The sequence below is a fragment of the Meles meles genome, chromosome 4 (assembly GCF_922984935.1).
Source record: "Meles meles chromosome 4, mMelMel3.1 paternal haplotype, whole genome shotgun sequence".
Lineage (NCBI taxonomy): Eukaryota > Metazoa > Chordata > Mammalia > Carnivora > Mustelidae > Meles > Meles meles.
The window spans coordinates 109,017,872-109,306,229 of record NC_060069.1 but is presented as its reverse complement, the minus strand read 5'-3'; positions in this window follow the sequence as shown (position 1 = coordinate 109,306,229).

Sequence of the window (288,358 nt, the reverse complement as noted above, 5' to 3'; positions counted from 1 at the left end):
ATTTAGAGTTCTACTTTGAGCAGCTTGGAGTGCTTCTAAATATTTTCTCACTGAATTGATTAAAACATGGACTCAATATTGGCCTATGATGAAATAAATTGGGATGTCAGAATTTCCTTAGTATAACACAGAAAAAAAATTCAAAGTCCTAGGGAAATAGGATTGCTGAAATGGATTATTTTTATAAGCAACCAGCTCAGTCATCTCTTAATAATGTCTTCTGAGAGGGTCTATTTTATACTCCCCTCACCACAGAATTGAGAAACATATCAGTGTAGATAAATACATTACCCAAAACCCTGTCGTGTCTGTTCACTGTGAGACACACATGAAGGTAGTGGTGACATTGAAATAGACTCTCCGATTTCCATGGGATTATGGAATTCCTGGGTGACAGAGGCAAAGTAGCAACTCTTAATAAAAAGGGACAAGATTGTAATAGTTGCTTTAATAGGCAGCCAAGTCAAGGTGATTATAAAAGTGCTTTGATCTTCAGTTATTTTGGTGGTAACTAATTGTACATGGCATTTCTAGAACTGAAATAGATGAGCAGTCCATTAATTCCTTACTTGATCTGTATTAACAGAGGGAAGCAAAATTTATCTATGTTAGGAAGGTCAAAGTGGAAGGCTTTGCACTGGATAGATTGTCAGAAATAGAGATCTATGGTGATTCATGGACAGGGAAGAATTTCTTGGACGAGATGGACAGGGATTTAGAGAAGATTTTAAGATTGGTGACAAGAAGCTTCAGGGAGGAGGTCATAGATGGAACTTGAAATAGGACCAGATGGAAGATTATTTGTTTTCCAAGTAAATCACCATCAATGGACATCTATTCTGATTATTCCCATTCAAATAAACCATAATTCACACTCTGGATTCCACTGTCTTTCTTCAGCCATTCCAGTTCATGCCAACTGGGCTCATGAATAAAGTGAGCATAATGGCAAGGGCTCAACATTTCCTCTTACTGATATTTTTATCTGACTGCTTATACTGCAGTGTGCCAGGTGTGGCATTAACAGTGGTGAGCCCCTAGTATAGCAGCATATTTTAGGCTGACTAACCAGTCACCTGGAGGCAGGTGAACCTATCTCATTACATAAGGGTAGATATTTTTCATCCTCAAATTGACTCATATTCTACAAGTGGGTAGAATTACTGAATGCATCTGTCAAATACCACAAAATATTCAGTAATTTACTATATGAGGATACTTTATATCATCCCCACAAATCTAATGAGGATTATTATATAGGTCAAAGTTATCACTTTATTTAATATTAAATCACAGTCTAAGAACTAGAGTGAATAGAGATTGAACGTTGCTTGAAGCACTGGAACATGCTTGCTGAGGACTATTCTTTAATTCTTTGTAATAAAGTTTATGATCTGTAATAGTCAGAATAATCTGAGTTATGCTGCCATAAAATACAACCCCAAATCTCAGTGCCTTAAAATAATCGAGGTTTATTTCTTGTTCATGCTACTTGACAATTGCACATTGCCAGGTACCCATCGTGGGTACACAGGTACACAGGCTAAATTGAACTGTCTACATTTTGAATATTGCCTATTTTTCCAGAGGGAAAAGACCACACTAGAGAGTCTCACTGCAGTCCAGATGTGACCTTCACTTTGGTTCACATGTTACGGGCCAGACAAATTATATGGCTGCAGACAACCATAAACAGGAAGTACAATCTTATAATGAATCTGAGGCAAGGAGGACCAGAACAGTGCTGCTAATGACCAAAGTATCTTTTTTAAAAATTTAATTTAATTTAATATTTTTCCATTGTTGCAAAATTCATTGTTTATGCACCACACCCAGTGCTCCATGTAATACGTGCCCTCCTTAATACCCACCACCAGGCTCACCCAACCACCCCATCCCCCTCCCCTCCAAAACCCTCAGTTTCGTTCTCAGAGTCCACAGTCTCTCATGGTTTGTCTCCCCCTCTGATTTCCCCCAACTCACTTCTTCTTTCCATCTCCCCATGTCCTCCACGTTATTCCTTATGCTCCACAAGTAATTAAAACCATATGATAATTGACTCTCTCTGCTTGACTTATTTCACTCAGCATAATCTCTTCCAGTCCCATTCATGTTGATACAAAAGTTGGGTATTCATTCTTTCTGATGGAGGGATAATACTCCATTGTATATTTGGACCATATCCTCTTTACCCATTCATCTGTTGATGGGCATCTTGGCTCTTCCCTAGTTAGGTGACTATGGCCATTGCTGCTATGAACACTGGGATACCGATAGTCTTTCTTTTCGCTACATCTGTATCTTTGGGGTAAATACCCAGTAATGCAATTACAGGGTCATAGGGTAGCTCTCTTTTTAATTTCTTAAGGAATCTCCAACTGTTTCCCAAAGTTGCATTCCCACCAACAGGGTAAGAGGGTTCCTCTTTCTCCACATCCTCTCCAATACTTGTTTACTGTCTTGTTGGTTTTGACCATTCTAGCTGGTGTAAGGTGGTATCTCATTGTGGTTTTGATCCGAATTTCCCCAATGGCTAATGATGATGAATATTTTTTCATGTGTCTGTTAGCCATTTATATGTCTTCATTGGAGAAGTGTCTGCTCATGTCTTCTATCCATTTTTTTAACGTGATTATCTGTGTGTGTTGAGTTTGAGGAGTTCTTTATAGATCTTGGATATCAGCCCTTTGTCTGTTGTATCATTTGTGAATATCTTCTCCAATTCCGTGAGTTGCCTCTTTGTTTTGTTGACTGTTTCCTTTGCTGTGTAGAAACTTTTGACCTTGATGAAGTCCCAAAAGTTCATTGTTGCTTTTGTTTCCTTTGCCTTTGGAGACATGTCCTGAAAGAATTTGCTGTGGCTGATGTCGAAGAGGTTACTGCCTATGTTCTCCTCTAGGATTTTGATAGATTCTTGTCTCATGTTGAGACAATCAAAATATCTATTCTGGAATTGTCAAACTTTTCTCAAGACATTAATATTATTCTGGGAAGATATCTGATAGATAGCTTTCAAACTTTGAGGGCTGACATATTCATTTATTCTATATTCTAAGGATTTAAGGATTTTCTTAGGGTTTTACTGCCTTATTTGATCACCCCCCCCCCCCTTTTCTCTGTTTTCCTTTACTCTTTTGTCTTGCGTAGGCATTCCCCAGACTAAAAAATTCAGTGCAAAAGCACAGGCTGACTCACAATAGACAAGGGAATGTTTCTGTTAGGAAAGGTCAAGGGCTTAAAGAAGATGATTCTTCAATGTACTTTATTGGAGAATGAAGAGTATTTCTTAAAATTTAATTCTATTCCAGCTCTCTCAAAGTACTTCAAGAATAATGAATTAGAAGATGTGGTAATAGAGTGACTGTGGGGAAAATGTGGCCTCCATTACCCACTTAGCAATAGTTGAAACGGATATGTGGATATTAGAACCTGGTTTTGTATATTGCATTACAAAAATCCTAGCCAGGCCACCTCAGTTATTTCAAAGTGTCATGGATCTCTTTGCTTCCATCTGACATCCAGATGGACAGGAAGGGCTGTGCAGATGGGGTGGTAAATGAGGATTATTTTGTAGTCTGTTTCTTGTGGGGTAAGGAAGGGGACATATTCCTAAGGAATACTATCCTGCCATAGCTGCTAGAATGCCTAGATACTATAAAGCAAACTAGATTAAGGACATTTTACTGACATATGATTTCATTAATATTAACTTTCCTATTAATATTGTTGTTTGAGAAGCCTTTAACTTAATGTTATATCTAATTGATGACTTAACTGGTATTTATTGTTTATAACACACATAATACACCATGATGGTCAAACATGTTTCAGTTAGAGGTAGAAGTTCTCCACAAACTTCATCAAATCTATGAACTTCATAGATGTGCTGCAAAGGTGATCACATATTGGGGAATTGTGTTTACTGAGTTGTAGCAGGGAAAAAGGCTACATATGTTTTCACTATTAAGAAAAGAACAATGGGAATTAAAAGAATGCAAAGCTATACATGAAGCAGGTTGGAAGTGAATGACATGATTTTCCCAAGAGATCTTAAAAGCAGTGGATTCCAAACTGTTAAAATGGGTTCCTTTTCCCTTAATATGTATACTAGATGGAATCATGAATCCCTGAACCCTGGTATCATACACTTCTAGACTTATGCAGAATCTTTCATCTAATGAACTCAAGTACATCCTTTCTTTTATTAATGTTTCTCACAATATTCTCAGTAACCACGAAGGGGGACATCTGATCTTCAAGTCAAAGGCAGAGAAGCTGAGACAACATGAGAGCTAGTGACATGACCAAGATCATGAGAGCACCACCTGAAACTAAAATAGAATTAATGTCTTCTTCCCTACCAGCAATATTCCCTTAGATCACATTGTTTGTACAGTTCCCAAGTGACTCACACTGTTGATAAACTGAAATAATGCTGAATTTCATATAATTATGCTAGCCAGGCAAGATTTAATGACTATATGTTAACTGTCCTTCCAGAGATGTGATAGACATGTCGTTAATATTCTTTAGCAAATTACTAAGCAGCAATTCAAAAAGAGTGTAACCCAAAATGTTGTACTTTGGAGTTGATACTATGAATTCTGTAGTACAATTTTCACTTTCTGTTTCCCAAAAGGAAGAGAATCGCCAAAACAGTCTGCAAACTGATTTAAACAATCATTCTAATGAAAAAAGTCTGAAAAGAAAATTGACTCTTAAAGTCAAACTAATGCTCAAACTAATAAGTGAAAAGAACTTGTAATTGGTGCTTTTCAGCATGTCAATTTGCTGTTCAGTGAAAAACACCATTTGGTAGAGGTAAACTTTTGCATTTGTTACGCATATCATCTTACAGTACTATGGGAATTTGGACTGGCATTTAGTAAATTGTTCCCAATAAGTGTTTTTAAATTTTCAATTATAAATAAAAGTTTCTGATTGATGGAGAGCGAGTAGGTAGTCATACAATTTATGTCACTTATTCATTTATCTGGAAGTGACTGATTTATTCATCCAAGGAGTTGTTTCCAAGTCATGCAACTGCTTTGAGAACATGACTGATTTATAATCTCAGGAAATGGTGAATGGTTCATGCATTTGATTTATAAGATGCATTATTGACTTATAATTCCTCTGGCTGAGGCAGAAGTCAGTGCCTTACACTTGGGATATAAATATCTGTTTTTTAAATAAAACAAGACTGATTTATTTTACGTATTTGTGTATATAGACATTAAATTCTAGCTATAGTCATGCTTTAAATCCGTTTGATTCTCCAACAGGTCTCTTCTCTAAGGTAATCAACAGTTTAGTTTATGGAAACATCTATTGCATGTAGCACTACATTCTCTCAGAACAAGCTCTGACCAAGATGAAGTCTTTGCTTATTTTTTTTTTTTCTTTTTAGGTCCCAGTCCACAAGTCTTTGCCTGTTTTGCCTGTCACCTTATTCCATGTTCTCATCATCTTTCTTTTTCTAGCAAATACCACAATAGCACTCTGAGGTCATAGATGTCACTTCAGGGGTCAAAGCCTGGCTTTATGATGACCTTGTGAATGTTACTGCTACACATTGTATTGTCTCCTGCAGGAAGTTGTCCCAGTTCCTTGGGAGACACATGTTTAGCAAGTAGTACAGAGAGAGCTGGAAATGGATGGGTCAGTGACAGAGTAAAGGGACCAGGCTGCAGACATTTACCCTGAAGACAACAATAGGAATCTGGGCCAAGAATTTAAAAAAACCCAAGTCTGAATTTTGTTTCCAAAATTCTTGGAACGGAGAGTATCTAAACTCACTCATGACTAAAGTACAGCATATGTAGCAACTTAGAACTTATATTGTGATCAGATCATTGGAAGCTGGGTATTGACAATTCTGAGAAATAATAGGGGTTAATACCTATCAAGTGCTTACTGTATGCAGACACTGTTCTAGGTGCTACGCATATATTAACTCAATTCTCACAACAGTCTTTTGAGTTATATACCAATAAGACCATTTTTAAAGGACAGACACCTAGAAATGTTATGTATGCTACCCGAGTTCACACAACGAAAAAGTAACAGAGCTGGGAATCAAAAACATCTCTGCTTTTCCTCCTAAGGACAGAGAAGGTGGGAAGCAGGACTCAGAGCCAGGAAAGAGAGTCTGAAAGAAAGAACAAGGGTGAGAATTTCAGAATACCAGAATTTCAGCAAAATGTTGCTGTTTAAGGTGGAGGTTAATTCTTTGGTGAGAGTGGTGGAAAGCTTGAATTGTGCTCCAGAAAACCAATTAGAACTAAGGAAAAGAACTGTAGACCGTGACTGAGATGAGGGAAATTGACATCAGGCTAGGAGTGAGAGGGCCAGAGAATTTCAGTGTCAGAGTTCATTCAGAAGATGACTCACTTCTGTATTGAAGAGCACCAAGGACTGTGCCTGGAATAAAGTTGACTCAATAAAACTTTATTGAATAAACACTTTTGAAAGAAAAGGATGGGGCGGGGGAGAGAGACTACAAAGTATTTCAGGTATTTTGAAGTCCCGTGAAATTTGTGAATATACGCTCTTTGTATACCTGTGGATTGGCTGAGGAAGCTAGGAAAAATAGAGGAAATGAGTTAGGCAAATATTTACCATAAATATTACCATAAATATACATATTATAATGTTCTTGTCATAAACCTAGTGGATAAATGTTAGCTTTTAAAATTTGTCATTTAAATTGTGAAATCAATTTATTATTATGCTAAAAATAAATGTCAGTGTTTAAATACAGAACTTTCCTCTTCCCATCATAGAATAGTTGGGCTTGGACTTACCCCTAATCATAAACAGCTAGAAAAGGACCAACTATATGAAACATCTGTATTCAGACATTGGACATCAGGGAGAACAGATCTCTGGTCACTGTGATAAGGGAAACATATGTGAGTTAAACTTTGTCTGAAGGCTTTGTCTAGATCTCAAGCCAAGCACAGTGTCCCTGTGGAATTACAGAGACAGAGATTGGAGACCAAGATAACTTAAAGTTGCAGGACAAATTACAAGATAGGTGGGAGCTAGGCAGAGAAAGAATCATTTTGAATCTTTGCCAAATTCTGTCTGAGCATGGGTAGGCTATTGCTTAACATCTATTAACTAAAATCAACATAAAACAAAATAAATCAAAATCAAGAACAGTTTCTCCTCAACAGGAGGTTGTCTCCCCAACAAATAGTCATGATTCTTCACTTGGTTCCCATACCCAAACCAATTTTCAGATCTGGAACCCATTGACTGAAGAGATGGCTGGGTCTCTGGGAGGAAAGCCACTGAAAGACTATGGCAAATGTACACCACCATAATTCCTCCAATCCCTCTCCAGAGGGACCTACAGCCATTTACTTGGATGCTTGTCTACTTTGGGGAGGATTATTGGGCACAGAGTCTGAATTGACACTGATATCCAGAGATTAAAAGCATCATCATAGTATCCCTTCAGATTGGGGCCTATAGGACCCAAGTGATAGAATTATGACTCAAGTCCCGCTTGAATTGCAGTGGTCCCACTGCAATTCTTTCCCTAGTTTCTGAGTATATATTGGAATTTCTATTATTTGGCAATTGGAGTAACACCAATATTAAGTTGCTGGTCTCTGGAGTAAATTCTAACATATGTAGTGTGGAAGACATAGCTGTGGTCACAGTCATTTTCAAGTAAGTGAAAGTCTTCAGTCACTTCCCAAGATCTATCTGTTTTCTGCTTGGGCCGGGCTAACCAATTAAATAGAGATATGACTGGAGCCACCAGTCCTGCCTTCTTTCATATTTAATGGTGACACCAATCTCTGCCACAACACTCCCGTCACCCTGGGATACAATGCTGTTTTTAAGAACTATATTACATCACCATCATGCCGACTGGACAAGAAAAATAGGAGGTGGTGGTGGCCTTTGTAAGACACTTCAGAGCATGGGAGATAGAGTGTACGTGGATTTAGGGACCGGCCACTTACTGAAAGTTTTAAGGGCTATGCTGGAATATCTTCTCCAGAGTAAAAGACAAACTGTTGTATTTTGTATCTCCTACTACAAAATAGCCTGATAGGCTTCTTTGGGTTCTGGAAGCAACCTCTTCCATACCTAGAAATGTTAACCCAACCCATAAACCAGGTGGCATGGGCAGCTATTAGCTTTGTGGGGGACACAAGGAGATCCAGGCTGCTATGCAATCACCTTACTGCCTGGGCTATACAACCTGCAGACCTTACACTGTTGAAAGTATTAATGGTAGGAAAAGAAGCAGCATGGAAATTATGGCAAACTCTAGTGGAAGGGGCACAAGGCTGGCCTCTAGAATCCTAAGCTATCCACAGTCTTCATGTTTATAGAACCCGAGTAGAAACAGATAATTGAATAGGGAAAATCAGGTGATATCCTGTTAAGAGACAAGTCTCCATGGGTCTCTCGCACTTCTGGATATGAAAAGCAGAGGCACCAGCTCTCTTTGTCTGGACTACATTTTCAAGGATGTTTTTTATAGCAATGAGCCTTTGGAAAATAGAGAGCTCTCTCTCTCATACAAAAGACAGATTTGTTTATTGGCTAATATAATGAAGGTAATATTTCCTTTGAAGGCAAATGTCAGGCAGAATCACTACTCATTACAAAGTATTTAGATGGTTTAATCTCAGAATCCCTCTCTGCTATGCAATCCACTGCTATATGCTGGTGTGACCTGGCCTTCACGTTTCCCTGTGAAAACTGGGGTTCAGGAAGCCAGGACAAATACTGATATTCTGGCTACTGATATTTCTATGAATAACAACGTCCTTTGCCTCTACCTAGAAATCTCATGTATTCTGCCAGAACCTGTGAGGTTGCAGCAGGATAACTTGTTAGTATACATATAGAGTGAAATCTCATTTTCTCCCCAATTTTTGACAACCTTAACATCTAAGTACTCATTTGTTGTTTATTCTTGAGTACATTATTCAATATTGACTCATAATATGTGCTTCAAGTTTTAAGTATCTCTGTGGTTTTTATGAACCACTCATGTTTAATTAGGCCATCTTTTAGGGCATGAGACCTTTAAGCTCACATCATCTTGATAGCAGAGATTTTTATGTTATCTTTTCACACATCTCTTGGTTACATTCATTCCTCTCTCTGCCAAGAATTGTAAAAAGTAAGGTTTCACACCACATAGGTCATGAAAATGTGTTACCAAGACTCTAGAAATTGGGAGAGTTTTATTTCTCTCACTCTGGGGAAGACCTTTTCTGTTCAGGGCTTGCATGCCCTTGACTTTTTTTTTTTTTTCTGTGATTCCTGCCAAATAAAGAAGAATTCATGAAAAAGATGAATTAATGTAATCAGTGTCTATTAGGTTTGAATTTTGCTGAGGATTTTAGCAAAGCTATTTTGTTGAACACTTACTGGAAACGAACAGATAATTTGGAAATACTGTCTCACGTTTTATGAATTTTAATATACTGCTATGTACCTTATATTTAATTCTATTTTATCTTAATAAGTATTGATGCAAATTGAAATGTAGATAAGAAGGGATAGTGAGAATAAAGAACAGAGTTTTCTGGCAGAACAAATTAGAATAAACACTAAAACTTCAGAGGAATACTTAAAACTAAAATTCCTTTTTTTACCAAAGAGAAATGAAATGTATGGTCTCAGAAAGACTTCACATGAATGTCTGTAGCTGCATTATTCATAATAGCCCCACATTAGAAACAATCAAATATCTGTCCACAGGTGAATGGATAAACAAATTGTGGTATGACCATACGATGTAATAGAATCAGCAATAAAACCAAATATATTACTGACATATGCCACAACATGGAAAAATCTCAAAATTATTACCCTGCATGAAAGAAGGCAGATAAAAAATTCATACACGATTATTTCATTCCTGTGAATCTCTAGAACAGGCAGAACTAATCTGTGATAACTGAAAACAGACCACTAGTTGTCTGTGGATTTGGACAGGTAATCACAAAGGGACAAGAGTGACCTTTCTGAAATGATGCAAATGTTCTATAACTTGATTGTGATGGTTGTCTCAAGTTTATATGTGCTTTTCAAATCACCAAACTATATACTTAAAATAGATACAGCTCATTGTAGGTAAATTATACCTCAATAAAACTCTTCCAGAAGAAAACTGCTAGGATTATGAGAAAAATTAATGATGTTAACTTCCTTTATTCAAAATGTCACATACATGGAATTAGAAATATATTTTGTATTTTGCAAGAAAAGATTCTGAGATGGGTTTTGAACGGCACTGTCATAACTATGATGGAAGGAAGGAGGTAGGTTGACAGCAACTGAATTTCAATGAATTGAAACATGTACTTAAGGACCAAGACTATTTAGTGATGCAAACAACATTTCTATGTAATTATTTCTACTTTGTAAATTTACATTTTTATGATTAAAAATTTTGTTTTTACATTAAAAGTGTTAGTGCCCTCCTTCAGAAACAGGATAGCCACCTCTCTTTGCCCAGGTTGTGCACTGCCCAACTCCAGGCAGCACCACTCATACACACTACGATGTAATTTTACCACAATTTTACTTGGTCTTAAAAGTTCTTTCCAAGTATCCTTAAGATAAAGACTGTCCCTGTTATTTCCTCCCTTAGGGCACATTGGAGTCAAATGTTTTTATAGGCTTTCCAAAAGTATGGCCCAAGACTTTTTGCAAGAAAGCTCTCAGCTCACTTGTTACCTGAGGGGCATTCCACTTGCTCTTCTAATGTCTGGTGTTTCTTTTTTGTCATTACTAAACTGAAAAATAGGAGAGCTCTGCTCTGACTTATTTCACATCATCTTTTCTTGCAATTTTTACAATATGAAGGGAGAGATGTCTCTTCATTGCACAAGACTCATTTGTTTTAAAGTCCTTAACTCCTTTCTGATCAATAACTCAGTTCTGCATATAATGTTTAAATTCATTAGATCCTAAGTAGCTGTAGATTCCCTGAGCATTTTACGTCTGGGTCTCTGAGGGAGACCATAGCACCAATGTTCTTTTCCCACTGGACATACTAATTCAATCTCATTTTAGTATAAAGGGATAAAGGCAATTTTCCCACATAGATATTAATGTAAAGCAAACCAAAATGTATTTTTGAAATTTCAAGAGTTCATATGATAATCAATTCCCCTGGTACTGTCTCAAATGGTAATGGATAATGTTACATATTTTGTGAGTTTTTTTCTTTTTAGTATATGTGCTGCCGAAGCGAGCACAAGGGTTTTTTTCTTTTTAATATATAGTAGGTCACAGCTTAGCAAACCTCTTCTTAAAGGACTAAAGAGTGTTTTCAGCTTGTGGGCTGTTTGATCTCTGTTGCAACTAATCAGTTCTGTCGCCAAAGCTGGGAAGCAACCATATATACTACTTAAAGAAATGGCAGTGCTCAGGTTCCAATAAAACTTATTTATAAAAATAGGTGGTTAACCCATGGGCTATACATAGTTCACAGACCGCAGGATTAAAAAATTGAAATTCCCCTAATAGTCTAACATATTCTGACTCTACTTTAATGAAATAGTAAATATTCTATAAAATTGCTCTCTGGTTTGATAACAAAGTTCCTTATCAGAAAACTGGAATTAGAACTTTACATTTCATGACAGATCATTTAGCATTTAAGGTTGTTTTGGAAATAAAAATTTTAATTTGTTTATCTCTCTCACTATGTGCACTTTCAGGAGATGTATTAAACATGTTTTTTGATAGGAATTAAGAAGGGGTATATTCAGATTAAATGAGCTTGAAGTGCAAGGTGTATTTTAAGAGGGCTTTGATAAAGAGCCATGTTATATTATAAAGGTAAGATGCTATCATGAGTAATTTATGAAACAAGAATTTAATACTTAAGCATGTCAAATTTAGGGCATAACCCACTTGACATTGTCACAGCATATAAGTAACCTTTCCGGGGTGGTATTTCCTTGATAAAGTATTATGAAAATATATTCTGTTCTTTATAAAATGCAAATTCATTTCAAAGTACATTAAACTTGAATAAATAAATTTTTAATGAAACGGAGAGTTGTTTTTCAGATTCACTATTCTCCAACAGACTCTAAATGGCTTCATTTCTCTGCACTCCTCATTTTTTCATAAGGTCTAGGACAACTATTCTATGATTGTTAAATTCTGGGCAGCTTCTTGTATCTCTCACGTAGTTTGAAAAAGGAATTAATGAGCAACAAGCCTGTAAGTTACTTGCTCAACTTCTCCTAAGACAACTCATCAGAGATCACTCACAAGCAGCTGTGCTCTATAAGTCAGAAATGGGAGGTCATGTGTGGTGACTAAAGTATGACTCTCACTCAGTATTCATGAAGAGTAACTCATCAAGAGTGATATTTTCAGTATGTGAAAAGTTATTTTAAAAGACTCCATCACGGCTGAGTTATCTGAACCCTATGGAGCCTCCGCCGATTTTAAAATGACACATGGACAGGAGTTCCTTCACTCCTTCAAGTCACAGAAAGATCTGTAAGCCAATCCAAGGCTCCAGGATCTCTAGGGACGGGATTCATTTGTCCCTTAAACCCGTTCCCCCTCTTCCTATAGGCATCGCCTTATAAATTTCACCCAAAGTTCTAATGGTGTCATGTCAGCAACCTGGAGCAGAACAGCGTTTGCCATTCCCCACCCCAATCTTCATGAATTTTTGATTTAATGTAAGTCGATCCTCCTGCTTGAAATCGTATCTCAGGAGACTTGGAGTTAGAGCTTCGATGGCAGTGAGGCTTGGCAAAATAATACTGTAAAGCTGGTTTGGAAGGCTCAAGGGGAAACTCATTCACATTTAAGACTTCTGCTACTTCCTGGTTCCAGTCAGGGCTGAAACACCCACAAACATGAACACTTTTCCAAATTGCTTTTTGGCACATGTTTTTCCAGTTCCAGCTGGATTCAGGAAATGTGCCAGAAGAAAAAAAAATAATAATGTATTATAAGCCAGATTTTCTTTCTTTGCTTTTTCTTTTCTCTTAAAGAAACTTTGGACATCATCAGTACTGTCAAGCAGGGAAGCATGATAACTTTTTCTTGGCACACATTACCTATTTAGAATTAAATAGGTCTCGGTGCCTTTGATAAAACCCAGGGTCAGGATATCAGGATGGTGTATACTGGCAGAATATGTGTATAGGGTAGAAGTTCTGAGCCTTAGAGCCGCGAGTTGGGGTTGGGTGTTTGTAAATGGTAGCTGGCAGGCAGTGCTGTCCAACCTTGATTTCATCCTATGTCTTCAAATCACAAAATGTAAGGTCAGATCAGAAAATACCGGGTACGTTCACTTTCACATGCGATCTGTGGTTTTCCTTCCCATCAAATCTGTGCATCCTGTTTTCTCCTTAAACTCTCCAAACCACCTGCAGGACCTTTGCCTTGCCAAAGGTTATCCATGAAGATAGGATATTAACAATTTGAAAAAAATTTAGGCAGAATTTCAGAAAATAGAATGGCAGTTTCTTATAAAGGCAAACGTACACTCACCCCATGACCCAGTAATCCCGTTCCTAGGTGTTTACCTAGGTGTTTACCCAAGACAAATGAAAACATGGGTTCACTGAAGATCCTGTGCACAGATGTTTTAAGTGGCTTTAATCATAATGTCAAGAGCTGGAAAATAACCCAAATGCACATCATTTGGTCAATAAACTGTCATATTTCTAGACAATCAAATATATTCAGCAAAATAAAGTATAAAATAAGATAAAATAAAAAAGACATGAATACGGACACATGCAACAACATGGGTGAATCTCAAATGCATTATGCTAAATCGAGTAAAGTGGGCTCAACAGGCTACGTATTGTTTGATTCTATTTATATGACATTCTAGAAAAGTCAAAACAGCAGTGGCAGCAAGCAGATCAGTGGAGCTGGAGGGGCAACATAGAAAGGGCCATGAGGGAAGTTTTGAAGGTGATGGAAATGTTTTCTATCATGACTGCAGTAGTTACACCTCTTTGTGTTTGTCAATCTTAGCACTGCACACTATAAAGGGTGAATACTTTCAGTATGTAAAGTATATCTCAATAAACATGACCAAAAAAGTTGAGTTCCACTGCAGTACTGAGAAACTTAATGTACATTTCCTGTTCTTTTCTGGTTTCCTTTGTTTAAAATCCACCACCCTCCTCCCCTCCCCAGGCAAACAAGCAATCCCATTCCCTGACCTGGTATGACAGGCTAAGTGGACCACCAATTGTTATTGACCAGGGCTTAATTTAATGCTTTCTGACATCTTCTTCTTCTTCTTTTTTTTACTTACTTAAAAGAGAGAGAGAGCACAAGCAGGTGGAGCAGCAGGCAGAGGGAGAGGGAGAAGCAGATTCCCTCGCTGAGCTGGGAGCCTTGGGGCTCAATCCCAGGACCCTGGAATCATGACCTGAGCTGATGGCAGACACCTCATGAACTGAGGCACCCAGGCGCCCCACATTCTGACATCTTTTACATCTCCACTTAATCTTCTATTATCCTGTTTTCTTTAGTAACCCTGCTTTCACTGAAATGCCCCATCCTCTGAGAATCAGCAAATTTTTTTTTTTTTTGGTTCTGTCACTGAAAGACTCCAGAAAAGGCTGATAGGACCCAAAATCATCCTCATTTGGTCCTACAGCAGCAATGAAATGTGGATAAGGCCAATTTATTGAGTCAGTCCTTCAACGCCTATGTCGACACACTAGGTGCCAGACTCTGCTAAGCACGGGTGATCTCCATTGTGAAAGGGGGCCAGTCCCTGCCTTCGTGCTGCCCCATGCCTAGCATTAGAGAATGACAGAGATCATTGTGATGCATACCAGGCAGGGAAAAGGGTGCAGGTGGCTACCGCAGGGTTCACACCAATTTTCCTGTCAAGGTGTACTACTCAAAGTGATAGTATGATAGGATAGGATTAGCAGCTGAGATCAGTGGAGGGTTGGGGGGTGGTTAATACCTCAGCTTATCAGCAACTCAGGTTAGACTGCAGTGACTGGTAGAAAAGCGCTGGTGTTAAGAACACCCCCAGTGGGGAAGCCTGGGTGGCTCAGTGGGTTAAAGTCTCTGCTTTTGGCTCAGGTTATGATCCCAGGGCCCTGGGATTGAGCCCCACATTGGGCTCTCTGCTCAGCAGGGAGCCTGCTTCCCCCCACCCTCTGCTTGCCTCTCTGCCTACTTGTGATCTCTGTCAAATAAATAAATAAAATCTTAAAAAAAAAAAAAAAGAGGGAGGGAGACAAACCATAAGTGACTCTTAATCTCACAAAACAGAGGGTTGCTGGGAGGAGGGGTGTCTTGAGAGCGGGGTGGGGTTATGGACATTGGGGAGGGTATGTGCTATGGTGAGTGCTGTGAAGTGTATAAACCTGGCGATTCACAGACCTGTGCCCCTGGGGATAAAAATACATTATATGTTTATAAAAAAATAAAAAAGAAAAAAAAGAAAAAAGAAAAAAAAAGAACACCCCCAGTCTAGGACATTGGGTAAGGCTGAGACCTGAAGGACAAGTCTTAGCAATAATGATAGAGGTGGTCTTGGTGGTGATGATGGTGATAAGAGTTATAGTAATAGTAATAACAGTAGCAGGGGGAGGTACAGTAGCAGCAGTAGTAGTAATAAAGGGAACCTATGTAGTTAGCATTCAGTCACCGAGTATTAAGTAGGGTTTGTCCTGAGGTAAATAAATCATATTTTAATAAAAAAAATGGCTGGGACATATTATATAAAATTAATATATAAATATGTAACTCCTTACAAATTAGAAAAGTTTGAGTAGACTGGATTTTGTACTGACAATTTATTTTTGCTCAGATCATGTTATTACATATATGACAACTTGCTTGTTTTGTATAGATACTTCCTGCTATGAAGGCATTAACTTACTGGGAAAAATAGAGACACACACAAAGGAATAAAATAGAAAATGGGATAAGGCAGAATTATCCACTGCCCAAAACAATTGATAAAGTAAATAGGAAAGCATTAACTAGGTGGGAAGGGCCAAGAATGGCTCTGTGGCAGAAGACAGAGAGGGTGGAGGCTGTGAGACTTGTCTCAGTCTGGCCAGGTGAAGTGCAGTGCAGGCCTTTCTAGTCACGGGGTTCTCCTGGAGCAAACCTGGAGATGCAAGGAAGAGACATTTATAGCGGAAAGCAGGAACATATTTGTTGACATCATTAAGCTGGATTGCTTGTCTGTTATTTCAAAGTAGATTTGTCCCAAATACCAGGCTCTGTTCCCATTAGAATCAATATGCTGCTGCTTGTCATTAGCTCTTGCTCCACTGGGGAAAAAGACTTATTCTCCCATTATGTGTGCTGTTTATCATCTCCCCATAAAACATGCTAGGTGCTGTAATGAAATTTGCAAGATTAACATCTGTAGCATTAAAAGGTACATTAGCATGTTTGCACTTTCTGCTCAGACCGCCTGTGAGGAACACATCTGAGAGGTGTTTTGTCCTGGGCTATTCAGGTTCTTTCTCATTCTGCAAAAGAAGATTGGATGCCTCTTCAGGAATCTATCCTGAGTCTTGGGGATGGTTCCATGTCTGAGCTGAGCTCAGTGTTGATGACCTTTAGAACTTTTATTCTTCAGGCATGAGACCCAGGAAGTTCAGGGAAGGGTATAGCTCAAACTTCAGTGAATCTAGAGTTTGTGGTCAAGGTCAGAAATCATTTTCAAAGAATTAACAAAATTAACAACAGAACCCAAAGCACCAATAATGAGAAAAATACAGCTCTCTGACTCAATGCTTCCCTGATAAGTTCACCAAATAATAAATTTCTGATTTTTCCTAGTACATTAGGGATCTCTTTACAAAAGACTATAACTCTGGGACCTTAGTCATACCATCCTCTTAACAAAGTAGCTTTACCTAGTTGGTCACTATGCAGAACTACCACACTGTGTGAACATTAAACATACAAAGAATATATAAATGCATAGTAACAAGTCCAGCCCAAATTTAGTCTGTGAAATGTTTGTGAAATGTTAACCTATAAATTAAACTCCTGGTATCTTATAACCTTTTTTTTTTTAAGATTATTTATTTATTTGACAGACAGAGATCACTAGTAGGCAGAGAGGCAGATGGGGGTGGGAGGGGAGCAGGCTGTCCGCTGAGCAGAGAGCCTGATGGAGGGCTCGATCCCAGGGCCCTGGGAACACAACCTGAGCCGAAGGCAGATGCTTAACCCACTGAGCCACACTTTTTTTTTTTTTAAAGATTTTTATTTATTTATTGTCAGAGAGAGAGAGTGAGAGCAAGCACAGGCAGACAGAGTGGCAGGCAGAGACAGAGAGAGAAGCAGGCTCCCCGCCGAGCACGGAGCCCAATGTGGGACTCGATCCCAGGAAACTGGAATCATGACCTGAGCAGAAGGCAGCCACTTAACCAACTGAGCCACCCAGGCGTCCCCCTTATAACTCTTTTTAATTCATGTTTATTTCAACCTCAGCTCTTATGAAGCTCTTATAGGTCTGGTATAAAGTTTTCTTCTAAAAATCACTGATGTCAATTCCTTCTTTTTAAAAAAAATATTTGAGAGAGGGAGGGAGGGAGAGAGAGAGCATGATGCCGGGGGGCGCAGAGGGAGAGGAAGAGAGAATCTTAAGCACACTCCATGCTGAGGGCAGACAGAGCCTGATGTGGGGTTTGATCTCACAACCCTGAGATCAGGAGACTGGTGCCTTACCAACTGAGCCCCCCAGGGACCAGGGTTCAAATCCTTCTTAATTGTAGGTTTTTAATTCTCACAGCTTCTGAATACCTGGTGACCAATTTAGTATATGTTTTAATTCAGTTCACTTAATTTGATTTCAGCTCAGCAAAACTATATTGGATACCTACGATGACCTTGGCATTTGTGGACCACGGAGATCACTGATTCTCTTTGTCTTCTATGGAGTAGGAAAATCTTTTCCTTTACCCTCTCATGTTTGTGTCTTGAGTGCCTGCAAATTAAAATGCCAAAATATAGATTAGCAAGAGAAAAGACAGAATTACATTCATCTAAGTATGTAAGAGAGTTCACAGAAAAACGTGACTCAGAGCAGTGTTTAGAATTTAGGGCTTATAGACCATCTTAATAGCAGAAAAGTGGGGGCAGAAAGTGTCCTATGGGAAAATGAATGACTTCTTAATAGGGGAAGGGAGGAGGAGGGAATGGGCACTTGTGGAAAAATAAATGACTTTTAGGAAAAAGAAATAGACTCAGGAGAATAATAGAAGGAAGATGGTTTTGTGGCAATGTTTACTTAGGTGTAGCCTGAGGACTTCTCATCTCTGGTAATAAGAATCAATCATTCCTGGTTGCTCCTGGGGTGGGGGACTTAAGCCAATTGAGTTCTTTTGGGAGGCTCTACTTTTACGTGGATAGAGTTCAGAAACTCAAATATCTTCTCAAAACAAGTTTTATGCCCTGGTGGTGTATTCTGGACCCCTTTACTTCAATGGAGAAACACACACAAACCACTATATCACAAGAAAGCCACAAGTACAGTATGAGAACAGAGGAGAGAAAGATGAATTATGACTGAAAGCGTTTTGGAATACCTTGTGGGAGTCATAGGATTTTTGAACAGGTCCTAAAATATTGGGTAGAATAGAGGAAGTTGAGAACATGAGTCAAAGGGAAGAACAAGAGGGAAGGGAGTCTGGTGGTTTCCTTGGATTAAAGATTCTTTTGAAGTATACTATCTCTCTGATACTAATTTACACAATTATTTGTACTCTGTCCCTTTGGTTTTGTCTATTTTTTGTTGTTTTTATTGTTTTATTCTCCTTTATAATTCACACTATCAAGTGGTTGTCTTCTCAATCCTCTTTTTTTTTTTTTGTAGTAACAATGGACCTGATGCTTAAGCAATTCTGTCAAAGTTGTGGATCAATTAATAGCATTGTGCCTCCCATGTAGAGCACACAGAGTACATGAAAGCTAAAAATTCACTGCCACTAACATGTCCACATTGAAATGTCTGATTCCCTTTGTAAACATCTACATATCTAATAATATTTCATTTACATTATGGTTTTGTCTCCATTCCGATTGATTTCTTTACGAGCTTTTGTAGCCAGTCAGTTAGGATAAGAAACCAGAAAAACGATTAAGATGATTGAGTTCAAATTATGAAGTGTTAAAAAGAGAATGGCAGACTGACCAAAGATACGTCCGGCACTAAGGCTATTTTTGAAAGTGGCTCTCCAGGCTACCTCCTTTTCCAGAGGAAGTCAGTCAGCAGCCCCAGCACTTGGAGGAGACTGTTCTGATATACAATCCACAGATTGTTCTAATCCAAGCCTCGAACTGCAATCACACACTCAACACACAGGGGTTTCTAGTGTGGAAAACCACGGCAGTCTCATGCTCTAATTTCCCATATCATTGTCTATGTGAGTTTGACCCCAAGTTAGAGTTGAAAGTCTAAAGTCTTACAATAAATCTGATCTGGGAAGAAATTTTGCATATGGCTCAGAACAAAAATAATTCTTTAGAACCTAGACAATACTTGGTTTTTTTCTTATGTACAATGCTACAATTGCCTTTATACAGTATTTTTCTTTTTAAACCTAATACTTCCCCTTCCTAGATGAGAGGAGTTTTTGTTCCAGAATTGCCTTTCATTCCAGAAGCAGGATGCCCCGGCCTGCATGGGCATGAATAGAAAGGGGAAATGAGTACAATTGGCATTGTGCTGCATTTTGGTCACCTTAACACACCCTATGAAAATAACATCCAGATACTAGCAGTGTTCGCTCAGGAACAACTTCCCTGAGCTAAAACATAGCTTCCCAAATCAATTTAAATGTTTTAACGCATCACCCTCCCCTTAGCACATGGTCAAGATATTTAACACAGTATTGAGTACCTACCATGGGTAAGCTGCATTTACCACTGTTCCGCTTAACTATGTCTAAATATTCATATGTTGAACCTTGGCAAAATGACAAGTGGTCAGCCTAATAATCTTTTCCCCTATCAGAGTTAATTGATATCACTAAGAACCCTTCACACACATCCATTAAGTAAAACTGTGCATGTGAGTTAGAGCAACAAAACGATGTTGGATGAGAATAAAAATGAAGGCATAGTTGGCTGGGCACTAGGTATCAAAGCTATCTATCGTGCTTCTTTTTGATGCTGCTGGGTAGGATCTTAGCACCATCCAGTCCAAATAGTTCGTGCAAATTCAGGCCATTAGTTGGTGACAGCTCTTCATTCAACATGCTTACTAATCGGCTCACTTGCATTATCCTCTCTTTTCATTTGGCAAGTAATACGCAATCTTTTCCGTACACATTATTTTTAGCTACTAGAGGCTGTCTGGAGCTAAAGGGATGTGGATATCAGCAGAATTGGGACCTGATATAACCCCTTAGCCAAAATACTAAAACAAGTTTATTCTTTCATTAAAAATAAAATATTTTTATTCATTAAGTAGGATCTTTTTTTTCCCCTAACAAGTCTTTCTCATATTTGCATTATTGGTGTGTACTATAGTCCACAACTGAACTAAAGATACTTGTTGAAGTAGGAGTAAAAGAAAGAGAGCTTGAATGTCCTACGAAGAATCTGACAGTACAAGTTAGGGGAGGAGAGGCAAGATTGTGTGTTAATGGGTATGTGTGGGTGTGCAAGGGACACACACAAATGAGCGTGTATGCGTAGGAAGGAGGGTGGATTAAAAACAGGCTATAATTAGAGCTCCCTGTTCTTCCTTATGATATAAAACAGTAAAAGCAGATCATCGTTCCTTTTCTGATTTTAGCAATGAATATTCAGAGAGGAACTTGTATATTATATTATATGATTATAATTAATCATAAAAATGACATATTAAACACCAACTAGGACACATATGATGGTTAAGGCTCAACTATCAGTTTAGATACTGCCTGTACCATCTACTTTTTGTGGGACACGGGACCAACCACTTTGTTCTTTTGACTCCTGATTTCTGTATTTGTAAAATGGAAGTAATAATAATAATAATAATAATAATAATACCTGTTTATTGGAGCAGTAATGAGTTTAAATGTGATGATTCATATACAGCACATAGCATAGCCTCAGCACATTGTGAGTGCTTGGTAAGAATTAGACTAATTTTTTTGTGTGTGAAATCAGACAAATTAATTACTTTTGTTTTCATTTCACTTGCATGAGATGCCTACTTCTTGGATACTGAAGAGGTTCCAAATAGTTTTCAGATACTTGGGTATCAGGAAGAGCATCAATATTAATAGAGTTTTCTAGGAAATCTTTCTTTCTTTTTTTTTTTTTAAAGATTTTATTTTTATTTATTTGACAGACAGAGATCACAGGTAGGCAGAGAGGCAGACAGAGAGAGAGGAAGGGAAGCAGGCTCCCTGCCGAGCAGAGAGCCCCATGCGGGACTCGATCCCAGGACCCTGGGATCATGACCCGAGCCGAAGGCAGAGGCTTTAACCCACCGAGCCACCCAGGCGCCCCTAGGAAATCTTTCTTAAGTTCTCTCTCTTTCTCTTTTTTCTTTCTTCTTCTTCTTTTTTAAACTGAGGATTCTCTGAAAATTACCCAGACTTCCAGCAGGAGCTGATTTCCCATTAGGTACAGCAGGTCCAGTGCCTGGGGCCCATAGTACCTTTAAGGGACCACAGAAATATTTCAGTCTCTTTTAAAATCATAAGAAATATATAAAGTTTCAGGTAAAACATGTTTCAATATATAATATCAATATTTATACCAATGCAGTCATAAAATAATTTTTATGCTATATATATTTTTTAATAAATAAAAGGACCCTAGAAGGCAAAACTACTGAAGGCCTATGAAAAGCATAATGCAACTTGCTGAATTTGTGATTCCAGACTGCAGGTAACAGAATTTTCCCTTGGTGATGTAGTGAGTCAGCTGAAAAGGGAACAGCAGTTTCCTCGGTTGCTTTTCAGCTTGTTCATTGGTGCAGAGAGGTGGGGTGCGGTGGTGGCTAGGTGGAGCAGTGGCCTTCTCTTACTAGAATGTACCTGGCATGCTTTTCTCAGACCGATATTGACACGTATAGTCACAGTAATGTTGGTATATGAAAGGACAGAGTAGAAAGAAATGTAGGTGAATAAGGCCAGGGTAAGTAATTCAGGAAATAGGGAGAGAGTAATAGGGACAGAAATGATTTTTACTGTTCTTCAGATAGGAGGAACAGCACCTCATTTAAAATCATACAAATAATATTTAAAACCCGCTGGAGAGCTGAAATATAAAGTCATAGAAATATGTGCTGCTACAAATATTACAATAGTCCCCGTGCTCAAGAGGAACTAAGTTATATTTAAAACATGTTGACAGGCAAGTACGGTGTCTGAGCAAAAAGAATCTGAACTTGCTGTTAAGGCAAGCCCTGCACTTAATCCTTTGGCTAGTTATTTGAGTTCAGTATCTGATGTCTCATAAGATAATTTTGGACATATCGGAACACGTTATACTTAACTAACAGTCAGGAGGAGGCTTTCCTTTCTTGTTGCTTGGTTTTGTAGTATTGTACAAAATTATATTTACAAATCTCTTTCAATACTAGTTTGGAGTTACTTAACAAGTTGTGAAGTGCCAGAAATCTCTGAAATAAAAAGTGTAAAGCATAATAATTTCCCCGAGAGACAGAGATTTAAAAATCACCAGTATCTACTATACACCAAAACACACGTTTTGATTGTAGTCTCTATCGTGAAACTCTTAAGTAATCTTCAGAATACTCTTTTGAATACACTGCATAATCCATATTTTAAAGAATCTTACTCAGAGCCTGTAATAAAAAATTAAAGACCTCCAGTGTAGGGGACACTGTCAGACTCTGGAAATCTTGATCAACCCTGCCAATTATAGTCCAGGTGAAAGAGCTCCAAGTTACATGAGGAAATAATTTCACTTCTCTTAACCTCAGTTTCCTTATCTATGTACTAGAAGTAATAGTTCCTTCTTTATAAATTTATTGTGAGGCTCAACTCAGACAATGCCTATAAAAGTGCTTTGGAAACTGCACAGAACTATGGAAATATAAGACATGGTTATTACTGTCCTTTGGGCTCAGTTTCGATACCATGATAATTAATTATGATTATTTTATAAGAGTAGTATGGGATTTGGGGCTGATTTGTGGGATTAAAAATATATGTATGTGTAATTTAAGATTTAGTTCAATAGCAAGGTCCTGAGCCTTGGTATTTCTCTTAGGACTTAACAAAAGTAAACACCCCTCTTTGTTGCCCTTTGTTGCCTCCTTAGCTAATGATTTGTTTTGCTTTTTGCAAACATGTTAGCTCTGAGTCTCCACTGGAAATTGACAACGGAAATAATGAATGTGCAATGATAATGAATTTACTCAGAATCTTTGACTTCTCTGACAAATCAGCAGCAAATCTGTCCCTATTCAATTTGAAGGCATTCCTTTGCAACCATGATTATAAGATCGTCACACCTAAAATACGTCCCTAAAATTAATAACTAGATGTCTGATTTTTCAGTCATAGGACCTAGATTTTTTATGCACATTAACTTTAGGACATTGTAGATGACAGGGTGAAACTAAGTAGATGGCTTTGGAAACTCCTCTGTAGATCCAATTTTCACCTGTTTTTTACTTTCTACCTTTCAACTAACATTTATTATTTACTATATATATAGTGCTACTTCATTTATCATTTCATGTAAATTTCATAGAAATCCCATTTTGAAAACTAAGGAAGCCAAACTTCATAGAACTTAAAAATCTGCCCAAGGTGACACAGTTGTAAGTGTTGACACCTCTTACTAAGTCCAAGACCAGCATTCTTTCAAAAACAACACAATTTATCATCCAAATCTACATACTAGGCAGCGGATGTTCTCATATTCTCCCTATCCTTCTAATCAAAACCTGATCTCAGGAAAGAATTTGACAAACGGATTCACAATAAGGTGGTAGTACATAAATGATTCATAAGGCTTAAATTCGTATCTAACACAAGGAGATGTATATTTTACCAGGGGAAAAACTATTCATAATCTTATGTCAAATGCTTGAAACTCTGAAATTTCAGACATCAGGATGGGAGTAGGTTAAAGGAACTAACCCCTACTCTGAAATCATATCACATAAGTGATTCTTCTCAATTAAATAAGTGGCACCCAGAACTGGAACTGTGATGGAGGACTAATGCTTTATTCTTTCATTTAAGGCTTGTATTTAGGCTCATAACTGCTTCTGATGGCCTTTGCTCATTGGGAAAAAAAAAAAGTCACCTATGGTGACACTGGCAATTTACATAGAATATTTCTCCTGCTCCTCTTCTAAAAGCCGCAACAAAGATGATATAGCACATACGATTTTTTTTTTTAAACATGGCTACACTCATATATGGCATATAGGAAATGGGGGAAACATAGGAGAAGAGAGGGAAAACTGAATGGGATGAAATCAGAGAGGGAGAAAAACCATCAGAGACTCTTAACTCTAGGAAAGTGTTGCTGAGGGTTGCTGGAGGGGAGGTGAGTGGGGGAAGGGGTAATTGGGTGATGGGCATTAAGGAGGGCTCGTGATGTGATGAGTATAACACTATACACTATACAGGGGTTATACACTACTGATAAATTATTGAACTCTACATCTGAAACTAATATGTTGTCAATTGAATTAAAACAAAACCAAAAACAAAACAAAACAAAACAGAAAAAAACATGGCTACAACGAAAAGCGACGTAAACATATATGAAGACCAGGAGCATAATACAAATATGTAACAGTAATTGTGGTTTAATTTGCAGACCTCCTGAATTCTTTAAGAGGTAAGCAAGCGCCATGGATTCAGCTCCAGAGGATCAAAATGGGTAGGAGAATAGAGTCACTTTCATTGTGTGAAACAGCAGGGCAGGCCAGGGCACTCACCACCAGAGGCAAAGACTCACTGCCTCCGGCTCTAGAGGGAACCACAGAGAGTCCTCTCAGGAACACTAGGCCACTCCCCCACCTCCTACCCCCCTCCTCCCCTGCACCAGACCAGTGTAGTAGAAATACATTCTAAATGTATTTATTATGAGAATGTATTAGAATACATTCTAAAACTCGGCTGCCAATACAAGAACAAGGCAGGTGGAAACAACTGTAAAATGGTCACACATGAAGAGGTGAGAAAAGAGAGACTGAACAGCAATATCAGGAAAGGAACAGTGAAGAGAACACGCTAACATTTCAGAACACACAAGGAGAAAAAAATTAATTATGAAAGATAATCATCAAACAGATATTGATCTGATCACATGATTATGTTCCAGTATTTGAACAAGACATTAGTATTTTAAGATCATAAAATGCACGAATGAAGGAAAGAACGAATGATGATAGTATGAAAAAGATGGTTGAGAATCAAAACCTGTGGCTATGAAGAGTACTGAAGAGAAATCTTAGAAATGAAAAATGCAGCCCTTGAAATTAAACAACAATAACCCTAACCCCCAAGTAAACTGGATGAACATGAGGTTGGAAGGACTGAAAAGATTAATGAATCAGTAAGAGTACTGAGGAATTGACCTAGAACATATAATAGAAAGATGAAATGGAAACTGTGATATCAAAATTATAAGAGATTTGGAGAATGGTCTGATTTAAATTACTTTTCCCCATAACATTTCCAAAAGAAGAGAAAAGGTCAGTATTTAAAGAGGTAGTAACTTTGAAATTGCTAGACTGAAGAACCAGATCTCCATTTAGAAAATGCAGATAAGCAAGACAAATGTAAACAATTCTCTGCTTTGACAAACATAATGAAACCATCAAACATTGCCCTGGTTAAGAAGAAAATCTTAAAAGTTCTCTGGGAGAAAAGCAGACTAACTGATAATTCTAATGAGAGCAGTCATTTGTTGAGATGTAGTAGAGGCCAGAAGACAATGGAGCAATAGCTTCAAAGTGCGGGGAGAAAAAGACACTAAACAGTAATTATGTCCACCCCTCAACTGTCATTCAAGAGTAAGCATGCTAGGAAAACATTTTTAACACACAAATAAATGAGTAATGGGATTTTTCACCCACAAAACCTTAAGAAGAAACTCTGAAGAAACTCTGAAGCATTTACTTTAGCAAAAATAAAAGTGTTTGGTTAGAAAGGGTAGTATGCAGAAGCAACATGAAGGGGAAAAAGATAATAATTGTGTGTATATTTGATTAAAAGTAAGTAATTTCCTGGAATTTTTTGTTGTTCTTTTCTTTTTAAAAAATGTGAAACAAACATTCTGGATGGAAATAATAGAGATGAGTCTTGTTTGAGAGGGAGAAAAGAGATATGAAATTTGTTTTGAATTGAATATAATGCTGTATGTTAACTATAATGGAATTTTTTAAAAAAGTGTTAAAAATACATATTAACGAGGCTTTATAAAATACAAGCAATGAAGTTGACAGCAATACTACCTTTTTATAAAAATCTATCTCCACATACCTACCTACTTACAAACTCTACACTCAAGAAACATATTGTACATTCTTTCTAGTACATATAAGACCAATAAAAAAAATTGATCAGTGTAAGCCATAGGGGAAGCCTCAATTAAAAAAGAAAATCAGTTTGTATTTCTGACCACAAAGCAATACAAAGCAAATAATAACAAAAAGATGGTGAACAAACACATAAACAATCATACGCATGGAAATAAATACATACACACACAAACACACACACAAGCTATAAATTACCCTTGGGTTAAAGATGAAATCACAATGAAAAGTCCAAACTGTTTAAAAATGAATAGGGGGAGGAGTCAAGATGGCAGAGAAGTAGCAGCCTGAGACTACATCAGGAAGCAGGAGATCAGCTCCATAGCTTATCTAAACATTGCAAACACCTACAAATCCAACGGGAGAGCGAAGAGAAGAAAAACAGCAACTCTAGAAACAGAAAATCAACCGCTTTCTGAAAGGTAGGACTGGCGGAGAAGTGAATCTAAAACGACGGGAAGATAGACTGCGGGGGGAGGGGCCAGCTCCCGGCAAGCGGCGGAGGAACGGAGCACAAAATCAGGACTTTTAAAAGTCTGTTCCACTGAGGGACATTGCTCCAGAGGCTAAACCAGGGTGAAGCCCACGCGGGGTCAGCGTGGCCCCAGGTCCCGCAGGGTCACAGAAGGATCGGGGGTGTCAGAGTGTCGGAGAGCTCGCAGGTATTAGAACGGAGAAGCTGGCTGCAGAGACAGAGCCAAGGACTGAACTCTCAGCTCGGGGTTACCTTGAACTGGTCGCGGGTTGGGTGAGCTCAGAGCGCGGCTAGAGGCTGGGGATACGGGAGTGATTGGGTGCTGTCCTCTGGGGGCTCACTGAGGAGTGGGGCCCCAGGCTCTCGGCTCCTCCGGGCCGGAGACTAGGAGGCCGCCATTTTCATTCTCGTCCTCCGGAACTCTACAGAAAGCGTTCAGGGAACAGAAGCTCCCAAAAGCGAACCCAAGCCGATTACTTAGTCCGGCCGCCGGTAAGGGCGGTGCAATCCCGCCTCGGGCAAAGACACTTGAGAGTCACTACAAAGGCCCCTCCCCCAGAAGATCAACAAAATATCCAGCCAGGACGAAGTTCATCTATCAAGGAAAGTAGTTTCAATTCCTAAGACAGCAGAGCAATTCCAGAGGAGGAGAAAGCAAAGCACGGAACTCATGGCTTTCTCCCCATGATTCTTTAGTCTTGTGGCTACTTCAATTTTTTTTTCTTTTTTCTTTTTTCTTCTTCTGCTAAATTTTTTTAAACTTTTACCCTTTTCTTTTTTAACGTTTTTTGACTAGTTTATCTAAATATATATATTTTTTCTTTCTTTTTTATATTTTTTCATTTGTTTTATTTTTTAAATTTTTTCTTTTTTTTTTTCAGAACCTGTTTTTATCCACTTTCTCCCCCCCAAAATTAGGGGTCTCTTCTGATTTGGTTACAGCGCATTTTTCTGGGGTCTTTGCCACCCTTTTAGTATTTTATTTGCTCCTTCATATCCTCTTATCTGGACAAAATGACAAGGCAGAAAAAATCACCACAAACAAAAGAACAAGAGACAGTACCGAAGGCTAGGGACCTAATCAACACAGACATTGGTAATGTGTCAGATCAAGAGTTCAGAATGACGATTCTGAACATTCTAGCCAGGCTCGAAAAAGGCATGGAAGATATTAGAGAAACCCTCTCTGGAGATATTAAAGCCTTTTCTGGAGAAATTAAAGAACTAAAATCTAACCAAGTTGAAATCAAAAAAGCTATTAATGAGGTGCAATCAAAAATGGAGGCTCTCACTGCTAGGATAAATGAGGCAGAAGAAAGAATTAGTGATATAGAAGACCAAATGACAGAGAATAAAGAAGCCGAACAAAAGAGGGACAAACAGCTACTGGACCATGAGGGGAGAATTCGAGAGATAAGTGACACCATAAGACGAAACAACATTAGAATAATTGGGATTCCAGAAGAAGAAGAAACAGAGAGGGGAGCAGAAGGTCTATTGGAGAGAATCATTGGAGAGAACTTCCCTAATATGGCAAAGGGAACAAGCATCAAAATCCAGGAGATGCAGAGAACCCCCCTCAAAGTCAACAAGAATAGGTCCACACCCCGTCACCTAATAGTAAAATTTACAAGTCTTAGTGACAAAGAGAAAATCCTGAAAGCAGCCTGAGAAAAGAGGTCTGTAACATACAATGGTAAAAATATTAGATTGGCAGCAGACTTATCCACAGAGACCTGGCAGGCCAGGAAGAGCTGGCATGATATATTCAGAGCACTCAACGAGAAAAACATGCAGCCAAGAATACTCTATCCAGCTAGGCTATCATTGAAAATAGAAGGAGAGATCAAAAGCTTCCAGGACAAACAAAAACTGAAAGAATTTGCAAACACCAAACCAGCTCTACAGGAAATATTGAAAGGGGTCCTCTAAGCAAAGAGAGAGCCTAAAAGTAGTAGATCAGAAAGGTACAGAGACAATATACAGTAACAGTCACCTTACAGACTAATAATGGCACTAAATTCATATCTCTCAATAGTTACCCTGAATGTTAATGGGCTAAATGCCCCAATCAAAAGACACAGGGTATCAGAATGGATAAAAAAACAAAACCCATCAGTATGTTGCCTACAAGAAACTCATTTTAGACGCGAAGACACCTCCAGATTTAAAGTGAGGGGGTGGAAAACAATTTACCATGCTAATGGGCATCAGAAGAAAGCTGGGGTGGCAATCCTTCTATCAGATCAATTAGATTTTAAGCCAAAGACTATAATAAGAGATGAGGAAGGACACTATATCCTACTCAAAGGGTCTGTCCAACAAGAAGATCTAACAATTATAAACATCTATGCCCCTAACGTGGGAGCAGCCAACTATATCAACCAATTAATAACAAAATCAAAGAAACACATCAATAATAATACAATAATAGTAGGGGACTTGAACACTCCCCTCACTGAAATGGACAGATCATCCAAGCAAAAGATCAACAAGGAAATAAAGGCCTTAAATGACACACTGGACCAGATGGACATCACAGATATATTCAGAACATTTCATCCCAAAGCAACAGAATACACATTCTTCTCTAGTGCACAGAATAGATCACATCCTGGGTCACAAATCAGGTCTCAACTGGTATCAAAAGATTAGGATCATTCCCTGCATATTTTCAGACCACAATGCTCTGAAGCTAGAACTCAATCACAAGAGGAAAGCTGGAAAGAACCCAAATACATGGAGACTAAACGGCATCCTTCTAAAGAATGAATGGGTTAACCAGGAAATTAAAGAAGAATTGAAAAATTCATGGAAACAAATGATAATGAAAACACAACAGTTCAAAATCTGTGGGACACAGCAAAGGCAGTCCTGAGAGGAAAATATATAGCGGTACAAGCCTTTCTCAAGAAACAAGAAAGGTCTCAAGTACACAACCTAACCCTACACGTAAAGGAGCTGGAGAAAGAACAAGAAAGAAACCCTAAACCCAGCAGGAGAAGAGAAATCATAAAGATCAGAGCAGAAATCAATGAAATAGAAACCAAAAAAACAATAGAAAAAATCAATGAAACTAGGAGCTGGTTCTTTGAAAGAATCAATAAGATTGATAAACCCCTGGCCAGACTCATCAAAAAGAAAAGAGAAAGGACCCAAATCAATAAAATCATGAATGAAAGAGGAGAGATCACAACTAACACCAAAGAAATGCAGACAATTATAAGAACATACTATGAGCAACTCTACGCCAACAAATTTGACAATCTGGAAGAAATGGATGCATTCCTAGAGACATATAAACTACCACAACTGAACCAGGAAGAAATAGAAAACCTGAACAGGCCCATAACCAGTAAGGAGATTGAAACAGTCATCAAAAATCTCCAAACAAACAAAAGCCCAGGGCCAGACGGCTTCCCAGGGAAATTCTACCAAACATTTAAAGAAGAACTAATTCCTATTCTCCTGAAACTGTTCCAAAAAATAGAAATGGAAGGAAAACTTCCAAACTCATTTTATGAGGCCAGCATCACCTTGATCCCAAAACCAGACAAGGATCCCACCAAAAAAGAGAACTACAGACCAATATCCTTGATGAACACAGACGCAAAAATTCTCGCCAAAATACTAGCCAATAGGATTCAACAGTACATTAAAGGGATTATTCACCACGATCAAGTGGGATTTATTCCAGGGCTGCAGGGTTGGTTCAACATCCGCAAATCAATCAATGTGATAGAACACATTAATAAAAGAAAGAACAAGAACCATATGATACTCTCAATAGATGCTGAAAAATCATTTGACAAAGTACAGCATCCCTTCCTGATCAAAACTCTTCAAAGTGTAGGGATAGAGGGCACATACCTCAATATTATCAAAGCCATCTATGAAAAACCCACCGCAAATATCATTCTCAATGGAGAAAAACTGAAAGCTTTTATGCTAAGGTCAGGAACACGGCAGGGATGTCCATTATCACCACTGCTATTCAACATAGTACTAGAAGTCCTAGCCTCAGCAATCAGACAACAAAAAGAAATTAAAGGCATCCAAATCGGTAAAGAAGAAGTCAAACTATCACTCTTTGCAGATGATATGATACTATATGTGGAAAACCCAAAAGACTCCACTCCAAAACTGCTAGAACTTGTACAGGAATTCAGTAAAGTGTCAGGATATAAAATCAATGCACAGAAATCAGTTGCATTTCTGTACACCAACAACAAGACAGAAGAAAGAGAAATTAAGGAGTCAAACCCATTTACAATTGCACCCAAAACTATAAGATACCTAGGAATAAACCTAACCAAAGAGGCTAAGAATCTATACACAGAAAATTATAAAGTACTCATGAAAGAAATTGAGGAAGACACAAAGAAATGGAAAAATGTTCCATGCTCCTGGATTGGAAGAATAAATATTGTGAAAATGTCCATGCTACCTAAAGCAATCTACACATTTAATGCAATCCCTATCAAAATACCATCCATATTTTTCAAAGAAATGGAACAAATAATCCAAAATTTATATGGAACCAGAAAAGACCTCGAATAGCCAAAGGAATATTGAAAAAGAAAGCCGAAGTTGGTGGCATCACAATTCCGGACTTCAAGCTCTATCATAAAGCTGTCATCATCAAGACAGCATGGTACTGGCACAAAAATGGACACATAGATCAGTGGAACAGAATAGAGAGCCCAGAAATCGACCCTCAACTCTATGGTCAACTAATCTTCGACAAAGCAGGGAAGAAAGTCCAATGGAAAAAAGACAGCCTCTTCAATAAATGGTGCTGGGAAAATTGGACAGCCACATGCAGAAAAATGAAATTGGACCACTTCCTTACACCACACACAAAAATAGACTCCAAATGGATGAAGGACCTCAATGTGAGAAAGGAATCCATCAAAATCCTTGAGGAGAATGCAGGCAGCAACCTCTTCGACCTCAGCCGTAGCAACATCTTCCTAGGAACAATGGCAAAGGCAAGGGAAGCAAGGGCAAAAATGAACAATTGGGATCTCATCAAGATCAAAAGCTTTTGCACAGCAAAGGAAACAGTTAACAAAACCAAAAGACAACTGACAGAATGGGAGAAGATATTTGCAAACGACATATCAGATAAAGGGCTAGTATCCAAAATCTATAAGGAACTTAGCAAACTCAACACCCAAAGAACAAACAATCCAATCAAGAAATGGGCAGAGGGGGCGCCTGGGTGGCTCAGTGGATTAAGCCGCTGCCTTCGGCTCAGGTCATGATCTCAGGGTCCTGGGATCGAGCCCCGCATCGGGCTCTCTGCTCCGCGGGGAGCCTGCTTCCTCCTCTCCTCTGCCTGCCTCTCTGCCTACTTGTGATCTCTCTCTCTGTCAAATAAATAAATAAAATCTTAAAAAAAAAAAAAAAAAAATTTCTTAAAAAAAAAAAAAAAAAAAAAAAAAAAAAAGAAATGGGCAGAGGACATGAACAGACATTTCTGCAAAGAAGACATCCAGATGGCCAACAGACACATGAAAAAGTGCTCCACGTCACTCGGCATCAGGGAAATACAAATCAAAACCACAATGAGATATCACCTCACACCAGTCAGAATGGCTAAAATTAACAAGTCAGGAAATGACAGATGCTGGCGAGGATGCGGAGAAAGGGGAACCCTCCTCCACTGTTGGTGGGAATGCAAGCTGGTGCAACCACTCTGGAAAACAGCATGGAGGTTCCTCAAAATGTTGAAAATAGAACTACCCTATGACCCAGCAATTGCACTACTGGGTATTTACCCTAAAGATACAAACATAGTGATCCGAAGGGGCACGTGTACCCGAATGTTTATAGCAGCAATGTCTACAATAGCCAAACTATGGAAAGAACCTAGATGTCCATCAACAGATGAATGGATAAAGAAGAGGTGGTATATATACACAATGGAATACTATGAAGCCATCAAAAGAAATGAAATCTTGCCATTTGCGACGACGTGGATGGAACTAGAGGGTATCATGCTTAGTGAAATAAGTCAATCGGAGAAAGACAACTATCATATGATCTCCCTGATATGAGGACATGGAGAAGCAACATGGGGGGTTAGGGGGATAGGAGAAGAATCAATGAAACAAGATGGGATTGGGAGGGAGACAAACCATAAATGACTCTTAATCTCACAAAACAAACTGGGGGTTGCTGGGGGGAGGTGGGATTGGGAGAGGGGGAGGGGGCTATGGACATTGGGGAGGGTGTGTGCTATCGTGAGTGCTGTGAAGTGTGTAAACCTGGCGATTCACAGACCTGTACCCCTGGGGATAAAAATACATTATATGTTTATTAGAAAAAAAAATTTGGAAGGGGAGGCGAACCATAAGAGACTATGGACTCTGAAAAACAACCTGAGGGTTTTGAAGGGTCAGGGGTGGGAGGTTGGGGGAACAGGTGGTGGGTAATGGGGAGGGCACGTATTGCATGGAGCACCGGGTGTTGTGCAAAAACAATGAATACTGTTACGCTGACAAAATAAATAAAATGGAAAAAAAAATGAATAGAAGCAAAATAAATAAATAAATAAAAATAGAAGAAAAAATTGCATATTGAAATGTGTGGAATGTGGTTAGTGTAGTAGTTAGCAGAGCGTTTATTGGCATACAGTCATATAGCAGAAAAAAAGAAGATTTAAAATATAGGGACTATGTCATTATTATAAGAGGATTAGGGGAAAATAAAACATAAAGGGAATATATTTAATGAATAGAAGGAAAAATGTTACAAAGTTTATAACAAAAATATTAATTAGATAGAAAACAAGGAAATGAAAGAGATCTGAGAACCAGAAGCTGGTTCTTTGGAAAAAAAAAAAAAATTCCTATCAAGGCTATCTAAGAGAAATCAAAGAAGCCCAAATAATCAAATTAGAAAATGAGAAAAAGGGACAACTTTTAGAGTTCTAGTGATGATTTAAGAATCAAAAGGAAAAACTAGACAATACCAAAAGAAGAATGCTTTGAAAATATTTACATTACAAACATACATCAAAAAGAAACAGAAAATGTGTGGAACATATCATTAAAAAATTCATTCACCTTGTCTCTTTTCCCTTCTTACCCACAGAAAAGGAAAAGATGCCAAGTCCAGATGATTAAATAGGTAAGTTTGTCAAATAATCTCTACCTAATAAAATTGTTTCAAAAATTAAAAAAATAACTACCTAAATCATTTTTTTCTAAATCATTTTTAAAAATTTTTAAAAAGATTTTATTTATTTATTTGACAAGGAGAGAGAACAAGCAGGGGGAGGTAGAGTTAGAGGGAGAAGCAGGGTCTTCATGAGCAGGGAGCCCGATGTGGGGCTCAATCCCAGGACCCTGGGATCTGACCTGAGCCAAAGGCAGATGCTCAATGGTCTGAGCCACCCAGGCATCCCTACTTAAATCATTTTGTAAAAGCAATATAATCCTAATAGAAAAATCCAACATGAAAGTAGGAGAAAACAAATTTAGTCCACAATCTTGTGGATGAACATGAATGAGATACCAACAAATGAACCTGAGCTATGCATTAAATATTGATCTGTCCTGATAAATTAGGATCATTTCAGAACAATGTGTCAATATATTTTATTAAAGAATTCTTAAAAAGTGGATAAAATCTACCACAGGCTCAAAATTATAAAATCTTAAAAGATTCATGTAGATTCTTATTTCATGGCAGATAATGACAGATAAGCCATTACAAACATCATACTTATTTTTAAATATTTAGAAATTTCTTTTTCTAAAGTCAGTTTTAAGGGTGCCTGCGTGGCTTTGTCAGTTAAGCCTCTGACTCTTGATTTCAGCTCAGGTCCTGATTTCAGGGTCCAGGAATCAAGTCCTATGTCAGGCTCATCGCTGAGGGTAGAGTTTGCTTGTCCCTCTCCCTCTGCTCCTTTCCCTGCTTGTTCTTGCTCTTTCTCTCAAATGGATAATTAAAATCTTTTTTAAAAATTTTAAAAAATGAATAGATAAAGTCAATTTTGGTTTTTCAAATTGCATACAATATGGGCTGATAGAAAATTCAAGGAAATTCACAGAAAAATTCTTAAAATGAATTAAGATATTTTATTTCATTAAGTGGATTGGAATCTAGATATTAAAATCAATAGTATCTCTATATATCAGCCATGCCAATTAGAAAATATGATGAAATAGCCCACTAATAATAAAAATACAGGATTCAGAATAAATTTTATATATATTTAATTTTGTAAAGAAAATTAAATATAATAAAAATATAAAAAGATGTGAATAAAAGAGAATGTATATCATGTTAATAAATACAAAAACTTTATATCGTAATTTCTTCAACCAACTTATAATGACTTACAGTCATTGTAATTGGTCAAGTCTTAGATTCTGACCAAAATTATCCAAACTGTTAGGATTCTGACAAAAATTATTTTAAGTCAATTTTTTAGAATGGAAAAACAAAGAGAAAGAATTTGACTCATGCCCTATCATATTTTATTTTATTTTTTTTTTTCTAAAGATTTTATTTATTTATTTGACAGACAGAGATCACAAGTAGGCAGAGAGGCAGAGAGAGAGGAGGACGGAGGCTCCCCACTGAGCAGAGAGCCCAATGCGGGGCTCGATCCCAGGATCCTGGGATCATGACCTGAGCCGAAGGCAGAGGCTTTAACCCACTGAGCCACCCAGGGGATCCTATGCCCTATTCTATTTTAAAGTTATAGAAAGAAGAGATCCAAACCCACATAGAAAACATAGAGAAAGAACTTGATTCATCCCCTATCATATTTTAAAGCCGAGAAAGAAGAGACCTTAACCCACTAGGGAACACAATGTGTTACACAGGTGACAATACAAATAATCGTGAAAGAATGAGCTCTTCAGTAATTGGTCCTATGTCAACTGGCTTTGCATGCGGTAAGAATGTAACGAGTCTCTGTCACAAACTGTACCCACTGAAATAATCCTGTTGGATACAAAACCTAAAGATGAAAGCATAGTTAAAAACTTAGAAGAGGGGGCACCTGGGTGGCTCAGTGGATTGGGCTGCTGCCTTCGTCTCAGGTCATGATCTCAGGGTCCTGGGATCAAGTCCCACATCGGGCTCTCCGCTCAGCAAGGAACCTGCTTCCCTCTCTCTCTCTCTGCCTGCCTCTCTGCCTACTTGTGCTCTCTCTCTGTCAAATAAATAAATAAAGTAAAAAAAAAAAAACTTAGAAGAATATGTATGAGATTATTTTTCTTATAATGTGGAAGGGAAGAACTTCTTAAATAGGACAAAAAATCATGAAGAAAGTATAAATTCAACACATAAAGATAGGAGAACGTTTTACTTACATAACTAAGATTAGATAACTGCAGTGTTAAAAAGAATTCATAAATGTGAATAGGAAAAAAGAATAACTAGTCTAGTAAATTAGAAGATAATATACCTGGAAAGCAATTCAGAGAAGAGCAAACTTGAATATTTAAAAAAATTTTAATGATAATGCATAGTTTCATAACTAATCAAGAAGATATAATTTAGATTAAAACAAGGTATTCTTGGGGCACCTGGGTGGCGAAGTGGGTTAAGCCTCTTCCTTCGGCTCAGGTCATGATCTCAGGGTCCTGGGATAGAGCCCCGAGTCGGGCTTTCTGCTCAGCAGGGAGCCTGCTTCCCTTTCTCTCTCTGCCTGCCTCTCTGCCTACTTGTGCTCTGTCAAATAAATAAATAAAATCTTTAAAAAAAACAAAAAAACACAACAAGGTACTCTTTTATACTAATAGGAATAGAAAGATTTTAAAACTTGACGCTTCTAGGTATAAGTTAGAATGTGAGTGAATCAAAACTCTTATATATTGGAGAAACTATATAGTCTAAGGACGAATTTGCAGATTGACAATGTGTTTTAGAGTTGAAGATGCTCCTACCTGTGCTTTGGCGATTATCCTAAGACATGTACATACCAACAACTTCATGCATGACATGAGGATAGAAATAAGGATGCCTACCCTAAATTTGTAGTTGTGAAATATCAGAAGCTAAAAAATCAATATCAAAAGGGGAATGAATAAATAAAATGTATTTTTTACAAGTGGTGTGCCAACATGACTAGATCTCAAAAATATAATACTGAATGAAAAAGAAAAAACAAGTTGCAAATGTTAGCACACAATGAAAACATTCATGGGATTTAAAATATACAATTCTTTGGTAGCGACAATCTATACAATAGTCTTCTTCCCTTATCTGCAGGGGATATATTTTAATGTCCCAGTGGATGTCTGAGAACATGGATGAGCTGAACCAGTACATACTACATTGTTTCCTATACCATACATACCTGTGATAAAGTTTAATTTGTAAATTAGGCACAGTAAGAGATTAACAACAACAGTCATAAAATAGAACAATTATAACAAATATTGTAATAAAAGTTATGTGAATGTGATCTCTCAAAATATTTTATCGTACTGTACTGAGTCTCCTTCTTGTGATGAAGTGAGATTACAAAATGTCTTTGTGAGGAGATGAAATGAGGTGAATGACGTCAGCATTGTGATGTGGTGTGAGGTTACTGTTCACTTTCTGACAGTATTTCAGAAGGAGGATCCTCTGCTTTCGGACTGTGGTTGACTGTGGGTAACTGAAACACAGAAAGTAAAACTACGGATAAGGGGATCTACGGCCTAGGAGACAGAAGTGGAAAAGCACCAAGTGCCTGAATCACAAGGTCATGATGGCCGTGGCCTCTGGATAGTTACAGAATAGATAGAACGATGGAAGACAGCAAAGGAGACCCACTTTATTCATAATAATTACATTTATTTTATGAAAACATTTCTGAAGCTAATATGACAAAGAGTAAATATTTGTCATCTTGGGTAGTGGATACATGTATGTTATTTTCTTAACTTTAGTGACTTTTAAAATTTTTTCAAAAGGTGAAATAATAAACCAAACGTGCCAGTTTATTTGCAAGATTGTGTGTTTATACTCAGCCAGAGCACTCTATAGTTGGATCTCATGCCTTCCTTTAGTGATATCTTTTATTTATTAGAGGGAAATACTTTTTTCTTATTCCTTTGGTTTTGAAAAAGAGGAATTTTCCCTAAATGTTTCTGGTTTTTGTTTGTTTGTTTCTTCTTTTGTTTTGTTTTGTTTTTTTTGTCCCAACCTTTACTACATCTCACTTGATTATAACTCAACTCCTCTTTCTTTGGAGTCAGTGGCTTGTCTGGGAAAATGCACTATAAGCTCTCCTTATATTCATTCTCTGTTTTTGAGATTGTTAAAGCTGGCGTCAGGTTTTTATCCTTCATAAGAATATTTCCTTTCAGGCCTATTATCAGAAATTTTATATTAACCAGGGGGAATGGTAGTACAATGGCTATTTGATTTCATGTTTTCTTTAACTCTCAGACAATAGGTGTTTTGTTGGCCTGCACAGAACCTGAGTGTTGCATGTCAAATGAAGAAAATAGCCACACATTCAGGAAGGGGTGTAAGGACACTTGTGCTAAACATAATTTTTATTCAATTCCAAAAAGGGTCTTACTATAGTTAGAAAAGGATAAGAGGTACCTGGACTTAATATATATATGTATTCCAGATTTATGAAGAATATCTATACATGTTGCAGTTTTTAGCAGTTTTTTGAAGATTGTAGTAACTCGTGTTTCTATGCATTCTCATTAGCACAAACGGAGATAATCAAGACTTACATAATAATAACAGCCTATGCACTATGAAATGACTTTTTCTAAAAAAAATGCATTTGCCTTTGTAACATTCTTTTAAAAAGTCAAAAAAGCGGCAAATATTGGAAAGAATATTTTCTTCAACTAGATTTGGTCTAAATATTTTGATTTGCCAGATTTGATATGATATTTAGAGATATTCTAATGAACGCACAAGATTTTTGTCATTTTTTGTCTGTTTATGGTAATGTAAGAAATGACTTAAGCAATGGAATTGTTTTAAAAACAGAATTCATTCCAGAAATTAAAGATATCTTTCTATTTAAAAACTCTACTCCTGGGATAATATCATTTGGGGATTTCCATATTTGTTTTTCCCCCCATTAACAAAGTCAAAGTCTATAGCTTTCATAGTCTCATTCATATAGAAGTGATTAGATAAAGCTACTAGACTCCTTTGCCACACAATATGGATGATTAGCCTGAAGGTAAAGACCTTAAGTGAACTTATAGTTCTTTCTTTTTCCTCAACTATTGCTCTTTTCTGCAAGAGAGCAACATATACGCCAGAGGTATTTTTCAACAGCGACACACACAAATGTTAACATTGATAAAAAGAAACATGAACATGTGATATATTCTCAACTATCCCACTCGCCCCCTCCCTACAATCTTCTGGCAAGATTGCCCTCCAGTGTTCAATAATGTCTGAAAAGCACTGCACTGGGGAGAGAGTGCCTTTGGACAGCCTGGTGATCCCTGAGTCAGTTTTTTTCTGCTTACCCAAATGGGCCAGGTTCTGGACATGACTGTGGAGCGGGCACACAAGCACTGCAAGCCCCATCCATCCCTTACTCTCAAATCCTCCCTAAGTGGGGTCTAAATCACCACTCCCATGAAGCTCTCTGCATCTCCTACTCTAATGCAGTCTTACACCCCCTCTCCATCTGTCAAACCCTTCTGTTTTGTTCCATGAAATGTGAGTCAGTTACCATCAACTTACTTTTTATGTTCAACCTTTTGTAAATTCTTCATTCCTTTATTTAACACAAAAATGCCACACCCTTGAGGACACTGTTTTCCCTGCAACTCTTTCAAGTGATGATTATTGGCTCTATTTCTTGTTTTCACCTTCTTCATGACCTTCCAGAATGTTCCCTCTTCATTCTTCCTAAAAATTCCCAACATCTCTGAGGGTTATGGTATCAAACAATGCTGTTCCCCCTATTTCATTCTCAATCTTTAGAGATTTAATACCTGTATTGCAATTTTAATTGCTTTTACTTCAACATTACTCCTGGACCACACTCTTGCCTCCTTTGCTGGTGCCCTTGCCAAGCTCTCAATCTGGCTGGAGTCCAAGTTGAACATCAGGGCCTGCATACTCTATTACCTCTATGTATTACGAACTATCTATACCTTAATGCCTCCCCCTCCAGGCTTGAATGGATTGCTGCTCTGTTTAATAATACATATTAGAACTATGGGGTCAGCTTTCTATGATATGAACTTTGACCAGTGGGATAAAGGAGAGGAAAGAGAACAGGGCACATTAATATCCCTTTATCTGTTCCTTTTGTGGACTGCTCCAATTTATGTTTTCTCCTTGCAAATGTTCCAGAGAAGCCCCACATACCAAGGGAAAACACCTGCTGAGTGACCTACATTGTCTCTTTATAAGGTACACTTCTTAGCACTGTTTCTCATTACATAATTTGCGTTTTTCCTTGCCTCATCTCTCTTAATTTCTTCATTTTCACTGTTAGACTTTTAGCTACTAATAAAATATAGGTGCCTTAATCTTTGTCTCACGTTCTATTCTCTGGAAGCCTAGAGCGAAGATAAATAATTAACATCTGTGAGTATATTCTGTGGAGACCAGAAGGAAACCAATAAGAAATTTCCAAGGTGAAAGAAGAGATCATGTTAGTGGGCGCTTCATTCTTAATCCTGAATTTAAGAAAAATGATGCTCAATCAATGCTTAATGAGCCATAAGCCAACATCTTTTCTCTGCTTCTTTTCCCAGGGGACATTCTTTTATTTTTCACCTGGGATTACATTTTATTATTTGTTGTTTTTCTTAATAAAAAATGGAGTAACAGTCTCACATGAAACGGATCAATGTCAGGCTGTTCACTGGGGTCCCTCTGCTTCCTCCTGCCAAACAAGCATCGATTTCGATAGAGCCATTTAATGATTGAAGGTTTCATTTTCTTCAGGTCGCAGAAACCACTCTACTTAAGGTACTTTAGACCAATGATGCCCAATAGAAATTTTGTACGTGATGGATATGTTCTGTTCAATACCAAAGCACTGGCCACAGGTGGCTATTGGACACTTGAAATGTGGCTAATGAGACAGGAATGAAATTGTTAACTTCTATAACATTTAATTCAAATGTAAATGGCCATCGCTAGCTAGTGGTTGTCATATGGAACCAAAACAGTTCTAAACTGGCAGAAGTGATGCTTCTGTAACCTAAAACACAGCCTAAAGTCACCTCTTCCAAGACCAGCTCTGAAGAAAGCCTGTTTCCTGCTCTTTCTGGCACACAGCAATGCACCAAACAACAATTGAATGATGAAAGAAATTTCTAATATTGATGAGAAAACATGATTGTGATAAAGCTTTATAAACTAAACCCTCATGATAAAATAAAACTATTTTGTAGACACTTTCTCTATCAAAAGTTGCTGCAAAATTAATGTGCTGAGTACCTATAATTATTTAATGTGCTTTGGTAATGCAATTTTTTAAGGTATCCTGCTCATTAAACGTTCTGCTATAAAAATTAAAATAAGACAACTGACTAATCAAAACCTCCTAAACAACAGTTAATTTTCGTATTTCTCAACAACTGTGTCAAAGTCATATTCTTAAGAAAGTCTTATGTGGAACCTCCTCCCTTCTCTTTGAGCTCACATCCTTTTATTTCAACATGCTATCACAGTATCATGTCCACTTCATTCAATTCACTTGTCTTTTCATAATTACACATTCACGACTGTAATTATTTGATTAAAATCTGTCTCTTCTGCCAGATTCTCAGCTCTGTATAAATAGGAGTATTGTTCTTTTACCTACCTGGCACAGTTTCTGACGTGTATTATGTGATCAATAAAGTGTTGAATACATGATAAAAGCTTATTCACTCTTTGAGGGGAAAAAAAAATCAGTTTAACTTCTCTTCCAGTAAAATACCCTGAATGTTTCCCAGTGATTCTTTTCAATAATATTCATTGCCAGTTAACTATGTTTGCATTTGTACCCCCTTTCTCTTTTATCTTATATGACAGGTAAACTAATCTTCTTCAAATCACTGATAATTAATGGGAAACTTAAGAAATCTAATATAGATTAATTAAAAGATTTAAGGCAGCTATAATTAGAAACATAAATGATTATTAAGCATTCATTTTATGAAAGTCGGTCACTAGCTTCAGAATTTTGGAATTTCATAATAGTTTCTTGATGGTATAATTCTTGTGACCCTAACCTACTCACACATGTTGGAAAGGGACCACAGACTAGATTAATATTCTGTGAACATTTCCTTTGTCCCTTAATCTACCCACTCATGCTGGAAAGGGACCGCAGACTAGATTAATATTTTGTGAACTTTCCCTTTGTCCATTTATACCTCTTTGCTTTATCATACTATACAGTATTTTGTCACTGAAATATTTTAAAGTGCGAGTACAAATTCTTCCCAACTGGAAGTTTCTAAATTCTGTTAGAGTGAGTTACTGACTATATATACTTTCATAGCCAAAGTTCCTCATTTTTTTCCTTCCTCATAATATTTTGTCAAGTGCTCTCAGAAGCTGAATATGCCTACATATACATCAAATCAATGAAATCAATATTAGCTAAGAATATTCAACATTCAAGGGCTGTAATTTTACAGATCTTCAAAAACGAGACCTAACTGGACTACTTAGGTAGAGATCTGGTTACTAGTAGTCTCTTGAAATGGGCATTGCTGCAATATATATTCACATACCTCTTACTGTATCAAATGCATTCTTCATTAAAGTTTTAATGATTGCCTACTATGCCAAGCTCTGTGTTGCCCACATGAGATAAAGAGATAAATGGAAAACAATCCATAAACTTACAGTAAGGGATAATGGCATGAACTGCTATGGGACAACCCAATATTCATTTTGTCTTTGATAGTCTTTATTTGAGCAATATATTACTGAGCAAAAAGAATATATTCTCCAGCCTTACTTGTAGCTAAGCATAGCCATGTAATTATTTTTCAGCCAATGAAATGCATGCAAAAATATCTCGTAGGACTACCCAAAATGTTCTGCATAGAAGTCTGGGAAATATGCCCATTATCATCATTATCTCTCTTTCTGCAACCAGAAAAACAGACATAATAAGTAGAGCTCCAGCTACCTTCTTGTACCAACAGGTGAAATAGACAATGAAACCCACACTGAAGAAGTCAGAATAGAAAGATGAAAGACATACTGATTTACTGGAGGCCCTTGAAGCCACCATATAGCGTTATACATTTATCCTAAGAAACATGTTTTTGTTCAATTCCATGTTTTAAGGTTGTCCTTCATATGTAAATTGAGATAATATTAACTGGTGTATGTTAGAAGGTTGTACATCTAGACTTTTATGGTTGTATAAAGAACATGTTGGGAAGAGAGTGATTATATCTATCTGCTTCATGAGGTCAGGGGTATTCAGAAACATAGCCATTTGAATTAAGTCTTAAAGGTCGAGTAGGAGCTTACCAGGTAAAGAAGAAAAGAAAGAGCGTTACAAGTACAGGAAAGAGCACATGGTAAAACAGGTAGATTAAAAAAAGTTCATTTAGATAACTATAAGTAGTTTAGTAATGCTTGGTTTACATAGCTAACTTTGGTCAATCAATGATCTTGCACATTAAAGAATTCTATCTCTAGGTTATAAAAAGTTTTTAAATTAGAAGAGTAACATGATTAGTTTGGGATTTTATAATGATTATTAGAGGTATGTTAAGCCAGAAACTAGGATAATACTTAGATAAAATAGTAGGATAATAGAGCGGGAGAGATTATAACATCTAAATTAATGTATTACTTATGGAAATGGAGAGTGAGGTGGAAAGAATCATTTAAATCAAATCACTTACTTTAGAAGTTGTCAAGTGTCATAGACGGAGAAATGGGTTTCAATATTCATCCATTTTATTTCTTTTTTAGATTTTATTTATTTATTTGACAGACAGACACAACAAGAGAGGGAACACAGCAGGGGGAGTGGGAGAGGAGAAAGCAGGCTTCCTGCCAAGCAGGGAGCCCAATGCAGGGCTTGATCCCAGGACCCTGGGATCATGACCTAAGCTGAAGGCAGACGCTTAACCAACTGAGCCACCCTGGCACCCCTCATCCATGTTATTTCTATAAAGCATCAATAAATAATTGGAAAATAAAAATGTAAAGTGTTACTATTTTAGTAGCCAAAAATAACAGAAAATTTCCAGAAAAAATATAGTAAAATATGTGTAAGACTTCCACATGAAAAATAACTAGAGTTTATTGACAAAAAGAAATGAAGCGATATACTATATTCATAGTTTGAAGAAGCTACTGAAAAGATGTTAATTTTCCCCGGGTTGATTTATGGATTCAATAAAATTGCAATAAAAATCCAGTGCTTTTTTAGAAATTAATAAGTTGATTAAAAATTATCTAATATAATTTTTAATAAAGATTTATACTACCAGATATCAAGATATACTATATAGCACCAACAACTAATGAATTATGTTATAGGCACAAAAGGAGACAAACCAGAATAGAGATAAAACAGGTTAGACATTCCAAAAACTGACCCAAACATATTGTTATATGATCATCACAAATGAGATGTTGTAGTATAATGGAGGAAATAATAGTCTTTTCAAAAATGGTCCTAGATCAATTAGATATCCATATGAAGAAAAATTATTCTTTATCTTTATACTTATACCATATGAAAAGATCAAATACAAAAGGTAAAGCAATAATAATAATTAAAACTTCTGGAAGATAATATAGGAAAGGATCTTCATAAATTTAAAGACTTCTTTTTTTTAAAGATTTTATTTATTTATTTATTTATTTATTTATTTGACAGAGAGAGAGAGAGAGCACAAGCAGGGAGAGCAACAGGTAGAGGGAAAGGGAGAACCGCACACCCCGCAAAGCAGGGAGCTTGAGGCAGGGCAGTATCCCAGAACCCTGGGATCCTTACCTGAACGGAAGGCAGAAGCTTAACAGGCTGAGCCACCAGGCACCCCATGACTTCTTAAAAAGAGTACAAAGCAAGCATTAACTCTAAAGACAAAGACAGATAAATCGGGTTACATTAAAACTGAGAACTTACAAAACTAAGAACTCAAAAGAGTAAAAGGGCAAGCTGTGAGTCGGAAAGGACATTACAATGGAAAATATATAGGACTTATAGCCAAAATATATAAATAATGCCTACAGATAATAAACAGGAAGAAAATTCAATATGTGCAAAGATAAAAGCAGACACTTCCCAAAATGTCTAATTAACCTATACAGAGATACTCAACGTCATTACTTGTCAGAGAAATGAAATCCCAATTTGTTTTTACACACCAAATAGAATGACTAAAGTAAAAAAATAAAAGGTAATACTGATTGTTCACGTAGATCAGGAGCAATGGGAACTCTGAAACATTGCTGCTGAGAGTGTAAATTGATAGATTTATTTAGAAAATGGTAGTTATCTGTAGTTAAACATATGCTTGTCCCATGATCCATAAACTCTAGGAGTAGGTATATACCCCAACCAAAATATATATATAAATGTGCACCAAAAGAAGTATATGAGAATTTTCACAATAGTTTTGTAAGTTTCACAAACTGGAAACAAATTAGATATTTAAGTGGAAGAGGTTAAAAAAGTATAATTAATATAATAAAATACATCAATGAAAATGAATATGTTATTGCTACACACAACAGTACGTGTAAGATTTACGAACACAATGTTGAGACCAAAACGTCCGAAATGGTTCGTTCCGCTTATATAAAATTTCAAAAGCAGACTAAACTGATCCATGCTGTTAGAAATCAGAATAGTGCTTACCTCTGGGGCAAGATGGTAAGTGAGGGGACAAAAGGAAGGTCATCTGAGGCTCTAGTAATATTCTATTTTTCCTTTGTGGTGTGGTTAAACAGGTATGCTCACATTGTGAAAGTTATTTGAGCTTCGCATTTGTCTTTTTCTCATAAAATGAGAATTAATTCTGTTTTATTTGAGGTAACTGAATTGAATATTACCCCATGGTGGAATTGATTCAGAGACAAAAGTAAATAATTTAAGAATTAACGTGGGAACAAATACTTCCAACTCTTTGGATTCTTACATATATTATTTTCTTTCCCCCTTAGATTTGCTAGATTCAAGAGTGCTACGTTGTTGAATAAAATAGTACTGTTTTATTTCTTTCTCAATATGAAAAAAGCCCCACTGCTTAATATAAAGATATTAAATATTGCAATGGCTATTCCAATGTAGCAGTGGATTACTTTTTTCACACAAACTTTATCACTTCTTTATGTTAAAAAATGAGAGGGGGGAATAACGTAAATGTAAATTCTTTTTTTTATCACAGGGTCACACTATTTTATTAACCAAGTATATGTAGAATTACAACTTTGAAAGTCTTGTGTGAATTCTGTACTTTTCACATTTTGTGTTAAATTAATAAGTCCTAAGTTGTTAAATAGAAGCTCTTCTGGAAGGATGAAAACCAAAATCTTGTTATGAATAATAATAGATAACAATTTCCCTATTTGTGGGATTCTTCTTTATGGAACTGCATTGTTATTAATGTTTTGCCTCTCTAGTTCACAAAAACTCTTACTGAGCATCAAGCATTTGAAAAACATTTTTCAATTAACACATGAATGTAGGGTGGAGTGTATGTTCAGTTCTATAGCTTTCCTGCACCAAATATAGAAAAAGTTGTCTCCCAGCTGTTATAATGACTGAGATCCATTAATCTTTGATTAAATCTGTATAAATAGGTACAGACCAAGACAAAAAGATGACATCCTATAGAAAATAATACAAAAAGCAATACTCTGAGGTACAACTATCTGAAAGAGAGTGAACAGAAGTAAAAATACTCTGCTGGGAAGCGCAAGCTGACAGGGAAGAGGGAAGTCTAAAGTAAATTTCTCTCTCCATGGCTTTTACTCTAAGTCTGGTGCTAAGTGCCTTCCATATGGTGAGCAGAACTGGGCCTGGGCACACATGGAAGAAAACAACAATCTTTCTGGTTGGGGAACCAGAAATCTGAGGCTTAAAAATTGTGAATGTTGAGGAGAGTAGTGGGTCCCAGAAAAGGATGAATCCAAGAGTGAATTCCCAAGTTCTGCTTATCCCATTTCTTCAACTCCTGAATTACTTATGTGTGGGAGAGAGGTAAGTGGTTGTGCTGAATAAAAAATATTCAAACAGAAGGGAGTTTCTGCCCAAGACATAGAGTTGCTAGCTCAAGCTAAGTCAAGAATACTTACTACTGAAACAAGGAAACAACACATCAGTAAAAAAATAACAGAATTCAGAATCCCTAAATTTTAACACTGACAATATCCAGGATACAATGCAAAATTATCCAACATAAGCAAAACCAAAAAAAAAAAAAAAAGATTCACAGTGTCAAGAAGAAATGGATTGAGCCAAACCTCAAAATGAAACAGATGTTGGACCTTACAAACAAGTTTTCAAAATGGCTATCATTATCATCAATAAAGTAAAAACTAGACATATTTATAATGAATGAAAATGCCTGAAATGGAAATTTTAGAACTAAAGAATGAATTTTCTGAAATTAAAAAAAAAAATCTCTGGATGGATTTAACAATCAAATGGGTATGAACTTGAAAAACAACAACAAAAATTACTCAAGATTATAAAAAAACGAAAAAAAAAACCCCATAGGGAAAAAAGACTTTTTCTTTTTTTAAGATTTTATTTATTTATTTGACAGACAGAGATCACAAGTAGGCAGAGAGGCAGCCAGAGTGAGGCGGGGAAGCAGGCTCCCTGCTGAGCAGAGACCCCCCCCCCCCTTCCCCCATGCAAGGCTCCATTCCAGGGCCCTGGGATCATGACCTGAGCCGAAGGCAGAGGTTAAACCCACTGAGCTACCCAGGCACTCTGGGAAAAAAAGACTTTTAAAAAGGTCAAAGAATCTCAAAGGCCTATTTCAGATGTCAGCAAACTATGGCCCATGGGCCAAATCAGCCTATAAGCTAAGAATGGTTGTTATGCTTCTGAACTATTATTTTTTTAAAAACAATAACATTTATGTTGATAGCATATTCACAATAATCATAGGTGGAAGCAACCCAGGTGTCCATCAATGGATGAATGGATTAAAAAAATTTGACATATGCATGTAACAGAATATCATTCAGCTTTAAAAAGAAAGGGAATTCTGATACATGCCACAACATGGATGAAACTTAAGGACATCAAAAGAGTTTTGGAGATGGGGAGTGATGGTTGCACAACAATGTGAATGTACTTACTATCACTGAACTGGACCCTTAAAAATGATTCAGGTGGCAAAATTTATGTATATTTTATCACAATTAAAAATGTAAAAAGGAAGGCACCCAGCTAACTCAGTTCATGGAGTGCACGACACTTGATCTCAGGGTTGTGAGTTCCAGTCCCATGTTGGGCATAGAGATGGCCTAAAAGAAAAATAAGTGACAGATATGTGGCCTGCAAATTCTACATTATTGATTATCTGGCTCTTTACAGAAAAGAGTTTGCTGACCTTTGATGGTCAAATACATTGATTCCAGAAAGAGAGAAAGAAGGGAATGAAATAAAAATATTGGAAGAAATAATGTGTAAAAACTTCCCAAATTTAAAAAGAAAGCAAAATTTGAAGCTACAAGATGCTAGAGGAAAACCAAGGACGATAAACACAAAGAAGTTCAGTTAAGACACATCTTAGTCAAATGATTGAAAGAAAAAAAAAATGGCAACTTTCAAAAGTAGCAAGAGAAAAATGACACATAAGGGGCCACAAATATCTAATTTTTCACCGGACCCTGGAGACAAGAAGAAAGCAGAACAACATCTTTAAAATGCTGAAAAAAAGAAAATAGTCAATGCAGAATTTTAAATCTAAATAATCACTCAAAATTAAAATGAAATAAAGACATTTTTAGATGCAACCAAACTAGAAGCAGTGGATCTGTATCACAAGGAATAGTAAAGGAAGAGGAAGTGCTTCAAAATGAAGCACAAAGACAGGAGAATGGAAAACAGCTTTGGAAAAGAACGATGAACATTGGAAACGCTATCTATCTGGGTAAATGCAAAAGTCTATTTTTCTATTTCCTTCTGCTATTTTCCTCTATTTCTTTATAGTCTACATACCTGTATAAAAACATTATAACATTGTGGGGTCTATCATGTGTGTAGATGTAGTACATACAATAATTATAAAGGGCAAGAAGAATACAGCCCTATATTGTCAGATTTCCATGTTTTGCATGAAATAGCACACTGTAGCACTGAACATGGATGCAGAAAATGTAAGCTTGACTATTGTAGTAGCTAGATCAACCACCACTGCCACCACCAAAAACCCCAAGAAATTTGATTTTAGCCAACAAGGAAATTAACATGAGATTCTAAAAATTATTCAAATAGTTTTAAGAAGATAATATCCTTCTTCTTCTACCATCTCATTCCCCTCACTTGTAGCTGGGAAATGTTCTCACTTTTAAAAGCAAATATGAGTAGGTTGGGCCTTCCCAGATAATCCAGGATAACCTCCTGATCTCAAAATCCAAACCTTAATCAATGTCCCCTTTGCAATGTAAACTAACAAAATCATGATTCTGGGGATTCAAAAATGGGAATGTTTGGTAGCCATTATTCTGCCTAAGCAGTGCCCTCCAGCTTCCAAATATTCATGTCTACCTGATGTGCAAAATATATTCATCTCACCCCAATATCTCCTAAAATCTGAAACCATTACAACAACTCAAAGTCTAAATTTTGATCTAAATGTCATCATCTTAAAAACCCCAAATCTTATCATTGAAATCATCTAAATTACGTATGAGTGAAGTTCTGTGTAAATCTACCCTAGGACACAATTCCTCTCCCTTTTTGGGTCCTTTGGTGTTCAGGCGAGATTTCTCTTCCTCCAGAAATCCTTCTTGACCACTTGGGTTACTACTATTATGGTTAATCTTCAGTGTCAACTTGACTCAGACTTATGGACCTACAATGCCCAGACATTTTGTTAAACATTTTTCTGGGTGTGTCGGTGAGGGTGAGCCTGAATGAGATTAACATTTGAATGGGTAGAGCAAAGTAAAGCAGATGGCCCATTCAGAATGTGAGTGGACCTCACCCAATCGATTGAAGACCTGAAGAGAACAAAAAGACTGAGTAACCCGCGAACTCTTTGGCCTGACTGATTGAGCTGAGACATTGGTCTTCCCCTATCCTTAAGCTGGAGCTATGGCTAGCTCTCCTCAGTTCCAGCTTGCCAGTTGCAGATCTTAGGACTTCTCAGCCTCCATAACCATGTGAGCCGGTTCTTTATAATCAACCTCTCCTCTCTTACTTTCCCTCTCTCTTTGTATCTCTATACATATATCTATATCCATTTACCTACATCTCTGTCATCTCCTGTTGGTTTTGTTTCTATAGAGAAGTCTGACTAATACACTTACTATTTCTAGGGTAGCTTCATCTATGAATTTATACCTGTAGCTCCATCTCCAACTTTCTGTTGAGCATATCACTTTATATTGTAATTGTCTCTCAGTGTTAAGTTGAGAAAGGAATAATTGCCTGTCTTCCACACTTTTTACCCACAATCCTTAGTATGGTGCCTGACATCTAGTATATACTGAATACTATTTGTTGAATAAATGAAAAAAATAGGTCAAGTTTCCAATCAGGGAAATATCTAGATTGCTTTAATCAAGTAAGCCATTTCTTAATCTATTTTAGCTATAATTGGCCAGCAGATAACTTATATCCTGGTAGACATTACTCAATATGACCCTTAAGTCATTAAACCCTTCAGTCTATGTATACAGCAATTTTCTGTTTTGTTTGACTGTTCAGCTTATGATGTCTGAAGGAAAATGTCTTTCTGATACACATTACTCTTTAAAAACTAGACAGGCTAATGGATTTGCTTGTTTCCATTCCTAATTCGGTATAAAACCAACCAGGGTCCAAGTATGGAAAAGGGCCATCACATGGATGGGAAATTCTCCATTTTCCAATTTACTCAGCCCCTTATTCAAACTGAGACAATCATCTTACCATAATAATTAAAGGCAGAAAAGTCTATAGGTAAACAATTATCATGGTTAAAAATTCCTGATCTTAAAATAATTCCAAATTGAGCTCTTTCATAATTGCATTCATTACCTTAGAGAAAATAATAAACTTAAGTGAGGAAATGTTTTGGCATGTAGATATACATCAAGATTGTCTCTTTTGTTGGGGTATGTGTATTAAGAACAGAATGGAATTTTTAGAAAAGTAGGTCAATGATGGTTAAAATTACTGTTTGCTTCTCTATTCCTCCTGTTAAAAATTTTTTAAACAACACTTAAAGCCAAACATCTAGTCTAGGTTTTGTACACATCAATAGAAAATACAAACAAGAAATAGAACACAGAGACCACTATCGATCCCTCTATACACAAAAGGAGTTGTTTTCTTTGGTATTAGATTTAAAAAGTGGTGTTCCCCCCCCCCCCAACCTCTCCCATTCAATGAAGAAGTCAGCAATTCATTGTGTGTGAGCAGGAGCTGCAAGGAATTATTGAAAAAGAAAAAAAAAAAAGGATTATACCGTTATTCCAAAGAGAGAAATACATTTCAAGTCAGGCTTATCCACTCTCTTGGATTTAGGTGCTTGCATTTTTTACTGTGTGCAGAATGAGTGAGGGTGAATACAAGCCTGTTGATGGTGTCTTGCACCAAACCACATTACTAAAATCCGTTTTCTATAGAAATTGCTCAGTGTTCCTTTCCTTTTATTCCCTGCATTGTTGTACCATAAATGCTTAATTTAAACTAACATGCAATGCCATTTTAGTAAGCCTCTGAAAAGCCGTTCATTTAAGTACATGATATAGCACAGGGAACAGGCTGGTACCCATTATGCCTGCATACTTCTCCATGTAAACAATGACATATTCCTGTCAAAAGCTGATACTTACAATTCTAAATTTTGAACTAAACTTGTAAGAGATAAGTTGTCCTTTTTTCCCAAAGACTAATACAGTGTCCCCAACTTTCATGTAAAAGTATCATTAATGCATTTTTCTAAAGAAGTTACATATGGTATACATTTATCACAGTGTAATTCAATTTTCTTTAAAACTCAATACTCCCAACAAGTACTTTTTTCTATTTTTCTTTATTGTCCATTTTAAATAGAGACAATTTTATAGTCAGTCTTCTTCACTTAGTACAGTATCATAAACTTTTAACTCTGCTGTTACATGCGTTTCTTTATATCATTGCAAGGATGTGCATAATCACCATGATCATTCCAGCTATTTGTGTTTTTTCTGTTATAAATCACACTGTAATAAACGTATTTGTCTATGTAAGTTTTCATAATTTAAGTAAGATATATTCTTAGGAATAGAAAGCTCTTTTAATGACCTTCTTTCCTAAATGTAAGAAATTGAATCAGTATCCCAAATTTAATCACTTCCTCTCCAGAATGAATAAATAAGGATCTAATCCTCCTTTTTACACAGTTACAAAACAGACTAATAATTCAGACTTGGGGGAATCGACCCAGATCTCAATTCTATCTCCAATACTTGCATGATCTTTGGGAAGAAACTTACGTCCTACAGTTCTTAGTTCTCTCATCCTAAAATGGGTACAGTGACTTCTTGTTTCTGGTCCAGCATTTAAAGAGCTTAGAAGTCACTACCCCATCCCTAAGAATTTGACAAAACTGAAGAAACTGCGAAATCAGCTCTTCTTAGATTTGCCAGAAAATGGCACAGACCAACTGTTGAGAATCACAACCTACCAGAGCAAAACCCCACTAGCACCATGGGAACCACTGCTGGGGTGGGAGAATCTGAACTGTAAGTGATGAATTGCTGGAAGGTTGGTGTGCATAACTCTGGGAGTTAAAAACTCCTGTGAGACCCCATCATTGTTGGGGAAGAGCACACTTGTGTGAGTTTTACCTTAAGCTCAACCAGATCCATATGGGGGAAATGTGAGAAAAATCCTCCCCCATCTTTGGCAGAAGAAGAAAAATGGAACCATTACGAAATGTACCAGAACATTCTGTTCTTAACAAGGACTGCCTTCAGGAGAACTTTTATGTGTACACACACACACACACACACACACACACACGTGTGTGTGTAGATATTATATGTATATATTATAGTATATGCACATATATGTGTGTATATCATATGTATATATTATAATGTCTGTATACATGATATATGTATATTTTATAAATATATTTTATATTTATAAATTATAATATTTATATTATATATTCATATAATCATATAATTATAATAAATATAATATATTAATATTATATTTTATTATTTAATTAATATAATAATTAATATTATATTATAATATAATAAATATAATTATATAATTATAATAAATATAATTATATTTATAATTTATATAATTTATATATAATATATATATTTTATATAGTTATTTTATATATATATTTATATATATATTTATTTTATAAATTTATAAATTTATATATATATAATATAATTTATATAATTTATATATATATTATATTATATATAATAATATAATTAATTTATATAAATTATAAATATATTTAATATATAAATATGAAATTATATTAGATATAGTAAATATACTAAATATGTTTAAATATTAAATACATATATTTTTAAAGATTTATTTATTATTTGACAGAGAGAGAGAGTAAGGGAGGCAGACAGAGGGAAAGGGAGAGAATCTCAAGCAGACTCCCCTTGAGCACAACTCCCCTGTGAGCAGGGCTCCACCTCACAATCCCAAGATCACAATCTGAGCCCAAATCAAGAGTCAAGCATTCAACTGACTGAGCCACCTGGGTGCTCCCAGGGGAAATTATTTTATTAGAGCCTAATATGCTGGGTTTGATTGTTCTAAAAATCTAAAAATGAGTTTAAAAGATTCTTAGAGCAGTGAAAAACACTGTTTGATACTGTAATGGTGGATATATGTCACACAGAGTGAAACCTAATGAAAACGTGGACTCAGGCTGATAATGTGTCAATATAGGTTCATGGATTGTAACAAATGTACCACTCTGGTGAAGGATGTTGATGACATGGGAGGCTGTGCTAGCATGGGGGTCAGGGTATATGGCAACTTTCTGCTCAGTTTTGCTGTGAAGCTGAAACTTCTCTAAGAATTGAAGCTAATTATAAAAAAAAAATAGGAGTACATATGCTTATTTGCCCATACAGGTGATAATGCATATTAGAAAATGTGACACATATATACATATATATACACACATATGTATATACATAGATATACACACATATGTATATACATAGATATACACACATATTTATATACATATATACACACATACACACACATATATATGTATATACATATGTATATATATGTGATATTTATTTAGTGTTCCATATTCAAAATAATCATAAGATTTCACAAATTTCACAAATTAGTAAACACTTGAGTAATGTAGAAAAAAAAGTTTGATGACAGAAGAGAATGTTAATGCAACTGTATTTCATTTAAAACCAGCTAAAAGAGAAGATCATGTGCTGGTGGTAGTTATACAGTTGTTCTGGATGAAAAACAACTGGGTTTTTATGAACTATTTCTGAGTTTTGGAAAATTGATGCTTCCAATTTGGAAAAAGTATTACTAGGAAAAGATGTCAAAAAAAAAAACAAAAAAAAAAAAAACAGCTCACCGATCTTTTAAATTGTGTTTTCAGCCACCCTTGGGCAATTGTTTCTGAAACCCTGACATCCCAGGTTTTTCTTTATGGATTCAGAATATCTTTGGAAGAACCAAGAATCAGGAGCATTTTAGAGAGCTAAAGGGCTGAGGCTTTGTGTTCAAGATAGGTGTCTCTTCTAATTATTTCCAACATTTCCTTTATCCTCTAGTCTGAAATGTGACCAGTTTCTAACACTTAAAGTACATATACAGTTCTTTCTGTTGTAAAACTATGTTAAATACAAATAATCTTTTTTCAGTGAAGGCTTCTACTGGATCTTTTTTTTTTTTACTTTTAATTGTTCAACTTTATTATATCAAATGATTTTCATCTTGAGAATTAGTGGTTAATGAATAATCATTTGGAATATATTTTATGATCATTAAACATCCTACAGATACAATATGGTATTTATATCTACATGCTTTTCCATAGAAAGTTTGTGTTTCTATTTTATTGTCTAGAATGACTGCTTATTTTAATTAAAATAAATCGACTCAATAACAGGTGGCCAAAGGAGGTATTTCTAGGAGCTTGAGGTGAGTGGAGAAAGGACGATAATTACTTAATGACCTGACTATACTCCTTTGGTTGAAAAAAAGTTATTTAGCTTGATTTTTATTCTGGCAAACAAGAATACCTGAGTTCCCACTGTTCAAAGATAAAATGTGCTGCATTAAATATGTTGAGTTTACTTGAGCAAACATTTATCTGAATCAGGCAGCACTCAACCAAAAGTGGTTAGGAGTGCTCTTAACCACTGACAGGAGCTAAGGAAAGACTTGGATAGAGAAAAGGTGGAAGGAAAGCAAAGAAGTTGTGACTTGGTCGTAGCTTAAAGCCCGGTTGGCTCTTCGTGATTGGTCGTCCCTAGGTTTCAGTGTCATAACCTTGAGGCATTTCCAGGCTTAGAATTTGGTTTGCTTATGAAGGCGTCCACAGCCCAGTCACTTCCATCTAGGGGGCCTTGTTTGTTTAATTGAACACCACATTTATCAAAGTCATTTGGGGATTGTTGGTTATTTTCAATTTTAAATCTGAGGAATCAAAAGATAATTCCCGAGTTTATTGGAATCCCTCTGTTGTTGGTCCATAATCAGAAAGAAGAAAAATGAGCAAAAGGATGAAAAGAATCAGAAATATGGAATTGTGTTTGAGAAAACATGAATAAAACGTAGTTGTCGATTTGGTCAGAGGGATATGTAATATTATGGTGGTTGTTCAAACAAAAGGCAGTGTAGAGGAAATCAGAGAAGACTGTTGCTCAGTTGATTCTTCATTTATGGGTAATCACATATACAACCAGCAGAGAGTTCAGGGGACTGAAATGAAGGCTGTAATTGGGTTATAGGGCTGTAGGATATGTCCACTGAGGAATTCAGAGATGGAGAACAGGTTGTCTGGAGCCCTGTTTTCATGAGTACCTCAACGGATTTCTGGGAGCATGGGGAAAGATTTAGTGCCAAATAATTAGGCGCCTCAGGACATGAGAGAGAAGAAATGAGTGTGAGAAGGTTATGTAAAAGCATGTCCTGAGGTTGGCATGGTGTGGGGATTTTTTTAGCCTCTTTTTGGCTTGAGACACTAGCCTCTGTTCTGAAGAAAAACATGCAAGACTGGGTTGTAGTCTTTAATTCTCTTTGATCTTATTTCTAGAGAACTCCTTTTATTACTTAATGAGCAGGATTATAAAGCTAACACTTCAGGCAGAAATCTGGAAACCTAAAGGGCTAAAGGGTTGAAAAGAAAAGCAAGTATCTCCACACTCTGAGGTAGTAGCTCTAGCCCAAGGAATGAGAAGAATGAGCTGCGGTAGTGGGGTAGTCCCTGTGCATTGAAAAATGTTAACTTAAAAAAAAAAAACAAAAACCAAAACTGCCAGTTACCTCCTAACAGAGAGAAATTTATCATGTCTGACTCCATATTGCTTCTAATTCCCTTGCTGTTGTGACCTACAGCTTAGAAATTTCTGCTGAGCCCTGCACGTAGGCATGTTACAGATAAGATTTGCAAAAACTGCTTTTGACCCAAAACCTATCTCACCCAAGGAGATAAGGAAGTAGTACAAAAATGACTAGGCTATGTTTAGCATTCACAGGAATGACATGACCAGATTTCTGTAGACAAAGATCAACTGACCAAGGACAAAGAAGTTAGAAGGCCTTCCTTGGATGTTCACAGATGTTATTCACTTTTGACTCCAACCTCCTCCAACTTCCCCCTTTTGCTAACATAAAAAAAGCTCAAATTTCATGATGAGGGAAAATAGTCTGCCATCTCCTTGGTTTGCTGCCTTTCTGAATAAAGTCTCTTTCCTTACCCCCAACATCTTGCCTCTCAACTTAATGGCCAGCTGGGCAATGAGCAGAATGAGGTTGAACTCGGTTACAATTTTGCCAGCAAAAGATGGGTTGATTCAGGAAGAACAAAGAATGGCAATTAGGGCAAGACCAGTCCAGAGATTAAAGGAGAGGTGTACTATTTTATGAGATTAAAGGAGAGGTGTACTATTTTACAGAGGAAAGGGGTCCGGTGAGAAGGTGGTTACAAACCAAAGGTCCACTGGAGTAAACGGGGAGGTGAAGGTGTAGTGGCCTCTCATTCGCTGAGTTGTGAGTCTCATTCGCTCGGCTGTTGCTGGGAGAGGAGGTAAGACTTTCTTCTTCTTGCCAGAAGAGGAAAGTAGTATCCGCCGGTGAGGCTGGTCTCTTCCTGTTGGATTTGCAATTGATGATGAGAGGGAGGGCCAGAGAGTTCTCCCTGACAACATCCTGACTCCATTTTAGTGAGCTTCCCCATTATGAATTTTTACAAGAGCAGCAAGAAAACACAACAGTCTCCTTGGACAGTGAGCCTGAGGAGCAAAGAGCTAGAGTCTTCTGAGGCCCTGTTAAAGGGAGGGTTCATAAGCAGCAGCACAGCCCTAAGCAACAAACAAAACATGTCCTGGAAAATCATCAAACATTTGTTGAATTGAATTAGATTAAGCAAAAATGATCACCATGAGGGTTAGAATTGGTTTTATAACTTTTAATCAGGTGTGTTTAAACACTTATTGTTACACCATAACATCACTTACCCTTTACCTTTAGAATTGGGATACTTGATTATGTCAATAGGCTTAAAGCTTAGTAGGGATTAACGAAGTCTCTCTTGGTTGGGCCCTGCCCCCGCCCCACCCCAGCTGATATTGCCCCAGCTCATCTCAGAAGATCCCAGTTTATAGTCCCATAGGTCAGGGGAGAGAATTATTTATTCTACATACCACACTAAAAAAAAAAACTCCTCAGACATATACCTGGAAGATGAAGAGGCTGAGGGTGTGGAGAGTAGTTTTCCCTGTTTTGGAGTGGCCACTGTGACAATGTTACAGCAATGGATTTTCTACATGATAATAACCCAAAGGCACAATGCTATGATTATTTTCTGGGTCTCGTTTTGCTCAGGTCTTTAAAAAGAGAAATATTTTCATATGATTCTTAGATGATTTCTTGCTCACCTGTGGAGACTTTGAATTTTTACAAATCTACTTTGAGATTTTAGCAAATTTTCCCGCAAAGTCTGTTGGCAAATAAAACCCCTACTGTCTCTACTAATATCCTCCATTTCTAGCCAAATTAACATTTTTTTTTAAGATTTTTTATTTATTTATTTGACAGAGATCACAACTAGGCAGAGAGGCAGGCAGAGAAAGAGAGAGAGAGGAGGAAGCAGGCTCCCTGTGAGCAGAGAACCAGATGTGGGGCTCGATCCCAGGACCCCGGGACCACGACCCGAGCCGAAGGCAGAGGCTTTAACCCACTGAGCCACCCAGGCGCCCCCCCAAAGTAACATTTTTATGGTAAATAGTATTAGATGCTCTATGCTTGGGAGAGCTTTAATAAATCAGTTTCCATTATGATGCTCTCTAAACATGGAAATACAAAGTGTTACTAGCAGAGATAGTCCACGGGATCATTAAAACTCAAAGAGGTCCTAAAAGGGATGTCGCTGGTTCATCAACATTTGAAGTTTTCAGTTCTTTCCTACAATATTTAATGCTTACACAGGAATGAAGGATCAGATGGAAAGAGGAAAACTTTATTTCAAGTTGTCCAGGTGTGTGTCATTTAAAAATGTTGTATAGATTTATGTGTGTGAGAAGGTGAGGTGGGGAGGGTTGTAGTGTGATTCTCTTCAAAACAAACTGAACTGGGTTTTATCTTTATTGCCACAAAGAGATTAAAGAGGCTGTGTGAGAGGGAAGAGTTCCCAGGAAGAGTTAAGTTGCAGACCTCCCACTTCAAGGAATGTCACCTAATCAGGGTTGCAGCAAAGCAGACAAATCAGATCTGAGGCTTGCCCTACAGAGGGACTTTTCAAAGACTTGCCTTCAAACCTGTGGGACTCTTCAGATCATTTGCTCCCTGAGCAACTTCTCTGGCATGGATATGAGTGCCCTCTGTTCCTGCTGGGTGCCATACACAGCCTTGCAGTGGTGCAGAAACAATAGAAAATAGACTCTCTAGAAGAACCTCCCCTTCATTCAAAACGCACATAAAAACAGATTTACCTTCCCCCCCCAGCTTTACTGAGATATAAATGACATATAAAACTGTGTAAGTTTAAGGTGCACTATGTGTTGATTTCATACACACGTATTGTAAAATGATGACCACTGAAGCATTAGCTAACACCTCTGTCATGTCTCATAATTACCATTTTTTCAAAAAAAGAAGAAATTTTTTTTTGCGGTGAGAACATTTAAGATTTACTCTCAGCAACTTTCGAGTATATAAACAGTATTTTAGAGAGAGGGAGTTGTAGGAGAAAAAGGAGAGGAAGAGAGAGTCTCAAGCAGACTCTACACTGAGCACAAAGCCCTTTGTGGGGCTCAGATCCTATGATCTTGAGATTATGACCTGAGCCAAAATGGAGAGTTGAAGGCTTTACTGACAGTGCCCCCCCCCCCCAGGTGTCTCAGATTTCATTTGTTTATTTAGAAAGAGTGAGAGGGTGTGCTTGTGTGCAGGGAGAAGGACAGAGAGGGGGGAGGGGCAGAGGAAGGGGTGGGGTGGAGGAAGGGGAGGGGCAGAGGGTGAGAATCTCAAGCAGACTCCCCATTGAGCACAAAGCCCAAGGTGGAGCTTGATCTCATGAACCCTGGGATCATAACCTGAGCCAAAATGAAGAGACAGATGCTTAACCAACTGAACCACCCAGGTGCCTCATAAAACAGTATTTTTAACTATAATCAACATGTTGTTTTCTGCTAATAGGATACCTTCCACTTGATCATTCAGTGATGGGGAGCTCATAGACTTGAAACAAATCTCAATTTTGAATAATTACAAAATGTAAGACTATGCTCCCTGATATTTAAATGAAGTTTCTTTCTAAACTTTCATACATCAAGTTATACTCTAATGTTACCAGTTATAAAGCATTTCTGTTACTGCTCTTACAAGAGCTTACTTCTAATACTTTAAGTCAGCTTTCCCATCCCCACTAAGTATTTTCAATTCCAGAATTAACATTCTTAATTCTTCAGAATTTTTCTTACAGAATATAGCTACACCCTTTTGTAGTCTACTTACCACTCTCAAAACTTTCTACAGCTTTATTGTATTTTATTTTATTACAAAATCCACACCCAGCATGGAGCCCAATGTGGGGCTTGAACTCATGAGCCCGAGATCAAGACCTGAACCAAAATAAGAGTTGGATGCTTAACTGATGAAAAGGCGCCCCAGGTTTATCACATTTTAAAGCATAATAACCCTATATAAATATACACTGCATGTGATCTGACCAAGATAATATAGTAACCTAAGTACAGTCTTTCTTCTTTTCTCAGGATTTTATGAGTGTTTTTGGAAGCTCATTACACATGTTGGCTTATACTGAGCTTTATTTAACTAAAACTTTTTCCAAGTGAACTGTTTAATCCACTTACCTAAAGCATAATGCCGATTTTTGGATTCATCCTGACTAAATTTAACCTTGAGATTTTTGACCTGAATCTTTTGATTCTTATGATTCTAATTCTTTATCATCTATGTGTATATATGGGAATAGAACAGGGTGAAGTAGTAAATCTTTGACTGCTCCATTGGAAAATGACTATGGATTGTTGTTAATCATTTTTGCAAAGATTATTCAACTGGCTAAACCACACTCTGTATGTAGTTCAAGCTTATCTTAGGGAAGAATCCTCCGAATGCCTGTTGAAAGGACTGTTAGGTCTTTGGTAAATCCATTCAGCTTCCTAGTAAGCACCAGCATTTTTTGTTAAACATTAATATGAAATGTACTTAAAATTCTACCCTAAAGATTTCCAGCTACATATGTCAGATTTTTGGAATCTTTATCTAGAATTTCAAATTTATCATTAAGAGAATATCTTTTTTTGAGACCAACAAAATAAATTTAAAAAAATAGCCTTCATCAAACTATCATTAATGACTTTTCCATGATGATTATCCAAATTCCTTTTCACATCTTGGAATATAATACAGTTAAATTGCATACGGCTTCCAGCCCTGAATTTGATTACAGGATTTTAAATTCGACTGGGGTCACTCAGAATGTATGTGATCTCAGTTAAATGACTTATATTGTTAGGGTCTTATTTGTGAAGATGATGAATATGAAAACATTGGTAGCAATAGCCATCAATCTTGGATTGAAACTCCTGTAAATGATATATAATATACTCATATTCATAGTTTTTTCTTAAATTCCCACAACTCATTTTATAAATATTGCTGGTTAACATATTTCCTTTGTCCCCAATTCACTGTACTCTTGGGAATTTCTACTATTAGCCACACAACTGTTTAATCAAAGGAAAATACTACTTAAATTATCAGAAATTAACTGTACCATCTACATATAGACTCAAAATTCCTGGAAAAATTCAAACTTCAAGTCAATATACTTCACTGAAACCAATAGCTTATACTTTTTCTCATGAAATTTAGTGAGGCTTGTTTATATTTTTCTTCTTTACTCAGTCTCTCAGCACTTCCTAGAATGTTAGTGCTTCTGTTACCCCGAGGCATTTTCTTTAGAATTCACCTCTGCTGAATCCAGTTCTTTCTGCTTTTGGCATTGGCCCCAGATCATTGTTTCTTTAGATTATCACCCTTTTTCTTGCCAAGGGTCACCCGCTACTGTAGAATATCTATGCCAATTCCAAACCTGCTATAGTTTTGTCTGCAAAAAGTTCTTTCTGAATCATCAGAAAGAGAGGACTTCAACTCTTTCAATGGCAATTGCCGTAGTCTTTCTGATATTCCCATAGCCTTTTCTATTGGGAGAAAGGAAATTAGTCTTCAACATAACATTTTAGAGTTTAATTACAAATCCATTTAACTGCCCACCACTTTAGAGTTCTGTACTATGCTTTGGTAGAGTTTCAAAAGGAAGCAAGCATAGCTGATATTAAGAATGGTGCAGCTTTGGACAATATAGCTGCAAGTCATTCTTCCAAGAATGTATATTATTCCCTCCCGAGCTGCCAGTTCCGCAATTTTCCCAATCATCATTCTCTTCCCTTCTGACACCTCAAGGCACTCAATTGCAACACATACAAGGCCAAGTTTTGAAGGACAATAATCCATATTCAGCCCATAATTTTGGCTTGCTTTGCCTATCATTTTTTTCCTTGGAATTGTGCAAATTTTGGGTTCTTCCAGAAAATATAAAAATGATCATTGTCAGTATAGGACCCTGTCCAAAATGTTTCAAGATTTTGAATCACAATACTGTTCTTGTTCAAGTTTAGCATGCAACCTTCCCAGGCTAAAAAAATACAGATATAGAAGGATGGCAATGGCCTTCTTATTTTACATCAGAGAGAAGAAAGTTTGTTTTGTTATTTTCCTCAAAGTGAAAATTCTGTAAATTGATTGAACTAGGGATTATTTGTGTGATGAGAATACTATAAAGTATGTGTCTTCATTACAAGCCTAAAGCTTTTTAATGAAATATTATTTCAGCAATTTGAACTAGGGATTATTGGTTATATGAAGGGCACGATAAAGTTTTGTGTCTGTTACAAGCCTAAATCTTTTTTAATAAAGTGTTTGGACCATTATGTTTTCACATTTGCTTTTGCATAGGTAATGACTATCAATCATAGCCTTTTATGAAAAAATTTCAGTATGATCCGTAAAAGCACTTGCATTAAAATGTGAGAATGAGTGGGAGTGATCTGTACCTTTAACTATTATTGTCATTAGCATTAAATGATTCCTCTTAATACTTTTTTACTTGAGTGGCTATTATAAAATTATAGTTTTTCAAATGGAGATTTTAAAAAAATCACAGAAAAAAAAAAGATTGGGGTGTACAAAGGTGGAAACTACTCATGCAGGAAGTGCTTTTCCTGCCTTGGGAGCTCTACAATTTTCTGGGAAATATTGCCATAAAACACTTGATATTTTTAGAATACTTTACCATCAAAAATCTGCTACATTTTAACACTTCCTCTCTCTTGTTTAATTGCAAAAAGAAAATTCCAAGTTTCATGTGTTTTAAATAGGTGATTGCCTTCCACCCACCTCTTCTCTTGACTCCCATTTGCCAAGCTTGACATTATCTGGCTCTTTCCCTGGCCTCTTGTGGAGCACAAAGTTGCGCCTGCCATTAATACTGTCCCCTAAGCTGGTGATGTTTATCAGGCCAGCACATATGATTGATCCTGGCTTTTGAACTTTATGAAGACATTCCAAATTGACATCTTTCTTGTATGTATGAAAAAATATGTGTGTGTGTGTGCGCATATATATATGTATATATATACACACACACACACATATATATATATTTAAAGAAAGGATAATCAACTTTAAAATAGTGGGGCTTAAAATTATAAACACAGAAAATCAGTGTCATGATTATTAGAAATTCCACTTTTTTTTTTTTAAAGGCAGTATCGAGGTCAGGAGCAAACAGAGATTCTTGGATTCTGAGAATGGAAACCCATATGGTAGGAGACAAGGCCTCTAGGGACAGTGTATGTAGATTCAAACAGTGAGAGTGGAATTTTCCCGAGTTTACTTCTATAAATAATTAACTGAATGTCCTTACATAAATAAATATTTTCCTCTGGGAATTACAGCGTCATTAGGAATTTCTGAGTACTAATTCTAGTTTTGGCATCTATTCTCCATTCTCATTTTTAGCATCTTTCTGTCTGCTTGTCTATTGAGAAGAAATATCCTACTTTTCGAAGGAAACAGAAGAGGAATTGCAAAATAGTCACATCTGATGTACGCGTTAAAGAGTAAAATGGGACTACTATAAGGGGAAGCATGACAAAGGGGAAGGGAAAACATTTTTATCATTAAAAAATCTCTAAATTTGTAGCACTACAAGTCTTAAGGAGAGGTGTTCTCTCTCATCCCTGGCCTTTATTCTGTTTCTCTTTTCTCAGTGAAGGAATATCACTGAACCCCTAGAGGTGGTTTACATCAGTCATTTCTCTTCTTCTCTTCCTAATTAGTTATTGTTGTTTTTAACGTTGTAGAAAAGTCAGCCTACAATTGAACTATCAAGGAGACAAACATTCACCTCTCTTATTTCCCCATTTTCATCTCTCTATGATTCAGCACACAAAAAGTGTAAGTGATGTTTGAACACTTACTTCTACAAACAAAATAAACAGGAAGACTATATTATTTGGGGAGCAAGGCATCTAAGATAGGTGATAGTGATACAGTTATAACCTAGAAGATATTCTGATACATGTGAGACAGTTAAATGCATGAGCAGTACTTATATGTGCCCCAAATCATATATATCAATTTTTTAACTTCATTAGGGGACCACTTTGTAAGAGAATTCTACATGAATTCTTTTGCATTGTGAATAGATACCTCTTCATTGATCTGTTATGTAAGTCAAAATTTGTCAAATCATATTTTCTTAAATCATGGAATTATCCATATATGAAAGAGTGATATTTCTCTGAATCTCTCTCTTACTACTACTGCGGGCCTAGTTTGGGAGTAGAGGTAATTTTCTGGAAAGCACTATTTAATGAGGCAACTAACTTTTGCCTTTCTGGATCAAGATCTATACTTCCATTCCCTAGTCTGCAGCAGGAGTCTGACCCCATGGATTTATCAAAGGTTTCCTTGCCCTCTGGCTTTTTGTCAATACTGAAGGAAGATCAGGGGGTAGGAAGAGACACTGAGTATTTATTTTACAGGGTTCTTCCCTCTCAAGTTACTGGGTGTTGTCAGTGTCCCTCTACAACAGGCCCTATATCCTGTTAGGCTCTACACCCTTCCAGTTAGCCTCAGAGGATATTCCTTCAGTCCCAAGTGGTAACAACTCTGTACTGTTACTCACCCCTGAGTACATAACAACTCTGTTACTCACCCCTGAGTACTACTCCTTACCTTGTTGGTTTCCTTAAACCCTGTCTTTGCCAGTCATCCTTTATTAGCCTTTCATCAAGTATTCAGGTGGACGTCCTAGGTTCTTGGACACAAAAAGATTTGTGATGAGGTAAAGATTCATTTTTGGTAAAGACTCCAAACAGACTTTTCCTGCAAAAAAAATCATTCTGTCTTCTACATTTCTCTTTCGTACCCCTATCCTCAATGGTCTTGGACTGCAGGGGAAAATGCATCTGCCAGAGCTAAAGAATGTCAATCCCTTGCTACAAACCAAAGTAAATGGAGGTTAAAGGAGCGTCTTCCTTAAAAATTTCTCAGAGCTTCAAAAATAGGAATGAAAGAGCTTCACTGTTACATTGCCATTCTCAGGTTTGAAAGACAGACTATAGTATGATCTGATTGGTAATAAAACCACAAGGGAGGAATGGACATATCAATATAGCTTCCAAAACATGGGACACGTGAGAGAGAACTGGACACTGGAGAGAACTATTTCATGGCTTTCTTGTTTACAGATTATTTCACATTACAATTTAATTCATTTATTTGTTCATTCATTCATATATTTATTCAACAAATATTTTGAGTGCTTGACTGTGTTCCAGATACAGTGATAGATCTAAGGAGTATAATTATGAACACTGTAAAGTCTCTGTCCCCAAGAAACTTTGTAAAAAGGAATAACTGACTGAAATCATGACTTACTACACCCTCTTCTAGTTTGTTAATGATCATTCTCAATTAATCTTCGGGGAGGTGTGGAGTTGCACATTTTGAACACTCTCAAGTGTTTTCAATCTTTCAGTCCAGCCAGAAGAGACATCTTATTTCAGTCAAAACCTGCTACAGTTATCTTTTTAAAATTTATTTATTTATTTGAGAAAGTGTGTGTGAGTGTGCATTGGGTGTAGGGGTAAGGGGGGGAAGAGAGAGAGAGAGAGAGAGTTTTAAGCAGGCTCCATGCTGAGCATGGGCTGAGCATAGAGCCCCACTCCGGGCTCAGTCTCGCAACCCTGAGATCATGATCTGAGTTGAAACCAGGAGCTGGACCCTTAACCAACTGCACCACCCAGGCCCTCCTACAATTATTCCTTAAAATGCAGAAAAACATGTTGTTCCATTACAAAAGGTAAATGAAACTGGAAATAAATCTAGCCTCCCAAGATTCCCAGGACAAACACCATGGGAAAAATGTCAAAAAGTTTGAGCTGTAGTGATGTGTTCGTATCTCTTTTCTTCATGTGTGTAGAGCCAGCCACATCAGCACTGGTTATCCTGCAGAACTGCCTTGTTTTTCAGAGACCCAAGTGTACACTATGGCTGGGTTTGGAACCTGGCTAGATCCAAAATAACAATATAAGATATTCAATACAAAATAGTTCTGGGGTTGCAACATTTCTGATCTTTCTTTTCTCAACTCTAGCAATTTATATAGCCACTACCTCTTCTTTTCCACACCTATTTAAGCTCTACTGGGAGGTGCAAACTGCTGTTAGAGGAGGTAGGATTAAAGCTACAAACTGGTGCAGAGAGCTTCTTTCCCCTTCTACTTCTTCTAGGTACTCTTTTACCACTTATTTACTAGCTGAAACAAGTCAGATATTTCTTTTTCTTTTCATAAGCTTTCATGAAATATTTAATAAACAAAAGAATAAAAGCATCAAATAACACAATGAACAGAAATTTCTATTCCTTCTAGTATAGCTCTATGAATAATAAGGAGAAATAATGAGTTAGGGCTTTTTGTTTGTTTGGTTGGTTGGTTGGTTAATTTTCAGGTTTTTTCCTCTGGTCTGAACAAAAGATCCATCCAACTGGAACAATGTAAAAATTGAAATACTAAAACAGTTTTAGATCCGAAAACAGTGAGTTCTATAACTGAGTATTTCTGCCTTGATCAAGTCATTTAACTTCCGAGTCTCTCCTCTCCAATGTAAACTCACTTTGGATAAGTAATTCTCTAATTTTCGTTTATCTCTAACATTCCATTTTTAATACTGAAATGAAAAGAAATGATTTAAAAATTCCCTTTTGTGTAAATTTTCCACACATTATTTCATATTCACAAACATCGCTTGAAATGGACAAAGCTTGATAGAGACGAAAATTAGGGCTCAAACAGGGTTATTGAGTCATTTCCCTAAGGTTGCATAATCTGGTTAATGAAACTCAAAAATAGAACACGTGAGAAAACACAGGCTCCTTGTCCAGTGCTTTTCTTATGTTGGCAGTTGGCTTCTTCAAAAGTCAAACACTGCACACACATATAAGTTCACACAAACAGGTAGACACACAGACTCCCTTTCTTTCTTTATATGCAGAATGGACGTGTATTGTTATTGACATCAGTAAACACACAGCTGCCTAGATCAATTACTATTTACCTTACAGAGAGCTAGGAGTATTTCAATTATTGGTTTTATGCCAATGCATAATCCAAAACTCACACATGAGGGTAATTATGTGAAGAGCTGTTACATGTCTAATGTAGTGTATCTTCCCTTCTTTAGACTTCTTATATTCTCAACAGGTGACTTCTGCTACAGCAGTATGATGAGCACAAAATTGAATGTATTCCATTGTTATATATGTAGGTGAGAATTGTTTTTGCACATATTGGAACATGGAAATAAATTTAAAATGAAACCTGTCATTATTATCTCGAAGATTTTTGCTATTTACAACTTGTTATATAACATGGGACTAATAGCCTTTGTGACATTCTTCGATTATAGCCAAGATTTATCAATTTTTTTTACTCCATTGCTGAATAAACAATCACTCTTACTATTATACCAGAATATTACAGTTAAAAAATTACCTTTAATATAAATACTTGAGTACAATATTGATGCTTATAATCTTGTAATCAAGAGTTTTATTATCTGCCCTTCCTAGAGAGAAGATGACTTAGAGGCATATAAAAATAAAAAATGAAGAAATTAGGTGTTCCTTGATATTTTGCTTTGTTCAAATAATTTAAAGCAGTTTACATTGAGTCATAAAATATAGAAAGATGCAATAATTTTTAAAAAGTTAGGTAGAAGTTTCTGGTGGTCAATAAACAAAAAAAAAAAGGTATTCAACTATATTAAATCCACATACAACAAAAATACCCTATTGTTTCTTAATAAAACAAGAGGACGTTATTTTTTCTTAAGATTTATTTATTTATTTATTTATTTGACAGACAGAGATCACAAGTAGGCAGAGAGGCAGAGAGAGAAGGGAAGCAGGCTCCCTGCCGAGTAGAGAGCCTGATGCAGGGCTCGATCCCAGGACCCTGGAATCATGACCTGAGTCGAAGGCAGAGGCTTTAATCCTCTGAGTCACCCAGGTGCCCCAGGAGGGCATTATTTTTTATAAAACAGTTATATTTCAGGGCTATTTATCAAAGTAAAAAAATGAGCTTATTATAATTAATTTGAGACCATAATTAGGACCACAGCCCATTAAATGTCATGACCAGGCTTCTCTTCTCTTTTTCAGCAACCAAAATAATATTCATAGTAAAATAATATTCATCATTCAATGAGTGATGAAAATGAAACATCCAGGTATAAAAGAATATATGGTATATCATGAAGATGTGCATTCATCTCATTTTAAAGGTGTACATATCAAGCAATTAAGGGGAAAAAATTAAAAGATGGTTAAGGAGGCACTGGTCCAGAACCAGCACCAGTAGATATCAGCAACTGATTAGTAGGATGCTACTGATAAGTGAGGGTTCTTGAGTAACAGTAATGATTAGTGGTCTATGTTGAATTCATGTAGTTTTGCTAACTGATGTTGGTTAATATCAAAGACTGAGAGAGCAATAAAATTTTAAAACAATCATTTTGTTATGGCCAGATTTTGCTTCAAGTTTGGAATATACAATGGAATAGCTACGCCAAAACCAACTTAATTTTCATGTAAAAGATTGATCTGATAAATCTTTTTTGGCACTTAGTGAAACAAGAAACAGTTATTTGGGGCAGATATTTTAATATGTAATTTGTTATCATGTAGGAAATTTTAAAAAAGGGAGGCGTTCTTTAAAAAACAAAATCATACCTGAAACTGTAATAGTAATTACAAAGGACTGTTCTTCTAGCAATGAGAAAGGTAAACAAATGAGCAATCTTCAAAGCCCATCATCATAAGTGGTCTTTGAACAGATCAATGGGTAGGATATCTTCTCTGAATGCTTTATTCAAGTTTTGATCATTAGGAAGGATTGCTTCCAGGATCTAATAAGAACAGTCTGTGATCTACAAAAATAAGTGGCTAACCTTGACCTGTAATGCTAGTAAGCTTCTCCAGTATAGTAGATCTAAATTGCCACAACTTCAGTTGCCAAATTCAAACTATATGTAATTGGTCCAGTTTATGCAAAGAAACTGCTAATTAAATTATGCTCAGCAGCTATTTGTGCAGACCTTGCCAAATAAACTCATGTTTCCCCACCTACTTTCCAGTTCTCAACAGTAAAAAGTGAAATTTTTAAGAGGGATACATTTCTTGGGGGTGGATATTAAATATAAACAAATCCTCTATTGTAGTAGAGTTAACCACCTTAGGAACACAGGAACAGATAATGATCTGATAGGTACTGCCTCTTAAACCTGGAATTAGCATGTATAAATCTCAGCAAGTGGGAAAATCCTTGATTTAGTCATTCAATGCAGTAGTTCTTAGATGACTACTCTTTTTGCTAAGAAAGAAAGAAAAACAAAATCCCAAACACTTTTTAAAATGGGCTTCTTGATGCACTTGGAGAAAAGTGCACTTGGAAAAAAGCATAGCAAGTTCCATTCCCACCAACATTGTATGAAAGTGCATCTACTTTGAAAATTTTCTTTTATTTCTTGAGAGACTCCATTGGGTGCTTATCTGTCTTTAATGCTTTATAAATTTACTTTTAACAAGAAAAGCAGAATGAACTACAGATGGTAGTAGCTGTCAGAGCAACAGTAAGCAGTAAAACAAAGTTGTGTGTTTGACAGTTCTTGGCACAGGAAACGTTTAGAACTGTGAATAACTGAACCCCTGAATCTGGAGGGTGTCTGCACCAAATGAATGGGCATCTATACTCAGTGAATGAATACTGTTGTCTAACTTGTGGAAAAAAAATATAAAAGAATTGCTACTGAGATGAATATTATTAAAGATACTCAATGACTTACTGGTCAAAGCAAATTTAACACTGATAAAAATGTATAGATATGAAGACAAAGTGGGAGCAAATACAAACACTTAATTCAAAATGCATATAAATTGGCATAACTTCAAAGCTTTTGGTAAGCCAAAGGGTTGAGCTGTAATCTACTGGAGCAATTACCATACACACAAGGAGACTTATTAATGCCTGTCAATGACACAGATTGGGGATGCTGAAGAAAATAGTTGTGAAGAAAGATGGCATAATTATCAAGCAGAAAATGAATGCTTCTTGCATGCTTTTTTTTTTTTAAAGATAGTTTTGTATGGTCAGAAATTATAGCACAAAATTCACCATGATAATTTAAAGATGATTTGGAGAGATCACTACCTTTTAATAGTAAGAAATTGGATTGCACTTTGTATTTTCAACAGACCTGTATGTTGAACATTTTAATCACACTTGGAGGTAGGTCAGTTATCATTCTACTTTATAAGAGTCTTTAATACTTTTTGAACTATCAGCAGGATTGACTAATAACCTACCATGTGGTGAGTACTGTGCTTGGTGCTATGGTAAAATATTTTGCTGAACATTAATTACGTGCACAATTAATAGCATAACATGTGTGGGGAGACCTGAAGTGTGGCACAGATACAAACTGAAGGCTGATATGAGAAAATACGTTATAAACAAAGAAATGAATAATTAGTACCTGAAGAGGATATGAGCTCCTTTTGGAAGGTCATTTCAGAAACCAAAATGGATGGGGTACCTGGATGGCTCAGTGGGTTAAGCCTCTGCCTTCAGCTCAGGTCATGTTCTCAAGGTCCTGGGATCGAGTCCCACATCGGGCTCTCTGCTCAGCAGGGAGCCTGCTTCCCCTTCTCTCTCTGTCTGCCTCTCTGCCTGCTTGTGATCTCTCTGTCAAATAAATAAATAAAATCTTAAAAAAAAATAGACTCTGGCAATTTAAAAAAAAAAAAGAAAGAAACCAAAATTGCCAATCTCAGTAAGTCTGATAAACAGAGAGGGATCAGTGAGGCAGTATGTGCAAGTAGGTGAATCTAAATGCTTCATATCAGGATCAGAAAGTGTTCAGAATCAGAGAGTTCCCATTGAACTTCATTTCCTTCCAAAAGAGGGACTCTGAACTCCCCTCTCCCCTCTCGACACATACATGTAAATGACCCAGAATACTCTTTGGAACATAAGGAAGGAAGGAAGGGAGAAAGGGAAGATGGAAGGACTAGTTTGACTGAATGCCATGCCCTTCCTTTTACAGATTCCATTAAATTTTGAGAAAAGTATTGTTGATATTAGGGATTACCAATCATGTCCTAACCTCTTTAAAAAATAAAAAATAATAATAAACTATTGAACTGAATTATAAATTTACCATTTCCTTTTAATTGGTTTTGAATGAGCATTACTCTAGATTAGCACAGTCCAATAGAAATGTCTGTGACAATGGAAATCTGCACACCCCAGTATGATAGCAACTAGCGTCATGTGTCTGTTGAGCATCTGAAATGCAGTTAATTCAACAGAGGAGGTGAATTTTTAATCTCATTAGATTTAAACTTAAATAGTCACTAATGGATGCAGGCTACTGTATTGGACAACACAGCTCTACAATGCAAATACTTTGGAGTAAGAGACTTTGTAAATGATTTCTTCTCTCATGGTATCTTGTACAAGGTGGAGCTTATAATACTCAAAACTTGTTAACTGGCCCTGAAAAGAATTAGTAATCACAAAACCAAAAATGGGTATGTAGCCACCACAAAAAAGTCAGTGTAAATTTAAATGTTTCTTGCCTTGATTGCTTAGAAAAATTGAATATATTCTAATCATTATATTCATTGGCATAGCAAAAAATTTTGAACTTATTGCCAGGTTGATCAAGAAGGCCATGAGGTTTTCTCCTTGATGACGGCAGGTTCTGGTTTACCCTTCTGCTCTTCAGGGCATAAAGCCAAAAGCAGAGCCAGAACAAACTTCTATAGATTCTCTGTGAAAGTGTGGCCTGGAATTCTGAGTTACATCTCACCACACTGTTGCTGTACATGCCACAATGGTGAGTTTTCATCTCTCCTAAGGCTCAGATCCTTTGTTATCCATGAATTCCTAACATTTTAGCACAAAGGTTTACTGCAAGATTCTATCCTACTGCAAAAGCCTACTACAAGATTTTTTGGGGCAGCTCAAAAGAAACAAAGAAGCACTGTTTCAAATACATAGATTTGCCCATGTTTAAATGGGAGAATAAGCTGTTATTTTGAAAAAGGAAAACAAGCAAAGTGCAACTGTATTTCAAAGCTTCATTCTATTTATTGAGAATTGTATACTGGGTACTGTGATCCTCACAATCAAACCACCAAAGCACCTGTAAGAAAATGAATTTGACCTCGCCCATGAAAAACCCAGATTCTTTACCTGCAATCATGATACACTGTTAACAATTTAAGTATTAAAACGCGCTATCAAAAAAAGAGGTGACAGTTAAAACTGAACAATAAAGTCTGTGCTTTTCTGCCTTACATATTAGTCTTCCGCTTAGTTTGACTTTCATGGTTTTTCAAATTCCTTTAAGAATTTCTATATATATATAGAGAGAGGGGGGGAGCGGGCTATGGACATTGGGGAGGCGAGGCGAACCATAAGAGACTATGGACTCTGAAAAACAACCTGAGGGTTTTGAAGGGTCACGGGTGGGAGGTTGGGGCAACCTGAGGGTTTTGAAGGGTCAGGGGTGGGAGGTTGGGGGAACAGGTGGTGGGTAATGGGGAGGGCACGTTTTGCATGGAGCACTGGGTGTTGTGCAAAAAGAATGAATACTGTTACGCTGAAAAAATAAATAAAATGGAAAAAAAAAAGAATTTCTATATAGGTGATATTTTCACTTTTTGGTAAAAATATACAAGGATAGCCTTTAGTTCTGAAGAAATTCAGTCTCATTTGTACACTACTAAAACAATATGCTTGGTGGTGCCCAGCATAAGGAATTGAAAGGAACAGGACTAGAATCCTCTAGGTTATAGGGTTCACCGAGGTGGGGGTCAACTGGGCCAAATTTGGTAGCCTATTGCATGACTATTGGTAAAATATAAGCCCAGAATGTGTGAAAAAAGTGCACTGAAGAGTTCAAAGGTTGGAAATTAAGGATGTTAACATTGGGAGGCAGGATGTTTGTTTAGGGCTCTTAGGAAATGGCTGGAGGGGCGTATATAGTCAATCGTCAATAATTGTGGATTATGTATTTGTGAATTCCTCTAGTTTGCTACAACCTGTTTGCAATTTCAGAATAAATACTTATGGTGCTTTTACAGCCCTTTGCATTCATGTGTAGAGCTGTGACAATTCTGAGTACCTGCCATTCATATTCCCAGCCTAGGTAACAAGGCATCTGCCTTCTGGTTTCAGCTCTGATACTGTAAAGTGTCCTCCTTATGACCTATTTGGTACCCATTTTTCTCATTTTCCTGATTTTTGTTAGTGATTTCACTGCTGAAAATGACTACACTGTGTGGTGCAGAGGGTCTGCCTGGTGTTCCTAAGTACAAGAAAGCTGAGATGTGCCTTAAAGATAAAACACAGTGATAGATAGGTTTTGTTCAGGCATGAGTTAGAGTGCTGTTGACTATGAATTCGATCTCAGTGTTAATGAGTAAACAGTATATAGTAAGTAAGTCACCTTTAAACAGAAATACACATGAAACAAGGTTATATAATGATTGGTTCATGAAACTGCTGTGACCAGAGTCCCACAGGAACCTAATGCTGTGTGTTCTTTAGTTAATTTGCTAATTCTTGTGTTCAAGGTGTCTTTATAGAACATAAAAACTATGGATAATGGGAATCAACTATATTGGAGGAGCAGGAAATATTTAGAAACATTTTATTTCTAGTTTTCAGGGAATGTTATTTATGTTCAGAATGGGCTCTAGGTCCTCAGCTGAACATTAAGATAGAGAAGACCTGAGAGCTTCTAAGATATATTTTCTCAATTTTACATCTATGGATTAGTTTCAGTGAGTCCCAGACAGTGTGAAATGAAAGACTCTATTGTGTATATATATATACTTGTAGGAATTTTGGGAGGGGAGGTATGGTCAGGATTTCCAGTAGGTTTTCAAAAGTATCTATGATTTAAAAAGATGAAAAATTACTGCCCTGTGGTTTGAGCCTGAGGCCTAGGATGGTGGTGCTATATACAGAGCTTTAGTTGAGTGGAGCTGGGATTTTGTTTGACACCACCTAGCAAGGATATGGATCTGAGTATGACAGGAGATGGAGCTTAAATTGTTCATGGAGTTCTCAGAAAAAGAAGATCATGAAATCTTACACACCTGATGACACTTGCAGACTGCTTGGCCATGAAAGACAACTCTATGATGATCTTGGGGAATTCGATCCTTCAGGTATATTTTCAGTTCACAAAAGTTTGGTGGTCAGGAAGTTCTTGGCACAAGAAATTTCATATACCAATTTTTAATTAATAATTATAAATTTGTGTGCTTTATAGTCAAAAGAAAAAAAATACTCTGTTTCAGGAATTGATAGCCTATAGGAATGTTTTGTGGTGGTGACTAGTTGCATTGTGCCAACCTTCTGGACCTTAGGTCTACCTTCTTTCACACTTGGCCTTCTGGTCTAGAGTACCTTTCATCAAAAATGTATCTGTAGATGTGTGGAGTACTAGTGGGACTATATTTACAGATGTGGTGAGAATTTTAATAGAAATTTGTATCATACATGGGATGAAATGCTTGTAGGTACCCAAAGAGAAAAGGCAAGTCACATGACTTTCTAGATCTCAGAAAGCCCTGTTGATTCTAGAGCTGAAGGAAAGGGCCTCCTATTCACTAAATGGCAGTTCTCTAGTTGTCCTAGTCCTTTCTTCCTATCTCATCTTTCTACCATTGAATAACAAATAATTCATGATCTTTACCTAGCAATGTACTTGGATACATCAAATACATTAATCCTTTTGGTATAGCAGTTTCCATTTCACAGACTACTGCCTTTGTACCTTAAATAATAACTTCCATTTGTAGAAATCTTCTTACTCTTAAAGCATGATCATACTTTAGACTAAATTTATACTGTACAAAACAAGTAGTTATATCCTGAAATTATTAGAGTAGTGATTAAGAACACTGGCTGTGAGATTGTTCTGCCATTTACTACACGAAAACATCAGAATACTACTTTCCTCCTCATATAGTTGAGAGAATTAAATGAGATAATGCAACAAGAGGACCACCTAGCCTAGTGCCTACAGATGCTTAGAGCTTGATATCTGTTAACTATCAATGGACTCATTATTATGTTACTCATTCAAAACTTTTTTGACTTTTAACTGTACATTTGTGGAAACTGAAATCCCGTAAAGGTAAAATACTCCCTCCAAACCATAAAACTAATTAGAGATAAATTTGAACAAGAACCCAAGACCCTGACTTATAGGATAGTAAATGTCTGCGTAAGTCACTATCGAATGTACACATTTGTCTCAATTTGACCATTTGCTCCCTGAATTTTCATAGACATGAAATGCTTTAATAAATTGGAGACCTTGACAAAGTCTCTGGGAAGCCAGGATCGTGTTAATGGAAGCTGGAGTTGTTTTGAAATGAATTGTCTTGTTTTTATTGCCGAATATATCTGTATATCATTAACTCTATTAAAAAGACATTGTTATAGAAAAATTTTAAACTTTTTTCCTCCTTCAGGCTAAAAATGAGGACAATGGAACACATATCAGACTTATGTATTCTTATGTACATCAGACATCATGTATTCTTAGTTTATTGTCTTGCTCCATAAGCACAACTTTCATGTTTATAAATCAGAAAAATTCACATCAGGTGGAAGAGTCCATGAGGTTTGATACATAATTGGGCTTATTGTTATGCAACCTTAGTGGTTGCTGAGCATTGGTGCAACTGGGTAGTATGTAGATTGTTTAAATATGAAATTATCCACTGAAACATGACATTACATTTTCAAATATACATCCTCATTGTTAATGAATTCAGATGTTTTTCCTAGTGACACTGGCATCATCCTCATTTTTACACACAGACAATAGAGTAAATACCTAACCCAAATTCATACCATACATTACTGGATAATTAGGAGTGAAAGCCAGAGTTCTTAGCTCTCATTTTAGAGTTCAGGCAGTTTTCAACTGCTTCAATCATGATATGGTAGAAAAGGAAATGAATCTCATTAAAGCAAATTATCATTGGCTTTTTCCTTTCACAAAGTGTGGGATTATAACCTTAAAGTTAAATCTACTGCTTCAGACATGGTTTCCAAAGACATTAGGATAAAGAAAATACAGTTAGATGGAAGAGTTGCAGACAGTTGTAGACAGGACTATTTTTGTTCATTGCCTACCATTTGACTCCACATTAACTGCCAGTATCTTTCCCCCAAACATTGTAACAGTCAAGACTAGAGTTCTCTCCATTACCACCACTATACCCCCTCTTATCTCTAGAGGTCATTTTGAGAACCACTTATTTAAATGCCCTGGAAGCAAGTAAAAGAACCCAAAGCCACTGATTTTTGGTAGGCATTCTTCTCTAACAGCTTTTTTTTTTTTTTTAAGATTATTTATTTGTGGGGGAACGGGTGGTGGGTAATAGGGAGGGCACGTTTTGCATGGAGCACTGGGTGTTGTGCAAATAATGAATACTGTTACGCTGAAAAAATAAATAAATTAAAAAAAAAGATTATTTATTTGTTTATTTGACAGAGAGAGAGATCACAAGTAGGCAGAGAGGCAGGCAGAGAGAGAGGAAGCAGCCACCCTGCTGAGCACAGAGCCCAATGTGGGACTGGATCCCAGGACCCTAGAATCATGACCTGAGTCAAAGGTAGGAGCTTAACACACTGAGCCACCCAGGCACCCTTTAACAGCTTTTGAAATCAAGTTACCTCTTCCTACTAACCTCTGTATATTTTGAGTATTTCATGTGACCAGCTCCTTTACACAAAATTTTAGAAGTTTATAAAAACCATACTAAGACCATATTAAAGTCAGAAGAAAATGTTATTATACTTTCCTAAAACCTGGGCATTACATTAATTTATCATGAAAGATAGCATAACATGCAAGCCCCAAACATGTCTTTTTGGCACGAGAATTATTTTGAGCTGAAGATAATTGAGAAGAGGCTCTGTGCCCTTCCCTAGTTGTCTAAAAACAGGACACAGATTGGCAAAGATGTCCTCTCTGCCCTCTCTTACCGGAAAAATAGAAGTTAATCCTGGGAGATAACCCTGGACCCTTAATCGGCCCAAAGAGGGCACCAGAGAAATACACATAACAAACCTTATTAAAACTAGCCCACTGATATGAGGAAGTGGAGATGCAACATGGGGGTTAGGGGGATAGGAAAAGAATAAATGAAACAAGATGGGATCGGGAGGGAGACAAACCATAAGTGACTCTCAATCTCACAAAACAAACTGAGGGTTGCTGGGGGGAGGGGGGCTAAAAGGGGGGGTGGGGTTATGGACATTGGGGAGGGTATGTGCTATGGTGAGTGCTGTGAAGTGTGTAAACCTGGCGATTCACAGACCTGTACCCCTGGGGATAAAAATACCTTATATGTTTATAAAAAAAAAAAATCTTCCAAAGTAAAACAACAACAACAACAACAACAAAACTAGCCCAAATCTACCATTACATCCCTACATATTTGCCTTCCTAGAATTTGTCAGTCAGTAGAAACTCAAAATTCTTTTCCTTTATCACTTCTCAAAAATTTATTGTTCTCATGAGAGACTATGGACTCTGAAAAACAACCAGAGGGTTATGAAGGGGCGGCAGGGGGGTGGGGGGGGTGGGAGGTTGAGGAACCAGGTGGTGGGTAATAGGGAGGGCACGTACTGCATGGAGCACTGGGTGTGATGCCAAAACAATGAACACTGTTATGCTGTAAATAAACAAATAAAAATAAATATTAAAAAAAAATTTATTGTTCTTTTGTGAAGATGCTTCGTGAACCCGTTCTGACCACCCCTTGAGTTACTCATCTCTGAGTGTTCTCATGTGTATGAGCAATGCACACGTTAACCAACTTCTGTTTTTCATTTGTTACTCTAATTTACAGGGCCCCAGCCAATAAACTTAAGATGGGTAGAGAGAAAATACTTTTTCTTTCCTATGATAAATGCCAGTGAATCGGATAAAATGACTTGTGTGGTTAAGCAGTTTTCCTTCCTCATTTACTTTAATCTGTAGCTATCTCCTATGTTCCTTTAGCTTCTTCAGAGGGCAAATACCTTATATATAACATCATGCTCACGAACTAATTCTATGCATACACTTAATTCTCTAAGTTTATGAAATTGGACCTTCAATACACAAAACAAGACAAGAAGAAGAAGAGCTAGGAGGTGGAGGGAGGACAGAAATGAGTCTTCCAGACTGAGAAGTCACTTTGAGACCAAAAAACGCAAGCCACTCCATACCATTTACACAGTTTGAACGGGGTAGCTTACTGACTGGGGGACTAGGCGGAGAAATGATCCCGGAACTACCTGTCTATTCACCCCATCCAGACTTCAAGCCATAGCTTTTATAAAGTGAGGGGCCTGGGGTGAGGTCACAGGGTAGTTATGTAAAGTGGTACAGTCATCTCTGCTAGTCGCTTAAGTGGTGTCATCTGTGTACTAGTCATGGACACTAGTTACCTAAAGTGGAGCTTTCTGCGCATCACTTTAAGGAGGATCGAAGACTTCTGGCATTCTATTCAGGGCCTGTGTTAACCTTCAGTGGGCCTAGAACACATAATCCTGGTCAGGGTGTGGGCAAGAACAAGGTGCTGGACCAAAGATGGAGTCATTGTTGTCAGCATGCCTGTAAGAGCAAAAACTGGAAGGACCAAAAAGGGGCCTTAAAGCAATACAAATAATGCAGGAGATGATCAATACTTAAAGCTAATCCATGAGCATTCCCAGAGGATTAATGGAGTTTGTGCCAGCTATATACTGTCCAAGCATGGTGCTGCTCCCAAGTACAATAGCCTTCACTGAGTCCTTGCGTAGGTGAGGAAATGCTTTAAAAGCTGACGTCAAGTCAAATTCCCACAATTTATGACTGTACCTTTTCTCATTGTGCCCTTAATCCCTTCTCTTGAAGTTAGATGAAAAAGATCTTCCTTTGGAAATAATATTTTTTAACAGAGGCAATTCATCTTAATAAAAGAGTTCCAATTATGGAGTAAGACTAAATTTTAATTTACTTTCTTTGGGCCTTAGATTCTTCATGTGTAAACTGAAATATTAGGAGTATCCTCATTTTCATGAAGATATAAGGTAATGTATAAAAATATTTAATACAGATCTGCCACATAATAAAAAATCAGCAAATCTGATTTTTTTTTATATATACATACACATACACTTATGTGTACTTGACATATGTTAATTATATAGCTTTACTATACACACTTAAATTAATTTGGCTCTAGTCATGAAAAAACTATGCCGTATGGCAAGATCTTTTTCAATAGGTTGTCATTCACTTGTGTTAAAATTTTTTTTTTTTAAGTGTCAGTGTTTAGAGGAATAGCTTTAATAATGAATGGCAAAGTCAAGATTTAAAATAAGTTCACTAGATTTAAAAGATAGGTTAAAATCAGTGAGTTGTGTTTTGGCAGAAAGAAATAGAAAGGCCTATATGTCAATTTAAATGATGAATGGAGCAGTCAAGAAGATCTAAGAGTTTTACTTCCCCCAAACTGAGTATTAAGGTGTAATAGTTAGGCAATAAACATAACCTTGAAATGAAGTCATCAGAATTTAGTTTACAAGAAAGTTACCCTTTTTCAAAGTTGTTCTCTGTGCCTATCACCTCATACTGTGGAATTGTGTTCTGTTCTGGGCTCTGAGATTTAGTGGTTACACTGAAAAATGAAATAAAATACTTTACAAAATAGAGTGCTCTTTGTCATATGAGAAACAGCTAGATGAACTGCCATAATTTAGCTTAAAGAAGAGATAACTTAAGGAGATTCTGCTTTCCTGTCTTCAAATATTTGAATGAATACAATGTGAACAGACAAATTTATTAGTTACTCGATACTTTTCTAATAGCTTCATAGCTTCTAGTTAAAATTCTCAGGAGCCATAATGTTTAGCAAGGAAAAAGAATCTCAGAGAGGCTGAATGATTTAGAAACAGAGGTCTACAGACTCTGTCAAGGGCCAGATATTAGTATTTTAGACTTTTTGAACAATTGCAATACTTAACTGTCATTGTGTGACAGCAACAGTAGGCATAAATAAATAGGTGTGGCTATGTTCCAACAAATTTTATTTATGGAAATTAGCCCTAGGCTGTGGTTTGTGAACCCCCAACGTGGGGATTTAATCACATAATATATAAAAAAGTGGAAGTAGAACTATAAAATTCAGCATCTTCAATTCTAAAGAAATAACAAATCTTTTAACAAGAGTTAAAAATGTAAGCCTCTAACTCAGGATATTTTCAACAGAATCTGACCATTTGTTGGAGTTACTTATTCATTCATTCACCCATTTATTCCCAAAGCATTGAGTGTCTACAGAAATTCCAACAGATCGCTGGTTGTATCTCATTGACAGCGACTGTACTGCATGCCCATATCTAACTGCAAGCCACCCTTGAAAAGCAAATATTTTATACACCAAATCCAAGTTCTCTTCACAAGGAATAATACTGAGTAGGAACTAACAATATGTGCCATACTGAAAATTAATAAGTGGTGCATAAACAATGAATCTTGAAACACTGAAAAAATAAAATAAAATAAAATAAAAAGAAAAGTAATAAGTGATAGTAATACGTATGAAATCACACAGTGAGAAAAATGATCAGTTTTATACTGGATCTCAGGGAAGATCACCAGAGACAGTGAAAATCATTTTAAAAAGTATTCATGCATTCATAAAAATATTAAAAACATGACAGTGAAAGATTTCTAGAAATCTTATGTTTCACAGTTTGGAGGATCAACAAAATGACTATAACACCTGGGGCTTTTATGTTCAACTTATCCTTTCTTAAACTCTTTCCTGAAAGCTGTCCAATTAGATTGGTCTACTGGAAGCATTTAAACATTTCAAAAGTCATGCTCACCCAGGAATAAGCAGAATTAAAGTAATCTTTCACAGTTGATTTAGAAATTTGGAAAAAATGCTTTTCTGGCAAAAAATAACAGATTAAATGCACATATAGAATGGTACTTTCTCTAGAAACCATAATAAAATGACAGGTCAAAGGATTTTATTTTAAAATAAAGAGTAAAACCATAAAGAGTAAAACCAAAAAGGAAAAGCAGAGCACTAGCACTCAGCTGCTGGGTACCTGTATGGCATCTGGCTAGAATCCATTGTGATCAGTGAGGCATTCCTTCTGATTCATTGGCCCCCATAACATACCAATTATTAAAGATTTTTACAACATTCCTGTGGTATCAACAAAACTTGGGGATTGAGAAAGATGAAAGAAAAGTTCTAATTGATTGAGTAGCTCTGAAAAGGCTTAATTCTAACTTGACAGCGAGGAATAAAAATATGTAACATGATTTATCATAAAACCTCTAATAGATTTAGGAACTGACATCACTGGCTAACTCTGAAGGTCAAGGTGAATATGGTATTAAAAAATAGAGGATCGGGGTGCCTCGGTGGCTCAGTCAGTTGAGCGGCTGCCTTTGGCTCCGGTCATGATCCCAGAGCTCTTTGCTTCGAATCCCTTGTTCGGTGGGGAGTCTACTTTTCCTTCTCCCTCTGCCTGCTGCTCTGCCTACTTGTGATCTCTCTCTCTCTCTCAAATAAATAAATAAATATTTTTAAAAAAATATGTAATCTGTAGAATAAGCTTAAGAAACAGTGAGACCCACATATCTACAGTCACACCTGTCCCTCTGAACAGTTGCCTCTCCCCAACTATTCTGAGCTGGATTCCTCTCCACTAGACTGAGCTTGAGGGTAGATCATGGCATTTCCAAAACATCAAGCACAACCAATCCAGTTGGAGCAGGTAAGGCGCCTCTAAAGGCTTGTCTCCAAGAACCTGATACAATAGTAATAAATTTGGAATAATTCAGGGAGAGTTAAGACAGAAAATCAAGCCAATGGAAAACCAGTACCCTTAATACCAACAAGGTATACATACAGAAAGCTGCTCAAAAACAGAAAAAGAATCCTAATGTAAAATATAGCCCAATTAATCTTTACAAAAATATAATAATGTGAATCCTGAATATTGATTTAACTGAAGTGATGTTGTAACTGTCAAATATGAGAAAATTTGTGCCACATACCTGGGGAAAGGTTAGAGAGTGAAAAAAATATTGTTAAATCCACATTTTCCATAGTGGGATGTAAATATATCAATTTTAAAACACTTTTTAAAGCACCAATATAACAATGTTGACAATATGTAAGTAAACAAACACAAACAAATGAAAAAAGTGTAAGGAAATGCAGGAATCAGGGAAGACTTGTGACTGACTCCCATGTCATTATTCTTATGGAAATGTTTGACTCATTAAATCATGTGAATATATATTTTGGTTGAACATAAACACTAGATTACAAATTTAGGAACAACTAATGGTAGTTATCTTTTATTACAGTCTTTTCACTTGAGTTCACCGAAGTTACATTCTGTCTTATTACTGTAAACACTAAAAATAAATTAATCTTGGAGTTTGTCACAGACATTTGGGGAATGTCTTGTTTTACTTATAATTAGATGCTTTCCTCTTTATTAAATACACGTTCAAAAGTTATTTATGGTCTAGCTAGCATAGGATTGCATTGCATTTAAAAGAACCCTTTGCTTCACTGAACTCTCATCACACCAAGAGCCAGCTAAGATCATCTGAGGCATCCATAGGTTTGCAAGAGACCTCAGGATGTGCTGATGTTGCATGCAGTAGAGAGGAAATCAGCCTCCTTCATTTACAGTACAGAGAAATGAGCGATAAGTGACTATGGGATTATATTTTCCTATCTCACTATGAAATTTGACTTCAAACAATATTTACCAAACTTGAGACTCACCGGTACTTCACTCACTTCTATAAAATATATAAAACTTTATGTGCAAGTTTCCTAAATGACTTCCATTGCTCCTTGTTTATTTGAAGATCTAGTTCACATCTTCTTCTCTTGATTTTAAATCTCATTTGAAAATATTTTCTTCTCACCTCATTATCAGTTTCTTTTTTTCTTCTCTTGCTTTAATATTCCTAAACACTTCACTGAGCTTTTTGACACTGAGTTTTTAGGAGAGATGATTTGCTGTTTCAGTAAGTTGCTGGAAATTTAGAGTACAGGAAAAAATTACAGAACTATTAAAAGATAATGTTGTACAAGTTATTGGTGTAGAAAAGTTGAAGCAAAGGCCTTGCCTGTTTTTCATGATTTTCCCTTTCCTATGCCTTTTTTTGTATATCCTTCCTGGTCTTCCCTACATATTGCAACTCACTAAATTCTGCTACTCATCATTTTTGTTTTCCGATTAAGGAGATGACTTACAGCTCCCGTTAGTTTACCATGAAATGGAAAACAAAGCAAACACTATAAAAGATCAATGAATTTAAAAAAATGAAATAAGAGATCAATGAATTTAAGAGATCAACAAGAAATGACAGCTTTTTAAATGATGTCAAGCTTGTTACTTTCATGTCAATACCCATGAAGAATTTCCAACCATGCTGGCCCCATCTATCCCTCTAACGGACATATATGCAAATCCATACGCAAAGCCATACACTTCAGTATCACCACATGGGCCACTGGATAAGTGACCTATTTCCCTCTTGGACTGACTACATAGATACATTACATTTGATTCAAACCAGAAGTTTTACCTATGTTATAATTGAATACCAATATATGAAAAGAAAGCAACTAGGTCTTGTCAAAACCTATGTCACCTTGAAAATAAAATTTTCACTATCAGTTTGCCAAGAAAACAACTCTAAACAAGTTGCCTTTTAGCAATTAAAAATGCTGTCAATAACCATTGAAGAAACTCGATGGTTCAGGCATGTTTAACAAGAAGGATATAATAGGTATTGCTATTGTTTGACATTTCTTATAATGCCCTCATTTCCGGCTGGCTTTTTCCTAGTGTGTGGTCTAGAAGCAGAGAAGTCAGCCTGCTGGTGTCCCAGCAAAGAAATTAGATGTGCTTGACCCTTCTGATCACCACTTCAGGAAGCCAAGGGGGCAACAAATGGCTGTGGCTTAGCCAGTTGAACTGAATTGAGATCGAGTCTGCATCTTCAGCAAGTGATGCAAAGAGAGAATGGGTTCCAGACTATTGCCATGACCACCCAAGGCCAGCCGGTGGTTGGTTTCATAGTCATCTGAAGATTTCTTGGTTCTTCCAGTCACCAAGTCTAGTTCTACAGCCTCCCTCCCTCTGCTCTGTATCCATCCTTGGTATCTTTCCAGGAAACTCTCTTTTGCTTAGATTAGCCAAGCATCAGTTTCTACTGCATACAGTCGCAAACTCCTCAGTGATACCAAGGATATTTTGCCGGAAGCTGATTAACAAATTCAGTTGCTTTGTATTATTTCTTATTGTAGAAACTATCCTGTTATCATATGTGCCCTGCAAAACAAAACAAAACCCCAAAAATCGCAAGAACAAAACAAAACCAAAAAAATTGCTAAACCAAACAATGAAAACAGTTATCTTATTGCTGATATTAATCTTCAGAAGGAGAAGTTAGCATTGAAATTTTTTTGGTGAGCAGAAAGAAGAGGATTGGAAATAGTAAATCACTTTTTCCTCAGGCTGGGCCTGATTTCACTCTATCTTTTTAATGATGCCCCCTCTCAAATTCATTTCTTGGCTCTTCATTAGCGGTTATTTGTGTTCTACTCGGGATGAGAGAAAAAGAGCTTATGTACTTCCATTCAGATTACACTAGTCTTAGAAGTGAGCTGTCAGGTAGACTCTTGTGATTTCTGGTCTAGTGTAGTTCAGTCATTGTATATTAGCACTGCTGAGGGAATCAGCAAGGTTTCTCTTTCTTGTATTCTCCCTAACTGTGACAGTATAAGGGGCGGGGAGGCATTTTTCCAGTGGGGCCTCAATGCCCACATTTCCAAATGAGTTCCAACATTTCGTGATTCCATAATTCTGTACTTTCTTTATTAAATACACATTCAAAAGTGTATTTTGAACACTTTTTCAAGTGTTTTTTTAAATAACCCACGCAAGGTTATTTCAAAAAATATAAACACCCGTAATTGCAGATTTGAATGACAGTGACATCCATTTGTCCTCACTGCATTCAGATTTTTGCTAAATTTTATATTAGCTTAATTTTAGTCATTTAAGGAGAAAAAACCCATTTTATATGCCTAAGTAGTTAATAGGTACTCACACAGTTTTAGGCGAATGGACATATGTAGTCCTGGATTTAATAATAATAATTTAATAATAATTATAATAACAAGCGTTTCTTTTTGTAACATAATTTAATATTTTTGTATTGTGCAAGATTGTAAAATATTATGTTTTTATTTATGTACGATAAAAGCTACAATCTTTTAATTACATAAGCTATAATAAGTTGCATAATAAGAATAGATATTTTAAGAGATGCTCTATTATGGGATTTCTAAAAAAATCAATTACCTTAGCTGCATAAATCAGTGAATCTGTTCCTAATTGTTAAACATGAAAACATTTCAGTGAAACATTTTCTTTTATTTGACTTTTATGATTACCAAAGTTGTTTCTGCACACATGTGAAAGAGTCAAGTGACTGTACAATTCTTTTTTTTTTAAGATTATTTATTTATTTATTTGACAGACAGAGATCACAAGTAGGCAGAGAGGCAGGCAGAGAGGGAGAGAGGAGGAAGCAGGCTCCCTGCTGAGCAGAGAGCCTGATGCGAGGTGCCCCAGTGACTGTACAATTCTTAAGAAAAATAGCAGTGCCCAAACTCTTCCTCCCATTTCTATTTCCTCAGAGGCAACGTTTTCAACTCTTTAGCTTTTTAGCTATCACTTTTGATAGTTTTCCTCAATCGGTGTTAGTAAAATAACAATATTGCTATTTCTTGCTCTTTCCATTCTCAGAGAGGTAGTACCTACTCACTCTTCACAATGGAAGATGGACACTTACCTGTCTTTCACTCACTGGGCCCCAGAGATAAACATACATGCTGCTCAGTTCTTCTATCTTTCTTATAAAATTATGACATAATTTTGATTAAAATTATTCAGAGTACATTATGATGGCTATGCAAACACTATTCACAGAGGAACTATGCAAAAATGATGACTGCTTTTCCTTCATTGAGCAACTCTTTGTTTTGTCTCTCGCTAATAATTGTCTCACTGTGTTGATAGCTTAGTTTCTCTGTACTAATCCTTGAAAAATGTCCAAACTCTCTTACATCAAATATTGTATCAATTTTATTTTCTTAGAGATAATCTTGCTGGGAATCTTCTAAGCTGCTCCATTCTCACTCTTGCTGTCCAATGGCTTGCTACATTCCTGGTATATTCCATCATCTTCATTCTGGAGTTATTCTTTCCTTTTTCTCAAAGGAAAGGAAAATCCCATTTTCTGGATTCCATGTCTTCCTTTTTCTTCATTACTCCTTTATTTTAGTACATTTCTTTAAAAGTTTCCTAAGAAAGAATGCATGGTGGGAGGGTAGATGTTTGAAGCTCTTGAATGTTCAAAATGTCTGTCATTACCCTTGATTTGTCAGTTTGTCTAGGAATAGAAATCTAGAGTCAAACCCTTTTTACTTCAGAGCTCCAGTTAGGTCTTAATCATCTTTCAGCTTCCAGAAGCACTCTTGAGTAGTCAAAACCCATCCTATTTTTTGATCCTTTGTACGTATCCTGTTTTTTCTTTCTAGAAGCTTTAGAATCTTTTATTTTACCTGTAGTTCTGAATTTCCTCCCTGAAGTGCTCCGGAATAGATTCATTATATCCACTCAGTGGGCACTTGACACTTCCAATCTTGGAATTTCTGTGTATAAGCTCAGATAAATCTTCTTGATGGTTTATTTCATCATTTCCTGTGCTTTTCTTGTTCTTTATTCATTGAACTCATCATTCAAATTTTTTTCTTTTTTTTTTTTTACTAGTTCCTTAATTTTCAAACCTTTTCCCCCATTAAACTCATCTTTTTGTCACTTTATTCTACTTTTGGGAAATTTCTTTAAGTTTATATTCCAGTTGTTACACTGATGTTTTCTTTTATGCTATTGTATTTGAGTTTTCTAACTAATTTTCTTCTTGGAACCAACACATCATATATGTTTCTATTGTTGTTTCATAAATACAACATCTGTTTTTATTTTTCTGGGATTATTAGTATGTAAATAATTGAATTTTTCCTCTCCCTACATAATCCACTTACTCTTTGTGCTTTCCCCCTGTTTATATATTTGTATATTTTTGTGCTGTCATTCATGTTCAGGCTTGAATGAGGCATCTGCTGATCCTTTTGTCTATTCATGTGTTAGATGAGATATGAAAAAATTGTTTAAGAGCTACAGGTGTGTTGAATTTAGGCTTCACTGTACTGACTTCATTGGAAACTTTTCTTGGAAACTGCCCAATGATGGTATCTTTCCTTCAGATCTAGTCAGATTATCTAGAGAACATGTTTTCCTAAAATTACAGGTTACAAGTCTGGCCACAGTCTTCGGAAACTGAATGGGGAAAGATACATGGTGAGTTTCAGTGTTGTATCTGTATTTATATAAATATAGATATTTATTTCTATATTTAGTTCCCTATATTTATATAGCTATAGATACCCCTGTTTGGGGTTTGGTACCCTTCCTACTACTTTGCTTACTGAAACATCAGGGACTTTCCATTTTATTCTCACTAGAGGATAAGCCTCTAGTCTTCTGCTGAGGTTTTAGCCCCAACTTTACCCTCACTTTCAGATATTTATGCTGTTGTTATTTCTTGGGGTTTTAGAGATTCCAATGTACAATTAGATCATTACTTGGCTTTTCCCATTGCTTGATTAAGATTTAACATACTTGGGCCTCATAAGTCAATGACCATTTTTTCTTGTATATACCATATTCCAAAAAAACTATTCCTAATCTTTTTTCTTTTATACTTTTTATCTTTTTGAGTTTATGTTTTAAAATATCTCTACTAAAAAAAGATAATAATAAAATCTCTTTACTGTTATTTTCTATTTTGGGAAGGAACAAAAGTGAATATATATGGATAATGTGTCCTGTTTAACTAGAAGTTTGAGCATTATGTTTTTATTTCAATAGAAATATAGAGCTGTATAATTTTATGACTATAATATTTGTGAAACTTTAAAACGATCACTGTGGAATGCTCAGTTTCCATAGAACAAAGTATAAAATTAATAAATTAACAGAATGAATTAAAAATGGCACTTGTTTCTAATTTTTATAACTATTCAGAAGCATAATTTTACATATGAGGAAATTGGGTCTCTGAAATAATTTTCACAGGTTTTTCAAAATAGTGTGATCTGAATATAACTAGTATGTCTTAACCTTTTTCTATAAAAATACACATCTATAATTGATATATAAGATATTCTACAATAAAAACTAATAAACAGGTCCACGAGTGGCTTTCTATGTGTTGGCCAAAAAAAAAATTGTTTTAAGTGAGAAGCTGTGAGGATCTTTAAGGAAGAGAGAAACATTAAAAAAAAAAACTTTTAAGGAGTTAGTGAGTTTGTGTGCTGTCCTCACACCTGTCAGAATGGTTAAAATCAACAACACAAGAAACAACAAGTGTTAGCAAGGATGTGGAAAAAGAGGAAAGCTCTTGCACTGTTGAAGGAATGCAAACTGGTGCAGTCACTCTGGAAAACAATATGGAGTTTCCTCAAAAAGTTAAAAATAGAACTACCCTAAGACCCAGCAATTGCACTACTAGGTATTTACCCAAAGGATACAAAAATATTAATTTAAAGGGACATATGCTCACCAATGTTTATAGCAGCATTATCTACAATAACCAAATTATGGAAATGGCCCAAGTATCCCCTGATCAATGATAAATGGATAAAAGAGAGGTAGTATATATTAAATATTACTCAGCCCTAAAAAAGAAGGAAATCTTGGCATTTGCAAGGACATAGATGGAGCTAAAGGGTATTATGCTAAGCTAAATAAGTCAGTCAGTGAAAGAAAACTACTATATGACTGCACTCATACATGGAATTTAAGAAACAAACAAGTAAAGGGAAAAAAGAGAGAAAGATAGAGACAAAGAAAGAGACTCTTAATTATAGAGAGCAAACTGATGGTTATCAGAGGGGAGGGAGGTGGGAAGAAGGATTAAATAGTTGATGGGGATGAAGGAATATACTTGCTATGATGAGCACTAGGTGTTGTATGGAATTGTTGACACTATATTGTACACCTGAAACTAATATTACACTGTATGCTAACTGGAATTTAAATAAAAACTTAAGAAAAAAGAAGTTTGTGAGATGTAACATGCTTCCTCACTTCCAAAAAATTCTACATGATCTATAGCCCATGGATTTAGTATTTTTAATAAAATAATGGGACAGATTATAGTCCATATTAGAACATGTCAATTATATTCACAGTGCACACTTTGGAAAAATGTGTCAATTTACTCCCAATCTTGGTTTCCTCATATGTAAAATTAGGATGATACTCCATGAATTGTTTAAAGGGTTAGACATAAAAACTAAATAAATACTAGTGAAGCACTAGGAATGTAATAATTTCTACAAAACTTCTACCTTTTGTTAATGAGTACAAATTCAAAACCATATATAAATTTGGGAGAGGTTAGATTGACTACATATCCTTATTTTGCCAAGACTCTAATATTGGCAAGACTTATTAAGTCTTAGGAAGAAGCTTCTTCTCTAACTACAGTCCATTTGCATGCCAGGAATAAACAAAGGAGGACTCATTTTCAGAGTGCTTCACTAATAATGTTTAAGTTTGTTTTAACAAATTTCTGTGTCTGTACTATCTTGGATAGTGACTGACAGTAGGCTCTCCACAAATGTTTAGTGAGTAAATGGATGAAACAAAAATATTGCTAAAATTAGACCACTGTTATTTTTCTAATTATGCTTTCAATTTACATTATCATTCTTTCCAAACTTATCTTTAGATATATACCTCATATTAACACAGAGGTAGGCAAATATTTTTTTAAAGGATTAGATAATAAATATTTTAGACTTTGTGGGCCATACAGTCTTGTCTCTGTTGAAGATACTAAACTCTGTCATTGTAAACAGAAGTAGCTATAGAAAGGACATAAGCAAATGCACATGGCTGTGTTCCAATATAACCTTAATTATAAACACTAAAATATAAAATTCATATAATTGTTACATGTCACAAAACATTTTTTTTTAAAGATTTTATTTCTTGGGGCACCTGGGTGGCTCAGTGGGTTGAGCCTCTGCCTTCAGCTCAGGTCATGATCTCTGTGTCCTGGGATTGAGCCCACATCGGGCTCTCTGCTCGGCAGGGAGCCTGTTTCTCCCGCTCATTCTGCCTGCCACTCTGTCTACTTGTGATCTCTCTCTCTGTCAAATAAATAAATAAAATCTTTAAGGAAAGGATTTTATTTCCTTATTATAGAGAGAGGGAGCAAGCAGGAGCTGGGGGAGGACCACAGAGGGAGACAGAGAGAAGCAGACTCTGATGAGCAAGGAGACCCTAGGATGGGAAGCTCAATCCCAAGACCCTGAGATCATGATCTGAGCCAAAGGCAGATGCTTAACTGATGGAGCCATGCCGATACCCAAACATTCTTCTTTTGAATTTTTTTCAATCACTTAAAAATTCAAATATCATTTTTACCTTACAAAATGTTCAAAAGCAGGAAGTGGGCCAGGTTTGTTAAACAGACTATAGTTTGCTCCCCTTTATCAAGTTCTTTGTTTAAAAACATGTGGAGAGAATTTGATGAACAATTTCCTCTAGTTGGCAGTACAGTCATACAGCAAATATAAGATATTTTTATTAGAAATTACAGTAGGACTTCTTTTCACACTTTTTTCAATAACACTGTCACAGCAAACTTGGAATCTAGTTTACTCAGGTATTATGGTTTCCATGTTATGACAAGGATGTTTACCAAATCATTTTGCTCATCTTTCAAAATTCTCACTGGTTTCAAAAAACAAACAAACGAGCAATTATTATTTCAGTTTTTTTCACCTTTCTCAAAACTTTAAATCATTTTTGACTCCGCCCTTTCCCTTCATCTTTCCCCCATCCTTCAAAGCCTATCAATTCCCAAATCTTGTCAGGTTTTCTTTTCTTCAAGTCCTAAATGTGTTCTTTTCTATCCCCTTTCATTGCCTAGTTCAGGACCTTATCAACAGTTTTATTTTGTGAAATAAACATTTTATATACTCTATTTCTCTTCTATCAATACCTGTCGCCATAATCCTCTGAACTGTGAAGATGATACAAATATGGACTCTCATTAGAAAAACTGCCACATGGTCTTCTTTCCTTACAAGGACAGGCATAGGGCATTTGTCAAAATTACAAGACAAGTAGCTTAGAAATAAATACAAAGAAAATAGTTTTCAATGTCATGGGTCATGACAGAAAACAAATTGCATGGCTAGGTTGCTTTTAACCCGAACACTTATTCACAGAATTTGCAACTGAGCAATTGAAAAAGAGAGAAGATAGGGATGGCAGGCAAAAAATGACTAGCTTCAGGAATCAGAAGGAATCCTTCGGTCATCTCTCTGTTTTTAGACTTAACTCCATGGGTTTCCCTATATAAAAGTCTTCTATTCAGACAATATTCAGGCATTAGGACATTACTTCTGAAGATTCTTCTACTGAGATTTCTTGAACTTCACAAGAATTAATATTATTAGATATGAATTAATAGGAAGCTAGCAATTTTTTCATGTCTCATTCCAGAAAAACCACACTAAGGACTAGAAGACAGAGGTAGTTGGCTTACTCCCTGTTATGGATGGAATGCCTATATCTTGAGTCTATCAAGAGAAATAAAGGTGTGAAAGAAAAAAACAAACAAACAAACTTGTCAGATGACGCTGACACACGGAACTTTTAGAACAGTCTAGATATCCTCTGTGCCTCACACACATCCTCCCAAGCCAATAAAGTTAAATATTTAAGGTAATTAACCACATTTTGAAATTCTTTTGCCCCTAAACAATAGTTGCTTTGATCTTTCCTTGACAGGGCTCTAAACTAAAGAATTCTCATCTCTAAACCTTCTCAACTTTGTATTCATAAATGATCTTCTCAGTCTGAGGACCTTGACTTTATATAGTGGATTGGTGTTTGGTTTTTCTCCTTTACCTCCAGAGAAAAATCTGCCTCAGAGCCTGCCCAAATAATTAAATCTTCTCCACGTCATTGGTGCTACTTCAAGCCCAAACTTGTACTTCTTAACCACGTCTCAAAACTCCAAGGGAAAAGACATTCCACCACAGAATTAAGAGTTTGTAGGAACCATGTGTTGGATTTCAGTTGCTATCCATTTTCTTGACAATTACTAAGGGAGATTCCAAGAGGAAGAGCTGGAAGCAAGTCTGACACTATTAATTTTTTTGATAGTATGAATAAAGTTGAAGAAAGCTTATTTATAGAATTCCCAGATGACTCAATTCTAGGTGATCTAACAAGAAAAGTGACAGAATTAATATTCAAAATAAATGGTTGTCTTTGAATGATAGCTGCAGTGGCTATTTTTATTTTCTTGCTTGAATATTTTTAGATGTATCATTTTTTAATAAGAAAAATATTTTAAAAGATTTAAAAATTAACAGAACAGATATGAATATTGGGCTAACAAAACAAAAAAAAAAGATACCCCCCAAAAAATGTAAAAATTACAGCATTTGTATTTTATACAAAAAAAAAAACCACAACAAAACGATTATAAAAATACAAAGTAGTGGAGATGTATCTTGTTAGCTGTAATGGATAGACTTATCAACTATCACTAAGTGAAGAAAAATTGATACCTTATAGGCAAACAAGCTGACTTGATAGCAGAAAATTAATGATCATCACCTGAACATTGTGTCAATAAAAGAAACAACAGTTAATAAAAGAGGACACCCAAATATTCTTATGCTAAGAAATATTTGAATATGAATATGAAAGTGAATGTGAACATAGTCTAAACTTTAATCATGATAAGAGAAATTAAATTAAAGTTAACAAAATATATTTTGCTTTTCAGGTTACGAAGATCAAAGAGTATGCTATTGTAATGTATTAGGGAGGGAATGGGGAAAACACTCTTATTTTTTATGAGTTTAAATTTGTAATACTTTTAGACAGAACAGTTTGGCATCCGTCAAATTTATAAATATACCTACACATTTTGGTGAACTGCGTTGGTATTCTACATATTTGTTTCCTCCCCCCATGGGGAGAATTATACATCCACACCCATTGATATCAAGCTTGACACATGACTTCCACAGTGAACTCTAGGTAGAAGTGGCATGCATTATTTTCAAGTGGTTTTAAGAGTTATCCTACGGTTAAGCATGTCTTCTTTCCCTTCTACCAAAAACAGTGTGTTTTGGAAAGGGAGTTCTTCAGCCTAGGTCCTAGAATGAGGATAATGTATGAAAGAGCCAAAGCATCCTGCAATGAAGTTGTAACATGAGAGAGAAACCTTTATTGTTATAAGCTACTGTGAATTGGATATCAGTGTGTTTTTATGCTAAGATTCAACCTAAGCGGACTGATACAGCATTTTACTCAGTGGTCCAGATTCTTGGAATTTATCCTTTAGTTATACTCATGAATATAGATAGATATATAAGATAGATAGATGATAGATAGATAGATAGTGATAGATAATCTGTTGCTGTTATTATGTGTGGGAAAAATGACTGGAAACAACTTAAATGTTCATCAGTAGAGAACTGGCTAAATAAAGTATGATGCAATCATACAAAAATAATCTATGAAGTGGCAGAAAAAAATGAGAAAGCTTTTATACACTAAAATGAAATGATCTCATTCGTATTTATAGTTATGAAGATGAAGAGACAAAAAGAAAATAGTTATGTGTTCATGCTGACTATCTCTGAAAGGTGGTATAAACTTGACTCTTTAGAAAAACTGGATGGCAGATGAATAAATTTGATAAGGTGATTGTTTTTATTGCTTGCCCCATTGTATTTAAATTTAGAATATTTGTGAATGGATATAATAGATTTAAAAGAAAAATAAAATTGTAAATAAAAAAAGAAAGCCCAGTATTTGAATAGATCATATCTGGATTTTGGAGTTCTGATCTTCTTATTTATTCTATACTATAATTAACCCTCCTTTTGTTTAATGTATTAACTTTCAATTCCAGCTACTACATAACTCTAACCATTTGTTATGTCTGAGTACAATTCCTTGACATTATGCAGTTTTGTCTTGCTAATGCAGCCCTCTGGGATTTTTTCCCCTTCTCTGAATTGTAAAGACAGTTGGTGCCCTGCCTAGAACTACTGAATTGGTGAATCCATTTTGCAGAACTGGGAGTGTTGGTTGGTAATGATTCATATCTTTACCCTTTTCTGGAAAATTGTCTTTGGCCAACAGAGGCCATCTTACCCCAGGATATGTAGGTGGTTATGGCACTCTTCCTAGAAGAGGTTTATAGCCAGAGCTGACTGATACACGAATAAAACAAACAAACCAACAAAAGACACTCAGCTTAGGTCTCATGGATCAGTGTGAAACAACTTTGTGTTGCCAATCATGGTCCAGAGCTCCCCATGGAATCAGGAGCTAAGGTCACATATTTATTTAGCTTCTTCCCTTGCCCTATCTTGATTTCTTTACTTCCTCACCAGTTTCTTCTGATAAATTTTATTGGGAGGGCCCATAGGATACTATTTAAAAACAGAATGAGAAATACATTTTGTGGGACACCTAGGTGGCTCAGTCAGTTAAGCGACTGCCTTCAGCTCAGGTCACCATCCTAAGGTCCTAGGATAAAGTCCAGCATCAGGCTCCTCACTCAGCAGGAAGCCCGTTTCTTCCTCTGCCCGCTGTTCCCCCTGCTTGTGCTCTCTCTCTTTCTCTGTTAAATAAATAAATAAATAAAATCTTTAGAAAAAAATTTGTTTAATAAGAGAAATACTTTTTTGTGTGTGTAGGGGAATGCATGTGTTGAGTGTGCATGTGTACAGCATTATCGAGGTCAGTGATGGCTGTCCTTTGTAGGTTAGACCTTAGAGGAGAGCATGCTATTACAGATCTAACTTTCTTAACAGTAATGAGAAGGCTAGGATCCTGGAGTAGCAGAGGCCAGGTAACTAGCATTTAACTATCAAAAATCAAGTAAGCGTAATTACTGTAATGGGCAGCTGGGTCATCATGGCAGCCAGGAAGATCCGAAGTCAAGGAGAGAGAGTCAATTATCATATGGTTTCACTTACTTGTGGAGCATGAGGATTAACACGGAGGACACTGGGAGATGGAGAGGAGAAGTGAGTTGGTGAAAACTGGAGGGGGACACAAACCATGAGAAACTGTGGACTCTGAAAAATAAACTGAGGGTTTTAGAGGGGAGGGGTTTAGGGGGTTGGGTAAGCCTTGTGGCTATTGTTGAATTCTATACTTTGCCGATTTTCTAGTTGTTTCATCAGTGTTGAGGGAGTGGTGTTATATCTCCAACTCTAGTTGTGGATTTGTTTATTCTTTTTAGTTCTATCTGTTTTGCTTCCTGTATTTTGTAGCTTTTTTGGTTTGGTGCAGACATATTTAGGATTTCAATGTACTTTTTATAATTCTGTGATATCCTACTCTGTCAGTCATATTTTTCTTTAATCTGAAGTCTACTTTATTTAATAATAATAAAGCTTCTTTATATACATATTCTTAATTTTATTCTTTCCTTTACAATTTAACACAAGATCAACCAAATTAAATTCATTGTCAGCTTAAGTTCAGTCATCTGAATGGGGCTAATTAATAGTACTGCTGGTTATAGAATACCAGTGCTGTAAAGTTTCTAGCAATTCCAGATATCAGTATGCAGCATTTGTAGCTTTCTTTCTGTCTTTCTTTCTTTCTTTCTTTCTTTCTTTCTTTCTTTCTTTTTCAGTTTATGGATTATCTCAATTGTACTTTTTTTAATTTAATTTTTTCAGTGTTCCAAGATTCATTGTTTATGCACAACACCCAGTGCTCCATGCAATACGTGACCTCCTTAATACCCACCACCAGGCTCACCCATCCCTTCCAAAACCCTTAGTTTGTTTCTCAGATTCCACAGTCTCTCATGTTCATCCCCCCCCACCGACTTCCCCCAATTTACTTTTCTTTTCCTTCTCCCAATGTACTCCATATTATCCCTTATGATCCACAAGTAAGTGAAACCATATGATAATTGGCTGTCTCTGCTTGACTTATTTCACTCAGCATAATCTCCTCCAGTCCCGTCCATGTTGATACAAAAGTTGGGTATTCATCCTTTCTGATGGAGGCATAATACTCCTTTTTATATATGAACCATATCTTTATCCATTTGTCTGTTGGAGGGCATCTTGGCTCTTTCCACAGTTTGGTGATTCTGGCCATTGCTTCTATGAACATTGGGGTACAGATGGCCCTTCTTTTCACTCCACCTGTATCTTTGCAGTAAATACCCAGTAGTGCAATTGCAGGGTCATAGGGTAGCTCTATTTTTAATATCTTAAGAAATCTCCACACTGTTTTCCAAAGTGACTGCACCAGTTTGCATTCCCACCAACAGTGTAAGAGGGTTCCCCTTTCTCCATATCCTCTCCAACGTTTGTTGTTTCTTTTCTTGTTGATTTTGGCCCTTCTAACTGATGTAAGGTGGTATCTCAGTGTGATTTTGATTTGAATTTCCCTGATGGCTAATGATGATGAGTATTTTTTCATGCATCTGTTAGCAATTTGTATGTCTTCATTGGACAAGTGTCTGTTCATGTCTTCTACCCATTTCTTGACATGATTATCTATTTCATGTGTGTTGAGTTTGAGGAGTTTTTTTATAGATCTTGGATATCAGCCCTTTGTATTGTCATTTGTGAATATCTTCTCCCATTCCATGGGTTGCTTCTCTGTTTTGTTGACTCTTTCCTTTGCTGTGCAGAAGCTTTTGATCTTGATGAAGTCCCCAAAGTTCATTTTTGCTTTTGTTTCCTTTGCCTTTGGAGACATATCTTAAAAGAATTTGGTGTAGCTGATGTCAAAGAGGTCACTGCCTATGTTCTCCTCTAGGATTTTGATGGATTCCTGCCTCATGTTGAGGTCTTTTATCCATTTCGAGTTTATCTTTGTGTATGGTGTAAGAGAATGGTTGAGTTCATTCTTCTATATACAGCTGTCCAATTTTCCCAGCACCATTTATTGAAGAGACTATATTTTTTCCACTGGATTTTTTTCCCTGCTTTGTCGAAGATTATTTGACCAAAAAGTTGAGGATCCATATCTGGGCCCTCTATTCTGTTACATTGCTCTATGTGTCTGTTTTTGTGCCAGTACCATGCTATCTTGGTGATCATAGCTTTGTAGTAAGGCTTGAAATCAAGTAACATGATGCCCCCAGCTTTGTTTTTCTTTTTCGACATTTCCTTAGTGATTTGGGGTCTTTTCTGGTTCCATACAAATTTTAGGATTGTTTGTTCCAGCACTTTGAAAAATACGGGCAGAATTTTGATTGGGATGTCATTGAAAATGTAGATTGTTCTGGCAGTATAGACATTTTAACCATATTTATTCTTCTGATTCATGAACATGGAATACTTTTCCATCTTTTTGTGACCTTTTCAATTTCTTTCATGAGTGTTCTGTAGTTCCTCAAGTACAGTTCCTTTACCTCTTTGTTTGGGTTTATTCCAACATATCTTATGGTTCTTGGTGCTAAAGTATATGGGATTCTCTAATTTCCCTTTCTATATTTTCATTGTTAGTGTATAAGAAAACAACTGATTTCTGTGGTTTGATTTTGTATCCTGCCACATTACTGAGTTGCTATTTGAGTTCCAGTAGTTTTGGAGTGGAGTCTTTTGGGTTTTCCATATTAAAGTATTATGTCATCTGTGAAGAGAATTTGACTTCTTCTTTGCCAATTTGAATATCTTTTATTTCTTTTTCTTGTCTGATTGCTGTTGCTAGGACTTCTAGTACTCTGTTGAACAACAGTGGTGAGAGTGGGCATCCTTGTCGTGTTCCTAATCTCAAAGGGAAGGCTTTCCGCTTTTCCCCATTGAGAATGATATTCGCTGTGAATTTTTCATAGATAGATTTATAAAGTTGATGAATGTTCCCTCTATCACTATACTTTGAATAGTTTTAATCAGGACTGGATGCTGTATTTTGTCAAATGCTTTTTCTGCATCAGTTGAGAGGTTCTTCTCTCTTCTCTTATTGATTTGTTCTATCACATTGATTGATTTGAGAATGTTAAATTGCCCTTGCATCCCAGGGTCATCCTGGTCATGGTGGATAATCTTTTTAATGTACTGTTGGATCCTATTAGCTAGGATCTTGTTGAGAATCTTGGCATCCATATTCATCAGGGATATTGGTCTGAAATTCTCCTTTTTGGTGGGTTCTTTGCCTGGTTTGAGGATCAGGTTAATGCTGGCTTCACAGACAGAGTCTGGAAGTTTTCCTTCTGTTTCTATTTTTTGAAACAGCTTCAGGAGAATAGGTATTATTTCTGCTTTGAATGTTGGATAGAATTCCCCAGGGAATCCGTCAGGTCCTGGACTCTTGTTTTTTGGGAGGCTTTTGATCACTGCTTAAATCTCTTTACTTGATATTAGTCTATTCAGGCTGTCAATTTCTTCCTGTTTCACTCTTGGAAGTTTATAGGTTTCCAGAAGTGCATCCGTTTCTTCTAGGTTGCCTAACTTATTGGCATTTAACTGTTGATAATAATTTGTCATGATTGTTTCTATTTCCTTGGTGTTGGTCATGATCTCTCTCCTTTCATTCATAATTTTATTAATTTGTATCCTCTCTCTTTTCTTTTAGATTAGTTTGGCCAGTGGTTTATTGATCCCATTAATCCTTTCAAAGAACAAGCTTCTAGTTTCATTGATGTGTTCTACTATATCTTTAGTTTCTAGCTCATTGATCTCTGCTCTAATCTTAATTATTTCCCTTCTTGTGCATGGGGTTTGCTTAATTTGTTGTTGATTTACCAGTTCTTTAAGGTATAAAGAGAATTGGTGTATTCAGGATTTTTCAGTTTTTTTGAGTGAGGCTTGAATGGCTATATTCCCCCTTCAGACTACCTTTACCATTTCCCATAGATTTTGGACTGATGTGTCTTCATTCTCATTGGTTTCCATGAGATGTTTAAGTTCTTCTTTGATTTCCTGGTTGATCCAAACATTCTTGAGCAGGATGGTCTTTAGCTTCCAAGTGTTTGAATTCTTTCCAAACTTTTTCTTGTGGTTGAGCTCCAGTTTCAAAGCACTGTGGTCAGAGATTATGCAGGGAATAATGTCAGTCTTTTGGTATCAGTTGAGCCCTGATTTGTGATGCAGTATGTGATCTATTCTGGAGAAAGTTCCATGTGTGCTCGAGAAGAATTCGTATTCTGTTGTTTTAGGGTGGAATGTTCTGTATATATCTATGAGGTCCTCCTGGTCCAGTGTGTCATTCAAAGCTCTTGTTTCTTTATTGATTTTCTGCTTGGATGATCTGTCTATTACTGAGAGTGGCATGTTAATATCTTCTACAATTAATGTGTTCATATCAATATGAGTCTTTATTTTGATTAACAGTGGGCTTATGTGGTTGTCTGCTCCCATATTGAGGGCATAAATATTTACAATTGTTAGATCTTCTAGGTGGATAGACCCTTTATGAATGATGTCGTGTCCTTCTGTTTCTCTGACTATAGTCTTTAGCTTAAAATCTAATTTATCTGAATTTTCACCTGATACAGGATTATGGAAATATATTTCTTGTGATGCTTTCTTCTGCCCTTTATAATATTTGATGAGAAATTGGATGACATTGGAATTGGTTTTCCCTTTTAGATATAGCATTGTTTCTCTTTGGCTGCTTTCACAGTTCTCATTTTGTCTTTAGTTTTGAGAAGGTTAATAAGATACATCTTGGTGTGGATATCTTTCAAATTATTCTACTTGATTGCTCAGATTTTGAATCTGTAGTTTTATGTCTCTCATTAAATTTAATATGTTTCAGCTGTTATTTCTCTGAGCACATTTTCATCCCCACTTTTTTTCCTTTTCTTTCTTCAAAATTAATGTTAGATCATTTATTATGGTTCCACAGATTACTGAGGCTCAATTGTTTGTTTATTCCCAAGCCTAATTTCTCTCTGTTCAGATTGAGTAATTTACTCTGTTCTATATTCTGTTTCACTGATTCTTTCCATTGCCCCTTCATCTTGATATTGAGCCCTTCTACTGAATATTTTGTTTGTTTTTCTTAGTTTTAAAATTTTCACTTTATTCTTCTTTATTTTATCTATGTCTTTATTGAGACTTTCTATTTCTCTGTTGATATTTTCTATTTTTTATTTGTTTCAAACATGTTCATAATTTCCTGTTAAAGCATTTTTATTGCAGCTGATATGAAATAATTATCATTTAATTATAACATTTTTGTTATTCTTGGGCTGGGATATACTGATCATCTTTTTTTGTTCAGTCTGAGAACTTTCAGTCCTTGATAGGAATGATTTTTGTCTGAAATGTGGAAATTTGATTGAAATCATTAAATGATAAGACTCAAGTCTTATAATTTATAATACTGTAGAGATTACTAATTTTATAAGACTTTAGATCTTACTTTAGCCTTCTATTTTCAGTAGATTTCTCTGTTGCTGATCCAGTGTCTGCTTCTTTACGGCCAGGTAGAGGTAATGGTCCACATTCCCTACTCAGTCTCCATTGCTACCCAAGATAGGGAGGAACTTCATCAGTGCTAGATGGTATGGCAGGTCCACCCCTCCATGTACTTTTTACTAACACCACAGTGTGAATGGCTTCATTATTGCTGGGTTATTGTGAAAGTCCTGACTCTCCACTAGACTTCCTTTGAATCCACCTCCTTAAGGAATGAGAGGAACATCTCTTTACTGCTGGCTCTGGAGGAAGGTTAAGTTCACCTTGTGGTCTCTCCTGACACTGGCCTCACCACCATTTGTGAAGGTCATGAAAGTCCCAGGTCCCTATTTGATCTTCTTTGACATGACCCTACTGGGAGTCTGGAGATACCTCATTAAAGCTAGGAGAGAATGGAGTCTAGATTCCCCAGTCAACATTTGCTGGCATAAGTACGGATTGGACCACAGTTTTTTCAGTTGTTTGGCTAGAGTGGAGCACTTATTGTCAAAGAGTTTTCCATTTTTTTTACTTTGCCATATTCCTGGTCCTTTGCTAAAGAGAGTAGACTCTTGGGCTTGTTTGTTTGTTTGCATCATTGGTGGCCAGCGTTGCCAGCTTCTTCAGCTTCAAGTCTGGAATTTATGAGCAAAAAAGAAAACTTGAGGAACTCACTACTATGTTGTTCTTTGAATCCAAAAGTCAGCTGGTCAGCTTTTTTTTTTTCTGTACTTTTTAGAATCTCTTATATTTGTTTTAAATGTAATGCCCAGAGTTTTTAGTGGTACTTAGTTGGAGGGATTAAAAAAAGTACATACACTCCATTTTTCCTGGAAGCAGAAACCTTAAGACTTTAAAAAATAAATCTTTACTGTTTTAGGATTTATGTTTCCCCTATTCAATCAAAACCAAATTTCATATTGTATTTCCCCCTAGAAACAGAAATTTTCTCACTCCTTTCTATTCCCAGAGGCTTAAAAATAAATCCTCCAGCCTTTTCCATCTCTCAAACTGATATTTCCCTATTCTGACTTTAATAAATGCTTTCATCAAGTGGCAGTTGATCAGATGGTTTGTGTGACCTGATAGGGTGACACAGAACCTCTTTTCAAAATGACAGAATATTCAAAGCCTTTACTCTTTCCACCAGTAAAGCTGCTTTGTAAATGCCATATTCTTTTAAAATTGTATTGCTTGCCAGTGCATGTATTATTCATCTGACTGAGGTATCCCACACTGTCAGGGGGAAAATTGCAAGAAATCTATCTCTGAGCTTCTCTTTGATGCTGTGAGAAGATTCAAAATGAGTGGACTGGAAGATGATTGTGTTTTTCCTTTACCTTCTGGTTAAACTGACAATATCATCTCATGCTTTATATTACCACATGACTTGTCACCCAAGAGGATGACCCTAAGAGTTTGAGTCATCCAAAAGAAGAAAAATTTGTTGTGGGATCCAAGTGCTACTGAGGAGATGCTGATACTGACAAATGGTCAGATACATTTCTTTAGTTCTGCACATGGCATTTTCTGAATGGGACAACAGCTTATTTTGTAAAGTAGCAACAGCAGCAGAACCTGAAAGGCGTCTAGGTATATGCTTCCCAGTACACAATTTACAAAGCCAGATCTTAAGTTAGATAGAATATACAAAGACAAGATTAGAAAGGACTTCAGAGGACTGAATCATTATTCCTTTCCCCTTCATGGCATGCTATAGGTGAGGAAATCAGAGAGCTTCAGTGACTTGTCCAACCTAACCAGTGGCAAAACTAAGACTCAAAACTATACAACTGATTTTCATCCAATATTCTTTTATACATACCATGTGGTCACTAATAATGACTCTTAAAATGTTGATTAATTATTCTGGATTAGAGCAGAAAATTGTCAGTATACCATAGTTGTCCTGTCTATGTGAACTTTGGGAACAGATTCCCATAAGAGTCAGGGTTTCGATGACTAAGTCATTCAAAAACACCAGGGTGCTGCAGAAAATGGACTGTGATTCATCCAGTGGGTAGAATCTTCCCTGCAACAATCTACTCCCAAGTCTTCTTTATGGTCAACTGAAAAGTGAGCCAAACCTGAGCCCCTCTGAGGTCTCTATAAATCATAGAGTTGTAGCAAAAGTTTTCTTGTCTTCCAAAGCTGGTCCTGGTTGGGCAATGGTTCCAGGACTCCTTTCTGAGTCCATTTTAGAGAATGACCTCCTGCTCACCTCTGCTCTCCTGAAAGCTTAAATTGGTTGTGGTTTCCAACTTCCTGTGCTATCCTAAACGACATAGTTCTTCTGCACAGCTGTTTCAAAAGTTGTAGATTCTATACAGAGTTAATTTTTTTACAGATTTTTATTTATTTATTTGACAGAGAGATAGAGAGAATGAGTGTGCATAAGCAGGGGCAGTGGGAGACAGAGAAGCAGGTGCCCCACTGAGCAGGGAGCCAAATGTGGGCTGGATCCCAGGACCCTAGGATCAAGACCAGACCTGAAGGCAGATGCTTAACTGACTGAGCCACCCAGGTGCCTCTCTATACAGAATTATAAGAGTACTACTAGTTTATAAAAGAGCTGCTTCTATGTTTAAATATCTACATACGTGTGAAGGTTTTAGTATGAATTCATAGAACCTAAATATGTTTTATGAAATATATTTGATAGGAAAAGCAACTTTAGATGAATGTTTCTGTTATCATTTATTGTGAGAAAAAAAAGAGAGGAATACAAAAGCAAAAGATTAGCTATTTTTCAATTAATCATAATTTTTCAGAACCCCAAATCGGGGCACATAGTAAAGAAATATTATAATAATAAAACTGGAACTCTCAAAAGATCTAGATATTATGATTTTCAGAGACAATCATAAGCGAGATCTCATAACAAAACCCATTTTTCTCAAAGTTCTTAATTGCAGGATTGACTAGAATTCATCTCTTTAATTTTTACATTGAGTACTTTTTGAATCATTTATTTCTATTAGATCTTAGTTTTTGCAAATACCTGAGAATCATTCAAATCTACTAACACATAAAAAGCAATAAGTAAATATTGATTAGTAAGTATGAAAAAGAGGAGTTCATTTAGTAAATAATAAAGGGCCAGTGAAGGGTTTTAACATAAGTGTATGGCAAGACTTTCTCCACAGGTCTTTTGTTTCTGGACATTTTCTGAGCGAAAACATTGATATTCTTTGTTTCTACTTAATTATTTATTTATTTAGGTATCATTATTTTTTTATTTTATTTATTCACTTAGGTATTTATCAGAGAGAGGTAGGCAGAGGGAGAAGCAGGCTCCCCACTGAGAAGGGAGCCCAATGTGGGGCTCAATCCCAAGACCCTGAGATCATGACCTGAGCCAAAGGCAGATGATTAATGAACCGAGCCACCCAGGCATCCATGTTCCTAACTATTTTTTTTCTATGCACTTTATTTCTTATTTTTTATAAACATATAATGTATTTTTATCCCCAGGGGTACAGGTCTGTGAATCGCCAGGTTTACACACTTCACAGCACTCACCATAGCACATACCCTCCCCAATGTCCATAACCCTCCTCCCCCTCTCCCAACTCCACCTCCCCCCAGCAACCCCCAGTTTGTTTTGTGCGATTAAGAGTCACTTATGGTCTGTCTCCCTCCCAACCCCATCTTGTTTCATTTATTCTTCTCCTATCCCCCTAACCTCCCATGTTGCATCTCCACGTCCTCATATCAGGGAGATCATATGATAGTTGTCTTTCTCCGATTGGCTTATTTCACTAAGCATGATACCCTAACTATTTTTTAAGGGGGTTTGCATGGCAATAGTCTTGGAAGATAAAGTATCTTCTTCCTCCAGAGCAGAGGAAAGATTTGTTTGCTGTTCAGAATAAGGGTAACATATCCTTCCAGAGTAAAGATTGAGCAGATTTACTGACAGATCTTTTGAAAACCTGGGATTTCTTTGAGATTCCTCAGATGTGTAGTCCTTGGGTGTATAGCATCTACTTGGGCATCACCCCATGGAACTTGGTGGATGAGGGGAACTGATGAGACCATGTAATAAGTATAAGAAATCTCTTTGTCCCTGAGACCCAGGGGTCTCATGTTGTCTGATGGTCTCTATGAAACTATGGCAAGTTAATTTAACAGCTTGAGAGATTAAAATTTCAGACCTTTCATAGTTCTTGACAAGAGGTAATATTATCAGTCCTTAGCTGCTACATTTCTACCATTCTTAGCTATGACGCCCACCTTAGTGATTGACACTGAGTGGGGCTAATAAGGAATTCCAACGAAGACCGTGTCCAGCCAAAGAAGCAGAATTAAAAGTTATATGGGTGGCTGGCCTCCTTGTCAATTATGGTAGTATATTTTAATAGAAGATGCTGTTTCACATTTCAGGTTCTGGTCAAAACAATATATAAATGTGAGAGTGCCACTGTTGGTGGTCTTGAAAGGTAATGAGAGGGGTATTACCCAGCTAAATGCTGCCATGGGGATGACAATTATATCTTCTGCTTTGCTAAATTCTGGGTGTTCTTTCCGTGGTTTACAGCACCCATTGACATTTCCTGTTAAGGACTGTAATTTTATGTTGCCATGATGGCTTTTTTACCCTGATTGTCTAAATACAGTTAGCAAGACATTTCAAAGCATGGTGGCCTGCTTATAAGTTAAAACTCTGAATCTGAATTCTAGAAAACTGAGCCCTACATTGTTGTCTCTGGCATCAGGCCATTTGGACACATACTTCTCTGTCTCATAAAATAATAGAGATGTGAGCATAGGATAAGGGCAGAAGGAGAACAATGGAATATAGATAAATAAGTGAAAGGAATAAACTACCTGGCAACCCAGAGAAAGTGTTTAAATTGTGCTTTCAGTACACTAGGTACTCTTCAGATACAGCTACTGAGTACTTGACATGTGGCTAGTCCAAATTGTGATATGCCGTAAGTATAAAATACACACTGGAAATACTTTTCCATCTCCTATTGACTACATCATTGAGATAGTATTTTAGATACGTTGGATTAAATAAAAAAAAAACTATTCAACTTAATTTTATTTTTTAACCTTTTTATGGATAATAGAACATTTTTAAATACCATATGTAATTTTTTTCTATTCTATTCTATTACCATTGGACAGTGTTATTCCAGACTATTCCTTGTCATCTACTTTAGTAATATGAACTGAATGGCCTGGCGTGTAAGGAATCTTAGGACTGCCCTAATAGTTATAAACTAAATGGTGTCAACTGTGATACAATAGAAGAAAGAATTAAATCACTTGAAGGCTTTTAAATAGACCACAAGTTTCTTGAGGACAAAGGTCATGTATTGCCATAACCTTTCCTTTTCCCCACTGACATGATTAGTCTCTCACTTAGCTCAATAATTTTTGCCAGTTGAATGAGTAATAAGGAAGTCCAGGAAAAAGAAAATCTTCAAGTGTAGCAGTTCAGTATGTGAAGAATTGTGAATATTAATTCTGAACAGGATGCCTCTGTATTGCTTCTCTTAGCACTCATTTATACTCTTCATTTAAGAAGGCAGCTGTGCCGTACAATTTATCTTCCAGTAAGTCTCACTGCCTCTCTAGAGATCTAGATGGGAAATGCTTGTTTTTCTTATTCATATCTTCTTCTTTCAGAACATACAGAGCAGTCATGGGGGTTAATTAAAGTGGGAATCACTTGCGCACAGATGAGGAAGTTAGTAGATACATAAGCCACAGAATTTTCAAATTATCTTAAGATCATGGCCTAATAAAAGCATTTGATATTCCCTGTGTGTGTGAAGAGACACAGTAAGTCTTAATAGAGAGAATGAAGCCCGCAGAAGCCCTACAATGTCCTTGTGCTGTCTGCATATAGTCCTTCATGGGCTGGTAAGGAGTGATGCCAGTAGAAATGGAGCAATGACTCCAAAATGTAAGGTCCATGGCCATTAGCACTCATGCATGTTGTAGCAGAAACTAATGGCTAACATGTGAAAGACAGATAAGGATAAAGAGACCAGTGGCATGCAAAGACATAAAAAGCATATTTTATGTGTTTCTTATAAGGTACAGTTAATATTGATGCTGGCAGATAAAGAGTGATTACCACATATCACTTACAAATAATAACAATATCATGTATTTACTCTGTGCTAGGAAATCTACATTAGAAAGTAGGGAAATTTTGGAGGGGAGATATTATTTTTGTTTTATAATTAAAAAATAAGCTAAGTTTGAGGGAAATTAAGGAGCTTCCCTAGGGACGTAATAATGCTCCATGGTGGAAGAGTCAGAATTTGAACTCAGGCCTAGTCCAACTATAAAACCCATCCCTTTCTGGTTAGCCAATGCCACCTCCTCTCTGATGTAATAATGATGTTATTAGAATGATAATGATAGAGGAAGAGCACAAAGAGCATTGGGCATTATCCTTATCATCCTCCTACCTCCTGCCTTCCTCCATTTCTCCCTTTCCCTTCCTCTCTCCCTCCTGCCATTTTCCTGTTTGTCTCCCTCCCTCTTCCTCTCACTCTCTGGTCTTTCTTATTCCCCTTCCCCCTCCTTCTCTCCTTAACAACCCTTCTTTTCTTTTCTCAGTTCCTTCCAGTTTCCTTTTCCTCTTTTCCAGTTTTTACTACCCAAGCATCAGTCCTGCCAATGCCCTCAAAGGACCTTGCTGTGTGATCGTCTGGCTACTAAAGAAACACAAATAGCAACTGTAATACTTTGAGAGGCAAATATAACTCCAGAGTTCTTCAAAGATGTGAAGATAATTCTTCCACTAAATATCACGAATATTCCAGCAGCCCAGAATCCTAGAATGTTACAACTTGGAGCTTACCTAGCGTCATATCGTCATTGCATACCAGATAGAACTCCAGTCAAAGACAGGGAGGAACCTACCCAAGGCTTGGACCAAGCTATGTGGCCAAGAGTCCTGGAATTTTTGTTTTAGTTTCCAGGAAGCAGCAGGGAAAATTAAGAATGTGAACACGCAAACTTCCTGATTAGCACTGAGTGAGGCCTGGAAAGTTGAAGTTCATTCCCTCATTGCATAAAGTTGTTGAGAAGATAAATGATGAAATGCCTGTAAGAGCTCAGAGCTCTTGGAGACAGACGCCTGATTTAAATGTGAGATGGTGCTTATTACCTGAATATTAAAGACAACCTTTCATAGCCTTAAGCCAGGCCTGAAGAAAGGAACTGTTGGACTACAGATCGTTGCATGCCATTGAACTGAGATGATAAGAAGACCTCTCTTTATATATAATAAATGAGTATTGAACAGATGCCAAGGAGATGTCTGTTTTACCATTGTTTCTGCTCCATAAAAAAGCTTTTCTAGGTAAATATACAAGGTAATGCCTGGACCCCTGCAGGTGCAGTAGATGGATTCCAGTCTTTCCCTTCCTCTGTTTGATTCCCTAGTTGACCCTAAAAGAAAGTTTATTGCAGCAATCCAATCTGACTCCCAGCTAGGTTCATCCTTTTATTCTAGCGTGTACTTTAGTTGAAAGAGGTAGCTCATTTTAGAAGAAAGATGCTGGACGAAGAGGCAGAACTGGATGCTCTACGTGGTTGTCACCCTAAATAGCCAAGTGATTTGTACGAACTGTAGAATCATTTGCTTCCTTACGTTCTCATCTGTAATATGCAGCTAATACTGGCATCGACCTCCAAAAGTAAATGTTAACTGAGATAAAGTACGTGAAGTAGTGTGCTCACAGTCTGGTGCATGTGAGGCCCCGTAAGTATGAGCTATTATTATTGTTTTTGTTTAGATTAAAGTTTGTCTTAAGGTGTTAGGATTTACACTGTCAATATTTCTGCCTTTTGAACAGCAGCTTCGGAAAATTGTGTTTATCACTCAACAGATCACAGCTCTGTGAACTGGAATTGTGTTTCAAAAGAACAGATTGATGTCTCACACACAGATGTCTTTCCCCATCCCCAAACCAACAGGGTAAAATGTTCTACAGACTGGATGCTTGGCACAGAGGGGAATTCTGAAATAAAACGCCTATTGTTTTTCCCTCTTTCTTTCTTTTCTTTCTTAAAAAGTATTTAAAGGGAATTCCAACCTTGGTTATTTATTTTCTTCCATGAGAGGGAAAAAAAGGGCACATCTGTTTGCAATAGTGGATTGAAAGGTCTAAAAATAAATATGCTTTAAAGAAAAGAAACAAAACTTTGTTGGCACTCTAAGTCCAATCGACACAGTGAAATGTTTGTTCTAGAGATGTTTGGCTTTTTTTAAAAAAGAAAAAAAGCAAATAATGTAGAATTATACATTGCTAGTTAAGTGGTTTACCACATAAAAATGCGTTATTTTTACTCATCTGGTAAATAGTTTGAACCGTGACATAATGTCTTAACATTTATATTTCAATTCTGAATATACCTGGCATCTCTCATCTGCCTCATCTGTCTTTAAGAAGACATTGGTGAAATATAAAATTATTTCTTTACTCTCATAATCTTAAATTAGAAAGCAAAAAACCACAGTACAGGTAAGGTATCCGTAGTTTATATTGGATATGATCTTAAGAAATTCAGTTGCTGGCTGTGGTGAAAAGAACTTTATTTTGATACATATTTTGTATTGTGTTTTCACCTTTTTTTTTTTTTTTTTTTTTGCTCCACATAAAAAATAAAAACCATCCGTTGTAAAATAGGCTCAGAAATACTGCTGTGACCATTTCACAGAGAAGGGAACAATCCTGCCAAATGACTTACATGGCAGTTGTCTCTTGGGAAGCCCAGATAAACTAAGATTAGGGAGGGACAGTGGCAGGGGAGTGATTAGGGTTGACAAGTAAAAGGGAGCTTAGAGGAACTGAAATAGAAAACAGATGGAGTAGATAAATATGGAAGGGCTGCTGGGGTATCTTGAAAGACAAACATTGGTTGCTCAGAAGCAGTTGAGCCAGAAAACGCTTGAAAATGAGTTACTGACAGGAATTTGTTCAGGCAAAGAGAAGGAGCCCAGGAAAGAGAGAGCTGGGTTAAGAAGGATTTCTGTAGGTGAGAGCACAGGCTTGCTAGTTACAATCCTTTCTTTAAAAAAAAAAAAAAGACACTCACAGGAAAAATCGCCTAGTGTCTGTCTTCCTCAGTGAGCCCAGGAAGTAAAACAGAATATTCTGGTTGGATCAAAGGTGTATCTTCAATTTTAAATTGGAATTAAATCTAAATAACTAATTAATATGTCAAATAATTGAATACTTGAACACAGTTTGAGCCTGAGATTTTTATATCCTTAGTTAAATGAATGGTATTCACACTGGAAATGGTGTTTTTAGGAATATTAGGAATGCCGGAAAGATCATTAGGAACACTGAGCCCTTGAGTAGTGGCCCAGGGTGAGTTAGACTTCATAGTTTCATTTTACCTATTTAGAAATGGTAAATGCATTACATATAATATACATTACATATATAAATATGCCTAAGTGGCTGAGAATACAAAGCCCTATTTTGTAATAGGGTACATTAGGCTGTCCCTGAAGAAATCATAAATAACTCTTGGCATTGCCTGATACTCCAAGCTTTCTACCTTCTCCCCCAGTCAAGATTCACTGGTGTTACATTTCTTTGAGCTTGCAATAGGATAAGCAAGATATTTAAAAATACTACTTGCAGTGGGTTAGTGCCCTGAAGCCATGGACGAACATGCATATTTTAAGAGAGTCCTTTGAAAATATGAAAATCCTCTAAAATGGTAGTACAACCTGAAATGTATTTTCTGTTACTCTTTTAGTTTTTTATCATTGTGATTTGGACATCCAAAACAGCTGTTCAAATAATCATTCAAAGAGCTAGCCATATCTACCATCTCCACTCTCCCCACTTTCATGCTCTACCCCTCTCAAATCAGCTAGCTCCCTCCATCAGGATAGCCGGCTCTTCAAGGGTCACCTAGCCTTTCCATTTTCCATTTTTTGTCTTACTCATCCACTTACCAACATTTGCCATAATTTTGACATTAAAAAAAATAATTCTTTGATTCTGAAAATCACTCTCCATGATTTTCTTCTATCTCTTTGGTTCCTTCTTCTCAATATCTTCCTTCTAAACCTAAATATTTGAGGGACGCCCCAGTAGCTCAGTTGGTTACACGTCTGACTCTTGATTTAGGCTCAGGTCATGATCTCAGAGTCCTGAGATAGAGCCCCATGGCAGGCTCTGTGCTGGGCATGGAATTGGCTTAAGTCTTTCTCTCCCTCTGCATCTCCACTTTTGCACAACACACTCATCTCTCTCTAAAAAAAAAAAAAAAAAGAAAAGAAAAGAAACCTAAATATTTGAATTCTTCAAGACTCTATTACCATCTTTTTCATCTGTCTCTACATTTTCTTCCCAGATGAATACCAGTCACTGCTATGGTTTCATTGATGACTACAGATTTACCTCTTCAACCCAGAGCCCTTTCTCTGAGCCTCTAACATCTGTATCCAACTATCAACTTAACATACGTACTCTGATTAAATGGTTTAATTATAATAGGATTTTCACTATATTTCCCATTTTAGAAAATGACCCCAGCATTCATCTGCTTGCTCATGCCAGAAACCCAAGTGCCAGCTTTGTGACTCCCTGCCCTTCTTCTCTGTACACATTTAATCACCAAAGCCTGTTAAAAACCTTCCAGTATAGATTTAGAATCTGGTAATTTTTTTCTCTATATCTTCTGTTGCCTCCCTCATCCAAGCTACCTACATCTCTCATCCTGGTTTCCTTCAAGAGTTGTTTAAATCATGGATCTTCACCTATTTTTGTTGTTGTCGTTCTTATTGTTTTACTCCCAACCTATCCTCCAAATAGTTATTTAAGAACTTTTTTAAAAAGACAAGTCTAATCTTATCACTCTGTTTTTAAAACTCTTCTCTACCTCCCCCTGGCTCTTAGATTATAATTCTATTGGACTTAGTCTAAAACTAACAATGCTTATTGTTAGTCCCAAAGCCCTGCATGGTCTCTTCCTTAGTTTACCTTGAAGACCTCATATCCTGAAAATCTCTGACTTTCTCACTAGGTCTTCACCCTTGGGGATCAATTTTTTGTTGCAAGACTCTCCAAGTTCTTGCATGAGGACAGAGACTCACATTTAACTCTCTAGTTCCATCCATTTGCCCATGACATGATGAATTCCTCCTCATTCTTTAGAGTTAATTTTTATTTTTTATTAACATATAATGTATTATTAGTCCCAGGGGTACAGGTCTGTGAATCACCAGGTTTACACACTTCACAGCACTCACCATAGGACATACCCTCCCCAATGTCCATAACCCCACCACCCTCTTCCTGCCCCCTCCCCTGGCAACCCTCAGTTTGTTTTGTGAGATTAAGAGTTGGAGTTAATTTTTTAAATAAAACTTCCTCAGAGAAACTGCAGTCTACTCACACAAATTTAAGGCTAACTTGTTTTATTTTTTAGTATATCTAAGTAGTTTGCTTCATTGCTATATAATAATTATATGGAAATAATTGTGTAATAATTTGTTTAATCTCTGTGTCCTTTATCAGAATCTGCACTATGAGTTTGATCTGGTTCTTTCTTATTCACCACTACACCCCCAGTTCTATATCTTCCTATATCTCTTGCTGTATCTTCAATACTATGTTTTCATTACTATATCTGGTATCATGGCTTTCTGCAAAAGATCTCAATAGATGGCTTTTGGATTAATAAATAAATGTATAAATGAATGCACGAATGAGTAAAATTAACCTCAAGATGCCTGAAAAATGACAGGCTAGGAGTTACAAAGCACAGAAGTCTTTTATTTACTCATGAGCGTGAAAAAGAATGCAATGGAATCATGTTCATCATACTGTTTGTTTAATTGCCTTTAAGGTAGAAAAATTTTTTTTCAGAATAAACTACATTAGTAGTCTTCACATCATTATCAAGAAACTGGCACAATCTTTGGAAAGTAGTTTGGCAATAGGTATTAAGAAATGTCCAAATAGTCACACTGAATGGCTCAGTAATCCTACTTATAAGCATCATTTTAATAATGAAATTTACAGAATTTTATTGCAGAAAATTAAAATTTGGAAAAAACCCAAATGGTTAAATAGATTGTGGCACACTTATTCAATGGCATAAAATGAAAAATGGATATTTAAAATACATACTTACATACATATATGTACATATATACACACAATAAGCATGATTACAACTTTTGAAAATATGCATGTGAAAAAATGCCAAAGATATTCACACAAAGGATTATAGTTGATTGATCAAAATGGTGAAGAGGTTACATGATATTATTTCATTCTATTTGACAAGCTCTGATAATATTTTATTTCTCTGACAGGGTTTCTTTTATAATCTGTTTACCTTTTAACCCAGTAATTCACTATTATCTGTCTTCAGCTTTAATTTCTTCCAACTTTGTAAGTCACATGGCAGAAAAGGAAGTTATAATAATCTGTGTCTATTCCTACACGCACCATCTACTCCAATTCACTGATTTGACTGTAAAAAACATTCTGATGGAAGCATGTAGAGAAAGACCAGAAAGAACCTTTATAGTCCTTGAATAAAGAGAACAATAAAAACTGAAGTCAGACAGAAAACTGTTTTTAGAAGGAGTAAGAATCTTTGCTAAGATGATACAAGATTTCCAGAGGAATTTTGAGTATCTATTTCATTTTTTCTTTTTCCTTAGTGTCAACAGTTTTCCGGATATGTTTTGAAGAAAGTGAGAATTTGATGAGTGTATACAATGCGATGGCTTAAGACTGACCTAGTAAAAGAACATGGGATAGAAGTGCACAGAATTTTTTTGTTTTAAGTGGATAATTTTTTTCTTCTAAAATCAGAGATACTTGTGTTCTCCTTTAATGGGGAATTGAAGCCATTTCTGAGATTTTAATTCAAACAAAAAATAGCTACACAAGAACTAGAAAAAAAACATTTATAATTCGGGGAAGAGGAATGTATTTCATTTGTCTCCTATACTTTGATGACTCAGGCAGAATTTTACCTGAAAAAAAAATTTAAAGGTCATTTTTAACACTCAGACATAATAGGGCAATCCCCCTTCTTAAGGATACTTTTTAATAAACATTTAAACTAAAGCTCTTCTTAAAATTTTCTTCTATATTATGGTGGCAATTTTCATATAGGTGAGAGACTGATAAGTTTTAATTCTGTTTTTTACATTTTTTTTTTTCTTAATTGACAAGATTTCCAGGAAATGTCAAGCCTTTGTCCTTCTCATTTGCCAGTTTGCCACGGTGTAGACTTTTTCTTCTTTAAATATTCGTTGGTTTAAAATGTTAAGAAAATTACTCATAGCTTCTTGGAAAGTTTTTTTTTCCCCCTCCCCTTCCTTCTCATCTAATATAGCCAGGAATTCTTAGGAAGTGCCTGCTGCAGCCAGACTGACCCTAATAGAGGCACATTTTCTACTGGGTGGGCATCCAGTCTCCTAAAGACATTTCCCATAGTTTGTTTAAGGCAAGTTTATCCACTTTCAGCCCAGCGCCGGATACCAAGCCAAGGAGCATAAGAGGAGCAGCCGTCTGATATGTGTGAGACTTCTAAGGAATACATCCATTTGTATTTTTTTCTTTTTTAAACTGCTGGTTCAGTGAACTCAGGAGAGTGCCTGGTCTGCAATGCATAAAGCCAGTTCTATACTAGCTCACGGTCCCCAGGCCACATCGGGCCCTGACTGGGACTCGGAAGGCAACAGAGGGATTTTATAAAACTCAGAGCAAACTCTTTTCTCAAGCAGAGGCAGGCTGATTCTTCACACTGAGCTAGTCTCTGATTATCCACAGCAGTGAAATTCCTGGATTTAGATTTGAAATTGGATTATAAACTGCCTCCGGGCAGGTAGAAGCAACTTTAATCAGTTGGGCCAGATGCTTCCATCCCAGAGGAGTATGTGCTGAACAAATGAGAAAGGGAAGTTCATTTTCTCGCCTGGCCTCTTTTGTGTCACATGAACCTCAATATATATATTTTCATTAGCTGGTTGTCTAGGGAACAAGAGCACTGCCAAGAGAATTTGCCAAAGCGAAGCCCAAGAACAAAAGCTTATTTGGCAGCATTGGGAATCGTGAGCATACATTCATTTAAAAAAAAAGGTTAAAAAAATTTTTCTGTGAGAAAATTTGTGAATTCAAATGATTTTATGATTACTTCAACATACAGAAACTCAGTTTTTGGCATGGCAAAAAAAAAATCTACCTTTAAAAGAGTGACATATTTTATATATTTTCTAGAGACATTTTATGAGTTTCCAGACTTTTTCTGGTTTACTGTCAGAACACTAATAAAAACACAAGTGTTCCAGATGTCTTACTATTTGGTTAAAAATTTTAAATGGGGGGAAAAAAGATTATAAAGAAGAAAAAGAACAATGAAAGCCATTGGTATTAGTTTCATCTGTCCAAGTCATCAAAAGATTTCAAAGCCTGTTTTGTGTACATGTGTGTGAACATTTTAAAACAAAATTTAAGAACCTTCCTGAATTAAGTAGAAATAATGGTTAGTTGAGTCTCTTTAGAAGTTAAATTACAGTTTTCTGTCAGCAAAACCAGTTATATGTGTTTTTTTTTTCCACTCATAAACAAAATACCAGCCTCGAGTTCTGCTTTTTCTTTTGACCTTTTACACTGATAAAATGATAAAACATTTTGGGCACAATATTTGTCATTTTCAAAGTCAGGTACAATCTTCACAAAGCCCCCTAAACTGGCAGGAAAAGAACACCAATTTAGTGTATGCTATAGGGATTTAGTAGAGTTTTTTCCTTGTTTGTTTGTTTGTTTGTTTGTTTTAAGTTTTCCTAATTTTTCCTTTAGAGTAACATTTGCAGTAGGGAATAAATGAATTCCGGATCACTCAGTAGTAAATGTTAACCACTTGTTAATTACACCATGAATCCAAAGGAACAGTTGAGAAACTTTTTTGAAGTCAATCCTTAGAATTTGGAATAATGACTTTTTCACTTCATCTCTCTCAATAGCTAGGACACACTTTTAAATAGACGGATCTGTCTCCTGTCCTTTTCTTCTCAAGATTGTCCAGCACCAGGCAAGGACCCCCTGGAAAGGAACGGCAGCTCGTGAGTGTAGCCAGCTGACCCAGTGAGGTTAAAAATCCCTTTTAACACAATTCTAAGGCAGACCGAATTGTCAGTTTTGATCTAATGTTCCTTGTCTGCCATTAATGGCACAATGCCGCACAAGGCCCCTTCTGTGTCACTTGGGACAAGCTACTAAGATTTTCTAGGACTTAGTTACTTTCTCATCTGTAAGGAAGATGTGGGATTAGATTACTTGTTTCAACCCTCTGTATTTTCAGGCAGGGAAGCACAACATCTACAACTACTAAAATCGGGAGTTTTATCTGGAGAATTCCATGGGTTAGCACATGGAGCTGTTAAGTCGCTAAATCTCTCACTTCTCCCCACACTTCCTTTGACCTCTGAAGGATTTCTTTGGATCACAGTTTGAAAACTGGGCTGGATAATCTCCAAGGCCTTTTCTACCCCTCATATTCTGTCATGATAGATGCTATTCTAGAAGGATTGAAGAATTTAGAATTTAGAGGTCAGATGGATCTAAGTATTTATTTAGTTCAATTAGTTCATTTTGAGGATGTTAAAACTAAGCCAGTTTTACCAAGTCCAAAGCTGTATTGCTGAACTGGGTATCTTCACAAGACATTGTAATCAGATTAACCAGAAACAGTTCCTAAAGTACCTGGACTATGGACGAAAGGGAGACAGAATAGATGTTACCTGTTCCACTTCCCTGCAGAAACTGTCCAAGGTTGTTTTATCCCTAGGCTTATGGTTTAAGGTTATGTTAAAGACCAGAATACAGGAGTAAATCTGAGAAATCCGAAAAAGCAAGCAGGTTATCCCCACCTGAGAGACTGGAAGAAAGTCAATTTATCCTGTGGCCTCTCTCAGGTTTTAGATCTGTTTAGGGGCAAAGTGTTAGGCATCCTGACTGAACTGGGGCCCAGAACAATCTTGAGGCTTTATTATCCAAATCACACTCGATACACATTTGGATCTTTTGCAACAAAGGTCATTATTGAAGTCATTGTGAGTTATGGCAGCAATATTTTTATTTCAGAATATTCTCTGTGTGTAAAAGGTGTATGTTTCCCTTTTATTTTTTTTAAGATTTTATTTTTATTTATTTGACAGACAGAGCTCACAAATAGGCAGAGAGGCAGGCAGAGAGAGGGGAGGAAGCAGGTTCCCCAAGGAGCAGAGAGCCTGACATGGGGCTCGATCCCAGGACCATGGGATCATGATCCAAGCCAAAGGCAGAGGCTTAACCCACTGAGCCACCCAGGCACCCATATGTTTCCCTTTTAGATTTCCTCAGCATGGCACTAGTTTCTTGAGAAGAACAAAGTCAGATACTACAGAGAGGAAGTACCTGTGAAAATTTCTACTCTGAGGGGCTCAACCAAGAAACAAAAGCAGTTACATTGGTGAGCTTTCCGAGAATTGTGCCCAGTGTTGGAAATGGCTCTGCAACCTACATACCACTTGTAAACTATGTATGTGTGAGATCTTCATTCTTGTATACAACAAGGCTTTAAACTGGGAAGCTAAGAAAACTAGGTTTCTAATCTCAGTCCCAACCATGCTGTGTGGCTGTGGGCAAATCAATTCACCTTTGTCAGCTTATTTATACATAAAATCAATATGCTAAGAATTGCTATCGGTTGGCCTTAAAGTAATCCTGTGAGAATAAAAAATGGATAGATGTTTTAAAAAAGATTTGCACCCCATAGCCAAAAAAGATATTACTTTGAAGAACTCTCATGTGCAAAGAATTTCATGATTACTGGCAAGGAATGGTGAATACATCTGTCATGACTGCCAGTAAGCAGTTTCTATTTTTATTTTTTGGAGGACATGATAAGATACAACAATAAACATGGAACAGAATGGCCCCAGGGAGAAAATTGCATTTTGAACAGCTCCTTCTGGACTCCCTAATGATAAGCAAATATTATTTCAGTGGAGAGTGACTAAAAACTTAGAGGTAGTTTGAAAAAATATTTAACCCTCAAGAAGGATACATTTATTGTATCTCTAGGTGTATTTTAGGAAATTTCCTAGTCGGAATAGTGAAACGCTGGTATCACTTTGTTTTGTTTGGCCTATGTGCTAACGTCTTCATGAGGTCTCGTCAACAGTAAGGACTTCATCAACTTCCACCCCGCAGATGCTTTACACATATACCACACCAAGCAATTAGGTTTTCACTCAGTGCTAACTCATTGGAATTTTGGCATATAATATTAAGTTAATTGGGGCTAGGTAGTTGGGGAGAACAACCAGAGCTATTTGATAAGGTTGGTTAGGCATGGTTTTGAGAAGAGAGCATGGAAACGTTGCTCTTTGTTCAATAATAGAACTACCTTGTCCCTATTCAGAAAGGGAAAAGAAAAAGAAGAAAAAACTGTTGGGCTTTTACAAACATTATTTCCTCAGGTAATGTATTATGAAAGAGTCTCTCTCAAGTGATAATGTATAAACATTATTCTGTTGCCGACTACGGAGGTAACAGTATGTTATTTATGTCTAGTCCCTATTAAAATCAGCCATAATTCTAACACTCTGGTCACCTTCTGATATTCTTATAATAAATGCTTTTTTCTTAAGTTAGTTTCTGTCATTTACAAAATAAATGATAGCTGACAAAAACACTGGGATTCCATGAGAGATTTCCTTTTACAAGAATTAAAATCTTTTCACAACTGGCTGATCTAATTCAATGTTTGCATTCTATACAGAAAGAAACTGGGCCCAAATGATTAAAATAGCCTGTCCAAATTTTCACCCAAGTTCTTACCACATTCTTACCACAGTGGAATCAGAACCAGATCTCAAACTTCTAATAGCTCTTTCTTAAACATATACTTCCCCTCAAAATGTCAAAATTAACAAAGCATTCTCTTAAGTTGGAAAAGTATGAAATACTATGTTGAGGGGGGAAAAATGGCCTCAACACTAGGAAGTTGAAAAGTAAAACCACATGGAAATCTCAAAGAAATCTATATGATCTCTTTGGAGAATCTAGTATCTCTTAGCAAGTCACCCCCTGTCATTTTCTAACAGATTACCATGTTTACTCATTAAATTCATCAAATCTAAAGATTCTAAATTCTTTGCTTACTTTTTTTTTTACAATTTGTCAATTCTTTGTTTACATGTTCATAATTTACATTTGTTACATGTTTATAATACTACAGTTCAGTTCCAAGAAAGGGGAAACCTAGCCTGTCTTACACATGACTCTATCCCCAAGAATATAGGTGCCTTTTGAGTGAATGAGTGAGTAAATGAAGATAGGGCAGACCAGAGTGGTTAGATGATTTCCTCAGTTATCTTGGACAGGCAGGTGTAACAGCAAGGCCTAGAACCAGCATTCCTATTTTATAGTCCTCTGCTCTTCCTACTATATTATATACTGTTTCTTCTCCGGATCTCCCTCTCTATTTCTCTCTCTACATTTGTATCTATATCATCAGTCAAGCCAGAAATATATGTTTCCTTTCAATGAAGCTCTGAAAGTACAATCAAGACTGCCCACCTCATTATTTAAAAGAAAACAAACCAACAAACAAAATTAAAAGAAACAAACAAATCTGGATGAGTTCAGATTAAAAAAAAAAAAAGTCCTTTAGAGGCTGGAGAGAATGATTTATTAGGAGAGAATAAAAGAACCAAAAAAGCAGAGTAGAGTGTATGTAGTTACAAAATGACTATTTAAGAATGCTGATGAAACACAAAGGACGGGGGGGGGGGGGGGTGTGTGTGTAACATGAAATAGAACATACAATGCTACTAATCATACATAAACACTCTCATGGAACACTTGCAATATTAGAGATTTCTTAGCACCAAATTTATAGTAATATGAATATCCATGTTGAAATTGATCATCACCATTGACACAAAGGAGAATAACAGAGGCTAAATATAATTTCTGGTATAAAGGCCTTCATTTCCTTGTTGAATTTATTCAAATAGTGTTTAATTTGCAAAGCATTCCTGTTCCTTGCAGGGTGCCTCAGGAAATAAAGGAGAGCTACTGTAAGTCTGGTATAAAGAAGAAAAAAAACCTAAACTAGGCTTGACACCAAGACAATTTCCCTGGAAATGAATCTACTGAATTGTGAAATAATCTTCCAAGTGAAGTAATTATGTTTAATTTTCAAAGGAACAAAGTTGGCTCTTTGTGTCTTGAGAACTTTTTACTTCTCGGAAAATTTTCAAAAATTTCAAGCCAAAGTCTTATTTGTACCGATGATTTCTAAGAGAACTTTCACCTTTCTACTAATTCTGAAGACAAAAGGACGTGAAGAGGAAATGATGAAGCAGAAAGTTGGTTTCAAAATTCATTTTCCTTCTTCTAGTGGAGAAGGTAATTGATCTTGGGAAAGGAATAGTTAAGAGAAGGAAAATGTGTGTATTTATTTAAAAGGTTTAGTCACATTTAAGATTTTTAAAAATATTATTTATTTTTATGGTTTTCTTTGTTTTATTTACTTATTTAATTATTTATTTTTAATATTTTTTGTATTTATTTGACAGAGAGCACAAGTAGGGGGAGCAGCAGAGGGAGAGGGAGAAGCAGGTTCTCCACTGAGCAGGGAGCCTGATGCAGGACTCGATCCCAGGACCCTGGATCATGACCCAAGCTGAAGGCAGATGTTTAACCGACTGAGCAACCCAGGTGCCCCTTATTTTTTCTTTATTTTAAAAAGATGAAATTAGAAGAATTTATACATGCTACAGTGAGATAATCAGGATTGTTAAATTTATGCACAGCCACTGAACTCCTTATGAAAAGGTACTAAAACAATGTAGAAACCGATTTACAGATTATTTTTAAAAAGAATTTTGATAGCCATTTAAAAATTACTTTAATTTCAGCAGTCCCCTGCTCTAGTTTTGTCAAACACTTTCAGATGAGGAAACTACAAAACAAACACTTTCAGATGAGGAAACTACAAAGTTATAATATTTGAATATCTTAAGAGACTTTTAAAAATTATTACTCTTTCCCCAACTGTTCGTTCTAAAAATATTTATTACAAAGCAAAAGTAAAAATAATGTCCTATGTGAATAATTTAGAGTTACATTTTCTTATTTATTTACAGAACACGGTAGACAATAGAGCAGAGCGCCTGGCGTTAATTCAAGCATTGTCAGTTCTTTTGGACATTCCACTTTCTGCTTTTCATTCTCCTACTTTATTAAAAAAGAAAAATCAGTTTCAGGAGAATAGGAATTAGTTCTTCTTTAAATGTTTGGTAGAATTCCCCTGGGAAGCCGTCTGGCCCAGGGCTTTTGTTTGTTTGGAGATTTTTGATGACTGTTTCAATCTCCTTACTGGTTATGGGCCTGTTCAGGTTTTCTATTTCTTCCTGGTTCAGTTGTGGTAGTTTATATGTCTCTAGGAATGCATCCATTTCTTCCAGATTGTCCAATTTGTTGGCGTAGAGTTGCTCATAGTATGTTCTTATAATTGTCTGTATTTCTTTGGTGTTAGTTGTTATCTCTCCTCTTTCATTCATGATTTTATTTATTTGGGTCCTTTCTCTTTTCTTTTTGATGAGTCTGGCCAGGGGTTTATCAATCTTATTGATTCTTTCAAAGAACCAGCTCCTAGTTTCATTGATTTTTTCTATTGTTTTTTTGGTTTCTATTTCATTGATTTCTGCTCTGATCTTTATGATTTCTCTTCTCCTGCTGGGTTTAGGGTTTCCTTCTTGTTCTTTCTCCAGCTCCTTTATGTGTAGGGTTAGGTTGTGTACTTGAGACCTTTCTTGTTTCTTGAGAAAGGCTTGTACCGCTATATATTTTCCTCTCAGGACTGCCTTTGCTGTGTCCCACAGATTTTGAACTGTTGTGTTTTCATTATCCTTTGTTTCCATGAATTTTTTCAATTCTTCTTTAATTTCCTGGTTGACCCATTCACTCTTTAGAAGGATGCTGTCTAGTCTCCATGTATTTGGGTTCTTTCCAGCTTTCCTCTTGTGATTGAGTTCTAGCTTCAGAGCATTGTGGTCTGAAAATATGCAGGGAATAATCCTAATCTTTTGATACCGGTTGAGACCTGATTTGTGACCCAGGATGTGATCTATTCTGGAGAAGGTTCCATGTGCACTAGAGAAGAATGTGTATTCTGTTGCTTTGGGATGAAATGTTCTGAATATATCTGTGATGTCCATCTGGTCCAGTGTGTCATTTAAGGCCTTTATTTCCTTGTTGATCTTTGGCTTGGATGATCTGTCCATTTCAGTGAGGGGAGTGTTCAAGTCCCCTACTATTATTGTATTATTATTGATGTGTTTCTTTGATTTTGTTATTAATTGGTTGATATAGTTGGCTGCTCCCACGTTAGGGGCATAGATATTTAAAATTGTTAGATCTTCTTGTTGGACAGACCCTTTGAGTAGGATATAGTGTCCTTCCTCATCTCTTATTATAGTCTTTGGCTTAAAATCTAATTGATCTGATATAAGGATTGCCACCCAGCTTTCTTCTGATGCCCATTAGCATGGTAAATTGTTTTCCACCCCCTCACTTTAAATCTGGAGGTGTCTGCGCGTCTAAAATGAGTTTCTTGTAGGCAACATACTGATGGGTTTTGTTTTTTTATCCATTCTGATACCCTGTGTCTCATTTTATGAGGCCAGCATCACCTTGATCCCAAAACCAGACAAGGATCCCACCAAAAAAGAGAACTACAGACCAATATCCTTGATGAACACAGACGCAAAAATTCTCGCCAAAATACTAGCCAATAGGATTCAACAGTACATTAAAAGGATTATTCACCACGATCAAGTGGGATTTATTCCAGGGCTGCAGGGTTGGTTCAACATCCGCAAATCAATCAATGTGATAGAACACATTAATAAAAGAAAGAACAAGAACCATATGATACTCTCAGTAGATGCTGAAAAAGCATTTGACAAAGTACAGCATCCCTTCCTGATCAAAACTCTTCAAAGTGTAGGGATAGAGGGCACATACCTCAATATTATCCAAGCCATCTATGAAAAACCCACCGCAAATATCATTCTCAATGGAGAAAAACTGAAAGCTTTTCCGTTAAGGTCAGGAACACGGCAGGGATGTCCATTATCACCACTGCTATTCAACATAGTACTAGAAGTCCTAGCCTCAGCAATCAGACAACAAAAAGAAATTAAAGGCATCCAAATTGGTAAAGAAGAAGTCAAACTATCACTCTTCGCAGATGATATGATACTATATGTGGAAAACCCAAAAGACTCCACTCCAAAACTGCTAGAACTTGTACAGGAATTCAGTAACGTGTCAGGATATAAAATCAATGCACAGAAATCAGTTGCATTTCTGTACACCAACAACAAGACTGAAGAAAGAGAAATTAAGGAGTCAATCCCATTTACAATTGTACCCAAAACTATAAGATACCTAGGAATAAACCTAACCAAAGAGACTAAGAATCTATACACAGAAAATTATAAAGTACTCATGAAAGAAATTGAGGAAGACACAAAAAAATGGAAAAATGTTCCATGCTCCTGGATTGGAAGAATAAATATTGTGAAAATGTCTATGCTACCTAAAGCAATCTACACATTTAATGCAATACCTATCAAAATACCATCCATTTTTTTCAAAGAAATGGAACAAATAATCCTAAAATTTATATGGAACCAGAAAAGACCTCGAATAGCCAAAGGAATATTGAAGAACAAAGCCAAAGTTGGTGGCATCACAATTATAGACTTCAAGCTCTATTACAAAGCTGTCATCATCAAGACAGCATGGTACTGGCACAAAAACAGACACATAGATCAGTGGAACAGAATAGAGAGCCCAGAAATCAACCCTCAACTCTATGGTCAACTAATCTTCGACAAAGCAGGAAAGGATGTCCAATGGAAAAAAGACAGCCTCTTCAATAAATGGTGCTGGGAAAATTGGACAGCCACATGCAGAAAAATGAAATTGGACCACTTCCTTACACCACACACGAAAATAGACTCCAAATGGATGAAGGACCTCAATGTGAGAAAGGAATCCATCAAAATCCTTGAGGAGAATGCAGGCAGCAACCTCTTTGACCTCAGCCATAGCAACATCTTCCTAGGAACAACGGCAAAGGCAAGGGAAGCAAGGGCAAAAATGAACTATTGGGATTTCATCAAGATCAAAAGCTTTTGCACAGCAAAGGAAACAGTTCACAAAACCAAAAGACAACTGACAGAATGGGAGAAGATATTTGCAAACGACATATCAGATAAAGGGCTAGTATCCAAAATCTATAAGGAACTTAGCAAACTCAACACCCAAAGAACAAACAATCCAATCAAGAAATGGGCAGAGGACATGAACAGACATTTCTGCAAAGAAGACATCCAGATGGCCAACAGACACATGAAAAAGTGCTCCACGTCACTCGGCATCAGGGAAATACAAATCAAAACCACAATGAGATATCACCTCACACCAGTCAGAATGGCTAAAATTAACAAGTCAGGAAATGACAGATGCTGGAGAGGATGTGGAGAAAGGGGAACCCTCCTCCACTGTTGGTGGGAATGCAAGCTGGTGCAACCACTCTGGAAAACAGCATGGAGGTTCCTCAAAATGTTGAAAATAGAACTACCCTATGACCCAGCAATTGCACTACTGGGTATTTACCCTAAAGATACAAACATAGTGATCCGAAGGGGCACGTGTACCCGAATGTTTATAGCAGCAATGTCTACAATAGCCAGACTATGGAAAGAACCTAGATGTCCATCAACAGATGAATGGATAAAGAAGATGTGGTATATATACACAATGGAATACTTTGCAGCCATCAAAAGAAATGAAATCTTGCCATTTGCGACGACGTGGATGGAGCTAGAGCGTATCATGCTTAGTGAAATAAGTCAATCGGAGAAAGACAACTATCATATGATCTCCCTGATATGAGGACATGGAGAAGCAACATGGAGGGGTAGGGGGATAGGAGAAGAATAAATGAAACAAGATGGGATTGGGAGGGAGACAAACCATAAATGACTCTTAATCTCACAAAACAAACTGGGGGTTGCTGGGGGGAGGTGGGATTGAGAGGGGGGAGCGGGCTATGGACATTGGGGAGGCGAGGTGAACCATAAGAGACTATGGACTCTGAAAAACAACCTGTGGGTTTTGAAGGGTCAGGGGTGGGAGGTTGGGGCAACCTGAGGGTTTTGAAGGGTCAGGGGTGGGAGGTTGGGGGAACAGGTGGTGGGTAATGGGGAGGGCACGTTTTGCATGGAGCACTGGGTGTTGTGCAAAAAGAATGAATACTGTTACGCTGAAAAAATAAATAAAATGGAAGAAAAAAAATCAGCCAGCTAACAGTTATTGGGTATATTCTCTGTGCTAGCTATTGTTCCAGCTTATGGCTATCTGGCAGCCAGTTTCCAGGATGATTCCCAATGACCTTTGCCTCCCTGCCTTTCATGCCCGAGAGTAGTCCTTCCCACCTGTGTCAGAGTTAGTCTATGGGACCAGGAGAGTATGGCAGAGCAAAAGTGTGTCATTTCCAAGCTTAGGTCATCAAACCTATTGTCATTTCTGCCATACTCTCTTGGGTCATTTGTTCTGGGTAAATGCAACAGCTTTATGAAGAGGATACTCATGGTGCCCAATGGAGAGTTCCACACGGTGAAGAACTGCCTTCCTGTAAACAGTCAGTACCAACTCACCAGATATGTGAGTCAGACATCTTGGATTTAGCTCTTTCTTGTCTGGTTAAGCCTTCAGATGAATGTAGCCCCGTGTGACATCCTGACTGCAACCCTGCAAGAGAGACTTCCCTCAAGACAGAATCACCCATCTAAGTGGTTCTCAAATTCCTGACCCATAGAAACTGAGAAGAAATGTTTATTCTTTCTATTGTTTTAAGGCATTAAATCATGAGGTAATTTTTTACATAGCAACAGTTAATTAATACAGCCTATTTTGTCACTGAGAAAAAAATGTGTTAAATAATTATGTGATTTGAAAGATAACAAAGTATATGTACTAGAAGGACTTATGATGTCATGTGTGTTTATGTCTAGAAAAAAATACTGGATTTTCAAACTGCAACATTTGCATTTGAAAATGATAGATTTGTCATTGCTTATTATTGTAAATAATTACTAAGAGTTCAACCATATTTTGCTATGATTACTAATTTTCTTTGAACAGTATGAAGACCTTAAACAACCTATATTTTCAAAGTACTGAAATAGGTCTCTTCGCTAGTCTGAGAAATGAATGAAACAAAACTGATAGCAGCATTACTTCCCATCAGAGTTGCAATTGATTGTAGCCAGACTCTATGAGCAGAATATCAAGTCTGATTCTACTCAGTTACTTTCTGTGGGAGGAAATGTGCTGGCAGTCAAACTGATGGGAAAAAAAGAGGGAGATTTTCCTAACCAAAAGTATACTTGTTACCTGTTCTGCAGTAGTGCATGAAAAAAACCCTGAAGAGGCCAGAGTCTCCATATTAGTAATAGATTTTGACTATTGCTTATTAAGTGAAGTTCTACAAAATTTCTGTCTTCTTTCTGAGATAGGCTAGGTGCCTGCAAGAAGAGAGAACGTGCAATAACTGTTCACTTTAAACATTTCTTTGTTTAGAAATCACCCTGGCCAAGTATTTAATGTTTCCATAAATGAATAAGAAGGCCCTCCTCCTCAGTGTCCCAAATGAGCAATACAGTGGTCACAGAATGTCCTGTGGAAAGTATTAAAGGGTCAGAATACCCGCTTAGCATGGCCACCTGGTTGAGCTGTTAAATCTCAGCTCCATTACAGCTCATCTCTTTGGCATGCATCGTCATCCCTCTATCTCTAGATGTCAGGCCTATATGTGAAGAATCCCACCTTAGGAGGAAAGGGGAGGTAGATAAAAAGGACATTTGCTAATAATGGCTATTGCTTAACTTATCATTTAATCAAGAATTAAGAGAGAACTAAGACTTTCGTAACTGGCCTCTGTGTCCTTGTGTTCTTTAATTTCTCCCTCAATACAATAAAACAGTGCTATTGTCCTCAGAGCTAACAAGTTAAACAGCACTTAATCCATTTGTGTCAGGCTTCTCTTTAAAATACAAACATATATTTCTTTGGTTATTCATGTCAGAAACTTCTAATCTCTCTAAATTAATATGACCAGGATGCGTACACGTTCTTCTCTGTACCTAGTTAGCAGAGAAGGGGGAGAAATATTGCCACCAGGGGAAAGAAGGTAATTTGGAGGCACATGGTGACATCAGGAAGAGCAGGGAGGATGAGCTGTTTCTGTGGAAGTTTTAGGACAAAAACAGGCCTTATGAAGATAGTGAACTTGGTGTTGGATGTAACAGAAGTCCACGAGCTGTGAGAGAAAGAGGCAGGACAAAGTTAGTTACAGGAAACTCTCTCTGAATCTGGATACTTAGAACCCCAGCCATTCAAGCAGTAGTCTTCCATTTGTTCAGGCATAACTGGTTGGTGTTTTAATGAAATTTAAAATCGTCATCTACCTGCCTTTGGGAATGTCTCCAGAAATCAGAAGAATCAAGAGAAGAGAAGCCAGAGGACAGGGCCTTAAAGTTGGAAATTGTCCAAGTCCAGGCCACCCTCTGGGCTAATATGCCTATCAAAGCAAATTTTCTGGTCTTAAAAGCCCTTGTTAATGACCTGGTAATTGTTTTAATAGCTCCTCAGTCAAGTGTGAAGTGCTGTAGTTGACTTGTCAGCAATGTATGAAGGATGGCGAAAGTTCACTCCCAGGGTATCTAGAGTATCATTAAACATTCCTGCTTACAATTTGGCTTACTTAGCAATAAAAATTTATTTACTGTATCCATAAAACTTGTCTTTAGCTGCCTAAGGAAGTCTTTATTCAGGTTGGCTCTGTAAGAGTTGAAGGAATTCTTGATGAGCAAATGACTTCCCTTTCCTGAGCAGCTTCTTCAGTGGACAGTGATGTAATTTTGTTCAAGCTCTCTTGCTTCCTTCATATGAAGAGATCTCCCCAAATCCCAGGGGGAAATAAACTTTAGAAAGCATTTGACCATGGGGTGTCTGGGTGGCTCAGTGAGTTAAAACCTCGCCTCAGCTTGGGTCATGATCTTGGTGTCCTGGGGTGGAGCCCTGCATCAGACTCTCTGCTCAGCGGGGAGCCTGCTTCCCTTCCTCTCTCTCTGCCTGCCTCTCTGCCTACTTGTGATCTCTGCTGCCAAATAAATAAATAAATAAATAAAAATCTTTTTTAAAAAAAGCATTTGTCCAGACTTACATTAAATTGGTATTCATACATTCCTTATTTAAAAAAAAAAATATTTAAGGTTGCCTTGGTGACTCGGTTGGCTAAGTGTCCAACTCTTGATTTTTGGCTTAGGTCACAATCTCAGGGTTGTGAGATCCAGCTCCATGTGGGGCTCCATGCTGGGCATGGAACCTGCTTAAGATTCTCTCTCTCTTCCCCTTGCTTCCCTTACTCCTACCCCCATTCACATGCATGCGAATAAGTCCCTTTCAGTATAATACGGTGTATGATGTCAATTTGACTTACTATCTAACTACTAATTGATCTTATTGTATTTGATTGGCAACTTTGATCTCTTAGATAATGTGGTCTCGGCCACATACAAACTTCTTTGATTTGAAATGATTAAATATCTTTATTTCTATTGTTTAAGCCACTGTTAATTGGTATTTTCTTGCTGGCAGATAGACATACCCTGCCAAATATATCAGTCCTTCTGCATATCTTCCTATCCCCCAGAATACCTTATTTTCTGTGTGGCAAAATGAATAACGTAATCCAAAGTCCCTGAACTGTTTATTTAGGACCTGTGCAGATTGTCAATTTATAGAAAACCAAAGTGAGAGGATTGCCTTCCAACTTATTGATCTTTCAGTTTCTTGAAACGAGACAATGCATGCATGATGAAAATAAGAAGACATTTGATAAAATTAAAGAACTGCAAATTAGAAGGAATTAGAGAAATTATTAATCCAGCCTCCCGTATAATTATAGAATCTTCTTTTTTAAATTTAATGATGGCTTTCTCTCTGTTGCTTCACCACTTTGTAGAGAGCACAGTACATGGCAAGGTAAATGCATTTGGGCAGCAGTCTTTTTTATTTATTTATTTTTATTTTTTCTTTTTCTTTTTTTAAAGATTTTATTTATTTAATAGAGGAGAGATCACAAGTAGGCAGAGACACAGGCAGAGATAGAAAGGGAAGCAGGCTCCCCGCTGAGCAGACCCCAATGTGGGGCTCCATCCCAGGACCCTGAGATCATGACCTGAGCTGAAGGCAGTCGCTTAACCCACTGAGTCATCCAGGTGCCCTAACCGTCTTTTTTTTTTTTTTTTTAATTATTCCTTACGTTAAACTGAAATCTGCTTCACTAATATTTGCCATAGTGATTCTATCCACTTGGGGTTTTTAGAAAAAAATGTCCAGAAGAATTCCTCTGGAGGCAGGCTTACAACATTAAAAATGACTGATTGTGTCTCAGAGAATTGGTTTTTAGTGTGGGAGCAAGGATGGAAGGGTTCCGGCAGGACACCTTCCATCCGTGTTGGCATCAACTGATTAAGCAACACTGGCTGAGCACAGATGCTCATCGCTAAACGCATTGAAGTGGTTTCATTCTGACACGTCGCCTTATTTTTTTCAGGGCATTTTAAGAGTGAATTAGTTAGGAGATACTAATAAACAAATTCCTCATGTTTCAGTGATAATACAATAGAACTTTATTTCTTACTCAAATAAAAGCCCAAAACAAGTGTTTCTGGTGGGCTGGTTGCTCCCTCTGACATGCAGTTTGGGGCCCGGGCTCGTCATTTCCTGTGGCTCTGTCATCCCCCAGAGCCTGCTGGGTAAAATGCACAGGAGAAGGAACTCCTGCTTCTTGAAAACTCTCTTCTGGATATAGATACTATATTCACTCACATGTCATTGGCCAACCTTTTCTCATGGCCACGCCCTGAAGAAAGGAGACTAGGATGTAGAATCATAGTGGGCAGGCGCCTCCCAGGAAGATAGAGAATGTAGATGAACACCATGTGTGCTTGCTCCTCAGTGAGCTGCCTCTGTCACAGGTGGCTGATTTAAACACTTTGTGAAATGCAGATAGAATGTGTCTGGAGTGTTTCTCTGACCCAGTGTTCGACTCTAGGGTCTGCAGACTTTCCCCATAAAAAGCTTCATAGTGAATATTTTAGGCTTTTTCATCACACGATCTCTGTTGCCGCTAGACAACTCTGTCATTCTAATGGGAAAGCTACCTTAGACCTATGCAAATGAATGAGAAATGTTGTGCCCCGATAAACTTTATTTATGGACACCGCAATTTACATTTCATTCAGTTTCCACAGGCTATGAAATGTCTTTTTTTTTAAAAAGATTATTTATTTATTTATTTGACAGAGAGAGAGAGATCACAAGTAGGCAGAGAGGCCGGCAGAGAGGGAGGGGGAAGCAGGCTCCCTGCTGAGCAGAGAGCTGGATGCGGGGCTTGATCCCAGGATCCTGAGATCATGAACCGAGCCGAAGGCAGTGGCTTAACTCACTGAGTCACCCAGGTACCCCGGTTACGAAATATCTTTAAAAATTCTTTTTTTCCGACCATTTAAAACTATAAATACCTTCTAAGTTCTCAGGCTATACAATAGGCTGTAGGCCAGATTTGACCCATAGGCTCTACTCAGCTGACCTCTGATCTAGCACCATTCTCTGAAGGTATCATGATTTGATTTTGGTGTTTGCTAAGCCTTAATACTCAGTTACCTCTCCCAAAGTTCTGATAAATCATTTATTAATTAGAATATATTCTTGAAATCCCGTGCGCTCTAAGTCAGTTCAGTATGTTGATTTCATACCTCATTAGTGATACCTACAATTTATTAAGTACACGTGAAGTACGATCATTTTATGCACATTATTTTAGCGCTTTAGAAATACCCTAGGACATAGCTATCACCATGCCTACTTTATCATTGAAGAATCCAAGACTCAAAAGTAGTTACAAACTATACTGACTCTATTTCATACAGAAAAAAAATATAAAAGCCGAAATTCAAACCCAACTTGTGTCCGAGAACCTGTGCTCTTTTTATCACACTGAAGTTTCTCGGGCCTTAGTGGTATGAGCTCATTAAAAGCTAATAGCTATTCTTTCATTCTCTCCCTTTACCTGTGTTCGGACTTTTCATGTGTATTTTATCTTTTCATTTGGAGAATAATATTCCTTCAATGGAGCCAAAACTTCACAATAATGCCCCATGGTAACATGTATAGTAAGTAGTGCAGTATGAAGAGAAGTTTCTTATTGTGGAGAAAGGCTCTGAAACCAGCCCATTACTGACCAAGGGAGCAGGAGAAAAGCCTCACAAGAAAGAGCACACACTGTCTTGGAAGAGAGAAAAATAAAAGCAAGTAGAACTTCAGTGGTTGTGCCCTTGAGCTCTGCAGAAGTGTGGGCCTTACTGTACTAGGATGTCCCCGGGTAATATACCTAACCTCTCGGGTTTCTCATCTTGAAATTGTTTATGAAATTTTATACTATGACCTTCTTTTGGAGGTTCTCGAGGTAACATAGGTAAATCAAATTTAACACCTATTTTGGAAAACTCACAAGATTGCTAATTGGCATAGATCTCAAGTTAGGTATGTGAAAATTTTTGATACCAACAAGAAGCTTCACAAATGAAAGTTCTGTTATGAATATTCCAGATTGATCAAATATAGAATCTTTAACAGGAGTAATGTTATTTTCCCTTTCTCTCGTTATATAGACCTTAAACTGATGAATCCATTCATCTCTGTTTATATTCGCCCTTTGGATGAAATTTTTCTTTAATGATAAAGTCTATGCCTTGCCTAAGAGTGAAGATTACATTTCATAATCAATCTATGTCCTTGAAATACTGTATGAATTTCCAAGCATAGACATTAGTGAATTATTATTTTGGAGGATAAAAGTAACCATTTTACAGCTCATTGACGCTTCAATGGTGTTTTCATGAGGATGTTACAGGCGAGATGAGATGGTGCGGCCTCAGCGGAAGGGGTAGAATCAATACGTGTCTTCCACACCCCTTCTGTATCTCATGCAGGAAAATTCAGTAAAAGGAAAATTGATATGCATGGTATCAGATAACAACAAAGAGCCAGAGAAATTCTTTGCAGCAACACATCCTGCAACACACAGGTCCCTCCTCCAGCAGACTATTTCCTTTTAACCATTTGAGGCTTCTCACATTTCCGCTGCAGCTGGAGCCCATCCCAGGGCACTTCCTGCCTCTTCAGATTTTTGGCACAGGGCCTTGTGCTGATCCACTTGGCTCTCCCCGAGGCATCTGATTTGTGGCTATGAGGATCGGTTCTGTCTCTGTTGTTGGCTTCATCGTGAGTGAAAGATGTCTACTTTTCAGAGACGACTATACCAGCTTTGATGTGTGTGGGGCCAAAAGGGGAGCACGGATGCCATTTTTCTTTATTTTTTGACACTAAACAGTTCAAATTTCCACTCAGGGAGAATATAAGCAAAGCAAGTTTTCTTATTAAATAAAAATGCCACATTATATGTAGGGAGCGCTCACCAAGATCTAACCAGAATCTGTACTTCACGGAAATATCAGAGGAAAGGTAATGCTAAACCAGTAATAGTGATTGACTTCTTCTGTTTAGTTGTATCAATCAGAATCTAGAATGTATATTTATTTTGATTCAGCAGTACAACTTCTATGAATTTATCCTGCAGTCAGACTGAGAAATGTGCACCAAGAAATATATATAAAGTTCATAGTGCAGGGTCATGAAGGCCCCATGGTGGCAATAGCCCGCGACTAAGGAATTCTCCTGTCCACATCAGTCTCTGCTTAGAGTTCTTCATTCTCCGCTGATAACTTATTCCCTGCGGGTACTTACATGTGTGACACATAGATGCTTTTCAAAGGGCAACTGTCTCTACAACTACATAGAGATGAAGGAAAACACAGCCTATCAAAGAAGGCAAGCAACTCTGCCAAAATTACTTCCTTTTGTGCTGTTGACCTGCTTGACTTTAATGAAACAAGCAGTAAATGAATATATGGGGAAATATGAAGGAACAATATGTCCATGAAGGATAAAAATAGAAATCTTTTCTTTTCTCTTTGCCCCAAATTCTGTCCCCACATTTTCTAACAATAACTACTGTTAGTAGTTTTATATATACCCTTCCGGTACATGTTTCCAAGTGTGTGTGTAGGTGCATATGCACACAAGCATGGTTTTCATAAATGGTATCAAAATATACATCTTGTTCCTTGACTTATATTTTTACAGAACATTAGAGCCCTTTCCATAGACACGTAAATCTGCCCCACAATTTTGATGGCAGCAGCACAATATTTAGAATGCAAATTACATTAACCTTTTAAACCATTCCATCACTGGTACATATTTAGCCTGTTAGAAGAAAAAAAACTGGAAAAGGACCCAATGATTAAAATTGTGCCAATAGGTATATTGAACATATTTTTCAATTCACATATATTCCCTCTTTCTCACTAAAACTCAGAATTGTCCTGTGCTTGCTTTTATAGAAAATCCTTTCTATTAAACAAACAAATAAATAACAATTTCCAGTTGCAGAAAACAATCTCATAGATAAACAGATAAAGGGATCTATTTGTTTCTGCTCTGAGTTTAAGGAATTAAACTCAGATCCTTCTCTTTCCCATCCCTCCCCACACTCCCTCTTCCTCCCATCATGAATTTGTTTTTCTCTTTATGTTAGGCTCATTCTCTTAAAAACATTGCTGAGAACGTTTTCAGGCTTGCATTGTCTCCTATGGTGATCCAGGAAGAAGGAGAGAAATCCTCTCTTACTTGTTTTCATATGTAAAATCCTGGAGGAATCCTATTGGCTAATGCTATAACTAAAAGGCTGAATGCTGTGGTTGGTCATACCAATGTGCTCGGTTGAATAGTGTCTCCCAAGAATTCATGTCTTTCTGGAACTTCAGAATGTGGCTTTATTTAGAAACAGGGTCATCATCGACATAATTAGTTAAGATGTGGTCATACCAAAGTAGGGTGTGCTCTTAATCCAATATGCCTGGTGTGCTTCTGAGAAGAGAGAGACACTGAGAGACAGACACACACAAAGGGAAGACAATGTGGAAATACAGGGAGGTCACCCTGTGCCAATGTAGACAGACATTAGAGTGATGCATCTTCAAACCAATATTTGCAAGCAAACATTAGACACTAGGAGAAAGGCACAGAATTGATTCTCCCTGTGAGACCACAAGAAAGACCCAACACTGCCCAGCCCTTAATTTTGGACTTCTGTCCTCCTGAATAATGACAGAAAAAAACTTTCTTGTCTTAAGCTACCCAGTCTGTGGTACTTTGTTACGGCAGTCCTAGGAAACTAGCATACCCACCAAAACTATGGGGGTGGGAGAGGGACAGTTTTCCAAATAACACAAATGCTATTACAAAATTCCTAAGAAGAAATACTGAACAAACCAAACCAAACCAAAGCAAAGCAAACAGATGACCACCATCAAAAAAATGAAATTAAAATTATCTGGTAGTACAACCTTGAAATATACCCAGAATGTTTCAAACCTCATATGGCTGTGTTTATTTATTTGATGTTTTTACCCCATCTACTTCCACAAAAAAAAAATTGAGGAAATTTACATAAGAAGTAGCAACATAACAAAATCACAAATGTATAAAGAAAAGCAAAAGTCAAATAATGATGGAAGCAGAAGAAATAGAATGATTTCAGTAGAACACGGCACTTACAGCTATGTTTCCTGGTATTTGTCAAACAGAATATGAGTCCATGTAACTTTTATAATGCAATGAAAAGAGCATATCTGACTGCTTAGAGAAAAATGAACTTTATTGCTATCCATGAGAAGAAATGTGTATTTCAGTAAATCAGAATTAAACTAGCCCTCAGGAAAATCAAAACTCAGTCTCGAATTAAATTACAGAAGCAAAAGAAATTGAATCTGAAGGAAAGTAACATCTTCCAAAGATTCAAACATCAAAATACAAAAATATTATGTATTTTTCATACATAATATTCGATATTCAAAACAAAAAATTATCAGCTATACCAGGACTTGGGATCAAATGACCAAGATAAAACAAGCTAACAATAGAAAGACCCAACTAGAGAGCTAGATATAGCAGTTATCAATCAGAGACACTAAAACAAATGTGGTTAATAGTCTTAAGGATGCAAATGACAAGGTGGTGAGTTTCATGTAAACACAAAGTTTCAGGTAAACTTCAAGAGATATAAAAAATAGGTAAGTCAAGATAGTGATTGTACCTTTGCAGAAAGAGGGTGGAGTGTAAGCAATACTACAAGGACTGTTTTAGAAGTGATGGTATTGTTTGATTTCCTGAACTTGATGATTTCTTGGATGTGCTTCCTCTCTGAAAATTAATAGGAGGGTATATTTTCTGTATATATATAATATTTCAACTAAAAACCTTTTTAAATGTACATACTGCTGAGTTTCTGAAATAAATGTGTATTCTGGTGTTGATTGAAAGGGGAGCCTATAGCTGTCTGTGATTTCTAGATGTGAATGCAATTTGGGAAGAAAGGCCCAATGTCTTACTGAAGGATAAATTCTGAATAGATAGAAAAGGCAGAGATTATAGCATAGAGTAGTAAGTCAATAACTATTTATTAAAAGAATGAATGAATTGCCTAAGTATTCCTTCTACTGAAAAAGGTGATATAAATAGGACTGAATAAATATGTTTATCATTCATGTTTCAGATCTCTTCAGGAGTCCAGTTCTTTTATATATAGGGACAGAACAAACTAGATAGTATTGACATAAGGAGAAAAGAAGTAATCTTTTCATATGGGGCCTTGTCTTTGATTTACTATGTATCATCTAGGGATTTTCAAATTTTTCTTGCTTCCCTGAAAATGCATTATACATACTCCCTGGGTACCCAGAGATCAACCAAAGAGAATATTCTAGTTGGGATCATGCAGATGATGTACTGTGTGCATGTTGGGCATAGTTCTCAACATTCCATGTCAATGCCCAAGCCAGTTAACACAAAACATGTGATTTAACAGATTTTTAAGAAGGAACAGGTTCTATTTTACTTGTTTTTTAAGGGAAACTCGAACAGTCTCTTATTCTGATTGAGGAACATAAGTATTGACAGAAGGAAAACCTAATGGCCTATTTAAGAACCACAGAGTTGAATGAAATTTCCTTTTTCACCATTTTAAATGAAGGACTCCCTTTAGGGTTCAATATATGTTTCCAGTGTGGTTAAGGGGAATACTTGAATAACATTTAAAGAAAAAAAATCAACATTCTTTGTTATTGCACTTCATAAAGAATTCACAAAGGAATCAGCTCAGAGAAAATAAAGATTAAACAATTGTGGCTGGGTTGTATGCTAGAAAATGGGTCACTTATGCATACACACGTAATTATTCATTCAACAGATATAGGGAGCCCCTGCTGTTTGTAAATTAAATTATATGACTCCCTCAACTGCCTATAGTTTAATGGGTTGGGAGGTTATACACAACACTAAGCTAATAATAGTACAAAGTGATAGCAGAAAAATTACAAAAAGGAAATGAAAATGAAGTGTATGTTTAAAAGTACTGATTGGAAGTTCATAGCAGGAGCTATGGAAGAGGAAATCACAAATTATAGTGAGCCCTGAAAAATGATAAGGAGTTGGATAGGAAGAGCAAGGGCCATTGCTTGTATTCTTCCCTTTCTTAGGTGAGGAGGCAACATATGGAAACTCATATGCATGTCAATTTTGGGGCAGAACAATGATAGAACTCCAGCTGGAGCAGAAACATGAAGATAGTCATGGAATACAAAGTTGGAAAAAGTTTGGGGGGAAAAAACATTTATGGAAGGTAAAATAAGGTGTTTGGATCTTAGACAAAATGGGAACTGAAGCCAACTTGGATTAATTGAAAAATCATAAGGTTTGAGGTAAGAGACACTTGGAGTTGTAGTCCAGCTCTCCTATACACATATGTCTCTTTTTCCTCCTTATCAAAGAAGATGATATTATCAGGTAATTTTATTGTGAGTCTTAACTATAATAATGTGTATAAAGTGGTTGAGCCATATAAACCCATAATACATATTAAAACAACATTCAACTCTTCCATTTTATGCTGTAATTGGTTTATACTCCATGTAGTATAAACTGTTGAGGTGGCTAATGGCTTGATAAAGACTGTATTTTTTTTTTAAGATTTTATTCATTTATTTGACAGAGAGAGCCAGCAAGAGAGGGAACACGAACAGGGAGAGTGGGAGAAGGAGAGCAGGAAGCCCGACTCAGGGCTCCATCCCAAGACCCTGTGATCATGACCTGTGCCAGATGCTTAACGACTGAGCCATCCAGGTGCCCCTGCTAAAGACTGTATTTAAGGATGATAAATCTGACAGCAATTTGGAAGGCTTGGAGGAAACTGGTTGGTAAAGGTATTTTATTGGGGTGGGGAATTTGAACCCCCTTAAAAATGTGTATACTACAATACAGATCCTCTGGGAAGAGGTACATGGGCTTCCAATGACCAAGACAGTCCATGACTCCATGAAGGTTAAAGATCCTTGCATGTACTATGGAACATGTTAGACTATGAAGGAGTAAGTAGAATATAATAATACAATTTAATTTTTGTATGCACAGATTAAAGGAGAAATTGAAAAGAGTGCTGAAATCTTAATCTTGTGTTACTGAGAGTATCATAATTCCACTGCCAGAGAAAATGGAGTCAGTTTGGAAGGAAAGGTTATATATTTGGCTATAAACAGGTTGAATGTCAGTTATTTGCCAGTAAAATCCTGACCAGACAGAGGTTTGCCTGGACTTGGGATGCAGGAGACAAAGATAGTTTAAGGCAGTGCCTTTCTGATGGTATTTCTGCTCTGAGAGCACATGGCTTAGAGCCAGGGGGTGCATAAAGCCATGGATAAAATGAGATAGCCCTTGGGAATATATTTCAAAATATCGGGAAAATATTTAAAAATTTTCACAATTCAAAAAAAATGGTTACACACACTTGCAGTGAAGTATTGTGAAATGGGAAAAAAAATCACTTTTAAGGTAAAACAGAGGATGGAATGAATCTGTGTTAATTACTGTTTTGCCAGGAGTCATTCAGAGAAAAAATTGTGAGAAAAATGACATAGAAGGAGGTTAATTTTCTGAAAGTGTGAAAATAGTGTAAAGCGAACAGAGGAGCAACGACTACCCCAGAGCAGGAAGGTAGAAGGAAGAAAATCCAATTAAGGAGAACTTATCAAAAAGGTAAGAAGGTATATCAGAAAAATAAAGTGTCAAATACCTGGAGAAAGAGAATTTGAAGAACAGGTTGTCAATAATGTCAAAGACAGCAAGGAAGTCACACAAAATGAGAGCCAATGGCACTAGAGTCCTCTTCCCAAACAAGTCTTTAAAATAGGCGATGCTGGGGATGCCTGGGCGGCTCAGTCGCTTGGTTAAGTGTTTGGGTCAGGTCATGAGCCAGGGTCCTGGAATTGAACCCCAAGTTGCATCCCCTGGGGCTCCCTCCTCACTGGGTAGTCTTCTTCCTCTCCTTCTGCTCCTGCCCTGCTCGTACTTTCTCTCTCTCTTTCTCACATAAATAAATAAAATTTTAAAATAAAATATAATAGGGCTCGTGGGTGACAGTTAAGTGCCTGCCTTAGGCTCAGGTCAGGATCCCAGAGTTTTGGGATCCAGTCCTGCATCAGGTTCCCTGTTCACCAAGGAGGTTGCTTCTCCCTCTCCCCCCACCCCAGCTCATGTTCTCTCTCACCCTCTCTCTCAAATAAACAAATAAAGTCTTTAAAAAATAAAATAGGTGGGGCGCCTGGGTGGCTCAGTGGGTTAAGCCTCTGCCTTCGGCTCAGGTCATGGTCTCAGGGTCTGGGATCGAGCCCCACATCGGGCTCTCCGCTCAGCGGGGAGCCTGCTTCCTCCTCTCTCTCTGCTTGCTGTTCTGCCTCCTTGTGATTTCTCTCTCTCTCTGTCAAATAAATAAAAATTTAAAAAAAAATAAAATAAAATAGGTAATGTTACAATGTTAAAATTGTAAGTGAAGATGCTTAGATCATGTTCTAGAATAAGGTTTAATGCAGAAACTTTCCTACTTGTAGAAAGCCCTTCAAGAGATCAATAATTAATCATAAATGTGAATCCTTTGGGCAGATCATTTATTTTACATGTTTTTTACTCTCCTCATCACGCAGCTTGCGACTCAAATCTTAGAATCTGACAATCTCATCCAGTTCAGATCCAATTAGAAGTTGAATACTGTCGAGATTAGAATAATTTATAACCTTCAAACTTACCACTTTAGGGGTAATGATGGGACAAATCAATTTTTGCTGTTACTACAGAAATGGCTCAAAAACCGAGAGCTCTATTATCTAGTCTCCTAGCCTCATCAAAATGAAAACAAACAAATACACAAAAATGATGAGAAACAAACAAACCAGATATTCTATTATTATCATTGCTGTTGTTAGATTAGGAAAACAATACATATCACTCTCACATTTCTAAGCTGCTAAAGCAGCAGATACGCTATAAAAACGCTGCTGGAAGCCGCTGCATTAGAAGGAAATGCTCATCACATAGCCACTTTGCCTAACTCTCCTATCATTTCTCCAGAAAGGTGCAAAAGTCTGCGAGTGTTTGGGGGAGGGAGCAAGCACCCAACTGGAAGTCAGGTCGTGCTTCCCCTGCTTTTCTCTCATGACTCCTACAAACGATCTTCCTTCTATGCATCCTCGTTGGTCTGTCTGTTCATCCCCAGTGGACCACTCTGGGCCTCAGTGTGATAATTTAGTGATAGGCAAGCAATTACATCTTTCTTCACAAACATACTGTGAGGATTATACTTGATAACATCTCAACCAGTGCTTAGCATACTGCAGGCATCTGGTGGAATCAGAGTTCTCTCCATCATTCTTTTCTACCTTGGAGATCTTTTGGAACAATCAAGTGACATAAACCACTATGTAGTACTTTAGCATTCACATAAAATAAAGAGGAGAGGGGGAGGGGGAGAAAGAGAGAGTAGTTGGGGGGAGAGATTAAGAGAGGTTGGAAAAAGGTGGCGTTTATTAGGAGGCTGTACTGAAAGATCACCGAGTAAAGGCCCAGGCTGGAATAGAGCTTCATGGCAGATGCTGAAGAGAGACAAAGTCTGGCCATTCTGCAACTCCAGAAATGGATAGGATATTAGCATTGGGGGTAGGGAGACAAACTCCATATTTTAAAGGATCTCAAAGTGTTTGAGATTGAGGCAGCCACAGTTATGATATAAATAGCTTGTTTAAATCTGTCTTCCATGAAAGTGATAAAAGGATAATAAAAGTTACCTTTAATTATTAAAGGTATCAATAACTCTGATTTTCTAATAAGTTAGGCTAATGTTTCCCTTTAGGTAAGGTTCTAAGAGGACACTTACACAAGACAGCATTTTTAATTTTTTAATTATTTATTTTTTTGCCAAGCTAGAAAAATACAATGAATTTCAAGTGTTTTTGACTCTCATCCATGTATTTAAAGAGTATACAATCATAGTATTTTATATGGTATTTTTGTGTACAATGCATGTTCACCTTTTCTATTCTGAGTGGCTTTCTCCCCTTGCTAATGAGTCATGAACCATACTTAAAAAAAAAAAAGAAACAAAACAAAACCCTCAGATTTTTAAGTAGTTTTTTTTTTAACAAATCGACAGTAAGTATAATAGTATCAGAAACAAACATTAGGTTTTTTTAATCTATTAATAAATATATATTGGTATAGATACCAATAATACTTTGGTATCTATTCTATTCAAGTTATATTATTAGATTATTAATCTCTTTCTAGGCTGCACTGCATTAATTAGTGGGATAGAATTTCCTGTGGTAACACATATTCAACATCCAACCAATTAAAACAACAACCAGCCCATATTCAACAACCAACCAAGGTAGGTCATTTGTTATGAGGGGTGTCAAGGGAGAGACTGAGAGGTGTGTGCAGAAGATCATGTCCACTCAGGAAACCAAAACCAAGAAACAACCCATGTGTACTTTGGGCTTATTATACAAGATGAAAGACTATCACATGAAGCTCCAGTTTAGATTTCTCTGTGACTCCAGTGCTTTTCGCCAATTATTTGAATTAGTTGTGGGAACTGATAGAAATATATTTGAAATGAATTCAAATGGGGGGTATTTTATTATTATCAATAATTCTTACATGTTTCATAAATCTCACTTTAGAGAAGGTTTTAATCTAGTCTAGGGATTCTGATACTGATAGGTCGAAAATGCAAACCACTAAACACAAATGAGAAATTACATTAATGTTAGTGAGTGGAATTCATATCAGGAAAACAGAGTTGTACCACCAAATGAAGGAACGTACTTTCTTGTGGGCTCATAAAGGAATTGGAGTTGAGTTGAGTGACTATTCAGCTCAGATTTTTCTTTTCTTTAAAGATTTTATTTATTTATTTGAGATACAGAGTGAGTGAGAGAGCACAAGCAAGGTGAGCTGTTGAGGGATAGGGAGAAACAGACTGCTCCCTGATCAGGGAGCCTGAAGTGGAGCTCTACCCTAGGACCCTGAGACCATGACCTGAGCCAAAGGCAGATACCTAACCGACTGAGCCACCCAGCCTCCCCCTCAGCTCAGATTTTTCTGACCATAATTTTTTTAAAAATATTTTGTTCATTCATCAGATTATTTTCAGAGTGTATACCCTGAATTTTGATTTAAGAAAATTGGTATGCTATTTAAGATTTTTGTTTTATATTTTAAGATTTTATTTATTTGACAGAGAGAGAGTGCAAGCAGGGAGAGTGGCAGCAGAGGGAGAGGGAGAAGCAGGTTCCCTGCTGAGCAAGGAGCCTGATGTCGAACTTGATCCCAGGTCTCTGGGATCATGATCTGAGCTGAAGACAGACACTTAACCAACTGAGCCAACCAGACATCCCTGTTTATGTGTTTATAAGAGTAGAAATAATTGTCCATTCTTTTCCATGTAACCAAACTTATAGAACAGATTGAGTGAAGAGTGATCCTGAATTTAAGAAAGGAGAGAGCTTGGAGTACAGGACCAGAGCCTGTATCAAAATGGTGAAGTAGGTGGATTCTGTCCTGGCACTTACCTCCTTCCTTTTCTATATTCCTAATCTACCTCCTAGAGCAATCCAAACCCACTATCTCTCCCAGCACACACTCTGAAGTAAAATAAACCAGTGTTTGAATTCAAAGTTGATCATTTATTGTCTACCTGATCTGGAAAAAATGACAAATTCTTCTACACTTTGTAAATTTGGATTAAAGGAGAATGTACAGAGACAACATAGAGTTGCCAGAAGAAATATAGTGCACCTAATTAAATTTTAATTTCAAGTTAATGATGAAAAAGAACAAATAATTTATTTTATGTAAACATATCCCAACTGTTACATGGGACATACTTACACCAAACAATTTGGATTTATTTGAAATTTGGATTTAACTGGGTGCACTGCATTTAATCTAGTAAATCAACTTGAATTTCAGGTTAATGATGAAAAATAACAAATAATTTATTTTCTGAAATATGTCCCCCCATATTGCATGGGATATAATTCTATTAGGGAATTACTCATCATTTATCTGAAATTCAGATTTAACTGGGTATCCTGTATTTTTATTTGCTAAATCTGGCAATTTTCTAGCTAGCATGATCTCTGACACATACTAGGAACTGTAAAATATACCCAGAAGCAGAAAGAACAAAGACTTTTGTAGATAGATCTGGATTCGAATTCTTCTACCAGAATCTTATTTTATTTCTAAGATTTTAGTCTGACTTTTCCAAGGCAGTGTCATGGGTTCTGAATCTCTGCTTTCTCTTCAGCATCAATATTATACTGCTTTCAACTGGTTCTTGCTTTGGAAAAAAAATACATTTACATTGTAACAGAAGATCCTGAGATCTCTCAACCTAAACTCTTAGAAAGGAAGAACTTTCTATTATCATCTTTTGAGGAGCGTATCACTGACTCCATGGCCCTAGAAGAAGACATCAAGGAGAAGTCTCCTTTCCAGAACACACAACACCCGCTTTTTCCTAAACGTATGGGCATGGAATTGCAAAAAGGACAGTGCTTTTCCATAACATTTCAGCTATGCAAATCTATGATGCACTGTCTTAATGATTTGTTTCTTAGATTTATGCTAAACAAAACTGTGCCTTTAGCATACCCCAGGAAAAGTAATCGCGGGAGTTTAAATCTAGTGAGTGTGGAACCCATTCCACCTGGACACATCGGCAGTTGCAGATTTGGAAACTATCATCCAATTAATCTTTCATGACTCTAGCCAATGGGATGGTGCACCAGCCTATGGGAACTCTTCAAAGTGACCTTCTAACTTGTCGAGTGCAGGTGTTAATTGATCACATAATATGCTGGTTTTGTATGGTAAACATTTATATATGTTTCCAGACTTCAAGACCAAATTCTAGCTGGCATTTCTTACTGATACACATATACATGCTTTGTCGGTTAAACTTTTAACCATCTTACAAGATGTTATTATCTCCATCTTGCAGTTGAGAAACCTGAAGCAGAGAGAGGTTATATAACTTGTCCAGGATTGCAGTTAGTAATTGATGGAGTCAGCGTTTCAACTCAGGCAAACGGAAGTTAGGGTCCATATTCTTTACTCCTAAGCAATGTTGCTGGGTATCATTGGAGCAATATATGGTAATAATGAAACCATTTTCTTACGCAAGTATCACTTCCATGGAATAAAGTCATTATTTACAGAGAGTTGTATTTTTATTTGTAATGGGATCTAAGCCAGAGTATTTCATTTTGAGAGGCGCAGTTCATCACCTCAGGCTAAGTTAGTTGATGGCTCTGCCAAATGTCAGTGATTCAATTTATATTCCAACTGAGGTTTTATTCAGTCATTATTTTGGATTTGTTTCAAACCTGTACTTCTACTTGCAAGCTATCTAAGTTTCTGTTTGTTTTGTTTTACAAAAGGACCAACATAATGGATACTTCAATGTTAAAATTGTATTTAAGTCTAAACATAGAAACTTGATTGGAAGACTGAGAAAAAACACCCAAGAAAAGCCTTCTTTATAGATTTAAACCCTTAGATTCTCACTTCAATTTGCAAAAGAAAAGTATTGAGCAAGAAGGTTTAAGTGATTTTTAACTATGTTTTAAAAAAATACTATGATACTGTAAAGAGAGAGAGAGAGACAGAGAGAGAAAACAATTGCTCTTTCTAATGTACATTACATGGCCAAGGGGGAACCTTCCCTAGCTGAGGGGCGGAAATTAGCTGTTGGTTTCAAAATCACTCTTTACAGAGAAGTTGGGTGTGTGACTCAGATTTGGACACCAAGGTGGTCCCTGAGAGAAGAATTTAGATGTAAAAGAGGTTATGTTAAATTCTTTGGTATCACTTATTATTTCCTTCAGGCAAACCACATGTCAGAGAACCTCAGTCTGAAAATGACACAGGTTACATGTACTTCTTCCTCTTCCTTTTCAAAGGTCTTTCTGTTTTTCAGTTTTCATGTGTGCTCTTGATTGCTATCTTTCTATAAATAGATGTACTTATCAGAATGAAAAAGTCATTCCAATCTTGAGTTGCAAGATAATTTACATCCATCTCCTGGACAGATGAAATGTGATGTGATTCGAAAATAAACAAATATAAATTGGCACTTAGATTTCCGTACTTTTCAAATGTCTTGAATAATCCAAATGATGAGACAAACAAGGAAGAAGAATAAGGGGACAGGAACTAGTGTTATTGGGCACCCTTCCCTTCACACCAAGAAAGTTCTTTCGTGCATAGTATTAAATTTAGTCCTATATCATTTTATCGGTGAGGCGTGTGAAGGGTGGAGATATGAAAATAACTTTTTCTAAATTGTGATATAATTGTGATATAAATACAGGTACCAGGATTCTAAGTTAAAATAAAAACTCAGAATCTGTGATATTTCTATTATTCTACTCTTAGGAATTTAGGCATAGTGTTTGTGGCTAAACGCCCTGGAAGTGGCTAATGATATGGAGAGCCCTCCAAACCTCTAGAAAACTGAAATAAAAAATCTTAATTTCTAAAAATATTTTCAAAAGTTAATGTCCTAGTAGTGGTTTGGCATCCATAAAGATAACTAATTGGGAAAGTAATCATTAACCTTTGATACATGAGATTCCTGAATTATTTCACACATACTGAGGGTCAAATGTTAAGCATTTTGTTTCAGATATAAGATATATACTTGGAAACTGGTTTGGCCAACCCTGGAACTTAGGAATTCTATTACCCTCAGAGCTTTTTGATTATAACCTATTTGGCATTATGCCATGCTTTATAATTGTGTTTTCTTTCTTCAGAAGAACCACAGTTTCCTATTAGACAGGAAATGATAGATTACTGTATTCCATGTAGTAGTTGCCTGCCAGTAGGACATTTTTTCATTAACATTTACTGCAATACATAAGGGTAAGTGTACCCTAATTGTGGGATTTCTTTTTAATGTTTCATATATAGGGGAATAGAGACGTTTGATTCATTATTTCATTCCATTAATATTTACTTTATTGGGTGTTTTATTGAAAGCTAGATTGTACAAGGCACTAAAGCTATAATGGTGAATAAACAGTCTAATGGGCGAGATACTAATCAAATAATTAGCAGTCATTGTAAAATTGTGATTGTGTTAAGTGCTAAGATATATGGTGCTCTGAGACCATAGGGAAATGTTGTAGGGAAATTAACCTATGCAGAGAGATCAGGAAGGACTTCCCTAAAGAAGTAACAATTAATCTGAAATCTGAAGGATGAATAGGGGTAAATTAGGAGACAGAGGAGATGAGAGGGTGTTATTCTTTGAATCCCAATTGGGGTTATTTGTGGTGAGGGAGCTAACCAGCCAGCAGAATAGACTGGAGATCAAAGCAAGATGGGGGAGGTCAGGACAATTATGAAAGATTGGGTGGGAGATGAAAGGGTTTCAAGGCTGGGATGAGATGGGATTCAACACAAAATCAGATTTGTGTTGAAAATGATTGCATAGCTCTCTCTCTCTTGATGCAGTAGGAAAATGCATAAGAGGGGATCAGGATGGATGTTGGTAGCCCACTCATGGGGTGTTTGCAGCAGTCCAGTCTAGAAGCATTAGTAGCCTGACTACAATGGTAGTGAGGATGGATATATAGATAGAACAGACTGGAGAAATGTCTAATTGTACAGAAACAAAGACCAGTGATGAGTTAGATATGGAAAGATGAGAGATATAGAAGAGGACTTGTTTAGGATGACTCAGGATTCTCACATTATAAAGCTTATTTATACTTCTCAGATGAAGGCACTGCTCTTAAATGCATTAAGAAAATGAGTAAATTGCATTATTAAAAAAAATACAGATTGCAGATGACAGACATAATGGAACCTGATCAGAGCTCTCAAAGCTATGCAACTTTGGTGTGTTAGTTAGGAAGTAAACTACAGATTCCTTAAATTAAGTTGTGTCTGTATTGTGATGATGGGAAATGTCCTCAGATCTACATAACGGTTTCCCTATGTATTTCTTCTCCCTGTACTTTTTGCACAAAAACAACAAAATCACAGTATATTCTCTGGCATTTTTACTTCTTATGTTTTTCTTCCTTTTCATTAAGTAAAGGCACCTATTCATTATGAACCCTATTAAATGAGCAGTCACCTTGGGGGCGGTGGATGCAGAAGTACTTAATGTCTATCCTTCTTTTATCCTGTATAGTTAAAAGAAACTTCATTTTTTCCATGTCTTAGCATTTTTTATTTTCACTGGGAAATTCATTTAGTAAAGGAATACATTTTTACATAACATTTTAGATAATAGTAAGAGAGTTAGTGTATGTAATTTATTCCAAGCCTAGTTTAACATGATCTAAACCCCTAAAGATAGTGTCTGTAAACAAAATTATTAGAGGCCACCTCATTCATGAACATAGATGTTTCCCCTGAGTTTAAGACTCATGGATGATGTTTCATCCCCCTGTGTCTGGATGTGTGTCAATGAATTATCCTTGTCCTCCTTCCTAAGAACCATAGTAGATAAATCCAGAAATAAGAATTAATACTTATTTAACCAGAGAAGCACTGGTGGGAACTCGCAAGTAGCCACAAACCACTGCACAAAGCAAAATTAATATATATTTGTTTAGGCTAATGCAGGAGTATCTAACTGCACTTGGGCAATGCTGCAAATATTATAAGTTATTCTGCTTTGCAGAAGGAAAGCAAAAGTTTAGGAATGGTGAATATTTAGATTACAAGCAGAAGGATAAGATAAAATCATGACTTTTCCAAAGGTTCAGAGGAGAAGAAAAAATTGAGGGGTGATGGAGACAAAATTTGAGTTTTTGTGAAGATTTCCTATTAGAAGTCATGTTTGAAATGTTGAAATCTGCAAATGTAATCAAATCTATATTCCTTTGTAACACATCCACATGTATGCAGCTTCCAAGCAGTTATTAATCATGTAATAAAGAAAAGCAATATCTTCAACTTCAGAATGGAATGATCAATGAGATAAGAGAAAAAATGACTATAGAATTCAGAAAGTAACATGAAAGATGGATTTTTTACTTCTAAGAAAGTGTCAGTGACTGCCAAGGGTCCCATTTCTAGAGATCACGACTTGATTATTTAGGGATGGGGTCTGGGAATCAGTGTCTTTAATGTTTTCCAGGGATTCTGATGTGTAGTCTAGCTAGAGAATCACTTATCTCAGAAACAGTTACTCTAGCTATAAACAGTGTGTACAATGAATGAAACATGCCCTGTATAAATCTTCCTGGATATAGTGGGATTATACAGAGTCTTTGTTCTAATGAAAATTGCTAGCAGATTTGAAATGCATTTGACACAAAAGTTCTTGTTTTTAATTTCTGCTATTATAATAACCTTAAAAAGAAACCAGTAACTTTGGCATTAGTTTAAGAAATAGCAAGTGAAGTATAGAGGTTAGAGATAAAGTAAAAAAGCTTATCTAATTTCCAGAGCCATACAACTTGAAGGTGATGGGTTTGGGATTTAAGGCCCATCTCCCTGATGCTGATGGCCAGGCTTGTAGGCTTTCCTATAAGGTTATGCTCCCTGCAAGAGAAAAATGAAAATTGGAAGGATTGTGGATCCTGATATATTTTTATAGTGTTTTTCATTTTCAGAGCCATATTTTTTTGTAACTGCCGAGAGAGGGCAAATGTAATTTGCTTCTATAAACTTAAGGGATAGTTTTCATAGAAGAAACGTACATTTATGAGAAACTTCAGGAAGAGCTGGATTTGAATGCCTTTCCCATGTTGGTTCTCTTATTCAACATCTAAACCCATCAACTTAGGTAGGAGGCAAGTAAAATATCTGATATTCCTGACATCGGACTAAAATCTGGACTTGGACTTGGGTATCTGAAGCATTCAAGTTGCCTTCTGGCTTGCAATTTGAATCCTATCCATTGAAACTAAACCTCAAGTCACTTATTCTTATAAAAAGAGTCAAAGATTAAGACTAATTAGTTTATTACCATATTTAAAACTTTTAAAAACACTACTTATACATGATATCAACATTAATTTTTGTATTATAGCACCCAGCATGATGCCACACCCATGCAGGCACTTTGTAAGTCTCACTTGATGGTTTGATAATTTTGTATGATTAAAAAACTTAGCACAAAAAAGTGACTTTTATTACCTGAAATTTAGGGGAATATAAGATTTTTACAAATAAAAGGCAGATCTTCTTACTCTCCTTAAGTAGTTTAACTTTCATAGAACATGGTTTGCTTTCCTTTTTAACCTTTTTAAAACCATGCAGTATCTAAATATAGACTAAAATTACCATAATATTCCATTCTGAGTGGAATGAAGCAGTAGGAATACTCACAAAATTGCATTGGCTGAAACTTATTGAGAACACGGTATGCCATAATATATAATCTATCTACACAGATTTTCTTAAAGGCCACAACTATTCATGAGGAAGGTACTATATTTCCAGTGAAGAAATAGAAGCTTGATTGACATATCTAGGGTCATCCATTAGTAGATGGCAGGACTGGAATTCGAACTCAAGGCTAGTTTGAACCTGTGTCCTCAGGGGGTCTGAGTTTAGGGCCATTAGCTTTAAATACATCAGCCCAGGATATTTTTTTTTATTCGTTTATTTGTTTATTTACAGAGCCCAGGATATTTCCAATATCTTCTCCAAGGTTATGTAACAGCCTGTGGCTTTTATGGACTATGTGGAAACAAATGTGAATACACCTGATTTCTTATGTCTATTCTTTGGTTAATTAGAGGTCTTGGTAGTTGTTATCTGCTTATACAGAAGGAAGAGATATACAATTATAAAATATAAGGATAGTTTGAAATAATTCCAGATTTTTCCTACCCACTGATCATGCAGAATCCAAATCCTTAATGTGCCTAATGGAGCCAATACCTCATTCTACTTTATAATTTCTTCTAAAATGCTCCCAAATAAACTATTAGCTCATTCAGCATGGCTTGGGATAGAAGTAGAAACTGCTGTTTAAATCTTACAACCAAGCCAGATCTGTGTAAGAGGCTATATTGCCTTATTACTATCTTATTTTGATTGTATCAGCAAGTGGGAATCAATAGGTCAAACAAGACCTGTGAATTAGTGTTTACTTGTACACATGCTTTCTGGTTGAAAGTGGTAATGTGATTATTAGAAAAGATACTGTCATTAAATAAGTGATAATAGTACCTAAAATGTTTTGAATGCTTACTAAGTACTGAGCTCTCATTTACATGCTCCACATGGATAATCTCAGAGCAGCCCTAGGGTGAGGGACACTTACTGAGCCCATTTCACAGGTTAGGTAATATAACTTGCCCTACAGTGCACAGCTAGCAACTGGCAGAGACATGCAGGCATTCTTCAGAGCTCACTCTGAACCTCAAAATGTTCTTAGCAGGAAGTTCTGTTATTACTGGAAGTCAAATGGAAGTCAAATGGACATTACAAGCAATATAAGAAATATGTTAGTTGTTCTAGAACCAGAAAGTTCCCAGGTTCTATTTTTTATGCCACTGTTTATCCATCGATGTTCTTAAGCCCGTTAACTACCGTTAACTGAAGATAACAGCAACACCTACCTCATACTCATAGGTTAGTGTAAGGTTTAAGAAATTAATTGATATAAACCTTTTTAGCATAGTCACCGGAATATATTAAGTACTTCATTGATGATGACGATGATGATGATGATTAAATTTATCTGACTTCTGTTTCCCTGAGTTGATTCAAGCTCTGAAAATATGTAACAAATTCATTAGGTAGGTTTGACTGCTCTCTTTAACTCTTGACCTAGCAGCCTGATGTTATTCATCAATTTAGTACAACTTGGCATTTGTAGGTCTCCCTTCCCACAAAGATAATTGATCTCACACAGATCATCAGCCGACTCATGAACTGGCACAGAATTAGAAAACCCCCACGTTTCACATGAGGACGCAGGCAGGCAAGTGAAGAGTCTTGCCCTAGGACATCCTTGAATTCAAGAAGGGCTGGGAATCAGCACCAGGCATGTCACCTAAGCAGAGGAATCACTGAACTTTTCTGGAAATCCTGACAATCTGAGGACTCAAGGAGACAAAGACTGAATGACTGCAGGAACAAAGAAAGGGTTATGAGGAAGAAAATATGACCAGTTTTAGAGCCTGACACAGATTCTTGTTTGGTGCTGGATATTGTCCAACCACATTAAAGTTCTCTACACTGGACTTGCTCAGCTGTGTTGGCAAACTGTGCCTCAGATGAGGCCTCAAGTAAACTGTGCTCAGTGGAGAGGAGAAAAACACCAAGATCACTGTAACTGGCTGGGTTTCATTAACCCAAGAGCTCTAAGAAAAAAAAATAAATGTTTTCATTATTTTTGTGATGATCTAAGAAATGCATTTTAGAAGAGGGTATTGTATGGTATATTGATTTTTTTTTAACCAATGTAAATTGACATCTGCATTTATATAAAAATAAATCCATATATGTGTTTCTGGTATAGAGCCCTCATTGGAGTATATTTTGTTTGGTTACTGTAAGTACCATCACATTGGATCTGGCCTCCCTCCTGCCTCCCTCATTACTACCCACCCACTACATACTCTAAGAACACTTGTTCATATCATTTCATTGGGAAATAAAAAGAGAATAATTTCAGTTTCATGAGTTAATTGAGATAGAAGTGGGAAAAAATTTTTTAATGTAATTCAGAGGTAAATACACATCCACATAAATATTCTTTGATTTGTCCTGGAATAAGCTAAAAAGTGGGAGGTCATCAAATATATAAATTTGATGGTTGGATTTTACCTAAAAAGAAGGAAAAAAAAATACTAAGAGTCCTTGCAGTAATCCTGACATTCACTGAGGATAGGACCTGGAGATATATAATATGCTATGTGTTTGGATGGAATTTCAAATCACTTTTTCTAGTTCAACTCTGTGCTTTCTTGATCTTTAAAGGTAGAGTGTTCTTTCAAAAGGGCATGGAATAAATGAACTTTTAGTAAAGATATTCCAGTAAAATTATAAAACAGAATGCTTTGTATTGAATGTTTGTGTCCCTTCAACATTTATATGTTGAAACCCTAAGCCCCAATTTTATATTGTTTGGAAAGGGGGCCTTTGGGAGATAGTTAGGATTTGATTGAGTCATGTAGGTGGGTTCCTCATTATGGGGTTAGTGACGTTTATAAAGAGAGTAAGAGACAGGAAGGCTGTCTCTGTGTCTCTACAAGTATGTGTGAAAACATAATGAGATCTGTAAACTGAGAGCATCACTAGAGACCCAATCTACCAGCAGCTTGATCTTGGACTTTGCAGCTTCCAAAACTGTGAAAAATAAATGTTTGTTGAAGTCTCCTGGTCCACAGTATTTTGCTATAGCAGATAAAGCAGGAAGTTAGGTCTGTTTTAGGCAACAAAATAAGCAAGCTAAAGTTCACATTTGTGGGGTATTCATCTAGCTCTTTCAGGACAGCATTTCCCTTTTCTACCTTTTCTGCTTTTCTACCTTTCCTAATTCATGTCAAATGGTTAGCTGAGAGTTGAAGGGTTAGGGAGAACCGACTGAAGAGTTTTGCCTTTCAAAGGCAATTTCTTCACGTTTAGGAAATGAGAAGATTTTCAGGAGGGGGTCACTAAAGCATGCAACTATATAGTTTCATTGTCAGTAATTTAGGTTTTGAAATAAAATAGTATTGAAATTTCAGTTTTGACACTTCCAAGTTTTCTGACTACAGGCAAATCACCTTAACCTCTTTTGAGCCTAGTTTCCTCATCTAAAAAAAAAAAAAAAAAAAAAAAGCAACAGTAGCTACTTCATGTTGTGGATTAATCGAGATTCCTGGCAAGCCCTGAGAAGCACATCCAGCTCATAAAAAGAAGTTAGTATTCAGCAAGACTGGTATTTTTCAGAAGGGCTATCTGACTTGTGTTTGTTTAAATAGTAATGTCGATTACCAGAAACACAACTTGCTGGTGGGAAAGCTGGCCATAGTAGCTGCAGATTATCAGAACTTGATGAAATCTTACATATCATCCACTTTAAGTCACATGGGAGAGGAGACTCAGCAGGATGGATCAATTTGCCTTGGTCATTGGATGGATAAGAGACCGAGACAGTCTCACCATAGGCTTCTTATTGAAGCTTCTTATTGAAGCTCTCACTTACGGTTCTTCTCACTAAGAATTCCTGAGTCTCTAGGGAACTAAAGATGAGAATTTTCATTTTGAAGTAAAATATGCATGATCATTAAATGTGTTTGTTTTGTATATGATTTAATGTTGACTCTCAAATTCTCCATTTCATGTAATCATTTACTTATATAGTATTCGTTGATCAGCATTTTCATTAGCATCAAAATGTTATCTTTCATGGTAAATAAAATAAGATTATGAATAATTACCTGCCTTTTCTAAGCCTGAAATCTGTTTAAGAGCTAAGATGATATCCAGTTCAATAGATACACACACACACACTCACATACAATATAGCACACAAATATCTTAATGCTAAAAAGCATGCCAAATTATAGTTTCTGCTTAAGTTCAGGGAAAAAAGAGAGTAATACAAGTTTCTGCGGTTGTTGTTTATAAACATTCTGAATTATAAAAGCCAAACAGAAGACATCTATTGAGTGAATCCAATCTTTAGACAAGGTATTGGCAACGTTTTTTTAATGAAGGAACAGATATGAATGTTTTAGGCTTTGTAGTCCAAAAGACAAATTTAAGGATATTGTGTTAGTACTTTATAACAAGAGAGAAAACTAATTTTCACAATTTTATCGGCAAAAATCAAATATAGCAATAATAAGGGAATGATCTTTCTGTAATACAGGCCTATTATTGAGAAAATTGAATTCTTTTATGAGGGGATAACATTTTGTGTAATTGAGATTCAAATTATTGTTGCTTATCACAAAATGGATTGCAAATACTCATCTTTAACAACCATTTTCCTCTTACAGGCCCTATAGAAATAGCCTAGAGAAAAAGGATAAAGAAGTAAAACATGTTAGTCCACTAAGGGAAATGAACATTATAGAGAGGATCAATAATTGACCTGGGGTGGGGAGGTGAAAGGGAAATAAAACAGAAAAAGAAAATGAAAAAAAGAATAAGGATCAAAGAAGACACAGAACATACAATGAGGCAGCTCCAATAAATGATTTCATATAAGAAATACAAGAAATAAATTGTACTAGGTCACAGATTAAAACACAATTTCTGAATCTTGTCTTTGACTACAATGTTCTTATTTTTAGAATATATATTCATTATCACATTTAAATTTTTCCATCAATCCAGGATTTAAAAGACTTCTAAACCAAACAACATAATAAAACTCCTGGAAGTGACTGTTTCAGAGTCAGGCTTGAAAAAGAATGTCATCTGAGTTTGATATTAGGGGACAAAGTAGTTTATAGGAAAATATTACTATTTCTGAATTTCATGTGGAAGCTTAGGTATAAAAGGGATCAAAATATGCCAGCCTAACATGACACTTTATCATAAGGATTATTTTAAGTTGAAGGTAACTGAGAAAAAACAGACACAGGAGTAGCTCTCTGTCCTTCCCTTATCTGCTTAAAATTGGGGCATAAATTCCTCTTGTAAGATGTCTTCGCCCCACTAGCAACTGTACCAGAAAGAGGACAACACTTGTCACCAGAGATGAAGAAGGTATCAAGAGGAATCTGCATAAATAAACTTTACCGAATAACTCTTACCTTCCCATGTATTTACCTCCTCACAATTTACTCCACTAGTAGCCACAAGGGAGGAGTAAATGTCACTTTGCTACAATTTATTTTCCTTTGTTAAAATGGTTTAAAGCCCTTGAATCTGCATCTTTGGGTTTTCTTTTCTGTAGAGCCCCTCATTATGTTCATACAATTTAAACTTATTTCCTTTCTCCTAGTAACCAGTCATCATTTACAGTCTTCAGTTACAGAACGTAAGAGTTTTCCACCCCTACATGTGCTTTTGAGTAATACAAAAAATAGAGCAGAATCAAAAACAATACCTATGAAAAACCACTTTCAGTTTTGGAATGTGAGGGCTAAGAGCCAGGAGCAACTGTGACAAAATGAAACCCAAACCTTTAAGAGATGACCACGAAACACCTCATTTTGTCAAATATTAATGCTTCTGGTCCCTTGGTTGTCTGCACTCTCCTTTCCTAGCTTTATTTTCCATCTACCGTTTTTTTGTTATTAATCTAACCAACTGAAAATATTTGTGTCTCCCTCTACTAAAGTTGTAAGTAAATTCTTTCCAACTAAATTCTCATTAAGACAATATGATTCCCTAATTCAATATCATAAAAGTTATATATGAAAAGTCCACAGTGAATATCATTCTCAATGAGGAAAAATTGAGAGCTTTTCCCCTAAGGTCAGGAACATGACAAGGATGCCCACTCTGACCAGTGTTGTTCAACATTGTATTAGAAATCTTAGCTTTGACAATCAGACAACAACAAAAAAAGAAGACATTCAAACTGGCAAAGAAGAAATCAAACTTTCACTTCACAAATGACATGATACTTTAGGTGGAAACTCCAAAAGATTGCTAGAACTCATACAGGAATTAAGCAATATGGAGGGATATAAAATCAATGCACATAAATCAGTCGCATTTCTATACACTAACAATGAGACAGAAGAAAGAGTAATTAAGGAATTGATCCCATTTATAATTGCACCAAAACACATTAGACAACTAGGAATAAACCTAACCAAAGAGGCAAAGGATATGTACTCAGAAAACTATAGAACACTTATAAAGAAATGGAGGAAGACTCAAAGAAACGGAAAAATATTCCATGCTCATGGATTGAAAGAAAAAATATTTTTAAAATGTCAATGCTACCCAGAACAATCTACACATTCAATGCAATCCCTACCCAATATCATCAACTTTTTTTCACAGAACTTGAACTAATAATCCTAAAATTTATATGGAACCAGAAAAGATTCCAAATATCCAGAGGAGTGTTGAAAAAGAAAACCAAAGCTGGCGCATGGCAAAGCTGGACTTCAAACTCTGTTACAAAGCTGTCATCATCAAGATGGTATGGTACTGGCACAAAAACAGATACAAAGATCAATGGAACATAATAGAGAACCCAGAAATGGACCCTCAACTCTCTGATCAACTAATCTTCTAAGAAGCAGGAAAGAATATCCAATGGGAAAAGGGACAGTCTCTTAAACAAATAGTGTTGGGAAAGTTGGACAGCCACATGTAGAAGAATGAAACTGGACCATTTCCTTACACCAGACACAAAATTGATGGAAGACCTAAATGTGAGACAGGAATCCATCAAAACTCTAGAGAAGAACACACACAGAAACCTCTGTGACCTTGGCCACAGCAACTTCTTGCTAGACACACCTCCAAAGGCAAGGGAAACAGCAAAAATGAGCTAGTGGGACTTCATCAAGATAAAAACTTGCACAGCAAAGGAAGCAGTTAACAAAACCAAAAGACAACTGACACAATGACAGAATGACAGAAAAGATATTTGCAAATGACATATCAGATCAAGGGCTACTACCCAAGATCTATAAAGAACATATCAAACTCAACACCCAAAAAACAAACAATCCAGTCAAGAAATAGGCAGAAGACATGAACAGACATTTCTCCAAAGAAGACATAAAAATGGCCAATAGATACATGAACAAATGCTCCATCTCACTTGACAATGAGATAACACCTCACCCCAGTCAGAATGGCTAAAATTAACAACTCAGGAAATGCAAGCTGGTACAACCAATCTGGAAAACAGTATGGAGTTTCCTCAAGAAGTTAGAAATAGAGCTATCTATACCTAGTAGTGCACCAATTGCACTACTAGGTATTTACCCCAAAGATACAAATATAATGATTTGAAGAGACACCTGCACCCCAGTGTTTATAAAGCAATGATAGCCAAACTATGGAAGGAGCCCAGATGTCCATCAACAGATGTATGGATAAAGAATACAGCCACACACACACACACACACACACACAGGAATATTACTCAGCTATCAGAAAGGATGAATACTTACCATTTACATTGACCTGGATGGAAAGGAAGAGTACTGTGCTGAGCGAAATAACTTAATCAGAGAATACAATTATCATATAGTTTCACTCATGTGGAATATAAGAAACAAGACAGAGGATCATAGGGGAAGGGAAGGAAAAACGGAATGGAAAGAAATCAGAGAGGGAGACAAACCATGAGAGACCCTTAACTATAGGAAACAAACTGAGAGTTGCTGGAGGTGAGGTGAGTATGGAGATGGGGTAACTGGGTGATGGGCATTAAGGTGGGCGCATGACATGATGAGCACTGCGTGTTATACACAACTGATGAATTACTGAACTCTATATCTGAAACTAATGATATACTATAATTTGGGTAATTTAAATTTTTTTAAAATATTTTATTTATTTATTTGAAAGAGAGGGAGATCACAAGGAGGCAAAGAGGCAGGCAGAGAGAGAGGAAGGGAAGTAGGCTCCCCGCTGAGCAGAGAACCTGATGCTGGGCTCAATCCCAGGACTCTGAGATCATGACCTGAGCGGAAGGCAGAGGCTTAACCCCCTGAGCCACCCAGGTGCCCCTGAATTTAAATTTTTTAAAAAAAGATATTTCTTATTTCATCCTGGCAGGGGGGAGACAATATGTTTCTCAAACACACTCACATCATATTTTTCACTTTTAAAAATCTGTTGTGATGTAGTGAATAAGATTGGGATCTTTTTTCAAGTATAGCTGGTTTTGAATCTGGGGATATCACTAGCCTGTTGGGTGTCCTTTATCAAATTTTTTTTCAATCTTGGGGAGGGGAGGCTAACCATAAGAGACTATGGACTCTGAAAAACAACCTGAGGGTTTTGAAGGGTCAGGGGTGGGAGGTTGGGGGAACAGGTGGTGGGTAATGGGGAGGGCACGTTTTGCATGGAGCACTGGGTGTTGTGCAAAAAGAATGAATACTGTTACGCTGAAAAAATAAATAAAATGGAAAAAAAAAATTTTTTTTCAATCTCTTATTGATTAAAACAAAAAATCTAATGTAAGGTGTTTTACAAGGGTTATTGCAATCAAATAAGATAATGTGTGTAATATATGATAAATGACATATGATTTTAGGCAATTTCAAAGATGAGAAAAACATAAATTTTCATCTTTAAAATGTGCTATGGTTTCATATAAATTATATTTTAAAATAGACACATTGAAAAACCAAATATTAAAAATCAGAGTCATCTTGATAGAGGATGGCAGCAGTCATTTGCCCAATAATATCCCAAGTATTAATTTACATATCCAGCAAATCTGCTATATAGAAATGCTGACAAATCCTAGAGTCTCTGCTTCAATTGGGTTACTCATTTCCTGAAGGGAAAATTGAGGATCTCAGGTGCCATGTATTAAGTCTTATATTAAAAGCAAAAGTCATAAATTCAAATTTATTCTCATTAATTCTACTATATAATTACACAATATAGCAATATAACCATGAAAGAGGAATAAAGCTGTAGCTATCACAATTCCCCATTTTAAAGTATTTTACAAAGTAGTAGTAATTAAAAGAGTATGTCCTTGGCATAAAAGACAAATAGATCAATAAAGCAGGATAGAGAGCTTAGAAATAAAACCCACACACATCGCTAACTAATTATGAGAGAGTCGCAAAACAGATGCAATGGGGAAAGGATACTCGTAAGTAAATAGTGTTGGGAGAACTGGACAGCCGCATGCAGAAGAATGAAACTGGGTCCTAATCTTACACTATATACAAAAATCAACTCAGAATGAATTAAAAATAATTATAAGACCTGAAACCATAAAACTCCTAGAAGAAAACAGAACAAGTTCTCTCTCTCTCTCTCAAACATGTATCTGCACTCCCATATTCATTACAGAATTATTTTCCAAGACATGGAAACAACTTGAGAGTCCATGGATGGATGAATGGATAAGGAAAATGTGGTACTTATTTACAATGGAATGTAATTCAGACGTAAAGGAGGAGGAAATCCTACCATTTGCAACAACATGGATGGACCCTGAGGACATTATGCTAAGTGAAATAAATAAGACACAAAAAGGCAAATAATTCTTATCTATATGTGGAATCTAAAACAAATAAACTCATAGAAACAGAACAGATTGGTGGTTGCCAGAGGCAGGCGATAGGGTATCAGAGAAAATAGTCAAAAAGTACAAGTTACAAGGTACAGTTATAAGATAATAAGTTCTGGGGATGTAGTATATAGCATAGTTAACTATAGTACTGTATACTGGAAAGTTGATGAGAGTAAATCTTAGAAGTTCTCATCATATGCACAAAAAATTAGAACCATGTCAGGTAATAAATATTGTCTAAACTTAAAGTGGTGATCATTACCCATTATATACATATATCAGATCATTATGTTGTACATTTTTAACTATTACAATGTGATATGTTAATTATATAACTGGAAAAAAGACAATTAGTGAAGAAGAGAGCACAATTATTCCCATGCTCTCTCTTAACAAACTACATTTCTTATTTGTTAGGTGGGTGCTGTTTTTTTTTTCTTTTTTTATTAACATATAATGCATTATTTGCCCCAGGAATACAGGTCTATGAATCATCAAGCTTACACATTTCACAGCACTCACCATATCTCATACCCTTCCCCATGTCCATAATCCAGCTACCCTCTCCCTACCCTCAGTTTGTTTTCTGAGATTAAGAGTCTCTTATGGTGGGGGGTGGGTTAAGAAAAAAGTAACTACAAGAAAATCCAGGGTAAATTTGAGTATGCAATTCTGGTTTCCATTTTCATCTCACAACTGGGATTGACCTTGCATGATTTGCATTGCTAAATGGTTACTTCATAAACTTAGAATAATACTGACCACTTCCTAATATTTCTTGAAGTTTTGTGGTGTGGTAAAAATCAGAATTATATACATTCTGAGCATCAACATTATAAAAGATAGGACTTCGTATTCTTCCTTTCAACCAGCCATTTTCTGCGCTTAAAAAAAAAAATCCCTACTTTGCTAATTACCGATCTTCTTTCAATTCATTTAGCAGTTCTCATTCCTTATTATTTCCTGGTTGCTCTTATTTCAATGATGCTATTAAACAAAGTTCTATTTCCTCCAAGCACTGTTAAAATTTTTCCCAGTTACTCAAATGTTTTCTCTGCAAATTGTTGAACTCACTTAGGCAGAGTGATCTTTCTACGAGCCCCCTAAAAAAGACATCATTGCCCTGAACACCTAGCAGTATTAGCACGGGTTGGTAAAGTTTAGGAGAAAGTTTATTCTGTTACAACAAACGTGGGTACACAAGGTAATGTGAATTATGTATTTAAAGTTGTGGTGAGCATGGGTAATGCCCATAAACTAAACATTTTTTAGACTATAAATCTCTATACAGATACATACCAAAGGCTTTTTAAGGGCAGAGCTATTTGTAATTTTAGCTTCAAATATATATTTTTTCTATGTGTTTCCTGATTCCCTGAAAAATTATGTAAAGTACTTAAGATATGGTGCGAGGTACAATAGAGAGGAAAGTTTTCATCATTCTCAGTAACAAGACTATGCAGTTCTAAAATGTTAGAGCAATTTCTATTCTGTGCTTTTGTTCACATTGTCCCTTTCACTTGGCTTCTCTCTCAATGTTGCTTAGGTAGAGCAAGTGCAAGTCTAATCAGGTAAAATTCTGGAAAGCTTTCTCTGCCTTCTCCTATCCAGAACCCTCATCTCTGTTTCTGGCCTTCATACCTATCTTAATTTCTGTAGGTATCTGTGGAATAGTATAATAGTATAATAACTGTTTCATATGAGCCCACAGAATCAGATATTTCTTTACTAAACAGGCAGTTAAGTGCCTGCTATGGTAAGTAGTCAGCAGAACATGGATATTCTAATAGTAACTATATGTTTCCAGAGGAACAAAAGTTTACCGTCCTCTCTCAATGGGACCGGTGCTCAGAGCTGTCATCCAACTCTTGGGATTAAATAACTCTGTGGAGCATCAAACCTTTTTGCCCGATCATCTCATGCTTTCATGTATACTATAGTTCGTTGAAGTTAGAGAAGTGTCCGTGACATGGTTTTTCACTGTTGTGCAAAACTTAAGTGACCCATGCAAATATCAAACCCGCATCTTTGGATGCATTATCACCGGGAGCTAATCAATTGGTACAATAAGTACAGGTATTTTTATGTATTAATCTACCAGTCTGAAGCACTCAGCTTCATTTAGATGGATCCACCTTCCATTCGCTTTTTCTTTTGCCCATTATCCTCGTCACATATATTTACATGAAAATATGGTTTATATCCTAGGGATCTTAGCTTTGCTCCTGACAGAATTTCTCCCCTGTCAAGCAGTAATTGCTCTCCCAGTGAGTTGATAGGATGTCAAGGAAGTTGTCTAAAACAACTGAAATTCTATAAATACGGAAATGCTGATTTAAGGCAATGCCCTGGAGAATTCAAAAGGTTGGATTAGTAACTAGTAAAGTCTTTTTATCATCAACAAAAATTCATTGCATTTTTTTCCCACCTTGAGCTAGTTTAGACTAAAGTAGCAGTAGAGAAAATTTAACAATACAATACTAACAGATGGAGGAATTTATGAGTACAAAAATGCTTTATAATCACCCAGATTTTAAAAAAAGAAACCATGGATGAGATACCCCAAAATAAATACCGCATTGCTTAAGCGTGATTTTAAAAATTCCACAGACTTTTTTGTGCTGCAGAGGCTGAGCTTTGCAAAATGATTGTGGTATGAGTTACATTCTGTTATCATAATTTTACTCAGTTCTTTTCATGAGGAAAAATGGGGACTACTAAAAGTCGACTCCAGTAACTAATGTGCATGCTTCTGCTAAATTACCACACTTATGCACGTTTTATTAGGGGCACTCGTTCCCCAACTATTGTAACATGAAAGGTAAAAATTTACCAGGAAGAAAACAGCAAAAGAAATGATGTTTTATTTTACTTATCCCACTGGAACAGGGAGCAATTTAAATGCACGAAAGTTAAGCATTGCTTCTGAGCCAGCTTTTGGTAATTGCTCCTAACGAACTATTTAAAGTGCAACAGTCATGCCCTCACTGGTCTAATTTGTATTGCAAGATATTATAAATACATTAGTCTCCTAGAGAAGAAAATTCACTATCACTACACCTTGAGGGGCTAATGGAGAGAGAAAAAGGTTAAACTGACAATCACCCAAGGTGATGGTGCAGTTACCTCCCACAGTTGCTCTAATGGATTCAAATTCTAGGTAGTAATTATATAAAAGAGGGTGGGAAACGTGTTTCCAAATAGTTTAGTGGAAACAAACATACAGAGACCATACACCTACAACACTCATCACAAGTACAGGTACAGGAGTAGACAAGAACCTCAGAAATCAGTCTGAAAAACACTAAAATGCACTTTGACATAGGGACTCTATAAGTCCTTTGGTGGGGTGAGGGGAAAACACCTTTCAGATATCCCCAATATGAAAAAAGCAAGTGGACAGGTATACAATGGGCTGACTTTAGATGCTGCTGAAAATATACATATTCCAAACCTACCTTCTGTTGTTTGTTTTTTTCTTTAATTTGAATGAAAGAAAAACTGATAGTTAAATAAAAAAAAAAAATCAAGCTAATTAAGAAAAGCAAAAATAATTGTTTTGCGGTTAGTGGTTCTTTGTAAGGCATAGGCATAGCTTTAGTTACATCAGGAAATGGGATTTTATGGTAAAAGACCACAAGGAATAGAGGAAATACATCCATCAGAAATCAGGGCGATATGGACATTTGTTCATGCTACCCTAGACACTCTACCTTCAGTAACTTGGGAGTTCAGCATTTTCTGGTTTCAGATTCCTGCTGTCTCTGCTTCCCTTCTGTTCTGATTATTTTTCAACTTTGCATGTCTCTATTGTGTGGCTTCTGCTTTATCAAATAGTGCTGTTGCCTCATGGCCTCTTCTGGGTCTGTCTTAGCTCTCCTACTGTCTTCGATCTTCTTTGTGTGCGCTATGGTCAGACTTCCTTGGAAAAGATCTGACTGGGTCAGTTCTAGGGTCAGGCCCATTTTAGCATACACTATCTCCATTTTTCAGAGTTTTTCTGCAAAGACACTTACTGTACACTTTAATTTAGGCAATAATTCCTGATCCTACAGTTTTGATGAGAGGGCAGTGTGACATGGTACAAAGCACCTTTGCCTCCATGTAAAGAACCCTTTGCAACGTGATTAACTTTGCCTGGAAAACTCTTTACTAGATACCTACATGGCTCATTTTCTTACCTCATTCAGGTCTTTGCTCAACTATTGCCTTCTCAGTGAGATCTTCCCTACTCTGTTTAAAATTTAACTCTCTACCTTTCTAACACTTTCACATTCACAGGCAATTCCTACCCTTCTTTTCTTCTTTTACTTCTTCATTTTCCTTCTAAATATCTGTTAGTATCAAACTACACACTCTTCTCATTTACTTTGTATATTTTCTTTCACCCTCTACTGCAGTATGAGTATCACAAGTACAGGATTGTTACTTTTTTCCATCACTGAGTATCCAAAATTTAAGACAATACCTGTCACATGGTAGCCGTCCAATCAACACTTATTGACTAAACATATCCAGATTGATGAAGTCTTGTGGCAAAAATTAAAGATGGAACTAACCTGGGAAAATTGTGCATACAAGTTCTAGTATGCTGTAGCAAACTCAGAGATTAACTAATCCGAAGAGGTGCAGGAAGTAATCTCTGAGGACATAAACAGTACATTCCATCTTTAATAATTTGAATAAATATAAAAATATTGTATACTGATAGAGTACCTGAAATCCTGTCATCCTGGGGTAACTGCTATTGTCATTTTGATGAATATATATCTATATGTATATATACATAAAATTTTTTGCTTTTTTTTTCTGCCCACTTAACACACGCATATCATCCTTTCCACCCACATAATCTTAATATATCTAAACAGCATTATATCAACAAATTGCTTTTAATATTGGAATGGATACTACTCTACACTCCATATTTTCCATCTCTGCCTGTATTTTTATTTTACTTCATTGAGAAAAGTATGCATAGACATATTTTGTGTTTCTCTATAAAATGATTCATGTGTTCTTGATTTTGTAACTGAGATAATATACAGATAGTTGAATTGCATTTCTCCTAGGTTATGAAAAATTAACTAAAGAGTAAATTAAATAAATATATAACTATATGTAAATATGTATGTCTATATAATTCTATGTAAAGAGAATTTGGTTAAGAGGGAATATTGCACGCACACACACACACACACACACACATACGAATTAATACACAAGCCTACAACATGCATACCATCTGGCAATCTCAACCATTTGAAAGATGGCCATCAGAAAGGAGGCAATTGTGATTTCTCATCCATCCCAATAAATGTCACAAAACCTGTACCCTTTATTTAGAGACCATTAAGTTGTACTTTATCTATATCTATTTTGGTCACAATTCTAACGAACTGAGTTATCTGATTTCAAGAAGACTGAAAGCAAAATCTTAGGGGTGATCATGGTAGAGTTCTATAATCAGCAAATACAACATGTCAATCAGTGTAGGAATTTGGCCCTAATTAATGTTAAGGTTTATACTCCTAAATGACCTTTGAAAAGATGAGAGCCCATTAAAAATAACCGATGTTCAAATTATGATCCTGAGTCATCAATGAAAGGTTACATTATTTTCAGTTTCCATTGTTTGAGAAAAAAATTGATGAAATGTCTATAAAGATTTTGGTTCAAAGGACTAACATTTAAGCAAAGTTTTTTGCTTTACTGGATAACTATCTGATCAGTGGAAATAAAATCACTACTACCACCACCAATGATTATCATCTGCATCAACATTTCTATTATTTATTAAACTTCAACTATTTTATTATTTACTTGCAAGGCCCAGGGAAGCTACTTCACATGTTAATTCGATCTGACAACCACCCTTGGAAGATATTCTGATACCCATTTTCAAATCAGGTAAATAAAGTTCAAAAAGGATAGAACCACAAAGGAAAGAAAGAATGAAGAGGACAGATTTAATGAGTGTGTATGCCTCACTTCAGGTAATATTGATGAATTATAAAGATTGCCCATCTCAAAGAGTTACTGAAAAAAAAAAAAAAAAGGTCTAGAGAAGACGGGGGATGAAGATCTATCTCCTAAGATCATACGTGCCCTTCTTTCTTCACTCTTGTATACATTCTGTCTGTCCTTAAGATCAGTTTCTAAGTCAGCTACTCAAAGGAACTTGTGCATTTCTGGGCTGCTTCCTCAAAACATCATGTTTCAGTTGGGAAGAAGAGAATTAAAAGCATCTGAAGCTTCATCTCTGACTTTGATTTGATTATTCCTCATTGTTCTATAAACAGTTGTGGAAAATAATAAGCAAACAAAGCATAACAATAAAAAATAAATCTTTGGAATTACAATGCTAGGTTATGCAAACCAACACGGTGAAAGAAAAAGATTAAAAGGATGTGAGATTTATTTCAGTTTGAGGACATAAACAAAAGTACTTACTTTGTTCTAAAATAAAGTTAAAATAAAGTTTATGACCAGTCCATTTTTTCTTACATTTGCTATCAAATGCTACAAGTATTATCAATTCATGAGCTCTGACTTGAGTGAACAGTAAGGGAGGCCATGTCAATTGTATTGACTTAAATGTAGTAATCTCATGCAACAATGTTCATAGGTTTAGAATATCTAGCCAGGGATTTAAAACACTTTATAGATTATAGTCAAAGTGGAAAAAAAAAGAAAAAAATACACAAATTTCTTTAATTAAAAAAAAATCCAAACAAATAAAACCTCTCTTTTCTTTTAGAAATGACTGAAATATTCTTCAGATGGTTTTGACAAACATAGAAAACATTTCAAATCATGACTCTTGTGTGTCCCAAACAATGCAATTGTTCAAGTCTCAGTTTTAAATTGTCTCTGTATGATTTTAAGTTGGCAGAGTAGGCCTGGAAACACCAATTAAAATTAATTCATAGACTCTGTTCTGTGATTTCTAAGAATGTATCATATTCTAGTAGAAACTCCTATGAACAGAGGCCATACAAATCCCACAGACTGGTGAGAGTAACTTAATCTCAACACGGTTTTTTGAGAATTAGATAAAAAATAGTTTTATCATAGCATGAATTAGATAAGAAATAATTTGAAGAAACATTTGGTATATATTAGGACTTCAAAAAATATTTGTTTCTTTTTTTCTTAGTATTGGCCTCTGAGAGATGATTGCATTAGAATGTGGGTTAGATCAGAGGTTCCTTCCTGTATGATTATGAGTCAAAATTAAAAGCAACACTTCGTAGAGGTCAACCAAAAGACATTTTCCAAATTCATATACACAAAGTAATGTTACCACTGAAATCAATTAATTCTTGTCACACAGAAAAAACTGCTATTTTCTATTACATCATAATAAAGAGCTACAGTTAAAACAGCCTTCTCTCAGTCTGGATTCATTTTTTTTAAATAGCAAAAACAGTACTTCTCCTAGAGATAAAGAAAAAATATTATATTAGTAGTCATCAAGGAAGGAGGAGAGGAAGGAAGAAGAAATGAGCTGGTATGTGATTTTATTCCTAGCTCATCCCGTTGTTTTCCTCAGTGACCTCACAGAACTCATTTCCTAATTTTAAGCCAGTGATATCCTGTATTTCATAGCATTTGTGAGAAAGAAAAGGGAAAAATAAAATTATTTCTATAGCATTAAACACGTCCTAAAGTTTAAAACTAATGCCTCCTCTTTGCTTCTTATCATATTTCAAAAGCAAAGCAATTATTGTTAATATGACATTTTTCTATTAGTCTTTGTTTTAAGACCTCAAGCTGACTTTATATGTGTGCACCATTCTACACACATGAAAGTGAGCTCTAAACCTCTCCCTTAATATAAGTCAATATCAATACTATGATTTTTTGCTATGTGGATGTCAAAGTTAAGAATGAAACATAACATTCTGTTTAGTCTCTCTCTCTGATTCCTTGTGCTTTGTTTATATATACATATATATATAAAAGGCCATCTAAGAGACACAGATAAAGATAAAGAAAAAATAAAAGACAGAAGAAGTTAAACTAGAGATTGAGATACATAGTTAGAACTCAATTTGGCTATAATGGAAATGAAAGAACTATGAATATAGAAGAAATAAAACTTAAGAGATGTGCCTACGGAAACCAGATCACACACACCAAAAGTAACACAGAAACTGCACCATATACTGAGGAAAAGAACATATCCTAAAAACAAAGCAAACAAAAGTTTAGAAACAGATCTTTGTATCTAACTGCAGACAACTTGATCTTGTAAACTTTTAGAATATAATTCATATTTTTAAGTTGCAGTACTATTAAGAGAGGCATATTTTCTTTTGCACTTGTTTGTTCTGATGTCCAAATAGAATGTAATCAGAGGCCACCCTTCCACTTCCTTAAATCTCCAAATTTCCAGCTTCAAGTCTATAAATAAGTGCAGTTTTCATGTTTAAACAGCAGTATTAAAATGGACTTCTCTTGAATTTTAGCACGAGTATGTATTTATGCTAGATAAAATAAAATTAGATATATTTGTGTGTTTCTTCATAGATCTGATGAAATTGCCGTGGCTTATGTCTTGACCCTTTATCACCTCTGATAGTTCTATTCCTCTGTGCTGAAATTAGTTAAGTACTCCTTCATTGCAAGAAACAGCTCCTTTTTCAGGTTACTTGTGGGGATACGGGTTGGTTTATCAATTACTCAAGAATGTTTATCTCAGCATCTAAGTCCTTGGGTCTCAGAGAAAAGCTGGATCTGATTCTGTCCATGGCAGAAGTTCTAGTGGCCCAAGAGCCTTCTGTTCTGAACACTTAGCTTTCCTCTGTCTCTGCTTCTCTCTCTTGGTGTGGATCTTCCTTGCATCTCACAGCTTCTGCTTGATCATGGCTTTTACTGCCTCGTAGCCTCTGTGTACTCTCGTTTTCTTGCGTGTTTTTCAGTTTCTTTGCCTTCCATAGGCTTCCAGATTTGCTCATGTGTGTCTTCCAAAAACTATGAAAGAAAAACCGTTTTGATTAATTAATCATCCCCTTGGAGGACTTGCATCATCATCTAAAAATGGCCACCTATCATTCAGACACTGGTCTCAGCTCCTAGTCGAGACCATGGTGATTGTGTCACGTGTTATAAAACGTGGAGACCCGGGTGTAAAAGAATGGTATGCAGTTGCTTTTACCAGAAATGAATCTGAGGGTATGGTGAGCTCTCATGATCACGGCCTGCCTAATATAGTAGCATTTATGTATTTCATGAGTTCTAAGCATTTTACAAGTTGGTATTACCACAATTTGTGACCTACATAATTTATGGAAACTTCTGCTTTGTCTCCTCGATGTCCTTGAAGTTAGAAGCACTTAGGAAAACACTTGTGTTGAGTGCATTGTATACCATTACAGTCAGAGGTAAGCTATTAGATATCTACTGATCCCATTCATCTGAGTTAATGCAGCTTTCACTGGAAACCGAGTTCCTGAATGTCAAGTTCATTACACTTAACATCATAGTACACTGCTTTTGACCATTTTATTTAAGTATCAAATTACTAAGTTAAGATGTTTTGTGGTTTATGGAAAGATAATTAATAGATTACATTATGGTTAGTTCATACTTATATTGAGAAGAAAAAAGTAGACAAATGAACGTAAAAACAAAAAACAATTATTTTATAAAGCTATAGTGAGTACATTCTTTTAATTCTGTATTTATCTGTGATTAAAAACCTGCAAAACATCTTAATAGCTTTAGAAAAAGTCCAAGAACAAGGAAAACAAGCTTCCTCAGGAGAAATACTGAACAAAACACTTTTTTTTTTCCTTTTTTGGCCTGGGGGGGGGGGGGAGATCAAGTTTATAAGAATGTGGTAGGGCAAACATAATGAATATGGAATTATTTCCCAAATCTCAGCTACTTTACCATTTGTAAAGTAAAATGACTAAAGATGGTGCAAGAAAGTTTGACACATATAAAGTATTATTAATTTTTATTGACTTTCTTCTAAGTATAAAAATAATACATCATCATTATAAGAAATGTGGAAACACAGAGGACATTGGGAAATGGAGAAGAGAAGTGAGTTGGGGGAAATCAGAGTGGGGAGACAAACCATGAGAGACTCTGAGAAACAAACTGAGGGATTTAGAGGGGAGGGAGGTGGTGGGTTGGGTGAGCCTCGTGGTGGGTATTACGGAGGGCATGTATTGCATGGAGCACTGGGTGTGGTGCATAAACAATGAGTTTTGGAACATTGAAAAAAAATAAAATTTAATTTAATTTAAAAAAGAAAAGAAATGTGGAAATATGGGAAATGAACAGAGAAGAGAGGAAAATTAAAAACAGTATTCCCAAGTGTAACCACTTCCAAGCCAAAAAACCTTGAGGCACCTGGGTGGCTCAGTGGGTTAAGCCTCTGCATTTGACTCAGGTCATAATCTCAGAGTCCTGGGATCAAGCCTACATTGGGTTCTCTGTTCAGCGAGGAGCCTGCTTCCCCTTATCTCTCTACCTGCCTCTCTGCCTACTTGTGATCTCTGTCTGTCAAATAAATAAGTAAGTAAATAAAATCTTTTAAAAAAAACTTAAAGAATATATTTTTAATCACTGCATATTTTAATTGGGTGTCAGTTTTTGATAAATTTTATGTTTTTGATTATTAGCAAAGTTAATCTTTTTTTCATGCCTGTTAACTATTTATTTCTTTTTGTGATAATTTTTCAAGCAATTTGTCCAATATTTTTACTGGAGTCATCAATAATTCTTTAGAATTTTTTTAGTTTTAAATCATAGAACAAAATTTGACCACTTATTAGCTAAATTTTGGCCTGTAAATGAAGAAATTCTGCACTGAAACAATGTGGTAGGATGAAATCTGACTGAAGGAATGATACACATATCCAGACACATAGACACACATTTATATACTCAGAAATACACACACACACACATACTAAGCATGTATTCCAGTGACCAATATTTAGGCAAGGGAAAAAAACTCGACTTCTCTCACTGTTGGACTCTGTCTGTGGTGTGTGCAGTCATAAAAACACCCTGTAGTGTCAATTCCTTTCCAGGTGATTTTAGCAGATACTGTTGGTACCCTGTCTGATATCCCCTCATCTCTCTGGAGCTTCCCTATTCACCGTAGCTTTCTGTGTCTCCCTCTGTATGAGGATTTTCTCTCTTCCTTGAGCCTTCTTGGTCCATACAAAGTGGAGTAAGCCCAGCAATGCCGGGGTATCCGAGAGAAATTTTCAGTCAACGAGAGACAAGAGTTGGTATGAAACAACACAGCTTCCTTTTCCTTAGTGAGACACTTCTGTTTTGTTCCTTATACTCTCTTCAAGGGCTCCCCCATGGGGTCCTCATGTGGATAATGGATAACCCCATTCATGTACTCTTTATTGGGCCTCTTCCCTTCTCTATCTCACTACTGTACTTTCTCACCAAACTTCCCTCTCAAATAAACCACTTGCACACAAAACCTTGACTTGGGGTCTGGTTTTGTAAGCACCAAATTAGTATGGTCATAAACAATAAAGCATGGTGGATTTCTGGAATATGGATTTTAGAAGAGAATCTGAAGTTTTAGACCACCAAATTTAATGCAAAAAGAAAACTATATGTGGCTTTATTATTGTTGTTGTTGTTGTCATGCCTTTTTTCACTGCTCCTTCCTCTTGTGGTTCTGTTGTGGTGAGGTAGCCTGGTGTCTAGGAAAGAGGCTCAGAATGGATATTTGCAGATGTTCTTCATGTCCTGGCTCCATGACTAGTCAGTCACCCAACCTCTTAGAGCCTCAGTTTGTTCAGCTGTAAAATAAGGGTACAATACCTGCTTTTCCAACTTCACAGGCTTCTTGCAAGCCTTAAATGAGACTCTTGGGAAGAGTGTTTCATATGAAGTCTTTTAGGAGACAATAAGAGTTGATATCAAAGTATGCCAGAGCTTTGCTCTCTGCCTGCATACTGCCTTTGCTTTACTGTGTGTATTTGATAACTTTATCTAATGTTCCTCAGAGTTCCATGTGCTAAACTATAGGACTTGAATTTTATGAATTGATTTATTCAGCTATGGATGCACAGACTGACAGTTAACAGTCATTGTAGTGCTGAGAGAAAAGCACAGTTCATAGTTTGCTCACACAGATCTCTACAGAGCAAGAGCACCAACTACAGGAGTCCCCCCTTACCCATGGTTGTGCAGTTACCCGAAATCAACCCCGGTCTGGAAGCCATGATCCTCCTTCTGTCCTGTGATCAGAAGGACAATTGTAGCCTAACACTTGGTCACAGAGCCTGTGTGTTATGCACCTCACTTCATCTCAACAAGTAAGCATTTTATCATTTCACTTCACACAAGAAAAAGAAGGGTGAGTATAATATGATATTTTGAGAGAGAGAGAAAGAGATACCGCATCACACTACTTTAATTACACCATATTATTATTCTATTTTATTATTAGTTATTGTTATCAATCTCTTACTGTTTCTAATTTATAAACTAAGCTTTATCATAGGTATGCTTGATAGGAAAGAACTGTATGTGTAGGACACAACACTGAGGGCTGTTTCAGGCATCCATTGGGGCTCTTAGAATACATCCCTAGCAGATAAGGACAGGGCTACTGCACACTCCCACAACGGAAACTGCCTAACACCGGAAGTCTTCTCATAATACCTGATCAGTCAGGAAGTTCAAACCCTGTAGTCCTCTCACTTAAGAGCAGTTGAACGGAGGGTTCTGTTACCACACCATTTTGGAGCCTCTGGAAACAACCATTTGGAATCACTGTTGTTGAAGTAAAGAGATCCAATTACAAGCATCTGTCTGTAGGGGAAACTCCTGACAGCTTTTAAAAGGAAATGCTCTTCCAGGGAGCCAAGACCTGACTGATGTACCTGTGGGAAATAAGCTCTGGTACAAAGGTGAGCTCTCTACCAGAGAAAAAATGAAAAGGAAGGAGAAATGGAAATAAATGAGACCTTTTCATTATTCAAATCACTGTAAAATAAAATGGAACTTTTAGAACTTCTGTTTTTAAGATTACAGAATATGGTTTTCTCCCACAGCAGAGAGGGAGGGATCGAGCTCAAGTTACAAAGCGAGGAAAAAGATGAAAGTTTAGAACGTCTTAGAACTTTGCTGACTTACAGGCAGAAGGCCGGGGGGAAGGCTGAAAGACAGGAAATAATTGCTATTTGTGCCCTATTTCATAGTTTCCACTTTGGTTAAACTAACTGGAAGGAAACAAGCGATTAGGTTACTTGTGTCATCACTTACATCAGTAGTTTTATTTTTGAAAAAAACATCATTACCCTTTCTTATTCAAGGAGACCAAGGATCAGAATCATTGCCTGGTCTTATTCTATGTCACAAACTAAAAGCTTTATTACAAAAGTAGGGGCATATTGAAACCTGCATTGATCATAGAAGTACTGGAGACCAGAGCTTACAGATCACAGTAAACAAAATACTGTCTCTGGAACTGTCTCCTAAGCTGCTTTTGTTCCTCTCTGTTCTTTCTGCAAGAATTATCACAGTGTCAATATGAGGTATGTTGCGTCTTACCAATGCAAAATCTCTTATACAAAATTTTCCTTTATTTTCTGTATGAATTCTATTCGTCCTTTCAAAGAGTGCCTTTTTAAAAATAAAATAAAGAGGGGCGCCTGGGTGGCTACGTTGTTAAGCATCTGCCTTGGGCTCATGTCATGATCCCAGGGTCCTGGGATTGAGGCCTGCCTCGGGCTCCCTGCTCTGCAGGAAGACTCCTTCTCCCTCTTTCATTCCCCCCTGCTTGTGTTCCCTCTGTCACTGTCTCTCTTTCAAACAAATAAATAAAATCTTTAAAAACAACAACAAAACAACAACAACCAAAAGAAACTATGTGCTAGTCATTGGATTGGATGTCATATACATTAACTCATGTTCATGTGAAGTAGAGGTTATTACCTGATTATTCAGGTGAAGAAACTGATTTCCTCTTCTGAATTCCTACACTACTCAGAATCAGCAGCATAAAAGTTAGCACTTAACTGTGGCAACTATATTGTTTAATAATTATTTCCAGTGGATTTATCTTTGTTCCAAACAGAGTTTCAAGTCTTTTGCATACTGAGCCTTGTGGAATACTAAGTAGAGGCTCAATAAAGACTTCTAGATGGTTACATCTCAAGTTTATTACATTATAATTCAATGTGACTTTGGTCTTCTTTTAAGATCAAGGAAGCCTGATTTTCAGTGAGTAGGAAATGAAAAAGGCATAGGCTAATATAAAACCTCACTGTAAGCTGTATGATGTCAGTATAAAATAGAATCTCACTGTTTTTCGGTCCAATGTTATTGGAACTGGTGTGGAAAGAAAGGTTGTGCAATCCAAGAGAAAGAATTTGTGCCTCATGGTCATAACTGTGTAAAGAAGAAAGATCTGGAATCATTTAAAGATGCCTGTGTAAGGTATAAACTATCTGTAGGGAAAGGCCACCACCATCTCCCAATTCATTCTGGAGTCATATTTTCATGAAACACATTAAAAACGAATTGCTAGAAAAATGAAATGAGAAAAGAGAAAAGAAAACATAAACTCCATTTTTTTCACTATCAGATTTAATAGACAAAACTACTTTGCCAAATTGCCAAGAATGCTTACTCTAAATTTCTAAGTTACCTTGTCACTAATAACATAGTTTGTCCGGCAACCTCAGTCTGCAAACATACATTTGGAGAAGGAATGGTGTGAATCTTAATCTTATCTAGAGAGCAGTCATTTACTAAATACAAGCAACAACAACAGCAAAAATCCCAAGACAACAAAGAAAGAAACAAAATCTACATGATTTTTATTTGAGTAATATTTCTTCTGACCAAAGTAGACTGGGTAGCAAGAGAATGCAACTACCTGAACATCTAATTCTTTCTGCTTTCCTTTTTTTGAAAAACTTTCTTGGCTTCTGTTTTGTGTAATATAAGTAACCCTCCTTCCCACTTTTATTCCACTTTCCCAGTAATAGTCAAGCCTTTAAATATAAGGCTCATGGAGAATTTTTTTCATATTTTCCTGCTTCCTCTTAATGAGAAATGTCTAATTGGCTTCTGTGTTTTGATTTTATTAAGTATTAGAAGATAGTAGGTAAGTCTTATTTTATACTACTTCATAATGCTTTTTTTTAAAAGATTTTATTTATTCATTTGACAGAGAGAGAGGTCACAAGTAGGCAGAGAGGCAGGCAGAGAGAGGGGGGAGCAGGCTCCCCATAGAGCAGAGAGAGATCATGACCTGAGCCAAAGGCAGAGAGGCCCAACCCACTGAGCCACCCAGGTGACCACTTCATAATGCTTTTAAGAGTTAGTTCAAAAGAAGCTTTCCTAACACCAGCAACAATAATAAGAAGTGATTTTCTTAGTATGAGAACCATCACGTTCTTTGAAAGTAATGCAAAACTTAATTTAAAAAATGACATAAACATGTATGAATTCCACAAGGAAAAAGGGAGTTGAAATAAATGTTATTAACAAATAACTTAGTTGGTTCATGGATCATTTCTCCAATATATATGCATATCTATAATTAATCAAATAGCAACATAAGTCTTAATATTGCCATCTGGTGGGAGTGTCAGTGCAAAGATGTTTGTACATATTACAGGTATGATGAATAAATAGTAGCTAACATTGTAAAAAAATATCTTTCATCTAATTGCTTTTCACTACGTATTTACATAGTTCCTATGTTAATTCTTAGTTTGGTCAACTTGTTCTTTTTCAAAAAATCTGAGCTAAAGGAGAAGAAAAGTAAGAAAATTTTACTCATTGACTTCTAGGTATTGGAGAAATCTTTATATATATTCTCCAATCTTCATTTAATCCTTTTGAGAAAGACATAAAATTTTTCTACCTATGAGAAACTAAATTCAGATAGGTTACCTTACTTTCTTAGGTACTACAGGAAGATGGAAACAGTGAAAAAAAAAAAGCCAAGATATGTATTTGCATGTGTGTCCACTGAATATTTTATTACTGTTCATATATATGAAAAGTTAAGAATTTATTATGATAGAAACTTCAATATTTCCCGACAAGTGTTAAAATGCCTGGGTAGAATATAGAACAATAATTTATTGTTTATAACAATAATTAAAATTCTAGTGATCATTACTTGTCTCACTATTGTTAAATGATAAGAGATATCACATACTTGACTTTTATTGGATTTGTCAATGTGCAGTATTACAATAGCCATAAAGCAAACCAAACGTATCAGAATATACATATAATGAATGTTCTACATTTGAACAAGTTTTAGAGGTCATTGAAGAGAGTAGAAGATTTGTACAAAGGCATAAAGAAATTGGGAATATGGCATATCTGACAACATCAGCGATATTCCTCAGCGCATTCCTTAGGAGTCAATTGTGAGGATTCAGTTCTTCATCCTACTGAATATGAACCTTGCTATCCAGAGATCAAGGATAGCATGTCATTTAGGTAAAAAGTTAGCAAGTGGAAACCAGTTCTCTGGAAAGAAGCAAATACCTCTGTTAGGTAGAAAAGGCAAGAAGAGTTGTGAATTGCTCTTTGTTTTCTTCTTATACTTTAAGCATGAGCAGGAGCAAGGCCTTTCAATGACTACAAAATGTCAATTGGTCCATAGGGGAGGAAGAGAAAACAAGCACATAAAAGCAAATCATAATAACACGAACTTCAGATAACGTCTCCAGTGAGGCATTTAAATATATTGTAACGTGTTGGGAATTTCCACTTTGCTAATATTTTCCCTAGTTTAACCATTTTTTTTATAATACCACATCAATAAGTATTTCAGTGTTGATTAATGAAGGGAGCCAAAAATAATGTAATTCAAGGTTGAGTAGAACTGACATTCATCCTCCCATGAGAGACATGATGGGAACTCTCCTGTGGTGATATTAAGAGTCATCTTCATGCTTTTTATATTACATCAGAAAGAAGAAATTAGGTATTTTCCTTTCTACTAGTATTTTTTGTAGTCTTTTACAGAAACATTTTGGGGGAAAATGGATTCCTGCTATTGGTACAGACCTTCAATTTTAAAGACCATCTTGTCACTACTTTTAGCACCAAGCTGTTCTAGATGACCCATCTGGATATTTCAAAATAAAAGCTATAAATTAGGTGTGTGTGTATGTGTTTTTTCAGATTTTATTTATTTATTTGTCAGAGAGAGAGAGTACAAGCAGGGAGAACAGCAGGCAGAGGGAGCAGACTCCCCACTGAGCATGGAGCCTGATGTGGACCTTGATTCCAAGATCCTAGGATCATGACCTGAGCTGAAGGCAAATGCTTAACCAACTGAGCCACCCAGGCATCCCTAAATAAATTTTTCTTCACAAACAAATATAAATTACAATCCAAATACTTTAGTCAGTCTCCATGTATGACTCTTGTTATAAATAATAACAATAATAATAAATACCTTTAATAATAAATAAAATAATAAATAGAAACAATAATAAATAGTGGTTGAAGGTAATAATATGTGTTTTTCTTGAAACCATTGCATAACCAGATTATTTTGAAAAACAAGGAAGCTTCTTTCACAAAGAAAAAGCAACATAGACACATGCTTTATGTATGAAAATAGTTAACAATTGCTTTGCTTTGTGCATATATGCTATCTCTAATGGCAAATTTACAATTTCCTACATGTTTTATGACACTCTGAGTAGTGTCATTTCAACGTATATTTTAAAGCTGTGTGGTGGAATGAAAAGAACAATATTGTATAAATTTGCCTATTAACATTGAGACTGGAGGATAGATAGTTACCTCTTATTAGGTTCTGTTTAACATACCAAAACACAGAATTAGTTGTTTAACATACATCCTCTCATTTAGTTAATCAATCATACTTTTGAGGATAGGCAACTTTGTATAATAAAAAGAGTGGTAGGAAAGGGTAATGAGAAAATCTGGATTCCAGTTAGTATGCAGGCATGGGTAAGGTTGAATGGAGTGGAAGAGTTCAAGAAATAGTAACTCTAGTTCATCAAATTGGTCACTGAAATGGAAATTGGAAGTATTCAGGATGGTGCAATCCTAAGAAGCCAGCTTACTTGTTTTTCTTGACACTCACATCTCATGATACCATATGGAGGCCATCTTAAGCCAGGATTCATATTTTTCAGTAAATATGGAAGAGAGTTCAGGAATCTATAAATGGTAGTGAAAAGGGAAACAGGAGCGTATGTATCTTCGGTCCATGCAATGGAAGTAGTCAGAAGGGAGTCCTAGAGTGAAAGGCATGAAGAGCTGTGTGTGAGAATACTGAGATGAAAAGATGTATGCAGGCACAGAGATCTAAATCAGACAAAAACGTGTCCGGGTGTTGACCTGACGTGAAGAAAATATAAAATTGGTTTTCTAATATGACTGCTGAAAAAAGCCTTTGCTGTGAGTGTCCGAGGCTTGAGGAGAGCAGAATCTGGAGTCTGGTGCCTGGTTCCTGAGGCTGATGGAAGCTTATCCTGCCATCTCTGTGGGGAATGGGCTCTGTGCAGGTTGAGATCTGAGTGGAGTCTGAGGTCCAGCAAAAAAGGGAGTTTGTCCCTTGGATTGCTCAATGCTGAAAACAATGTGGGACGGACCTTGAAAGAACCTGCCATCAGTAGTTGAAACTGCCCCATCCACGTGAAAGAAACGATAGTCTTATGCAACTTGCTTTCTTCATAATAGCATTTACTGAAACTCCAATGTGCCAAGCACATTGCTAAGCATTTCACATTTGTTAGTTCATCAGCTTTTCTCACCCGTCTTAGAATGTTTGCATTATTATTTGTATTTCTCAGATGAAGAAACAGACTACCAGTCGTAGATTGAAAAATTGAACATAGGCCTTTCTGATTTCAAAGTTTGAGCTTTGACCTCTCCCTGCTCCTCATACATCTTACTGTTTCTTTGACTAAAAACCCCTTTGCTCTGAGTCCTTGTTTAGGCTAACATATACATTTTCACTATATTTATACTACAAGCACTCAGAGTTGATGCCTGATTTCAGTCTTATATTCCCACATATATTCTGGAAGGGAGAAGATTTAACTGAGTGAAAGAAACATTTCATATACTCTTCAGCAAAATAAAACTGCTTATTACTGCTTTATAAGTCTTTTAAAAACTAGAATTAGTGGTGATAAATCCAATTATCTTTCCTGAGGTGAAAAAGGAGACTTAGCAAAGAATTAAACCTGGGAGTAGAAAAGGAGATGAAGAAATAGAACTGAAGTACAATTTCCTCATTACCTTGTCGTGGAGAGCCTTCTAGAACTCACAGAAATCTCTCCCTTTGTTGAGATACCAAAAAGGATTTTTTTTTTCATTTTATAGGCCAATCAACTTTAAGTATACCTAATAGCACCTTGTAAAATCTAACCAGTTTAAACAGCAGGCCCTGTCCTGATGTGATTGGTTTTCTGAGTCATTGCTTCTTTAAAAGCCTGAATTGATCTTTTCTATCTTGACTCTGGTAGAAATCTGAAGGGGTTTTTTTTTTTTTTTTCTTTTCTTTTTTGTTTTTTTTTTTTTTTGGTCAAATACAAGTACGCTGTCTAATAAACTACTTTCTTTGATTTTGAGGGTGGAGTGAGTTTTCTTTCTGTCTTTTAGACATAAGCTTGAAAAATAAACTGAAATATATTTTTCAAAAATGACTTATACCAAAACCTTTAAAAATAGCCATTAAATTTTATTGTACTGGTAGTCTGGCCATGAAAAGGACTCGGATTTGATTCTATTCTACCTTCATATTAATATGTAGTATTAAGCCTGAGGGACTCAGAGAAAAAGGATTTACAAAGCGAAGTCATCAAACTTCTTGACCAGTTTTTTACATTAAATTTTACTTGTTAAAAAAAAAAAAGAAAAAGAAAACAAATAAATTGTACTTGTGGGGTTTTTTTGGGTTTTTTTTTTTAATTTATTTTTTTATTTGTTTATTTACAGCATAACATTGTTTTGGCATCACACCCAGTGCTCCATGCAGTACGTGCCCTCCCTATTACCCACCACCTGGTTCCTCAACCTTCCCCCCCCCCCACTTTTTGGTGTTTTTTATCTTCTTATCAATGATTATAAGCATTGGACAGATTGTGAAGTGTCTCTGCATGAGAAGCAGGTAATGCTGGGGACTCAAAGAAAAATTATTAACAATAGGTTGTTTTTTAGTTTTTTTGTTTTGTTTTGTTTTCTTAAAGATTTTTTTTTATTTATTTGACAGACGGAGATCACAAGCAGGCAGAGAGGCAGGCAGAGAGAGAGAGGGAAGCAGGCTCCCCAGCGAGCAGAGAGCCCAATGTGGGGCTCGATCCCAAGACCCTGAGACCATGACCTGAGCCGAAGGCAAAGGCTTTGACCCACTGAGCCACCCAGGCGCCCCTAGCAATAGGTTGTTTTGATCTTTCTTCCACTAAGTTATGATCCCAATAGAGAGTTTCTTAGTAGTATGTGGTATTACTCTCAAACTATTTATATATACAAAATAATTAGTTTCTGGTTTTTTTTCTTGCCCAGCCAAGAAAATATGTCACTGCTATGGCTTATATTCCTTCTCTTTCCTTTTGGGCTTCTATTTAACAACTGTCATGGGGATGGGTAAAAATGGTGATAGTCCTTTTTTCATTGCTATTGAAGTTGTGGATGACAAGTTAACTTTAAGGTGAGCTCTGCCTACTCTGCCTCGATATATGAGTGCCATGTCTTCTTTTTCTTTTCATCTGTCTTTGTCATTCTGTGTAATGCATTTGCCTCGTAGGCACTGCGTGTGAAAGAATTCAAAGTGGCAAGCCTTCAGAAAAGGAAGTTCAAAGAGTTTAAAGTAGGGCAAGGAATTAGAATGTAATTGTTGCAGGAAGAGGCAGCCTTTCTATTTGCCTATCCTCATCCCTGGTGAAGAGAAGATCCTTTTGCATAATAACACAAACTAAGTTACCCCATGAGAGGCAATTAGATTTAGAAAAATAAAAATTTATTTTATATGCACTCAGCACTGAAAATGGAGCCCTCGAGAGTAGAGTGAGGATTTGACTGTCACAGGGTTCAAGCGAAAAGGTTTGGGAGACTCCACAGTGTGTGATATTAGGGGCTGAAATGGAATGAGGCCTTGAAGCTGCAAGCAAAGTAGGTGGAAAAGGGAGGAGAAAGGGACACCAGGTAAGAAAGAACTTCCCAGTGTTCCATCTAAGATGATGCTGAATGGACTTCTGTCAATGCAAATGGAAAATAAAGAGGCATGTCCTATCAGCCTCTAGATTCTGTGTGTTCATGGTCGGCTGTCACCATTCCTGAATACTTTCCAGGATTTGAATGGTGTAGTTACTATTTTACATGGCTATTATGGCCAAAAATGTGATCTGTTGGGAATCAAATGTACAATAAATTCAATTTAGAAGACTGTACATTGGATATTTTTTTCCTGCTTTGTCAAAGATTAGTTGACGAATGTTGGAAAGGATGTGGAGAAAGGGGAACCCTGTTACTGTTGGTGAGAATGCAAGTTGATGCAGCCACTTGGAAAAACAGTGTGGAGAGTCCTCAAAAAATGAAAAGTAGAGCTACCTTATGACCCTGAAATTGTACTACCGGGTATTTGTCCCAAAGATACAGATGTAGTGAAAAGAAGGGCTATCTGGACCCCAATGTTCACAGCAGCAATGGCCACGATTGCCAAACTGTGGAAAGAGCCAAGATGCCCTGCAACAGATGAATGAATAAAGAAGATATGGTCCATATATACAATGGAATATTACGCAGCCACCAGAAAAGATGAATACCTAACTTCTGTATCAATATGGATGGGACTGGAGGAGATTATGCTGAGTGAAATAAGTCAAGCAGAGAAAGACAATTATCATATGGTTTCACTTACTTGTGGAGCATAAGGAATAACATGGAGGATATTAAGAGGAGGAAAAGAAAAGTGAAGTGGGATAAATCGGAGGGGGAGATGAAACATGAGAGACTGGACTATGAGAAACAAACTGAGGGTTTTGGAGAGGAGGGGGTGAAGGGATGGGCAAACCTGGTGGTAAGTATTAAGGAGGGCACATACTGCATGGAGCACTGGGTGTGGTGCATAAACAATGAATCTTGGAACACTGAAAAAAATAAAATTAAAAAATTAAAAAATAAAGCACTTTACACTTGTAAGATATGATCTGAATGTGATTTTGTTGATCTCTGCATTTTATTTTTTCTCTTTTGAATCTACATTGAAGTTCTGTTTTTCCCATTTCCCATCTGCACTAGTGTATCTTCAACCTTGGCACCCAGATGAGTTCTTTCCTTGGTTCCAGTGACCTATGACTTAATTCTATGGTTCAAGGTTTATATCCTCCTTGCTAGTAGAACATTTGCTACCTTGAGCATTTTGGTTTCTCTTTGGGGACCATGTCTGTGAACTGCCCTTGTGGTAACAATGACCCATGTCCTGCGGTGGCCCTGGAGGATGAAGTCCTGAGAAAGAGGGGTTCTTTGTAGCCCCATGACTAGTAAAGCTGTTAGTAAAGAAGATTTTTGAATGAGATAATTGAAAAAGGAGATTAATAATTCTATCATTCAACCTCTCTTAACCAGTGAAGGGGAACACCTGGTTAATTTAATCCACTGGGTTTTGGTCTCCCAGAATCAGCGATGATGGAACTGGTTCCCCAAGGAAACATAATTTCTAAGCCTCTCATCTTATCAGTTGAGTTTGAGTTCCAGAGCTTTCACGGAAAAACTTTCAAATCCTTAAACATTAAATATTATTTATGTTACCAGAACACTGAGAATAAATAAAAGTCTTACTGCTTTTTATGACTAATGAATTGTCTTGTATCCTGAACCTGATTAATAAATAACAAAAAAAGCAGACTACAAAATAAAGAAGTTTACATACTAAACAATAAATTGCCAAATTTAATCTTATAGAACATTGATAAAATAATAGAAAATGAGATTTATTCAAGAACGTAGAGAAAGATAATTAAGAAATCAATTAATGTAATATAACACATACTTGACCAAAAGAAGAAAAAAAAAAGATTTTACAATAAATGCCATAAAGCATTGGATAAAATTTCAGTATGTATTTCTGATTTTATAATCATAGTAAAATAGGGGGGAAAAGAGCATTCTTTAACTTGAAAAATATACATTTGAAACTAGCCAGAATCATATTTCAGAGTTGAATACTGAAAAAAATTCTCATTCAAATAAGGAATACAATGTATGAAATCACCACTATCATTTATCATATTCCTAAAGCTTTGAGATAGTAACAATCAACAAGAAAAAGAAGAATCATAAACATTAGGAAAAAGCCAATAAAATTATCATTATTTATCATCAATTTGACAGCCTATGTGGCAACATACCAAAAAAGTCTAGTAGGTAAGAGTAGAAATAGACAATTTGGGAAAGTAGTTTATAAAATTACTCTGTTTAAATCCAATAGTTTTCATAAATGTCAAATATAGATTAGAAAATTATAATGAAGAACATTCTAGAGGCACCTGGGTGGTTCAGTCAGTTAAGTGTCAAACTCTCTATTTGATCTCAGGTCATGATCTCAGGATCCTGAGACTGAGCCCCACCTCGGTCTCCATGCACAGCACGGGGTCTGCTTGAGAATCTTTTCCTCTCCCTCTGCCCCTGCTCACACTTTCTCTTTCTCAAGTAAATAAAAAAATCTTCAAAAAAATAACATCCTATTAAAAATATCAGCAAATAGGGGCACCAGGGTAGCTCAGTAGGTTAAAGCCTCTGCCTTCGGCTGGGGTCATGATCCTAGGGTCCTGGGATCAAGCCCAGCAACGGGGCTCTCTGCTCAGCGGGGAGCCTGCTCCCCCCACCCCTGCCTGCCTCTCTGCCTACTTGTGATCTCCGTCTGTCAAATAAATTTTAAAAAAAATCAGCAAATAAAATAAATGATTAGAAATAAACTTAAGAAGAAATATATAAGAACTATAAAAAGAAAACTTTAAAACCCTATTAAGTTACATACAACATTTTTAAAACATAAAATACTTTTTGAAGTGAAAAATATATATACTACAAATTAGACAAATTATAAGGATACAGTTTAATATAGTTTTTCACATAATGAACATATCCACATAACCTCCTAAGAAAGAAGCAAATTGAATACTACCATTTAGAGTTATACAGGCATTCTCCACTTCACACTTTTTGATTTTACAAAGATGTGAATGTGATTACATATTCAATAGAAAACATACTTCTAATCTTTAATTTTGATTTTCCCTGGGCTAGTGATGTGTGGTGTGATGTTCTCTTGTGATGCTGGACAGTGGCAGCTCCCAGTTAACCCCATCATCGCAAAGGTAAACAACTGACATAACCATTCTGAATTCATACAACCATTCTATTGTTCATTGAATCACATGAGATATTCAACACTTTGTTACAAAAAAGACTTTGTGTTAGAAAATTTTGTCCAATTATAGGCTAACATAATTGTTCTGAGAACATTTAAAAAAGGCTATGCAAAACTATGATGTTTAGCATGTTAGGTATATTAAATGCATTTTTGACTTACTGAATTTCCAACTTACAGTGGGTTTATCAGGATGTAACTCCATTGTAGGTTGAGACAGATTTGTATCTACAATTTGACTAGAGTTGATTATTGCATACTATGTGACGCTGGGACCAAAATACTGTATAAAATCATATAGCTACCACTACAATCATGATATAAAATATTTCCATCACTCCAAAAGTTTCCTCTCCTCTTTAAAGACAAATACCTTCCCCCCATTCTTATCTCCTGGCTACTAATGATCTACTTTCTGTCAGGAGTTCATATGAATGGTGTCAAACAATATTAATCTTAGGCATCTGGCTTATTTTATTTAGTATAATGCCTTTGAGATTTATTAATATGTTTCCTATATCAATAATTAATCCCTTTCTGCTTATTGGTAATATTGTATTGAATAGATATACCACTACCTATTTATGCTTTCAATTTTAGATGGATATTTGAGTCCTTCCAGTTTGGGGCCATTTTATATACAGCTGCTATGAACATTCCTATAGTCTTACATGGATGTGTTTTCAATTTTCTTAAATACAATGCAATTTTGACACTACCCAGACTCAGATCAAACTTCATAGGTTCCCAGGGTTCCCAGACCACCCCCATTTTTAACCAACTGACTACAAATTCAGGGTTCCCATTTACCTCTCATGGTAATTTTTTAGAATGACTCACAGAACTAGGGAAATTCCATTTATAATACAATTATTATTGAAAAAGGACACAAGTCAAAACCAGGAGAGAGAATAGACACCTGGGGCCAGGTACCTGGGGCCAGGTACCTGGGACCAGGTACAGAAGGGTCCTAAATGTGAAGCTTCCATGCCCTCAGGATGCATCACCAGTCCAGGACATTGATGTGTTTTGCTAATTTAGAGAACACATCTGAGCTTCAAGTGTCTAGAGTTTCAGTGGGGGTTCATTACTTAAGCATGATTGATTAAATCATTGGCTCCAGGATTGAATTCAATCTTTGGCCTCCCTCCACTCCCTGGAGGTTACCAGTTTGGACTGATATCATGTGGATCTAAAGCTCTAATGCTCTAATCACTTAGTTGATCTTTCTAGCATGATTAGCCTCCATCCTGAAATCATCTAGGGTCCCAGAATGAGTCACCTCATTAGCATAATCTCAAAGGGTGTGGTCCTAGAGGCCCATCATGAATAACACAGTCACTCTTATTAAATGCTAAAGATTTAGAGGCTCTTTTCCAAAAGCCTGGGGCAAAGGCCAGCCAGATCCTCTATTATAAAACATTGGATAATATTTAGGAATGCTATTATATGTTCTACTTCATAAGAAATTGACAAACTTTTTTCCAAAGTTGCTGTGAAATTTTGATCTCTGATAAGTGGTCTGTAAGATTCCCAGTTGCTCTTATCTCTGCTATTACTTGGTATAGTCAATTTTTAAATTTAGCAATTTTACTTGGCATACAATGGTATCAATGAATTTGATTTGAGTTTCCTTAAGGATTAATGATGTTGAGAATTTTTCATGTGCTTACCTGTAGTTATTAAGTCTTCTTTGGTGAGATATCTGTTAAATTTTTTTTTAAACTGGTTGTCTTTTTGGTTTTTTTTTTTTTTTTAAGGTTTGTTCTATATTTTTTTCTTTTTCTTTTTCTCTTTTTTATGACATTTATTGAGATATAATTCACATACCATACAGTTCACCTATTTGAAGTGTAAAATTGAATGGTTTTTAAAATATTAAATGTTATACAACCATCACTACTATTATCGGCTGAATTGTGCTCCCCTACAATTCATATGTTTGAGTCCTAACACCCAGTATCTCAGAATGTGACTTTTTGGAAATAAGGTCTTTGCAGAGATAATCAAGTTAAAGTCAGGTAATGGGAGTGGTTAATCCGATATGACTTATGTCTTTATAAGAAGGGAATGCTGAACACAGAGAGATGCACAAAGAGAAGGCAATATGAAGAAATCAAAGGAGAACATGGCCATCTACAAACCAAGGACAGAGACCTGGAATAGCTTGTCCCCACAGAAGGAACCAACTCTGCTGACACCATGATTTTAGATTTATAGCCTCCAGACCTGTGAGACAGTAAATTTTGTGTTTAAGCCACCCAGTATGTGGTACTTGGTTACAGTAGGTCTAGCAAAATGAATATAGGTACAATCAATTTTATTATCCCCCCAAATCCATGTACCCCTTTGAGTCACTGCAGATTTCCCACAAAATCCCCTTACCTCCAGACATGGGCAAATACTTTGTCTCCTTTTTGTCTCTATAGATCTGTCAATTAGGAATATTTCTATATTTAATTTTTTTGAGGAACTGTTTTACACACTGGCTACATTTGTTTCGCTTTTTTACCAGCAGTATATGAGGGGTCCAACTCTCTGTATCTTTGCCAACACTTGTTTCTCCGATTATAGTTATCCTAGTGGGCATGAAGTATTAATGTCATTGTGATTTGATTTCCCTGATGGATAATAATGTTGACTATCTCATCATGTGCTTATTGGTCCTCATTTGTCTTTGAAGAAGTGACTATTGTACATTAAATTACCATTTCATCTGCTGAAAATCAACTGACCATGTATGTGTGGGTTTATTTCTGGACTCTCTCTTCCGTTCTCTTAATATATTTGTGTATCAGTGATTATATTGCCTTTATCTCTTTGTTGATCTTGATGTCAATACCACACTGTCTTAATCATGGCCATGCCTATATGAAGAAAGGTACCTAAATTTGAGGCACAAAATTGAAGGAGTCCCTCACTCTCAGGTTTGTTTAAATGTCAGCCCTGAACTTGTGTGAAGCTGAGTGACATACTCTAAGTCCTCACACTTTGTCCTTCTTTTACAAAGTTACTTTGGCTATTCTAGGTCCTTTGAATTTCCATATAAATTTTAGAATCAGCTCATTGATTTCTTAAAAAAAAAACTTGTTGAGATTTTGATTAGGATTGCATTATTGCATTGACTCTATTAAATTGGAAATATTTGACACCAGTAATATCCAGTCATCTAAGTCATGAATGTAGATCTTAATTAAGAGGTTTTATATATTTTTCTTTTTTAAATTTTTATTTCCTAATAGTTGTTATTAGTACATAGAAATGTAATTGATTTTAATGTATTGATCCTGTGTTTTACAATCTAGATGAACTCACTTATTAGTTCTAGCAGGTTTTTAAAAAATTGTTGACAATCATATTGTTAGAAAACAACAGTTTTTCTTCCTGCTTTCCAATCTGGATAGCTTTTATTCCTCCTCCTTCTTCCTCTTCCTTATTGTATTGCTAGAACCACTAGTACGCTATTGAGTAGCAGTGGTAAAGCAGAAATTCTAGTCTTTTTCCTGATCTTCAGGAGATAGTCTTTCACCATTAATTATGATATTAGCTGTCAATTTTTTATAGATGTATTTTTATCAGGTTGAAGAAGTCTCTTCCAGTTCTAGTTTGCTGAGAACTTTTATCAGTAATGAATGCTGGATAGAGTCAAGAGATTTTTTTCCCTAATCTCTCAAAATGAATATATGGATTTTCTTCTTTCTTTGTAAAAATTTGTTAGTAGGTAAATCACATTGATTTATTTTGAACGTTTAACTGCACGTTCCTGAGTTAATTCCTTTTTAATATTTTTTGGACATGATTTACAAAAAGTTTGCAAGGTATTTTCGCATCTGTGTTCATGGGAGATATTTGTCTCTGGTTTTCATTTCTCATTAAGGTAATGCTGGTTTATAACATAAGTTGTGATATAGTAATTTTTCCTGACTTTTTGGTGTACATAATAGAAGAATTACTGTAGACTTTGTATTACTTCTTCATTAAGTGCTTGACAACATTCATTAGCAAAGTCATCTGGACCTAGAAATTAATGTGGCCCAAAAGGTTTTTAACCAAAAATTTAACACATCTAAGAGCTATTTTCTAAGACATCTATCTATTCCTTATATAATGAGCTTCAATTCTTACTGTCTTTCAAGGAATTTGTCCATTTCATTTAACGTGCAGAACTTGTTGGCATAAGTTTTTCTTTCCCTGACCTCAAATAGCTTTCTTACACACAAGCCCTGATCAGTAGTCAGCTGAATATTCTAGAAGGAGCCCCTCTGAAGATCACTGGAGTTCTCCTCTGTGCAGCTCTCGTTTTTTTCTAGAACTCTTCTCTAGAATGCTGCCCTGCAAACTCCAGCTGTACTGGCTGCCCAGCACCAACACTTCAACTCAGACAGCTGCCAGACTCTGCTTTGGTTTCTCTTTCCTGCCCTGTGGCTTTGAACTTTCTCAAGCCAGTAAGATAAGCAATCAGAGGGCTTGCCTTGTTTATTTTCTTTCTCTCATGGGTCACTGTCCCTTCCTCTCTGATGTCAAAACCATGAAAACTGTTGTTTCATGTATATTATCTGGATTTTAGGTGTTTTAGAAATGAAATATATATTTAGTCCTTACTTCCTTATTTTGGCCAAAAACAGAAGTATTCTATAATAATCTATTAAGTTAAAGAGCAGTATCCAAAGTACATACATAGTATGACATGCACTTGATATGTATACAAGCAGAGAAAATGATAAAAAGATCAGCCCCAAAATGTTTATGATACATTTTCAAGTATTGATACTACAGATTTTTCCTTTTTTCTATTTTCTAAAGTTTTCCATAGAGACCATGTATTGATTCTATAATAAAAATAAACCATGATGTTATAACAGTAGAAAAATAGAATTAAATTAAGAGCCCAGAAATGAACACAAGTTCAAATATGGAACTTTCGATGCAGCATAATGTAGGACAATTATGTTTCCTGTTTATTCATCACATTTCTATGAATGGAAGCCTGAGATTGCTTTTGATTTTTTTTATAGCAACAATATCTCATTATTGACTTATTTTTAGCTACAGTCAACAAAAACTCCCAGATCTTTTCTCAGGAATTGCTTTCCAGCACAAATTTTTTGCTTCCATTCCTTTTTATTACAGAAGAAAAGTTTTAAGCATCTTCTATACAACAAGAGTCATATCACAATTATTTGATAAAAATAAAATCTAATTAAAATATAATAACATGTGCATACACATAATTTAAAGAGCTAGATAATTAAAAATATATTACCTCTGCCCCATGTACCACTCTAAAGTGACAACTGTTTTGATATATGTTAGCTGATTCTTTAGATTTTGCCTCCATATTGAAAAACACTCACAAATGCACACATATTACTATTTCCTGATTTTTTAGTTTTGGAAATTACTACTATGAAAGAGAAATTCTGATATGGCATCCATGACTCTTTTCTCCTAGTGTCCACATTTTGTGTGACCCCATTTCTTTTGAGTTTGTGTTTAGAAGGGATGTGCAATTTGCTTCTAATTAATTGAATATGGCAAAAATTATAGAATATCACTCCTGTTTTTATGTTACATTATATGGCAAAAGTGCGGGGATCTTTTCTTTTTTTGTACTTAAGCTTTCTATTCAGGTGGCTTTAAGTTATTTAAAAGGGAGATTTATCCTGTGTGGGCCTTACCTAATCAGGAAAATCTTAAAAGAAAGTCTAGAGGTATTTGACTAGAAGCATCCCTCTCTCTCAATCTCTCTCAATCCCTCTCTCTCTCTGTTATGCACCAATCTACCATGAATTCTGCAACTGTAGGAAAATGAATTTTGGCAACAATCTGAAGGAGCTCAGATGTGGATCCTTTCACAGTCAAGCCTCCAGATGAGAATCCAGCATGCAGAGGACGTAGCTCACTTGTGCCCTGATTTCTGACCTATAGAAACTATGTGATAAATGAGGGTTGTGGTAATGTTTTATAGAGAAATTGGGTAAATTGTGCAGAAATAATAAGTTTGTGTAATTCATACACAGCAACAGAAATACATACCTTTAATACTCTTATCCTTTGAATATAGTTGTGTGATAATTTGCGATTAGGTCAGTATTTAGTACTTATAAAATACTATTTGTATTTGAGCTGTGAAACATCTTATGTTTCTTTTTATAATTTTCATGTTTTTTTGTTTTAGATTTTAATGGAATAGTCACTAACTTAGCCTCACACTTGCCCCAATCTTAAATATTCTCTCAAAATAAACATCTACATTAGGTACTTGATCAATTTTCTCCACTTAAAGAAATATCTGAAGGACCCTCTGACCTGTTTTAATTCAGATTGTGTGACCTTTGCTGGATGCCATCTTCTGTGGATCTGTTCACCTCATTTCTTGAACTGGATGTCTTCCATTTTTTTGGTTAGTTTTTGTTTTTGATCTATGTTTTAGTTTTAATATAGCACATCTTCTAATAACTTCCTAAAGACCAAATAGAAAGTGCTTTTTAAAACAAGCTTATATACTCAAAAATATTTTATCTTTATACTTAATTGATGATTTATCTGGGAATAGAATTCTAAATTGAATTAATTTCCCCTCAAATTTTTCAAAGAATCATAACAATGTGTCCTTGCTTCTAGCATTATTGTTACAAAGTTAACTTTGTTCACATTCTTTTTTTTTAAAGATTTTATTTATTTGACAGAGAGCTGGAAAGAGAGCAAGAGAAAGCACAAGCAAGGGGAGCAGCAGAGGGAGGTGGAGAAGCAGGCTCCCCACTGAGCAAGAAGCCCAATGCAGGGCTCGATCCCAGGACCCTGGGATCATGATCTGAGCCAAAGGCACAGCTTAACAGATTGAGCTACCCAAGCTCCCCAACTTTGTTCACATTCTTAAAATTTATACAAATTCTATTTTCATCCCCACTAGAAAAGCTATTTAAAATCTTCTTTCTGTCACCAGTGTTCTGAAATCTTTAAATGATATGCTTAATATTTTCATTGATTGGAAATTACTGTGTACTGTCAATCAGAACACATGTCATTAGTTCTGGGAAATATTCTTGATTTCTTCCTGTGATGATTTTCTCTCCTGTGTTCTCTTCTCAGCTTTCTTTTAGAACTCTCTAAGAAAATGCTTAACATATTACACGATAGTCTTGTTTGAAAGTTATGAAAATGAAAAAGAGATATACCCATATCAGTCTTCTGGTTTTCTGCCTCCTCCTCCTCCTATCACTTTCTTCTTTTTACTTGTCAAAATTTTAACTATTTATTTTTATTTTGAATTAATTGTAGGCCTATAGAAAAGTTTCAAAAATAAGACAAATGGTGCCTCATACCCATTACTCATATTACTCAAATATTAATATTTATTACTTTAAGTTTCGATACAATACCATTTTCATCATAATTACTTCAACATGTATTTATTACAAAAGAAGCTCTTCTTTTCAGACCACAATACAATTATTAAAATCATGAAGATGATATTGATAAAGTTATTATGATCTAATCTAGAGACTTTATTCAAATTTCACCAGTTGTCCTTTATAGCAAAAGAAACTAAAAAATTCTGGTCCAACATTAACTTTTGCATATACTTATCACATTCCTTTAATCTACATTAATCTCAGTCTTTCATGACCTTGCCATTTTTGAAGACTGCAGGACAGTTATTCTGTAGAATGTCCCCTTTCCTCTTAAACATATCCTAATAACATTGGCCTCCATCACTGCGCCTAACTTGCACTCCTCAAACTTGCTGATGAGCTGCATGGGGCTGTATCCCATGATCTGTTTTATGGTCTTACCCTCTGTGATCTACCTACAACATTGGTAGAGCTACACATGGTACATCACTCTCTCACTCTACAAGAAACTTTCCTGCGTGGGCTTCTGTGATACCACATTCTCTTAGACTTACTTCTCCCTCACCAGCCATTCCTTCTCAGCCTCCTTCCCTGTATCCTGTATGACCCTGACCTCTTAACTTTGGATGCTCCTGCACTCAATCCTCTGACCTCCTCTTTTCTTTATCTACACCTATTCCTTTGGCTTTAAATACCATCTGTACTTCACAGCAACATTTTTGTGGTCAACTTAGATTTTTTATCTGAACCCCAGAACTGTATGTCTCCACTTGCTGTTCCATTGGCATTCCAGGTTTAACATATTCAAAACCAAATTTGGGATGTTCCCCATCCTCACTCCTAAAACAGCTATTTTTAGTGTTTTCAGTCTCAGTAATAGCACCCCACTTCTCCAATAAGTAGACTAAAAACTTGAGTCATTTTTTTTTCAGTTAATCAAATAAGAAACCGGAGCTATATTTGAATTCTCTCTTTTTCACACTCCACATAAAGTCAAAATATCTTACTTGCCTGATCGTCAAAATATATCCAGAATCAAACATAACTCAACATAATAAAGATGATGTATGAAAAACCCACAGCTAACATCATCTTAAATGGGGAAAAATTGAGAACCTTTCACCTAAGGTCAGGAACAAGGATGTTCATTCTTACCACTTTAATTCACATAGTACTGGGAGACCTAATCACAGCAATCAGATGACAAAAAGGAATAAAAGGAATCCATATCACTAAGGAAGAAATAAAACTATTTACTATTTGCAGATGACATGATACTCTATATAGAAAACCTAAATGACTCTGCCAAAATCTGCAAGAACTGAGAAACTAATCTAGTAAAGTCACAGGGTATGAAATCAATATATAGAAATCTGTTGCATTTCTATACACTAATAATGAAAAAGCAGAAAGAGAAATTAAGAAAACGATCCCATCTACAATTACACCAAAAAAAAAAAAAAAAAAAAGATACTTAAGAATAAACCTGACCAAAGAGGTAAAAGACCTGTACTCTGAAAACTATAAAACACTGATAAAAGAAACTGAAGATCACATAAAGAAATGGAAAAACATTCTATGTTCATGGATCAGAATAACAAATATTGTCAAAATGTCTATACTACCCAAAACAATCAACACACGCAATACAATCCCTATAAAAATGCCAACAACATTTTTCACAGAGCTAGAAAAGACAATCCCAAAATTTGTATGGAAATACAAAGACCCAGAGCAGCCAAAGCAACCTTGAAAAAGAAAAGCAAAGCTGAAGGCATCACAATTCCAGATTTCAAGTTACATTGCAAAGCTATTATAATCAAAACAGTAAGTACTAGTACAAAAATAGATACTTAGACAAATAGAGCAGAATAGAAAAATCCAGAAAAAACCCACAAGTATACGGTCAATTAAGCTTTGACAAAGCAGAAAAGAACATCTAATGGGAAAAAGTCTGTTCAACAAATGATGTTGGGAAAACTAGATAGCAACATGCAAAAGAATGAAACTGGATGTCTTTCTTACACCATACACAAAAATAAATTCAAAATGGATTAAAGACCCAAATGTGAGATCTGAAGCCATAAAAATCCTAGAGGAGAGCACAGGCAATATTGTCTCTGACATTGGTCACAGCAATTTTTTTCTACATAGGTCCCCTGAGGGAAGGGAAACAAAAGCAAAAATTAACTATTGGGACTACATCAAAATAAAAAGCTTCTAAACAGTGAAGGAAAAAAATCAATAAAACTACAAGCCAACCTTTAGAATGGGAGAAGATATTTGCAAATGACATTACAGATAAAGTACTAGTATCAAAACTATATAAAGAACTTATATAACTCAACACCCTTAAAAACTAACAATACAATTAAAAATGGGCAGAAGATATAGTCATTTCTCCAAAGAAGATAGATGACGAAGACACATGAAAGATGTTCACCATCACTAACCATTAGGAAAATGCAAATCAAAACTAAAATGAGATATCACCTCACACTTGTCAGAATGGCTGAAATCAACAACACAAGAAGCAACAGGTGTTGGTGAGAATGTGGAGAAAAATGAACCTTCTTGCACTGTTAGTGGGTAAGCAAACTGGGGCAGCCACTGTGGAAAACAGTATGCAGTTTCCTCAAAAAGTTAAAAATAGAACTATCCTATAATCCAGCAATTGCACTACTGGGTATTTATCCCCAAAATACAAAAACACTAATCCAAAGGGATATATGCTCCCCTACGTCTATAGCAGCTTTTTAAAAAATAATAGCCAAGATATGGAAGTAGCCCAAGTGTCTATGAATGGATAAAGAAGAGGAGGCATATATACAATGGAATATTATTTAGCCATAAAAAAGAATTAAATCTTGCCATTTGCAACATGGTTGGGGCCAGAGAATATAATGTCAAGCAAAAGAAATCAATTAGAGAAAGAGAAATACCATATGATTTCACTCGTATATGGAACTTAATAAACAAAACAAACAAGCAAAGGGAAAAAAAAGAGAGACAAACCAAGAAGAAGACTTACCTAAAGAACAAACTAGAGGGGAAGTGGGTGGGGGATAAGTAAAGTTAGTGATGGGGATTCAGGAAGTGCATTTGTGATGAGCACTGGGTGATTACAATAACTTAAGAAAACGTACATACACCCAGAATCTCATAACTGTTGTCATCTCGATTCCAAGTACACTCTTCCTTTATCTAGGTAATTGTAGTAGCTTCTGAACTAGGCTGCCTCATTCTTTTGTTGTCTCTTATAGTCTATTCTTTTTTTTTTTTTTAAAAGATTTTATTTATTTGTTTGACAGACAGAGATCACAAGAGGCAGAGAGGCAGGCAGAGAGAGAGGGGGAAGCAGGCTCTCTGCCGAGCAGAGAGCCCAATGCGGGGCTTGATCCCAGAACCCTGAGATCATGACCTGAGCTGAAGGCAGAGGCCTAACCCACTGAGCCACCCAGGCGCCCCTTATAGTCTAGTCTTAATAACCTAACAGGAGTGCTCCTTTTAAAGTGTAAACCAGATCCTGTCTCTCCTTCTCAAAGCATTCCAGTACCTTCCCCTGTCCCAGAGTAAAAGCCAAAAAAGTTATGGGTGTTCCATTAAGCCCATAATGATCTCAATTCACTTCCTCCCCCTTACTTTTCATGTTTGTCCTCATCCCCATTCTTTGTCTTTCTCCTGCTGGCCCATAGACACTAGCTTCTTTGTTGCTCCTTTGCACACAGATTCCCTCATCAACAGTGTTAGCAACTGCCGTGGCCACCCGCCCAGCATGAACTCCAGATCTCCACATGCTTTACTGCCTCAGGCCTTCATTCAAACTCCAGTGTAGCAGTCAGGCTGGCCCTGAGATGCAGTTTAAAATTACACACCAACCACTGTCCTACTTTATTTTATTCCACAGAGTTTACTGTTATCTAATACACCATACGTTATACTTCTTTATTTATCTACCATTGGTCTCTTTTCACTAGGATGTAAGTTTGAATTTTTGATTTTTTGTTTATTGCTATAATTCCAGTGTCTCATGAAAAAAGAAATCCTTAAGGAAAGAAAGGATAGGTAAAACCTCTGCATGTCTCTCCTGCCCATCTTGTTTCCTCCTCCATCAGTCATGTACTCTAACTTTCATTTTACAACCAGCGTGATTATTCAAAATTATTTTCAAATGAGGTCCAGATTTTTTAAAAGCAAATATAACTGGGGTGCCTAGGTGGCTCAGTTGGTTAAATATCCTACTCTTGATTTCAGCTCAGGTCATTATCTCGGTGTTGAGAGATTGAACCTTGCCTCAGGCTCTGCACTGGGTGTGGAACCTGCATAAGATTCTCTCTCTCCCTCTCCCTCTGCCCCTTCTCCCTCCCTCTCTCACCTTCTCTAAAAAAAAGAAAGAGAAAAAGAAAAAAAGTAACCATTTCATTTTCCTTCTCAAGATTCCCTCTTCAGCTTCAGAGTAAAATTCAGTTACTAAGGTCCTTTCAGAATATTTGACTTCCACCGTAGAGTCACAGGTGTCTAGATATATTTTTAAAACTTTTCTGTAAGTTTCATGGGTTTAATAATGGCAGAAATCCCAGAGAAGGAGAGTGGTTTCTCCTTTGTCAGGCTGTTATAAAAGCAAAACAAATGTATTTTCTTTTTTAAATAATTAAAGTGACATGTAAGTGTGTATGTCTGTGTGACTCACATAATATTGAGGGCCACAAAATAAAATACCAAAAGGAACTTAGATGACCTTGAGGCTGAGTTATAACTCTTTGGATTCTAAGTTCCCCCATTCTATAATTGAGTGTATCAATAGTTCATAAGCCTGTAAAACATTTAGTTTAAGTAGTGGTTGCATAAATCTTAGCAGAATGAAGTAAGTGGAAATAAGAGCTTGAATTTATGGGAGAGTTAATATGCGGGTTATTTTTTAAGAAAAATGAAGACAAATTTTTACAGTGAGGATGTGGGCAGTGGGTGAATAAAGAGGATGAAAAGGTGCCTTCTATGCCTTTTTCAATTTCTTTTACTCAAATCTTTAAATAAATACCTCTGGAAATGAGTATTGATTTTTGCTTACTGGACAGGGACACAAATATTTATCAAAGAAGCACATTGAAGACTAATTTTTATTGTTCTATAAACACGGAGAATTAGGAATGGGAAGGCTTATTTCCATGTTGTTAGTGTTTCCCAATATATTTGGAATTAAAAAATAGAAACATATTCCCATTTTTCTTTGCATATAAAACGATATATTCTTGTACTTAGCCATTTTTTTCATTATGAAGGACTTTTATACATACACACATAACACACATATACACACAAATACACATACAGCACAATAATATACGGGCAAATATATGGGTATATGTATAGTTACTGTGTTTATTATTATGTTATTATGTATCTCTCTGGGTCAGACATTGTTCTAGGATTTTCTTCTTTCTTACTGCTTGTCCCTGACACCCCACCCCACCTTTAACAATTTGACTTATATTGCTGGAGTTATTGAAATTATTCTAGTTAGCTAGAATAATTTGGAATAAATTCTTGCTTCACATCACTACCCAAAAAGCCAGCAACCTCATGAATTTCCTCCAAGTCACCACTGTCCTGCGAGCCGAGATCTCTTGTGTGCCTCCCTGCTTCCTGGGCTGCTGCCAAGCTAAGGCTGCTTCAGAAAGTTAAAAAAGTTAAAAAAGAAAGAAGAGTAGGGACAGGGGAGGAAGAGAAGGAAGAGGAGGAGGAAGGAGAGGAGGAGAGGGAGGAGGAGACAGCATAACGAAGAAAGCTGCAAATTGCCAGATACACAGTTTTATACCTGAAGATGATAAAAAGTTACAAGAATTAGCAATAATTCTTCAATAAACACACTAAATACCCAGACAAATGCTTTTGTACTTAGCCATTCATTCTGCAAAGGTATCACGCACTCTCCAGGACTATATCATTAAATCAGCAACAAGAAAGGCAAAGGAAACAAGTCACAGCAGGGAATCACTTAACAAGGAGATTTCACACTAGGAAAAGTGTTTAAATTCACGGCACTTGCACACTATTCACACTGCACTTAAATCTCCTTTTTCCAAACATATCACGATTTCTATTTCTTACCTCTTTACTGAAACTATTCAGATGATCTAAGATTATTTCTTTTGAGGATTTAAGGGCTCTCCATCCATCTCATACCTTTCTGAATTTTTGTGCCCTTCCCTACCCCTCTGACCTTATTTGGATTCTTCAACAAAGTCGTTTGTAATCATAATGAGTCATAATCATCATACATAATTGTAATCCTGTATAAAGAGTTCATCATAGAAATATGACTTGGGAAAGAGGATTCCCCACAATCTCCATATCTTCTGTATGCCATGATAACATGACTCTTAAGTTAGATAGTCCTATGTGAAAAACTTATGCCTATGGTTTAATTGTGATCCCCCCCCGGCCCCTCCCAAATATGTGAGGAGAGGAAGAATTGGCAAAGGCCATATTCTCTTTTTCTATAAAAGAAGCTTATTATTTATTCTGTCATAAAAGCATTACATATTTAGCTTAGAAAATATTGAGCTTTAGAAAAAAGAAAAAATATCACAGAAAATATTTTACTAATTTTATTATGCATTTTTTTCTTTTCCTACATGACAAATTCAGTAATTTTAGAAGTCATAATGACAACTTTTTTACTCACTTTTAACTCTTCCTCCTGTTACGATGAGCTCTCTATAAGCATTACTTGAGTCACTGACAGTGAATGGAGATACTTACCTTTTCAAACATTCCTTTTTGTGAAACATTTAAATTATTTCAATCTTGAGCTATAGCAAATATTGCCAGAGATAAACAGATTAAAGTTTTTTTGTTTTTAACAGAACTTTTTTTTTTTTTTTTAAGATTTTACTCACTTATTTGAGAGAGAGAACATGAGAGAGGAAGAGGTCAGAGGGAGAAGCAGACTCCCTGCTGAGCAGAGAGCCTGATGTGGGACTCCATCCCCAGACTCCAGAATCATGACCTGAGCGGAAGGCAGTTGCTTAACCAACTGAGCCACGCAGGCGCCCCAAGCAGGTTGAAGTTTTGCAGTGAGACTGTTGTTTTAGTCTGCCCTGAACAGTACTTACCTTCTTTAGGAGGTTGTCCTTCCGCTCGAAGGGCTAGACTCAAATGGACTAATAAGGGCAGCCAATTTTGATTATAGTACTCCTCATTTCTCTGTTCAGAGTGATTACTGTAGGTGGGCAGCCAGCTCTTAACGTGGGCCTCGGTAGACTGGCCCAGAGATGGGTACCTAGATAAAGCCTGGGCCTCCAAAAACAGTTCTTGAGGACTTTCTTATGGTTTTTTATTTATTTGACAGAGATTACAAGTAGACAGAGAGGTAGGTAGAGAGAGAGAGGGAGAAGCGGGCTCCCTGCTGAGCAGAGAGCCCAATGCAGGGCTTGATCCCAGGACCCTGAGATCATGAGCTAAGCCAAAGGCAGAGGTCTTAACACACTGAGCCACCCAGGTGCCCCTACGGTTTTTTAAAAAGCGTATCAAAAAGAGTGATTCAGTTCTCCTCTTGTAGAGGAATTGTGAGTCTCTCAGATTGCCAACAGTGGTACGCCCTACTTCGTGGAAGGCTCTGCCCTGCAGAGAAAGGAAAATCAGACACCCCACCAAGCCAGCACTGGCAGCATATTGATTCTGTACTGCTTCCATTGCAGCCCAGTCATGGTTATGTGTGTTTTCTAACAGATGTTGCTGTGAGCCCATTTGTTTAAGTACAATTTCTGTGACTTGCAACCAAAAAACCATTGATATTACATACAGTTCCTAATTTAACCAGGAATGCAAAAATACACTATTTTAATTGTATCTTATCAACATGTGATATTTTCATTCAAACTTCAGTATTTTCAGCATCTGATCATTTACCTGTGTGACCGAATATTTTGTATATTGTTTGATGCATGACTTTACTGTGAGTTTCATCTTTAGCATAATATAGCACTTTAATAAGAAAAATTATAAAATAGAAATATATAATATTAAAAATAATATATTTTTATAATATAAAAATTATATTTAATTTATTGAATGCTTTTTGTTTATTCAACCTTGGCAGAAATTTAAATGGTAACTTCTGCTTCCTTTTTTTGTCTGATAAAATTATAACTTGTTTTATTTTTGGCCACTGTGATTCAGCTTATTTGGAGGAACCTCTTATATAGCATGGAGAGTTGGATTTTTCTCTGAGATCAAATATGAGAGTTTTTTTTTAAATTTTATTTATTATGAAAGTATTTTTAATATGACAGTTTAGCTCATCTATTGTTATTGATACAGTGGATATGTCTGCTCTTAATTCCATTCTATGTGTGTGTGTGTGTGCCTTCTCTTTTTAAGTCTATAAAACTCTTCCACCCTGTGGTCTATTTCCTTTGTTACGGTATGCATATTTAAGAACACGTACTCACGGGGCACCTGGGTGGCTCAGTGGGTTAAGCCTCTGCCTTCAGCTCAGGTCATGATCTCAGGGGCCTGGGATCGAGCTCCACATCTGGCTTTCTGCTCATCAGGGAGCTTACTTCCTCCTCTCTCTCTGCCTGCTTCTCTGCCTACTTACGATCTCTCTCCTCTCTCTCTGACAAATGAATAAATAAAATCTTAAAAAGAAAAAAAAAGAACATGTACTCACGCAGACAATACATTCACGGACATTTCTAATAAAGAAGACTTGTGGGGTGCCTGGGTGGTTCAGTTGGTGAAGCATCTGCTTTCAGCTCAGGTCATGTGGGATTGAGCCCTGTGTGACTCCCTGATCAGCAGGGAGTCAGCTTCTCCCTCTCCCTCTGCCCCTTTACCCAGCTCATGCTCTCTCTCCTTCTCACAAATAAATAAATAAAAGGAGTTACCTTTTCTGTTACAGTGGTTATTTTTTTTTTTAATTTTATTTATTTGTTTGGCAGAGATCACAAACAGGCAGAGAGAGAGAGAGAAGCAGACTCCCAACCGAGCAGAGAGCCCGATGCAGGGCTCAATCCCAAGATCCCGAGATCGTGACCTGAGCTGAAAGCAGAGGCTTAACCCACTGAGCCACTCAGGCGCCCCTACAGTGGTTATCTTTTTAAAAATACCATTAAGCTCCTCTTTCTTGAGACTTTAGCTATTAATTCCTTTTTATGAGTACAAACAAAATTATCATATTTCTCTTCTATTCTTTCCCCTACCATTTGGTGTCACTGAATTATTTTTCTTAATATTTGTTTACCTTTGTACAGTTAAATATATTTAAATCTCTATTAATTTATTTTGACCTCTAAATAACATATTTGATCACTCCTCTAGATCTTCAAATTAAGAAGATCAGCATATTTAATTTACCTCCATTCCCCATCCTAACTTTTCTCTCATTATGTTAGTTATACCATCAGAGAATTTATTATTGTGTAATATGTTGAGCACACAATATATCTATTATTTTTAATCTTAGTCCCCAGATAAATAAAGTCAATGTTCAGCACCAGTTATTTTATTATAGTTTATTCAATTTTTCTTTTGGTTGGCTGAAGTTTGTCTTCTGGTAGAATACTGAAGAGGACTTATGGGAAAAATATACTCTGAGCTCAGCACATTCAAAACTATTTATCTGCTGCCTGTATACATAATGATGGATGAGTGGAATATAAAATCCTTAGGTCCCTCTTTTTTCTTTGAAAATTTTATCGGTTTTATTCCACTGTATTTACAAGTTGAAAGTGTGTGTGGAGAAATCAGAAGTAAGACTATTTTTTTCCCCAAGTGACTTGGTTTTTTGAGTAGCTGCTACCAAAATATTTCATTGGTCTTTTGAGTATTGTAATTTTCCTGCACTATGTCTTTGTGTTGCTATTTCTGGTTAGTTTTCTCAGGACTGTAGTACAACCCTTCTGTACATTGATTAAGTTTTCTTTTATTTTGAGAAAGTTCCTTGATTTACACCTTTACTGCTTTTCTCTGTCTCCTTACTTTTGTTTACTTCTTTATGAATGTAACTTTTTCATATATTGAATCTTTTTAGCTTGCCCTCCATTTTATGTTTTCCTTATACCTTTTTAAAATTCTTGTATCATCTCATTTTTATCATCTATTTCTGATGTTACCTTTTTCTTCCTATACTGTTTTTTCTCTCTTGTGCTGCTTCATATTTTCTTCATTTTAGTGATAATTTTATTTTTTTTCCTCCCTTGTCCAAGTTCTGCCTACTTGGAGATAGGTTAAAACATTACAGAAACTGGAGTGCATAGTACCCAAAGTTCTGTTACAGAGCATAATCCAAAGTTGAATAATTTCCCATTTTAATTTTTATTTTGAATTTTTTAAAGCTATTGTTCCACAATGCTTTAAAAATTCATCGCTAACCATTTGATCATTCTCCTCTGCCCTCAGACAATAGATTTCTGGTATTTGTTTGGCTTCCCACCCCCCTCCCCCTTTTCTCCTTTACTCCTTTTTGCTTGCATTATTTTTATCTAGATTCCATATTGGCTTCTTTTTTTCCTTTTTAGTGTTTTAAAAAAGATTTTATTTATTTATTTATTTATTTATTTGAATGAAAGAGAGTGAGAGAGAGCGCAGGAGCAAGGTGAAGGGCAGAGGGAGAAGCAGGCTTCCTGCCAGGCAGAGAGCTCAATGCGTGACTTAATCCCAGGACCCTGGGACCATGACCTGAGCTGAAGGAGACACTTTACCTGACTGAACCACCCAGGCACCCCTCTTTTTTTATTTGTATACGGTACTCATCACTAAAGTTTTTTCTCTACCACCTATTTGTAGGATATTGAGAATGAAGACTGTAGTTACAGCAAAGTTACGATACTTTCTCTTGAGAGCCAGCCTATTCTGGATCGTTATTGGTAAATTGTGGAAAAGAACATCTGATAAATATTGGATGATCACGCATTTTAACTTTATATAGCTAAGTCCCTCCTAAGGAAAAGTATCTATTGATACTTCGGATTTTCTAAGACCCTTATTCAATACAAGGAGGAGACAGGTTTTACAGGATCAGTTTCTCCATCACCTACATTTAAACTTCATCAGTTTTAAAGAAATATGAATAACATGATATATCTATGGCTTCTGGAGTCTTCCCTAGCCATGGCACAGCCAGTACCTCCGTAATTAATCAGAAGCTAAGTGACTTAAGCCTAAAACAGCCCTCTGCTCCAAGCTGCCGATGATTGGAGAGAATCTGCTTTTTCGTATTAACCATACGAAGGAAAATGGAAATTAAATTTTGGCTTGATTTCAATAACTTGGTGGGTCAACTTATCATGTCAGCTGGGGTCATATACCTTACATTTACGTTGCAGTTACCTTTTCTCATACTTCGTTTTCACAATCACCTGAGAAGGCACGATTATTCATGTGTTACAGATACAGAGCTCTGTATTTATAGTTGTTATGCCTTCATGTTTCATTTTATTTTTTTTAAAGTTTTTTTGTTTTGTTTTAAAGACTTTATTTATTTATTTGACAGAGATCACAGGTAGGCAGAGAGGAGGGTGGGTGGGTGGGGAGCAGGCTCCCTGCTGAGCAGAGAGCCAGAAGCGAGGCTTGATTCCAGGACCCTGGGATCATGACCTGAGCCGAAGGCGGAGGCTTTAACGCACTGAGCCACCCAGGCACCCCTCATGTTTCATTTTAAATATTTATTTATTTGACAGAGATCACAAGTAGGCAGAGAGATAGGCAGAGAGAGAGGAGGAAGCAGGCTCCCTGCTGAGCAGAGAGCCAGATGCGGGACTTGATTCCAGGACCCCGATATCATGACCTGAGCCGAAGGCAGAGGCTTTAACACACTGAGCCACCCAGGCACTCCAAGTTTCATTTTAAACAAGTATAAGAGCTCAAATCTGAACTCCCATCTTCTTACCCTTTTCCTGATGTCACAGATCATTAAGAGTACCAAAGGTGTACTGCAAGAGAGTATGGGAGTGGATAAGGTGGGAATAATGTTTTAAAGCTAGATCGTCTTTCATTAGAACTGGGTTATTTTGTGTCCATTTTTAAAAACTGACTTTGTGACATTATAAAATTATAGACTTTAATGATGGAGGTCAGTTGAAGACATTTTTTAAGCTAAGCCTCATCTATTCAGGAAAGTAAGGACTATCATCATTTACCCATATTTAAAAAAAAAAAATCTCAAAGAATTTAAATGATCCAGCCACTAGTAAGTAATTAAATGGAGACTGGAATCTCAGGTATTTTATTTCAAAATACACAACAATATAAAGCACGTTGTATCTTTTGACCAAACTATTAAAATATATTCTTATATCTAGGTAGCTTTTAAGCTATCTTTTGTTAACACTTTAATCTAGATTTTGAAGAAAACTTGGAAAGAAGAAATGAGAGATTTTGCTAACTGAATATAATTCAAACCCACAGAGTACATAGCAGATTTAAACCTAAAATCAATCTATTGCTGTTTAAATCTAGTTTTCTCTTAAGATGTGAAGAATAAGAGAAACAGAAATAAATAACCAACAAAAAAAATCCCCTTCCTTAAAAATGAGGATGAGAGCTAACATTTATTTTTTTTTCAAATATTTTATTTATTTGACAGAGAGAAATCACAAATAGGCAGAGAGGCAGGCAGAGAGAGAGGAGGAAGCAGGCTCCCCGCGGAGCAGAGAGCCCGATGTGGGGCTCGATCCCAGGACCCTGAGATCATGACCTGAGCCGAAGGCAGAGGCTTTAACCCACTGAGCCACCCAGGCGCCCCGAGAGCTAACATTTCTAAGAGAGTATGAGTACCTTTTAAAAATTCCCATAGATTAAGCAGAAATGAGGGGCACCTCTTTGGCTCAGTCGATTAGTCATCTGTCTTTGGTTCAGGTCATGATCCAGGGTCCTGGAATCCATCCCCACGTCAGTTTCCCTGCTCAGTGGGGATGCTGCTTCTCCCTCTCCCACTCATCTGCTTGTGGTCTCTCTCTCTCTCTCTGTCAAATAAATAAATTAATTTAAAAAAACAAATGAATCAGAAACATGTCAACGAAGATGTCCTTGTATTAGCTGAAAGCATTTAATAGAAGAAATATGAGAAGCAAAATAATTGTCTTAGAGCTCCAAGTCATGAAGAATGGGTCTAAAATTTTTAGGCAGTCTAAATAGAATCCTTTATTATTTTTTCCTCAATTTCAGCTTCTCCAAAGAGGAGACAATAGCAGTGCCCTTGCCACAGAGACTGTTACAAACTCTAGATGAGATAATTCAAGTAAAAACACTTGGTAAAACTTCAGGCACAGAGTAAGTACTTGATAAATGTTAATTGTTGTTTGTCTTTTTTTCTTATAAAAATGCAGAACTTAATGAGGATTTTATAGATAAAAGAACAGACCTTAGGGAAAACGGTGGTATTTGTGTCTCATCCAGTAAACATCGATAATAAGCTGCTCTTTAGACATTCCAGTCCTCAGCCAAAGCCTCGGGTTAGGCAGATGTCTGTAGATTTTCAAGTTTTCTATCTTTTTTTTTTTTTAAATACTCTTCATATCTGAGTATTCATCAAAGTTTCCTTTTTTCTAGTGTTCCATTTCTAAGAGGTCTTTCAGTATAGCTCTCACACTTGTAGCAGTGTAATAAAGGGTAGGTTTGGTTTCAACCATGACTCTTGCCATCAGATGCAAAGATATAATGGTGTGATCTTTTGGAAAGAATGCCCTAATGTAGTTCTTTAGGATCCTTTGGTTCAGCAGAGATGCCCATCAGGCAGTTAGTGTGAACATCTGCAAACAAGTGTGAGAGAGAATGGGTTCTGGGCCTAGTCCTCTCCGTTTAATTTGTTTTCTGTATTAGAGATCATATCCTATCCCTATCTTATGACCAAAAAAATTGAATTTTGGAGTTTAAAATGAATAGATACACACTTTTCTGGAGGTCTCTTAAAAAATTCTTTGGTTATTATATGCTCTGCCCACCATTAGGATCATTTTCTGTAGTCATCAGTGCTTAAAATAGTTATTTTAATTCATTGAGACCACATTTTTCTTCCGAGTCTCTCAGTTTTATATGTTCTGTGAGATCTTTTAGTATTTGAATACTTCTCAGCATACACTTATTTTTTTTAAGATTTTACTTATTTGGTTTTTTTGGGTGGGGGGAGAGGGCACATGTATGAGTGGGAGGAGGAACACAGATGAAGAGGAAGAAAATCTCAAGTAGAGTCTTCACTGAGTGGGGAGCCCCATGTAGGGCTCGATTTCACAACCCTGGGATCATGACCTGAGCCAAAACCAAGAGTCAAACACTTAAGCAGTCTCAGCAAACACGAATCTATACATGAAATTCTTTGTATTGAAAATTCGGACTGTGGGACAGCACAAAGGGTGTCAATATGCTGGCATAACACTTTTAACCTGATATTTTCCCAGGTGCTTCTCATGTATCTATACGTATAATAGAGAGACAGACTATAAAGTCATGCACAGACTTGGCATAAGTTAATGGTACCAAATGTGATGAATGCAAAAGTTACTTCTTATAGGGGACAAACATGCCTTCTACTGCAGATAGAGATAACGTCATCCTAAGTTTAAAACTAGACTTTAGCTAAACTTGGAATTAAAAAAGAAATGACTTAGTAAAACATTCCAACCATGATTGGTACTCATATGGAGCCAGACTATTTTTAATAACAAGTCTGTTATGAATATATGATGACATGAAGTGAAATAGTAAAAGTTTGTGGAGGAAAGTGGCATTTCCATAAAGCTGTCTTAAATGACATCGTCTTTGGTGTAGAGGCTGGAGATAGTTATGAAACACTTCACGCAGTAAGCATATTCCCCAAATATAGCTTCCTGTCCCATCATTTCCATCTCAACTTATTTCAGTTCCAGATCAAGGAGATTTTGTGTGCCCATGCTATAAAATGTACTAATGTCATTTTAAACTTCCCAACCTAAAAAAAGCAATATGTAAAACTGAAGCATAAAATGACATGGAAAATTTTCAAAGTATATGTATATGTATTGGCACATCAAAAAAGGAAGAATCAAGACAAGACAATAGTTTCTTTTGATTTTTAAAAATATACAAAGGGATTATGAGAATTGGTTTGATATCCTTACAAATCTGACTGGTGATGTTATTCGGATCTCTGTGCCTCATTCTTATCCTTCTCCCTAAACTTCACAACAGAGTTAGAATAATATGAAAGTATATTTGGAAGGACATGAAGAAAAAGAAAGGCAAATAATAGAAGAAAATTCTTTGAAGATTAATGGGAAAGAAATGGTATATTTTCATAATTTGCTACAAATTTGATAAATTTGTCATTCCACACATATAGGGAAACTCTTAAATTGTAAAATAACATGTGTATTACACCCATGTGTGTGCTGAGGGTACACACACACGTGCAGTGAGCTCAGCTTGTCTATGGATTGAACTAATCTCCATAATTGAAGCTCTGGGGAAGCTGGAGTCTGTGATTTCCATCAATAGGCACAGATATAATTAACCAATAACTAGGGAGGATGTGGTTCTACAGAGTAACAGATTTTTTTAACATCTGCCAGAAGCACATCTGTTGTGTTATATTTTATTGGCATACTATGATTAACAATCCAATATACTTTAAAATATTTGCATGAGATTTGACTTCTATATGTTTATATACTTATAAAACCACCACGATTTTTTTCTTCCTTGCTTTGGAAGTACTTCCTTTGCTCTAATGTGTCCTATTGCATATATCACTTTATCTACAGACACATGTGCTCTCTCCCACCATGCTCCCACTTTCTCCCACTGTTTTCTTTATTATAATCTGTGCCAAAACAAGCACAATCAAAACTATTCAAAAGCCATGCAAGTGTATAGATGGGGACTTCTATTTCACTGCACAACATCGTTTATTAATAGTAAACACGAGACTAGACTTTGTAGACTTTGGAAGCCCTCAAATTTGCAAGGGATTACATGCCCATACATACATGCACAGTCATTACTTACATTCCATATATCTCTCATCAATGTTCCTCATCCTAAACAAAAGTTCTATTACAAGTCCAGCATTCTGTATTCTTATCCTATAGAAGTCTGAGTGAAGTGGGCGATGTGACTTTCCTCCCTCCCTGCCCCACCTCCCAGACCTTACATAGACCACTGTGCTGCTACTAAAATTATTCCCACTAGGACTACCACTACTACAGTGAAGCTGGACAAAATGAGCTCTAGTCAACTGTCCTTTAGGCTACTTTACTCACTCACTAAATACATATTTACTGAAGGCCTGTGGGGTGAAAGTCCCTATGCTAGATACTTACAAAATGTAAAGAAGTTTAATTCCTTATCCCTGCCTAGTGGGAATTGCTGGGATGGAGAAGAAAGACAGGTATCACACAAAGTGACTTAAACCAAGACAAAATAAAAGGAGGGGATGGCTGACTGCCATGTTGGAAAGTCTGATGCACTGGGTTTTACATGCAGGACAATACTCCGAATTTAATTGAAAGACATCAACTTACCCGTATACAAATGTGATAAAATACAGTGAGCTCTGAGAAGTGCTGGGCGTTTCTCCTTGTTAAAACAAGTCAGCTTTAAAATAATCAACTTTTCATCATTTTTTTGTTCAGAGTTTGCTTAATTCCAGGTAGGATCCAAAGCCATAGTGGATCTTTGATAATAGAGGTCATATAAAAGCATGATAATATTACATGAATGAGCCACCATTTGTCTATACATTGAAGAGTTATGTTAAAAGAGTAAAGACATGCTTAAGAGATAAAGTGTTACTTGGAAAAATAACAATGACTCAAAAACTTAATGCTTCTTTTTATTCCTTCTGGTTTATATTCTACATGGGATCTTTTACTTAAAAAATCTTTAAATTTCTTGATTTTTAGTGCTTAAATAAAGTATATTTAAGACACATATTTTCATAATTATGTGATTTTATTTGTTCATTCACTTTTCAGTGTAGAAAACCAATAATAGAATTTATTTTTTAATTATAAAAGATCATTATATGAGTATTAAGTTGTAAAGAAAATATAAATATAAAAAATATAAAAAAGAAAATATAAGTGTATTTTTAAGTTTTAAATTATTTAAATAACATATTCAAAACTCTATCGAGCTGAGGGAATGGAAATAAAATGCTGTATTTTTAAGTATGACATTGTTGGTTAATTTAATTTATAAATAAGGCTAATTACCCTATGCCAAAATATTTCCCAGTAGTGAAGTAGCTTATTTTGATGTTTATTTCATCACAATATTTTATTTGCATTTTTTTAAATAAAATTTGTATTCCTTAAACTCCATATTATTCTGAACATAAGCATAGTCATCTATGTAGTCAAGTATATTTCTTTTCCAGACTGAAGTTAAGAACCAGTTAGGAAAATAAGGAGCAAAAGGTGCAATTTTATATACATTTAAATTTTTGCCATACAGATATGATTGGGGTTAAATTCATGATTTCTTTATTGAATGACTATGCTCAAATAATAAATGAGTGACTCAATGTAAGTTATATTTTTTGCGGTAAAAATATTTTTTTGCAATAGAATTGTCAACATGGATGGGGAAGGTTAAAAGAATAGTCTTAATGAATTAATGAGAAGATCCATGTTGAGCAGGATGTTCAGATCCTTAGAGTCTTTATCTGTGGGTTCATAGGCATAGACTATTTCTTAGACAAAGTAAAGTAGATACAGATAAAAATAAATGGCTAATAGTGCCTATAGTCTATTAATTTTAGGGAAAGTATGTTTAAGAAAAACTCTTAAGGAGAGTGTAAGGGTTTATTAAAAATAAGTAGTGAAATGATTAATAAGGGATAATTCTAGCATAATCTGTCTCCTTTTTCAAGGAAGGAAGCAGGTATGAAAATGTTTTTATGCTAATATCCTAAGAAGAGGGGAAATTCAATACTGTTTGTTTGGAATTACAATACTGCCCATATTTTTGTCTAAATGCAACAAATTTATTTTCAGTTTAAAGTCACTATAACAGTTAATATTTCCATGGAGAAAACCATAATTTGTGGCAGGATACTTTTTTGAAATATAAATTTAAGTTATTCTGTATTTTCCTTCCGTATCTCATTTGAAGAAGCCGACTGGAACCTCATTTGCTTCTTACCTCAGGGATTTTGTATAGGCTGTAAGGAGAAATTACATAAGCACAAAGATGGGCCTGTTGCCACATGTTGTAAAATAAAAGTCTGAGGAGGAAAGAAGGACAAGTAAGTTGGAGGTCTGGAGAAGTGGACAGTGGAGGACAGGAAGACTCCCGGACACTGGAAAACAGGTGATTTCTTCAACCTTTTGTTGACGGTAGTTTGTGGCGATGCCTCAGGGAGAATTGCTCTGTGGTATGCATAGGTGTACTTTACATTCCCATATCCGCAAAGATCCTTGTGCAAAGAGAGATTGGACTGGAAGAAATCTCTGTGTAATTGGACGATGAGCATAATAATGTTGGTATTACTAGACGACAATTGGAGTTCATACTCTGGCTGGGTTTTTGTTTTTTTTTCTTTGAGGGGAAGAAGTAGGGTAGGAGGAGAAAAAAAATATCACTTAAGCCTCCAGGAAGGAAAAGATCCTCTGTAGAACTGAAATTGGAATCTCTTCCTTGTTCAATGGAATGGAAGCTTAGAGTTGAATTCAAGTAGATTTCATGCAAATAAAGTAATATTTTTTTTAAAGATTTTATTTATTTATTTGACACACAGAGAGAGATCACAAGTAGGCAGAGAGGCAGGCAGAGAGAGAGCGGAGGAAGCAGGCTTCCTGCTGAGCAGAAAGCCCGATGCGGGGCTCGATCCCAGGACCCTGAGATCATGACCTGAGCCGAAGGCAGCGGCTTAACCCACTGAGCCACCCAGGCGCCCCTAAAGTAATATTTTTTACATTTCTTGCATGGCTGAGTATGAGAACTGAGACCAACATTAATTTTAATATTAATTTATTGAACTAGCTACAGTGGGGTAGATCACATACTGCAGAAGAAAGTGAGATAGAGTACAGCCATGCATGAAAAGAGAGATTCTAGAAACCACTGGGTGAAAATGAACTTTAAGAATATCATTCTTACTGATCCTGTGCTTAAAGTAAAATTCATTAATCCAATGAAGATTAATAAGCACAGAGAGAGGAGTTTCTGTGACCATATAAGGACTCAGAAAAATGTGTCCATCACTGTACTAAATGTATAAGATGAATAATAACGTGAAACACAGAAAATTAATTGAACCTGACATTTCAAGAATAAAAATGTTAGAGGATATACCATACATTGCAAAGAATTTCTCTTACCACGGTTCTTCGAACAGTTTCTCAGTGCTTTCTTAATGAGGTCAACTCAGAAATAAATTTCACACTTTCTTATGCAGAAATTAATATAAATATAGTTAAGTTACCACTTTGTGGTATGGAGTTGGTGATTCTAATTACTATCACTACTAGTAAACAACTAGTTTTACAAAGTTCTGTCATAAACAAGGTTATTTCAACTGGGCTACCAGATTTTCCATGTTCTTTTCTAAAGCCAGTCTCTTTATTTTGGGTTAGACCTCCTCTCTCAATCACTTACTCGAAACTATTGCTCCAGCAATTCTCCCTTTCTCACTTACATCATTAATTTTCTCCCTTCTCTATCAGATTATTCCTTAAGGTAAGAAACTGGCTGGTGTTTCTCTCATCTTAAAAAACAAACAAAAACAAACAAACAAACAAAACCAACCTGGGCAGCTGGGTGGTGCAGTCATCAAAGCACCCAACTCTTCGTTTCAGCCCAGGTTAGGATCTCGGAGTCCTTGAGATCCAGCCGTGCATCCTCCCCTGCCCCCAACTCTCTCCTTTCTCTCTCTCAAATAAATAAATAAATAAATAAATAAATAAATCTTAAACAAACAAACAAAATTTTTTAATTCTCTTGGGTCTACCCCCTTGCCCCCAGCACTGTATTAATTCTCAGTTCCCAGTTGCAGCAAAATTCTTTGAAATTGATGTCTCTGCTGTTTTGTTTTTTTTTTTAAGATTTTATTTATTTATTTGACAGAGAGAGAGATCACAAGTAGGCAGAGAGGCAGATAGAGAGAGGGGGGGAAGAAGGCTCCCTGCTGAGCAGAGAGCCCCATGTGGGGCTCGATCCCAGGACCCTGAGATCATGACCCGAGCTGAAGGCAGAGGCTTAACCCACTGAGCCACCCAGGCGCCCCTGTCTCTGCTGTTTTAACTTACTTTTTCCCACTCTTAAACACACCATAGTTAAACGTTTGCCTTCAGACTCTACTCCTGCAAGATCATCAAGGATATAAGTGTTGCAGGGTGCCTGGGTGGCTCAGTCCGTTAAGTGTCTGCCTTTGGCTCAGGTCATGATCTCAGGTCCTGAGATCAAGCCCTGCACTGGGCTCCCTACTTGTCAGGAAGCCTGCTTCTCCCTCTCACTCTCCCTGCTCATGCTCAGTCTCTCTCTCTCTGGGTCAAATAAAAAAATAAAATCTTTAAAAAAAAAAAAAAAAAAGAACTTGTGTTGCTAAATCTGCTGTTTGATTCTTGGTCTTCATTTTATGTGGCCAGTCAGTGGGATTTGACACAGCAAATAATTTCCAACTTCTTTCAGGTGCTTTTCTCTCTTGGCTTCACAACACCATCTTGTCTCTCTTCCTACCTCACTGGCCATTCTTTCTCAGTCCTCTTTGCTTTTCTTTAACATATCAGGGATTCTTTCACCTTAGGACTTTTTCAGCATCTTTTCTACCTGATTTTAGTGTTCTTGACCCAGATAGTCACACGGTACTAAAACCTTCAATTCCTTGGACTCTTAGTCTAAATATAACCTCAGCAGAGCCTAAACTGACCACCCTCTTTTTTTTTTTTTTCCAACCACCCTATTTAAAATTGTGATTCTTACTGCTGTATTCTCCACCCACGTACCTTGCTCATTTTCTGTTCCATAATGCTTGTTACTATCTAACTTACTATATCATTTATCTATTCATTATATTTACTTTTTCATATCTGCCTCCCATCTTTAGCCATCAGTTCTAGAAGGGCAGAGTCCAGCGTCTTGCATACTTTTCTGGGTCCTGCTGGTACATGTAGGCCAGCTCCTGCATCTCATTTAGTGTTATAGTTCCTTTCTTCCCTTATCAGGGTGCATTAGTTGGGGTTCTCCAGACAAATAGAACCAAGTATTCATGTAAATGAGATTTATTTTTTTTACTTTCCATTTTTTTAAAGATTTTATTTATTTGAGAAACAGAGAGAGAGAGCACAAGCAGGGGAAGGGGGAGAGGGAGAGTGAGAAGCAGACTTCCGGTTGAGCAAGGAGCCCAGTGTGGGGCTTGATCCCAGTACCCTGAGAGCTGAAGGCAGAAACTTAACTGACTGAGCCACCCAGGTTTCCCATAAATGAGATTTATTATAAGGAATTGACTCTTTTGGTTGTGGAGCCTGAAAAATCTCAAGAGCTGCCAGCTGCATGCAAGAGACCCAGTAAAGCTAGTGGAATAGTTAGTTGCAGTCCAAGAACCAGGAGACTTGGTAGTGTAATTTCTAGTCTAAGGGCAGAAGATTGATGTCCCACCTCAATCGATGGGTGGGTGGAGGGAGGAGTGAAGAAGAGGGAGCGATGGAGAGAGAGAGAGAATTCTTTTTTCTGTTTTTTGTTTTTGTTTTTTTTTATTCTATTCGGAACCTCAACAGATTGGATAATGCCCACCCACACTGGGAAGGGAAATTTGCTTTTACTCACTCTACTGATTTATATGCTAATCTCATCCAGAAACACCGTCACAGACATACCCAGAAATAATATTTAGCTAAATATCTGGGACCCTGTGATCCAAGCAAGTTGACACATAAAAGTAACCCTCAGACCAGTAACTTCTCCAGTCAGGTTATGTTGGCCTAGATGGCAGGAGTTTGAGGGCAGATTCTAAGCGGGGGGGGGGGGGGGGGGGGGGTGCATATTTGATTAGAGGAAATCTAAGGTCTCCAGATTTTCAGGTGCACCAACCCAGACGTATCCATCCCAGGGGTCAAATTCCCATCTATTGCAACCACTGCAGCAGACCTGCCTGAGTAAAACATTTGACTTGCCCTGGGGTTCTTGTATTTTTATGTTTACGTTCTTTGTCTCCTCCAAGCTTTCTCTCCCCACCAGTTACAGCAAGTGAGAGTCTGCTTAGCTGCCTCAAAGGAGGTATTACAGCTTTCACACTTACACTCTCAGCTTTTGTTACCTTCCAAAGGTTAACTGAGGTTAGTAACAGCTCTTAGTGTTACTATTTTTTCATATTTTCAAATACCTGAACTATCACACTAAGCAGTGAATTTGTGTTCACTGGTCTATCCAAGTGAACCTCTAATAAAAAATTTAATGATCATATTTCTAACGTGGCTACCCATGCCACAGGCTATCTGAGCTCTACCTACTACAGTGATAGGATCCTCATTGCCAGAAGGGTGATAGATGATTTGGCTCCAAAACTTCACCATCATCATATCCAGTGTCAGTTGTCATGTAATTGTTGAGAGGAGTCCCTTGGAAGTGGGTTAAGATAAAAAATGAGTATGCAAGACAAAGGTGTGCTTTTGGAATCATGGTTTATATAAGGGAAGGGAAGGCAGCAGGCTTGGATTGAGGGGGATGGTAGGCTGTATGCAGTGTCAAAGAAGGTCTTAGTTAACCCCACATGGGTTTTTAAATCCAAAATAACACTTCTGAATATCAAGGCTGTTACAAAGAAGCCAGGATATTATGCCTCTGTGTCAGCCCACCACTGGATATGGACAACCCCAGAAAGGTGACATCACCTTGACCATGACTCTAGCCAAGGCACTTGAGAGAACTGCTGCCTGAGAGCTGTTTGCTCACTGCATTTTGAGCAACTGGAGGAATTGATCCTCTGGTCTTAAAGAGGGATCTGTGTGGTTCGTCTTAGTGTCCACTACAAATACCTTCTATTTCCATTGCTGTAAGGATTAATAGAAATTCTCCAAACAATACTGTGTAGTATGTCTGGTTTATACAGCAATGACTTGCTGTTGAATATACAAATAACTGATATATATATAACACTTAAATAATATTAATATTTTATAATATATAATAATATATTTAACAATATATATAGTAATATTCTATATATATATATATATAAAATATTTGGCTAACCCCAGTCAAGGCTCTGGTCCTAGAGAGAACAGTACATCATTTGTGTAGGTGATGACTTGCAACTAGTGCATAGCTTGAGAACAGTATCTAAGTATAAAAACATGACTGGTGTTCAATTTGACTAAAGCAAAATCTGAAGCAAATTCCCAAGACTTGGGAGAGGTTACAAAGTAACTGAAAGCTTGAATTGCAGAATTATTATCTATTTTATGTCCATAAGGTGTGGAATTCTTAACAAAAAAAAAATCAGTTAAAAATGAATTTGAGGGGCGCCTGGGTGGCTCAGTGGGTTAAAGCCTCTGCCTTTGACTCAGGTCATGATCCTAGAGTCCTGGGATCGAGCCCCGCATGGGGCTCTCTGCTAGGCAGGGAGCCTGCTTCCTTTCCTCTCTCTCTGCCTGCCTCTCTGCCTATTTGTGATCTCTATCTGTCAAATAAATAAATAAAATCTTTTAAAAAAATGAATTTGAGTTTTTAATGATACCTAGAAACATTGTAATAATTTTATTAGCACTAAGTTCAACAAATAGCAGGGTATGGGGTATAGACTTGATAATATAATTGAAAAGCTCTATCAAGAGATAAAGATACAATCCAAGAAAAGCAAGTTGATTACAGCCCATAAAATTAATCCTGAACCAGACTTAAGTCAATTAGAATGATAAACTTAACATGTTTTACTAGTTCCATGATACGACAATCTTTATTCTTTGAGAAAAGAGTTTGGGAGCCAGGAGAATCTAAATTTCACTGACTTAAAAAAGAAAATTATTTTCTTTTTCCTTTTTTTTAAGATTTTTTATTTATTTATTTGACAGAGAGATTACAAGCAGGGGGAACAGCAGGCAGAGGGAGAAGAAGGCTCCCCACTGAGTAGGGAGCCTGTCGTGGAGCTTGATCCTAGGATCCAGGGATCATGACCTGAGCTTAACCTGAGCTTACCCAGCTGAGTCACCCAGGTGCCCTAACATGATTTTTTTTCAAGATTTTTATTTATTTATTTGACACTGAAAGAGAGATCACAAGTAGGCACGGAGTCCGGTAGTGAGAGAGGGGGATGCAGGCTCCCTGCTGAACAGAGAGCCAAATGCAGGGCTCAATCCCAGGACCAAGATCATGACCTGAGCTGAAGGCAGAGGCATAACTCACTGAGCCACCCAGGCACCACTAACATGATTTTCTTAACTGTAAAGACTTCCCAGATTCAAAGATTTTAGTGTACTCTATTAGTTTGTGGCTTTTGAGAATCAGACACCAAGATGGGATTAAACGCACAAAGGAGATAATTTCAGTTAAACAAAATAAAACCATTAAGACTAAAATGGGAGAGAGCAGGATAAAGGTGAGAAGAGCCTTCATATAAATAATAGAGAACTGTCACCTATGAAAAGAGAGAAAGGAGGAGGGATGCTGGGTAGAAAGAGCTTCATAGGACAGCACGTGCAGAGAACATCCTGATCAGCTCATGGGGAGGTTTTGGAGAAAAGATGCTCCAGAAGGCGCATCAGAGGAGTCTAACACTGCAACCCAATGGCCCAGCTTTAATGTTTTTGCCCTGCCCCGCCATTGGCTGGGCATAGCCCCGGGGGAAGTATGACTTTGCTGTGAATGCTGTGTGGATCTGAAGCTGCAATGGCTGGAGGCTGTCAGTCCATTGTCTTTGCTACCATAGGTTCTCTTGAAAGGATATCTAGATGGCCACACTCCAGTGACCATCATATATGTTAATATGCTAATATGTTATGAATTTAAAAGAGAGGGATAGAGAAAGCTCTTTCCAAAAATTTCTTTGGCTACATAACCTTTATAAAACCAGTGTTCTGTGACTTGGGCATCTGGCGTAGAGAAGAGAAAATGTTATTTTCTATTTAGAAATATGTGTTATTTCTATTTAGAATAACATATTAAAAATTTTCCTACTTAGATTTTTACTGGCGACAGAACAAAATTATATTAAAATTGTATTATGTCACCAAAGTAACAATTCATATTATGGATTAGGAATACTGTCTGATATAACGTGTGGTGAAAGGGTAAATCAAATACTTTTCAGAAATTCAATTCCTGACTAAATGGCTACATCTTTCTCCTTAAAATTCTTCTCCCCACATTTTCAAGTGCATCTCTCGGTTTTCCTCTTGCCTCTGATTCTTTATAGACTCTTTGATTCCCGGGTCTGTCATTGTTGCAGGCACCAAAAATGCACTGCTCAGGTCTCCCGGTTGTGGGGTAAATGGTTGGCTGACAGCCCCAGGTGAGTCCCTCTGCACATCCCTTCCACTCTGCCCTCACTCCCCTGTACCCTTTTTATGTGCCCTGAACTAGACCCATTCTTCTAGCAGTACGCTTTGTCTCAGAGAATCCCCAAAGCCTAGCCTCTAATCTGAAACTCTTTCTACCCAATACTGCTTCCCACCTTTATTTACCCTACAGTGGCACTTTCCCCAATATAATTCTTGCATGCCTAATCCCATATGGGTGTCTGCTTTTCAGAGACTCCAAAATAATACAGTCACTTACGTGTTCATATTCTTTAACATTTTGTCATTGGTTCACTACATTTCTCACTATATTCTTTCATTTTACATTATTTTATACCATTAAATCCCAAATCTACTGTTTAAGATCCTTTATACCATTAAATCCCAAATCTACTGTTAAGGGAGCTAATTCTGTTTCAGTCTCTGTTTCCACTTGTTAACTATGTTTAATAAGAACTATTGGCAATACTTCAGTGGCTCAGAGACGCTCTTTAACTGTGTCTCCATTCTGAATCCTGTTGCTTTGGCACAGTGTGCTTGTACCTAGATTTAACATCTCTATTGGATTACTTTTGGTTGATGTCTTGGTTGGACTATGTGCTTCAAGTTTGATTTTCTTTTTTTAAGATTTTATTTATTTATTTGCCAGACAGAGATCACAACTAGGCAGAGAGGCAGGCAGAGAGAGAGGAAGGGAAGCAGGCTCCCAGCTGAGCAGAGAGCCCGATATGAGGCTCGATCCCAGGACCCTGAGATCATGACCTGAGCCGAAGGCAGAGGCTTTAACCCACTGAGCCTCCCAGGCGCCCCAAGTTTGATTTTTTATTTCATTTGTTCATTCCTAGGCATAATCCCTTTGATAACCATGAGCTCCATACTCCAGAGTCAGAGTTTCTCTCACACACCACTCCCTGCTGACACACTTTGGATCCCTGAAACCCCAGCCAAGATGACAGACTCAGATGTACTCATGTTTGGAACTGGGGTAGAGGGAAGGGTAAAACAAACTCTAAACTCTGTTCTTGAACTAAAGACCTGTATCTTCAATAACCATACTAGATTTTTCTATCTAAATACTCCATTGGACCATACTCTCCAGATTTAAAAATGAACTTGTCATTGCCTTTGCTATAAATATGCTTAACCTTTAAAGTCACTGTCTTGAGGAAACTCAAGGACAGTGATGACATTAACTAAGTCAGAAACTTGCTAGTTTCTATGATTTCTACAGGGTTGTTTCTCTTTCCAGTCACCATTCTTGTTGCTACCTTCACACTCATAATTTGGTTTTCTTTTTTATGCCCTTACAACTAGTGTCTTCACCCCTGTGAGAACCTTCTTGTTTGTCAAAAGCCCTCTATCTATTCATGTTTGTTTCCCTCCAACTATTCACATTTCTGCAAGACTATTCTTTTTTTTCAAACATACCAATCTAAACTGTTTATTCCTGGGTTTAAAATCTTTTGATGGCCTTTCTTTACCTAATGATACCGCCCAAACTCTTCCTAATGGCATCTAAGCTCTTAAACGCAAACCATTAAGAACTTTTCCTGCTTCATTATTCACCCCTCTCCCACACACTTTGAGCTTTCATCTAACTGAACTCTATCCAGTTCCTGGGTGGTGGCATGCTCTGTCATGCCACCGCATTTTCATGTATGAAGTTCCTTAAATTTAGGATGCCCTTCTTCCTTTTATCTTCCTGGAAAACTATTTGGAATTCATTGTCACCTTTTTGAAGTGTTTTTCTACTCACTTTCTTACCTATCCGCAAACTTGCAACCACCGCCACCCTCTTTGCTCACTTCATTGTTAGGCATTTCTATCATACCTTCAGCTTGGTCTATTAAAGCCTTAATATAGCCCTTTATTATGTACATTTATTTATTTGTCTGGCTCTTTTACTAGGCTACAGTTCCATGAAGTCCAGATCAAGATAGTCAAGGACTGTGCCTGGCCCTTAGATGATGCTTAAAACGGGTGTTAAATAAACTACCTCTACTTTGTACGATTATGCCAAAGAAGACAATGGTTTTCACTTAAGAAAGCGGAGTGCCCAACATGAGAAAAAGAACACAATGCTTACTGATGAGTCTTAATTAAAAGAAAAGAAAAGAAAAAAGTTAACAAAGAGGATAAATAGTTCCGGAAGAAAAAAAGACATTATAGACATTAACTTTTTGCTAATGTTTGGATCAAACTATACAACTCCCCTGGGGAATAATGCCTGTAGGTTTTCAACTTCATTTTTCATAATGTCAAAGCATTCTTACTTATTCTTAAATAATAAGAAACTTAAAGGATGTGGCTTATTTTTAAACACATTTGCATGCTTTTGTTGAGAGGTCTAGCTTTGGCAAGCAAACTTGTGTAATAAATTTCCCAGAAGTAGTTGTGGATTTACTCTTAGCAACCCAGTAATAACTACCCAGGAAGGATTAGGTTACAATGGATTTTCAAAGAGAAAAATGAGCACATTGATTTTAGCTCAGAATATTCATTGAATACAAATAGAACCAAGATGTATCAGAAAAGAAATGTCAGTAGAGGTGTTTCAGAATGTACATGTCAAAAGTAAAACTCCTTAGTAAATAAGAGGCAGCTGAAGACAAATCCGTAACAGCAGTGTTAGCATTAAAATGATCATAGGATTATGGTCTCTGTATCCATTTTTTTTTCTTAATCAAGATAAAAATTCACACAACATGAAACTAACCATTTTAAAGTGAACAATGCTATAGCATTTAGTACATTCACAATGTTCCATGACTTTTACCTATTTCCAAAACATCTTCATCACCCTTAGAGGAAATCCCATACCATTAGGCAGTTACCCCATTTCTCCCTTCCTCCAATGCATGACATCCACGAATCTGTGGTTCATTTCTACGGGTTTTCCTATTCTAGAAATTTCCTCTAGATGGCATCATATAATATGTGACCTTTGTGTCTGACTTCTAACACTTAGCATTAATGTTTTCAAGGCCCATCTATTTTGCTGCATGTGTCAATATTTCATGACTTACTATGGCTGGATACTATTCCATTGTATGTCTATACCTAACTTTGTTTACACATTCTTCTGTTAATAGACATTTGGGCTGTTTTCACCATCCGGCTATCGCGAAGTATGCTATTATGAATATGCACGTGCAAGTATCTCTTACATTTAACCGCCATTTCTCATTCACTCATACAACACACACTTTTAAGAGTTCAATTATTTGCTGAGATCTTAGGCCCCAAATGTAAAATGATGAGTAAGACATCTAATGGCAGGGATAGCTGCAAAGCTGGCAAATTTCAACATCTGTTACCTCTCGGAAAGAAAAATGGAGGATATCCCTTGGGGATCCATAGACTAGAAAGTGATTGTTTGCAGCTTACTCCCTTCATAGGCTTCCTTTTTGATACCTGCTTGCTTTCATAGCCACTTTCATATAAATTCCATCGGAGTTTTCCTATCACTAAAGTATGAATGATGATCTTTCTCTTTCATTTTCGATAGGTAAGTTGTATCAGTTCCTTAGTATTTGATCTATATATTAACTACTAGAAACTAAGGCATTTCTTTTCCTGGAACAAAGAGGAGCATGGCAACAGGGGCTTTAGAGAGTAGTTTCCGTCAGGATGCCAGCAGGAGACAGAAGGTCCAGTAGAAGACATTTTAATGAAGGAAATTTTTTTCGAGGTGTGGGCAGCATTAAGGTAACCAAAAAGTGATATGAGGTACCCAGGAACTAGCAAAACAAAGAGAAACAATAACCGCCTGAAAGGAAAAGAGGAGGGAAGGAAATTTTCAGGACCTGGTGGGGGTCAGAGCTACGGAAGTATAACATCCTAAGAAGAGTCCCGTGAAAGTGATGCACCCTCTGCCAGAACCACAGATCTCAGGCAGAGGATAGGGAATACTATCCTTCAACCTCTCATTTTTAAGACTCTCCAATTTCTTACTAGTGCCTTCTATTTGTTAACTCTGATCAGAATCCAGAGGGCAAGAGAGGTGGGATGATGCTAAAAGTACCAGTTGGGCAGAGAGGGGTAGAAATGGATGGAGACTGTGACCTGAGCAGAAATCAAATCAAGAGTTGGACACTTAACTGACTGAGCCACCCAGGTGCCCCTACCTTTCCTTGCTTTAGTTCCGGTGTAGATAACTCCAAAAAGAATTTTCTAATCACAGTTACTGGTTTCATTTAATTTGAAAATCATTACTTGTTAATAATAGCTTAATGCTAATGATACATTTATAAATAGCATGAAAACACGTTTTCATAGTGTTCTCATTATTTGATCTCTCTCTCTCTCTCTCTCTCTCTTTTTTTTTCACCCTGAGCAAACTTCCTCTAAGATACTTCTATTTAGGAATTATTCCAGTAGGATAATTCAAATAAGCACAACTGGATATTTATATTAGAGCAATATAAAGTGAAATTTAACAGTTTTTAAATGTTTCTATAAATATAAAGAAGTCATACATAATCATACAGTTTTGTTGGTTCAGTTTAATACAGTACAGAGATTCTGAGTTAAAATTTTCTTGATAGGCATATACTTCAACATTGCATAGAAACTATTACTATACTTTCATAATATAATCTATGATATGTGATTTAAAAAGTGTGTAGAAGCTGATCACCAGCGTTTGGAATATTTGTTTCATAGAGCCTGTATGTAATTGTCAAAGTTGTTCCATCATCAAAAATAAAAGTTTTGACTAAAATTAAAAATGAATCCCTGGCCATTCATTTTACTTTCTTAGCCCAAGACTTAAGATTGACAAAATAATGAACCTTAAAACCTAGATGAACTCCAAGACCTCCTGCAGTCCTAACACTTTGTATTTTATGTTTCCCAATAAACATGTACCCTGAGTATGTTTCCTTCATCTGAAAACTTGATTCCAACAGTGGTGAAACCCGAGTTCATTGTGTTTTCCCTTCATATCTGTTATCACAGTTAGCAGTTATATATTTTGTGTTTGCTTAACTAATGTCTTTCTATTCCACTGCCTCATAAGCCATAGGTCAAATAATGTGTCAATCAGATCAAGTTTATTATTCATTTACAGCACATAGCTCTGTGCCTAGTGTATAGCTGGTTCCCTGAAAGAATGTATGAAATGAATGAACCAAGAAATGAAGGAAACAGACCTCCTTCCCCTCGTAGAGAGACCTCAAGACTTAGAAGGAGTATCCTAGGTCCCAAATGTCCTACCTGCCCCCACTCTTAGAGTACACATAGGTCTCCAGAGCCTTTTGTTTTCTTGATCCAGATTCTAGGAGTTCTTTCCTGGATCATAAAGTGATGCCCGGGGGATGGCCTGTAAGATCTTGGGCTCATCACAGTATGATAATGAAATAAGCAACTATTCACAGACTAAAACCATGCATTAATAGTTGCTTATCAGTAACCGGTGCAATACCAACTATTTTTTCAAATGACTCCTCCCAATCTTTTGATTTTTTTTTTTTCCAACAAGCACTGAGTCTGTGATAGCGTCTCCTTGAGGTCACTAACCTGGCAGTCAGCTCTTGTGATCAGAGTTTCCCGATTCATCTACCAGAATCTGGGAGAAAGTTCTTGCTATCCTGGCAATCATTATGAGCAAATAATTCTAACCTTAATCCCCTTAAAATAAAGTTCCTTCTTATCAGTGGCTATAAGCTAAGATCTTCTATGAAAGGCTTTGCTGAGAATAACACCCTGTGCATATGGCTTGGACATTGGCTTTCTGAATACCTGAACTCTCTGTGACCCTTTCAAATAACAACAGTATTGGTTTGGCTGTTGCTCTGGATGCCAGATGGGCAGGAAGACCATCTCCTCTCTAAATGGATACTTAATAAATACACATGTATCTTACTATTACTTTTCTGCCTTGCATTTTTTGTATTAATAGAAACATTCTATGTAATATCCTTAATCAGTCTTTCAAGAAAAAAAATCACAGTGAAGTTGAATTAGATTATTTGAATAAAGGACAAGTGAAAAAAGGAATAAACATATTGAATACTATTCTGTATTGGACACCATGCTAGGAATTTTACAAGCGCTGCAGCAAGAAAAATCCTACTATTTAGTCAGTAACATTCTACTGTTCCATTACATTTTTAGTCATATTAATTAGTATTTAAAAATAACTAGGTGATGTTTTTACTGATGGATTTAACTTTGTCTTAAAGAGAAGAACAAATAAATTCATAGTGTCATCCCTTATATGTAATTATGATACAACTGACCCACCCCCAGAGGTTAATATCTTTGAAATTGTTTATCCATTCCTATCCCTGATTTTCAGTTATCCATCACTAGGCTCTCACCTTCTTTCTTCTTGTGATGTATTTTCAACACAAACATTGCTGTTAGGCCATCTTATCCCTTTTTGAGATTCAGTTTAATAGTCTGACAAATGAATGCATTATCAAATCTTGGGTTACTATACTGAAGATTTTGAAGGCAAACATGAGTTCATCGTGGGAAAAGCTCTGGGATTTATTAACAGTGTCTGCCACTTGTACAAGATAGGGAGTAGTAACATGGATACAAGGTACCTGCCATTCAGGAGAGATGATCGTAGAAAAATCAATGTTTGTCTCTTTAAAAAATGTGTCCTAAATTTGGCCTGGTACTCAATAAAAAGGTACATGGTCTATTATTTCTCTTCTTCACTCTTTCTAGGAAGGAAGATCCACTATGACAAATATGTTATATGAACTTCTTTTTGATATATTATGCATGTTGAGCCAACATTTGTAGATTAGTTTAAAAACATCACTACCATGCACAGCATTGTTTCTGTAGAGAAAAGCATCCTTCACTAAACTACTTAAAAATACATTATTAAGGACAAAATCTTATTGCTTATATTTCCTTTATAAGAGAGTTAACTTGTACTTTCAGTGACTCAACAGAAATTTTGTCATCAACTGAGGACAATAGATACTGAAATAGATGACATTATCATGGGTTTATGGTATTTACCAATAAAACTTTTTCTGTCCCTGTATTAAAAGGGATTCAAGGAGACAGAGAAAAACAAAACAAACTCCATAGGATAGAGGGATGACACATTCTCATTGAAATCCTAAGAACAACAATTCTCAAATGTACTGCTAAATATGAATTACAAACTTAGCTTCCATGTTCAACATCTCGAAATTATCTTTAGTTGCTTTATACTATCCCCCTTATTCACTTCATGACTCAGGACTAAAATCTGAGTCTCAGAGAGAATTCACTTATGTCTAAAGTGCAGAGAGTTTGAACTTTTCCCCTAAAAGCAGTCGTACACATGGTTTACAGAACATCAAAGCCAGGAGAGTAGCACCATATAATAAACTTTCCATCAGTGCTCTCTCTAAGTATCTAAGTCAGGTCAAACATCCAAGGTGTCCATTAGTGGTAATAAGAAAGGAACACAGAATAAAACTTGCTACCACTGAAAGTTGTATCAGTGTGTATAGCCTCACAAGGAAGTCAAAACATCAAAAGGATCCGGCTAACCCTCTACACTAAAGGCTATTTTTTACCACTTAACACTATGGGAAGGAATACTTTTTATTCTATGAGTTATCATTTGGAGACAGAGGTCCTAGAGAGTTAGAAAAGGCAGAAAAAGAATGGACATTTAGATGAGTGTCCAGGGAAAATAAAAGAGAATATGTAATTGGTAGAATATTCACACAATATAGCTTTTAAAGATGAGAGTCACTTTTTCTTCAGTGGATGGTAACTTTTTAGAAAATGACTTAAGTGATGAACAAATACAGCAAATATTTAGTAGCTTGGAACTTCAACATTGCTTATATCTGAGAAAGATGGAGCATAAATAACTGAGACATTTAATTTCAGAGGAACAAATTCTCCCTAATATTGTCTTCATTTTAAAAATCATTCTATTGAGCTGCAATGGCCTTTCCAAGAAGATAAAGTGACGTGTCAATTATCTCTCTCAATTAAGGTTTTGGGAGTTTTAATTTTAAACATAAATATAGCCCGAAGATTGTTATAAATATTTAACAAATGATAAATAATAAATATAAGTTATTTAATAAATGATAAATGGTTTTGTGAAGGATTCAGTAGTAGAAGAAATCAAATATGCCCCTAAGGCACCAGCACACTTGTTGCAGAGAAAGGAAATACCTGTATAAGAAGAGTATAAACAAATAATTAAAATACAAGGTCCAATAGCACCTTAAATTCTATGAATTCTAAAATTAAGAATATAACATAGACTGTAAGTTCAAGAGTTCTCAAAAATGGCTGTAATTTTAGTGTCTATTACTAAAAGAAATAAAATAACTATTGAAATAGTTTTCACTTTAAAATGAATTCACCTGCAAGCCTTCTACTTCATACTGAATGAGTATGCGCAGTGGTCTTTAAAGATCAGATAGCATAATTGCAACGAGTTCATTCGGTGGTTCATCCTTCAGCTGAACAGTGGCCACTCTGATGATTTTTACTGCTGCCAAGCCTAAAATTGCTTTTATTCTTGATCACAAATGTATAATATAAACTTATAATGGGTCATGAATTAAAGAGAGTGCATAAGGAACATTGTGTTGAAAAACAAGTAAATCTTCATCAGTGAACTCTGAGATGCAAGAAACAACATGTTCTCCATTTTTGTTTGCATAGTTACTTTAAAGGATTCCATGACTCTCTACCACTTTGAGGCTCTGGTCCTGGGTTTTATACAAAGCACAGTTGGGGAGGCTTCTCTAGTCTATTCTCACTGGTTCTTCTGAGGAACTTATGTTCTGACCCATGTAACTAGTGCTGGCTTTGCTTCTGCAGTATGCAGGGTGTGCAGATACTCTGAAGTGTTTCAGGACCCTGGAGCCTGGACTCTAGCCTCCATGGGTGCACAGTGAAAACACGCCCCCCCATCCCATCTCAAAACCTTCCTTGAAAGCTGCCATGCTGTGGGGTGTGGTCTTGCTCTTCCTTTTCTATCTTGACTTCCTCAAGCTATTAGGGTTACAAAGAAAACTTATGAAATGTGTTGCCTTTAAGTGGTTTTGGCTTTCCTTTACCTTTTTTGAGGTGAGAGCAAGGATTCTTTTCAGGAAGGAGAACTCCATTTCTTTGATTTCCAATAAATGCAACTAACACAAACTGAGGGGGAGAAGAACTGTGAGACTCAACATACAGTGGCATTCTGTATTTCAGCTTGGGCTAATTTCTGACAATGCAAATACTAGAAATCAAATATGGTTAAACTTATCCTTGAAAATCCATTTAATTTCAAATAAAATCTTAAAAAAAAAAAAAAAAAGGGGGCGCCTGGGTGGCTCAGTGGGTTAAGCTGCTGCCTTCGGCTCAGGTCATGATCTCAGGGTCCTGGGATCGAGTCCCGCATCGGGCTCTCTGCTCAACAGGGGGCCTGCTTCCCTCTCTCTCTCTGCCTACTTGTGATCTCTTTCTGTCAAGTAAATAAATAAAATCTTAAAAAAAAAAAAAAAAAAGAAAATCCATTTAATTTCCAATAAAGTTCAGTAAGCATTATTTTGTATATTCAACCCTGTTCTAAAATGTTTCTCTGCACAAATGATGTGTGTGTGTGTGTGTGTATGTGTGTGTGTGTGTGTGTTTTAATTTTAGTTATTCTGTCTTTCACTTAACATCTACTGCCTGGAGAGTTCAGTTTGTGTGGGGTCCATGTATCATCCACCTGACAAAATATGCTCAGAAGGAAGGCCAATTTATTCTGTAGGGATTTTGGTCTTTTCAGAATTACAACCAGTCCTTTTGAGACTGATGAATAACAGAACAATCTGCTTATTAATAATGTTCAATTCGTTCCTTATAAAAGATCAAGACTTACAGTAAAGGTGAAATGGATTGTCTTCTGATGCAGTTCAAAGGATTTAAATGGTTTTGGACAACCCAATGAGGCCTGCCTGCTTCTGTGATCCACTTGGTTAACTCTGTATTAGAAGTCCTATTGTGCATCATCTCAACATGAGCAAGCACGACATCATGCCATCACTAGCATGGAGTAGAGGGCCACTGAAATAGACATGACCGTATTTGAGGGAGCTATTACAGAAACAGAGTGGGCAAAAGCATTGAATGCAATGCTGAGAATTCTTTTCTTTCTTTTTCTTTTTCCTTTTCTTTTTTTTTGTCATGCAGTGAGATGTAATATATTTTTATGAGATTATCAACCCAGTAAAGAATGATTTGTTTGGTATTATAACAGAAAAACTGAAAAAGAATTATAATAAGAGGTAGTAATACCATACCTCTGATAAGCCGTCTTTCAGAAGGAGTACTTATATATTTATAAGATGTCAGCACATAAAATGTACCTTATTTTTAAGGCTGAGAGTGAAGAAAAAGAAAATAGTATTTGGTGCACATGAAAGGTTTAGGGCGATATTTTTCATATGATGCATCAAAATCATATGAGAGGTTAGGTAAAAGTGGAGAATATTGGTCCTCACATAATCCAATTAAATGAGAGGTGGAGACCAGAAATCTGCAAACTTGACATGGTATCCAAGTTTTGTCTACGGATGTGAAATGTGAGGATCAGTGTAGAAATCAAGTGAGTGTATTGATTCTAACATGCCATTACTTTCTATGTAAATAGCTTTCCTGAATTTTACTCTCCTATTCTGCAAAAAAAGGAAAGTATTACTTGCAGTAATTATGTTAAAGAGTTTAGGGGATGATCAAGTGAGTTATGTGATATGCATAAACACTTTAAAACTTAGGCATGTAAGACAAATATATGTAGCAGTGGTTATTGTAATCTGAACAACCTCCGTACTTTGACTCCTTCCTTGGACTCTGTGTTCCTCATTCTATTCTGTGTAATGTGTAACTCATGGAAACCGAGGTCTAAGGATCATTAATTTTTATGAGACTTAGAAGAGTCTGTGCTCCAGCCAAGGAAAGTATTGAAGTTGGAGGAGATTTCAGCATGTCTTTTCAACATGTGTAATTCAATGTTACACACATGAAGGTACCAAGGCCTAGAGAGTTGAAGTTATTTTGTCAAGTCCTCTTCATGTTAGACTATCAAGGATGATAATTTTGATTTTTTAAAGTTTATAACATATTATATATGATTCACAAGTATGTTGCTCTAGTGAGTCTGCTCTTTCTTTCCCACTTGTGAACAAAAATGGTAATAGAAGGCCTGAGTCAAAGTTCCAGATGGGTGTGATTATTCCAGTCACAAGAGGGAGGCCTGCTATCTGGGTATGTTTCTCAGAACTTAATCTCGAAGTCCCTGAGAGCTTACATCCATCTGAGCTATCCTTGATCCTTTGTACTTTCTGCAAACATCCCAGGCTTCAACCAAAAAAAAAGCAAATAAAAGTTGAAAAATCCCCTCAACATTACTAGAACATTTTGGTTGATAATTTGTAGTCATAGATGGTATATATCACTGTCTCTAAATATAAACAACCATAGAATCAAAGGAAAGGCCTAAGATCTAGGAAGATCTTAGAATAACATAAATTAAATAGACCAAACTAAATCTTTCATTCTGTAGAAACAAAAACCAAGGCCAAGAAATACTATTTGTCCCAAAGAAGTTTGAGATTATGATAGAAGGACACCCTGGTCTACTATCGCATAACGCAGTTCAGTTTTCACTTCATAGACTGCTAATTTTAAAAACAACAAGCCTTCCCTGCCAAGTACACTCCCATATCCAATGTCAGTTTCAGAGAGAGTAGTTAACAGTCTGCTAGATATTCCTTCCTCTGATGTGCGTTATCAGAAGGATTGGGTACAATCTGATGTGTGAGTGTTTAGAGTCAGTCTTCCATTTTAATTATAATTATCCTTCAACCTTAGCCCAGTTTCTCAGAAAACTAGTCAAATCACTTTTAAATCTTTATCCCCAGGATTATGCTAATTTAGGTGACTATTTTTTGGTAGTATCTGATACACTTTTTAATATCAAAAAATAAAATTCAGATTTTATCATCTTCTGTATTTCAGAATAACAAGATTTACATCAAGTGATTTAAATTCCATGGATAAAAATAGGCCTTCCAGGGCATTATTTTATACTATTTTCAGTGGAATTTTCTGTATCCTAAAAATGCTACAAAGACCTGCTCTTAGTAAGGTCACAAATAAAATATACAGTAGATTATTAAACCAAGAAGGAACAGTTCACAAAGGTAATGCATATAGGAAATCAGCCAACAAATAAAATGTCAGCTCTGCCAGCAGCCAACACATGGATAAAGACAAGTGTTGTTCGCTAGAAGGAAAAGTAGTTTTGAATGATGACAATTGTGTAAAAATGCAATAAGGCAAGAGCCTTTTTCCAAATAAGAAGTAGATGCGATTTGTCATGCGTTTTAGCTCTGAAACTATTTTTAGCACATTGCAGAAAAATAAATATATTTTAAAAATGAGGTTGATCATCCATCAACCTCATATAAAATGTACACAAGAGCTTTTCTTTGTAGTGGAGGAAAAGCATTATGGTCTGGGTTTTACATTATACCTAAAGAAAACTTGTTTTGCTAAATTAGGAGTGAATGATGCTTGATTTGTTGTATTACTGATTTTTTAAGTGAAATTAAATAATATTTATAATAATATATGCCTCATATGAAAGACTTTGAGGTAGTAGAACTTATTTTGTTATTTGAAATATAAGATACATAATCAAGATAAAAATAGTTCTTAGTATTAATAACTGTTGAGGTATCATGCTACTTTTTTTCTTTTTTAATTCTTTTTGTTCATTCCTCATCCTATTATGGATGTATGTAATGACTCTTCATTTTAGATGGTTTATATGATACATGCATGTTATTTTCAAGTCATATTATTTTATACCCAGTAAAGCCTAATTAACAAGATAAATATGTGGGATTCTTTATCAACCATATATAAACTTAAGAAGAATTCCACATTCTTTATATATAATTATTAAAATAAAACCATATAAATACAAAAATTTAAAGTACATAACTCCATATATAACTAAGATGATACTTAAATTACACAAATGACAGAATATAGGCACAGCAGATTTAAGCTGCAAGCAACATTAATTTGAGAAAATTAAATTTAGTACCTAAATATACAACTCAAGAAAAGTATAATAAAAATTAAGAAGATCTGTAATGAAATTTGACATGAAATTCCTACTCCCCAAACCAATGAGAGCAAAAGATTATTTTAAGATTAATAAAAGATTAATAAAAGATTATTTCCTCTCAGACCTAGAGAGTTTAAATGTTGTTCATTAAACAATAGTGAGTATATGATTCCACTAAAGGTCCAAGACCAAAGAGATTACATTGACTTGGGAAGTTGAAATTTACTACCAAATAATATATAGGATGTCAATAATAATAAAAATACTGCAACAAGTACACAACTACTGAATACAGATTACTGAGTTCATAGGAGGTGCTATGCTCTTTGGGCAACCACCATCATGGGAGTCTCTGTGGAGATGGTGGACTTAGCCAAGGGCTGGAAGGAAGAATAGGCTAGAATAAGAAGAAAGCTTAGGAGAGTACAAAGGGAACAGACTGGACAAACCATGGACTATGAGTTTGCATTGATTTAAGCCATTTGACGACAGTGATTAGAAAACAATGAGGGAGATGTTAGTTAGAAAGATCATTTGAGCAGGAAGGAGACTGACTAATACAGTGACTAATGACAAATGCTTGATGAATTCAACTGATGTCAATAATTTCACGTCAAATCCACATTTTGTACTCATGTGGGATGAAGCTAGAGATCTCCTAAATATGTTCATGTTTCCCTTCCTTGGCCTAAAGTATTCAATAACTACAGGATATGATGACAGTTCTCAGCTATCATAACCACTTTTCCTCCTAGGAAACAGCACATGTCCTCACTTTTCCATAATACAAATCCTAGCACCATCTGTATTGTTTAGAAAGAGATTATATTTTCTTTTCTACCAGGTGACCAGGACAGCTTTGTCATTGCAATTGCTATCCATTTTCCCCTTTTGATACTTGGTCCCCATTGCACTGAAGTCCTGACTCAAAGTCTGTCTCTAGAGTGAAACACAAATGACATGTTAATGCTAAGTAAAAGCACAAAGCAGGGGGTTAATGACCATAGCTGAAATTATGAACTTCATTTCCATCAGGTCAGCAGAGTCTAAAATATCCAAAGAAACTCAGGAAAGAGGTCCTGCTCATGCAGCTGCTCCCAAGCATGAGGGCAGCCTAGCATTAACTTTCAGTCAATGATCCATAACTCTTGTGGGGAAACTCACCACTGTTCAGTTCATGGGATGTGCTGCTCCCTACAGACTTAAGATGGCTCCCTATTGCTTAGATACCAGCTGGGGGCCTGATAATCAGTTAGGTTTTCATTTATGAGATGCCTGGAGGATAGGAGAGGACAGAGCCAAATAAAGATTTTTATTTGTATCTGTGAGGTGATTACAGCTTGCAAGAGATAAGTAGTGAGGGGCGCCTGGGTGGCTCAGTGGGTTAAAGCCTCTGCCTTCAGCTCAGGTCATGATCCCAGGGTCCTGGGATCGAGCCCCACATCGGGCTCTCTGCTCAGCAGGGAGCCTGCTTCCTCCTCTCTCTCCCTGCCTGCCTCTCTGACTAGTTGCAATCTCTATCAAATAAATAAATAAAATCTTAAAAAAAAAAAGAGATAAGTAATGATATGGAAGGGGAGTTGGTGTATTTGTATCTGCCCCTTCCTCTAAGCCTCCTCAGAAATACTTTCTTTCTAATGAAGTCTTGATCATACCACTTCCTGTCTTAAAACTAGTAGATGGCTTACTACTGCTTTTAAGATAAAGACTAAGTTTCCTAATGCAGTCTATAGTCTCCTGCCTGGTCTGGCCCCAGCTGACCTTTCCAGTATCAATGCACAATGATTCCCTGTTTTGGTCTCTATACGCCAGTCAGTGTAGCCTTATTTCAGCAATTCCAGTGTACCTTGTGGGTCCTACCCAGGACCTTTGCACTTACTGGTCCAGCTTTCTGAAATGCTTTCTTCTTTCTTCCAATATCTTACCGCATATTTATCCTCAGGGAAACTCTTCTGTGACCTCCCTCGTTAGATCAAGTCAAATGCTTCCTTGTGATGCAGTTAAAGCATCATATAACCCACTTGCATTTATTTGTATAATTACTTGTTAATGATTGTCTCCCTCTTTGGACAGTAAGCCCTATGAAATCAGGGCAAGTCAGTATTACTCGTCTTTGGATAATCAGTATTAACAGGATATTACTAGACATTAGCAGGCATGTAAATAGGCAAATAGAAGACACTCAAATATTTGTGAAATGAAAAGATATATAAGAGAAATAAAATCATAGTGACGAAAAGTTCTATACACACAATCATCCATGTGTGTATACATACACACATACACATATACATATATAATATTTTTACAACTACAGAACTTGTAGAACACATTGAAGGATATTCAAGCATGAAAATGAGGAGCAAGACGATAAACGTTAGTAAAGGATAGGTAGAAAAACCAAGGGAGGAAATATGAATTTAAAAAAAGAACAGCCATTAAAACCAGAATCATTATAAGAGATACTTTATATTCATGTGGCTGACAATTGACACAAAATAAAATGATAAACTCACAGATGATTAAACTACACTGTTATAGCTAACCCTGTGAAATGGAAATACTATTATGATATAAAGAATTAATGCACTGCATGCTTGAAAATCCACATGGAAAAGAATATGTTAGCCTTCTCTGATAGACGAAAGTAAAATTATGCTTTCCTGATTCTTGATAAATGAAAGAATTATTTCTACCTAAAACTCGTAAGTGTTCTTACAGGTGATAAGCCACCAATACCACAGGTGATGATAATTCAAGGTTATGATCATAATCTTGGTCTTTTTTCCCCAGAGAAAGATCCATGACAGCTGTGTGCTAGCTTATGGCAGGTATGTGCTGCATCTCAAACATCCCTGCTTCGCTTTCTTACCAATTGTCAAGGACAAATTTAATTTGTGGACGCTGCCCTCTTTACCACTAAGCTGACAGAAATAAAAGAGACAATTTCAAATGGATTTTAAGCCTTCAAAAGATGAAAGCATAGAAGATATATTCAGAAATTTTGACTTCAGTACATTGCTTCATACTAACAATACTTAATATTTTTAAATGCTAAATCATTTTTTGCTTCTCACTTAATATAAATAGATAGTTAACCAAATAGGAAAATCATCATTAAGATGCATACTCTGCTGTATCATCTACTTTATTTTCAAAACACACTATATATGCACACACAGACAGATATATTAGTGTTAGGAGTGTTGGAAGATTAGTTTCTCAAGGCAAAATTGAGTCATATTTACGAAATAAGAGCAAGCATTTCCACTGAGAAATTTTAATAAACCTTGATCACTCCCTGGATCATATAGTTCTGACTGACATGCAGAAAACAGAGTTGTTGCCATTTTGTTTTGCCAACAAAAGTAAAGACATTATTGATTTATGCCATTTTTAATTTTGAGAATCGCTCAGGTTACAAGAATGGCAAATTAGAATTTGGAAACATGAAACCTTAAAATACATGTTTTCTTTAAAAAACCAACTATATACTTAGACTTTGGGCTGCTCAAGCGTAGAGCCATCTATAATTTTTGTGTCACATCTCTGAGTAAAATAACTGATGCTAACAGCTGTATCAAAAACACCAAGATCTCAGAGGTTTAGCAAAATGAGTTTTTTTCTTACCCACAAAAAATCCAAGGCAGATGTTGTTCAGTTGGCAAATGCTCAAGTGACATTTCAGGGTGGGCTTCCTTTAGGTGGTGACTTAAGGATCCAGTTTTTGATACCATCACCTTGAAGTGACCTCCAAAATTGCTACAACAAGAGAAGAGAGAACGAGCGAGTATGGGGGGATACATAGGAAATTTGTATATGTCTCCAAACATACATATACACATACATACATATACATACATAGTAGTTTGGAAATGGCATATATTTGGTGATAGCATATATCATTTTCACGGTCCAAACTTAGTCACAGGGCCCCACCCAAATGCAAGAAGCATGGAAAATGGAGTGTAGCTCTGTGCCCAGAACCTAAAAAGGTAGAGGAAATTAAAAAAAAAAAAAAAAAGATATTGATGAACAATCTGAAATTTCAGCCTGGACACCCAACAGAGTAGCAGCACAGTAACTGTTTGATTTATACATACCCATCCTAGACCATGTGGAAATGCAAGGGAAATCTGTTTCTTTTGTATCTTCCAACAAAAGGATTTACAAAAAAACTAGGTGGCAGATTAAATGTCAAGTTGTGTAGTACAAACTACTAGAGATTAAGTTAGTATTCAATTACATGTTGTTATAATTATTATTTGGCAGCACACAGCAGGTAAAATGGAAATTTGAAGTTGGAAGGTTTTTGTAAGTAGATGTTGTGAGGAAAGTTTTCTAAAGAAGCAAGAGCTTAATCTGGACCATGAAGAATGACGAAGCCATGGTGTTAATGGCGATGGGAGGGGGGCAGTTGATGGGGGTAGAACAGAGAAGATGAGGGAAGTAGGATTGACAAACACTTTGATGTGTGCCTTTGGTGGTCTGTTTAGTTGGTTTATAAAATCGGTATTAGAATTAATAGAAAGTAAGATTAAACAGACCAAAATGGATAAGGAGCCCGAGGATTTTTTTGGTTCCTCTTTGCCTTATCACTTGGATCACACCAGTCACCAAGTCCATTAAGAGTCAATAATCGTGCCCTTTGCAATGCCTTCTGTGACTCTCTCCACATCCTCCTCCCAGATAAGAGTGCAAGAAGAGGGCAGTGAGTTGGATGAATCTGTCTAACCCTGGAAGCCAGCCCATTTTGTTCAACTGAGAGACCAGAGAAGAGTTTCAGAACACTTTAGACCTTCAACACCACCTAAAATTTTCACAAAGCCTAAGAATAGAGATTCAGGAACAGAAGTGACCATATTCTCTCTGCCCTAAATATCACTCAGCTCTGTTGTTTAGCTTCTACTTATGATCTCTCCATTCAAAGTGGGTCCTTGTTGAAATCATGAAGTGGATTCTTTTATTATTTGGCACCCTTTCCTCACCCTCTCTACCCATGCTGTCTCTGTTCCTGTAAGGTAGCCACTGCCCAAACCCTGCCTTTGCCCAAATACTTACCTTAAATAGCATTCCCTAAGAATTACTCTCAGCCAGCTATAATTATCAGAAAGAATCTGAAAACTTAATTCCAAATAAAATGTATACATAATGATCTAAGATGTTTCTATGCCAGCAAGTGTTTGTATTTGAATTTAGGCCATTTAGAGACCAAAAATATTCCACATATCAAAGGACTTATAATGAAATATCACACAACCTTTAAAATGATCTTATAGAATGTGTAATGACAATTTAAAAAGCCCATAGTGTACCTCAAAGGGAAAAAAAAAACCAGTTTCAAAAGAATATATATAGCATGATTGCCTCCCCCTCTGCTTTAAATAGACTTACGTAAAAGTGTTTACTTGTTTACCTGAAATAACTAGAAATTGACTAGCTTAGATAAATATTTCCATCCTTAATTTTAAATCCAAAGAACTCAACTGAACAAAGACATTCTAGCACCAAAAAAATACATATAGTATAGGAAACCTTAAAATATATATATAAATATCATGAGAATCAATTGAAGTATGTATTAAATACCTATCATCAGTCTGTATTAGTCAAATATCTGGTTGTAACTGAATATTTTATTTAGTGATATAAATGTATCCTACTAAAAAGAAGAAAATACCATAGTGCAAGAAAAACATAAAAAAAGACCTTAATAAGTGGAGCAAGTGAATGGAAGGACCAATGGGAGGGACAAATGCAATTCTCTCAAAATTAACGTATAATGTCAATATGCTTACAAGCAATATCACAACTAGATTTTTCATGGAATATGATAAACTCCATTGCAACTCATGCCAAAGCATAAAACTCCAAAAGTAGCTAATATAGTTCTAAAAAATGCAAGGAGGGAAGCTTATTTTATCATATTTCAAAAAAAATATTATCAAGCTAAAGGAATATACCAATGTAATCACTTCATTTCATTTTTGTAAAATAAAAGCTATTGAACTAATTATTTATCTTCTTAAGGTGAAATTTTAGAATGACTGACACATGGAAAGGGGAAGGGGACAGATCTCTGAATATCCCCTTTTATTACACAATATGACCAAAGTATATTTCAAATATGAAATATTTACTGCTGGGGGAAAATGCCTCAACTATGAAACAGACATATTGTTGGCTTTTACATACTTGGTTTGGGACCTGTCCCTAAACTTGCCTGTATTTTCTAATAATCTGTGGGTGATTTGGGGATATGAGAATATACTTGAAAAGTGATCAATCCAAATATATTAAAAACAGAATTGATTTACCTATTTTTGAAGAAATCACAAAAATTAGCATTCAAGAATATATCATTTTTATTTTGCTCTCCTTATACTTGTACTTTAAAGGATGGTGCAGCTGCTTTCTGGCTAAAGACATTTCTTTAATGCAACCACTGCCCAAACCCTGGGTAAGCTCTCCTCCCACCTTCCTCCACCACTGACTGCTGTTTGCTACGCTTACCTGAACCCTACACCTTATTATCATTCTGGCTTACTTCCACGGCGAGGTCTGGAAGCAAGAGGGAAAGGAGGACGGAGGAGAGGTCAGCATCTCAGTATCCACTCTCCACCTCCCCACGGCTTTGCTCCACGGACACAGGACTCACAGGCAGCACCTGAACCTTGCCCATTTCTTTCCCCAAATTTGCTCTGACTTGCTTCTCTTTTTTTTTTTTTTTTTAGATTTTATTTATTTATTTATTTGACAGCGAGAGAGAGATCACAGGTAGGCAGAGAGGCAGGCAGAGAGAGAGAGAGAGAGGGAAGCAGGCTCCCTGCCGAGCAGAGAGCCCGATGTGGGACTCGATCCCAGGACCCTGAGATCATGACCTGAGCCGAAGGCAGCGGCTTAACCCACTGAGCCACCCAGGCGCCCCTGACTTGCTTCTCTTTAAGAAAATGCCCTAAGGATCTAAAAAAGGTTTTTCTCTGAGTAGAAGGATTTCAGTTTTGTTTCTTGTGTACTGTTGGTATAAGACCTAGGTGAAAACTAAAGAGAAGAGTTAAGAGTCACACAGGAAACCTTTGTACTGTCTGCAAGTTTTGCATTTTTTCCCCCAGCAGTAAAATAAAACATCAAAGCTAAGAAAACCTCTAAAAAGTATTCTCTCTCTCTCTCTTTCTTTTTTTGGTGTGCTCTCTTTTCGTTAGTGACAGAAAAGTCAGGAGTAGGCTTATGAAATTGTGTCCTGTCCGTAGGTGTTCAGGAAGGAGAAAATCTCACTGGGAGCAATAGGTGAAGACAGAGGCACATTATCTGATATTTTGGGAGGTGGAAAATGAGTCAAAGGAAACATTAGAGCAGTTATACCATAAACAGTAGTGACATGAAAAGAGTCTCTTTATATTTGGGGTTAGTTTTTTGGAAATACGACATGGTAGAAACACGCAAATGCAATGATTCAGGCAAAAATGATATTAATAGAACTATTCTTCAATTTTTGTTTGAACATTGACTTTTTTCCATATGTTAACTATGGAAACAGAATGAAATTTATTTATGGGATATGCATTTGTTGATAATATTGTATTGGAAATGTGTAGTAGAAGCAGGATATTATCTTGTTTAAGATCAGGGAAATGTAAAGCATTTTATTTTTTGTTTCCAGTTGAATTACCTATAATAATACTGGAACTATTTTGCTTTCTTAGTTTCCACCTGAATACATTTCTTGTTACACTGTTTTTACGTTTATCTGTAATTGTTGGTTATTAGTACCAATTCCATATTCTTTACTTTTTTTTGTTTTGCTATGATTATAGTATTACTTCTTGTATCAAAGGGCAAGATAATCACTTGTATGCTAGCCTTAATTCCTTCTTTCCTTCTTTTAGAACTATCTCATTTCCTAGTATCAGTTTATCTCTCACTATGGGGATTATTCCCATGAGCATGCACATATATCCTGGTTAATCTTCTATCAAAACACACACACACACACACACACACACACACACACACACACACACCCTTGGCTCCATGTCTCCATCCAATTATTGTTTCATTTTCTATACATTGTTACAGCAAAACTTATTTCATCTCCTCATTTTACATCTCTCCTCAACTCACTATGCTAAATTCTCTACTTTTACCATTTGAAGAAATTTCGAAGGGGGAGACTTGGAGACACTTTCTAGGACTTTCATGTTAGCATATCCAATGGTCACATTTTTGTCTTTATCTTAATCAGTATCAGGTCCAAATTTTACAGAGTTAAGGGGCCCCTGGGTGGCTCAGTATGTTAAACGTCCAACTTTTGGTTTCAGTTCAGGTTATGATCCCAGGGTGGGGAGATCAAGGCCCACATCAAGCTCCATTCTCAGTGGGGAGAATGCTTGATATTCTTTCTCTCCCTCTGCCCTTCCCCCCTTCTCTTTCTCAAAATAATAAATAATTGTATTTTTAAAATGTTACAGAGTTGATCTATTCCTTCTATTTAGAATCTTTCAGTATTTGGTTTAAGTGACGTTCTATTTCTGTTTTTCCTTCAAATCTCTCTAATCACTTCTTCCTATGCTCCTTTACTGGACTTTCTGCCCCATCCATTTGACCTCTATTTGTGGACTGCCTGATGGTCTATGATAAATATCCTTTTCCTCTTAAGCCACATCTATTTCTAGATGGTCTTACCAAGTCCTACGACCTTATACACAATTTATATTCTTAATCATGTCAATGTATTACTCTTTTTTATCTTTTCTCAAGTTTTTATTTAAATTCTAGTTAGTTAACATACAGTGCAATATTGATTTCAGGAGTAGAATTCAGTGATTCATCACCGACATTTAACATCCAGTGCTCATCACAATAAGTACCTTCCTTAATATCCATAACCCATCTAGCCCATCTCCCCCACCCCTGCTTCCATCAACCCTGAGTTTGTTCTCTGTCTTTAATAGTCTCTCATGGTTTGTTTCCTTCTTGTTCTTTTTTCCCTTTCCCATATGTTTACCTGTTTTATTTCTTTAATTCCACATATGAGTGAAATCATATGGTGTTTGTCTTTCTCTGACTTATTACATAGGCATATAGATGATAACAGACAGTTGCTTCAACACTTGAATAATTTTTTAAATTCTGAAAACTTCATTAAACAAAAATTGAAAGTAAAATAGTAATCCCCCACATTAAATTTTCTACTAGTAGACTTTGAGTAAACAATTATATCAACATTTAAAGTTTTTAACATAATGATTAAGTTTGGTTCTTTAGTCTATGTTGGATCAATACAATTCTAATTCTAATTCAGGGAATGATGTAATATATGTAAAATGTTTTTATTGTTTGCCTCAATAACATCTAATAGAGAAACCAGTCTCACAGATGTAGGCTGATGGAAATGGGAAAATTTCCATCTTCAAAATCTGTCTTCAGTCTTTCATCAGTCGCCAATTCCAATAATTCATTCTATGCAGCTATAACAGCATTTAAATTCTTTTGGCAAAAAATGGATTTAAAATTTACACATTTCTGGGTTACAATTATCACATTAAATTATCACATGTTGTAATGTGTTCTTACAGTGCATAACCAGAATGTAGCTGATGCACTGTGCAACTCATCATATGAATTTAACAGCAGAAAAACCGGTCAACACACAGTTAAATGTGACAAGTTTATTCACCACATGCTTGGATATCACAGATCTCGCAAGTTGCTAAAAATACTTACAAATTCTTACTCATAATTTCTGTACTTACCTTGTCACTGATCAATAAATAATTCATGGACCAGCTTTGATCTAATACACATCTCAAACTTAATATAGCCAAAAAGGAGCTAATTAATTACCAAACCACAATAGCTCTTATCCCCATCTTCCCCATTCATTAAGTAGTATCACCATCTACCTCATTGAAAATTAACACCAAAATTATCGGCGTTATTCTTTTTTCTTCTTTTACAAGAAGTAACTTGCCTTGCCTTTGGAAGAGATATAAAAGAACAGAGGATTGGTAAACTATCACATGAAAGCATCTACAGCAATATTCTTTCATCATATAGTTCTTAAGAAAAGTCTTACTTTCAGAATAACACACTGTACTTGTTTTTTGTTGTTATAGTAATAAATTACTACAACCTTAGTATCTTAAGACAACACAAATTTACAGTTATGAGGTCAAAAGTCCAAAATGGGTCTACTGGTCTAAAATCAAGGAATTAGCAAGGCTACATTCTTTCTGGAGGCCTTAGGGGAGACTCGGTTTCCTTGTGTATTCCAACTTCTTGAGGTTACTTGCATTCCTTGGCTTATGTCCCTTTTTCCATCCTCAAAGCCACCAGTGTAACATCTTTAATTCTCTGACTCTGCTTTGGCTGTAACATCATTTCCCTCCCTGACCCTCTTGTCTCTCTCTTTTTAGAGACCTTTGTGATACATTGGGTCTACCCAGATAACCCAGTATCATCTCCCTATCTCAAAATACTTAATCACATTTGCAAAGTCTTTTCTTTTATGTAAGGTAACATATTCACAGGTCTGGGGATAAGGACATGAATATCTTTGGAAATTTATTATTCTATCTACCACACATACTTCAACTAAAATTACACCAAGACTTTACCATCTACACCACCCCCCTAAAATTACCAAATATTAGGATCTGAGGGGAAAAAAAAAAGAAAAATCAGAAAATTCACACTCTGGTAAATCAGAGAAATTAAAAACTGTTTTTAATATTAATGGATATATCAGTTTTCACTAATTTTTTTAGTAGTATTCAGCTTTACAAGTGTTTTTCTATAATAAACTACTATGTGAGGATACAATGATTTGCACTGAAATAAAAATAAAGTCAGTTAGACTCCTAATTCCATAAAACTCTACCAGGAAAAACTTTAACAAATCCAAAGCAAAGTATTCAAGAAAAAATAGATCTGTTCCCATACATCCAACAAGAGAATGCAACTACCATACTTTTTGAATAAACATTTACATTTTGGCAATGTATGGACTTAAGAAGACCATAAAATCCATTTCATTACCACTGAGACTCATGAGTTATATTGGATGCTGGAAATCCGATCTGTGAAATGGGAACAATTAATTGGTCTTTTATGGAATTATTTATTTTTTGGAGCTTATTTAAGGTCCTCTTATTTAAGCTCTCCTTCACTCCCACAAGCAATAGCCCTGCCTATCCCATGAAGTTTCTCGTGACTGACAGATATCAAAGAGCCCCAGAAATGGGGTTGCCACTGCTTCAGAAGCAACCTGCCATAAAGACCAAAAGGGAACCAGCTAGGAGTTATTCTTGATTTTACTTCCCTCCTCACTTCCTATCTGTCCATATTCTATTTTCAAATCATATTGAGATCCTGAGTCCATCTACTTCTCTCCATTTCCATTCTCACTATCCTTGTCAAATCATCATTATTCCTGGTGTGGATTACTGCAATAACCCCTTACTGGTAACCCTCCTTCCATTTTTGCTTTTTGAAAATCCATTCTTTTTTCTTATTTTTTTTTTAAGATTTTATTTATTTATGTGACAGACAGAGATCACAAGTAGGCAAAGAGGCAGCCAGAGAGAGGCAGGGAAGAAGGCTCACTGCTGAACAGAGAGCCCGATGAGGGGCTCGATCCAAGGACTCTGGGATCATGACCTGAGTCGAAGGCAGAGGCTTTAACCCACTGAGCCACCCAGGTACCCTGAAAATCCATTCTTTACCATAACACCCAGATTGAGCTTTTGAAAAAGCAAATTGAACCAAAACTATAAAACTCTCAGAAAATAACATAGGAGAAAATCTAGATGACCTTGGGTATGGTGATAATTTTTACAAACAACACTGAAGGCATGGCATAGGGAAGAAATCATTGGTAAGCTGAACATCATTAAAATTAAAAATTGCTCTGCAAAAGAAACTGTCAAAAGAGAATGAGAAGACTAGACACAAAATTTGCAAAAGACAGGGCGCCTGGGTGGCTCAGTGGTTTAAGCCTCTGCCTTCAGCTCAGGTCATGATCCCAGGGTCCTGGGATCGAGTCCCGCATCCGGCTCTCTGCTCGGCAGGGAGCCTGCTTCCTCCTCTCTCTCTCTCTCTGCCTGCCTCTCTGCCTACTTGTGATCTCTCTCTGTCAAATAAATAAATAAAATCTTTTAAAAAAAATTTGCAAAAGACAGATTTGATAAGGGCTGTTAGTGAAAACACACAAATTTCTTAAGATTCAACAATAAGAAAATGAAAAATCTGATTTTAAAATGGGCAAAAATCTGAACAGGCACCTCACCAAAGAAGAGATATGAATGACAAATAAGCATATGAAAATATACCAAATATCATATCTCACAGGGAATTGCAAATTAAAACAACAATGAGATACCACTATCTTCCTATTTGAATGGCCACATACTATATTCCTATTTGAAGGGCCACGTTCCAAAACACTGGCAACACCAACTGCTGGTGAGTAGATGGAGCACAGAGACTCTCATTTGTTGCTAGTGGGAATACAAAGCAGCACCGAAGCCTTGTAAGCTTGACAGTTTCTCACAAAACTGAACAAAATCCTTACCATACAATATAGCAATTACTGTCCTTGGTATTTACCCAAATGAGCTGAAAACCTATGTCCACACAAAAGCCTGAACACAAATATTTCTAGCAGTTTTATTCATAACTGCAAAAATTTGGAAGAAACTTTTTTTTAAAGATTTTATTTATTTATTTGACAGACAGAGATCACAAGTAGGCAGAGAGGCAAGCAGAGAGAGAGGAGGAAGCAGGCTCCCCACAGAGCAGAGAGCCTGATGAGGGGCTTGATCCCAGGACCCTGGGATCACGACCCGAGCTGAAGGCTGAGGCTTTAACCCACTGAGCCACTCAGGCGCCCCTGGAAGAAACTATCTTTAAATAGGTGAATGGATAAATTATAGTAAATCCAGACAATGGAATATTATTTATTGTTAAAAAGAAATGTGCTATCACAGCATAGAAAGACATAGAAGAAAATCAACTGTATAAGTGAAAAAAGACAATCCGAAAAGGCAACATACTATATAATTTTAACTATTTGACATCCTAGAAAAGGCAAACTATGGAGACAGTGAAGGATCAATGATTGTCAGGATGTAGAGGGCAAGAAAGAATGAATTGGCAGAGCACAGAAGACTTTTAGGGTAGTGAGACTATTCTGTAAGATAGGATAATGGCGGATACGTGTCATTATACATTTGTCAAAATCCATAGAATCTATAACATTAAGAGTGAACCATAATGTAAATTCCAGCCTTTGGATGATAATGATGTGTCATTGTAGGTTTACTGATTTAAAAAAATGTAGCACTTTGGTGAGGAATGTTGATAGCAGAGGAGACTGGGCATGTGTGGGGTGAGTGGTATATGGAAACTCTGTACTTTCCACTGAATTTTGCTGTGAATAGAAAAGTGCACTTAAAAATGAAGTCAGTCTTTTAAAACAGCAGCAATAAAATTTTTAAACATTATAAAAAGATAATAAAAAAGTAAAGGAAAAGAGTGAACAATGTCATAAACACATACAAAAATAATGTTTTACCAACTACCTAGGCATCCTTTAACCCTGTCAAGCTGACACAGAAAATTAACCATCAAAATGAATAAATGAAATTATGGAGCAAGGCTGGGCCTAGGGGGAAGCAAGCAAGGCTCTTGGGGCACAAAGTGTCAGGAGGTTCTCCAAAGTAACCCACAAATGGCTCAGTCACGGCCTTGAAATTTTTAACAAATTTTTAACAAGTGGCTACATTTTCATTTGTCCTGGGCTCTACAAATTTTGTAGCAGGTCTTAACCTGAGAGTGAAATCTTTGAGAGTGAAGCATCTAGGTCACAAAATTTAAGAGAGGCTCACACTCAGTTTTGTATTAAGTTCTCAGACCATACTTTTTCAGCAAGCTGGGAGCAGAGTGCTTTCTAAAATACCCTAGGGACTTCACTTGTTTCACCCTAATCTGACCCTACAGTGAAACCCGTCTTCAATAACCATCTCCTGTGTTACACAGAATTAGGAAAAGACTGATGTTTGGACTGTCTCTGTTCTCAACATCTTTGAGAAATTTGGTAGTGATAGTGATGGCAGTGACAAGAAGCCTTAAAAGAAGATATTTGCACCAAAGAATAGATGGGAACTGGAGAGATTAATCTGAAAAATTAAAAGGACCATTTCTCCCCCAATCTCTCCACCCTATACTTGTATCACAGATCCTAGAAATCTCCTGGGAATGCTGTGATGTCCAGTTGCAGATGAAGACTCTATATGAAGAGTCATATCTATTCTGGGCCATCTCATAGTTTATTCAGGACACTGAGCATTTGTCTATAGCTAGTCCCTGGTATTGGGCTCTCTGGGAGCCTGCTCTGGCTTCCCAGGTTTCCCGACTGGTAGCTCATCCTTTTTAAAGCAGACTCATTATCATAGTTCTTTTAATTTCCTGACCAGATCAGGTTAAAAAAACAAATAAATGTTCCTCTTCCTTATTCCCACTCTCAGTCGTAGGACTCTAAGGGTGACTGTCTTTACTTCTAGAGTGACAGCAATGTATTATTCATAAGTGTATCTCTAAAAAGGACCATACCATGGATTCTTACCTTTTATTTATTTATTTTTTTTAAAGATTTTATTTATTTATTTGACAGAGAGAAACACAGCGAGAGAGGGAATACAAGCAGGGGGAGTGAGAGAGGGAGAAGCAGGCTTCCCACTATGCAGGGAGCCTGATATGGGGCTCGATCCCATGACGCTGGGATCATGACCTGAGCCGAAGGCAGAGGCTTAACCCACTGAGCCACCCAGACGCCCCGGATTCTTACCTTTTAAAAAGTCAGTTTATATCAGCGTCATTACCAATATTCAGAAGCTAGATATACAAAGTTCTGAAATACTGGTCTTTTAGGATTCTCTCTATTAAACAGTCGTTTAATCAATGGAATCCATTTGGTACTTCAAAATTTATTTTCATACAGAATATCTTACTCATATTTTTTCATGGAAAGAGCAGCCATTACTTTGATTTCATTTTTTTTGTTTTGTTTTGTTTTTTACTTCTTCATTAGAAGCTTTCATGTTTCATTCATGACCAGAGCATTGCATAGTGTAGCCAACACACAATTTAGAATAGAAAGTTGGAAAAATACATGTGGAAAATTCACGGCAAATACTAATGTGATGGTTTTTGTTAAGATTGTTGAATTGCAGGCAATGGCACTGCACACTCCCTCATGTAATGAGGGTTTATTGTGGGAGATATGTGTGTGTGTCTGTGTGTGTGTGTGCGTGCACGCACACGCAATCCTGGAAAAACTGAACAACTAGGCCGTACCTTTTTAATGGAGATTGGAACCAGAAGGTTCTTCAGAATGCAAGACAGCTCCAGGGACCAGAGCCACAGGAATTAATGGATATTTATTCTAATTGCCTGCCATTAGAGCAACCCAGCTATGCTCTGTGAGTCAGCTTCTGTCTGTTTCTTAAATTCTCTCCCAACTGGCCTTTTACCCTCCACTCCCAGGGTCACAAATTGGCAGACTAGAGCAGAATAAACCTGGGAGGTAATTCTTTAAGACACAGCACATGTTGGGTTTTTGTTTCTTTTTTAAAGAAACCGAATTTGAATGTCTTTAAGGCAGTAGTCGCATTTTCCAGTTTGCCCACATAAGCTGTCCACAGCTGTCCCTTTGGCTAAGGGGTGGGGGATCACCCCTGAGGAGAAGGGTTGATCAGAGCAAAAACAAGATAGATGCTGCACCCATTACTGGATGTTCACTGACACATGAGCTGGGCACGCTTGAGTTAGCCACTTTGTGCCTCTTTCCTTTTATACAGAATGGGGATAAGACTTGGGGCCAATAGCCCAAGTAGATATTTGAGAGATTAAGCAAACAGCAGAATGCTTAAGAGACCAAGTAATACAATCTGGGTTCCAGGTGGCCTTTGAACGTAGTAGTATGCCACAGAGTAGTTTCATAATCTTTTTTTTTTTAACAGGTTTTTTTTTTTTAAGATTTTTATTTACTTATTTGACAGACAAGGAGGCAGAGAGGCAGGCAGAGACAGAGGAGGAAGCAGGCTCCCCGCTGAGCGGAGAGCCCAATGCGGGTCTTGATCCTAGGACCCTGGGATCATCACCTGAGCTGAAGGCAGAGGCTTTAACCCACTGAGCCACCCAGGCACCCCAGTAGTTTCATAATCTTAATCTAACTTCTCTAGCTTCTTTTCCCTCTTCTATCAAATAGAGATAATACCTTCCTCGTACTCTTATTTTGAGATTTAGACGAGATAACTGTGAATCTACATTTATAAACAGCATCACTGACTATAATGACTTAGAGTGGTGAACGATAAATGGTAACTGCTCCTTTTAGTTCACGTGAAGCCTCATCAACTAAGCAGCCAAGTCAGTGAGCTCTCTCCTGGAGACTCTCCTGAACCATTTGAACAGTAGGAATTCCCTGTTAATCTTACGTCTTAGGGAAACAGTTACAGCTTGCAAAGGTTTCCTTGGTTGACTAGCATTTTACTGAATACTCTAATTCCATCCTACCCTTTGATCACAGTCTCTACTCATACCTGCCTTCCTCCCATGTATCTCACTCAACTCCTTATCTTTTAGAGTCTGATATTTCCATGCCCCGCCCCCCCCCAAAGAGTCTGATATTCCTTCTCAGCACTCACATTTTCAAAGCATAACAACTAAAATTTGGCCGAAGTCATCCAAAAATTATGTTCTGTGTTTAATCGTCTTCATAATGAAACTGGTCTAAACATGGTTTCTGTTTTATCCATGATGCCAAGTCATTGCTGTGAGCATCTTTATTGTGCTGTATTTTACCAACCTGCTACTTTTTTACTCAAGAACCCTAATAGCAGTACAGTTAGTACATTACATTTTAAAAGTTCAAATTGCTAATTTTTTGTATCTACTTCTTTGCTCTCATGCTGCTTGTGTATTTTCTGTTTTTAATCTTATATCCATTTTAACATAGGGAAGATCTCGAATTTCCAAGAGATTCTGACTTTCTTAATTTCTTACGTGCGAGATCCTATTTATTTTTTGAAGTGAAATTCCTGAGCTTTGTAACTAACATTTTCTTGGTTACCCAGGTTTTGTTGGAGGTGTTTATCTTTTATTTTGTTTTTCTTTATTTTGTTTTTGTTTTTTTTTTTTCCTTTTCTGTATACTTCTTTGAGCTAGAACAGTGACCAGGACTGTCCTTATACATAGAATCAGTAGGATTACTGTGTGTATTATGTAAGAGCACTGAAAAGCCTCCTGTTCTTCACCAATATTGAATTCCTCAAGTTTCCTCACATATGTACTAAGGGGCTAGAAATTATAACACTAGACTATAGTTTTAATACTTTTAGGTTTAATGTGAAAAATAGTATGTGTATCACACATAGCAATTCTAAAAAATTCAAATGATGAACTGAACATCTCAGATAACTATCTCTGAACCAACACACTACATTTTGTTTTGTTCATGTCAGGTAAAAGAATTTGAAATGAAAAAAAAAAAAAAATGATTACTAGGTACTTTTACTACGGAATATTGAGCATTATTAAGGGACCCTTATGGGTTTGTCTGATTCTATAAGGATATGTGCCTTTCATTTTCTTTGACTATTTTGTAACACTCTGGAGATAATTTGTAAAGAGATGATGGTGATGTAAATGTTTCCTGTCCATAGAAATGCAAACGAATTTGGGGTGATGGAGAGGAAATTGATTTCTAACTTGTTGAAGGCACCAGTTTTGTATCCATCAGCAAATTTACTCTTCAATTCCCTTTTTAATTTTTTTTAACATCTTATGGATTTCCTAAATAATGAATAAAATAAAAATAAGCTAAATAAAATCCTTGACATGTTTTATATTTTATTTCATATTTTATAAGAGTCACGATTTGAGCTTTTAAAAAGTTATCCTTCCACAATTTCACTTCATCCATCTGGAGTTGTCTCCTCTCTCTTCTTTCTTTCTTCAATTTCCTTATAACCTTTAGCACTAGGCACAGTGATCACCCTCTTAGTTAAGTTTCTCCTGACCTGGCAGGGTCCTTGATACATGGTCCTTACCTTTAGACCACTATGGCCTACAGACACGCATACTGAGCAAAGCAGAGCTGTGAGCTAGAAAGCAAGCTGGAAATCAGCCTCTGCCCCATCTCTCTCTCAGCTCTCATACTTATCTCACTAGCCTCTGGCTGGGCCTCACTGATGTCCAGGGTGACCACCTACATTTTGGGACCTTAGCTTTGGGCAACTGCCAGGGATGGAATCTACCAAGCAGTAGAAAATTAGCTGGGGATCCAGCAATTCAATGAACCACCTTGCTTCTGGCCAGCAGACTTACTTGAGAAGGATGAGCTCTCTGGGAAGAAGGAAGAATGGACAGAGGTCTGAGTGTCACGGGAACAGACAGTGAATCTGATTAAGGTAGCTGCCTCCTTCTACTCCCACACAGGCCCCTCCACCTCAGGCTGGTTTCTCTTGGTTTGGAGAATACATCTTGATGACTGCTGCTGACCCAAAAGCGACCCACCACCATGAATGGTCCACGCTAAGAAATGCAGTAGGGCAGGGCAGGGCACAAGTGTTCTCTCTTCTTAAATAACTGGTTGTGTAATCTTTTTGGCTTTTCTTCTAGGCCTGTGAAGACATACTTATTATCAGAGCTTTTACAGAAAAAAATTTGTTGATCCTTGCTACAGATTACTAAGTTTTAATTTATGACTTGTCTTCCCAAAGGATTATAAACTCCTTAGGGCAGCAAAAGAGTACAGTGGTCCACCATGTTCAGTAATTATTAGATGATTAGTTGCTTGCTATACTGTTTAGAATCAAAGTCTTCTATTTGTCTCCATTTAATCTCTTTATAGGTTTATAAATTTAAAGGCTGCATATGTTTCAAAATAAGAGAGAACCATGCAGTGTTATTACTTATGTGAGATGTTTAAAGAAAACTTTGAGACTTAAATTGAAAAAAAATTTTTAAATAACATTTCTATTAGACATCAATGGCTAAAAGAAAGATGTAGGACCAGCCCTAAGTCACAAAGATATTAAAAAAAAAATTCTAAAATAGGTCTTATTTGGGTGCCTGTGTGGCTCAACTGTTAAGTGTCTGCCTTGGCTCAGGTCATGATCGCAGGGTCCTGGGATGGAGCCCCGCATTGGGCTCTCTGCTGGGTGGGGAGTCTGCTTCTCCCTTTCTGACTTTCCCTGCTTGTGTTCTCTTTCTTGTTGTCTCACTCTCTCTGTCAAATGAATAAATAAAATCGTAATAAATAAATAAATAAATAAATAAATAAAGTGGGTCTCACTTAACTATAGGATGTTAATTATTTCATGAGTTTTGAAAAGGAATAATCTCCTTTTTTCTACAAGTTTCAAGATATCTGTCTCCATAAGCTGGACATGGAATTCTTGGCTTCCTCATATGCTCTTTGACTTCCACATACATAGCCTGTGACTCAGTATGGCACATGCTAGGTGTAGTCCTGAGACAGTGACACTACAAACATACTTTCTTATTGATATTTATAAAGTGATCTAAGGATTTGGTCAGACGGCACTCATGTTTCAGAGATTCTTCTGGTCAATTAGCAGGCCCCCACCTTTATTTTAAACAAATGACTCATGTTGTAGTCTGAATTCTACTAATCAAGTCATTCTGTATTTATGAGCTGTAAGGCCATCATGCTCAGGGTAAATTCCATTTATTCTTGGAACATGCTTGTTTGCTTGAGAATTTTGGAACTGGGTGAGATGAGATGAGAGGTATGTTTGAATGAAAAAGCTTGCCAAGTGACATATCCTTGATGATAACATATGATGAATTTTTGAAATTAAACTTCTTTGTCAGATGGGTTCCAGAATAATCTATTGCTTGTTGTCTCCTGTAATATCCATAGGGAGGAGCTCCCGGGAGGTATGGATGGTCATGTGAATAGGCATATTCTTAAACAAATATTAACTATGGATATTTAGCTACATCCCATATGCTTGGTAGGGAATAATTCTTACTGTTTAAATTATTACTGTGAAGACACAATCTTAAGATTTTCAGAAGAGTTGCTTAGCTGTTTGGAGAAGGATGCCAGGGAAGTTGAGCCAGTGTTCTGTGTGTATATATGAAAGATAGCTTTACATGGTTAAAAACTCTGTATGTCCCCCAAATTAGACTTTAGTATCCTCCCAGCTCATAAGAAAAAAGTTTGCATTTGCAAAGCAGGAAGTGCGATGGTTCAGAGCTTCCCACCACTGATGTCATCTTCCTGTACAAAGGACTGAGCCTTTTAGCAAACTCTAGTTTTTACCCATTATGAAAAGCTTCTCCATTTCATGTAAAAGAAATTCTGGAATGTTCCTGTTCATTTGGAATGGAAATAATAATGAAAACAATCTATATGAACTTAGGAAACATTTTTTAAACTCTCTATACCCCCATGAGACTAACCAAATGAGCACATATCCCTCAGGAAATAAAAGTCTTTTAGAAAATAAAAGAACAAGGCATATGAAAAGCAGGCCAGCCACCAACATTTAGCATTTAGTGGGGAATGGGGAGTGGGATCTAGAAGGCCATTTCCTAAGAAACCATTACTAGACATGGGATTTCATATGGACTTCTCCTTTTCTTTTTTTGTGTATGGGTGGAGAGAAATTCAGCAAAATTGAAAGAACAAACTTTTACATTACTATTCCTTTTTTTTTTAAAGATTTTATTTATTTATTTGATGGAGAGAGATCACAAGTAGGCAGAGAGGCAGGCAGAGAGAGAGAGCTGAGCAGAGAGCCTGATGCAGGGCTTGATCCCAGGACCTTGAGATCATGACCTGAGACAAAGGCAGAGGCTTAGCCCTTACATTACATTACATTACTATTCTTAAGAACGTCTTTGGAAAGTACAACAAACAAAAATTTTCTGATTATTTTGAAGCAAAATTAAATTTGGGTAGCCAGCCTGCAAAGGACAGGGAGTGAAATACTGGCCAGGCAGTCTCTCTTGAGCTGCAAATTTAAGGAGTGGCCAGAACCATGTTTCAAAAGCTTCAAAAGGAAGAATCAGATCTCTTGGGGCGGGGGGGGGGGGGGGGGCGGGGGGGGAATGTATCATATTTAAAATACATTCTCTGTATTTCACCTCAACCACAGAGTAGCAAAGAAATGGACAAGAGAGATGGAAATCAGAAAACAAATTGAGGTAACTTCAGTCAAGGATCCAGAGGGGAGCACAAAGAAGGAAATCAGCGTTTGTTGAGGATCTGTCATATGCTAGAATTAGTGTTAGCCACTTTATATTCAAATGGAATTTAATAGTTACAATAATTCTACAAGTTATGTATTATAATTTCTATTTGAGATGAAGGAATAGAGGCTCAGAACGTATAAATGATTTACCCCAGGTCACATAGCTAGACAACTGTGGAGTTGGAATTAAAATCCGGGTCTGCAAGATGATGGCCTTTAGCGTATCATCACATTGTGACAGGAACACACAAGTAGATCCCAATAAATATATATGAGTTCCCTGAATGTTACAGAATCATAGACAGCATGCTGTCATTTTAGTAAGGTAACCAATAGGAATTTTTTGGTTTAAGTTTTCCTGTGTCTCCTAGAAATAATATTCTTTCGACTCAAGAAACCTCAAAGAATTCTTGTTTACTCCTTGGAGTATAAGTTTTAGTTGAACATACTTCTTTTGATCTTTCTAGGATTAACACAAATTACTCATCCTGAAAGATCAATAATTATTGGCTTTCTTTGCATTCCCTAGGTCTGTGTTTTATGATGAGCTGATTTGATGTATTAGCACGGCACAATGAAAATGTGAAATGTGAAATGGCATCAGGGACTCATGAGTGATGGCTAGGTAACTAGCAAATTATGGAAAGACTTTTTTTTGAAAAGTTTCAGGAAGAGAGATGTCACCTTACATTCCAGGAGAAAACATCACGCTTATTTGACAGGACGTCACCCTAACAAAACATTATTAAGCCACAGATGTCAGCTCAACGCCTCATATGTAGATTAACATGGTGTTCCTTGTCTTTTTAGTTTTGGGGGAAAGGACCTAAATAATCCCCCAGAATTACAGTACTGATACAATTAGATATTCACATAAACTTTTCCTGTTCTAAAGTTTTAATGAACATGTCAACAGATGTGACTCCTTGTGTGTTCTGGAAGAAACTGCCACTACTTTATAAATAAAGAGCACCTTTCCAGCCACTAAGTTTGCAGAAGGTATGCTTCTCCTGAAGCAAATCTCCTCATTCTGTTCTTCTCTTTCTCAGTGCTACAGCCATATCACAGTTCGCTCATTTAAAACCGTCCATAAACACATACTCACATTCAAAAGCAGTATGCTCATTGTAGGATACATAAAATTTCAAAGAACCCTAATTTTTTCATAATCTATTAATATCTATCAATATGTAATATCTATTAAGATCTATTACTATCCCTAATATTTTTCGCATTCAACCTATTATAAAACAGAAAATAGCAAGTGCATTTCATCTTCCATCCTTGACTAGTCTTACGTCTATACCCTATTTATGCTTTCATTCATCTAAAACGTTAGGTATCAGCACCAGATATGTGCCAATCACTGTTTTAGGCCTCGGGAACCCAAACAAGATGGAGCCCAGCATGCCCAAGACTCAAACTCTAGTCAGGGAGTCAAATACACAAACAACAACCAAACAATGGGGAAGTACACGAAAGACCTATAATAGGCATCGCAACTATAGTTTTTCTAGAGAAGGTAACATACTGAATTTTTTTGAAATTAGTACTTAAATTTTTATCTAGATGTGAATTCCTATACATAGGAGTTTCTAAGACCACATCTTCCCAAAGTATATATGGTGTGGTGAGGACTAATCTGTGTGTTTGCCTGTTTTGTTTCTCCTATCCAATTATATACTGCCACAATAAAAGTATTTCTGTAACAATTTATGCATTTATCTCATCATGTTCTGTCACCAACACTTTTCTGACCAGCTTTAGCCCACAGATCCAAAGTTAAGTAGCATTGACTTAGCTAACAGGGCTCAGAAACATAAATTATAATACTTGGCCTTACTTCGGTGGCCCTCGGATGACAAACTAAAGGATTTCTAGGACTATTCCCAACACTCCTGGAAATAATATTTTCCAACAGTTCCATAGATCCTGCTATGAAACAGGCATTCTACACACACACACACACACACACACACACACACACACAACTTCTGCAGGGGGATTACTTTAGTCCCAATTTCACAAAGATACTGAGATCACACACTTAGGAAGTATCCGAACTGAGATACAAACCCAGAAAGTCTAGTTCTGACCATTAAGCTGGACCACAGGGTGACAGCATGGCCCTCGTCTTTTTGAGGCAGATTTCTTTTCTTCAGCAGAGAAACCTAGTTAATAATCCCTGTCTCATCTGCAGAAAATTTTCTCATGAAAATGTGAGTAGTGTGCTTGTTAAGTGAAAAGGAGTGACATTACAATAGTGAATGGTTTTCTAAATGAGAGAGTTACTTGTAAGTCTTGTGTCACTGAGGTCATTAAAATTAGACACCGTTTCCTTCCCTGTGTAGGTTCGTGTGCTATGGGAGTACAGCGCCTATATGGACCCCCGAGAAAAGAGTAAGTACAACTAGTTACGTCAAAGCTCTAACCCAGGTGTTGCCCTGTGTAAAGGTATTTTGTAGATGTGGCTAACATTGACAGTCAGTTGACCTTAAGTAGGGAGATAACTCTCAATAACTTGGGTGTGACTTAGCTAATTGGTTGAGAGGTCTTAGGAGCAAAACAAGTTTCCCTGAAGAAGAACTTCCTCAAGACTGGAACATCAGTTCCTGTGTGGAAGTTTCCAGCCTGCCAGCCTGTACTACAGATTTGGACTTGCCTGCCCTCACAACTGCACAAGCCAATTCCTCAAAAGAAATACTTTTATTTACATATATTTCTATATTTATTTATACATGTGTGTGTCTGTGTGTTTGCGGTTATATATGGGTTCTGTTTTTCTGGAAAATCCTGACTGATACACCCTTCCCCCTGGTTGTCATTGAAATTATTTCATTGTCCTTAAATACTCTTAAGGTAACTATGAGGGAGTCTTCCATGTATATTTGTTAGAAAATTCAACTTGAAACTATCTGTGTAGAACGCCTGGGTGGCTCAGTGGCTTAGGCATCTGCCTTCAGCTCAGGTCATGATCTCAGGACCCCAGGATCGAGTCCCACATCAAGTTCCTTGCTCATTGGGGAGCCTGCTTCTCCCTCAGCCTGCCGCTCCCCCTGCTAAAATAAAATCTTAAGAAAAAGAAACTTTCTGTGCTATATACATAGGTATCTTTTTCAACTTTTAAGTTTATTTACCTTTTTACTTTCTATTTTCAGTGATGAAATCCTCTTGCAAAATCCAAAACAAAGTATAGAATATATCACAGGCTTGATGCTCACTTCTGCATCGTAGTCTGCACTGACAGTTTTGAAATATTCAGTCTCTTCATTAATATTTTCACTTAGCAAATAAATAGAACAAACATGTCTGAATTATTAAATTTTAAAGTAAGAGTACCTTCTCTTAATTTGGTACCTTGATTTTCTCCTCTGTGCAATGGGAATAAAATATGTCGATTTTCTGCCTCAAATGAATACATATTTTTAAAACTTCAAACTATTTAGAGTAAAACCATACATAGAAAACAGTCTTGACCTGCTTTAAATAGTTACTGTTCCTTTTTAAAATTCTGGTATGTGTAAAAAATTGTGAAAGCAAAAATAGTCAATTATTTTATCATTACTTTAACTAATAACTAATAATTTGTTTAGTAATTAAAACTATAAAACTCCATTTTTTCTAAAGTGAATTTTTATTATACTTTAGGTCTCATATTTTAAAGAAAATTTCACAAGAAAGTAATTGCAGAAACCATACCACTTCTTTATCTAATTTAAAGAGCCAGCCACTGGTGGCCTGATACCAGTCTTAATGTATATCCTTTTGAAGTTATTGTGTTCCTTCTGGAAAGATTTATTAGGAGACACTTTCCAAGGAAGTGATGAAAAGCTATTAATGGGTTATTGAAAGTGCTTTGTCAAGGGAATATTTAACTTTTTGTAAAATACAAGTTTAATTTAATGGTTAAAAAGAAGTCACTTATTACTCCAACAACATATATTGTCTATTTCAAAACTCTCGCACTGATTTTCCATGCCCCATCCCCTTTGTCACATCTTCTCGATTGTTCCATTGGAATCAACGGAGTCAAATGATTAATTGTACCCAAAAGCAGCTCCAGAGCTTTCGGGGTATGCGCGGCTGCACCAGACATCTGGTGTGTTAGCTATCAGCAGATCAGCCACACAGCAGCTGATGACAGCAGACAGGACCCCACAACAAGAGCATCCGCCTCAGGTGCTTATTTATAATGCAAGACTCAAGGCACACATGCTGCCTTGAAAAAGCGCTGCTTTGGGCTGCTGGGGAATGGTAAGCAGCCCTCCCAAACACCTAACAGCAGCGTGTGCACCGTCTGCCTGACTGAGAGGTAGAGGCACGCTGAGAGAAACCTCTCCGGGACAGGATTCATCCGAGGGCTCAAGAAAAATCCATGCATATGTTGATTAACAGCATTAAATTAAAACTATATTTCTTTGTTAGGGGTATGTGTGTATACGGACAACTTCGGAGTATCGTGTTTTAACCTCTTTTAAAAACAGTTCCTTTTTTTTATTCTTACAAACCCACCGAAATACCTCCCAGGGCTACTGCTCTTCTGAGTCTAATTCGCAAAGTCCCAGCAGCGAGTAGGAGCAAACCGAAAAGTCCAGATTCCACGTATCTTTTTATTACCGCTGACCCCGGGCTTCTTCAGATAGTAACAGATAAAGTTCAAAACAGTAATTTCCCTCAGCAAATAGGAATTGGAAGTCTAGAGAGTTAATAGGGCTTTTTCATCTCAACCCAACTCTGTGATCTAATTTCAGATAGCAGGAAATATGCCAACTTTAGCGGCTAATTAGAGTTATTCACTGGAAATTATTTGTAGCCAACCCTTAATCTCTTATAGCAAAGTGCACTGACAATCTTGGCTGTGTTAAGTGCTGGCAACGTGAATGTCGGAAAGGCTCTCAGGAAAAGGGTGCAAGAAAAAGTGGTTGCATTTAGATTATGCAATTTGCTTGGCTGAAAAATCTCTCAGACGACACCATGCTAATTTTGGCTAAATTTAGCGACAGTTCACGTTTTTCCACTCACAGGCTGGAAACCCATTTTTGCAGGGGAAGGGAGCTTTAGTGGGGTATCTTTCTCTGACAGATCGCAAAACCGAAGACCCGATCTGGAGCGGACTGATACTTGCATGGCATAAAAACTAGGATGGTATTAGATTTAGGAAATGTGAATTGCCCTGGGATTTAACTAAAAACCTCTGCTTTTGTCGCTACAGTTATACTGAATTTGGGGTTTAATATTCTTTTACCAGAGGGGAGTTCAGCCTAATGTAAACTTCATGAAGTCGGGAGGTTTGGCGGTTCGTTCCCGGTGGTATCCCCATAGCCTGCAGAGGGGTGTGGCACACTAGTCACTCACTGCATCTTTGTTAAATGAATGACTAGAGGAGGCTTAGTCTCAAGTGAAGAGAGCCTGCCACTGTTTTGAGATCAGCTGGCAAGCCCAAATCCTTGGTTTCAAAGAAACTCACCCTACCAAGGCCAGGAACTTTTGGCTCTCAACCACACCCTGTGCTCCATTCCTTCCTCCTCCTCACTCTCACTTCCACTGTTTTATTAAAATGGTTTTATTTGAACTTTTTACAAGCAGGAAAGTTTGGCAGAGTCAACGAATGACCTTTCATACCATATTGACTCTAGGGCAAGAAAACTTACTTCCCCCCACAAAATCACTGCTCTGAGGCAGGATTTTTAAGAACAAAAAGCAGCATTAAATCATGCAAGGCAGTTGCTTCCAAAAGGGGCCCTTTAAAAAAGCCAACAACAATAACAAAACAAGGGCAATAACCTATAGAGTCAGCAGATTTCGTCTTTAGTGCTCTCTGACTCTTTTCTCATTTTTATCCTTTTCTGTGTTGCTTGCCCAAAGGCACCTCTTTCACCTGACACTCCTCTCTCAAGAAAGGATTTCATAATTCATTTGCTTTGAGTTGTAAATGAAACTTTATTCCTATCCAGAGCTCTTAAAATCTTAAATCAAAGGGATCTATTTCTCACTGAATAAGAATGTTTTGGAGATAAGAGACCAACTCAGAACTTTGAAATCCTATTATTCATTCCCTATGATATTAATGAATATTAGCAACAAAAAGATCATCATGGTCTAGTTATAGAAGGAACCATGTAAATCCAATTATAAATTTCTATAACTAGCTCTAATAATGTGAGTATGTGCACTGTGACTAAACCGAGGGTGATCAGTTTGCCTAGGCATTCTGAAAAAAATCATTGTTTCATGAGTCAGCTTTTTTCATTGTTAGATAATTTTAATAATTAAAAAGAGTTTATCCTCTTGTTGAGCTGAAGACTGCTTCCATGTGTTTTATACATTAGCCTAGTACTGGCCCCTGGAGTAGAAAAAGCTCACAATTCTTCAGATATCTTAGCTGAGTACATTTTGGTTTTCTTTTGTTTTGTTTTGAAGGAGTACCTATTTCCTCAGCATCTAAACAGTCCTTCCTTTGTCTATTTATAACTACTGCCCCTTACCATTTGAAGCCATGGACCACCCAGCATCTGTTCTAACTTAGCAAGGATCTAGCATGGCAGCAGCTGTAAGGGGCAATGAATTTGTCTCTAATAATGAATGGACTGTCATTCACTTGGTAGGAACTCTGCTCCACTTCATTATTGAACATGAAATTGAATATCAGATTAGGGGCTGGAGATGCGAAATTTCAAGCACAAAGCTCCTTTTAGGATAAAGACCCAGGCTGTTGTCTGTGGCATTTGACTCTGCTGGTAGCCCACAGCAGTCTGTCTCTGCAATGGACTGGGATCTTTGAAAGCAAGGGCAAGCACCTAGCAGGCTGCTGAGTTGTTTTATCCCTAAAATTCTAGTGGAAAGTTCACTATAAATGTCAAACGTAACAGGACTTTATGGACCCTGAAATTCTCCCGAGAAATCCAGATAAGAAATATATGAATAGATGATATTTACAGCAGTAATGCAGAATGTTAATAAGAAGATGTATGTTTATGTGCTCCTGGTGGATACGGCCTTTGGGGAGGTGATTTGGCAAAGAAGCTAATATCTGAAAATGTGTGTGTGCTTTGATTCAGCAATATTTGGAGCATGATCAGGGATATATGCACAAACCCCCCCTTAATATATAGAAGCATAAGTTTTAATAGCAGAATATTGGGGCAATTAAGTACTTGACCACAGAAGATTGCTTAAATTAAATTAGTTTATTCATACGAAGGAATACCAGGAATCATTGCAAATCATGCTGTAAAATACTTAATGATTTGGGGAAATACCCATTATTGAATATTAAGGAAATATAGCAGATTGTAAAAATTATGTACTGTGATGTGATTTAAATTATGTAAAGTATTATATATATGCAAATGGAAAAACTCAACATATTCATGTATACACATCAATATGTTGTATCTGATTCCTTAGGTATAGGGATTAAACTATTTATTTTACTTTCTTCTCTGTGCTTTTTCTAGATGTTCCATATTTTACATGAGGATGAACCATAAGAAGTTTCCTTTATTTAACTGTGTATGATCTGCAAATGTCCATTTCATAGTGTTGAACTTATGTAATTAGTATGAGTTATTTGTGTAATAAAAATTATATTATGTTGTTTGTTTAGGAAATAATCTTCCCAACACACAGGTTAAGACACTGATCTCCCAGCACTTGTGTTGGCTACAATAATAGCTAGAAACCAGGCTTGTGCTTTTGTTTTCCAGCACCTTCTCTGTTTACTCTAGCGTGGATACAAAAAAAAAAAAAATAATCATTTCCTAAGTATGCTGTAAACTAAAAAGTTTTGGTAAACACTGGTTAGATCAACAAGAGATTTTTTTTCTTTTTTGTTTTTGGATGGGATGGAAAAAGTAAAAGATTTTTGGTATTGTCTCTGGAAAGTGTCTCAAATGCAGGAATTCCCTTTTTTTTTTCCCCAAAGAATCTGTGACACTAGAAAAGGATTGGTTTACCCTGTCCTCAAAAGAATTTTTCTGCTCCTATCATTAAAAGGGAGAGCTGGACTCACAAAATGAGACTGAAATACAAAACTCTTGTTCCACAACCTGCGCCCCCCCCCCCCCATCTAACCACACTCCCATTTGCAAAGTCTCTCACTTCACTAGCAATCACTGAAATCCTAACTACAGAGTGTTTGAGCCAAACTGTGGGATTGTGGCATTTAGATTTGCAAGACTAGGATTGGTGTCATAGGGTAATCATAACACTGCTAAAGCACTGAGTTGGATCGTATGACTCTTTAAGACTTCAAGGAGGGAACATACCAAATGGCATGGCTCAAAAAGGGCATAGCTTACGAGGCTAATTTACTTTCCTTTTATTGGATGACTAGTGCAGCTGGTAGGTTTTGAGCAATCAGCTAAACTTAGAATTGTGGTCAATAGAAAAGTCTTAAAGTCTTGGCTGTGAGTCCACATTCACACTGGTAAATTATCTAAGCTTTGACTACACAGAAAATTGAACAACTGTCCTCAGACATTTAGAACAGAGTTGGAAGAATCCTTGAGGTTTTCTAATCTAACTGCCCACCCAATGAATAAATTTCCACTAAAAAATACTTGATGGATGGTATCAGACAGTCTCTGCTTGAATGGAAAGAAAGTTTACTACTCCATGAATCAGCGTTTTCCACTGTTGGAACTGGAAAAAAATTCCATATTAGGGAGCTGGTATCTGCCTTGCTATTGATTTTTACATGGTTCTACTACTGCCATCTAAAGAAGAAAATGTTTACTTCCCCTTTCACATAATGGACTTTCAAATACTTGAAGGTAACAATAACGTGGTGGTTAAATCTTAAAAAATACCAGAAATGAGCAGTCTTCTTTTTTTTTTTTTAAGATTTTACTTATTTATTTGACAAAGAGAGAGATCACAAGTAGGCAGAGAGGCAGGCGGTGGGGGGCGGGGGCAGGGAAGCAGACTCCCCGCTGAGCAGAGAGCCTCATGCTGGGCTGGATCCCAGGACCCTGAGATCATGACCTGAGCTGAAGGCAGAGGCTTAACCCATGGAGTCACCCAGGCACCTCAGAAATGAGAAGTCTTGAGAAACAGAGTACATGTTGGTACACACATGTTTACATTAAGCATAAACAAAGACTGTGTCTGCTTTTTTGGACAATTATTTTTTAGAACACTTTTAGATTTACAGAGTGACCAAGAAGATAGTGCAAAACATCCCTACATACTCTGATATATCACATCCAATTTCTTTACTGTTAACATCTTACATGAGCATAATAAATTTATTGCAATTAATAAACCAATACTAATACATTATTATTAACTAATGTCTTTACTTTATTTCAGTTTCCTTAGTTTTTACCTAATTATTTTTTCCATCTTTCAAGATCCCATCCGGGATATAACATTACATTAATTACTGTGTCCCTTTAGGCTTCTCTTGGCTGGAGAGTTTTTGAATTTTCTTGATTTTGATGTCCTTGACAGTTCTGGGGAGTATTGGTCAAATATTTTGTAGAATGATCCTCTATTGGGATTTGTCTGGTATTTTTCCCAAGTTTAGAGTGGGGTTATGTGTTTTGGGGAGAAAATCACAGAAATAAAGTACCATTTCATCACATCACATCAAAGGTACAAACTATCAATATGAAGTCATCATTGATATTGATCTTGATCATCTGGTTTAGGTAGTGTTTGTCAGGTTTCTCCACTGAGAAATTTTTCATTTTTCTCCCTTTCCCTACTGCCTCTCTATTTGCATCCCTTACTTGAGGAGTGGGGAGTTGTGATTTCCCTCCTTTAGCGTGTACCATCTCTATAACTTATCTGGAATTCTTCTGAATGAATAATTCATCCTTTCTCCACCACATATTCATTCATATATTTATATCGATATGGATTATGAATACTTATTTATATTCTGGGTTATAATTCAACACTACTTATTAATTTTGTGGCTCAACTCAACTTGTTCTGGTTTTGACCATTGTAAACACTTTAATTTGCCTCTTACATCCCTTTTATGTATCCTCATCAATATAGGTTGGTTTATGGGTTGTTGTTGTTTGTTTTTGAGCACCTTCTTACTTTTTTGGACTATAAAATGCTCCAGGATTATTTTCTATATTTAATCCTCTACCCCTAAAATCAGACATTTCAGACAGTTCCCCCAGAAACCTTGTTTTTTTGTTTCCTCAGGTTTTTATAAAATTGAAAAACTATTAGAAGTCAAGTTCTGGGTGTTGGGGGTGTTTTTCCTACTGGAATATTGCTTATTTTAGGCCCTTTCAGCTGACAGAGTAAGGGGATATATGTGTGCGTATAATCCCATGTATATACACATATTTATAAGCATTTCTGTATGTAAGCATATATACATGTATATGTATATGTATATATGGTGCATTAAGTTAAACAAAAGTTCATACTGATACCTCCAATTCTAATCCACTGCCACATGGATCATTCTACCCTCCTGTCCCTGACCCTCTGTAAGCTCCCACTGCAGCAGTGATAAATGTGGCTCTCATCATCTGCATCCACTTACTTCAGTGTTCAGTTCTAGTATACAAGCACAGCAGTTTCAAAATTGTTTGCCTTTACCCCTATGGAAAACAACTTTATCGAGATTATTATAGTGCTTCTGTGCAGTTTGTCTTTAGATATGCAGATAAGATTGTTTTTAATAAACAGGTTTATTAAAACATAGTTAATACTTTTCAACAGCTCTTTTCTTACATTCAAGAGCAACAGATTGCTATGGTTGATAGTACATTGCTTGCCTGCTAGAATTTAAACTTTGAAGAAGCTCTCCTGTCAATTTATTTGTGAACTTAATGTTGTTCTTTATAAGGAAGAGGGCATGGCATTAATAAATACACCTCAACCGACTCTGAAGTAGCAAATTTACCATGTTGATGGGACCATTAGCAGACCACAGGTAGAGGTCAACAGAAACAAGGAAGTGAAAAGATGGAAAAGAAAGTTGAAAAATAAGAAGCCTACCACCTAAGGGGTATCAGAGATGCTGTAATTATTCAAGGAGATGTCCCTAAAAGTTTTCTCATTATTTCAGACACCAGTTCTCTAAATAGGAGAGTACAGCACCCTTCTGCCTAACCATCAGAACCAACTGTTCCAGCAAATAGAGGACATCTGCAGTTTAGAGGCCATTTGTTGATAAGACCTTCATAGAAGTCTATAACTAACAAGCCAATGTTTACCAGATTAGGTGTGCCTGCCTGCCAAATCCCATTGCTGAATTCCCTCCATGGCCATGCTGCCAGTGCTTCCCTATTCAGTTCCAATAACTTGAAATAAAAGAGAGACAAATTGTGGTGGAAAAAATGCCTGACTGTTGGCCTGGAGACCTGGGCCCTTGCTTCTGTTCTGCCAATTAGTATCTGTGTGCTTTGGGCACATCACTGAATCTGCTGGCTTTTCTATAAAATAGATGGACCATTAAATAAGATTCAAGGTGACTCAAGCTTTTAATGATTTTCAGTAGGTGAAGCCTGTCTTTAGTAAGGTTAGCTCTTGACTCTGCCTTCTTTCTTCATTAAAAGAAGGAATTCATTCTCATCAAGGAATAACCTCTTATTCAATTCTGTCTAATGAAATTCAGTTCAATACAACAAATATTGAGATCTTATTAAGTGCCAGACATTGTACTGGGCACTAGGATAAACTCCTTTTGAAGATAAACAAGGTCCCTGCCCTCATGGAGCTTATAGTCTAACAGAAAAAGCAAATCATTAAACATGTACCTTACAATGAAGTTTAATAGGGGTTCTGATGGGTAAAGAAGGGGAATAAAAAATACTTAAGAAACCCAAACTTTTAAAAATGTGTTCTCAGGAAAAATCTGAAACACTCACTCTAATGAGGAAATGTCTATGAATAATTTAAAGATTGTCCCCATCAGGGGAAAAGAATCTATGCTTTACAGGTTAAAGCTTTAATCTACTGAAAAGAACCCCCCAAATGGGCAACGTTAGGCATTGGCGAGCCTATGAATGGTTCAAAACAGCTCCTGATGGTCTCTTACTCTGCCTACTCAGCATATAGCTGGATCTCCCAGCACTCTCCATGGTGGGGAGATCTATTCATCTTGTGGCTGCCCAAGACAAGCCCTTCTAAGTAAATTCCCTAATTAAAACTGCTATTCACCAATTCATAATAGAAATATTCATGGTGAGAGAATATGCTCACTGACTCTATTGATATAGCTGCCAAGTTCCAGCAAAAAGTGAAGGAAAGCATCCAGGCATGGTTAGTGCACTTATGGGTTATAAGGGGAGATGGCATTCCTCTGACCAGGAAGGAGACAGAAAAAAATGAACACCATCACCACACACCCTGCCTTCCAGAAGTGCCCCATGGTAACAAAGGCTAACAAACTCTCCTCAAGGCCAAATTTGGGCATATTCTCTTTTCCACTGACAGCATCATTTGGTCACTGTCTTTGTCCCCTCCATGGGCAGAAGACTTTTGAGCACACAAAGAAACACTTACCAAATTCATCCCAAAAGCATTAAATATAGCGAGCAAAACCTGTCTTTATTGAAGACTGAAATGTCTCTAATGAGAAAAACCGTTCTTCAAAGTAGAATGGCCTTGGACATTAGTATCACCTCACAAGGGACGCCTTTGGTATTATCCAAACAGAATGCTGTGTTTGTACCTGATGATTCAGATAATGTATCAGTCACCTTTAGCAAGTCATAGGACGACACAAGTAAACACTCCATGTGAGGGGATGTAAATCAGTGGTTCTGATCATGGAGCTCTTGGTGGAAAGACTTGTTACTTATTTGGGGGAATCATTATCTCACCTGTGTTTTCCCTTGCACGTGGCTGAACGGTTGCTGTGGTATCTGCCCTTATGGCCAGATAGCCGCCAAAGGAGTCACTTCTCAGGTTCCTGAAACCCCTTCCTTACTGTGTAGAGTACATTGCAGAGGACAAGGGATCTGCCTGTTGGATTGTAGGACCCAGTCACAATGGTGCAAGTGTTAGAGGAGGTTATTGAGAGGCCATATTTGGAGGTTGACCCATAAGAAGGATTCCCACAGTCCTCCACTCCTCCCCGCCTCCACATCCTTGAAATGTACCTATGTTCTGCCTGCCAATTGGACCACTAGAGCCATTTTCAAGGATATAGCTATGAGAGAGAAATATGTGGCTGTAGTCATCTCAACTGTAATGTGACTTAACCCAGGTAAGTTCCCTCTGTATAAATTTTATGTTTCTGGAGGGCGGGTGCAGAGGTCTACTCACTTTTCCACGTTCAAGACAAGCATCATAAGCATCATAAGTAAGCTTCCTTGCTTATTAAAGCCAGTGCCTACCCATCTGGAGTGGCTGCCTCTTTCTTCCATCTCTTCTTGCCCTCCATGTGCTGGGCCCAGTTTCAGATTTCATCCAGGAAGCTCCTGAGTTTGCAGACCAGAACATGTCTTATCTTGAAGTTTGCCCTTTTATCCTGAGAAATATAAATATTCAGTATTATTGGGACAAGAAGTCCCTTCAATCAGCTTGTGACTTTGCCCAGAAGCCCTGCAAAGACGACAACCTGCTGTAAGTGATAACAAATTCTTAATTTACTATAATCTCTTCTTCAATCGGATCTGCTGCTGCAGCCTTGTGCCCAAGCCGATAGCTCCCTTATCTGAACTAACTCAGAAAATAAAAGGTGGTAAAGCTGAATTTCTGCCAGTCTTCCTCCAGCCAGCCCCTTCTACTTAAAAGGTCTGAAAGAGCCAGCCGCCTGTCCAGAGCATCTCCAACATGGCTATGGAGTAAAAGCCCAGCATAAGGACCTAAGGACCAGGAATTAAAGCAGAAGAAAGAAGAGAAACACTGGTTTTGACTTTGAGATAACACCCAGGCCATTTAAGCACTAAACCCCATTAGTCATGCCACAGCCCAAAGTGACAATCACTTGTATTTGTGTCAGACAGACAGGAAAGGATAAATACTACTTCCTGCTGAACAGCAGTTCCTACTTTCACTCATTATATATCCTTCGAAGTAATGCCTTCTTTTCATATCTGTCACCAGACTGATTCTGAATTCACTTTGTTATTTGTTAATCAAGAAAAGATCTGAGTTTCTTCCTCTGCGGACCCAGTAATCATACTAAACAGCATAGTAAACTTTGTATTTTGCCTCTTTTTAGAGTTCAAGACTTACCCGTATTTTCTAAAATGCTTTCTCTTGACTTATATTTATTCACATATTTAAAAATCACCAGTTGTGGTTTTGCCTTCCACATCAAGCACTTAGGGTGTGGGCACATGTTCTGCTTTTCTGAACACAGTTGGTCCACACTCAAGTATCAGAACCAGGGCTGTTGGCTGCAGTGAAGTCTTGAAATGAGCAGTTCCAGGTGGAAATTATAGAGGAGTCTGGGCATTCTTGTCATTCCTTCCTCAGCCATTCTTCTCTCTTCCCATCTGCTGAGTCGCCAGGAAGGCCTGAACAGTGCAAATAGCATCCAGGCTGGGCAGCATGGCCTGGAGACCAGCCTTACCGGAAGGAAAACAACTGTTCTTTCTAAGAATGGGTAGTGAATGTTGAACACAAGGGATTAAGGAGTAGAATGAGAACGGGTAGTGCTAAGAAGGAGAAGCCTTTTCCCTACTGACTCAATATTCACCTCCAGTAAACCTATGATACAAACTTTGCTCTGAGAGATGTCACCAAGAAATACAATGGGTTTGCCAATGTCACGCTAGGCTTCTTTGTCTCCCTCTATTACAGCCTATCTTTTGGCCAAAGGTCTTTCCAGTTTCTGAGATAGAAATGAATGTATAGTCTTAAACTTGGGCCTCTGGACACTGCTTTAGGATAGGCAACAAGAACTGAGAGGTGGAAATCTGCGGGGAGAGTCCTCTTCAACAGATGATACAGGCTTAGTCCATCAGTCAATCCATACTTACCCAAAACCTACCTGTAGGTCTGACCTCTGGTGCTGCCACGGTAAGAAGAGAAGAAGCCAGTAAGATAGTCCGACTTTGCAAGAAACTGATATTTAATCAGAAAACGGTTGAAAAGCTTTTGTCCCTCTTGAAAGCTAGTTAACAAGACTAAAATTATCCTTTACTCCTTTGTTGATTTTCATAGTATAGCTATTTACCAAACATATTTATTTTCCTTTGTTTTTTGGAATAAGTAATATATACATCTGGTAAAAATTCAAGATGTGTAAAGCCATGCACAATGAAAATCTCCTTCCCACCCAAATTCCTCAGTCTTCTGGCTCCCCTAAATCTCAGAGGATATTTAGATATCAGTATTTGATATAACTATTATATTTATACATACATACACACATACGTGTGTGTAGATAAATAAATATATGTACACATAAAATGCCTTGTCTTGAACTTGACTTTTTATAAAAATATCTATACATTAAACTATGTATCTTGAAGCTGACCTGAATACATATAGTTCTGTACCTGCTTTTTATTTTTTAAACTATATAGACTTCCCATGTATAGATCATCATTATTTATTTAACCAACTCCCTATCAAAGGATATTTAGGTTATTGCCAATCTTTTGTTATTGCAAATTATGCTAAAATTAATTTGCCTCTGTATCTGTCACTTTCATGAGTTTATCAGTAGGATAAGTTTCTAAAAGTGGAATCAGAGGGGCAAGATATATATACATATATAATTTGTATAGATTGTGTTAATTTATTTCCATAAAGGTGCAAAAATTTTATTCACACCAGTAATGTAACAAAATTTCTTTATCTAAGTTCTTAATAAAACAGAGCATTATTAAACCCTTTTATCTTTACCTATCTCGTAGGTAAAAAATTGATATCTCTATGTTTCTTTGCTTTTCTCTTATGACTGGGATTGAAGATGGTTTCCTATGTGTGGAAGCTGTGCCTTCTTTGTTGTGGATTTTAGCCATCTTTTGATCCTTTTACTGAGTTGTTGATATAGTTTTTCTTTTAAAAAAAATATTTTATTTATTTATTTGTCAGAGAGAGAGAGTGAGCACAAGTATGGGGAGCAGCAGGCATAGGAAGAAGCAGGCTTTCCGTTGAGCAGGAAGCCTGATGTGGGACTTGATTCCAGGAGCCTGGGATCATGACCTGAGCCAAAGGCAGACATTAACCAGCTGAGGTACCCAGGCATCCCTAGTTTTACTTTTTTGTAAGGGTTGTAAACTGCTAGAACTTGTACAGGAATTCAGTAAAGTGTCAGGATATAAAATCAATGCACAGAAATCAGTTGCATTTCTGTACACCAACAACAAGACTGAAGAAAGAGAAATTAAGGAGTCAATCCCATTTACAATTGTACCCAAAACTATAAGATACCTAGGAATAAACCTAACCAAAGAGACTAAGAATCTATACACAGAAAATTATAAAGTACTCATGAAAGAAATTGAGGAAGACACAAAAAAATGGAAAAATGTTCCATGCTCCTGGATTGGAAGAATAAATATTGTGAAAATGTCTATGCTACCTAAAGCAATCTACACATTTAATGCAATCCCTATCAAAATACCATCCATTTTTTTCAAAGAAATGGAACAAATAATCCTAAAATTTATATGGAACCAGAAAAGACCTCGAATAGCCAAAGGAATATTGAAGAACAAAGCCAAAGTTGGTGGCATCACAATTCCGGACTTCAAGCTCTATTACAAAGCTGTCATCATCAAGACAGCATGGTACTGGCACAAAAACAGACACATAGATCAGTGGAACAGAATAGAGAGCCCAGAAATCGACCCTCAACTCTATGGTCAACTAATCTTCGACAAAGCAGGAAAGAATGTCCAATGGAAAAAAGACAGCCTCTTCAATAAATGGTGCTGGGAAAATTGGACAGCCACATGCAGAAAAATGAAATTGGACCACTTCCTTACACCACACACGAAAATAGACTCCAAATGGATGAAGGACCTCAATGTGAGAAAGGAATCCATCAAAATCCTTGAGGAGAATGCAGGCAGCAACCTCTTCGACCTCAGCCGTAGCAACATCTTCCTAGGAACAACGGCAAAGGCAAGGGAAGCAAGGGCAAAAATGAACTGTTGGGATTTCATCAAGATCAAAAGCTTTTGCACAGCAAAGGAAACAGTTAACAAAACCAAAAGACAACTGACAGAATGGGAGAAGATATTTGCAAACGACATATCAGATAAAGGGCTAGTATCCAAAATCTATAAGGAACTTAGCAAACTCAACACCCAAAGAACAAACAATCCAAGCTATTTTTTTTCCTATAATAATATGTTGTGAATAGATTTCCTTGTTTTTATCTGAGGTTTGTCTTTTCAGAAAAGAAAAAATTTAGGGGCACCTGGGTTATTCATTTGTTAACCATCTGCCTTCAGCTCAGGTCATGATCCCAGGCTCCTGGAATTGAGTCGTGGGACTCGATCAGGCTCCCAGCTCAACGGAAAGTCTGCTTCTACCTCACCCATTCCCCCTGCTTGTGCTCCCTCTCCCTCTCTCTCTCTGTCAAACAAATAAATAAATCTTAAAAAAAATAGTTTAAGTATGTAATGACATTTATTATTTTTTAAACGACTTCTGGGTTTTGTTTTATACTAAGATAGGGCTTATATAATCTAAAATATTCCAATATTTTTCTATTACTTTTATGTTTAATTTTTTTAATGTTTAAATCTTTGATATATGTGGAATTTATTTTATGTGTTTTTTTCTATATTGATACCTTGTAGTTGCAACAACATATATTGAATCTATTTTTGTATTTTCTGTATTATTCCACTGATCTGTTTATTTGCATATCAACTACACTCTGCTTTAATTCTAAATGCTTTATTGTGAGATTTAGTTTTCTTTTTTCATAATTGCTTTTACATTGAGTATAAAATATGTGTAGCTTAAAAACATTTTATTTTTATTTTTATTTTTATTGGAGGAAGTAGACCCTTCCAGTTTTTTAAAAATAGAAGGCCTTGACTGGAAGAAGACTGGCTTGACATATATAATCTCAGGAGATACTAACATTTTAATGTTGTTAAGCTTCTAATCCTAGAACATGGTATGGATATCTATGTATTAAAATAGTATATGTCCTTTGCTTATTGTCTTCATAGATCCCCTGCATTTCCTCCTAAGTTTATTCATATTTTATCTTTTTTTGTTATCTATGAATCTTCTCTCAGCATATAATTTAAGTACTTATGACATCTCAGTACTTATGACAACTATTTGATCATGTACATTAATTTTTTCCCAACCACTTTACTTAATTCTCCTACCATTAATAACAATTAGTTGATTCTTTTTTTCCCTAAGTAAACAATTATCTAAAATAACTAATTATATCTAAGTAATTTTATTTCCACCTTTTCTTTTTTTAAAAGTTTTTGTTTATTTATCTGAGAGAGAAAGAGTGAGGGAGAGAGAAAGCACAAGTTGGGGGAGAGGCAGAATGGGGAGAAGCAGACTCCCTGTTGAGTAGGGAGCTTGGTCCACTGGGAGGTTGGAGTGGGGCTCAAGGCAGGGATAGATCCCAGAGCCTCCAGATCATAACCTGAGCCTAAGGCAGATGCTTTACAGACTGAGCCACACAGGTACCTCTTCCGCTTTTTCTGTTTTCACAGGTTTTTCACCTTTTGCTTAATTTTAATCCACTAGTAATTAAGAAACAAAGTGAAACAGTAGTAGGTGTAAAACTCAGGCCACTTTTGTTTCTGAACATATTTGAAAGGTTTCTAATATTTAAAATAAAGAATGAATGTCATATTTCTTCAAATAATTTCCATTACCTATAAAAGTTCAATTTTCCCTATCCTATTAATATTTTAAATTAGATCAATAGGTTTTAATATTGAACCTCTCCACATATACTTGACCGAGAGTGTAATAGTGTAATATTCTTCAACTTGCTTCTATATTCTGTTTGCTGACTTTCAGTTGGAATTTTTTTGCTTATTAGCTTATTATTTGTAAGTGAGTTTAGTTGTTTTATTTTGTTCCTTTTTTTTTTTTTTGGTCAAGCTTTGGTATTAGTATCATGGAACTTTCATTAAAGATTAGAAGTTTGGTGGGGTTTTTGTATGTGATCTAGAACATCTACTACTTTTTAAAATTTATTTTGAAATGAACGCAGTCACTCTTCAATGGGAGACACCTCAGCTTTAACAATGTTGGTATATTAAATTAAGGACTAACCGTTATGGTTAGCCAGTCGTTCTGTGGTGCAATGTTCTTTCTCATTCAGAAGTATCCATGAAGTGCCTGTATCTACAAAAGTGAACAGTGGGATGAAATTCTGCAGAAAACTTGCCATATAAGAAGCCCTTGAGGGAACTGGGTGATAGGAAGGGAATCCGACATAGCATTTTTCCTCAGGGAATTTTTTTTTAAGTGCTAATGTGCAATTTTATTTATTTTTTAATTATTAACATATAATGTATTATTTGTTTCAGGGCTACAGGTCTATGGTTCATCAGTCTCACATAATACATAGCGCTCATCACAACACATACCCTCCCCAAAGTCCATCACTCAGTCATCCCTTCTCCCCACCCCACTCCACTTCAGCAACCCTCAGTTTGTTTCCTGAGATGAAGCGTCTCATATAGTTTATCTCCCTCTCTGGTTTCATCTTGCCTCATTTTTTCCAGTCTTCTCCTATGATCCTCTCCCTTGTTTCTCAAATTCTACGTATCAGTGAGATCATATGATAATTGTCTCTCTGACTGACTTATTTCGTTTAGATTAATACCCTCTAGTTCCATCCATGTCATGGCAAGATTTCATTTTTCTGACAGTTGCATAATATTTTGTGTGTGTGTGTGTGTGTGTGTGTGTGTGTGTGTATACACACACACACACATGTATACCACATCTTCTTTATCCATTCATTTGTCAATGGACATCTGGGCTCTTTCCATAATTTGGCTACTGTGGACACTGTTACTATAAACACTGGGTGCAGGTGCCCTTTTGGATCACTACATTTGTATCTTTGGGGTAAATACCCAGTAGTGCAATTTCTGGGACATAAGGTAGCTCTATTTTCAACTTTTTGAGGAACATCCATGCTGTTTTCCAGAGTGGCTGCACCAGCTTGCATTCCCACCAGCAATGTAGGAGGGTTCCCCTTTCTCCGCATCCTCGTCAACACCTGTCGTTTCCTGACTTGTTAATTTTAGCCATTCTGACTGGTGTGAGGTGGTATCTCATTATGGTTTTGATTTGTATTTCCCTGATGCTGAGTGATGTGGAGCTCTTTTTCAATGGACAGAAGACATGAACAGACATTTCTGCAATGTAAAAGTCCTCAGTGGATTTTTAAAGAACTACTTCCCTTCAAGCCTCTGAGCTTGTCTCAGCCATGATTTACAAAGTGAAAGAGACTTGAAGAGAAATCTCTGACCTTCAAAAGAGGAAAATCATTAGTCTGTGCCCTACAACGTGGAATTGCTGAGATAAAATAATAAATTAGAGCTTCAAATTTTCCCTTGATTTTCCATCTCTTGTTTTTTTTCCCTATCAGCATGAGGCAAACTTCAACAGAAACATAGCACTCTTCGAGATTATAGAAAGTTTTAGAAACATACTCAGGTTGTGCTCCACCCTCTCAGGTAAAGGAAGGCTATTGATATACAACAACAGCCAATTTAAAATAATTTCTATTTTGGGTTGATAAAATGCTCCTCAGGAGATGTTTTAATTCCATATTTCGTTAACTTCTAATGGAAAAATAATGATATAAATTTAGCCCTGATGTATTTTCTCAAAAAGAAAAGAACAAAGCTGTATTTGTGACTCCCTCGGGATGCTGTACTGCGTCTCCTCTGTGATAGACAAGTCTGAATTTACACCTTTTTAACACTCAGTGGTGTTATCCTTATTGACTAAAAGGAACCCAAAGTACTGATAAGGGAAAGAGAAAGTGGTAGCCTTTCCTTATCAGGACATTCTGTTAACTTACCAGATAGCAAGTAGATGGGGTAGGTATATTTTAGGAAGATGCAAAGACTCCTAAGGTGATTCATGACATTTTCAGAGAGAAAATTTGATAAAAGGACTTAAGAACACAATAGAGACTCCATTACCTCTCTCTCTTATAGTACCTAGCCCAGTACCATATCATAGAGTCATCCTTAATGCTGCTAAGTATAAAAGTATGTGCTGTTATCAAGAGGAAATGGGGTATCCCACATAAAATGATATTACACTTAACTGAAATTTAGCTTGTTACTATATGTTCTAAAATTTTAGGATTTTTTTAATGATGAAATACTTTATTAATATCTTTATTATTTGTGTTATTTCTTAATCACTCATGATGACTCAAGATTATTATGTTGGTCCCCAAATACAGCCATAGTCTCCTGGAGGCTGGGAAACATTAGGGTACTTTTCCCTTTGCTAAATGACATCCTATTGTTTGGCTTTCTTTGTTTCTGAATTTGCTTTTTTTTTTTTCTTCTCTCTACTCTGCCCTTTCTTTTTTTTTTTTTTTTAAAGATTTTATTTATTTATTTGACAGAGAGAGATACAAGTAGGCAGAGAGGCAGGCAGAGAGAGTGAGAGGGAAGCAGGCTCCCTGCCGAGCAGAGAGCCCGATGCGGGACTGGATCCCAGGACCCTGAGATCATGACCTGAGCCGAAGGCAGCGGCCCAAACCACTGAGCCACCCAGGCGCCCCTACTCTGCCCTTTCTTGTTTTGAAATTAAATGCCTATAGAAGTCAGAATTGGCTAATTGATGCTTCAAGAAGGTCAGGCAGTACTTCTTCCAGGGATGGGATAAGTAAAGAGGACTAGTCAATGAGCAGTTGTTACGTCTCCCACGGTGATCCTCTCCTAGGCTCTTGCCCATCTTGCCACACTTCAGGTGTGGCCAAACCATAAAATACCCTGATAAAATTCATAATGTATTTAGCACAAGAGTAGTATTTGAAGATCATGCGAAGGTACAGATATGGCTACCTTAGGGAAAATCAAAACCTCTATTTAACTGGAAATATTTTGGTTATCATTTACCATTTTCCTGAATATTTGCTTTGGTTTATAAAGTTTGATATATGTTTAATATTTTCAGATATGTGTTTTTGCCCACTAAAAGTATTACATGTTACTCATTAGGAATCGTCTTTAAAAACAATGTACCTTGGGGCACCTGGGTGGCTCAGTTGTTGAGCATCTGCCTTCAGCTCAGGTCATGATCCCAGGGTCCTGGGATCGAGCCCCACATTGGGCTCCCTGCTCAGCAGGAAGCCTGCTTCTCCCTCTCCCACTCCCCCTGCTTGTGTTCCCTCTCTTGCTGTGACTCTCTCTCTCTCACTCAAATAAATAAAATCTTTAAAAAAGAAAAAAAAGTCCCTTATTATAAATATACAAATATTTTTATTTCTGAAAAGTTTTTTGTGACAAAGTCAATATATTACAAAAATGGGAAAGTGATAGCCAAATGTGCTGTATTTCTTAAAAGGGCAGGAACTCTTAATGAAATTTGAAGCTTGTTTGTTTATTTATTTATATTTTTTATTTTTTGAGGTATTTATTTTTTTAATTTAATTTTGTTTTTTCAGTGTTCCAGGATTCATTATTTATGCACCACACCCAATGCTCCATGCAATATGTGCCTTCCTTAATACCCACCACCAGGCTCATCCATTCCCCCACCCCTCCCCTTCAAATCCCTGTTTGTTTCTCAGAGTCCACAGTCTTTCATGCTTCATATCCCTCTCTGATTTACCCCAATTCACTTTTCCTTTCCTTCTCCTAATGTCCTCCATGTTATTCCTTATGCTCCACAAGTAAGTGAAACCATACGATAATTGACTCTGCTTGGCTTATTTAACTCAGCATAATCTCCAGTCCTGTCCATGTTGATAGAAAAGTTGGGAATTCATCCTTTCTAATGGCTGGACAATATTCCATTGTGTATATGGACCATCTCTTCTTTATCCATTCGTCTGTCGAAGGGCATCTTGGCTCTTTCCATAGTAAGGACATCCCTGTGGAATTTTGCCTGACTCTGTTTTACATCTACATTATCATGAAAGAATGAGGTGAAAGTTAAGAATGGTCTTGTTTTCTCCCAAATTAAAAAACAAAATGCCATTGATGCAAAGAAGACAGTTGACTGCTACCTACCAAATGAGAAGCTCTTAGAACCTGGAGCTGAGCCATATTACTCACAATGACAACACAAGTTTCACTTTTCAAATGTGGTCCAGGGATGGACATGCAGAAAGAAGGACTACAATGGCAGAAGGTTAATGAAATTGATTTCCCTCAAGAACAATTGATTTGTTTCAATTACATTAGGCTCTGATTAACCCCTGTGAAATTATATCATTCTCTTATTCTTAGTGAAACTCATTTTCCTCACAAATGTCTTAACAACACTAAGGACAAGTTGGACAAGTCCCCAAACATATTTGCTGAATTTCAGCAAACAGGCATTGATCTTAGTCTTCATTAATTAGAAGACTAATACAAATAAATAAAATAATTGAAAGCAATTCAGCTAATGTGCAGGTGAGGTAAGTGGCCTCTCTTGCTGAAGTACAGTATTATGAATGAATAAAACCTTCTTTCAAAACCCAAAAGAAAGGTCTTGCCTTATTCTAGCTAAGGCGTGTTTTAAAAAAAAATGCAGTTCAACCTGACAAGGTGTACAGAAGCTTATTTCAAGGGGGAAAGGATCTGTAGCTGGAACAAGAGTCTTCAATTGTAATTCTTCATTTCTATTCCCTCTTCCCCTGTTGTCACCACTTTCCTGAAATTTAACACCTCTAAAATAAATAAATAAATAAATAGCTCCTACAAAGAGCTGGGAAGCTGTATTAGTGAGATTAGCTTAGGATATACCACGGGAAGGAACCCAAATCTTGGTTAGCATAACCTGATAAAGTTTACTACTATGTGCTGACTCTTCCAGGAAGCTCCGACCACAGTAGTGATGCAGAGATTCATTCCACCTGAATCTATTGGTGTTATCTGTTCCCCAGGTGATGAGCTGGGGAAGAGAGAACTTCAGGGAAGGCTGACTGTTACATGCCTTGGCGGGAAACTGACATTCATTGATTCTGCTCAGAGCCAACTTACCTAGAACTGTCAGATGGTCCCATTTTTCATAAGAGGGCTGAAAAATATGGAAAAGCACATGGATACTTGGTGACGGTAAGTAAACATGTCTGCCACAGGAACCAGTTTTAGAATAACCCAACAAGGAGTAACAATATTTATAATAAGAGAGGAGTAATAAGAATATTTTATATCTAAAGGCTACTTATCTTTTAAAATAGGAGAAAAGCATTTTTATCATCAGAGAAACATGTTTTTCCATCCATCAAAGTTCACATAAAGCATTTAATTCAGAAAACTGTCAGTAAATTGCTAATTTTAAAGAAAAATTGCCGAGCAAGTGGTGATCTGTCCCTTTCCACAGCCATTAGAGACATCTAGGAGCTTTCTTTTTTTTCTGCCATTTCACTCCATTTTATCCACTTCTTAGAGCTTTCATTTAATTTATCACATATGCGAGGAACAATCTCAGCATTCCTGTCCTCCAAACCGTATCCCTCACTTTAAATTGAAGTTCAGAGACCATTTCAGGAAATCTTCTCAAGGGAAATTTCCCTCAATTAACTACGGCTCATTCTTTGATCTGCACAATCCCTTCCTTATCAGTTTCTGTCAGAATATTTCTTTGTATGCATTCATATTCATTGAATGCCAACCTATCTCGTCTCTTTTGAAAGATTATAAAATTCTCAGGGCATAAGTCAGGTCTAATCTCAACTATATACTTTAGGTTCCTATTATAGTACTAAGCATCTCTGCGTACTCAGCAGATGTCATTGACCTATTTACAAGGACTTGAAATTCTATGTGTAGATATAGAATCCCCTGCTTGACTGCATTAAATTCTTTGAATAATTTCTTCCTGTTCATCAAAAAAGTATATTTCAGTGCATGAGAAATAAATCATTTAGCAGCATTTGTTTTATAACTGGTTTTCAGCTTTGTATTAATGAAGGACAAGTTGGAGGAAATGGATTCTCTGAGACACTACTGTATTCACCGGATTCCAAAATGTATTGTGAGTAATTGTGAAGAACAAAAGTAATTAAGATTAAAAAGCAAATAATAAAAACAGCATTATCTTCAGGAAGCAGCACGTGCAGAATGTCACTGGGAGTTTGGGAAATGTGTGTTGCCAGGAGAAACCCTCTGTGTTTATTTTCCAGCTGTAGGAGTCTGTTGCAAATTCTTTGGATCTCAAAGTGGGTTCTAACCTCAGCCTGTTTATATTTTGACAATAGCCTATGAAGTGATAAAATAGAAATCCCTTGCCTTGCTTACTTGGTCCTACTAAAGTGTAACTTGCTTTGCATGCTTTTGTTTCATTCTTCCAGGGTTATTTAAAAATAATCTAAACTGCTATTGTCCATGTAAAGAGGAGAAAATAACAGAGCAACTGTATCTTCTGAATCAATAGAACTTAAGCTTGGCTGCACAGTAGAATCACCGTGGAGGTGTTGACAAATCCATTGCATGGCCCTGCCCTCCCCTGTCCAAAGTTTTGTTTTCATTGGGCCAGCATAGAATTGGGCATCGGGATTTTTTTTAAGCTCATTCAGGTTTTCAGTTGTGAAGCTGGGAGCCTGAAGCCATGTTCTAAATACCCAGCAGAAAGTCTGGTTCTCTTTCTTTTTGATTAGTCCAAATAGATAAGAATCCTCCGAAATCCTTCTGAGAATCAAGCCCATCTGTCTTACTTTGACACTTTAGTTTCTGAGAGTAGAGACAAATAAATACAACCAGAATGTGTACAGGTAAGTAAAAACAACTGGACTTTCATTAAACCTACTATTCCCTAGATTTGCTTACTTGGTTATTTATTGGGAGGGGTGTATGTGTGTACATTCATGTGGAAGGTTAGCAGTATGTCAACAAAACACTGAAAAATTTGTTAAAGTTCACACCAGAACTGTGCAAATAGCACATTTATCTGCTTTATTTAGTACTATTTAACCTATAACATTGCAGACATAATTAGGTAGTGTTCCTTTGTAAGGATTAATTCATAAAAATTTTACTTGATTCTAATTTTTCCCTTTTCTCACTATCGTAAAATACCCAAAAAGTATTGCAGAAAGTGAAAGGCAATCTCTCTGTCTCAAGTTTTAGATTATGTATTATCACCATGGGTAGTTTTCCAAGGTCTTTCATGTTTGAGAGGTAACAAGAATTATTTTCTTAGTGTAAAACTATAAGATCACAGAGAGTGAATATGAAATTTCAAGGCTTTGATTGGTAAGAACTGCAATGTTAGACGAAGGGTCAGTAACCAAGAGTCAAGTGAATTATAACTTTTTGGAGGAAGTTTCTTGAGGCAGCATATTGAGAAAGGTAAGAAACAAGAGAAATAAACTTTTTATGCCCTGAGTTCGTTATGAAGTGATAGCTTTATGATAAGTGATAGCATTATGAAGTGATATGAAGTGATAGGTTCTTTTGTCCCATGGATTGAAGGTTACCTAAGAGTCAGGGCAGCAGGAGAGGAGGGACTGGGAATCATCCATCACAAAGAATTCATTACAAGTAGATCTATGAGTGTATCAAGTCAAGATGGCAGAATTGAAATCAGGAAACTGAGCAATCAGAATGAGAAGTTGGGTTCATCAGATCAGAAGACGGATGGTTAGAAGGAAGAGGAAAAAGAGGGTCAGTAACAAGAAAGAGAAGTTATAGGAAGGAGACATATATAAGTAAAAGGACCCTGGGCTCTTCCAAGTGCTCCTTTCTAGGAAGCTAGTGTGCTCCTGGGCAGATAGGCAGAACCGGACAATGAGTAGACTAGAATGAACCATGTGTTTATTCATTCCTTTATTCTTGTTTCAACAAATATGTGTTTGCATGCCTAGTACATGCCAGGCATAATGTTCAATGCTGGGGAAGTACAGGTGAACAAAATGGACCTTCTAAACAGTTTTTTCTCTTCTGTCTACTGTGTACTGTCCTAGGAAACTGCAGATGGAAAATATCTCCAAGGAGACTGCAGCAATATTGCCCCTTCTGGCAGTTTTGGGGAGGTCAGGTCCCTTAGGTAGTTTTGGGGGGGAAAATCATGACTAATGATACATAACGTGTAAAGTTTTGTTTGTTCTGTTTGAGTTTATGCACAAGTGTGGTCAATATTAACATTTGACAATTTCAAGTTATATTGATTTTAAAAGTTTTCTTGAATTGCAGCGTTCCCATTGGTTTCCCTCTTGGTAATAGACTAAATATGACTGATAAAAAGCCTAGACTTGGAGCACCTGGGTGGCTCAGTCAGTTGAGCATCTGCCTTTGGCTTAGGTCATGATCTTGGGGTTCTGGGATCAAGCCCAGGTTTGGGCTCCCTGCTCAGCAGAGAGTTTCTTCTCCCTCTTCCCCTCCCCCTGCTCATGCTTGTGCTCTCGCTCTCTCTCTGAAATAAATAAAATCTTGAAAACAAAACCAAAAAACAAAACCCTAGACTATTCCTTAGATATCCTATCAAAACAAAACTGACCAAATGAGACCATTATTTTGAGCATATATGGAAACAATGAGTGAAGAGGAACAGTCTTTGAGAAGGATCACCCAAGGGTATTTTTTCCACAGGCAATGGGGTGGTATTATGGCATTTATATGTTCTAGGTACCATAAAACTCTTACACCATAAAAAAAAAAATTAAAGGTTATATTTTTTACTAATAGAAATACAAAGATATGAATATATTACAGCATTTTCTTCCATCTAAAATTCCATTTCTTTTTCTTCTGATTTTAAATAAAATCAGAAACATTTCTTGGGCTCCTAAAAGTATTGTGAATCCTAGGCAATCTGCATACCTAAAGGATAAGATGTCTCTGTCCCTGTCTCTGGGTCCATGCCACCTCATCCCACTTGCCTTAATTTATTGTGCCACAATCTCCCTTTGCTTTATTTTTACTTATTTATTTTTTTAATGGTAGCCACAATCTCCCTTTGCTTAATCTTTATTTACTTATTTTTTTTTTAATGGTAACCCAATCTTTAAATTTCTATCTTGGAGTAAATCAGACTCTTTTCTGTTTACCAGGTTATTTTTGAGTTGCAAAAATTACCCCCTCTGGTCCCATGTTTGTAGTAATCCCTATTTTGCCTCATTCAACGTGGCTGCCACAGTCAGAGAGACAGAGAGCATGAGGAAACTTCCTTACCCCCATCTGTGGTGGTGGAAGCCTTCAAAGTACATGATAACGGCTCCAGGCTGTCAAGTAAATGCATTCACTTTGTTTTTGATTTTCAGTGGATAGAACAAATCTTTGTTATCTCAAGTTGCTTTATAACAAAGACTCTACTAAAATAATATTAACACAATGAAAAAGTAAAGCAGAACACAGCAATAGTATGACTAGAGGCACTAAGTGGCTGAAACATATGGAAGACAGAAGCAATAGAAACAGAAAAAGTGACAAGCAGAGAGGCAGACAGAAGGCTGAAAGAAAGAAAGAAAGAACACAGAGAAATGGACTTTGTTAGTAATGTGAGGAGCAGCCTAAGGGAGTGGATAGTGCTAGTGGAGAACAAATACGGATTTCCATCTTCCACCTCATTTTCTTCCAAAGAATCTTTCTTTCTACCTGCCTATATTCAAAACATTTTTCCAAGGGTCATTTTTTCCACCAAATCTTTACTTTTACTAGCCATCATTGGAAGAAATTTCGAAAAAAGAGCTCTTGGCCTTGCATAACAAACTACTCCAAACTTAAGGGGTCAAAATAACCATTTTATTTTGTTAACAACATCTGTGGGTCTGGAATTCTGACTCATCTATGTTATATGTGGTCTGACATCTTGGCTAGGAGGACTGGATGTCTCTGTGAAATGACTTGGCTGGTGGGAACTGGAATCACTGGAGACAGTTTCACATTGGTTGATGTCTGCTGTCATGCTGATGACTGATGTATCTACCCATAGCATCTCATGTGGTCTGAATTCCCTTTCTTCAGAGTATGGCAGGCTCAAGGTAGATTCAGGGTAGTAGGATTTCTTACATGGTAGCTCAGATTTCGGACATGGATTATTTCAACAAAACCAGATGGAAGTTTTACAGCTTTTTCTTACCTAGCTGTGGAAGTCACATAACATCAATTCTGCCACAGTCTATTTGTCTAAATCGAGACATATCCTGTCAGATTTAAGGGAAGGGGACATAGGTCATCTTTCAATGGGAAGAAGGTAAAAAAAAAAAAAAAAATCTGTAGACATGTTTTAAACCACCACAGGTTTTAGCTATTCTTTAGTGCATTACATTCCATCTCAACTGAATGTTGTTAAAATCACTGGGCTCAAATAATTGTTCTCTACTTCCCTGCCTTGTCACTAAGTAGTATGTCATCTTTCTTATGTAGAAAAAAACTAATATTCATTGAAGTACCTCCAAATTAAGGAAACTGCACAGCTTGTTCTGAAAGTAGGAGATATTATTGAGCAAATGCCCCATTCATGCTACAGAAATGCAGGCTATAGAAAACTCCAGTCCAGTCAACATAATAGTTTGAAAAGTCTTAAATATCATATGTCTGTGTACCTAAGTAAGAATGGGAGGATAAAGCTTGAGGTTTGACAGAACAATCTGGTAAACTGTAATGGACTTACATCAGACAGAAACCTAAGATGTTATTTTCAAGATACCTTAGAATTAGTTTATCTGTGACCCCTTCACATTTCAGCAGAACACTATTTGGTATATGTAATTAAAAAAAAAATGGTTCCTGGTTTAATACTGACATGTCAACTTCTCTGAGAAGACTTATATATCTCACTACCTATAATACTTAGTCTTAAATATTTCCAAAGGCTTGATTATATCCTATATACTTGATAGTCTCAGAGAAGATGAATGGATGAGCTTCTTTTCTCAATTATTTCACACCCATTATTTTGGTCTCTCATATTTATATGGAATCAGAAAAGACCTCGAATAGCCAAAGGAATATTGAAAAAGAAAGCCAAAGTTGGTGGCATCACAATTCCAGACTTCAAGCTCTATTACAAAGCTGTCATCATCAATACAGTATGGTACCGGCACAAAAACAGACACATAGATCAGTGGAACAGAATAGAGAGTCCAGAAATAGACCCTCAACTCTATGGTCAACTAATCTTTGACAAAGCAGGAAAGAATGTCCAATGGAAAAAAGACAGCCTCTTCAACAAATGGTGCTAGGAAAATTGGACACCTACATGCAGAAAAATGAAATTGGACCATTTCCTTACACCACACATGAAAATAGACTCCAAATGGATGAAGGACCTCAATGTGAGAAAGGAATCCACCAAAATCCTTGAGGAGAATGCAGGCAGCAACCTCTTCGACCTCAGCCGTAGCAATATCTTCCTAGGAACAACAGCAAAGGCAAGGGAAGCAAGGGCAAAAATGAACTATTAGGATTTCATCAAGATCAAAAGCTTTTGCACAGCAAAGGAAACAGTTCACAAAACCAAAAGACAACTGACAGAATGGGAGAAGATATTTGCAAACGACATATCAGATAAAGGGCTAGTATCCAAAATCTATAAGGAACTTAGCAAACTCAACACCCAGAGAACAAACAATCCAATCAAGAAATGGAAGAAATGGGCAGAGGACATGAAAAGACATTTCTGCAAAGAAGACATCCAGATGGCCAACAGACACATGAAAAAGTGCTCCACGTCACTCGGCATCAGGGAAATACAAATCAAAACCACAATGAGATATCACCTCACACCAGTCAGAATGGCTAAAATTAACAAGTCAGGAAATGACAGATGCTGGCGAGGATGCGGAGAAAGGGGAACCCTCCTCCACTGTTGGTGGGAATGCAAGCTGGTGCAACCACTCTGGAAAACAGCATGGAGGTTCCTCAAAATGTTGAAAATAGAACTACCCTATGACCCAGCAATTGCACTACTGGGTATTTACCCTAAAGATACAGACGTAGTGATCCGAAGGGGCACGTGTACCCGAATGTTTATAGCAGCAATGTCTACAATAGCCAAACTATGGAAAGAACCTAGATGTCCATCAACAGATGAATGGATAAAGAAGATGTGGTACATATACACAATGGAATACTATGCAGCCATCAAAAGAAATGAAATCTTGCCATTTGTGACGACGTGGATGGAACTAGAGGGTATCATGCTTAGTGAAATAAGTCAATCGGAGAAAGACAACTATGATATGATCTCCCTGATATGAGGACGTGGAGATGCAACATGGGGGTTAGGGGGATAGGAGAGGAATAAATGAAACAAGATGGGATTGGGAGGGAGACAAACCATAAATGACTCTTAATCTCACAAAACCAACTGGGGGTTGCTGGGGGGAGGTGGGGTTGGGAGAGGGGGAGGGGGTTAGGGACATTGGGGAGGGTATGTGCTATCATGAGTGCTGTGAAGTGTGTAAACCTGGCGATTCACAGACCTGTACCCCTGGGGATAAAAAATACATTATATGTTTACTAAAAAAAAAAAAAAAAGAAAGGATGAATACCCAACTTTTGTTGCAACATGGACGGGACTGAAAGTGATTATGCTAAGTGAAATAAGTCAAGCAGAGAGAGTCAAGTATCATATGGTTTCACTTATTTGTGGAGCATAACAAATGACATGGAGGACATTGGGAGATGGAGAGGAGAAGGAAGTTGAGGGAAATTGGAAGGGGAGGCGAACCATAAGAGACTATGGACTCTGAAAGACAACCTGAGGGTTTTGAAGGGGCGGGGGTGGGAGGTTGGGGGAACCAGGTGGTGGGTAATAGGGAGGCACGTATTGCATGGAGCACTGGGTGTGGTGCAACAACAATGAATACTGTTACGCTGAAAAAATAAATTAATTAATTAATACAAAACCGTGAAAAAAAGAAAATAAAATGGAAAAAAATTTTTAATGTTAATACTTTAGACTTTACACTTGCACATTAAGTTATCACCCTTTCAGATTATTGTCATAGAGGTAATGTGGTATCTCTTTGTTCCTTTATTTTACATTCATCTGAGTTAACAGTCAGTTTGAGCACCATTTTCATAGACTTGATCATTTGAAGATGATCTCTGTGAATTGATTCTTTATCCTTTTTTTCTGTTGAGCTTCTATTCTCATCTTGACAAATTTTCAGTGTCCTTTGTGCATTATAGGAATAGCCCTGTTTTCTCCAGTGCACAGATCTTTTTCAAAACCTATTATATATTTTGGATTTTGTTATCTTTTGCTACAAATTTATATGCCTTATCTCTTATAGCTTCTGGGTTTTCAGTCTTAGTTAAGAAGGTCACACTTGCTGTTAACTATTATACATGTAGACTCCCAGATTTTTACAAAACTGTTACTATTTTACTTTTTACAAATAAGACTTCGATCAATCTGAAAGTTGATGTAAGAAGGAAATGTATAGCCAATTGTGTCAGAGCTAATTATTAATGATTCTTCTTTTTCCTGTGGAATGGTATAGTACCTTTGTCAAGTAAGAAAATCTTTTTTTATATACTGCAATCAATTGCTACATTCCCTTTTCCTTCTATGGATTTATTTATCTGTGTCATGCTGATAAAATAATAATTGAATGCCTGTGTTTTATAGATCTTTCTGTAGTTATGTTCTCTCTTACTATTTTTCTTGTATGTGAGAGAGAAAGAGAGAGACAATGAGATCTACAAAATCTATTCTGGCATATAAATTTTAAGGCAATATTTTTCTTTTTTTTTAAAGACTTTATTTATTTATTTGACAGACGGAGATCACAAGTAGGCAGAGAAGCAGGCAGAGAGAGAGGAGGAACCATTCTCCCTACTGAGCAGAGAGCCCGATGTGGGGCTCAATTCCGGGATCATGACCTGAGCCGAAGGCAGAGGCTTTAACCCACTAAGCTACCCAGGCACCCAAGGCAATATTTTTCTACAATTTCAAAAATTCCCAATAATAATTATGATTGGAATAGAATTAAGTCCACTTGTTAGTTTTAGAAGCATAAATAATTTTTATTATATTGTTTCTCATCTAAAAATCTGTTTTGCCTTTCCATTTGTTGAGAAATTTGTTTTATATCCTTTAATGAGTTATTGCATGTTTCTTCATAGATGCCCTAAATGTTTGAAAATATTTACTAAGTTTGTTAAAGCATATAGGTACATTTTATGACAGCTACTCACTGCCAGCAGATTTTATGGGATCTATTGCAATAAGTCAAATATTTGTGTATATATTATTTGTATGTATGTGCATGTATTGTGCTAAAAAGATAGATCCATTTCCTTTACATCATAGCCCAAATATAAATAATGGGCTCTTTCTCTCTCCTATCTATACTTACTTTAATGTAGATAGCTTATAACCCTATATTTCTTAATGTGTTCTATTATGGAATAAATGTCCCTATATTATCCATATCTACCTATTCCTGTTTGCCTTATTGGTAAATAGTCCTCTTTCCCAAAGGAGTTAGAAAATCACCAATTCTAGGAAACCTGGATGGCTCAGTTGGTTAAGTGTCTGCCTTTGGCTCAGGTCATGATCCCAGGTACTGGGATAGAGCCCTGCTTCATGCTCCTTGCTCAGCGGGGAGACTGCTTCTTCCTCTGCCTAACAAGTCCCCTGCTTGTGTTCTCTCTTTCTCTCTGACAAATAAATAAATGAAGTCTTTTTTTTAAAAATCACCAGTTCTTTTCATTCAGGACCAGATCATGAGCTTCCGACTGACTCTTAGCAATGAAGTAGATCCATGCTTTACCGGAAGACTTCTATCAGTCTTCCTGTTTGTCTATCTATCCACATGTGGTTGATCTAAAATACATCTTAATTTCAATTGACATTTATGCATATATTATTTGAAAAATCATTCAAGAAACACAGATTTGGGCTTTGCTGTAAAAAAGGGGGGAGGGAGAAGGCTATGAACAATATTCTAAAATCCAAATGAGGATGTATACATAAAAGCAAATGCATGTGTAAACATGTATCCCACCCCAGTTGGTGGCCAGAGACTGGGGACCCACAGAGCCATGCCAGTTAGAACCTGCTTTGTACTAGTAGCTATTTTGAGGCCCAAGCCAAAGGCATCTGCTTCCAGAGCAATGGAATGAATACTGGGCTGCACTCAAAGACTTATGATTTGTCCAATAAACACTGAGATAAAAGATAGACTCTACAATTTAAAGCCTAAATATGACAAAATTCTCTTAAAGAAGGTGGAATTATGAGGAATTAATCACAGAAGTTTTATCCTCTCCTGGGCTATAGAAGTTTGTGGTTCCCACTGCTCATCAACTAAGCCAGAGAAACAGACATGAGCATCTGGACTTGAATCCCTGTTCTGATACTAATAAGCTTTAAAAGATGGAGAAATTAAATTTCCAACCCCACATTTATGAAATAGAAATTATAATACTATATGCTTCACATCAGTGGTTCTTAACTGGGGCTAATTTGCGTAGTTGTAATCGGGGGATGCTACCGGCATTTAGGGGACAGGGAACCTGTGAGACCTCATACAATACATAGCACAGTCCTCATAATAAAGAACCATCCAGTCTGAAATCTCAACAGTTTCGATGTTGAGAAACTCTGTGTTATAAGAATTTTGTGAAGATTAAATGGGATACTGCTTATGAGATACATCGAACAGGTGACTGGGCCCATGGTAAACATGCACATGGTTGCTGCTCTCATTATTATTCTTGCTAATTGTCTGAACTGCCATTTTTTTCTTCCACTCAACACTTCCTAGTAATATTTCATGGTTGCCTGTGGGGATGGATGAAGTGGTAAAGTACAATATGGTAATCACTAAATTCTGCACGTAAGTAAAATGTTACAGGAATAGTAACATAGTAAGGAAAGTTTGCTAAGTGTTTTACAGTATCTCCAACCACTTACATACAAACACTGTTTTCTGTGAATGTTTTCCCTGCCCTTAGTACTCTCTCAAAATTTGCAATTCAGGATAAGTCCTTAAAGTGAACTCCACTAAATGCTAAAACAGATGAGTAAAACCCAATAATCCCTATATACAATTTCTGTCTTGAATTCTTTAAATTTGATCAGACTTGCTGTAATAATATGGCGTCTTATATAAAATGCACTCTTAAAGAGAATAAAAGGAAAAAATTGGGGCGCCTGGATGGCTCAGTGGGTTAAGCCGCTGCCTTCGGCTCAGGTCATGATCTCAGGGTCCTGGGATCGAGTCCCGCATTGGGCTCTCTGCTCAGCAGGGAGCCTCCTTCCTTCCCCTCTCTCTCTCTGCCTGCCTCTCTGCCTAATTGTGATTTCTCTCTATCAAATAAATAAATAAAATCTTTAAAAAAATAAATAAATAAATAAAAGGAAAAAATTTACATATTCACTGAATTAATAATTACATAATCTGAAACACCAAAATGACATAAATGTTGTATGTGTTTACCCCCTGAGACTGGTGAGCCGCTGTGTAGATAATGTTAATTCTGTCTTGGGTAATCCAAGATCTGTTTGGTTAATGAATAAAACTGGAAGTATTTAACAAAGAAAAAAAGTGATTTTAGTTCAAGATCAATATCAGACCATCTAGGCTTTATAAAGTTTGCACATGTACAAATGAAGAGTACTGACTCCGGTGATATTAAGACAATGTATGGCGCTGGCACCAGCAACATCATCATCACCAGAGATCTGTTAGAAACATTAAGTTTCCTGAATCAAGAACTTTGAGGATGAACCCAACAATGAGTGTTTTGCCAAAGCCCTCTGGGTGACTGATGCAGACTGAAGTTTGTGAGCCATTATAGGAAAAACAAGCAAAACAAAACAAACACAGAGGAAACCATCTTGTAGGAACTACTCAAAGTGAATTTTTTTTATTAATTTATTATTTTTTTTCAGCATAACAGTATTCATTGTTTTTGCACAACACCCAGTGCTCCATGCAATACGTGCCCTCCCTATTACCCACCACCTGGTCCCCCAACCTCCCACCCCTGACCCTTCAAAACCCTCAGGTTGTTTTTCAGAGTCCATAGTCTCTTATGGTTCGCCTCCCCTTCCAGTTTCCCTCAACTTCCTTCTCCTCTCCATCTCCCAATGTCCTCCATGTCATTTGTGATGCTCCACAACTAAGTGAAACCATATGATACTTGACTCTCTCTGCTTGACTTATTTCACTCAGCATAATCACTTCCAGTCCCGTCCATGTTGCAACAAAAGTTGGGTATTCATCCTTTCTTTTCTTTCTTTCTTTCTTTTTTTTTTTTTAATAAACATATAATGTATTTTTTATCCCCAGGGGTACAGGTCTGTGAATCGCCAGGTTTACACACTTCACAGCACTCACGATAGCACATATCCTCCCCAATGTCCCTAACCCCCTCCCCCTCTCCCAACCCCACCTCCCCCCAGCAACCCCCAGTTGGTTTTGTGAGATTAAGAGTCATTTGTGGTTGGTCTCCCTCCCATCTCCATCTTGTTTCATTTATTCTTCTCTTATCCCCCTAACCCCCCATGTTGCATCTCCACGTCCTCATATCAGGGAGATCATATGATAGTTGTCTTTCTCCGATTGAATTATTCCAAAGTGAATATTTTTATATGAATTCATTTTCCACTCCTCAAGGCAGATTCAACCTGGATCCATTTTTGTTGAGGAGTCTTTATCCTAACCAAAACACAAGGGATTAATTTACCTGGATTGTCACCCTCAATTAGACTTGCACAGATTGTAGAAGAGAAGTTCCTTCACTTGGTTGCTACACTCAAGACTTCCTTTAGCTGCAGTTCGGTAAAGGCCACCTGGTGTGAGGGGGAAAAATGGTTGGAACAGCCTCTACCACTTACAATTAAATGACCTTGAGTAAATGATATTACACATGTTACCCTCAATTTTCTAATCCATTAAAAGGAAGTTAATCTGTAGGATTCTATTAATATATAAAATTAGGTAAGTGCCTGGTATGTATTTTTGTAAGAGATAAATAAAAACTCTCAAGAGAAATGGATATTTATGGACAGCTAATACATTTCCTACTTCTATGGATGCCACATCCTCTAGGAAAATCTGGTTATCATAGGTGGTGTAGTGAATACAGATTCAGAAAAGGGGAGTTATTTATATGTTATAAATGCTTAATGGTTCAGGCTAAAATCACCTAATACACCCATCTCTGCAATAATAGCTACCACTTAATTAGTGTTTACCATCAGGCACTGTACAGACACTTGTATATTCACACATTTAGTTTTTTTCAACAATCTTATGAAGTACAACTATTTTCTTCATCTGACACATGAGGAATTTGAAACACACAGACTTTATGAAACTTGCTCAAACTTGCATAACAAGCAAGTGGTAGGCATGAGTAAGAATGAGAGGGTGGAGTTCAGAGCTTCTGGTTTAGCACCTGTGCTGGGAACACAGTTTCCTGGCTTAACCCTAAGAGATGAGTGGTTTCTCTGAGCCTACTGACCACTCTTGGTTTAGAATTTTCCTGTTCCTCTGCTTCTTCCTTAAGCAAGCTTAACCAGAATCCCAGGTTTGGAAGAATCCCTAACCAGAGTTTCCTTTCCCCTGTCTAGATGTACAGTTATTCTGACATATAAGGTGGCAGTGGGAGCTCCTCTTTATATCTCAGCCCAGATAGAGATTAAATGAACACCAAACAGGAAAAGAGCTGAAGTCAACATTTGGCCTTGGATTGGAAATTAAATCACAAGTGTTAACCCTTCCAACTAGTATTTACCTTTTCATCTTCACTTGAGGAAAGAAGGGCTTTATTTTATGGAACACTCAGGAAATAGTGTTGTGCTAAATCTTGAAATTTGTGAGTCATAGATAATAGTTCTAAAAGCAACAGAGAAAAAGAAAAGGAGGAAGGAGTGCTTAA